Genomic DNA, 250708 nt, shown 5'->3' with positions numbered 1-250708 from the left:
TGGTGGAGTGGCTCAAGGTGTAACACAGCCTTGAGTTCAAGCCCCAGTACCTCCTCCCCCCAAAAAAGTTATCATGTATGTGTTAGTTTTTGTTGCTGTAGCACCAAAAACTGAGCGAACAACTTAAGAGGAGGAAGGATTTATTTTGGCTCATGGTTTCAGAGGTTTCAATTTCAATTCAAAGTCAGCTGGACCCATTGCTTTGGGTTCAAGGTGAAGCAGAATATCATGGTGCAAGAGAGTGTTGGAGCAGGGATGTTCACCTCCAGGTGGCCAGGAAGCAGAGAGAGCCAGGGACAAGGCACCTCCAAGGGTACACCCCAGTGACCTATTTGATCCAGCTAGGTCCCACATCCTAATGTTTCTATCAACTCCCAAATTAGCCCCATCGGCTGGGGACCAAGCCTTCAACACATGAGCCTGTAGGGCTACTTCATATTCAAACTAGAACAATACACAATAGACAAAGAGTAACATCCATAAAACAGAAACTTCCTCTAAAACAATTAGAAAGGACAACCCAGTAGAAAAAATGGATAGCGTGAAAGACAGGTTACAGAAAAACACAACTGAGTGATAAAATTCTCATCCTTACTTTTTTGTTTGTTTTTGTGTTTTGAGACAGGATCTCACAATGAAGCCCAGGTTGGCCTTGAACTCTCTGTCCTTCTGCATATAGACATGTACCATCATACCTAGAGATACCAAACATCTTAAAGAGCCTAAATGTTTATCAGTACAGGACTGATCAAGAGATGTAATACCTATTTGAGATAAAACCATGAAGTTATTAAAAAGAATAAAATTGTGTCACAGGTGCTAGAGGAAAAGCATTCATGATATATTATGTAGAAAAGGAAATCTGCAGAACAATATCTTATCTATTTTTTTCCAAAATGTTTTAGCATAAGGCTATCTTTCTTAGCTTAACTTTTTTTTTGTGGTACTGGGATATGAACACAGGGCCCTGGACTTTCTAGGCAGCTTGTTCTACCATTTAAGTCCTGCCCCCAGCCCTAGTTCAACTTTTTATTTTCTAAGGGCAATATATAAAGACTTTTGTGAAAATACAAAAGAAAACATGTAATCCTTAAACAAAATCCTAACCTTCTTCCCTTTTTTCAGTTCTCAAGATTGAACAGAGACTCTCACACAAGCTATGTACCATTGAGCTATACCCTATTACCAATCAGCTAGCTGGGGTCCTTTTGCTCAGTCAGATAGAAACCTCGAGTAGGTGAGTAGAGCTCTTTTGCTGTTGATATACTGTCCCGTGAGTCTTGTCCCGTGGGGTGCCAAAGGCTTTTGGGTTAGGTGGGCAACCACAGAGTCTTATAGGCTCAAGTCCTGAGAAGTAAGAGAAAATGGAATCAGGCTCTTGAGGCCAGAGACTTAGGGCTTGTTCTTGGTGCTCAAATTGGAGACTCTGGCCTTGTCAGTGGTCAGGTACTCAGTAGCTAGCCAGTGTAATCTTCAGATCTTCTCTCTCTCTCTCTCTCTCTCTTTTTTTTTTCAGTACTGGGGACTGAACTCAGGGCCTCTCGCTTGCTAGGGAAGTGCTCTGTCACTTGATCTTCATCCCAGCTCTTTGGTTTGTATGAAGTAGTCTCACTAACTGTCCAGGCTGGCCTTGCACTCACTGGCCTCCTGCCTCTGCATCCTGAGTAGCAGGTTCTAGGTGTGTACCACTACATCTGGCTAGATCCTCTGCTCGCAGCATCAGCTGGTGGTAATAGCAATCAATGCCAGTGTTACAGCTCCCAAGCTTGGATGTTGGGACCCATGGTTCCTAAAAGTGGCCAATGGTACAGCTTTTGGCTCTTGGTTGTTAGACTCTTTGACCTTTAGGGCTGGGCAGCTCCCTGGAACTTTTCTGGCAATGGGGCCCACAGTACTTTGTCTTTGGCTCTTCTCAGCCTTCTGCCTTCTGTATATTGCCCTCTCTGTGGTGTCTACCCCTCCTACTCCCTACCATCTTTGCAGTCTGATACTCTCAAGTCACCTTCTTGCCACTACTGCTGCTGCCAATGAGTCTAACAATGACATTACTTCTTGTCCCTGCTGCTGCCTCTGTGTCTTCTTTGTGTTACTAGCTCAGCCTGCTCTACCCATGATAAAGATTCAAGTAGGCAAGAAAAGACCATTCAAAGCTGGGTGCATGGTTCAAATGATAGAATGCTTGCCTAGCATGTGCAAGGCCCTGGGTTCAACCACCAGTACCATAAAAATAAATAAATAGCAAATAAATGAAAGTCCATTTGGGAGAAAGCCCTTTATTTGGGTCTTATGTTGCAACACCAGGAGGCAGCAGGGTATGGCATGGGGGTTGCATACACATACAGCATTGTAATTTGCACCAATCACAGCTTTCAGGTCCTCCAGTCAGACTTTACATAAGGACCAATCACAGGCCTCTCATTGCACCAATCAATCCAATCTGGAAAAAGTGTGTGTGGGGGGGTTCCTATTGAAGGGAGAAGGGATTCTCTGCTGGCAAGTGAGCAAGGTCATCTGGAGTTCATGGAGACATGTCTTAGGGGGATGTCTTGCAAGGTAGGTGCAGGTTGTTTGGGAGCAGTCTTGACTTGAGCAAGGCCTTCTGGAACAGGAGTACTGGCTTCAGTTGCAATGGTCCTTGCAGCAGGAGTAAAGTGCTCCTCAGCATGCTACTGAAAAATTTAAACCAGCTGGGCTGTCTTGGAGGCAGTCCAGTTATTTGCCAAGGGGCTGTCTGGCTGGCAGCTCCCCATTTGAGGCAGCCAGGCATGGGAAGGGATCTGGCAACTGCTGCTCAAGTACTTGAGTGGCTTGTTCCCATCAGTTTAAGTTGTTTAAAGGAAATTAATTATACATCAAGGAATTAACCTGAAATTAACTTTTTTTTTTTTGGTGGTACTGAGATTTGAACTCATGGTGCTCTACCACTTGAGCCATGCCTCCAGCTCTTTTTGCTTTAGGTTTTTTTCAGATAGGGTCTTGCATTTTTGCCCTGGCTGGCCTTGGTTCCCATCTGCTTCCAGACAGTAGTTGGGATGACAGTTCATTGAGCCAGGCTAAAATTAACATTTTTAACATGGTTTAACAGAGCTTCATACTTTTTTTTTTTTTTTCCAATACTGGGGTTTAAACTCAGGGCCTACACTTTGAGCCACTCCACCAGCTCTTTTTTGTGATAGGTTTTTTCGAGATAGAGTTTTGAGAACTATTTGCCCAGGCTGGCTTTGAACCACGATCTTCCTGATCTCTACCTCCTGAGTAGCTAGGATTACAGGAGTGAGCAACTGGCACTCAGCTAAAAGCCTCTTATTTTTTTTTTTTACATTTTAATTAGCATATATTAGTTGTACAGGTAGGTTTCATTGTGACATTTACATAAATGTTTACAACATATATATTTATATATACACACATATATAATATATACATATAAATATGTGTATACACACACACACACACACACACACATTTTTGGGGGGAGTGGGACTGGACTGGGATTTGATCTCAGAGTTTCAAGCTTACAAAGCAGACACTCTATCACTTAAGCCACACGTCCAGCCAGTTTTGCTCTGGTTATTTTATTTTGTTTATTTTTATTTTTTTTTCAATTTGTTTCCTCTGACAGGTTACAGGACAAACACTCAGTTTGCCTGAGTTTTAAAAGGTTATTTCCTTTGCCCCACTTAAATGACCAATAAAGACATAAGTCTAATTGGCAAAGTGAAAGGGTGTAACTCTGGTTATTTTAGAGTGGAGTCTCAGGGACTATTTGCCTGGGCTGGCCTCGAACCTTGCTCCTCCTGATCACAGCCTCCCAAGTAGTTAAAATTACAAGAATGAGCCACCAGTGCCCAGTTTATAATGTATCTTTTTGTTTGCATGTTTTTTTGGCAGCATTGGGGTTTGAACTCAGGCTCCCAGGCTTGCTAAGCAGGTACCACTTAAGCCACTCTGCCAGCACCATGTATTTTATTTACATTCACTCTTCCTCATTCTCCCTTCCCCACTGCCTCCCTTCCCAGAGCTTCATTCTTTTTTTTTTTTTTTTTTCATTTTTCTTTTATTATTCATATGTGCATACAAGGCTTGGTTTATTTCTCCCCCCTGCCCCCACCCCCTCCCTTACCACCCACTCCACCCCCTCCCGCTCCCCCCCTCAATACCCAGCAGAAACTATTTTGCCCTTATCTCTAATTTTGTTGTAGAGAGAGTATAAGCAATAATAGGAAGGAACAAGGGGTTTTGCTGGTTGAGATAAAGATAGCTATACAGGGCATTGACTCACATTGATTTCCTGTGCGTGGGTGTTACCTTCTAGGTTAATTCTTTTTGATCTAACCTTTTCTCTAGTACCTGGTCCCCTTTTCCTATTGGCCTCAGTTGCTTTAAGGTATCTGCTTTAGTTTCCCAGAGCTTCATTCTTAAAGCTTAACTGCACTTAACTCCAGGCCAAATTTCCCTAGGGAGGTTTAAGTCCTCTAATCTGTCTCATTCCAGGTCCTTAACCTTCTTTTTTGGGGGGAAAGGGGAATTTGGTGGTAGTGGGATTTGACTTTAGAGTTTCACACCTGCAAGGCAGGCGCTTTACCACTTGAGCCACTCTCCAGCCACTTAACCTTTTTTTGTTGTATTTTTCTGAACTTTTTTTAAAAGTATGATTGTGTTTTTTAGAAATTCAGTAATACTGAACATGCCATTTTGTTTCTTGCCTTATACACTTACTCATATCATAAAAATTTTCATGTGTCTGAATATTTCCATAAATGAATTTAAATAGAAAAGGCAACATATATACAAGGTTTAAAACTTGAGCAAACTTGCCGGGTGCTGGTGGCTCACACTTGTAATCCTAGCTACTCAGGAGGCAGAGATCAGGAGGATCATGGTTTTAAGCCAGTCTGGGCAAATAGTTCTCAAGACCCTGTCTCAAAAAAAAAACATCACAAGACAGGGCTGGTGAAGTGACTCAAGTTTAGGCCCTGAGGTCAAGCCCCAGTATTGAAAAAAAACCCAACAAAACTTAATACAGATTAGCCTAATTTTACAAATTAAAACACAGTACTGGGAGGGGAGGATAAGGGAGAATGATGAAGGGATGAATTCAACTATGATACATTGTAAGAATTTTTGTAAATGCCACAGTGTACCCCCAGTACAACACTATGATTTTTAAAAACACAGAAAAAGTCATACAAACAAAAAAACACAATACACAAAAATACAGTAACTAAAAAAAAAAAAACTAAACTAAATTGCAGTTTCCTGGAGGCAATGACAAATCACATTTTTAAACATCTTATTTACTTCTTGGATTTAGTAGGGATGTTTTTACTCCAGACAGGTCAAATGATTTCTTGTTTCTTTTAAAGTCAATTCTTCAATAAAATTGGGGGACTTACACTTAAGTGTGCGACCAAATGCAGTGATGGTCTTAAGAGACTTTTGGTAAAGTGTGAAGTGTCCTAACGCAGAATTGGTGAGAAGTGCAGTGTCATATCAATGCAGCATCATGCATTTTTATATCTGTTTATCATCAAAAACGTTTGTTTATATTTTTGGTGCCCTGGCAACGATTTCTGTCCCTTTGGATTTTGTTTATTGCAAGAACAAGACAGTGCAGTCAAAGAATCAATATAGGTTTAAGATTTCTGCCTTCAAAGCAGTTTCTTAGGAGGAGGCACCTTTGGACAGACTTCAGCTCTGTCTTGGAGGCACTGTCTTCTCTGAACGAAGAGAAGACCTGGCAGGTAAAGGAAGGTTGTTCTGATCTCTGCATGGCTAGGACAGCTCTGCAATGACCTGGCAAGAGAGCCAGCTTTGTAGACACGGTGGGGTTTGTGACCATCTGGACCAAATCCAGGGTTTGTCTACCACTCTTTACCACTCACTCCTTACAAATTACCACCCTGCAGCCCTCACTGTATTCTCAGAGATCACTTCTGCTCTCTCACATTTTTTGTGCCTTCACTAAATGCAGCCTGGATTCCAGCTCCCTTTGGAAGCTGCTCCTGAAGGTCACCAGTGACCTGCTATATCCATTGGCTTTTCCTCAGCGCCGGTCTTTCCTGATGTCTCTGAAGAACTGAACACCACTGACCACCCGCTAGTTTTGAAACTCTTTTTCACTTGTATTTTATGACACTAAATTCTGGGTCTCACTCAAGGCTGGACTCCAGAAACATTGGTAACTATAGTTAATATTCATTGTTTATATGAAATTTTTTTTTGTGGTACTAGGGTTTGAACTCAGGGCCTTCACCTTGAGCCACTCCACCAGCCCTATTTTTGTGAAGGGTTTTTCGAGATAGGGTCACAAGAACTGTCTGCCCAGGCTGGCTTTGAACCATGATCGTCCTGATTTCTGCTTCCTGAGTAGCTAGGATTATAGGTGTGAGCCACTGGTGCCCGGCAAAAATTCTTCTCTTTCTCTTTTTTTGGTGGTACTGGGGTTTGAACTTAGGGCCCCATGTTTGCTAGGCAGGTGCGCTACCACTTGAGCCACTCTGCCAGCCAAAGGCATTTTTCGTGTAGTCTCCCACTTAATTCTCATTTGCAGAAGGAAAATTTTAATTCCCATCTTACAGGTGAGAAAACAGGCTTTAAAGAGTTTAGTAATACATCTCCATTGAACTCAAAAGAGTCTAAGAGTGTGGTCTTCACTTCTGTGATGTGGCCTGTAGAGCTGGAAGGGATTTCCAGAGGTCAGCAAGCCCAGTTCCTCCCTCCTTTTCTCCCTTCCTTCTTTCCTCCTTCCTTCCCTCCCTCCCTCCCTTCCTTCCTTTTCCCTCCCTTCCTTTCTTTCCCCTCTTTCCTCCCTCCTTCCCTTCTTTTTTCCTTCAAAGATTCCATCTTGAGAAATAGCTTAGGCAGTTCTCAAACTGGAGATCTTCCTGCTTCAGCCTCTTGGCTGCTGGAATTACAGGTGTGGGCACCATGCCAGGCTTATTTCCTTTATTTCTGCCAAAAACACCATTGGGGTTTGATAGGGATCGTATCCAGTCTGTAGATCACTTTGACAAGCATTGTTACCTTAAAAATATCCAATCTGCTGGGTGCCAGTGGCTCAAGTCTATAATCCTAGCTACTCAGGAGGCAGATATCAGATCTCGGTTCAAAGCCAGCATCAGGGAAATAGTTCAAGCGACCCTATCTCAAAAATACCCAACATAAAAAATGGCTGGCAGAGTGGTTCAAGTGGTAGAGCACCTGCTTAGCAAGGATGAAGCCCTGAGTTCAAACCTTACTACTGCCAAAAAAAAAAAAATGTACAAGGAGTATTAAGGCTCAGGTGCCAGTAGCTCATGCTTGTAACCCTAGCTACTTACTTGGGAGGCTGAATTTGGGAGGATTGAGGTTTGAGGCCGTCTCCAAGAATTAACTGAAAGCAGGATAAAAGGTTGGCATTTCTGCTGGGCCCTGGTGGCTCACGCCTATAATCCTAGGTGCTTGGGAGGCTGAGATCAGGTGGATTGTGGTTTGAAGCCAGTCCCAGGGTCAAATAGTTGACAAGACCCCATCTCCAAAATAATCAGAGCAAAATGGACTGAAGGTGTGGCTCAAGCTTTGCAAGTGCAAAGACCTGAATTCAAACTCCAGTCCCACCATAAATAAATAAATAGATAAATAAGTAAATAGATAAAAGCAAGCTTGCATCCCTGCCTCCATTTTGTATCTGTGGCCTTTGCTCTGAGCCATTCTCTCCTGAAGTCACTTTGCAGCCATCTTGTAATCCAGGAAGGACAGGACTGATAAATAAAATCCTGTGACCACAGACAACACTATCCCTGCCAAGTAGCACTGACTCTTATTCTAGCAAGGTCCCACCAATCCTGAGACAATAAGCTAACCTGTGGCCACCATTTATGACTACTGGAACTCACCTGTGACTACAGAGACTGCTTAATAATTATTTCTCTCCCCTGGCTCCTGATCAAACCTAAAGCAAATGTCTGTACAAAGATGGTTTGAAATGCTTTGTGTGTGTGCACGTGTGCGCCTGCGGTATTAGGGATTGAACTCAGGGATTTGTGATTGCTAGGCGGATGCTCTACCTCCTTGAAATGCTATCTTGCCTGTTCTTGAGGTGTTAATTGAATCTCCTTTCTCTGACTGCTAACAACCTCCACCATTACTTGTCTGTGTTTGGCACACTGGGGCTAGTGTCCATTCCTGACCTATGGATCCTCTGAAGCTGTCTTGATTTTGTTCGTAATGCAATCTGTTTGGTTTTTTTTCATTGAGGCTGTACTTTCAGTACCCACTGAGAAGTTATCAACTTCATACTGCACATTCTAAAGCATTTATTTTCCTTCCTTCCTTCCTTTTTTTTGGGGGGGACTGTAGTTTGAACTCAGGGCTTTGCACTTGCAAAGCAGGCGCTCTACCACTTGAGACACACCTCCAGTCTGTTTACCTCTGGTTATTTTGGAGATAGGATCTCATGAACTATTTGCCCAGGCTGGCCTCGAACCACAATCCTTGGGATCTGAGCCTCCCAAATGGTAAGAATTACAGGTGTGAACCACTGATGCTGTACTCTAAAGCATTTCTGATTCAAATATTTTTATACATTGTATTAATTATTAAGCCTTCTCTCCTAAAAAAATGCTGTAGAATTCAGCTTGCTAGTATTTTGTTAAGGATTTTTAGAAGAGTATGGTCTGTAGTTTTCTTTCCTCATACTACTTCTGCTTAGCTTGGGTATTAAAGACCAGGTAACACTGGCCTAATGGAAGGAGTCAGGAAGTGCTCCCTCCTCTGTGTGGGATGAGTCTGAGGATTGGTGTGAATTCCTTAAATGTATGGTGAGTTCACCAATCTGGTGAATTCTGGTTTTAGAATTTTCTTTTTTTAAAATTTTTTTATTTTATTCACATGTCCATACAATGTTTGGGTCATTTCTCCTCCCTCCCTCCCCCCACTTCCTCCCCCAGAATTTTCTTTATTGGTGTTTTTTTTTTCTTCCTACTTTTTTATTTTTTAAACGTAAAATTTATCATTTTATGGCTGGGAGTGTGGCTCAAGTGGTAGAGCAACTGCCTATCAAGCATGAGGGCCTGAGTTAAAACCTCAGTACTGCCCTCCCCAAACTATCATTTTAACTATTTTCTAGAGTACAGTTCAATGGCATTAAATACATTCACACTTTAGCTTTAGCTGGGCATGGTAGGACATACCTGTAATCCCAGATGCTTAGGAGGTAGAGGCAGGAGGATAAGAGTTCCAGATGAGGGTAGGGCAAAGTTATTGAAACCCTATCTCAAAAAGAAACAAAACAAAAAACCAGAAGGGCTGGGGGCATAGTTCAAGTGGCAGAGCACTTGTCTAGCAAACTGGAGGCCCTGGGTTTAATTGAAAGTATTGCAAAAATACCAAAACAAAACATTCACATTGTTCTTTTGTTGGGAAGTTTTGGATTACTGATTTAATTTCTTTGTTATATGTCTATTCAGCTTTTCCATTTCTTGAGTCAATTTTGATAGTTTGTGTGTTTCTAGGAATCTGTTTATTTGCATACTATTTGTAATGGCTTTTTTTTTTTTTTCCAGTGTCAGGGATCCAGCCCAGGGCCTCAAATGTGCCAGGCAAATGCTCGGGTATGAGTGAGCTCCATACCCAGCCCCGTGATGGTATAAAAATAGGTGTCAACTTGAAGAGGTTAAGGGATTATCCAGACAGCTTGTGAAATGTTATTTCTGATGTTTCTGTGAGGGTGTTTCTGGAAGAGATTAGAATGTGAACCAGTAGACTGAGTAAAGGAGATTCACCCTCACCACTCTAGGTGGGCACCACCCAATTCCTGAAGCCAAGGAAAAGGTGAAGGAGGAGTGTTGTCTCTCTCCTCAGTCAGGGAAGTCATCTTCTGCCCTTGGACATGAGAATTCATTGTTCTAAGGCCTTCAGACTTAGAGCTTTCCTGAGTCTCACGTTTGCAGATGGGACTTTTTCTTGTTCATAATTGCATAGAATTGCATGAGCCAATTTCCGTAATAAAATTCTCTTTCTTGCCAGGAGCCAGAGGCTCACAGCCCTGGGCAAACAGTTCACAAGACACTCACTATCTTGAAAAAAAACCCATTACAAAAAAGGGCTGATGGAGTGGCTCAAGGTGTAGGCCCTGAGATCAAGCCCCAACACCACAAAAAAAAAAAATTCTTTCCCTCTGTACATATCTATCTCTGAGTATATGCAGACAGACACATAGATACATGTACATGTATATATATGTATATGTGTTTGTATATCCATATATATGTATATACACACATGCACACACACCTCCTGTTGCTTCTACTTCTCTTGGAGAAAATCTCCAAGTATTTTCTTACAGTTCTTTTTTTGTACAGTCTGTTAATGTCCCTTTCTGATTTCATTAATTTGAACCTTTTTTCCTTAGTCAATTTAGCTAAAGATTTTTCAATTTTGTTTATCTTTTAAAAAAATCAACTTTTGTTTGTGGTGCTGGGGAATGAACTCATGCAAATGCTATACTGCTAAAGCTATACGGTCTCTTAAAGAATCAACTTTTTTGTGTGTGGTACTGAGCCATTCCACCAAACTATTTCCCTGGGGCTGGCCTCGAACCATGATCCTCTTGATCTCTGCCTCCTGAGTAGCTAGGATTACAGCGCCTGGCAATGCCAGGCTTTTTTGTTGAAGTGGAATTTCACTAACTTTTTGCTCTGACTGGCCTCAAACCTCAAACTAAGATCCTCTGATCTCTGCCTCTGGAGTAGCTGAGAATATAGTTTGTAAACTACCTAGCTCAACTTTTAATTCTGTTGATTTTTCTGTTTTCAATTTTTTATCGTTGTGTCCTTTGTTTCTCATCCTTGCTTCTTTCTGCTGCCTTTGGGTACAGTTCACTCTTCTTTTCCTAGATTTTTTTTCTTTTTTGAGACAGTGTCTATGTAGCCCAGGCTGGCCTGGGACTGGAATGTCTCTGACCTCAGCCTCTTGAGCAGTGGGATTATAGACATCATGCTTGGTTTCTTTATTTAGTTCTTTAAAATGCAAAAGTAGGTTTTTTTTCAGGGCTGGGGACTGAACTCAGGGACTTACTCATCAGGCAAGATTCCTACTACAGAGTTTGCTGGCTTCAAACTTGTTATGTAGTCTAGTTTGGCCTCACACTCTCCATCCTCCCATTTAATCCCAGTACTGGGATTACAGGTGTGAGCCACCATACCTGGCCTCCCTTTCTTCTTCTTTTTTTTTTTTTTGTGGTACTGGGGTTTGAACTCAGGACCTACACCCTGAACCACTCCAGTAGCCCTTTTTTGTGATGGGTTTTTTTCGAGATAGGGTCTCGTGAACTATTTTGCCTAGAACTGGCTTTGAACTGTGATCCTCCTGATCTCTGCCTCCTGAATAGCTAGGATTACAGGTGTGAGCCACTGGCACCAGCCTACTTTAATTTTTAACACTATTACAACTTGTTCTGTGGCCTAACATGGTCTCTGTTTTCTTTACATTTGAACATGAAGCTCTGGAGGTGAATAACTTTCTGAACAACGTTTAGTTATAAAGATAAAACTAGATTGCAGGGTGTTGACTTTTAGTCTTTTACAACTGAGACCTAATAAATTATGGCAATGCTGTGGAGGGACTTAATTTGGAATGCAATGGAAAGTCATTCAAGTCTCTGTTTCTGCCTCTTCTGCTTTATTTACCTCTTAAGAGTAGCTATTCCCTGATATGTCTTGTGTGGTTCTTTTTTACCTCTGCCTATGTGTTAGCTGCTTAGCTGCTTCCACAGCAGTGACCCCCCCCTTTTTTTTTGTGGGAGTGCAGTTTGAACTCAGGGCTTTTTTACTGTTTCAGCCACACCTCCAGCCCATGTTGCTCTAGTTATTTTAGAGAATTATTTGCTTTGGCTGGCCTTGAACCTTGATCCTCAGCCTCCCAAGTAGCTAGGATTACTGATGTGAAGCATCCAGAAAAGAAAAAAAAAAAGCAATTTTTTTTTCTTTTTGGTCTTTATTATTTTGTGGTGATACTGGGGTTTGAACTCAGGGCCTCATACTTGCTAGGCAGGTGCTCTATTACTTGAGACATCTGCCAACCTTTTTTTGTGTTGAGTATTTTTGAGATAGGGTCTCACCAATTATTTGTTGAAACCATGATCCGCCACCTGATCTTTGCCTCCTGAGTAGCCAGGATAGAGATGCCTGGGTACCCTCTTGTTTAGTCATTGCTATGCAATACTTACTAGTCTTTTAAAAGTATAACCACCATTTTCCATGCAAAATCATCCAAAAATGGTTTACCTGCCGGGGGTGTGGCTCAAGTTATACAACATTTGCCTGGGATGTGTGAAGCCCTGAGTTCAAACCCCAGTACAGCAAAATAAAACAGAATATAAAAATAAAATAAAAAAAAGCTGGGTGCCAGTGGCTCATGCTTTTAATCCTAGCCACTCAGGAGGCAGAGATCAGGAGGATGGTGGTTCAAAACCAGCCTAGGCAAAGGGTTCCAAAGACCCTAACTGAAAAATCTCATCACAAAAAAGAGTTGGTGGAGTGGCTCAAGGAGTAGACACTGAGTTAAAAAACACTGAGAAAATAAACAAACAAACAAAACCCCCAAAACAATAACAAGTGGGGCTGGAGGAGTGACTCAAGTGGTAGAGCACTTGCCTAGCAAGTGTGCAGCCCCGAGTGCTAATCCCAGTTCTGCCAAACAGCCCCCCGAAAAAAAAACCCCAAAAAACACAACAAAGAAAACCCTCAAACGAACAAGCAAACAAACATTTTGCTTTCAAAAACAGCTTACCTGTTTGGAGGGGAGGCTCAGTGGTGGAGTATATACTGAGCATGTTAGAGGTCCTGAATTAGCTCCATAATCAAAACAAAACAAAACTCCCTTCTGCTCACAGAATAAGATGAAAAATTTTAGCCTGCCATCTAAGGCCTTTCATAATTTGGTTTCAACCTTTTTTATTCCATATCTACTGCTGGATTTAGCAACATGTATTTATGGACTACAAGGTGCAGAGAATCCATTGTGAAGCAATCCCCATTAAGAGTTAAATCTTTTTTTGTGTGTGTGCTATGGGGATTTGAACTCTGGGCCTCATATTCACTAGGTATCCACTCTACTATTTGAGTCACACCCCTAGCCCCAGGCAGTTATTACCTCCTCAATCTCAACTTGATATTGTTCTAACTTTTCTACAACCATTTACTGTAGACCAGGTAGCTTCTTTTTCTCTGGTCCTGGGGTTTGAACTCAGCGCCTTGTTTTATGAGGGCACTCTACTACTTCAGCCATACGCTCAGTCATAAACTTTTTTTTTTTTTTTGGCGACAGTGGGGTTTGAACTCAGGGCCTAAGGCTTGTTAGGCAGGCGCTCTTACAGCTTGCACCACTCTGCCAGCCCTTTTTTGTGATGGGTGTTTTCAAGACAGGGTCTCGTGAACATTTTTCCTGGGCTGGCTTTGAACCACCATCCTCCTGATCTCCGTCTCCTTTTAACAAATTCCTTGCTCCTATCCATGATGGGCTTAAAAGTGGAAAAGCTAAAGATTACAGTGTTAGAGAAAAGTTGAGGTGGGAAAACTGGAGGCTCCTCGTTCCCTTCCAACTACAGCAGGTCCCAATTCTTTATTTCGTTTATAGGGGTCTAAAAATTCTTTAGTTCCGGGCTAAAGGGGTCTGAGAAAGGCCCAGGATTGGGCTTGGATAAGAAAATGGGCAAGGTAGGGCAGAACACGTTGATTTCAGCGCGGAAGGCCCGCCATTACAAAAAACCATCATAGCCTCTCGCTTTCTCTTCCCCCAGGTCAGTCATGGGCTCCTGGTCATGGCCTGGCTGTCGGGTTCGTCCTCTCACGGGACAACCCAGGCCGACCTTGTGCGCAGTCCCCTTCCCTCCGGACCGCTCTCCCTGTGCGCAGTCGCAGTTCCCGCCTCGGCGCTACGGCGCCGGCTGAGCGGACCGAGGAGCGGAGTCTCCCAGGTTACAGCCTCTTCAGGAGCGGAGCTCCAGGACCCGCCTCCCGCGCCAGTTGCCAGGGAGCGGTTGCCATAGAGCTGAGCAGTTGTCCGCGTGCGCAGGCGGAAGTCCCGGATTGAGGCGCCGCCATTTTTGCTGCCCGGACGCGGAGCGAGAGGCTGAAAGAGTCGGAGACGCTATCCGCTTCCATCCGTCGCGCAGACCCTGCCGGAGCCGCTGCCGCTATGGATGATCGGGAGGATCTGGTGTACCAGGCGAAGCTGGCCGAACAGGCTGAGCGATACGACGGTGAGTTGGGGGGGCAATGGGGGGCTGGAATTCTCGGACCCTCTGCCGCCGCCCACAGAGACCGGGAACGGGAGACAAAATGGCGGCATCGTCGCCGAGCCTGGCCCGGGGATGTGGATTCGGGAAGTAGGAAAAGGCGTGTGGGCTCCTGGAGCAATGGGAGTCTTCAGGTCCAGCAGTTTGACCCCTTCGGTGTCCTTAGCTGCAGACAACCGTGAGCCGGGAGGCCGAGGCCATAAGCGTGGAGGAGTTGGTTGTAAAATGGCGGCTGGGGGGGGGAGGGCGAGTCCCTGGGCGGGGGAGGGGGAGGAGATGGCGGGTGTAGTCTCTAGGCGAGCAGATTTCCCCGGGGAACTTTGGGATAGTCTTGGGATGTTGAGACGAATTGGGTGGGGTGATGGAGGAAGAGACACCGGCCACATGGGAGGGCGAGGGGACCGGGAGCTGTAGCGCGGGCGCCTTTCAGGGAAACATGGCGGGTGGGGGCGGTGGCTTTTCCCCGGAGGCCGGGTATGGGGCGGCGGCTGTGGAGTCTCACAAAGGAGAACCCTTCCGAGCGGCGGGCGTCTGCGGGCTTGTGGGGGGCAGGGTGGGATGAAATGGGGGGAGGGGAGGAGAGTGGAAATCACTGCGGATCCTCCTCGGGTGGAGGCACGCTGAGATGCTGCGATCGGATTTCTTCGCGTGGGCTGGCGCACCTGGGCGTCAAGGTTTGGGGGCTTTTCATCCTCGCCTTCTTGTGGGCAGGTGCAGGAAAACCCCACTCACACTCCCTGTTCTCGGACTTATCTGGAGAGCCCGAAGTTCCTGCAGTCTTTCTCTGGCTTCTGGTGGCTAGAATCTAGAACTGGAGACACGGAAACCACGACTTTTGTGCCTTAGTCTTCCCTTTTGTAAAAATGAGGACTTTTCCTTTTTTTCCGCACCATTATGACATATGGAAAGACCTGTCGGAGAATAAAATTATTTCAAATAACTGTAACTGTACTTTTTTTAGTAAGTGTACTTTGGCTGACTACCCAGGCTTGGAATGCGCGTCCTTACTTCATTTGGGGATCTTAACCTATTGAAGATACTCGAATCAGGCATAGGACTTTGGGATTCTGTTTTACATACTATTTCTTTTTTTCCATTTTAAGTAAACGGTTTTACATACAGTTTTGTGTGTGTGTGTGTGGTAACTGGGATTTGAACTGGGGCTCCACCCCCACAAAGCTGGCGCTCTACTGCTTGAGCCACACCTCCAGTCCATTTTCCTCTGGATATTTTGGCTGGCCTCGAACTGCCATCCTCCCGATCTCAGCCTCCCACGTAGCTAGGTACAGAAGCCACCACGCCTGGCTTTATGTGCAAATTTTAATGGTCCTCTTTTTTTTTTTTTGGTGCTAGGGATGAATCCAGGTCCTTGGTGCTAGGATGAACCCAGGGCCTGTCGCATGCTAGACAAATGCTCTACCACTGAGCTACATCAGAGTTTAGTCCACTGTGTCTTTCTAGTCAGTCATAGGCAGTCTATTTTTTTAACCACTCCCACTCCCCCACTTTGGACCTAAAACATTTGTCACTCCAACGTTTACTGTTTAAAAAGTGAAACATCACATGTGGTTCCTGTGGTTTTAATGCTTTTTTGGGGTAGGGTGGGATGAGTTCTGGTTGGATACAAGTGATGTTGATCCTTAGATTTTTCTTACTTCAGGCATTTAATTTTTCAAAACATGTAGGGCCCTTGGGTGCCCCCTTGGTCATGTGAATAGCTTCAGGGCTATCATTCGAAGTTAGCATTCAGGGATTTCAAAAGTAAGAGAAAAGGCCTGAGAAATATTTTTTGGGGGGTGGGTGGGCCTGGGGTTTGAAATAGGGCTTAGCACTCTACCGCTTTAGCCTCTCCTAGTCCATTTTTTGCTCTGGTTATTTTGGAGATAGGGTCTCCCGCCAGGGCTGGCCTGGAACCATGATCTTCCCAGTCTCATCCTCCCAAGTAGCCAGGATTACAGCTGTGAGCAACCAGTACCCATGTAGAAATTCAAATTTAAGAAGGATACTGAGCTAAATTTCGTTTTGCAGATTTTTAAATTGCTGTTTGTGTTGAACAAATACCCAGTTGAGAGGGGGAGGGGAATAAGATGGGGAAGTACAGCTCAAGGTCGGCTTTGTCTTAATTTCAGTATGTTTAAAAATCAAACAAATGTAAGTGTGCTTGTAATGAAAGTCTTCCTCTCCTCATTCTCCAGATAAATTCACTCTTAATCTAGTGCCCGTGGGATGATCTGAAATTATGTTTGAATGTGTTCTGTTTTGTGGGGATAGATTATGAGTAGACTTGCTATGATAACCAAAAATGGCGTGTGGGGGATGCTCTTCAAAAAAAGTGAACTAAGTTTTACAACCAGTTTGAAAGCCTACAGTTGTAGGGCCCAAATAAATGACAGGTTAGTGATAATCATATTTGGGATTTGAGTGCTGGGGATTTTTGACCAAAACTCTGGTTATTCAACATAAGACTGTAGGTAGATAAAGCCGCATGGTTCCAGTGTGTGTATCCTCTACAGGATCTGAATGGGAGGGGTGGGAATAGGATCTGCAAGGTTGAGGAAGAGTATCCAGTGACTATGGGGTTCAGAGGAAGAGGGCAGAAGGGAACCAAATGGGAAGAAATCAGCCTCTGTGTTCTCTCCTTTATTAAGTACAATAGTTCAGTTTTGTGGTGACAAAAAAGTGATTCTGTAATATTAGTCATATAAAATTTCTCAGGTGTGGGGAGTGACAGCACATTGGAATGATTTGGATTTTGGGTACTTGAGATAAATGTAGGCTTCCAAATGAACTAGTCTTCTTTGTTACTGCCTTAGACTTGTCTTTTTTTTTTCCCTGCATTTTTATTTATTAGCCACTAATGTGGAAACTAGTGCCTAAACTTTTGCCTCATTTAACTACCTTCAAGCATTGAAATCAATTTATATAGATCATTTACTGGTACTGGAGCAAGAGCCACGCTGTGTTAAGGAACAGGACAGTTTTTTGAGTTCCAATATAAGAAAACTGAAGTTTTGGGTTAGGACTCAACCTTAGTGAGATCTAGCATCTCATTCATTTAACAAGTTGATGGTCTAAGAAATAGTTTTTATGTATTTGTAGCCATATTAAGCAAGTCCATGAACTCTTAGTATTCTTGAACTAAGTCTTAACCTTCTCATATATATGAGTCATGTTAGTATAGAAAACTAGGGACTATAGAAAGGGAAAAATGAATTTTTTCCAATGTTTTTGGTTAGCATAAATGTCAGCATATACTATGTTTGGGCTTGTATGGTAGTACCGTTTTTGTCTCTCATCTTCATCCCTTCACCCTCTCAAGATTAGCTCTATGGGAAGTGGGGGTAAAGTATTTTTTTTTTGTTGTTTTATTTATTTTTGGCAGTACTGGGGTTTGAATTTGGGGCCTCAAGTTCCAAGGCAGATGCTCTACTACCTCAGTCAAGGTGTGGGTTAATTTTTTTTTTTTTCCAGGGTGGAACTGACAATTGAATTTGGGGCTTTGTGTTTGCAAAGCAGGCACTCTCCGGTTTTTTTTCTTGTTAAAGCATTCTGTCTTTCAAAGAGGGTAAGGTTTTCATGCTCACTTTTGGTTTACTCTGAATACATCAATACCAGGGATGCTGCTTCTTTCACTCCTTGAAAGCTGTCCTTTTTAAACCATCAAAGCCTCATCTCTAGTTTGTTCTGGTGGTTAGTGAAGCCTGGTGAGCATGTTTTGAATTACTTCCTTATTGCATGTCTTGTTATGGAAAAAGTAGACCAGAAGTTAGCTTTACTACTGAATTTGAAAGCACTTAGATTAAGTACCAGTTATTTTTTTTGGGACCTGTGGAGTTTGAACTCAGGGCTTCACTCTACTCTTTGAACAGCACTCCAGCCCTGCTTTCATTATTTTTCATATAGGGTCTGGCATTTGCCTAGACCATGATCATCTATGTACTTGCTTCCTGAATAGTTGATATGCTAGGTTGTGACAGGTGCATGCCACCACACTCAGTTTTTCTTTCTTTTTTTGGGGGGGGGGACTGGGGGAGAGGGAGCCTACACCTTGAGCCACTCCACTAGCCTATTTTTGTGTTGAGTTTTTTTTGAGATAGTCTTGAGAACTATTTGCTTTGAGCCATGATCCTCCTGATTTCTGCCTCTGGAATAGCTAGGATTATTGATGGTACAAAAAAGGATTTCATTAAGACACTTTCAGAGCTGGTTCAGGTGTTACAGCCACCTACCTAGCAAGTTCGAGATTCTGAGTTCAAATCCAAGTACAAGCCAGGTGCCAGTGGCTCATACCTGCAATCCTAGCTATTCAGGAGACAGAAATCTGGAGGCTCACATTTCAAAGCCAGCCCAGGCAGACAGTTTGCAAGACCCTATCTTGAAAAAAACCCATCACTAAAAGGGCTGGTGGACTGCCTCAAAGTGTAGGCCCTGAGTTCAAACCCCAGTACCGCAGAATAAATAAATCCAAGTACAAATCCAAGTACTACCCCTCCCAAAAAAAGGCCAGATCACTTTATTTTTTTGAAGCAGGGTCTTCTTAAACTACCCAGATGCACCTCTTTACATCTTCCCACCTCAGCCCCCCGAATAGCTGGGATTACACACATTTGCTACCTGACCCAGCTATATGGATTATTTTCAGTGGGTTTGCTTGCATGTACTCCATGATTTATTTAGTTTATTACATACCAGCGTTCAAACTCAGACTTTATTTATATAAAGGTGAAGTGCTTAGAAAATGTCCACTATAGTAAGAATTTACCCATCACCCCAAATTACAGTGACTCATGATTTCATTATATTTTCAAAGTTGTGTAAGAAAACAGAATAGAATGAAATATGCATGACACTGTACGAAAATATACAAAATATAAAGTACAGAGAGAAGCATTCCTTCTAGATGTACAGTTTCATGTAAAAGGGATTTTTAAAACTTGCACTGGACTGGGGGATGGCTTAAGAGATAGAGTGCTTGTAAGCATGAGGCCCGAAGTTCAACCTGCAGTACCACCAAAACAATTATAACAACAACAAACCCTTGCGTTACCCAGTTCTGCTTAGGTGGTTAGGTATAAGAAAATTACAATTTATTCAGTATTCCCCATTAACTGAAATAGCAACAGGTAAATTACTGCCAGAATTGGTGCTTAATCTTAATACCTGTAATCCTAGCTACTGAGGATAAGATCTGGAGGGAAGCAATTTGAGGCCAGCCCAGACAAAAAGTTCAAGAGACTCATCTCAAACAATAAAAACTGAGTGTGAGCTCACACCTGTAATCCTAGCTACTCAGAAGGCAGAGATCAGGAGGATCTCTGGTTGGAAGCCAGCCTGGGCAAACAATTTGTAAGACCCTATCTCAAAAAAACCTATCACAAAAAAGGGCTGGTGAAGTGGCTCAAGGTGTAGCCCCGACTTCAAGCCCCAGCACCGTAAAAACAAACAAAAAAAATCTTAACTTTAATTGGGTATTTCAAGTGAAATTTCAACCGGTAAATTACCTAATTTTTAAGTTCCTTTTAAATGTTCTCAGGTGATCTGAAGCATGAGTTTTTAAAAAAATGTAAGACTGATCTTGCAGGATTTTTTTGTTTTAACCCTTTATATTTCAAGAGAACTACTTAGGTATATACAAACAGTAATACCAGGCATTAGGCTAAATTTCAGAACTTTACATTATACATATTAGATATGTTTATATAGGATTCACAATTAACACATCATTTTCTTTTAATTTTTAATTTTTTTTGGCGGTACTGAGGGTTGAACTCAAGGCCTGGAGCTTGCTATGAAGGTATTCTGCCACTTGGCTACTCTGCCAGCCCTTTATTATTTATTTTTTTGAGATAGGCTCAGGCTGGCCTTGATCCTGTGATCCTGCTGCCCCAGCTTCCAGAGTGTTGGAATTACAGGTATGTTGTACCACCTTGCCCAGCAACACATTTTCACAAGAATTTTTGCTTCATATGACAATGTATAATAGCGGTACAAGAAGGTGAATTTGAGATGGTATAGTGTTGGGTATGATGGTACATGCTTGTAATCCCAAAATTTGGGTGGAGGCTGGAGCATCCTTTGTTGGAGGCCAGTCTGGGATATTTTAGTAAGACTGTTTGATAGAGAAAGAAAATGTAGTGATTCCCTCCCCACCCATGGCAAGTCAACTATTAAAGTATAAAGCCAGAACTTGTCTGTGTGCTGACCTTTGGACTAGTACTCTTAGCTACTTACAAAAGACCTGTCTGTAACTTAGTAAGGTGATGCCTCTGGGGGGAGGGGGAATATGCTTGTTTCTTTAGTGATTACTTAAAATAGTTTGAGGTTTTTTTTTTTTTTTGTACTGTGGAGTTGAACTCAGGGCCTAGTGTTTACTATGCAGTCCTCTTAAATCATTTTGCTAGTCTCCTCTCCCCTTTTTTGTTTTTTTTTTTTGGTGGGAGTGGGTTTTGAACTCAGGGCTTCACACTTGCAAAGCAGGGAGCTTGAGGCACAACTCATTTTGCTCTGGTTATTTTGGAAATGGAGTCTGTTTGCTAAGGCTGGCCTCAAACCTCAATTCTCCTGCTCTCAGTGTCCCAAGTAGCTAGGATTAACAGGCCTGAGCCATCACATCTGGCACAGCTGTTTTTCAAATGGTCAGTGAATGTAGTTTATTATAGTTAAATACTAATTATCCAAATTGACAATCCAGTTGCTGACATAACTTGTAGTTTGAACTCCTTGGTTTTGCTTAATCACATCTAACAACAATTTTAAAGGGCCATTATAATTAATCATCCATATCAAGGCACCGTGAGAAGGGATCCTCATTTATAAATGAGTACCACCTACCAGAATAGGTGGTAGAAACTGTCCTAGACAACAAACTTGCTCTAAGCTCATACTGACATCTTTTCTGTACTGGGGCCTATACCTTGAGCCGCTCCACTAGCTCTTTTCGTGATGAATTTTTTTTGAGATAGGGTCTTACATATGTATTTGTCTTTTTTTTGGGAGGGGGGTGGAATTGGAGTTTGAAATCAGGGCCTCATACTTAATAGGCAGGTGGTCTACTACTTAAGCCACCCCATCAGCCCTTTTTTGTGTTGAGTATTTTTTTTTTCTTTGTGGTACTAGTGCTTGAACTCAGGGCTTAACACCTTGAGACACTTCACCAGCCCTGTTCTGTGAAGGATTTTTTTCTAAACAGGGTCTCACAAATTACTTGCCCAGTTGAACCGTTATCCTCCTGATCGCTCCCTCCTGAGTAGCTGGGATTACAGGTGTGAGCCACCAGTGCCTGGCTCACTGGTTGAGTATGTTGGGTATTGAGATAAATTCTCAGGTTTTGTGGGTTTTTTTACTCTGGTTACCTTGAACCAAGAATAATCCTGACATTTGCCTCCCAAGTAGCTAGGATTGCAGGCATGAGCCACCTGTCTCAGCTTCCTCAGTGCAGGGATTACTGGTGTGGGCCACCATGCCTGGCTTTTTTCTCATATACAGTCATAAAAAAGTTTCCTTGGCTTTGTCAATCATTGAGTTCAAACCCCAGAATCACCAAAAAAAAAATTAATTTCAAATGAAGTTAGGATTAAGATAAATCAGGAAAAGCGAAAGCTTTCCTTGTCTTAGTTTCCTCACTCTCCAAAAGGGGAATATGAAAAGTCAAGGATATGATAGGTGCTGAAAATAGAGCTTGCTGGCATACTAACTAGTTAGTCCGCTGGTGGTGTTAAAGCCAAGTATGCTGATTTTGTTACATCTACTTTGAGCTACTTCTGGATTTAAAAATTTAAACAGACCTAGGTGTTGTAAACAGTGTCCTAAGCTGACAACTTTTGCCTGACATAGACTTTTGAAAAGTCTGACCTATAGCTTGTTGTGACTGTTACATTTGGAATCCTGAACCTGGACCGTATGGTTGAGAAAATATGATTGTAATCCTGGCTTATTTTTTAAATAGTTCTGGGATTGCATCCAGAACTTCTGCATCCTAGGCAAGTACTCTTCCACTGAATTACATCTCTAGCCTCTGGTTTATGTTTTTGACATTTAATCTTGAATTGAGCAGGACTTGAATCCTGAATTCAAGTCAGGATTTTATGAAGTTAAAGCCATGTGAAATAAATTTAACTTCATTTATACACAAAATTTGAGGAGACATTAAACACTATGGATAAGAGTTGCAACTATTTGTATTTTGGCCTGTGGGGAATAATGCAAAGTCCTTGGATTTACTGGATTCCTCATTTATACAATAGGGATTGTCTGCTTCGTAAATTTATAGGGCTGTTAGGAAGTTGTGGGTTTGCACAATGTTGCATTGTGGTGAAATATTTAGTGTGAAAAGTCAAGTAATGGTTTTTGCTGCTGATCTATTAGGATCATATTAGTAGAAAATATCTTACCTTTTTTTGAGTTATTCTTAGCAAGTATGCTCTTCAGAAGTAATATTTGCCCAAAGAAATAGTCTTAAAGTTAAAGTGTTGGGGTGTTTGTTTTGTTTTGTTTTTTTGGTGCTGGAGATTTAGCCCAGAGCCTCACTCACACCTGCTAGGTGTTCTGCCACTGAATTATAACCAACCTCAGCCTGCTCAAAATAAACTTGTTTTTTGGAGACAGGGTTTTTCCTTTTTCTTGCCCAGGCTGTCCTTTAATTCACTGTGTAGCCTTGAACTTGCCATTTCCTGCCCCAACCTCTTGAGTGCTGGCATCACAGTTGTGTGTCACCATGCCTAGCTCCAAATAAAATTTCTAATCCTACAATGAAGAAAATTTGCATAGCAAAAAGTAAAGGTTGTCCAATTTGTTTATTCTCAATACTTTTGAACTGGTCTGTGGTTCATTTTTCTGTTAATTCCGGACTAATATTCATGAGATTATATCTCCTTAACAAATACAACACTTTTTGTGTATGGTTTTTGGATGAAAGGTTCCATAGTGTGAAAAACTGAAATGTTAGTAAATTTGCAGGCTGATACTACTGACTAGGAAAACAGTGGTATAGCAGACCAGTTTTGTAGAGACTTGGTTTAAATTTTGGATTGAATGAGTTCTGATTAACAGAAAGCTATTGGTTAATACTTCATCCCTGGTGGTTACTCATTTGAGGACATGTTAGGACCTTAGAATGATTGTTCTGAACACCTTTGTGTTGAATTTATGGGTCAGGCTTGGTGGTATCACACCTGTCTTTCCAGCACTCAAGAAGACCAGGGCAAGATTCAAGTTCAAGGCCAGCCTGGGCTATGTAGGAGACTCTGTCTCAAAAAAAAAAAAAAAAACCAAAAAGCAAATTTTCGGGATTGGGCTGAGGGTTGTGGGTTAGTGGTAGAGCCCTTGCCTAGCATATGCTATGCAAAAGGTTTCATCCCTGACACCATGTAAAAAAAGATTTTGTGGAATTGATAAGTTTACTTGGCCATGAAAGGTTAAATTGTAAATTAAATTAGGTAGTAAAAACTTGTATTAGAATTATTATGAAGTTTTGAAAATACTATGTTTTCTTTGACCAGAAAATTCATTAAGACATTTTGTTTTCGTAGGTTTATTGAAAGGTATTTGTGGTTATAGAATAGTCTGTGCAACATGCATTATTTTCAGAACAACTCTAAAGTTACTGTAAAAGTGCTAAAACCTTGTTGACGAGTTTCTTAGTTCTTCAATGACTTGGGGAAACAGGTAAATTAATAGATTTGAATGCATAGTGTAATCCTTCTAAACGTCATTTGGTTATTTCTGGAAATTTTCTTCATGAGTGTTCAGAAAGAAAAATTTTAAAACTTTTTCTTTCAGTGATTTTTTTTTTTCTCTTACTGTATAAAGTATGCGAAAAGTGTGCTGGATATGGGGTGTGGCTCAATTGGTAGGGTGCCTGTCTGGCAAGCCTGAAGCTCTGAGTTCGAACCCCAGTATGGCAAAAAAAAAAAAGATACTTTAGATTTTATTTTTATTATTTCCATACTCAAGTGCTTTAGAGTATCTCCCCAACCTCTTTTGAACTCTGGGCTTGTACTTTATAAAGCAGGTGCTCTACCTCTTGAGCCACAATTCCAGTCCCATTTTGCTCTGGTTATTTTGAAGATGGGGTCTCGAGAACTATTTGCCCCAGCTGGCCTGATCTCAGCTAAGATTATAGAAATGAGCCACTGGTGCCTCTTAGCTTCTACTTCTTCCACTGAAGCCTCACCTTTTAGGTTCTATTGCAGCCAAATACTTCTCTTGAAGGGAGTGTTCCCTTAAATTCTGAGAGGAGAAATTTTATGTATATAGATACAGATACATGGTGGCACTGGGGTTTGAACTCAGAGCCTCACTCTTGCTTACTGGGCAGGCGCTCTACCATTTGAACCATTCTGCCAGCCCTTTTTTTTGTTGTGTATTTTCGAGCTTGGGTCAAAATTATGGATTAAACATTTTTTCTTCTCCTCGTCCCCTCCCCCCCCAAAAAAAAAAAAAAAAAGCTGGGAGTTGAACTGAGGGCCTTGCCCTTACTAGGCAGGTGTTCTACCACTTGAGCCATTCCACCAGCTCTAAGAGCTTTTTTTACATCTGTAAGAAACTAGTTGGGATAACGAATTTAAGATTCTTTCGAAGACTAAACAAATTGTATTAAAATTCCTCTTTTAGGAAATGTATGAGTTTATCTTAGGGTGAGAACAAGCACTTAGTTCTTGAAGAAGAAAACCATATCCCTTTAAGTGTTGAGATTTTTGTGTTTGTTGGGGTGTGTTTGCACATTCTTGTAATCTACCCAGGGGGCTGAGGCAGGAGGATCTGTAGTTAGAGGCATGTGTTTTGAAAAGTCTTTTTTTTTTTTTTTTTTTCCTTTTTCTTTTATTATTCATATGTGCACACAAGGCTTGGTTCATTCCTCCCCCCTGCCCCCACCCCCTCCCTTACCACCCACTCCGCCCCCTCCCTCTCCCCCCCTCAATACCCAGCAGAAACTATTTTGCCCTTATTTCTAATTTTGTTGTAGAGAGAGTATAAGCAATAATAGGAAGGAACAAGGGTTTTTGCTGGTTGAGATAAGGATAGCTATACAGGGCATTGACTCACATTGATTTCCTGTGTGTGGGTGTTACCTTCTAGGTTAATTCTTTTTGATCTAACCTTTTCTCTAGTACCTGTTCCCCTTTTCCTATTGGCCTCAGTTGCTTTAAGGTATCTGCTTTAGTTTCTCTGCGTTAAGGGCAACAAATGCTAGCTAGTTTTTTAGGTGTCTTACCTGTTCCTTATATTTTAATTTTATAAAAGTTGCTTTGAACAGTCTTTTTGCCTAATTTGTCTGATAAGCGTTATCTTTCATATATGAAGATGACAGTAATATGTAGGTTGTATATATTTTCCAGTGGAGAGGAGCAAGAAATGTGGAATTAGAATTGGAGTCATCAAATGTGTACGGGCAGTCTGTAGCCTAGGTTTTATTTCTTGACTGTTGTCTTTTTGAGATGCCACTTAATCTTTGGGACCTGTTTTCTTAGCTGTGTAATGAAGAATTCCTTTTTTTTTTTAATACTAGGATTTGAACTCAGGACTTCTAACTTGCAAAGCAGGTGCTGTACTTCTCACACCTCCAGTACATTTTGCTCTGGTTATTTTGGAGATTTGGAGGGGGGTCCTTTTGAACTGTTTGCCTGGGCTGACCTTGAACTATGATTCTCCCAATCTCAGCTTCCCAAGTAGGATGCAGGCGTGAGCCATCAGTACCTACCTACACTGGGGTTTGAACTCTGGGCCTCATACCTTCTAGGTAGGTGCTCTACCACTTGAGCCATTCCACCAGCCCTTTTTGTGTGTTGGGTAGTTTTGAGATGGGGTTTCTAGAACTATTTGCCTGGGATTGACTTTGAACCTTGATCCTCCTGAGCGTGAGCCACTAGCCCCTGGCTGAGGTATTGTATTTTGCTAGTATATTTAACACTGCAGATAAATATTTATATCCCGTGTAGTTTTTGTAATTTGAATTATTTGATTAGGAGAGATTCTGAGAAATGGGATTTACTGCTCAAAGTAAATGAACATAAATCTTAAAACGTGTAGGCTGATTATATTCTGAAAAAATTCTGCCAGTTTATAGTATCAGTAATTTATGAATGTTCAGTATAAAATTAACTACAAAAACATGAGTATTTAAGACAATTTTTAAGTTTGATTAAAATATGAAGTGCAGTTTTTCCTATTTGATTTTTTACAGAAGTTAAAATTAAATGCAAAAAGGTCAAAATAGTACAGTCATTGTAAGTAAATAGTGAAATATCTACTCTTCCCTGCCTGAAGCAACTATTATTAGTGATTTGAAGACTCCTTTCAGAACTTTTTGCTCAAGACCCTGTGTGTTTAAACACAAAACCACCTTATTTTATTGACTAAAATGTGTCATCTAAACAAGATAACATTGTTACTTTACATAACACTAATAGTGCTGCCGGTTGTACCATGACATACCATTGACTAAGAAAAATCTGGATTTCAGAGATGATGTGAAGAAAAGTTTACTAAAATAGATGCTACGCACACACACAGTTTTTCCTAAAAATAATGTACATATTCAGCAACTTGTATTTTACCTTCTTCACAATATGAGTATACTTAAAGCATTTCAAACATTGAATCCTGCTACCAAGAGAACTTTAAAACTACCTCATTCAAGCCAGGCACCAGTGGCCTTGTGCCTGTAATCCTAAACCACTTGGGAGGCTGAGATTTGGAGGATCAGGGTTTGAGGCCAGTCCAGATGAATATCTCTTAAGAACCCCATCTCCAAAATAGGTGGAACTGGAGGTGTGGCTCAAGTAGTAGAGCACGCTTTGCAAGTGTGAAGCACTGAGTTCAGACCCCAGTCCCAACAACAACAAAATAAGCCAATAAAACATTTCTTTACCTATGTAAGTATACCTTTATCTATTTATTTTGGTGCTCTTGGGGTTTGAACTCAGCTCCTCATGATTTCTAAACAAGTGCTGAGTCACTTGAGCCATACCCCCAGCACATCCTCTCCCCTCCTTTTTTTTTTTTTCTTTTCTCTTTTTTGCTTATTCTTCTGAAAGGGTCTCATGTTTTTACCCAGGACTGCCCTCAGACCCTAGTTCTCCTTATTTCACTTCTCAAGTAGCTGGGATTGCAGATGTGTATCACCACACTGGCCCAATTATAAGCAGTTTTAAACTTTTTAATCCTATGAGATTTGAAACAAGTTAATAAAAGTCTTTGCACTAATTTAAATCCCAGTAATTAAACTGCATGGAAAGCAAATCTGACTAGCACTTGCAGTTCTGTTTCAATGTTTTACTTCACAGTGGCTGAGATTCCAGTGACAAAGCCACCTTTCTCAGTGGGATTTGTGTGGAAACAATATACTTCATGTGTTTTGGGGTGGTGGAACTCCTGAGTACTTGGTACAAAGTAGAAGGTCCTGATTGACCAAATGCCTGTTGTACAGCCCTGATTGAACACCTGCCTTTGGCATCTGTTAAGAGATGCCCCTCCTAGGCCCACAGAGAGAACTGGGGTGTACCTGTTAGGGTTAAGTCCAACTGAAAATTCAGTATAGCTTCACTCTTTGCAGTCTGAACAAAAAAATGATTTCTCGATTGGTGGGCAACAGCAAGAGGTAAGATGCTTAGTTTCCTGGAGGCAACTGTGATACTGGCCGATGCTATCTGCTTTCACTTGGTGAAAACCTTGCCATTCAAACATTTCTTTGATTAGTCCTTTTATTGATTTATTTGGTGTGGTACTAGTGTTTGAAGACAAGGCTTCATGCTTTTGCTAGGCAGGTACTCTGCAGCTTGAGCCATGCCTCCAGCCCTGAATACTCTTTTTTTTTTTTTTTTTTTTTTTTTTTGGTGATACTGGGGATTGAATTCAGGGCCTACACCTTGAGGCACTCCACCATCCCTTTTTTGTGATTTTTTTTTGAGATAGGGTCTTGTAAACTATTTTGCCCTAGCTGGCTTCGAACCTTGCTCTGCCTCCTGAGTAACTAGGATTACAGGTGTAAGCCAACCTTGTTTTGTGCTGAGGATTTTTGAGATGGGGGGGTCTCAAGAACTGTTTTACTGGGCTGGCCTCAAAACTGCATTCCTCCTGATCTCTGCCTCCAGAGTAGGTAGGGTTATAGGCATGAGCCATCTGTGCCTAGTTTGTCTCTACTCTTTTTAACACATGATTTGACAGCCTTTAAAAATGTGGTTTAATTTGCTCTTGAGAAGGGCATATTCAGATATCACAATGTTTTCTCTCTTTCTCAACCTCTTAGACTTACCTGGCAGGGTCACGTAAGCTGTTTTCACCAGTAAGATGTGAGAAGAAATTGTATGTGTGTCTATGCAGAGGTGATCAAAAAGTCTTTCCTGATTCTTCTGTCTCTTCCCCTTGCTTCTTTGACCAGGGAAACCTCAAGTACCAGATGGTGCAGCTACAAAATGGTGGACCCTCAAACATGTGAGCGAGAAATAAACCTTTGTTGTGTTAAGCCAATGAAATTTGGGGAGTAATTTGGTTCCCAAGTGTTCCTGTTCCTTGGTAATTCAGCACTGTCATTTGCAATTCAGAATTTTTTTGGGGGTGGGAGGAGAGCAGTGAATGTTAGGTAAGCAGTCTATTACTGAGGTACACTCCATACCCTAGATCTATCAGTTCGTCTTTTTTTCCCCGCAGTGTTGGGGGTTGAACTTGGCCTCATCTACCACTTGAGCCACTCTGTCAGCTCGATCTATTGGTTGTTTAGAAATAGTTATTTGCTATCTCTGTTGTGCTTTTAATTTTGAGATTTTCAGTAGAATATATCCAGGCTGTTTTGCTTTCCAGAATCTTAGTGGAGGTAGAATTATTACAAAATTGTTTGCCAGTATCTTTAAAGATGAATAAATTCATTTGGTGTGTACATTAATTATATGCATGCTACATAAAGGATATTTTGATTTTTATAGCATGCTTCAGAATGAGTGAATCATACAAAAACAACACTGTTCCCCTTGGAGCAGCCTAATTCTCTGTTGTTTTTCATTCATGAATATCTAAACTATTTCTCTTCAGAACTAAATATTGTGATTTTAGGTTAATGACTTTTATCACATTGGGTTCTGTGACCATCCTGAGCTCTTATTTTATCATTGGTTTTTTAGTACTCAGTCACATCAGAGGTTTTCCTTGGCTGCTATGCTACCTTTTTTCCCTTATCCTAGAAACTTTTTTCAACAGTGTAAGAGTCATTCCTCTACAGCTCTTAGTTTCTCTGATAAATCATAAATTGGAAACATTTTAAAATTTATATGCTGATAATCCTTGCCCCCTCAGTTTACCTTTCATTTCCCTCAAAGAATAAATGCCTTATTTTCTTTGATGCTTGTCTTCCTCTTAATGTTCTCTTCTAGGGAATGAGTTTCTGTGATGGTGATACATATATTCAGGTTTGGTTGCTTTGTGAAGCATCTTAGAAAGTAGGAAATACTAGCTTAATGTGAGAGAAGAACATTGGCATTTTATTGTAAAGTGCAGGTCTTTACTGGACCTACTTCCCTTTTTTAAAGTTCTCCCATATGATGGAGTTACTCAAGTCCCCACCCCCCCATAGACGTCCCCACCCCCCATAGACCCCCCTCCCATTTGTTAGTCCAGTCATACGCATATAAAGTATATTCTGATAGTTTCAAAACTTAACAGTTTCAATGATCAGTGATAATAAGTGGTCCAAGGAGATTTGTACTGAGGTGATTTTTATAAAGAGGTGAGTTTTACAGTTTTATGTAGGTAGTCTGCTTTTTACCGTGGCAATGGTAGTTCTGTATCTCCCCTAAGGTAACGTTGAATTCTTTCTATTTGACATAATGGTTTAGGAAACTTGCTTCTCTGCAAGCCAGAAATAAATTTTCTCTCTTAGATCTTATCTTAGATCTTTGGAGGAGATTGTTTATAGTAATTAATGAACTGAAGAGTCCACTGCCATCATCATGTTGTTGAGAAAGGGCCTACAGAGTTTAAGACTTGGGTCATTTTGTCCTTTAAATAAAGGAAAACAGTTCTAAATGAACTGTAGAGTCTTTTGATTGGGAGTCATACCCATTTGTCATTAAAGTGGCATGTGTCTTATGTTTTAGATTGCTTTGATGAACTATTTTCCTCAGTTTGCCCTCCTGCTTTTATACCAGCTGGCCACTTTTCCATATGAAGACAAATTACAACCCTACATAGCCTGCCTTTTCTTGATTCCTTAGCAGAAAATCAGTAAGGTTTCTAGATTACATCATACCAGATTCTCAGTATCCCTAAATGCCTTGGGTCTTACAGTTAGAAACATTGGTTCTCCCTTAGTTATTTCATACATTAGGATCATTACCACAAGTAGATTCTTAACATGATGTTTCTGTAGATGCCATAATTTTGTTAATAAACTTAGGGCACATATTCTGAATTTTCCTTTATAATTATGCATTTAGTAAACGTCATCCCTTCAAATGATTCTTTGGGTCTTAAGACTGACAGATAAATTAAAATCCCATTAAATTAAATATCTTGCAGAAATGGTCTGTTGAAATTACTTGGAGAGGATTACAGAATCACTACAGGATTTCACTTATCTAAGACATATTTCAATCTCTTGTGCTGGTGTGTGTGTGTGTGTGTGTTGCAGACATGAGTTCCTGAGTTCAAACCCTAGTACTACACATGTGTATGTATATGCACACGTATATTAATCTCTCTAAACACAGTTCATCTTAAGCTTTTTCATTTTCTCATCAAGTACTGTCTGTCTTTTGTGTTACTAGATATTGTGCTGTTTTGGGAATGTAGAGATGAAGATATAGTCATGCCCTTGTAGGAAGGTAATTTTTGATGAGAAGACAAATACTGAGCCTCAATACAGAGAAAAGTGAACATTGTGGGAGAGCACAAGAAGCTTTCACATAGTAAGGCATTTAATTTGATCTAGAGAGATGAATAGTTTCCTAGGAAAAGGGTCATTGGCCAGTTGGTTAATCCTCATGCAAAGCTGCAAAACAAATAATCCCAAGAACTTTTGAGGATCTTTTTTTTTTTTTTTTTTGAGTTAGGGCTCACCATACTTCCTTGATATGCCTGCCCACCTTCTGGGTGCTGGAATTACAGATCTGCACCACCATGTCCTGCTAACAAGAGTTTTGTTATTGTTGCTGTGTTGGTGATTGAGCCCCTGGACCTTGAGCATGCTAGGTAAACACTGTTGTAAGCTACATCCCTGTTGTGACAGAACCTTTTTAAGGCAATGTCTGATGCTATGGCCTTTTTTCCCTTTGGTGAATTTGGGCAGAAGACTATGAACACTATACTTGGAAAATCAAATGTGGTAAATTAAGAGCACATACTCAAGGCTAGTGGAGTGGCTCAAGTGGTAGGCCTGCTTACCAAGTGCCAGACCCTTAGTTCAATCCCTCATGCCACCCAAAACCAAAAGTTTGCCTGGATTTGAATTTTGGTTTTATACCATTTTGTGATTTAAGGCAAATTACCTTTGGCTTCAGTTTTCTGTCTTAAAATTACCATTACTTGAAACAGCTGAAAAACTTTTTTTTTTTTTTCATGTTAGCAATTAAGGTTATGATCCTGGATGAGGTATATTAATCCTCAAAGTTGTTACAGAGCCTATGACCGATTCTGAAGTTTGTTTCCATCCTGAACCCAAGTATCAATTAGGAACAAAATTAGGCTTTGTGGTAACTTGTCAGCCTCATAGGAGAATACCTGTCTCATTTAGATTTGTGGGTTTTTATTTTTGTATTTCCTCTTCATAGGATCAAAAGGACTGTCATGAGTGTGCTTCATGCCTGTAATCCCAGCACTAGAGAGGCTGAGGCAAACAAGACCTTGTCTCCAAAAACAAAGGACTGTTAAAACTTAGCAGAGTTTACTGGAATGTTGATATAGAGATACTTGAGGCATGAGAGCAAGCATTTTGATGATAATGGTCTAGAGGGCTAACCTCTAGGTGCAAAAAAACATGTTTTAAGTGGAAATAAAACATTTTAATATATTAAACTTATGACTCATAGCCATTGAAACCAGTTATTTCATGTTTCTTTTTGGTACTGGGGATTCAACCCAACCCAGGTTCTCATGTATGCCAAGTGCATGCTCTGCTCCTCATATTTGTGGGGTCTTCCCCCCAACCCACACACCAGTACTGGGGTTGAACAGGACCTCACACTTGATAGGCAGGCACTTTGAGCCCCCCAGCCCTTTCCCCTTTATTTGCTTCTTTAATAACAGATGTGGGCTGGGGATGTAGCTCAGTGGTACAGCACTTGCTTAGCCCTGAGTTTGATCTCCAGCATGACTACCCCCCTTCCCCTCCCCCCCAAAAAAAGTTATATTGATAAAATACTGGAAAGATTTCATGAAATTCTTCTTGTGCTGAGGAATTTTATGTTAATATATTAGTTAATCTTATACTTGTAGAGGTTTTAATTGCAAAGCAGGCTCTCTACCACTTTGAGCCACGATTCCCAAGTCCCATTTTTATCTGGTTAGTTTGAACTGTTTTTCCCAGGCAGGATTCAAAGCCTTTGGATCTCAGCCTCTCAAGTAGCTAAGATAATAGGCATGAGCCACAAGTGCCCATCTTGGAGTATTTCTTTTGAATTGATAAAAGTGTTCTGAGGTTGATTGTGATGATGGTTGTAGAGTTCTGTGAATATGCTAAACCATGAGTTACATGCTTTATTTTTTCTATCTCAATTTTTTTATTGTTGATTAGGGGTACATTGTGACATTTCTTTTTCCAGCTTTTAAAAAAATGTTGTTATTGTGCTGGGGGTAGGTACATTGTGACATTTACAAAAGTTCTTGCAATATATTATAGTTGAATTCCAGTTACATGCTTTAAATGGGCGAATTGTTATGGCCTGTAAAAATATGTCAGTAAAGCTGTTCTTCAATAAAAAGACAACTGTTGTAGTCTTACCATACAGTTCTCTGTGTGTGTGGTGTTTTTTGTTTTGTGTGTGTGTGTGACTGGGGTTTGAACTCTGTTGCATGCTTGCAAAGCACGTGCTCTGCCACTTTAGCCACACCTGAAGTCCATTTTGCTCTGGTTACTCTGGAGATGGGGGTATCGTGAACTGTTTGGCCTTGGCTGGCCTTAAACCTCCCAAGTAGGTAGATTACAGGTGTAACCCACTGGCCCCAGGTCTCTGCATTGTTTTGTTGATTTCTAAATAAAGGCAGTTACATACGGTTGAATCTGAACTAGTAGACTGAACAGAGTCTTTTTAGTATATTTTATTTGCTTTTGTTTATTTTATTTGCTTTAAAGTACTAAATGTTCATTGTTGGAAATTTGTGAAGTTCAGCAAAGGGAAGAAGATATGAATTATTTGAATTAGTATCCAGAAATACATCACTGTTAAAGTTTTGGTAGCATTATATTTGTGTCTTGTGTGTGTGTAAAAGATTCACAGCTACAATTAGTTGATTAAGATGGCATGTATATTCTACATCTCATGTAGAATCTGGGAGAGGGAGAAGACATGAAAATAAAAATAGGGACACTATTAGGACTTTGAGGGGAAAAATGGCATGTATAAACTGTGTGCTGGTGGCTCATGCCTGTAATCCCAGCTACTTAGGAGGTAGAGAATAGGAGGATCGCTGTTTGAAGCAAGCCCCGGCAAGTAATTCACGAGGCCCTGTCTCGAAAATAACCATCACAAAAAAGGGCTGGTGAAATGGCTTAAGGTGTAGACCCTCAGTTCAAGCCCCAGTACCAGAAAAAAAAAAAATATATACACACACACACGCATATATATGTGTATATATATGTATAGGTTTAAGAATACTTTATTTTAGAAAATTGAATTACTGCTCCTGTGAGGTATTTTTGAAAAGCTAGGTTCAAGCCCTAGTACTGCAAAATAAAAGAGCAGAAGATACCACTTCATATTCTCTAAGATGTTTAACTTAAAAAATAAAAGACAAAAAGAAAACTTTAGAGTGTTGAGAATGTGGAGCCTCAAAAGTGCTGGGATTATGGGCCTACTCCACTCCTGGTGTAATCCTTTTTTTTTTTTTTTAAGCTCAATTGAGTTTTTAAGGGGCTGGTGGAGTGGCTCAAATGGTAGAATACCTGCCCAGCAAATGTTGAGGCCCTGAGTTCAGATACTGCCACCACCATAAAAAGTAAAATAAAGAATTGCATTTTAAAGTCAGCTTTGAAGTAAAAAATAAAGTATACTATTCATTGACTTTTGAATAATGTATACAGTTTTGTAACTATCACAGGAGGAGGACAGTTTGCATTGCGCTTGTTGCTATTACAGTAGTTTGTGTGCGTGTCCGTGTGTGTGCGCGCGCGCGTATGCATATGGTGCTGGGGTTTCAACTCAAGAAGATTTCTCGCCTGCTCTATCTACTCCTTGAGCCATGCCTCCAGCCCTAGTTTCTAATTTTCTATAATTTGATACAAATGAATTCACATCGTGTCTTTCACTTCTCTCCCTCCCCTCCCCCCACTTAGCATGATTGTTTTTGAAATGCAACCATGTTGCTTATGTTAGTTCCTTTTTATTTTAGTTTTGGGGGATCCTAGGGTTTGAACTCAGGACCTCAGTTTGCTAAGCAGGCACTCTACCACTTGAGCCACTCCATCAGCCCTGTCTTGTGTCAGATATTTTCGAGGTGTAGGGTCTCTTGATTTCAAACCATGATCCTCCTGATCTCTGCCTCCTAAGCAGCTAGGATTACAGATGTGAGCCACTGGTGCCCGGTTCAATTCCTTCTTACTGTTTTTGAGTAGTATTCTATCATATTGTGTACCACAAGTTCGTTCTTTCATTTTTGCAGAACTGGGGTTTGAACTCAGGGCTTGTGCTTGCAAGGCAGTTGCTCTACCATTTGAGCCATGCCCTCAGCCCCACAAATTGTTGAATATTTCCTTCATTGAAGGACATTTGAGTTATTTCCACATTTTGTCTATTATGAATAAAGCTGCTGTGAACATTTATGTACATTTTTGTGAAAATATATTTATTACTCTTACAATACCTAGAACTGGGATTGCTGAATCACATGGTATTTTAAGGAAACTGCTGGACTGTTTTTCTAATGTGTTTCACAGCAACTTGATATGTCTGTTAGTCTTGTATTTCTGAACTGATGGGTTTTGAAACATTCTTCTGGGTTACACATCTTTGAAGATTCCCCTTAATTTAATATACTATTAAGCACTCCGTAGGAAGTCATTGTATTATGCTTGTTTGTCCTATAAGGTATGGTTATGCTCAGGATATTAATGTATACTAAGGATACTTGCTAAGTGTAGATTCTTGGAATTTATCACCAGAGTTTCTAAATAAAAGGTGGAAAAATCACTTGATAGTAATGGTAGATGTTTCAATTTTTTAGTAATTATTTTTGTGTTTCTAAACCTTTCTAAAAGTATAATTTTTCATTCAGTTAGTATTTATTGAGCTGTTTTTGGTTATTTGCTTTCACATATTTTTTGCTATCCTTGGGATATCCCAAGGATTATCTGGCTTCCTTTATTTGCTCGCCACCTAGTGGTAACATAATAACCATCAAAAGTTTTACCTGCAAATGATTCATAGGTAGATAGTGTTCTAGAAAGAAGGATAGAAACATCTAGTTTATGTTTGCAAGCAACTATATTTTAGCTGTGTGAGTGAATCCCCTTTCCTCCTGACTTTTTTTGGAGGAGGGTAGGAGACCATACTGGCAATTGAACCCAGGTCCTAGCATACACTAACCAAGTACTCTACCACTTGAGCCATGCCCCCAGAAGACTTTTGATTTTTAGAACCTACTAGTTTGTAATTTATTTGTAAGGGACTACATCTTAGAGCCTGTAAAATTTTAATCTTTTTCTCAAAGTGCCAGCTCAATTAATTATACTGGAGAGTGGATAGATGTGCATTTGTGATACTCTTATTTATACACACACACACACACATTCTTTCGGCAGTACTGAGGTATGATTGTTTTTGAGATAGGGTCTTGTTAGCTTTGCCCTGACTGGCCTTGAAATCTTACTCCTCCTCCTTCCACCTTTTCAGTAGCTGGGATTACAAGTGTGAAACATCATGCCTAGCTTCTGTATTTTTTTCCCTAAGAAAAGCAGCTTTATTAGGAGATGACAATGACAGTATGCTAGCAAGGTGCTGGTAGCTCATGCCTGTAATCCTAGCTACTCAGGAGACAGAGATCAGGAGGAGGAGGATGGAGGTTTGAAGGCCAGCCCAGGGAAATAGTTCAAGAGACCCCTATCTGTTAGGGTCACAAAAAGGGGGTGTTGGAGTGGCTCATAGTGTAGGCTCTGAGTTCAAGCCCCAGTAACCTCCACCCAAATAAAAAACTTCTGTTTTCTGTTAGCTTAGCAGGAAAATAAAAAATATCCCTGTGAGTGGGATATGTTAACAAAACTTTAATGTATGTAGTCTGATTTTTGCCTCTTCCTTTTTTCCTTGTAGAAATGGTGGAATCAATGAAGAAAGTAGCAGGAATGGACGTGGAGCTGACAGTTGAAGAAAGAAATCTCCTATCAGTTGCATATAAAAATGTGATTGGAGCTAGAAGAGCCTCCTGGAGAATAATCAGCAGCATTGAACAGAAAGAAGAAAACAAGGGAGGAGAAGACAAACTAAAAATGATTCGGGAATATCGGCAAATGGTGAGATCGTTGTATTTCTAAAGGAAGATAATTACTGCTTAAGTGTAGGCCTTGACATTGAGGTAATTTGTAATTTGGTGCCATTCTTCATTCTATTAAAAGGTTTTTTTTTGTGCTGGGGATTGAACTTCCAGGGCCTTGCACATGTTACTAGGCAAGTTGCTCTACCACTGAGCTTCATCCCCAGCCCAAAAGTCTCCATTTTTGTGTCTGTATTAGAGATGATTAACTTGCAAAGAGAAAAGGTTTATTTTGGTTCATGGTTTCAGAGCTTCCTGTCCATGACTGGGTGGGCCCTGGGCCTCTGATGGACATTCCGGATGACAATGTGAGGAGTGCTGGATAGCAAAACCACTTACATCATGAGCCAGGGAGCAAAGAGGAGGTGACATTTGAACATCTAGCCGAGCCATAGCATTATTCAGTGCTGTAATTTTTATGACAGAAAGACGTGATAGAGGTGGTTGTTGCCTGAATATGTCCTAATTTTTTTTGCCTTTTATATTTATAGTTTAAAAAAAATCTCCAAGGGAAAGAAGGCTTGTTTCTTTTGAGTGTCTTGACTTATGCCTCAGTCCTATAATGTAAGTAATTTGGCCTTAGATGTTGGACATTTTAGGTCATAGCCTAGTAGTCACCTGGATTAGAAATTACAGGATAAAGAGTATTTCAGGGTAGAAGGAAAGAACTTACTATGCTAGAAGCTGTAGAGTGCTAATGATCAAACCTAGGGCCCCATGTATGCTAGGTAAGTGCACTCTACCCTGATGTACGTGTTCAGTTTTGATCACAGCACAACTAAAGAACATATTTGATGCTTGCTTTTCTGTACTTCATTAACCTCCTCAGAGGTTAGCATTTAGGGCAATTCAGTAAATATTTGTGTATCTATTGTATGCCACACAATTTTGCTACGAATTGTAGACCCAAAGATGAAATATAGTTGCTATCCATATGGAGGCTCATTCCAGTTACTGCTTTTAAAATAGAATAGAAAATATCAGGGCTCGAGACACTATAAGGGTAATAATTATTTTCTGAAGTAATTTTTAGACATTTTGGATGTGTAAGTACATACAAAAAAGGGGGGTGATGGTGATACAGCTCAGTGTTAGAGTTTTGCCTAGCATAATGGTCAAGGCCCAGGGTTTGATCCCCAGCATTATCAAAAAACGAGAATAAAAAAATAAGTAAAATAAAATGACTCTAGAAATGAAGGTATTACCCCAGTTTATAGATGGCAGAACTATAGTTCTCAGTGGTTAAGTAACATACCCAAGGACATATAGGTGTGGTAAGTTGAGATTGACATTACCATTTCCCTCAAATACGTTGGAGCAAAGAATATATGGGTTGGTAGTAGACAAGTTTGTTGTCCCTCCTGAGAGATGAGTAAATGAGAAAGATGAAGGTAATGAAGGAATCATGAATGCTAGATTGTAGGATTTGAGCTAAGTCAGGAGAGCAACTGATAAATTGGGAGAAGGTAAAGTCAAAAGGACTTGAGGTCTGATGAGTCCCTAAATAAGAATAACGAGTAGAAGAATCAGAAACGAAGTTACATTCCAAGAGTGGAATGTTAGAATTTCAGACTTTGCGAATAGGGCAGCTCATTAGGGGTGTATTGACATGTGAAGGTCATGAATAAGTATCAAAGAGCTGTATTAAGTGGAACATGGATGGTAGTAATGCCTTGGTGCCATATCAGGTATGGAGAAGTGAGTTGTATATACTCAGTGAATGAGGGAGAATGTAGTGGAGATCAATTAATGACAGATACTGACATATCTTCAGAAGGAGTGATGTGGAGTATTGAGAGCAGTTATATCCAATAGGTAAGTGTCTAGGGGAATTTAGAAGCTCGTCCAATCTGTATTTGGAAAGTCCCTAGGAGGCAGGTAGTTTATTCAGAAGAGAGCTAGTTTACTTAGGATAAGGACAAGATTATAAGAGAGAAAGTGAGAGCATTCTTTATAGTGGGGAGATTGAACCAGACAGGTTCAACAGTCTCTAGATTAAAGAAAATGGAGAGCAAGATGAGTGAGTATAGGTGTGCCTTGCATTTTTTCACATAAACAGTAGATGAGTGGCAGTATTTCCTTTGGTCTGTAGATTTTTTGTGGTATGACTAGTTGTGGATCGCTACCATAAAGTAAGTGATTGTTGGAACAGTTAGGAATGTGAGTACTGGAGACAAAATTTCCTGAGTTTTTAAATTTTGTTTCTGTCCCTTGTAGCCTGCCTGGGTTCAAATCCTCTCATCCCACTTCTCTTTCTGGTGTTAAGGATTGAATTCAAGAACTCAATTACTTTGGAAAGTGTCCTGCCACTTAGCCACACCCCCACTCACTTTTTTTTTGTTTTTTTAAAGATTGGTGATGTTTTAGCAAGTACTGTATTTTATCTGTGTTCTATGTAAATGGAGGTAAAGTTGCTACCTCATAATAGTAATTAATTCTTGTAAGTGCACCTAGTAACACACAGCCAGTGTCTCATTATTACTCATTGTTAATTCTATAGTTGGAGTGGGAGTTTGTGTATGAATACATGAGCACCTACAAATATGTGTGTGCCAGTTTGTGTTTTAGGAGGAAAAGATAACTTTCTATAATCTGATGACTACTTTTGTCTGCTTTTCATGTCAAGAAAAGGGAAGGTTTGGAAAAGAGATGTTTAGTACTAGATTTTTTAAAAATCAGAGATAGCAGAATATGTAATTGTTTACAGAATTTCTGTACTTACAGTCTGATTTTTTTTTTTCCCTTCCCAGGTTGAGACTGAGCTAAAGTTAATCTGTTGTGACATTCTGGATGTACTGGACAAACACCTCATTCCAGCAGCTAACACTGGCGAGTCCAAGGTTTTCTATTATAAAATGTAGGTTCTATATTAGAAGGCAAATATGTAAAATTAAAAGTTTGCCTTACCATAATGACTTGAACATAGGTTCTCAATTTTATTTAAAATAGTTAATGTTGGAAGGTTAGTTACACGGGAGGAGTGAGTCTCAAATCTTAAAAAAAAAAAAAGTATGTCATTTGCAAACTCACTTTTAGTGAATTAATCTTGTTGCATTTAAGATTATCAGACTATTGTAAAAATTGTATGAGCTCTTCACATGTTCACTTTCTTTTGCTTTTGTGGGTTCCTTTCCCCTAGCTAGAGATAACACATTTCATGGTGCAATCTTTTTTTGTTGTTTCTGTTGATACTGGGTTTGAACTCAGGATCATGTACTTGCTAAACAGGTAGTCTACCACTTGAGCCACACCACCAGCCATTTTTGCTTTAGTGTTTTGTTGTTGTTTTTGTGGTGTTGGAATTTGAACTCAGGGCCTATCCCTCAAGCCACCCCACCAGCCCTTTTTCATGATGTGCATTTTTTTGAGATAGGGTCTTGGGAACTATTTGCCGGGCTGGCTTTCAACTGCAAACCTCCTGATCTCTGCCTCCTGAGTAGCTAGGATTATAGGTGTGGTATAACTACTAAACTTGTGTGATTCTTTGGAACTACTTTTTCTGCTTCTACTCTGTCAGGTGTGGTTTTTTCCTTTGGACTTTTTTGTGGTACTGGGGCTTGAACTTGGCTTCATGCTTAGTAGACAGGCACTTTTGTCACTTGAGCCATGCCTCCAGTTGTGTTTGCTTGTATTTGTCAACATAAAATCTCAGTGTAAAAAATTAAATAAATAGATAAGCTGATCATTTCTGAGAGTTTAAAAACATTAGTGAAGTATGTGTGTTGATACGTAAATATAATTTTGTACTTTCATAGAAAAATTTTAAGTTTATTTTTCTTTCAAAGCATTGTTTCTAATTGTAGTTTTATTTTTTTTTTTGTAGGAAAGGGGACTACCACAGGTATCTGGCTGAATTTGCCACAGGAAATGACAGGAAGGAGGCTGCAGAGAACAGCCTAGTGGCTTATAAAGCTGCTAGTGATATTGCCATGACAGAACTTCCACCAACGCATCCTATTCGTTTAGGTCTTGCTCTCAATTTCTCTGTATTCTACTATGAAATTCTTAATTCCCCTGACCGTGCCTGCAGGTATGTCATAGAGGAGAACAAAAGCACGCTTTGTCACATGCTCTTACTCTTGCCTCTTTCTCCCTCTCTGTGTGCCCCCTCCCCCACCTAGTTTTTTCTCTGTGAAGGGGTCTCACTATGTAACTCCAGTCTGGACTTAAACTCCTGACTCTCCTGCCTCAGCCTCCCAAGTGGTAATTTTACAGGTGTGTGCCCTTACACCCAGCAGAGGAACAAAACTGCTTAGTGTGAAGTGAAAGTGGTTCTAGAGGAACAGACAGCTACTCGTTTTACTGTCCTGAACATTCTATTTTGTATTTTCTGTTTTAACAATTTTTGGTCTCATTGATACATGTCATACTATTCTCACATTTTCACTTCAGTTTATTCCCAGTTTTTCATACTGTAAATGGATTGGACCCAGGGGTTTAGGTATCCTAAGCCAGTACTCTTACTACTGAGCTACATCCCTAGTCTAGGAATATCTGTGAACATTTTACTTTTTAAAAATTGGTGAAAAACACATGACAGCAGAATTTATGGTAAACATTTTTAGGTATATAAGTCAGTAGCATTAAGTATACACAAAATGTTATATAAACATTATCACTGTCTACTTACAAATTTCCCTTCACCCCACTCCAAATAAGTATAAATTACAAAGCAGTAACTTCCCATCCCTATGACTTTAATAATTTCTGTTTTACTTTTGTGAAGTTGCCTCATCTAGGTGTATCATAAGAGGATTCAAAATTTTGTCCTTTTCTGTCTGTCTTAATTTCACTTTGCATATTTCTAACATTAATATTATATAGCATATATCAAAAATTTTTATGGTTGAATATTAGCAATTTTATGTTTATGTCACATTTTGTATATCCATTTATCTGTTAACATACAGTTGTGTTTGTGTCTAACTTTCACCTTCATGAGTAGTGCTCCTGTGAACATTGGCATACCAAGTGAAAAATCCATGTTTTCAACCCTACCCAGGAGTAGAATTGCTGGGATATAGTTTCCTTTTCTTTGTGGCACTGGGGTTTGAATTTAGGGCCTCAGGCTTGCTAGGCTGGTGCTCTTACCACTTGAGCCATTCCGCTAACCCCTCTGTTTTACTGTTTTTATACAAACTGTTTTCTACAGGAGGCTGTACTATTTTAGGTTCTCACCAGCAGTATGTGAGCTATTTCCTCCACATTTTTACAAACGCCTGTTGCTTATTTATCTTAGACTGATTAATTTCTTTTGATAAAGGCTGAGCACCTTAGTTGCTTTTTGAGTCTTTCTTCAGCTAGGAATTCTGTAATTTTGCTGAATCTTAAGTTTTCTCTGAAATGTAAAAACATTTTTCCTTGCAAATGCTCTCCCATTAAGGTTTGTAGATGACTAGGCTGCGAGATACCTTGTCTCCTGTTGGATTTTTATTTATTTATTTATTTATTCCTCCTAGTACTGGTGGTTGAACTCAGGGTTTGCTTTGGTCCTCTGCTGCTTGAGCCACGCCTCCAGCCCCTTTTGCTCTGGTTGTTTTGGATATAGGGTCTAACTTTTTGCCTAGGCTGATCTGGACCTTGATCTCCCTATTTTAAACTTCCTGCCAGAGCTGGGATAACAGGTGTGAACCACTGGGCCCAGCTAATGATTGGTTGAGATGGAGTCTCATGAACTTTTTGCCCAGATTGGTATTGAACCATAATCTTACCTATTTTGCCCTGGTTGACCTTGAACTGGATTCCTCCCTGTGTGCTTCCCATGTAGCCAGGATTACAGATGTGAGCTACTGGTACTTGGCCCCTGTCTCACATTCTTATTCCTGAATTCAATCAGAGAAACCCTTTTGCCACATGTCCCAAAACCTTGTGCCACTTCACCTCCAGTCTCACTGGTGCCTGAGATTTTCTTAGTATTAGGAGGATCCATTTAAATATCAAACAGTATTAATTAATCAAAACACTGTAAATAGCAAGTTCAGTTTATCTGAGTAGATAAAAATTTAATGGAAGAAGCTGTTTAGCTGTTCGTATTGGTTGAATCACTATTTTCCAATCTGAATGTGTCCTCTAGATAAGCTTCAACTTCAGTAACCTCCATGCCTTTGCTTAAATCAAATAGAATCTTTCTTCTTTTTCTGTGTCCATTAATTAGTTCATACTTGATTTCCTCATTAGTTACTCCTCATTGGGACTGGAAATAGTATTTCTGGAATGAGACTTCATTCTACTTTGGTTTTCTTTTTGTTCATATATATATATATATTTTTTTTCCAGCTTTCCCAAGATAACTTAGGTTTGTTGTGGATGCAGATGGTTTCTTTTTTGTTTGTTTGTTTTCCTACCAGTCTAGTATTGTGTGTGTAGTACCCAGCACACATTAAATGTGGGTTTTGTTTCTTTTAATTTGTAGTAAATGGAACTAGAGTTGTAGCTCATTGATAGAATGCTTGCTTGCCTAGCATGTACAGAGGCCTAGGCTTGATAGCCAGTGCTGGGAAAATAAAACCTGCGTTGAAAAAAATTGAGGTACTAGGGCTTGAACTCAGGGCCTACACCTTAAGCCACTCCACCAGCCCTGTTTGGCATTGAGTCTCTCGAATTATTTGCCTGTGCTAGCTTTGAACCTTGAGCCTCCTGATCGCTGTCTCCTGAGTAGCTAGGATTACAGGTGTGAGCCACCAATACCCTGTGTTCCCTTCTTCATTTAAATACTCTTTTGAGTTAAGTTCATGGTTTTGTCCAAGATTTTCCTTTTGCACTAAAACTTTATTAAATAAGCAAACTATTATATCAGAAGTGATGGTGCACACTCAGAAGGATTGAAAGTTCAAGGATAGCCTAGACTACAAACTGAGACCCTGTCTGAAAAACAGCAAACTCAAAGTAGTGTCCTAAATATTTTTATTCCAAGTTTACTTACATCAATTTTATCTTTTATGCTTTACCTTTTGTATCATTGTAACCATGGTAAAGTGGAATAACTAAAGACTGATAGCAAACTTTTTGGATTTTTAAATTTAAGTTTTGTTAACATTTATTTCAGGTTGGCAAAAGCAGCTTTTGATGATGCAATTGCAGAACTGGATACTCTGAGTGAAGAAAGCTATAAGGACTCTACACTTATCATGCAGTTGTTACGTGATAATCTGACACTATGGACTTCAGACATGCAAGGTGACGGTAAGCAAACTTTCTGAAGTTAAACGTGTCTTTCAGTTGCTGGATCTTTTTATTCTTTTGAGAAGTGTCTTGTTATTTCTATAAACTAATGCGACTCACATCCTGTCTACTGTAAACTAAAGTTTGGCCTTTAATAATGTTTTGTTAAACTTAGTATACCTCCTCTTTCACACTGTGTTTTGAAGGGTATGGACATGGATTCAATTGGGGAAGTGAGGAGAGGCTAATTCTATTTCAAACTAGATAGTATTGTTAGGCATTTATGAAGTAAGACCTTCTCTGTGTAGAAATTTATCTATAAAGGACCTCATTTTCCTATTGAAAATGACATGTCCTGTCCTTCATTGGTCTGATGCAGTCTGTTAGGTTTTCAGCTGGAAATAGTTTATTAGAGTATTGTATATGACTTAATTGTGATTTGGGGTATGTGTGTGTAAATGTTAATTTATAAATGTAAAAGTCCAAATTTGTCACATTTATTAATTTTAAAGGTTTTATCCTTTGAAAAATCTTCCCCATTTTTTTTTTTTATTTGTCCTGGGGCTACAGGGCTTTGTGCATGGTGCTCTACCACTTAGCTGTACCCCCAACCCCAAAGATCATTTTTATCTGGTGTAGCTGACAAATTTGTGTGATGTGATTGTTGTATTTTATAGATGTTGGTAGTGGAGTGGAAACCATTATCAGTTTTAGCTGCAATTCCTTTAAGAGTGTTACCCAAAGTGAAGCATACCTTGCATTGCTTGAGACTTACTAAAGTCTGCTTCTGTTGGTGAAATCAACATGCTGTACTTGTTTTTGGAAATGTGTAATGAAAGTGTGAAGTACATGTGTGTGGTCAGTTTCTTTCCTATGGAAAGATAGAGTCAGATTTCTGACTTAAGTTACGGTACTAACATGAGAATTAGGTGACTTTTAAAGCTCACTAGCTCTATCAAGTAATTATGTATTTGAATAGATATTGGCATGAAATATGTGACTTGTGTTCTACTTACACACTTTCCCTACAATACCAGATAATGCAGTAGAATACTTTTGCACACAGCACATTAGACAGCCACTACCAGCCTTTGGAGTGTATAATAAATTTACTTTCTCTGAACTCACTTAACGTTCCACCTAGCTTTAAATTCTATTGTACTTTAATGATAACTGTCAAGAAGAATGGCCAAACAGCTGTGGACTCTTCAGTCATCCACAGCTCAGAGATCAGTATTTTTATAGCCTCTTTGAGGGACTAAATGGAACCATGAGGAGAATGTGGTAAGCAGTATTGATCACTGCTTTTCTTCTTTTTTTTTTGGTGGTACTGAGATTTGAACTCCGGGTGGGTCTCACGTTTGCTAGGCAGGCACTCTATCACTTGAACCACTCCACCAGTTCTTTTTTGTGTTGGATATTTTTGAGATAGGGTCCTGCATACTGTTTGCCCGGGGACAGGTTTTGACCCTTGATCTTCCTGATCTCTGCCTCCTGAATGGCTAGGACAGGCTGGTGGAGTGACTCAGTGGTAGAGCACCTGCCAGACAAGCATGAAGCCCCGAGTTCAAACTTCAGTATCATCAAAATAATACATGAATTTAGGGAAGAAAAAAACAACTTTTGAGGATTTTTTTTTTTTTCTTTTTTCTTTTTGGTTGGGCTGGAGTTTGAAATCAGGGCTTCGTGCTGGTGATGCAGGTGCTGGACAGCTTGAGCGGTACCTCCAGGCCTGGGGATACATTTTTAAATGTGAAAGTAAAGGTTTCCCTGGATTTGAATGTCATTTTAAAGACATCTCATGTGCTGGTCACTGTGACTCACGTAATCCTAGCTACTTGGGAGGCAGAGATCAGGAGGATTGAGGTTCAAGGCCAGCCTGGGCAAATAGTTTGAGAGTCCCCATCTTGAGAAAGCCCAACACAAAGCATGTGTGCCAGAGTGGCTCTAGTGGTAGAGCACCTGCCTATCAAATGTGAATTCCGGCCCTGAGTTCAAACCCCAGTATCACCATCTCCCTACCCCCTGCCCTCCCAAAGACATTTGGTATAAATTCTTAAAGTAACTAAATTGCTAGATTATAAGATTAAATAGAAATAAAATTTATATTGTCTAGTGCTGCTAATCAAAGTGAGCTGTGGGTGGCTCACATCTGTAATCAGGATCTTAGCCTTCCAAGTAGCTAGGATTACAGATGTGAGCACTCTGTGTTGGGTATTTTTGAGATAGGGTCTTGCAAACTGTTTGTGTGAACTGACTGGTCTCAAACTGCAGTCCTCCTGATCTCTGGCTCTCAAGTAGCTAAGATCAAGGCGTGTTTGTTTGTTTTTTAATTCTAGAGAAATCTAGTTGTTTGAAATTCTTATTCAGACTAAAACAAGTGATTAAAATTAGTTAAAACAGACTAATTTTAATTTAATATTGATTCAATACTTTTGGTTTTTTTAAATGCTTGCAGTTAATAAATATGTTTGACAGTTTAACATCGAGAAAACTCAGATTGTCTGTTAACATTCTATTAAAAAGAAACTTACCTGAATTTATAATTCTTGTGGATAGCCGGAAGTTACTCAGTTCATCAGTTGTGCTGAAAAAGTGTAGTATTACATGTTCTATTAAATTGATATTGTGGCAGATTCATTTGCCAAATACAGAAAAATTGTTTTGGTGTCTTTTTGCTCCTGAATACGTTGGTGTCTGTGTGTTGGAACATACTTTTCAGAGGGTGGTGGGAGCTGGTACTGGGGTTTGAACTGGACTTTGTGCTTGCAAAGCAGGTGTTCTAGTACTGGAGCCACGCATGCAGTTCATTTTTCATTTTGGTTATTTTGGAGATGGGAGTTCTTGAGAACTGTCTGCTTGTGGTGATCTCGAACCTTGATCTTCCCCATCTTGGTCTTCCAAGTTGTTAGGATTACTGCCTGGAACACTCCTCATTGAGTGCTTTCAGTCCTTTTCTCTAACCTGTAAAAGGACAGTTTCATATACAAGACTGTAGAGAGGAAATGTGTGCTCTCTCTTGCCTGTTCTCCCCACTCCCCCACCCAAATCTAGAAACAGTACCTATATAGATGGACTTTTTTCCCCCCTTTCTGTATACCTTTGAAGAAGATAATAGATTTCCTTCAGTGGGAAGGAAGGATTAGACAGATCATTTCGTAGGGTGAAGTTCATGCAAAGTAAAAACACCAAAATCTGATTCTGCTGTATCATTAATGTTTTCTTTTGTCCTGCTCTCTTGATTTATTTTTCTTGTAATGTTGCTTTCATGTGATTGTTTTCCCTCCGTTTCTCCTTGCAATAGATTCCTAAAGGAAAATTCAACTCTTCCTTTCCTAAAACTCTACTTTGTAAGTCATTATCATGGCACAGTGAATTCCGCTTTTAGTTTGGTTCTTCACTAATCATGCTTGCACATTACCATCCTGTTGCTTTCAAAACTGCCTGTTCTACATTCCCAGGTGCAATAAACTTCCTAAGACATCTATGGCCTGCTATCCCTGCCTATGTTTTGTTGTGTGATGAAATGATGTTTATGCCAAAGTTACTTGGAACTTTTGACACATCTAATTGGGTTGCTTATGAGTGAATTCTAGTGTGTTCTAGTGCTGTGTGTATTAGCTATATTTTGGCAGTGTATTCCTATTGAAAGTGAGAGTGAATGTGAATGTTTCTGAGTTTGAATTACATTATTGTCCTTTAAGGAAGCACTTGGATTTCTCGGTCCTTTCCTTGGTAAATGGTTATTTTTGTCTTTGAATGTATTTTTCTATATTACAAGTTAAAATAGCTATTGCTTTAACTTTTTAAGTCACATACCATTCCAAATATTTTTATTACAAGAGAGATTTTTAATCAGACTATGTTTATTTAACTCTTAATGTTATTGACAGCATTTATTATCATCCCAAGGACTTGATTGTTTACAAGCTGTCTTCAGGGTTTCATGTTTGTAGATAGCCAGTCTTAGTATTATTTGCCCATTGTAATAGAATAATTTAACAAGCATTATAAATAAATGGGTGAATTCTCACCTGAACTATTTTTTTTTAATGGCTGTTGGGTTGATTTTTTTAAAATTTTAAGTTAATCTTTTAGATAGTACTAGTATGTATGTGTGTGTTTGTGTTACAATTATTACTATTTTTTAATACATGGTGCTAGGGATTGAACCCAGGGCTTTGTGCATGCTAAGTATACATTCTACCACTGAACTATACCTCTTGCCTCTGGTTGGTTAATTGATTTATTTTGATTCAAACTAGAAACTATGTAGGAAATACAAGTGGTTAGTTTAAAGTACAAAAGAATGTGAATTTTATTTTTTTTTTATGCAAAGCCTCTGCATGCTTCTTTATTATGGCTGACTTGATTAATGCTTTTAGTAATAGGTAGAAGACCTTCAGTGAATAGACTGCCTTTCTGTTGCATGTCATAATGTAGTTGAATTTCCAAGGCTAATTGTCATGTTGAAAGGGAAAAGAGAGATAGCATGAGAATACTGGTCCAAATGCCCTTCTTTAATAACCTCAGTGGTCTGTTACACTTTGAGCATGTATGAAGCGAGGAATCTGGTGATAGCTCAGTGTATCTGGCCAAGATAGAAAATGTTACATGTTCACTTAAAATAGCAGAACACCACCACCAAAACATTACAGAATTCCTTTGGAGCATCTTACTGCTTACTTAGTTCACTTCATTTAATGCATTTCTGATACTGAGCTTGTGGGTAAATTAGATTTTTCAAAAAAATTCTTCAGGAGGTTATTGAGAAAGAGTATTTGACCTAAGATACACATGGAAGCTTGAAAATCATTTTAAGAATATTACTACTTTGGCTGTATACTTAAGAGCTTGTTGAGCATAAAAACATTGACTTTATGCATCAGTTTTGGGTTTTTTGTTTTTCCCCCATTTTGACTTGACCATTTCAGGCCCTGATGAGCAGCACTTCTTGTTTAGGCATCTCAGGTGTCGACGGTGGTAGCGTCCTTTGCCTGTCTGTGTTTGATACCAGTTGGAGCAAATAAGAAGAACCTCTGCTTGGAATGACAACTTTATGACCGCTGTAGCCTAATGTCGGTCTGAAATAATTTTCTTTCATTCTTTACAGGTGAAGAACAGAATAAAGAAGCGCTGCAGGACGTGGAAGATGAAAATCAGTGAGACATAAAAGCCAACAAGAGAAACCATCTCTGACCACCCCACTCCTCCCTTTCCCACCCCCTGGAAATTCCCCATTGTCACTGAGAACCACAAAATCTGACTCACATTTGGTCTCAGAATTTAGGTTCCTGCCCTTGTTTTTTGTTTTGTTTTGATTTTTTTTTTTTCGGGTTTTTTTTTTTTTTAATCGTTTCCAAAAGTTCTTAAAGGCAAGAGTGAATTTCTGTGGATTTTACTGGTCCCAGCTTTTAGATTCTTTAAGACACTAACAGGACTGCATCGAGGCCTTTTCAGCATTACTGTATTATCTCCATGCCAGATGTGGCAAAACCCACATTAGAAATGGAAATTATATTTGAAAGCCATTAGACTTTGAGGTGATTTATCTTAGGAAAGAGATTAATCACACTATAGAGGCATACATGGTGTCATTTTTCCTTTTTCTAATTGTTTAAATAGAATTTTATACCAATGTTTAAACTTAATTGGGTGTTAGCTTGAAGTGGTGTTAAAGGTTGTTTTGGGGGAGTTTGTTGTAATGGTTTTGCTGTAAAAAGTGTTTCAAACTCTGCTAAGTGTTGCTGAAAAGCATGGTGCTGGTAACAGTTCAACAATCCGTGGCTGCTCATTCTTGCCTACTTTTACTCTCCCTCTGAAGCAGGTTAGCATTGAAGGTCGGAAGGAAAAGCCTGCATGCGTGTTCAATTCTTTGTTTCTTCTCTTTCCCTCTCCCCCCATCTCTCCTCCCTCCCTCTCCTTCGCTCGCTCAACCTCTTTTGTTCAGTAAGTGTAACTTGAAGCTAATTTGTACTACTGGATATCTGACTGGAGCCACAGATACAGAATCTGTATTGTTCTTACTGAAACACAGCATGGAATTAACATTAAACTTAAATAAAACAAACCTAAATTAAAAATGCCAAATACATTGCGCCTCCATCCTTTATACTTCTAAAATAAAATCTCTAGTCCAAACACATTGACAGTATTGTTTGTCTGAATGTGAAAAGATACCCCCTTTTCTCTTCCATAAATCACTTGTTTTCCAAATATATGTATTTTCGAAAAAATATTGTTTGTAATCTAGTTGTGAAGAACATTTAGTAATCTCAGTCAGATTACTAAGTGTCCTGTCTTCAAACCATTTAGCAGCACAGTATTATGTTAATCATTAAAGTATAACATGCATATTTAATACAAGGTGTAATTATGGGTCATTTTCTACCATGGAGTTTTGGGTACAACAAGTAAGTCTGAATGTGTCAGAATAATCTTTCTTTGAGGTAAAACTGTATATTCCCCATAAAGGTCAATGGCAGGAGCAGAGAGTAGTTAAATTTATTCTTAGTTTTATCTTACGAGGAAAGTTCCTTCCAGAGAAAGTTTTTCATTGTGTATACTTTTATTTTACAGACCAATTTACATTTGCAGTTAGAGCTTATTTTAACATTGATATACACTTGAATTTTTAAAAACCAGTTTTTCTTTTTTGTTTGTTTGTTTTTAATATTGGTGTTTTGGGCCTCATGCTTGCATGGCTGGGCACTCTACCACTTGAGCCACTCCACCAGCCCAAGTTTATTTTTGGGTAAGTTCCCAATCTTGCTATTAGAAAATGTGCTGCAGTAAATACCCTTGATTTCTGGTTAAGTATTTGTGTTTGTAAGGTATGGTTTTGAAATCCTGTGTCAGAAAGTGTTTATCTGAATTGCTGGGATTGAATGAAAACATTTTGCAGTTGGCAATGCTTCCCATGTTTGAATTTTTTTTTTTTTTTGGTGGTAACTGGGGTTTGAACTCAAGGTCTCACCCTTGCTAGGCAGGTGCTCTACCACTTGAGCCATTCTACTAGCCCCATGTTTGGCTTTTTCTAAAAGGGTATGTTAACAAAATGTATGTTCCAGGTTCGAGTTTTTAGTAAAGATCATGGAGATCAACAGATTGGTTTTTTATCTGGAACATATGCCAGCAATTCTAATAATGTTTGGTGAATTGCTTTTCCATCAAATAGTTGGAAACAGTGTATACAAATCATTCTTTGCTATTCATTTGGAGCAACCAATAAGAGTTCTACAGGTTAATTTCTTCTGTATTCAACATAAAGTGACCAGATACCTGTTACATCTAGGGCCAAAATTGAAGGAATTCATAAACCTATGATAGATTTCTACACTCAGGAGATGCAGTTTTGCCAACTGCACCCTACTGAACACTTTGCCTGACACGAGGACTTAAAAGATCCAATTAAATACAAGTCCTGATGTTTTTACAAAATACTCTATTAATGGAGGTGACTGTACTGTTGTAATGAACCAAATGAATTGGTTTATCACAAGTGCCTTGTGAATGTTTTTCTTAGTTGGCAAGTGTAGACTTCATGTAGCCAGCAAACTCAGGATTCCATGAGCACTTTCAAAAGGTACAGAAATTTTGGTAAAGGGGGAAAAGAAAAAAACCACCTTTGGAGAAACCTGTAGAAGTATGAGGTACTTAAGAAGGAGGAGACAGGGTTTTTAGATCTCTAGAAGTTTGGGCTGGTGGAGTGGCTCAGGTGGTGGTGTTGCCTGCCTAGCAAGTGTGAGGCTTGAGTTCAAACCTCAGAGATAGTTTTTTTTGTCAGAGATAGTACTGCCAAAAAACGTTTGGAAGATGGGCGGCCAGGCAAGGCTGTAGAAGGGTGGTTTGCCCTTTGGGAGTGATCACTCACTAGATCTGTGGGCTGGAAAGGTGGAGTTGTACCCCCCAAAGCTTCAGGTTTTTTTTCTTTTTTTTTTCCTGTGGGGTTTGAACTCAAGGCCCCACACTTGCTAGACTTAGGCAGGTACTCTACCACTTAAGTCACTCAACCCTGTTTTGTACCTTTTTTTTTTTTTTTTTTTTTGAGATAGGGTGCATGCAACTATTTGCCTTTGCTGGCTTCAAATGTTGATCCTCTGTCCTGATCTCTGCCTCCTGAGTAGCTGGAATTACAGGTATGAGCCACTGGTGCTTGGCTGCAGTTTGTGTTTTAATTACAGGTCTTAACAGTACTTTGCCTTGAAATTTTATTTTTTTGTGGTACCGGGGTTCAAACTCTGGCCCTACACTTTGAGCCATTTCACCAGCCCTTTTTTTGTGAAGGAATTTTTGAGATGGGGGTCTCTCAAAACTATTTGCCCCTTTGGCTTCGAACCATGTTCCCCCTGGTCTCTGCCTCCTGAGTAGCTAGGATTACAAGTGTGAGCCATTGGTGCCCAGTTTGAAGTTTTGCTTTGACATAGGGTCTCATTATGTAACTGATTGAGTTCCTGAGGCAGGAACTCAGTCCTGCCTCAGCCTCCCCAGGGCTGGGATCACAGGTGTGTGTCACCATGCCCAGCAAAAAAAGCTTTAATCCCAAAGAGTTTGTAAGGAGTTTATGACTCTGCTTGTCTTCTGGTATAGGTGGACAAAAGTAAATCACCTGAGGTTATATTTTGCTCCCTTGCTATTTTTATCGGTACTGGGAGTTGAACTCAGGGCCTTGCGTTTGCTAGCCAGGTCTTCTACCACTTGAGCCATACCATTTAACCCTTTCTGAGTTGGTTATTTTTGAGAATGGATCTCACTATGCTGTGGCCTGCCTGAGCTGGGATCTTCCTATTTGCGTTTTCCTCCTGTAGCTTGGATGATGTGTACGCCAGCCACTACACCCAACCATTGGTTGATGTGAGGTCTCACAAACTTTTTGCCTGGTCTGACCTGGAACCATGATCTCCCCCATCTCCGCCTCCCAAGTAGGTGGGATTGCAGGCCTGGGGCCCAGCTTGCTTTTGCTTTTGAGATAGGGGCTCATGTAGCCCAGGCTGGCCTCAAATTCTGTATGCTCTTCCCTCAGCCTCTCCCAAGTGCTGGTGTTACTGGAGTGCACCACTACACCCAGCTATTTGTGTGTGTGTGTGTGTTTAGCCCTGGGCTTGCAGCACACTATAGGCAAGGGTTCTGTCACCGAGTTACAACCTCAGCCTGTGTTTTTTTTTTTTCCTTTTATTATTCATATGTGCATACAAGGCTTGGTTCATTTCTCCCCCCTGCCCCCACCCCCTCCCTTACCACCCACTCCGCCCCCTCCCTCTCCCCCCCTCAATACCCAGCAGAAACTATTTTGCCCTTATTTCTAATTTTGTTGTAGAGAGAGTATAAGCCATAATAGGAAGGAACAAGGGTTTTTGCTGGTTGAGATAAGGATAGCTATACAGGGAGTTGACTCACATTGATTTCCTGTGCATGGGTGTTACCTTCTAGGTTAATTCTTTTTGATCTAACCTTTTCTCTAGTACCTGTTCCCCTTTTCCTATTGGCCTCAGTTGCTTTAAGGTATCTGCTTTAGTTTCTCTGCGTTAAGGGCAACAAATGCTAGCTAGTTTTTTAGGTGTCTTACCTATCCTCACCCCTCCCTTGTGTGCTCTCGCTTTTATCATGTGCTCATAGTCCAATCCCCTTGTTGTGTTTGCCCTTGATCTAATGTCCACATATGAGGGAGAACATACGATTTTTGGTTTTTTGAGCCAGGCTAACCTCACTCAGAATGATGTTCTCCAATTCCATCCATTTACCAGCGAATGATAACATTTTGTTCTTCTTCATGGCTGCATAAAATTCCATTGTGTATAGATACCACATTTTCTTAATCCATTCGTCAGTGGTGGGACATCTTACCTCAGCCTGTATTTTGTTGCTTAAAGAAAGATGGAGTAAACTTTTATATCATTGAAAAGGGTAAATGTCCAACTTGGCGGCCCCACACAGAGGCCTCCTGAGAGCCATAAAGATGATTAGCTGCTATTGCAAGGACAGTAAGGAATATACACACTGAGACATTGGGGTAGAGATTAACCATGTTCAGATTTTAGAATTGTAACAAATCTAGAATGAGTCCTTTGTGAGTACCTTCAGAAGTGATAATTCCCAGATCCAGCCTTGGTCAAGAAAAATTAACCCCTACCTTGTTTTTCTCAATTTGAGTTTCTGTGTTGCAGGATGGCTCAGAGACTGAGAGGGCAGCAAAGCTTTTGGGAAGCAAGTTTATTAGGTAAGCCTTCAGCAACTCAGCAGACTCGGGGCTTGCTTTCTTTATATAGCATTTAGAGCAGGTCACAGAAATGAGGGGAGAACACCTTGTCCCATACATAATCACAGCTTATTTCATTGGCTGTTTAAATCTCTGGGGCGAGGTGACCCTCCTCTAGTCTCCAGGTAACATTCCCCAACTCCGGTTTTCCTTTGTTTTATTGTAACACATTAATCTTTCCTCTCCCTGCCTTCCTGCCACAACTAGGCTTACAATTGACTGTACTTTGTGTGTTTCTGAGCTCAGTCTCATGCTTGCTAGGCAAGTGCCTCTTGAGCTACACACCCAGCCCTTCTAGGCTTACAATTGATAAAACTAATACTTCGTTAACATTGAATGCCAGCTGTGTACTGGGCTCTGGGCCCATTCTTAAAGAGTTTCAGGAGTCTAGCACCTGACATTACCAACAGTTTAGGTAAGTCATTGTCTGCATTTTGCAAATACAGAAGCTAAATAGGCAGAAAAAGAACTTTCTCAAAACCATATGCAATAAAAAGATGGAGGGTTTTTGTTTAAGAGCCCATGTTCAGCTGGGCAACAATGGCCCACACCTATAATCCTGGCTACTTGGGAGGCTGAGATCGACAGAATCATGGTTTAAGCCCAGCTCAGGCAAGTAGTTTCAAGACTCCATCTCCAAAACAACCACAGCAAAATGGACTGGAGGTGTGGCTCAAGTGGTAGAGCGCCTGCTTTGCAAGTGCACAGTGCTGAGTTCAAACGCCAGTCAAAACTCCAGTACTGCCAGAAAACAACAAGACCTGTTGCATTTACGTGAAAGTATAAATTTAGGATTTTTTTTTCTCCTTTTTTTTTTTTTTTGGTGATAACTGAGGTTTGAATTCAGGACTTCTTGCTTGGAAGGCAGGCACACCTCCAGCCTTAAATTTTAAGGTAGTGTAGATCAAACAATTATACTAACAAAAATTTTACCTATTTATCACTACTATTCATTTTATACATAGTGCATCAGGGTCTCATATGTAGCCAAGGAACCTGAACTCGAAATCCTCCTGCCTCAGCCTCGAGAGTGCTGGAATTACAGACATACATTATGCCACTCTGTTAAATCCTTGCCTTTTCTGTTACCTCACACGTCAGCTGACACCCCCAAGAAAGTAAACACGAAGGTGAAGATGTTTCATTGTGTTTGAGAGAAAAGTGGAGGCAGGATGACTTGCCTATAAGGTTAAGGTCAGAAGGAGGTGCTAGGTCTAAACCAAGTTATGTCTCAAGTGCTGTGACCCTGATGGTGGCCTGGCCTGTCACATGGATGTGGGGCCAGTGGTGGGATTAAAAACAAAACCCTCTGTTTTAAAACATTTTAATTTAAAGTAATCATTAAAACATTCCTAAAAAGCTATAATGTGCGTATTAATTGACAAGATAGAATGTAAATGATAAATTACTTAGGCCTCTTAAAGTGGCTTCTGTCTAAAATGGGAAGTATTTACTAGATTTAAATTTGAGGCAGTTTTTTTCTAGTCTAGCTTAACTTGCAAATTTTAAATAATTTTTTCATTGGGCTATTCTTCCAATTTAAAATAGTTTAGCTTGGAATAGGAGAGCCACAATCTGTAGAGATAACCTGTGACCATGGGTTGTCAAGTTGCTGCTGCTTTGACAGTTTTCTAAAGAAACAAAACCCTTATCATTGAAGATCAAACTTACTTGCTGCCACTTTCTGTGGATTTTTTGGAGGGGTAATACTGGGGTTTGAACTCAGTCTCACACTTGCTCACCACTCCATCAGCTCAATTTTGTGAAAGTATTTCTAAAATGTATTCTTTCTCTTTTTAGAAACAGGAAACTTTTTAGAAACTGGTACCCAAAGTTATCACTTTGGGGAAAGCACTGTTGGCACTCCTGCCAGCTTATTGTGCTAGGTGTAGCTACAGGCCTGTTATGTGGGAGGGCAGAAAGTTGTTTTTCTTTAAACATTCCTTGGTTTTCAACAATTTGTTTCTCACACCAAGTTAAGCATGTGTCATTGCACGACCTGGGTGGTGAGCTGTGTCCAGGAATATTCTTCCCTGTCTAAAGCTATCCTTTGTGACTTCAAGTTACATAACGACTCCTACCAGTGCCTGGACACTCATCCCCGAGCTTGTTCCCAGGTCTTCTTTCCACAAAGATGTTTACTTTTTAAAACATTCAGCACCTAAATTGCCTTTCCCAATAATGGCACATTTGAAAGCACACTAAGAGACTAACCACCTTAACTCCCTTAGAATTTTGTCTCAATGTAATTTTAAGAACAAAATGTTTAAAAGTTGTAAAGTCAGTCTTGTCATCAGATGTTAGCCATAAACATTTAAGAGATGCCAGTTGTGCTCCATTGTGAGAATGTAGAGAAATGTTCTTGTGTGTATTCTGTTGGTATTTTTAAACTTTTATTCAAAGGTAATATATAGAAAAAGTACATACAAGTAGAGCTAATGACTTACCACAAGGGACAGGGACGCACTAACCACCAGTCATGTCAAGAAATAGTACAAGGTTGGCAGAGTGGCTCAAGTGATAGAGCGCCTGCCTAGCAAGCACAAAGACCTGGGTTCAACCCCCAGGACCACAAAAAAAGAAAAGAAAAAAAAAATCCAATATCCATCCACAAAATAATGGCACCCTAATGCAACAGAATGACATATAGCCATGAAAACACATTATTATTAGACAATTACCTGGATTAATCCTACAATATTAAAGGGGGAAAACCCCAGAAAATTCTGTGATTATATCAAGTTCTACACCTCAAGCCACTCCACCAGCCCTTTTTTGTGAATGGTTTTTTCAAGATAGGGTCTTGCAGAGCTATTTCCCCAGGCTAGCTTTGAACCACGATCCTCCTGATCTCCGCCTCCTGAGCAGCTAGGATTACAGGTGTGAGCCACCTGCACCTGGCTCAGACATGTCTTTTGGTATAGATGTATGCATTTTCCTTGTATTAGAGTGGAATTAACTAGGTCATCCAGGGTGCTTATACCCAGCGTTAGCAGATACTGCAAAGCAGTCTTACACATGACTGTGCTATCTACCTTTCTAGCAGAAACAGGAGAGTCTCAGTTGTTCCCTGTCCTCGCTGGTGTTTGCTGCTGTTACTGTCTAGTTACAGTCATTCAATAGGCTGTAAATGAATTTAGCTCAGGATTTAGTTTTCATCTCCCTGATGACTAGTGAAGGCTGAGCACTTTTTAACTTAGGAACATTTGAATATTGTTCTTTGTTAAATGTCCACTTTTGCCTGTTTTGTTTGTTTGTTTGTTACTGGCTTGTAGGTGGTCATTTATCTTTTATTATTTTTTGTGGTAGCACTGAGATTTGAACTCAGGGTCTCACACTTGGTAGGCGTGCACTCTACCACTTGAGCCACTCCCCCAGCCCTGTATGTGGTCATTTAGAAGATTATGTTTTTGGAGTTATGATTACTCTTATTTTCCTATTCATTACCTTGCTTTTTCATTCTCTCTCCTTTTTTTTTCCTTTCTTGGCTATCCTGGGTTTGAACTCAGGGCTTCAGGCTTGCTAGGCAGGTGCTTTACCACACTTGAGTCACTCTGCCAGCCCTTTTTCATTCTCTTAATATATATTATTTTCTCGACTAGTAGAGCTGGAGGTCAATCCTAGGGCCTCATGCATGCTAAGTGAGCACTGTAGCACTGAGCTACACCCTCAGCTTCAGTGACAGACCTTGTCCCCAAAAAATAAAAAAAAAGTCTATCCCAAGATCAGGAATCTGATCTTTTCTAGAAATGGTTTTACCTAGAGGTGTTAAAAACCCTCAGTCCCTCTTATGTAGTGCCTTGTGCTACTTTGGGACACTGCAGAGTCCATCAACAAGATGCTGCCACCTGATCTTGATCTTTCCAGCCTTCAGAACCCCAGGAGTTGAAGAGTCAAGTCTTCTAAGGCTTATCTTTTGTTTTTTTTTTTTTGGTATTGGGGGTTCAATTCAGAGTCTTGCACTTGCTAGTCAAGCTTTCTACCATTTGAGCCACACCTCCAGCACTGTTTGCCTTAGTTTATTTTTCAGATACAGTCTCAGTCTTTTTGCCCAGGCTGGCCTTGGACTGTGATCCTCCTGTCTCTGCCTCCCACATAGCTGGGATTACAAGTATATACAACCATGCCCAGGCTGTTTATACTTTCTTTAATATCAGCAATATTTTATACTCATCAGTATTCATGTCTTTCACTTAGTTTTATCACATTTTCTCCTAAATACTTCATAATGTTTGTTATTGTAATGGTCTGTTTATTAAACTTCAATTTTGTGGCACTGCAGTTTGAACTCAGGGCCTTGTACTTGCTACACATGTGCTCTACCAGTGGAGCCACTCTACCAGCTTAAATTTTAATTTCTGATTTTGATTGGTCACTGCTAGTACAGAGAAATAGAATTTATCTTTGGGAATTATTTTTTTTGTGTGTGTTGGTGGTACCGGGGTTTGAACTCAGGGTCTCACACTTGCTAGGCAGACGCTGTACCACAGAGCCACTCCCCCAGTCCTATTTTTTGTGTTGGTTATTTTTCAAGATAGGGTCTCAAGAACTATTTGCCAGGGCTGGCTTTGAACTGCAATCTTCGTGATCTCTGCCTCTCGAGTAGCTGGGATTATAGACGTAAGTCACTCGCATCCTGAGTTGTTGTTTTGCAGACACCTGGGTCTTGCTATGTTGCCCAAGCTAGCCCTGAACTCCTGGGCTCAAGTGAACTCCTGGGCTCAAGTGATCTGGGGCTGTGATGGCTGGGAGAGCATTGGGCAAAGGTGACCCCTGCATGCAATCCAATGAATGGCAAAATCCTTGGGTGAACCCTGGAAATCGTTCCTTGCAGAGAGACCCAGATAGTTCTGGGGGCTATGGGAAATAAGGCTGAATCTGAAGTGGGCTCTGGGGGACCTGGGTGCCTTAAAACAGGCCTTAAGCCTTCCACAGCTCAGCACAAGGTTTATTTTATTTTTTTTACTTAAAAATTTTTTTTTGTGGTACTGGGGTTTGAACTCAGGGCCTTTACCTTGAGCTACTCCACCAGCCCTTTTTGTGATGGTTTTTTCGACATAGGGTCTTGTGAACTATTTGCCCAGGCTGGTTTCGAACCACGATCCTCCTGATCTCCTCCTGAGTAGCTAGGATTACAGGTGTGAGCCACTGGATCCCATCTCAACGAATAAGCTGTGTGCAGTGGCATGAGCCTGTGGTCCCAGCTGTAGGTAGGTGGGTCATGGTCCAGGTCGACCCAGGGAAAAGCTTGAGATCCTATCTGGAAAATAAGTCAAACAAAAGGGACTGGAGGTGTGGCTCAGAGGTCCTCTGCTCCGCAGTAAAGTTAGGAGATGGGGCTTAAAGCAGCATCTCCTAACTGTGACCATAGGATGAGTTGACATGTACTGAACGCTCAGCAGGCGGAGCTCTAAATTGGTGCTATTGCTGCTAATAGTGTAATTCTGCACCTTCTCTCTGGTTCTTAAGAACTCTCCTTCCTGAGGATCAAGGTTCAAAGCCAGCCCAGGCAAGTAGTTCTCAAGATCCTATCGTGAAAAACCCATCACACACACAAAAAAACAGGGTTGGTGGGAGTGGCTCAAGGGTAGGCCCTGAGTTCAAATCCCAGTACAGCAAAAAAAAAAAAAAAAGAACTCTGCTGAGAAAGGATTTCTTGTTCCCTGTCTCTGGATGAAGGTGTCTTGTCCCCCCACCTCTGCTGGTGCCCAAACACCCTGTAGGAATGTAAATTGTCCCAGGTGTCCACAGAGGGACTGCAGGTGGCCATGTGTGTCCGTCCATGTCCTGTCCCCCTTCCCCTGCCTTATGTCCTTACAGCTGGGCTCAACCTTCTGTCTGTCAGTCTTGCCATTCATGCTCCATCTCATCTGCTAGCCTTTTCCTGACTTGATGTTTTGTCCAAGTTTTCTGACTGGGAGCTGATCCAGTAGTATCTGTATAAGGAGTCTAGCACAGCCAGGTGTGGTGGTGTATGCCTGTAATCCTAGCACGCGGGAGGTAGAGGCAGTAGGATTGTAAATTCAAGGCCAGCCTGGGTTACATGGTTGAGACCCTATCTCAAAAACCCAAGGGCTGGGGTTGTGTTCACTGGTGGGGTACTTTGTCCCTGGCTTTGATCCCCAGCACCACGGAAGCCACAAACCCTAGTCGTCAGGTCTACTGCTACAGTGCTGACTCCATCTGACAGTCTGCCTCCCTATCCTTATGGCTGTTGACTGTGGGTATGTGGGAACGTGACCCTCTGGCGTGACTTTCTAGACCTTTCAGCCCCTGCCTGGATCACTCTCCCTGGGGACTGGACACTGGGAAGCCATGTTTTCAGCCCCTCCTGGGCTGCTACTTTCCCTGCGCTCTGCATGGGCAGCAGGCCAGCTGGCCAGAGCCCAGAGTCCCGGTTCTTGCGGGCCCATTCCTGCCTTCCTTTCCTTTTCTCCTCAGCCCCCCTTATCCCTCCTTTGCACCTTTCTCCTCTCCTCCGCTGGTTCTCTCCTTCCTCCATTCAGGATAAGCCTGGTAATCAGTGGGGTCCTTTTTCTTTTGTTGTTGCAACTCAGGGCCTCACAATGGCTAGGCAGGTATCTAACACTTGAGTCACTCCTCCAGTCCTCCTGGGGTCCTTTCTCATCTTTGGCACTTACAGGAGTCTTGGGAGCTTGTTCCAAGCCAAACATCCTCAGAGCCAATGCCCTAGATGTACATGGGTTCGGTTTCTTTCAGACGTCTCATCCACTTGTTCAAGAAATACTGCTGGTGGCCTCCTCTGTGGTGAGCCCTGGTTTAGCCTAGGGCTAATGGGACAAATGAGACAGATGTGGTCCCAGTTCTCATGAAGAGGAGCAAGGAGGGACAGGAATAAATGAATCCATAGATGGTTGTGGTGACAGATACCACAAGGGAGAGGAAGCAGCAGGTGACATAGAGTGTGGCTGGGCAGGCCTCATGCAGCGGCAATGCTGGAGCTGAGACCTGGATGCCCAGGCAGGGGTCTTTGTCACAAAAGCCAGATCCCACTGTGGTTAACCAAGAAGGAAAGGAAAGGGAGGGGGTGGGGGCAGTGGGGAGAAATGAACCAATCCTTGTATGCACATATGAATAATAAAAGAAAAATGAAAGAAAAAAAAAAAAGGAAAGGAACACACTGGATGGGTATCAGATAGTCCAAGGAATGGGCGGGAGGCCTGGAGAGTCAGGTGGTACACAGGCCATTGCTAAGGTGGCAGCCACAACCCCCACCAAAGTCACAGGCAGCAGGGTCTACTTAGGCCCTTCAGAGGGGCCTGACCATTGGCCCCAGATTACAGGCTTGACCTCCACTAGGCCTTTCCTTGGAGCTACACATGCTGGCTTTCACCTCCTGCAGAGTGACAGCAGTCTTTAAAAAAGCCCCACATGATTGACCCCTTCCCCTCTAAATTCCGTCCTGTTCTGAACAAAATGGCCTTGCTGCTCTCCAAGCCTGCCTCCAGGTGCCTTGGTTCCCTCCACCTGGTTCCCTCATTGGTTCCCAGATCTCCTCAAGGCTCCCTCCCCTACCTCCAAGTTGCCTCCTCTGCAGGCCCACCTGACCTATTTAAGGCTAACCTCTTCCCACCTAATTCCATTTTTTAAAAACAGGGTCCACTATGTGGCCCAAGCTGGCCTGGTACTCTGGATCCACCTGCCTAAGCCTCCAGACTATGAGGATTACAGGTGTGCACCACAATGCCCAGCCCTACTTGATTTCTTTTTTACAAAATAATGCTTTTCTTTTTTTGTACTGAGGTTTGAACTCAGGGCCTTGAGCTTGCTAGGCAGGTGCTCTACCACTTGAGCCATGCCCCCAACCCAAGAAGGGGTTTCATTATCACATTTTCATAATGTATACAATATACTTTGATCATATTTGCCTCTGTTTTCCTCTCGTCCCCCTCCTCCACCTGCTGGTTTCCCCAGAAGTCCCCTGTTGTGTTCGTATCTTTTTTATTTTTAGCTCACCTAAGTTCTTGCTCTTTTTCTCCGCCCCCCCCCCCAACTGATGTCTTTATGCCCACACTTTTTTCTTGTCACCTTCTCACACGTCATTATTGTATTTTCTGTTTGTGGGTTATCTTGCCCATGACGTTCCAGGCGCCTGGCATCAGCGTTCATGCCCCACAGCTGTTTGCAGAAAGAATCCCTGATTGCATGATGTACTTACTGGTCCCGGGGTGGCTGATAACATGATGTACTGGTCCTGGTGTGCGAAGTTCGGAGAGGCATGGGTTTGAATTCCGGTTATGTCATCGATCGGCTGTATGATTCACATACGCATTTTAGCCTCTCAGAGCCTGTTTCCCCATCTGTAACTTGGGAACCTGCCTCAAATGGGTTCTTAGTGGAGAGGAAATGAGACCAGGTGCTAAGTCTCAGTCACCTTCTCATTCTGCCCACTCTCCCTCCAAATCTACAATGAGCTCCCAAGCCAATGTGATCGCAATATGACGTTTCCATTTACTGTGGATTATATGTCATTATAAATATTAACAAATAAGACTTTAAAAGGACACCTTCGGGAAGGTCAGACGAAAGTACAAAAATTGTGTCGTGAGGCTGCAGTTTGAGGACAGTTTCTACAGCCATCACATAGTAGCAAAACGGTGCTAAGCAGTGCACGAATCTGGGTCGACAACAGCCAGAGTCCATGCATCGGGCGGTTCACTCGGTTTGAGAAGGAACAAGGGGCAGGACATGCACGGCCCGGGCTCAGCGGGCGGGCGGGCCGGGGAGGTGCAGTTCCTCGCTCTCGCCACTAGAGGTCAGGAGGTTGCCGCCTCAGCGTTGGAAGACAGGCCCGTCGGGGATTGGCCAGTGGAGGCAGTGGGCGGGGCGAAGACCAGGGCGCGAGGCTACCCCCTGGAATGATTTTTTTATTTTTATTTTTTAAATTTGTTTTTTGTTCTTTTGGTTTTACCAAACTTTTTTTTTTCGGTACTCGATTTTTATTTTATTTTTTTGGCATCAGATTTTTCTTTGTTGGGCTGGTGGACCAAAGGAAAGATGCCCATTTGGGGTCAAAAGCAGGGCCAGTTCTGCCATTTCTCAAAGGGCTTTTTCTTGAACAGAAATGCAATCTGCACAGGGCTGGTCGCAGGATCCTGGGGAAAGTTTAGTGACTTCTTAGGGATTTTCCGCCCAGCATCCCAACTTGCATCTGACCTAGCTGGTCAGAAGCTCTACCTCCCAGCTGACCATCGTTCAGGACCAAGTCCCCTTCTGCACAGTCTGGGGCACCCGAACAGGGCCCTTCCCCTCTCTGGGCCTCAGTTTCCTCATGTGTCTAGTAAGGAAGTCACACTAGGTAGGGCTCATAGCCCCTTCTAGCTCTACCATTCAGCACTTTCATGTCTTCACAGGCTGCCAGTCCTCTGTGAATGAGGCACCAAAAAATGAGATACCCAAAGCTCACCCTTAAAAATAGCCTCCTCTCTCCTAGGCCCTCAGAGGCTCCCCATTCTAGCTGTGTGGAGGAAAGAGGAACCCTTGCCTCAGTTTCCTTGACTACAGGCTGAGGGGTGGGAGAGGCAGCTGGGTTCCAGGACCAGGCTGTGACTTATGGGGAAGCCTGAAGTGGCACAGCTGGTTTCAAAGCCAGCTAGAGGTGGCAGGACAGTGACAAGGCCCCATATCTCCACTATGTAACAGACTACCAAGTGCCCGAGAGTCAAGAAAAAAAGGACCTGGGGGAGTCCTCACCCCCAGAAAATCAAAAAGCCTAGGTTTCAGTCCTGATTTGTCCCCTCCCAACTGGCCAATTTCTCAGGCGCTGAGTCTCAATTTCATCTGCAAAATGGGGCTGACCACTCCTACTACCTCACCAGGTTGTCAAGATGCATTCAGACAATGCCTGCTGACCCCAACACACAAGGCAAAGCCTTCCTTAATACGGGGGAACCCAGTCTCCACTAGCAACAAGAGTGGCCAGGTGCTGCAGGGACTGGAGACCAGTTTTCCCTGCCAACTGGGGAAGAGCTCGGAGGCACCTGGGAATGGAACCTGACCCTAGGCCTTGGATGTCATTTCTGGATGTGTTAGCAGGTCACCTTCCCTCATGGGGCCGCCTTGCCCTGTCGCTCGGGGATGGGTTGAACACAGTGGGTCTCTGGAACCCCTTGCTTCTGTATTTGTCCATCCAGCATCCCTGATAGCCCTGGTGGGTGGGAGACAGTTGAGGGCTTCCAATCTGGGCCACAAGATTGAGACGCTCTCAGCTCCTTCCTAGAGAGAAAGACTGGCAAAGCCTCTCTCCCTTAGCTCACAGAGGGCAGTCAGCTCCACAGGCCTCCTGGAAACAAGTCCCTGGACTGCTACCAATATTCCTAAAAGGGACACAGCCATCATAGTAGGGCGAGGATGCCACAGACAGCCAGAAGAGGGCCTAATACCCAGCCAGAGCCCAAATGGGACAGGATAGGGGTGAGGAAGGAAGGACAGGAGAATGCTTGCTTCTTTTCCTGCCCAGGGGACCCTTTTCTCTTCTTGCAGCTGTTGCGACACTTACTCTAACCCTCAGGAGGAGAAAGAGATCAAAGTGGGAGATCTGGGTCTGAGCGCTGAACTTAGCCTTGTACCAACCTCAGTTTCCCCATGGTGCTTCTGCCACTGACCCCCACTCCCTGCCAGGAGTACTCTTCTCCAGAGCCACCCTGGGTCCATGCAGCTGCCTGGTCCTACCCTCTTCCTCTCTCCTACAGCCCCCTAGACCTCCCACTGCCTAGACTGCCCTTCTCCTTTACCTAGGAAACCCCTCCCCCCCTTCAAGACCTTGCTGAGCACTGCCTCCTCCAGGAAGCCTTCGCTATCCTCCAGCAGTCAACAGTAACCACAGCACTTACAGTGCCCTCTGGTCCTTGCCTTCCTCACCCCCTTGAAATGGTTGCGTCCAGCTCCCTCCCTGGACTGGGAGCTCAGGGAGGGAAGGCCTTGTGTCCCATTCCCCCCACCCTAGGCTTGCAGACTCCTGTCCACTGGTGCCTCCAGGAAGTTCACCAGACTCTCTCCACCTGCCCATCAGTGCCAGAGAACGGGCGTGATTGGGAACTCCACTGGCGTCCACCTGCAGTCTCCCTCCTCCACTCTCTTTGCTCCAATGGGAGCATGAAGCTCTGGCACTTCTGTGCTCTCAGCCTATGCCTTACTGCTGACCTGGGGAAGGGTCCTCAACTGTGGATGGCCCCACCCCTTCCCAAGAAGTGCTGAGGTCCAGGCCAAGGACTTCTCCCAGTGCTGTCCCATCCGGGTCTCAATGGGCTGAAAGCAGGCCCACCACTCTGCTCTCCCTGGGCGCTCCATGTCTTCTAAGCTGGGGCTGCAGTGGCTCTGTCAGAGCAGGTGTCCTGGATTTTGCCCAAGGTGGGAGCCACAGCCCTTGGTGGCAGCTGAGGAAGCCCGGGGCCAGGCCTGTGTGGGCCCGGGAGGCAGGGATGGGTGGCAGCAGGCGGGGCAGTCAGTCGCTGAGCACGGCCCCAGGAAGTTCGTTGGTGAGCGTGTGCCAGCGCTCAATCCGCTTGTCCTTGTTCTTCAGGCAGTCAAACCAGTGCTTCAGGCGCTCGCCTTTGGCATTGATGCCCAGAACCACGCCGCCTGCGGGAGTGGCCAGCAGAGTGGCCAGGGAGTCTATGACCTCAGTGCTCAGGATCCCAGGACAAGAGCTCCCTCCTAGATTCTGTGCTCCTGGCCCAAACCCTCCCCATGCTTTCCAGGTTGGTGTGTACAGAGCATCTGACATCCACTCACACACACTGTGGCCCCTCAGCCCAGGACCTCTGTCCTGCTCTTTCTCTACTGGGGATCACACCATACTGGGCAGCATGCAGTGATGCACATTAGGGGTTGAAGAATGGGGACCATAAAAGGGAAGGAAGAGCCTAGATAGTCCTAGCGTGTATAGATGACACACCCACCAGGAAGCTGGGACCACATAGGCCCAGTCCAACCCCAGACTCTGACCATAATCTTCTCAACACAGACTGCTGTGTGGCCCTTTTCAGGCCTCTTCTTCCCTCTCTGGGCCTACCTTTTGTCGCACAGGGTCAGGGTGGATAATGTCTGAGGTTCCTTATGCTGGGGACAAGCAGTTCATGGCCCCAGACACTAGGAAGGAGGGGTTATGGCCTGATTCAGGGTCACTACTGTTGGCCAACCCCCGGAAAGGTTTAAACAGCATTCTCATTGTGCCACTTACCAATGAAATCGTTGGATTTTCCAATGTCGTAATCCCAAACTGTGACCTCTAGGGTCTTCTTGGCCAGGTCCCCGTGCTTAATCTCGTAACAAAACTCCTACTGGCCGAAAGGGAAGTGTTAGGGCCAAAGGCCATACAGCCAGGAGGGCTCTGCAGTGTGGTGAGATGACAGGGAGGGACAATCCATGGAGTCTCACTCATCTTGCCCACTTCTACCTGAGGGCCCAGCTGGGGTCCCCAGCCCCTCAACCACCTCCGCTTTGTACCTGGAGCTGTTCTCTCCAGATGCCTACGAGTCCCCCTACTGCGACTCATTGTCTGTAAGTCCTTGACTTCTGGACTGGCTTCAATGGCCATGCCCTTCTCTGTGGACCCCTCTCTCTTGCCAGTTCCTGGGACTTTCCACCATTTGGTGTTCCCCTCCCCTTGCCTAGGAACCATCTGAAGTCCTAGGTTCACCTGAGGGCCTTCTGTGTTCTTCCCCTTGTGGGATGCCCCAGATCTGTGTGTCCAGTTACACACCTCTCCCATGCTGAGGACATGGGTGTCACTCAGCCCAGCCTTCCCAAGACCCAAGGGCATCTTGACTACTTAAGCCCAATCTAGGACTTCTCCCTATCCCAGCTCTATTACCCAGTGAGGAACTGGAAATTCCCTCAACATTCCCTTTTTCCACCCCTGCATCCAACATGGCCACCACCCCATCCACTGGCTTCTCTGAAAAGCTTCCCATCACCTTCCTCACATCACCGTCATTGACACCACTACCGTCTGGGGCAGCCTGGTGGGTGCCTCACCCCTTCCCCAGGTTTGTGGCTCTCCTGTCAGCTGCTCCCCACCTTCTCTTATGACCTTTGCAATCCCACAGTGACCCTTTGAAAATCTGGTCCCTTCAGGTCCCCACCCACCATGGGGAGAGCCAGAGGACCCCTTGTCATACCTCGTTGAATTCTGGGTTCAGCGTTTTCTTCTTTACTGCTGTCTTATGTTTGGATTTCTTGTCCACATCTGGCTTCAGGTATCTAGAATTACAATGCAGGGAGAGGCAGGGGCTGGGGAAGAGTCCAGGGTTGCAGATGGAGCCAGTGGGGCTGGGAAGAGGTTTTGTCTGTGGGGAGTGTTCCCACCCACCTCTGCCCTAATCACAAACTTTCCTGCACTGCCTTGTGGGCCAGGGTAGTGATCAGATGCAGTGGGAGAAGCAAGTCGTCCTGTGCCCAGTCCTGACGGTATGCCAGGAAGAGGTCTAATTTTCTGCAAGTCTAGTTTTCACAGAACTCCTATTTCCCACCAGGTAAGCATTATTAGCAGAGTTGATCCCTGGTTCAAGAGGTTCCTTTGGTCTTTTAAAAATAGATTTAAAGCAAGGCGTGGTGGCACAAATGCCTGTAATCCCAGCACTTGGGAAGCAAAGGCAGAGAATCTTGAGTTCAAGATCAGGCTGGGCTACATAGTGAGTTCCTGTCTCAAAAAAAAAAAAAAAAAAAAGCCACAGATTTATTGAGGTAGAATTCACATACCATAAAGTCCATCCTCGGGTGTAAAATTCAGTGTTTTCAGAATAGTGCCAGAGTTGTGCAGCTATCACTTCTCCCTCATGGGCACTTTGAGGGAGGAAAAGGCCTTTTGGTAGTAACAGGGGCACTGCTCATAGGGAGAAGAGGCCAGCCTGAAATTCTTCCCTCTGCCCACACTGACTCCTTAGACTTTGATGCAAACTGGTTCAGAGAGGTGGAGTGACTTGTCCAAGGTCACACAGCTGACAAGCACAGAAGTGGTGCTTGGAAACCAAGCCCAGCGACAGGGAGTCATGTGAAGGCTAGAGAAGTGGAGGAGGCCACAGCTCTCCTCTGCAGAACCTTTCACCATGTCCCTGAATGAATAAATGTGTGACAACCACCTGGTTCCTGCAGAGTGTGCCTGGGGTGACAACCATGTCAGCCTCTCCCACCAACAGCTTCCTGGCACCTGGTTCAGTGGCCAGCACTGGGAGCTCAATATCTACCTACTGAATATATGACTGAATTCCTAGATGTGCAATGACACGCCCAAAGCCAGGTGGCATCAAAGCTTCTTATTTGGTTTTGCTAAACTACCCTCCAGAAAGACTGTGTGGGTGACACCCAGCCTGTGGTAGAGCTGGGTACTGTAGCTTTAGAAATCTTTGCTTTTGCTGATGGTTTATGCCTATAATCCTAGCTACTTGGGAGGCTGAGACTGGGAGAACTGTGGATGAGGCCAGCCCTGGCAGGGAGTTCTGGAGACCGCATTTCAAAGTAAACAAGATGAGAATGGTAGCAACTGCTTATCATTGGGGTCCGGGCTGGCCTGGGCAAAGAGCAAGACTCTAGTTCCAAAATAACCAGAAGAAAAAAGTCTGGGAATGAGGCTCAAGCAGTAGAGAGTCTGCCTAGCAAGTGTGAAGCCCTGAATTCAAACTTCAGTACCACCAAAAAAAAAAAAAGAAAAGAAAAGTCTTTGCTGGCACCTCATGGTTGCTGTACTTTGCCATTTATTTATTTTTAATTTATTATTATTATTGTTTTTGTGGTACTGGGGATTGAACCCAGGGTCTCAGTGCATACGAGGTGAGCTTCTACCACTCCAGTTCTCTTGTTTGTATTTCTTTTGAGACAGGATCATAACTTTGCCCACTCTGGCCTCAAACTCACAATCCTCCTGCTTCCATCCTCCACGGAGCTGGGATTAGAGACCTGCACTACCAGGCTCCGTTATGCGTTTTCATATTAGGGACTGGGGCACCCTCAGATTTTGGTATCTTCGGGGATCCTGGAACCAATTCCTCCCTGATACCGAGGGACAACTATATTTTCTATCTTAATTGTGGAGGCAGTAACAAGATTGTACATGTTGGTCAAACTTCAAACAGGGAGAAACTTACTGTATGTAAATTCTATCTCAGAAAACCTGACATTTTGGAAAAAGTTGGAGGTTCCTTGAACCCAAAGATGGCAAATTTCTTTTCTCCCAAGTTTTCGTACGCGTGTTGGCCAAGTCACTACGCACTGGTATTTTGTTTTCTGTGCATTGTCCTTTGCCTGATTTGTTTTGGGGTAAGGAGCAAGGGAAAGCCCTGCGAGTCGGGGCGTGCCCCTCTCTCCCCTGAAGCCCCTGGAAGGAAGGTTGTTCGGGATTTCTGGGCCCTCAGCCCTGAACAGCTTGTGTCCATCGGGTGACTCTTCACCCAGCCACCAGGTTCCCAACCCAGGCACCAGTCTCTGACTTCCAGCCTTGTACAGTGCCACTAGGACCATCATCGGTCCTGCCGCAGGCTTAGTTCTGTGTCCTCGCACTGGGCGCTCAGCCCTTTCCTCTCGTCCCGCCTTTTCGGCCTCGCCCCGCCCCGCTTCCTGGCTCGGCTTGTCTTCCACGCCCCGCCCCCCGCCCCGCCCCGTCGGCCCTCGCCCCTCCTTCCTGGCTTGGCCTGTCTTCCACGCCCCGCCCCCGCCCCGCCCTCCACGGCCCCGCACCGCCCATCCCACCCCACAGCCCCTGGGGCTCCCTCAGTGCCCTTCCCGCACAGACGCCAGAGGCCTGACCCATGGCGCCTCCCCTGCCCTCGCTGTCAGGACCTCCTCCTGCATCGCCGCAGGCGCTCATGTACCGTCCTCGTGTTTTGCCACCTCTGGTTCCTCTTGCACAACATTTCTCGCCTAAAGCTCCTAGAAGGAACCCCTTTGGTTATTTATGGAGAGAGAGCCCCAGTAGGAAGGGAGCGGCCCAGGATGGCATAGCAAGCTGCTTCCAGTTTTCTGGGGTTCCCTGGAATGAAATGGAGGCGGCAACAGGAGCGACCGCAAGGGCTAGCAGGAGGTTAAGTGAGACCGCGGCACAGCCCTGGCAAGTAGTTGTTACTTAACATGTTAGCAATTATTATTATGACCCTGGTGTTTCCCATCGCAATCAGGAGCTGCGCCTGGGGTCGACTTTACCTGGGGAAACTGAGGCATCTGTCACCAGGGATGAGGTTTATGAAAATAACATCACTGACAAAAAGCCTTGGCCCATGGAGGCTTGCTTCTCAGTGCCCAGCCACGTGACCCCTCCCTAGCTCTCCTGGGTCACAGTGCCTCATCAAGGTCACAGCCAAGGCTCTGAATCTATCCTGCACCCTCATGTCTGCTGCTTAGAAGAAGGAGTAGACAGTGGCTTCAGGTTGTATTTGTGTCTGAAGAGAAACAACAATACAGGTGGAGGTGAGGGTGCAAAACTGACCTCTCCAGAGGGTTCCTGTTCCTCTTAGAGACCACTACTCAAGAAATGCTGCTGCAGTGTAAGAAATACAGCAGCCCCTCCGAACCTGTGTGGGGTTGGTTCCAGGACCCTCTCAGATGCCACAGTGTAGGGATGCTCAGGTCCCTCATATAAAATGTCCTCATACCTGCACACATCCTCCTTGGCACTTGAAGCCATCTTGAGATTACTTTGTGATGCCTCATACAGTGAAATGCTATGTAAATAGTAGTTATGCTGTACTGTTTGGCGACTAATGACAAGAAAAAATTCTGTACATGTTCAGTATAGCTGCAATTAGTTTTTTAAGCAGGCGCATTTACCCTTTGAGCCACTCCACCAGTTGCAATTAGTTTTTTGAATAGTCTTTTGATCCCAGCTGGCAGAATTCACAGGTGCAGAGCCTGGGGTCTGGAGGGCTGACCATTTATGTAAACGGTAACAAACTGTGCATGGTTCTGCAGTTTGCTTTTTGGCTCAGCACATTTTGGATAGCTGTCCATGTTAATTCATCCACTTCTAATTTATTCATTTTCACTGCATAGTATTCCATTCTACACAGATGCCATATTTTATTAATCTATTCTGCTGATGAACGTCTGGCTGTTTCCAGATTCTTGCTATCATGAGCAATGCTGCCATAAACAGCTTTCCAACTGCACACAGGTTTCTAGGAGGCAAACCTGGAAAGATGATCCAGCCATTAGCGTGCACACTCTCCACCTTCCTTGGACCTCCACCTTTCTCCCCGACATGATAAATGAGTGTGCTGAATGTCTTTTCACATCCGCTTGTTCCTTGCACAGTTGGGTTTCTAATCCACTAGAAACCCAATATACTATTTTGCTAATTTTTGAGGTTGGGCCCAATTCACTGCTTTTTTCATATGGAAAACCAGTAGTAGCCCCAGTAGCACTTTTGGGGAGCCCCCCAACAATACAGAAGCTATCCTTTACACATGGTCGCTGCTCTTGGAACTTGATGGGATCAGGTTTTTAAAAATAATTACTTTTTGCCAAGTGCAGTGGCTCTCTCTACTTAGGAGGTAGAGATCAGAAGGATCACTGTTTAAGGCTATCCCAGGGAAATAGTTAGGTGTGGGGGCACACCTGTAATCTCAGCTGTGAGGGAGGTCATAACTTTAAGGATCGTAATCTGAGGCCTGCATGGGCAAAAATGTGATACCCTACCTGAAAAATAACTAAAGCAAAAAGGGGTGTAACTCTGAGTTCAAATCCTAGTACTTGCAAAATAAAAAAGAACTGCTTTGCTGAGATATAATTTGCATACTGTACATTGCATCCTTTTATGTAACTTATTAATTTTTGGTGGCACTGGGTTTGAATTCAGAGCCTCACACTTGCTATACAGGCACTCTCCCACTTGAGTTACTCTGCCAGCCTTTTTTTTTTTTTGGCACTGAGGATTGAACTCCGGCCTACACTTTGAGCTACTTCACCAGCCCTTTTTTGTGAAGTTTTTTTTTTGAGGTAGGGTCTCACGAACTATTTGCCCCAGCTGGCTTCGAACTACGATTCTCCTGATCTCTGCCTCCTGAGTAACTAGAATTACAGGCATGAGCCACTGGTGCCCGTCCCCAATGCACTCTTTTAAGGGGTACAGTTCAACATTTTTAGTATATTCAAGAATTGCAGCTAGGTGCAGTGGTGCAGGAAGCTGTGGCAGGAGGATCTTGAGTTTGAAGCCAGCGTGGGTTACAATAAAAGACTGTCTCAAAACAGAATTTTAAAAAAGGCTGTCCATGTAGCTCAAGAGGTGCAATAGCTTGCCTAGCCTCATGCCTGTGGCTCAATCTTCAGTACAGTGTGCAAAAAAAATAAAGGAATTGTGCAATCATTACCAGAAGCAATTTTCAAGTATTTTCATCACCCCCAAGAGAAACCCCAGAACTCTCTAGCAGCCATTCTCCATTTCCTACCAACTTCCCCACCCTCAGCCCTGCCAACCCGCTGACCACTAATCTTGCTGACTCTGGATTTGCCTGTTCCGGCTTTGGAGACAGGTGGAATCACATGGCATGTGGTCTTTTACGTTTGCCTTCTTTTATTTAGCACAGTGTTGTCAAGGTTCATCCATGCTGTAGTGGACCAGGGCCCTAGGGATTAGGGGTCCTCCAGGAAATGCCATATAGGAATGAAGATGGGTCACCCACATGAGTCCTGAGCCAGAAGAAAGACAATCTTCATATGCATATTCCCTCTCCTCCCCTCCCATCCCCTCCCTTTCCCTTTCCCTCTCCTTTCCTTTTTTGTTTTGACAGTCAGGGGCCTTTGCTTTAGAGTCAGGGGCCCTACCACTTGAGCCATGCCCCTGCTGTTTTGCTTTAGTCATCTTTCAGATAGAATCTCATGCTTTTTTTTTTTAAACATTTTATTAGTATATGAGGGTCATACAGGGAGGTTTATTGTGACATTTCCATATATTGTATACCAGTTTGGTTCATCCCCTGATCTCATGCTTTTTTTTTATCCAAGGGCTGGCCTTGGACCTCAGACCTGCCTAGGCCTCCTCACTAGCTGGGATTACAAGCACACACCATGGCCTGGGTGCTTTGTGCTTGCAAAGCAGGTGCTCTACCTCTTGGCCACACCTCCAGTCCATTTTTGCTCTGGTTATTTTGGAGATGGGGGTCTTGGGAACTATTTGGCTGGCCTCGAACCTCAATCCTTTCAATCTCAGCCTCCCAAGTAGCTAGGTTTACAAGCACGAGGCACCAGTGCCCAGCTGTTTTCTCTGTCTCTCTTTTAAAAAAAAATTTATTTGCTTGTTTATTGGGCAGCACTAGGGTTCGAACTCAGGGCCTCACACTTGCGTGGTAAGCACTCTTACCACTTGAGCCACTTCATCAGTCCTTTTTTGTGGTGGTTTTTTTGAGATAGGGTCTTGCAAACTATTTCCCTGGGACTGGCTTTGAACCACAATCCTTTTATCTCTGCCTTCTGAGGAGCTAGGATTACAGGCATGAGCCACTGGCGCCCAGCTCCTGTTTTTCTTTTAAAGTGGGCAAGCATTTGGACTTAGTACCAGGCCTTATGACCAGGGGCTCCAGTTTATCAGTACAGGTTGACTATTTCTTATTCCAAATGCTGGGCTCAGAAGTGTTAGAGTTTTTTTCTAGATTTTGGAATATGTGTATAGACATAATGAGGTATGTTGGGATAAGCCCAAAGTCTACATACAAAATTCATTTACATTTTACACACACCTTATGCATAGAGTCTGAAGTAATTTTACAGAATATTTTTGGGCTGGCGGAGTGGCTCAAGCAGTAGAGCACCTGCCTAGTGAGTGTGAGGCCCTGAGTTCAAACCCCAGTTCCACCAAAAAAAATACCCCAATATTTTTACAACAGGTACTTAGATGCTGCTTTTGCTAAAAAGCACTGACTCCTTGCTTCGTTTGCAAAGGGTGACTAAAAACAGGCGAAAAGCTTGGCATCCCTGCTTCCATTTTGTATCCATTTTGCTCTGAGTCATTCCCTCCTGCTGTCACCTTTCAGTCACCTTGGAATTCAGGAAGGATAGGACTGAAGAAATAAACATCCTGTGACAGGAGGTGAGCTGTCTTTTGCCAGGCAGCAATGACTTGTTTCATATGACCAGGCCCTGGCTGACCAATCCTGAGATAATAGTCAACCCAGACCAAGCATTTGGCCACTGGATTACACTTTGCCTGGGACTGTTTAACTATGCACACCTTTTACCCCCTGCTCCAGTTCTTCCTCCATGTAAACCTAAGGCTCCTGTATCTGAAGATGGGCTGAAATGCTTTTCCCATGGTGTGCCAGGACCTCATAATAAATCCCCTTTGTACCCTTCACAATTACGTGCCTCTTTATTTGGTATACTGGGGCAAGTGGCTAGGCCTGACACTTGGAACGCACTGGAGTTGGGCTCTGGCTGACAACTCTGGATTCCTTTTCAGTGCATTTGTGTCTGACATGTACACTGAGGTCATGTGTGGAATTTTCTACTATGACATCGTGTTGGCACTCAAGAATTTCAGACACTGGAGTATTTCAGATTTCCATTTTTTTTTTCAGATTTCTGATTTTTTTCTTTTAGATTTACAATTTTTGTTTTCAGAAGGTTCAACTCAAACCTTATTCCTTTCAGTGACTAACAGCCTGTTGTATGGCTAAGACTCATTTTCTTATCCATTCTCAGTAGATGGACATTTGGGGTGCCTCCACTTTCAGCTGCTAGGAATAAAGTGGCTAACGAGCATTCATGCACATGTTTTTGCATGGATGTGTGTTTTCAGTAACCTGGTATAAAGCAAAGAGTGGAGAGGCTGGGTCACACAGCAGTGCTGTGTTTATGAGGGAACTGCCAGCTGCTCTCCGAAGGACTGCATCATTTCTGAGATGCGATTTAAAAAATGACAGAAGTATGACTGTGGCCTAGTGGGTATGGTACCCTAGAGTTGTGCACTGGCCTCCCTGGGGAACTGAGATGGCTTCAGCAACCTGGGCCTCCTTAGTGTCCCCTCAGGCTAAGGTCATTTCAGCTCCTGTACCTTAGTTCCTCCAGCACCTCCACCTCCTGTCTGAGGAGTTGAATTCCTTCCCAAGTCCATCCTCAGGAAAGTCTCCCGGTGAACTCTGACCTCTGACCACTGACCACATCTCCCTCACTGTAAGGAGCCTGAGTTCTGTTGCTGCAGCATCTGCACCTTTCCTCACCAAAGGACCACCAGCTTCATCTGTCTGTCCCTTCACAGCCTGTCCTGGCCAGGTCTGAAGCTGCAGGCCTGGGTCACAGGCATGGCCCTCTAATTAGTGTCTCTCCTTAGTGCCACCATCAACCATAGGGCTAGGCACATGTGGGCAGACCTGATGGCATTCCTTTGGTTCTTTTGCCATCTCTTCCAACCTCTTGGCTACCGCTGCACCGTCATTTCCCCGCAACCTGCTAGTGACTCTGGACCCCAAGGTCACAGAGACACCTGTCCATGGCAACAGTAGATAACTAGTCTCTATTTGTGTGACCCTGCCACTTAACTTCTACAGGTCTCAGTTTCCCCATTTGTGAAACAGGCTGGCCATATTCAACTCCTTGAGTTGTCCCATAGACGCAGTCCCCGCTGCCTTCCAGTGCTTCCCAAGAACACACCATGCTGGGCCACAGTTTTGGCCACATGGACTCCTATCCAAGCAGACACAGGCCTAGCCACACACTCACGTTTTCACATAAGGGTCTGAGTAGCCGTTGGCGTCCATGGCGGCCAGGTGTGCGCACCTCACGATGCCCACCAGCAGGCCCTGCTTCTGTGAGCTGTACTTGAGGGAGATGAGGATTCGACCTCGCTCCTCCAGGGACTTGTCTTCTGTCTTGTCCACCTGTTGGACGAGACAGTCACTCGGCTGTTCTTGCCTGCTCCCACCCACTCAGTTCCCATGGTCACTGAGACTGTCTGCCTTGCTTCCTGAGGCTGTCCTCCTGCACTGAACAGCTGGGCTGCGTCAGAGCTCCTGTTGAATGGTCACAGCCGTGTCTTCTCTGTACTCTCTGCCTTCTCTCCCCATCCAGGAGGTCTACCTGAGGTAGAGTGTGACCCTCCTAGTGCTCAGCTCCCACGGCCTCAGGTCAATCCCTCAGCCCTGTGCATACCAGCCCAGGGACCAGCAAATTCAGGCCTGAAGACCTGCATGGAATGCGGGTTAAAGGTTAAAAACCTTTAACCTTCTTGAGTGGTCAAAAACATTAAGGTGCACCTGTAATCCCAGCTACTCAGGGTTGGAGGTAAGAGGATGACAGTTCAAGGCTAGACCCAAGCCCTATCTGAAAAACAAACGAAAAACAAAGGACTGGGGGCAGAGGTAGAGCACAGGTCTAGCAAGTTTGAGGTCCTAAATTTAAACCCCAGTACCAGCAATTAAAAAAAAGTTAAATGAAAAACTGTATTTTGTGGCACATAAAAATTATGTGAAATTAGCCAGACACTGGTGGCTCACACCTGTAATTCTAGTTACTTGAGAGCCTGAGATCAGGAGGATCGTGGTTTGAGGACAGCCTGGGCAAGTAGTTTGTGAGACCCCCATCTTCAAAATAACCAGAGCAAAATGGACTGGAGGTATGACTCAAGTAAGTGGTAGAGCACCTGCTTTGCAAGTGTGTGAAACGCTGAGTTCAAGCCCTAGTACCACAAAAAAAAAAAAAAAAAAAAGGTGTGTAATTATAAAAATCATGTGAACTTCATTAGTAAAATCTGCCTGGCGCACAGACTTGCCCTTCCATTACATCTTGCCTGTGGTTGCTTCCGCTTTACAGGAGCAGCAATGCATAGCTGCAACAGAGATGGTGGGCCCCCAAGGGCTGACGTATTTACCACCGGCCCTTGGCAGAAGGGGTCTGCCTCCGCCTACCCAGCTCTGTCTGCCTAAGCCAATCCTGGCCTTTTCTGGAGTTTGAAGCTCTGAGGCTGGCCTGCTCCTCCAGGCATTTGCTCAGGCTATGTCCACTCCCAGTGAGCCCTCCTGTCCTCACAGTGTAACGAACCTGTCTTTCCAGGACTGGCTCCAACCTAGTGGCTCCCTGACCCTCAGGTGGCTGGCTTGTCCCTGCTCCGTGCCCCAGTATCTCTGCTGCCTCTCATCACAATGCAGGTGGAACTTCCTGTTTTCTCTGTCTGCTCCAGACTCTCTGCCTCCGATGACAATTTTTACCTGTATCCTTTTTAAACTCCCTGCTGGGTAAGGGCCTGCCATGGAGCAACCTCTGTCAGAGACTTGTCCTAATGAAGGTGGGAACAAACAATGACAGATGGTCCGGTCTGGGTTTAACATCACGCCCTCAACTCTAGTCTGGGAGCCTTAGAGAAAGGCAACAAGGCCTTCCAGGCCTTTGGAGTCTTCTGGAAGGCAAGGGCCCAAGGCCCCAGTGCTCCTGGATGCTTCCTAGAGTCTCTTGGGTACTGGGGTGCTCCTTTGGGAGAGTCCTGAAGACAAAGCTATGTCCCCTTCCCAGACCCAGGGCAGCTGGGAGCTGGGCAGGGAAACCACCCAGTCCCCTCCTGTGCCTCAGCATGCCAAGTGCCACCTCAGAGTCAGGCCTCAACTCCAGGGTCAATATATCACTTGCTCCCACCCCAACCAACTGAAGGTGTCACCATTCTTCACTTCTGCTGCCCCCACAACCTCCCTTCTCTGTCCATTCGGACACACCCAGCTGGAGCCCTGTGTCCTTGGTGGACCCTTCCCAGGACTCTTCTGTCTTGCACAGGTCTAGCCTTTGCCTAACAGTTGCGTTCTGCCTGACACTAACGTAAGTCTCCATGTGGCCACATCCAAACCTTCCTGGAGATAAGGGAGGGAAGGGCTGGGCATCGAGGTTCCACCATGACTGACAGGCTACCTTTCCTCAACTCCCACACCCAGAGCAGACATGGCTAATTGATCACAGCCCTCACTGTGAGCTCAAATGCAACAGTACATCCTCAACACAGCACTCAAGCAGCCATTACCAATGGATCTGGCCAGGTGAGTGTGACTGCTGTGCGGGCCCAGGTTTTATGTGTGAGGAACTCACTAAACTGTGGGACTTGTGGTACTTTGTGTGATGTGTGACAATTAGACAGTAGGCAGGAGTAGGGATATCTTCAGCTGTTAAACTTTGGGTTACTGCATATGAAGACCATTGAACTGGGCATTGTTCAGTACCTACTTAGAAAAACCAATGCATACAGACTATAAAATCTAAAAGGTACTACCAAAATGCGTGCTTATGCAGAGTGGTTATCCCAAACTGTACTCTTGTAGTCACTGTGTGTCCTCAAATTGACCAACAAAGTCATAGCAAATTGAAGCAATGGTCAGTAATGCCCTGGGCACAGGCAGACACTCATGTGCCCACATAGACATATATACTCATACATGCTCTCACACAAACACCCTGAGCTCATTCATACAACTCACATGCGTGAATTGTGCTTACTCTGCACATGCAGTCCATGTACTCTACAATCCACTCTCACACAGTGTGTGTTAGGCAGGCGTTCAACCACCTGAGCCACTCCACCAGCCCTTACACACAGTTGTTTGTTTTGTCTGTGATCAGAGCTCAGGACCGTCAGGACCGTGGGCACCCACATTTCCTTCCTAAGTGGCGTAGACCATTTGGAAAAACTAGGTTACCTGTGATGAGTGACTAACAATAAAACAGAAAAGGTTCCATCCATCACTGGGATGTCTATGTGGGAGAGATGCAACAGGGAACAGGGTGATCAAGTCAGGCAAAAAACAGAACTGGGCTCTTCAGGGTGGGTTCCCAGGGCTTGGCTTCAGCTAAATTTGCTGAAGGCCTGGCACATAGTGGGGATGAGGGCGGGGCTTTGTCCTCCCAGGCTTTCCCCTTGCTCAGGCCTCTGGAGGGACAATGTACCACTGCCCATGTCCTGAACACTGGGCATCTGAGGGCCCCCAGCTCTCCTGAACCAGATGAGGGCGAGGAACAAAGAGAAGGGAGGCAGAGAACAAGACTTGGAGGGCTCAGCTGCTGCAGCCAGCCAGGGGGCAAAATCTGTACTGCCGTCATTTTTTAAACAATTGCCATTTCTAGGAAAGAATTATTTGCTGTCTCCTCCGGGCATCTCAGACACTTCAAGCCTACCATGTTCCAACTGAGCTCCTGCATGGCTGTCGCCCCAGCTGCCCCACGTTAACGGCTGCCTGGTGCCTCCAGTTGCTCAGGCCCCACACTTGAACTGCCCTTTGCCTTGCCTGAGACCCAGTCTGCTGGAACATCCCTTCTGGAAGCCAGCCTTTCTCCCACTCTCGTCTCTAGCTAGGACAGGGCCCAGCTCCTTCTTTGGCTCTGGCTTTCACTGTCTGTCCTTCTGATATCAAGAAGACATTCTGATATCAAGAGACAGTGAATCTGGTAAGCTGTCACCAGAGGGCTGGAGGTGTGACTCGGGGTAGAGCACTGGCCTAGTAGGTGCAAGGTTCCAGGTTTAATCCCCAGTATCACAAAAAAGTCACCAGATGCCATACCTGTGCCGAGCATCCTCCCGTGGCTCTGTGTCATTTGTGAGCTTCCACTCCCCACTCTCTTCTATCCCACCTCCTGGGATGGCCCCTCCCCTGACTGTCAGCTTTGCTGCTCACTCTGTGCCTCCAATGGGTGGGAAGTCCTGTCTCTCTCCCTGTACCTGCACCCCGTCAGGTTCATAGTCCATGCTCAGCCAGTCCTCCTGCCTGGGACCCTGGACAGGTGTCTGGGAAGCCTTAGGCCACTCACCGGCAACTGCTTCTCCAGGCAGATGCTGAAAGTCTTGGTGTGGTTGGGTTTCAGCTTCTTCAGAGGCACCCGTGTCTCCCCAATGAACTCGTTGTGACGGAATTTGTCCTCGTCGCACACAGAGATCCTGGGGGCAAGGGGCAAGGCCAGCGCCTCAGGATTCACAAGGGGGCGGATATGGGCAGAGCAGCCCTGTGGGTGGGACTGGGAGAACGAACGAGGGGTGGGGGAGATCTGGCGGCCTGGGGCCCTCACCCACCGCAGGGTCTTTCGGATCATGTCCTCATCTGTGATCCCGTAGTAAGTGAGGGTCTCATTCCACGTGGGATTCAGAGTGTTTCTCAGAGTTTTTGTTCTAAGCTTATTTGCCTGGGGAAAGGAAAAATGATCTTATTAGCACAGTTAGGCAGAATAATGGCCCCCAAAGCAGGCTATAACCTAGTCCCCGGAACCTGTACATACCCCATCTGACACAGCAAAGGGGGCCTGAGGTTGCAGATGGAATTAAGATATCTGAGTTGCCCTGCATGATCCCAGGGGTCCTTCAAAGTAGAAGAGAGGGCTGGGTGGGTAAAGGAAGTCGGCATCAGGCTGGCTTTGACTATGGGAGAAGGGACCATGAGCCAAGGAATACAGGTGGCTTCTGGAAGCTGAAAATGGCTGATCATTCCCCAGGACTCCAGAAGCAACACAGCCCTGCTGGCACCTTGGTCTGCAGTTCAGCAAAACCTGTGTCAGACTTCTAATCTGAAGAGCAGGGAGATAATAAATGTGTGGGTTTTTTTTTTTTTTTTGGCGGCATGGGGGTTTGAACTCAGGGCTTCATTCTTGCTAGGTAGGCACTCTACCACTTGAGCTACTCTGCCAATCCTTTTTTGTGTTGGCTATTTTGGAGATAGGGCCTTATGAAGTTTTTGCCTGGGATGGCTTCTAACTGGGATTCTTCTGATCTCTGCCTCCCAAGTAGCTGGGATTACAGGCGTGAGCCACTAGTGCCTAGCTCCCTTTGTGCTTCTGACTGCCTGCTGGCTCATCTAGCGTGGGAACAGGGGTCCTGGGGTCAAATAAATTGGGCAGATGCTACCCACTCCGTCCTCCTTATGGAGAGTCACAGAGCAGCCCATTAGCAGATTAAAGGCTCAGATAAATCCTAAGTCAAGAACCCGTTTAATAATGTTCCCAATGGTATTTGACCACAGAGTCCTTTTTTTTTTTTTTTAACCTCCCTATATATTATTTACCTCCAGCTGAGAACGCTTCTTGTAAAATTGTCAGCCTGGAAATTCTCTGGGGTGTTCCCCAACACGGTGGGTAGATAATCCTGACCTGGAGATCTAGAAGGTGGGAGCTTTGAGTGGAGGGGAATGGCTGGGGCCCCATCAGCTTGCTGAAGGAGGTGTGGGAGCTGTGGGCCTCCCTGGGTGCCCTGGCTACAACATGAGGCTTAGGACGGAGCCGCTCACCTTACTGGCTCCCGGCAGCAGGTGCAGCTTGACGTAGGGGTCTGCTAGTCCATTGTGGTCCATGGGCTTCAGGCCCTGAGCAGAGGACACCAGCAGAGGGTATGATTTTTGAAATCGGGGACACAGAGCAGTTAGCAGACATCACTTATCTCTGGGGCTCCTGGCTGGGCCCATTTGCCTTCTGGATGAAGGCATCACAGAAGCCCCCACCCCACACTCCTAGATGGCCGTGTGCGAGGCTGGCTAGGTCTCTTTTCCCCACACCACCTTGGGCCAGGACAGGTGCCATGGGGCCCTTTTCTCTTCCTATTTGCCTGATCATGGTGCACCTGGACTAAGCAAGCCCCACTGTCCTGCTTTGGGTGGGTCCTTCCCTCTTCCCCACTCCTTTCCCACTTCCCAAACAGGGGCTTGTTAGGGACTTTTCTCTCTGACGCTAGCTCCATGTGGCTCTCTGTACTCATCCACACGCTCCCATTGGGAGCTAGAGGAAAGTGTCCCAGGTCCTGGGAGGCTGCGTGAGACCCAGCTCAGCTTCTCCTGCGTTTGCCTCAGTGCTGGCTAGTCGATGTCAAAGGTTGCCCAGCTACTGAGGGTCCTCCCACAAGATGGCACCCCTCACTAACGCTGGTTTTGGTTCCTTTTGAAAACTCAGGTGTGCACAGCCTGAGTCACAAGCAGGGGCGTGGCTGACCTCCTGCAGGGATGTCTTTCTGGAAACTGCAGTTCCCCCTTCTGGGATGGCGCACAGGAACTAGGGAGGCATGGGTGGCATGTGTTGGGTAGAGCAGCAGCCCCAGGACTGGATTCACAGACAGATTGCAAGTTGTCTACACAATTGGGTGGGGGAGAGGCTGCTCACAAGGGCAGCCCTGGGTTCCCCTCCCAAGCCTGGCCCCTTCAGTGAGGAGGGGCATCCAGGGGGACTTCCAGCTGCTAGGCTGGCCTGCGTTCAGAGCTCAGCTCCTGCTCTTACTAACTGGGTAAGAAAACAAAGCACTTTGGGTCCTCAGCTTTACAATCTGTAAAAGGGGTTAATACTGCCAACTGCCAGGGGCAGAGTAGCGTGTAGGAGGTAATACAGATACATGGCTGGCAGGCAGGGTGTTCACTTCCTTCTCTGACATGCCAGGCCCCCTGGAAGACCCCAGAGAAGTAGTTGAGGGCCCAGCGCAGATATCTGAGCTGGCCCAGAGCTGCTGGGCTGCAGCTCTGTCCTACAGTGAGGACTGGCCCCAAGGGCCTGGATGCCCTGTCTGTGTCAGTGGCCATGAGGCTGCCTTCCACACCAGGCTCATGGCTACAGCATTCAGTTCTGCAAGATGAAAAAGTTGTGGCATGGGCAGGGGTGACTAGCAAAACCACGTAAATGTGCGTAATGTCACCCTGTGTGCTTACGGATAGTTACAGTGGTAAATTTCACATTTGCATATTTTAGCACAATTATAAACAACAACCAAGTCTCACAGGACTGTGGCTCTTTGGGGGTTCTCCCAGTCCCTCCTCAGATGTGAGTGCCCTATGTCCCCAGGCATTGGGGTGTGCCTGTGAGTGTGCCACCATCCTGAAGGATGGCATTGGGCACTGAGCACTTCTGATGCAGGTGCCACGTGTTGGCTCATTCGCTGTTCACAGTAGCCACCCGGGTGGGACAATGAGCCTGATTTACAGATGAGCAAATCTAGACCAAACCTCTCCTGGGGAAATGGGGAGCAGCCCTGTCTCCACCAGAGACCCCTGAGAGGCACATGTGTCAGCATGCTTCAGCTCCTGCTTTGGGGCTCCCCTGAGCTCTTCCTATCTCTGTGCCTCTCTCCTACACAGCTGGAGTTACAGAGAAAGAACTGGAAAGTGGAGGCCATCATGGCTCTGGGGCCTCCCATCCATTCCCCATCTCTGATGCCTTCAGGGATGCACCTCTAAGAGGACACAAATATGTATGCACTCCAGTACCCATGTAGATTTGCACACGTATATACATGTGCACACACATGTGAATGCACACACACACACACATACACACACATGCATGGGGCTGAGTAAAGAAGGCAGGAAGAGCCCTGGGCTCTGGGATGGGAAGAAGGGTTGGGCTCTAGAAGGGTAGCCTGACAGCTAGTCTCTAAGCCTGGATATGATGTACAAAACTGGAATGGGGGACAGACGGGAGTTGTCTCTCTACAGCCTGGCCTCCACCTTGAGAGCTGGGGGTCCCCAGGTGCTCCACTGTATTTCTAGTAGCAGGTCAGGGCACACCATGAAGCATGGCCTGTAGAGTCCACAGGAGTGGGCAGGGCTTCAGGGTGGAGCAGCTAAGCCTCCAAGTGCCCAACCTGGGCCCAAGGCCCATGGTGGATGGTCCTCACACTTGCCCATAGCAGTCCATGTGTGGTGGCCCAGGTTGGGCTGGAGTATAAGCATGGGGTGGCTCCAGGTGACCCTTCTGGGTGACCCTCAGCAGCAGGTGGGTGGGAAGGGTAGAAGGATCCTGCAGGATTGGGTCTGGACTAGGCAGCTCTGCAGTAGTCCCTCTATCTGCACTGGGCCAGCCCAGGCCCTTCTGCAGTCCTACTGGGTGCTATACTGGCCACGTGGCCCTTACCTTTCGAGAGAACATCAACTTTGGTACCTTCTTCCCAGAAGGAGCCATGTGGCAGAAGACAAAGGGAACAGCACAGATGAGAACACAGAGCTGACACACGAGGCTCAAGGACAGAGCCATGGTTAAGGGAAATGAGGCCTGCCAGGCCATAAAGGGAGCCTCAGAGAGCAAGGCTCCAAGGGCCTTTCTAGGTCAGGCCCCTGTCTGGAGTTTCAGCTTTCAGCAATACAACCACCTACTGCTCAGGAGGCTGAGGGAGCCCAGGGGCTGGAAGCTTAGGGTAGAGAGGTCTGGAGGCATAAGCACCCAATCCTCACTCCCTCTCTGGCTGCAGGACAGACCTCCCCCATCCCTTCCTATCCTGAATAACCCCTCCTTGCCCTGTCCCTGCCCAGCCTCCCTTCCCCCCTTTTCACCTCAAATTCCTTACTGTACAGGGCTTTTGGGGGGAAGTGGACAGTTGAGATGGTTTAAGCAAAAATTTCCCCTGCACTATGTCCCACACAACACAGACACTGCAATGCCTGGACAGGAAGGACAGGGAGGACTGACCCCCAGCCTGGGCAGTTCCTCTGGAGCCTGGAACTGGGGAGGGGGCGGGGCCTACCTTGGCCTTGCTGATGGTGCAGTGCAGGGCATTGTTCTCCTGGTCATAGAGCAGGCTGAAGTCCAGAGTGCCCAGGGCAGCTGCAGGCAGAAGAGGGCACAGGTTACACACTGGTTACTCCCTGAAGGAATGGCATCCTTCTATGTGTGGCTTGAAGAGTCACATTTTTTTAAAAGATTTAGAAAAATCAGCACAGGACAAAGACATTCATCATAACCCTTCCCAGAACAAGTGAACATGCAGAGTCTGCCTGAAATGAAAGCGGCAACACCGATCTCACAGCAACCAACAGTCTGCACAGACGGAACTCCCAGGACACCCACCCCAATCCCACTCTCTGCTCCTACAGACACTAGCTGTCACTAGCGTCTATCTGCAGGGCTGCTGTACAAACTAATAGGCAACATCATTTTTGTTTTTAAATAGCTGAAATTAGTTAAAGCAACCAAAGTATTACTGTCACAGCAAAGCTTAGTGATACCATACAGGGACTGCACTAACGACATTTTAAATTATCCAAATGACTTCTGGACTGAGATTAGGAAGGACACAGATTTCCCAGCTGCGGTACACTGATGGCTGGCCAAGAGCACAGATACACATTCACATCTCCAGTGAAAGGCATTTACCACCACCACCCAATCCATGAAACTCATGAGTGAAGGGGTGTGGCTCAGTGGGAGAGCGCTTGCCTAGTGTGTACAAAGCCCTGGGTTTCATCCCCAGCACCAGAGGAAACAAACAACAACAATAAAACCCCTCAAGTTTTACAAAAGAAAAATTAAATCCACATATATTAACAAACCATTCCTTCCAGTATGGAAGAATATCTCTACTTTTTTTTTTCCCCTAGTTAGGAATGAAAGATGCCACCGTTCCCACAGAGATGGTCACCAATTGAGCACCTACTGTATACCAGAGCCTTTACCCTGGTCCCACCCAACTCTGGGAAATGACAATGTTCTGTCACTCTGATGAGGAGCTGAGGCTTTGAGAGGCAGTAACCACTTGAGCCCCATGAGTGATACTCAAGTCACACTCAGACAGTAGGCCCTGCCCAGCCCCGGCCCCTGCACTGCACTGCCTGGTCTGTCCCAGTGTGGTGCCCACATATACCAGGCATTCTGTCTTCGGTGTACAACTGCCAGCCTGGGTGCCATGCCTCAGTTTACCTCATGTGGGCAATGTCACAGGGCTGAGTAAGAAAGTGGAGGAAACTGGGCTTTGAGAGGCTGCAGGCCCTGGCCACGAAGACCAGCTGATCCACTCAACCCGCCCTGAAGGTCACATGTGCGACTGCTGCTCCCCAGTCTCTTGGGGACCCTGGGTGGGCTGCATTGAGCCAGCTGGGTTCTCATGCTGCCCCCAAATGTCAAATCACAGTAGTGATTCCCAAGGGTCAGGCAGCAGTGGAGAAATAACTAGGCACAGCTGTCATCCTCAGGGCAAGTCACTCATTGCAGCTGTGGCCTCCCATGTCCCAGGGGTTCTCTCAGGAAGACCAGAGCAGGGGCAGTGGAGACCTCAACTCAAGTCCCCAGAGAGCAAGATGCACAGTCCCAGATGTCTCAAAAGTCCTGATCCTGCCAACTGCTGGGCTGGTCACAACAGTCTGGTGAGCTGAGAGCTATGGGGTCCCAAAGAGGGACGCCTACCCTTCATATCAGCTGGGTCCATCAGGGGAGGCTTCAGGTGATGGTTCATCTGACCCAGGAAGGATCAGTAGGAGTTGGCCCAGGGGCTTGGAGGGGACAGGTTAACCACAGGCACCTGGCAGGCCAGCCTGAGAGGCTGGAACGATGCCAGGGTGAGGCAAGGGTCAGGGAGAGGTCTGCATTGGACTCCCAGCTCCAGTCTAAATCAACTCTGACCACGCCCACCTGCACACTATTCACCAGCTCTGGCCACGCCCACTCACGCAGGGAGTGCTTTCCCATGGCAAAGAAAGAGTGGCCATGGGCTGGCAGAGCGGCTGAAGTGGTACAGTGCCTGCCTAGCAAGCGTGAGGCTAGGACTTCAAACCTGACTACCACCAAAAGAGTGGCCACACACATCACTTGCCTACAGGGCCATACTTCCAACATGGCCCTTTGGCTTGTAGCTCCTGAGACAGTAAGGGGGCAGGGGGCAAGACATGACAGGGCACGACAGCTTCTTGGATCTGCAGGGAAATGGATGCACCAGGGGATGACATGCAGTGGGTAGCATCTGTCATGTTCCCCAGAGGAGAGGCACCCAACTCATGTCTCTAGCCTTGCCTGTGGCACAGAGTGGGGGGACAGCACCTGATGTTGGACTCCCTTGGTTCAATCTGGGCACTTCCTTGCTGTGTGACCTCTTTATGACTCAGTCTCCCCATCTGCAGACTGGGGAGATGTGTCTGGGGTATTATGAGCACTAAGCAGATGATTACAGGGGCAGCAGATCTATTTAAGTGGCGTTTCTAGGTAACAGTGCTGGTCCCTCTGAGGCCTGTCCTGGAAGGAATCTATCCTAAACTGGATCACTCCCCTCCCTGCCTTTGGGAACAGAATATACCAATGGTCACTTGAGCTTCCGAGTAACCAGAGTCATCGCAATGACTGTAATTACTCTTCTGTGTGTCACCGTCACAGGGGCGTGTATCCATCCTTCCAGCAGGGATTTCAGGGAGCCCCTACTGGTAAGGTTTTCTGCCTACTGAAACTTCTACTAGAGCACAACCAGCTTGCTCTCCTATTCAGTTTCCTCCATGAAACCAGTTAGGATTTCATGATACTGTGTCCGACTAAAGAGTCAATAGGTCTGGCGCAAGCCTAAGGTATTCCTCCCACCCCCCAGTAGAGCTTGTGTGATTAGTGGGAACTGAGTCTGGTCCTTTGCTGCCTGCATCACAGCTCCCATCTGTGCAGGTGGGCAGGTGAGGATGCACATGTATCACCAGTAGCACAGCCACAGGCCCAAGCCGCATTCAGCTGCAGCTTCTGTAATAACAATTTCCAGAACTGTTGGTTTTATAAGATAGTCATCACTCTGCTGGTCAGTTCAGGCCCACCCTGGCCACACCTATGAGGCCATCGAGCAGCAGATGCTCAGTCCACATGGGAGTCCATTCAGACCATCTTGCTTTCCAGTTGCTCTCAGAGCAGAGATGTGGTGTGCTGTCATTGTGAGGAAACTCACACTCCATGCTGTCTGTCTGTCTTCTAATCCCAGAGAAGGATGAGTGGGGAGACACAGGCCACCTTCTCCCCACAGGGAGCTCGGCCTCCAGAAGGGCCCCTGCCACCACTGTTATCAACTCTGCATGTGCCCTAGGATGGGATTGATGACGTTCTTTAACTCTATTGGAATTTCTATAAGAAATGCTAGTTTATAAGTGGAGGCTCAGTAATAATTTTTTTGGGCACTAACGAAATTTAAACTCAGGGCTTCAGGCTTGCTAGGCAGGCACTCTTTCACTTGAGCCACGCCTCTAGCCCTTTAGCTCTGGTTATTTTGGAGACAGGGTCTTGCACTTGCCTGGCTTGGACCATGATCCTATTCTAAACTACCTACCAGAACTGCAATGATAGGCGCTATCCACCATGCCTAGCTTTTGCTGTTGAGATGGTGGGGTGTCTTGCAAACTTATTTGCCTGGGCTGGCCTAGAACTCTGATCCTCCTGATTTCAGCCTCCCACTAGCTAGGGCTGACAGAAGCACACCTCTGTGCTCAGCCATTGGTTGAGATTGGGTCTTGTGAAAACTTCCTGCCCAGGCTGGCCTCAAAACCTCGATCTTCCTATCTCAGCTGAGATTCCCAAGTAGCTAGGATTATGGGCCTGAGCCACTAGTGCCTGACTTTGGTCACAATTTTGAGAGACTTGTGGGGGCACAGTGAGGAGAAGTTGTCTTAATGAGTGCATCGTCCCACGTGTTCCCTTCTCATTTGGAGAAATGCAGCTCAGAGAGGGGAGGATAGCTGGTCAGGGTGACCCAGCCGAGCTGGGGAGTTTCTGCCTTAACATCTAGTGGCTTCCTGGAACTTTTTGTTTGCCACACTGTTTAACTGAAGTCTTCGGAGGTGAAACAAAAGAGAAAAGCAGGGCTGCTGCTGAGGAAGAGGAGGGGCTCGCTGCATCCCTGAAAGAGCCTGAGCTGGAAAGCACCCTGGGCTGTGGAGGGCCGGAAAGGAGGGGAGGTGCTTCTGTGTGTGAGATCCAGTGGCCCTGCCCTTGGAACCACTCAAATCATGTGCCCGAAGTTTACATCTCTGGAAAAATAATGAAGGTTGGTCACTAATGGGCCCTTGAGAGTTGTCACCCGCTTGTCGATAATTATAGAACTTTAATGGGGCTAATTCAGAGAAAATCAAGCCTCAAGCCCCTGTTGGTTCCTCTAAGGTGGAACATCCCCCAGCTGTGCGGGTAGAGACCGACAGACAGCCTCGTTCTGACCTTGGTCTCACCTGAACTTGCGTGACCCATACATCCTTGGGAACAGAAACTCTGGCCTGATTCATTTTCTTTCTTTCTTCCTTCCTTTCTTTTTTTCTCTTCCTCTCTTTCTTTCTTTTCTCCCCTCCCTCTCTTTTTCCTCCCTCCCTCCCTTTCTTACTGAACAAAAATGTCAGCTTCTGAAATAAAAAAAAAAAAATGAAGTCTGGGGGTAGAGTTCAAGTGGTAGAGCACTTGCCTAGCAAGCCTGAGGCCCTGGGTTCAATCCAGTAACACCCATCACCACCACCACAAAAACAAACAAACCAACAAACAAACAAAAAAACCCTGTGGTAAGAACCATAAAAATTATCAAGCCTGATTTGAAAGCATTTCAGTTGGGGAAACTGAGGCACTGAGCCAGGCAGGTACTGCATGGGGGACAGAGGAATGAACTATACATCCTGCTTCCCGGAGGCTTCGAGGCAAAGGCTTAGGACTTTTACACATCTCTTTATTCCTTACTTTAAATTGTTCAAAAGTTCTTCATCACCTCCCAGATTCTGCTCAACCTTCTTGGTGTGGCATTTGAGACCTTCTGTGATATGACTTCTTTGGCCTCATCACCAGTTTTTTCCCATTGCCTCAGCCACTTGGCTGTATTGTGCCTCTGCCTAGCTGTGCTTCCCATGATTCAGCAGCTGTGCACACCCGTTTCTCCTTCTACTCTGTCAGTCTGCTCCCACCTTCCTCCCTGCCAGAGTAGAGCCCTCTCTTTGGGTGTCCTCTGAGCATGCCAGAGCTTCCTGTTTGGACTCCTGCCTCCTTGCCCCTCACTGCTGGGCCACTAGTTGGGTTTCCATGAACACCTGAGGTCAGAGGTTGTGGCATGCTTGTGTCTTCATGCCTAGCACACAGCTGGTGTAATGCTGAATGCATAAAATATGACAACAGGTCAGGGCAGAACATGACTGAAACCCACAGAGGTCCTGGGCTTGAAGGCAGGGGAACCATTTCCAGTGAGGACTGAGATCAGCTCCAATCAAGTAGAGCCCTTATGACAGACCCAAGAATGATTCTTCCACTTTCCCCTTGCTCCAGACCTCCACAGGCATCAATCCTAACCTGACCCATGGTGAGTCATGCAGGAGCAGGTTGAAGCATGGGCATGTAGTGTAATTCTGGCAGATGAGACAAAAAGACAGGTCTCTTGGGACCTTCTAGGAGAGGTTTTTTTTTGTTTGTTTGTTTTGTTTTTTATCTTAAACTGAGATGTCGGGGAGGAAGCTTGTCCTTATCAAATCTAGACCTTATTATTACATGTGATGCCTGGACCCACAGCAGCCACCTTGGACCATGAGGGTCCTGCTCAGCTGATGGAGGCTATCAACATCATTAGGATGGTGGTTTGCACCTGGTCATTCCTTATCTCTATGCCCTTGGGAATAGGAAATCTGCTCCAATTTTCAGCCTAAGAGGAAAAGAGCTGGCCAATTGGAAGGAGGAACAGAAGCCTTGCCACTGATGGTGGTGAGTTGCTGCCAAAGCAATGCACCCCGGTGCCTCAGGACCTCCTCTGCCCTCCTTGTTCAAGTCACTTTGAGTTGGGCTTTCGTTACTGGTAATCCAAAGCACCCTAGTCACTACGGTTTTGAGGGAAGGAGTTGGGTTCCTTCCACAGTGAAGAGCAGGTGGGAACCACATCTCTGCAGGGGGAGCATATGCAGTGTGAAGGGCACAAGGCCTGTCTTGAGTGTGCACAAAGAAGTCAGCTTGGGACACCTGGGAGGGGAGCCCTGGGCTGGTGCTTTTAATCCTGTGCTCTGCTTTCTCCCCAGCTGCCTCTCTGGGAGATCTGCTGGGAACATGTGGATCCTGTCCTGTGCTTCGGGGTGACTAACAAAGGAAGGTCTTGAAAGAGGGGGTAAAGGCTGAAGAAATAAACACTTCCCTCTCTGCTTGGACGACAGAGCAGCCGCCCTAATTTCTTCTTGTCAAAACAGAGATAATCCAATAATTAGGGCAGCAAATAGCATAACCCTGGCTAAAGCAGTAACGAACCATCTGGCTTGAATCATTCAAGCTTATTCTAGGTATCTGGTTGTCAGAACTCAGAGAGGCACAGCCTGGGGTACTGGCTCCCCACCTCAGGAGCCAGGATTCATGCACTCCCAGCCACAGATGGGATCCAAGCCCACGGTGGTCACCCTTAAAGGGGGCGAAGCTAAGCCAAGCTGCACTAGCTCAGCTACACACCCTCCTCCTTAGCTCTGCACCTTCCAGCCTTCTTTTCAGTGTTCCTTTAGTGTGTCCTGGTGATATGGGTGTGGCCAGCCCTCCCCTCAAGCTGGCAAAGCTGTGTCCAGGTCGGCCCTTTGTGAGTCCCCAGCTAGGACACCTGTGTGCTCTGAGTCCAGGGACCCAGCCTGTTCCCTTTGCCTACTCCCTGTGACTGGGACAGTGCTTGGTGATGGACTACTGAGATGACTGGGTGATGAGACTGCTGGCCTGAGCTTTGGGCTTTCTGGTTCCCTCCTCACCTGTGGGATCTGGGACAGTCAAAAGCAATAACCAAGTTTCTCCCCTCTTGGCCATAGTCATATCTGATGGGTTGCTGTGGCACCTGGAGGTTAGCCAGGAACTCGGCAGAAACCCTGCCCACCCACTCACTCTTTGGTGCAGCCGTCAAGATGCTGGAAATGGGAACCACTTCCTATCTCTTCTCGGGCTGGCTCTGGATCCAGGGCAGCTAAAGGGCTGACTTGGGTCCCAGATAAGGGCCTCCCCAGAGGCCAGTGAGCACCAGGGAGCTTTGCACAGGGAGCCAGGAGCTGGGGTGGGGGCAGATCCAGGGCACAGCCTTGCAGGCAACAAACTCTCCCGACCCAATTTCTCCAAGTCCAAGACGCAGGAAAGCGAGGGAGAGGATTGCTCCCCAGCCCCCATGCCAGGGGGCAGGTCCTCAATATGCCTTGGGCCACAGCAAGCAATGTCCCCAAAGAGGCCATCTCTGGCCCACCACTGAGATTGGGCGATGAGGGGTCCGTGCCTCGGGTGACACTGTGAATTCCTACCTTCAGCTTCCACAGGCGCATGTTATATACTGGGAAACTCCAGGCCCCAGTCCAGAGGCTTGGGGCAGCGCCCAGGCCAGGCGCAGCCACCATTGAGCTGGAGGCTGGACGCGCCCTGGGAAAGCGGGCGCTGAACCCCGACCTCAGAAGGTCCACATTCCTGCCAGGGCTAGGTTTTGACAGTGGTTTTCAGGTCTGAGTGACGCGGTGGAGGCCACAGTTGGGTTGGGGACTTTCCACGCAATGCCTCCCTGCACCCCCGCGCAAAATAATGAGCATGGGACCTGGCCTCATCCCCCTTGATTTCCCTGGTGATCCCAGGTCTTGCGGGGCAGGCACCCTAAGAGACTGCACAAGGCGACAGGAGTCCCGCCGACCGGGCCTCGGCCGGGAGGATCCCGGCGTTTGCGCGCTCCCTGGGGCTCGGTGCGGGGAGGAGGGGGCGCGGCTGGGGGGCCCTTCCTGCTCTGGGAAGAGGGCGTAACAGGTGGGTGAAGGTCCGCGGCCCGCGAGAGCGCCGCGGCGGGGTCCACGAAGGCGTGAGGAGGAACCGCCAAGGTTTTTCCAAAGGACAAGCGGCCCCGCGGTCCTCCTGGTCCTCGGCCCGCGCGCCAGCAAAGCCGCGGCGATGTGCCGGCCGCCGGGCCCACCCGGGAAGCCGGGCCGGCCCCAGCCGCCGACCCCTCCCCAGCTCGCCGCATTCCGACCCTCGGCCGCAGGGCCGCCGGGAGCGGGCTCGCGGGCCCGGAGCGACCGCGCGGCCGGCAGCAACTGGTGTCTCCCCGGGGCGCAGCTCCGCCCTTCCCGGGAACAAAAGCCGCCGCCCGCGCCGGAGCTCCCGGCGCGCGGGCCGAGAGGAGGCGCGGCGCCGGCTCCCCGCGGAGCCGGGGCCCTGAAATGGGACACCCCCAGAGGGCGCCCCCAAACTTCCCACCTCTCCCGTGCGGGTCGGGGAAGGTGTCGGGTGGGTCTGCAGGGCGCACGGAGAGCGTGGACAAGGGGGCTGCGACCCGGCAGGAGGGCGATGTATGCCCAAGGACAACGAAAGCGACGCGAGGGGACCGAGGGGGCGCGCGAGGCCGGGGCGTGAAGTCGGCGAGTTGGAAACTTACTGCAGTCGTCCGATTCGTAGCCGTCGGCGTCTGGCTCCTCCTCGGGCGGCTTGGCGGGCGGCCGCGCCGGGCTGGGGCTGGGGCCGGGGCTGGGGCCTGGGCTGGCTCCGTAGGCTCCGAAGAGCTGGTCCACATCCTCGTCGTCGTCGCGGGCGCCGTCGGAGGGGCTGCGGCGGCCCGCGCTGGCGGCGGCCGGGCGCGCGGGGGCGGCCGGGGGTGCTTCGGCGCGGGGCCCGGCGGCCGGGGGCAGGCCCCGCGGGAAGCGGGGGAAGTAGTCGGAGATCTGCTTGATGGGCCGGATGGGGCCAGGACACACGTCGATGGCCATATGCTCCTGGATGCTGATGGTCGCCTTCTGCCCTCGCCGCCGGAGGGTCATGCAGGCAGCGCCGCCACGCCCGGGCGCGGCCCGGCCCGGCGCGACCCCGGCCCGGGGGCGGCTCAGCAGGCCCGGCGGGGCGCGGCGGAGGCTGCGGGCGTCGCCGGCTTTGCCCCCGGACGGCCCTGACGCGGCTGCTGCCTGCTCGGCGGCGGCCGGCGCAAGTGAGTGCCAGCTGCCGGCAGGCAGGGGGCGGGCCCAGCCCGCGTCACCCGGTAGCAACCAAGCAGTGTGAGTGTGCGGGCTGCGCGGGCGGGCGCCGAGCGAGCGAGCGAGCGAGCAGAGCCAGCCGAGCGCCGCCACATTCACTCGCACTCACACCAGCGCGCACGCCGACCCGGGACCCCGCGCGCGCACACACGCGGTAGGGCAAGGCCACCGGGCGCCTTCCACTCACAGGACAAGTGGGGAGCTGAGCAGGGCTCCGCGCACTGTCTCAGCACACCCAGGTGTGCACGGCACTCCACGCACACACAAACGTGTCCAGACACTTAGGTGATTTCCACCTGCTCAGGGGTGTAGGATATATACACACCATACATGCACGCTTGCAGAATTGGCCCTCCCCAACACACACATGATCGAGAATACCCAAGGCACAGCCTTGCATGCCCCCAAGCACAACTGTCAGAAACCCCCTCCCATGGGAGACCTGGGCAAGGCCTCCTCAAACCTCCAGGTTTAGGACACAGCACACTCCTAGGAGTGCAGGGACAGCTGCTCACACACTTGCAGGACATGTGCACCCTAAGACACTGCTGGTACAAGCTATGCACACTTCCTCTTATGTCTCATACAAACTCGAGCACTCCCTGTAGCCTCCAGTCAGCCCCTCAACTCTGTCAGTGAGTGGTTTGAAGGACCCACAGGGACAGGCTGGATGAGGACCCAGACCAGGGCATGGTGAGGAGGGGGCAAGGGCAGGCAGGATTTGGGCAGAGGAGACCCTTCTTGTGCATGATGGGGCATGAAGCAGAGTTGGAAAGGCAGGGTGTCACCTGCCCAGCCACTTCCACCTCGATGGACAGATAAGTAAACAAATCCCTAACAAACTGAGGTCCAGCTTTCTGGGAATAGCCCTGCTGGGAACAGGCTGCTGCTTATACAGGTGTGTCCCCTGAAAGCCCTGGCATGGATGGAATCTTGTTTACTCACTGATTTCCTCCTACCCTTTAGAGACAATTAACCCTCTGGGCTGAGTCCCTTCTGTGAGTCTGATTGAAGGGGCCCCCAGTTTGTGCCATCCCACACCACAAGCCCTGTGAAGGGCAGGGAGCAGAGATAAGAGAGGAGAAGAATTCCCCTTGTTGCTTCCAGCTGCATCATTCTGGCAGGCCATTCGAGCTCCGGAGCCTCAGTTTACCCAGCTGTGAAATAGAGCTAATTCCAGCCTCACAGGATTGTGGTGAGGCCCTATTCACACAGAACATAACAGGTATGAGGCATTCAACAGGTCTGCTTTCTCTTCTCCCTTCCCTTGAGAGAAAGACTCATTGGTGAGGAAAGGTGGAGAAATATTTTGTTGCATGTTAAGTTCTGAGCTGTAGGGTGGTGGTGGTGACTGCCTACCTTTGAAAACTACATTTTCAATGTTTCTGTGTTCAAAACTGCATCTCATCCATTTCTTTACTACCGCCATGATGTAGGCAGAGCACACTCTTGCACTATTTTGAGGTAAGAAAATTAAGACTCAGGCCTGAAATGACTGCTTGCTGCTAAGAGCTGGGATTAGAACTCGTGTCTTTAATTTTTTTTTTTTTTTTGTGGTACTGGAGTTTGAACTAAGGGCTTCAAGCTTGCTAGGCAGCACCTCCAATCCTGTGTCTTTGACTTTTTTGAGCTTTTCACTCTCCCTTCCTCCACCTTTCCCGCCTTCACGCCTACAAAGCCCAGAGGGGTGGGGGCACAGGTAAAACCTGAGGCTTCTTGGGTAGGGACAGCACAAAGGAGGAGAAGGAGAAGAAGAAGGAAAAGGAGGAGGAGAGGAGGCGGGAGATCTTCTGAGATCTTTGGGGATTACTGTAGGAATGACCTGGCCTGGGAGAAGTTGGTCTAGAACAATCAAGGTCCTGGTGGAAGTTCAGCCTTCTGAGAGTCAAGGGAGGCAGAGGAGCCTGTACTTATGGGATTCTCATTCTAGGACTACTTAAGGGAATTAGTCCTTAAATAGGCACACAGTGACTTTTGCTGCATCATAAAATGATTATGTAATGATACGGGTTAACATACAGACTCGGAACTGCCATTTCACAATTCCTTTACTAAGGAGCAAGAGGATGTGATCATCTTGCAGATGGGGAAAATGAGGTTTCTGGTAGTCAGGTGACTAGCAAGAGGCAGGTGGGGGCAGGAGCCGCCACACACTGACCCCCTGACCCTGTGCCCTTTCAGTGTCAAAGTCACTGAAAGAGATGTGTAGGGCCTAGCCTCCAAAGCATAGGAGCCAAGGAAAACCAAGATGCCCACTGGAGAAACGTGGTGTGTGTGTGTGAGCTAACCTCTGGCAGGTGGCAGAGTTGAGATCCATTCTGAGACTGAATTTATGCAGCCACGAGCCTAGCAGAGATGGGGTGGGGCCCATGATGGAGTAGAAGTGGACAGACGTACAGTTTCTAGAAAGAACCTGAGTCAGGAAGCAAGACAAAAGCCATGTCTAACTAACTATGTGTTAGTTAACTAACTAACTAACCAACCGTGTCTGACTCTGTGCAAGTTGCTTGATGCAGGCCCCCAGTCTCACCTGTGAAATGGGGAATGGAACAACAGTGGCAGAACTGAAGGGAGGCTAGGTATCAAACGCCTGCCTCCCACACTGCTCGGGAGGTAACAGGTGCTCAGTGAATTGGAGTTTTCTTCCTACAGCCTTGCCGGCCTCAGTTTCTCTACCAGTGAAATACAGTTGGCTGCTCTTCCTGTCTGCTGCCAGGACCAGATGAGGACACTGAGCAGAAGTACATTGAGAGGTAGATACACTTGCCACAGCTGGGTGCTGGCTGGCCTGTGTGGACCTTTAACCACCTGGGCATGTCCAAATCCCCATCAATCATGTTGCTGAGGTGGGAAGCTCAGCAGCTGGACCAGCCCTTGGCAAAGGTAAGAGTCTGCCCTTGTTCTGAGCCCTTGAGAGCCTTGTCCCCCTGCTTCTCCCTCACCTGCTTTTCCAAACAGGCTTCTGAGCTCTCAGCACCCCCACCCCCTGTCCAATGGGGTAGAAATTGGCTCCTCAAAGTATGGTCCGACATCACCTGGATTCCAGGTCCCCACGTCACAGCCACTGACCCAGAATATGTGTGCACAACTTCAGATGTCTTAACAAGCACGCTTGGATTATTTTCATGCACAATGAAGGCTGAGAATTGTTGGGTTGTGAGGTGCTAATGGCACAACAGTGACTCTCAACCCGCTGATGGCCCCACGCTATGCACGTGTGTAATGCCCGCTGTCAATAGCATCTCCCAGTATTTAGCAAAATTCTCAGCTGGGAAGTTGAGTGCCTGATGGGTGTTAGGCCGTTGCTGGAATTTCTAGAGGGGTTTGGCAAAACCTTAGAGGGAGCCTGATGTACCCCACCTTGACCTCTTCTAGCTCAGAACAACCAGATAATGCCTTATCTTCAAACAGGTGACATGCATTTTTGAGGAAGTGGCCTTACACAGCACATGGGCGGATGTCCTTGGCTGGCATCTCTGGCTGTGTTGGGGGGGAGGAAGGCTCTCCCCTGGCCCTGGCCTAACATGCAGCTCCAGTTTGTCCATCCTCCCGTGATGACTGGGGGAGCTCTGTCCTGCTGTGCCGCTAGAACCTTGTGTGTACTAACAGGAATTTTTAACCCAAAGGAGAGGCGGGTGGAGGAATTTAGACACTGCTTCTGGTTGGCAGAGAGAAGCGTTCCAGGGGCTCTTGTTCTTTCATTTATTTATGAATCCACATTTCAACAAATGTTTACCAAGCAATGCCTCTGTAACAGGCCCCGTGCTGCGGTCTGCAGGGGGTCTGGTCTTAGATTTAGGGGCAAATCAGCTACTCTGGGTGACTTGTGCTTTCTCTGCACCTGTGTGCACACTGTGACCTCAGCACAGGGAGCGTGGGGGAGTGCCAATGCAAGCAAGTCAGCTTAAGTTTTTGCAATATAGCTTGTGCCTGCTGTGGGGTAAACTTGATGTACTAAGCGATATTAAAAATGCAGCTATTTCTGAAAATTTATTATGCACATTCTCCTGAACACATTACACTGGTCACAGTACATTTACAACTGCTAGGCCTAGAGTGGGGACAAGTTAACACTTACCTAATGGCGTTTCACAGATGTAAATGCTCTGGAGCTGCTGTGATGGGCTAAATGGCCCAAAGAGGGACTTCTTCCTTCCTTGAGGTCTAGGGAGCTGCTCACCTCACCGGCCTTAGCTTTCCAGATGTGACATATGAGGCCTGGGGAGACAGAGGGCCTGGCTTGAGGCCCTACCAAGCAGATCTATGGCTCACAGCTGAGGCTCTCTACATCTGCCCCCCCCCCCCACCGCCCTCAGGAAGGACTAGGCTCTGTCCCTTCACACTGTCCAAAGTCTGATCCACCAGGCTGGAAAGAGGCTCAGGGAAGAGGCTCACCTGCCAGGAGGGACTTAGCAAGGGGTCATCGGGCTGACTTTGACAGATCAGATCCTCCAAGTCCTCTGAGGAACTTCCAGAAAAGACCTCTGGAAGGAAGAAGAGTGTAGTTTGAGTCTTAGGTCACAGAGTGCATCCACCATCACCCCTGGCCCAGGCTGGTGGCCATTGAAGATTTGTTCAAGTAGCCTTCAGTTCTGGGGTGGACATCTCAGATTCTAAGTGGATCAGAATGACAGGAACTTGGTGCTGGGGTGTAGCTCAATATTGAGTGCTTGCCTTACATGTGCAAGGCCCTGGGTTTGATCCCCACCACTGCTCCTGCTGCCCTCAAAAAAAAAAAAAAAAAAAGAAAAAAGAACTCAAACTAACAGTTTTGAAACCTAAGGCAAATGGCTTTGAATTAATGATGAAATTCAAAGGTATTAACAATGCAAGTGGCAGTTTCCAATTATAACTTGTTCCACTTCTTAAATTCATAAAATGTTTCAGTCATACAAAAAAGGCCTAGAGTATAACATAAAGAATGTCGGTATTCATTAGCTGCCTTAAAAATAAATCATTCCAGGTTCTCCAAAAAGGTAAATAAAAGTCCCTGAGGATATAGGTAGGAATGCTTGCCTAGCAGGTGCTAGGTCCTGGGTTGATCTCTATCACCACACTAAAAATAAATAAATTTAATGTTTATTTATTAATTTAATTTTTTTTATTATTGTGATAGTTACAAAAGTTCTTACAATATATCATAACTGAATTCACCCACTCCATCATTCTTCACCCCCCCCATTCCTGGAATAGTTTCAGCAGATCTCATTTTTGCATTTACATACATGTGTACATGTATACCTGAGTACAGAGTTTCTGTTTGAAACAATGAAGAAAAATGTCTCAGAAACAGGGACAACAGTTGTATGGTATGGTGGCTCTAATTGATGCCACTGACTTGTTCACTTAATATGATTGCCAGGTGTGGTGGCATGCACCTGTGATCCCAGCTACTTGAGAGGCAGAGATTGGGAGGACTGTGACACTGGGTCAGCCTGGGGAAAAAGTTAGCAAGACTCCACCTCAATCATAAGCTGGGTGTGATGGCACATACCTGTCACCCCAGCTGTGTGGGAGGCAAAATAGGAGGATCAGAGTGGGTCCAGGCTGGCCCTGGGAAGAAATGGGAGACCCTGTTCAAAAAAGAAAACTGAAAAAGGACTGGGGGACATGGATCAAGTGGCAGAGGGTCTGCCCAGCAAGCTCGTGGTCCTGAGTTCAAACCTCAGTACTGTCAAAAAAAAAAAAAAAAGGTTAAGATGGGGAGGCTGAGGATGTAGCTCACGCCAAGCTTTCAAGAGACCCTAGGTTCAATTCCTAGCACCTCATAAAAACAACTAAAATAGCAAGCCTTCTTATCTATATTTTACCACAATTTAAAACAATGTGTTATAGGCCAGACATGGTGAGTTCCAGGCCAGCCCAACCTACAAAACAAGACCCTGTCTTAAGGGGAAAAAAAAGAAAAAAAAAAAAAAAAAAAGGATGAAGCATTTCTGTGTGGACTGATGGGGACAGTTTTTTTTTTTTTTTTTTTTTCGTGGTCCTGGGGTTTGAACTTCACCTTGAGCCATTCCACCAGTCCTTTTTTGTGAAGGGTTTATTTGAAATAAGGTCTTGGGAACTGTTAGCCTGGGTTGGCTTGGAACTGTGATCCTCCTGATCTCTGCTTCCTGAGTAGCTAAGATTACAGGTGTGAGCCACAAGTGCCTGGCTTGGAAGACACTTTGATATTCTTTTTTTAAATAACAAATTTGATATAAAAAATCAAATTGTAATCTTTATTACAATCACTAAAAGTCAAATTTTAACCACTATTGACCACCCATATCTACTCTTTTTTTTGTGGTACTGGGACTTGAACTCAGGGCCTTCACCTTGAGCCACTCCACCAGCCCTAGTTTTTGTGAAGGGTTTTTCAAGATAGGGTCACTCAAACTATTTGCCTGGGCTGGCTTCGAACCATGATCCTCCTGATCTCTGCCTCTTGAGTAAGGTAGGATTACAGGTGTGAGCCACCAGCGCCCGGCATCCATATCTACTCTTGAGGCAAGAAATATTTCATCAGCTATAACACAATACCAGCATTTTTCCAAGTAACAAAGGATTACACAAAGTATCTCTGAAAATTTTTCTAAAAACACACACATTATTTTCCTATGTCAAATATGTTTTAAACTATATAGAGTCTGCTTAGAGAAAGAAATTTCAATTATACAGTAACAAATGTCAAGTAAAACTGTAATGTTATCTAGTATGCTTTAAGTCACCTGTTCACAGCGGTCATAATTAAGTCTATGTGCATACACTTTGTTATGCACATACAATCTCTGTGGTCTACAGGGATTGCATCTTTATATAAATTTAGCTGGAAATATATTTTAAAATGTTCAAGAATGACACATTGATATTCTGATGTAATACAGGTATTTTCATCGCTCAGATTTATTATTAAATAAAAAGAGATATAAATAAAAGGATGCATACATGTGAATGTAGGTATATGCATAGATATCTCAGAAGAATAAATGGAACTGAAGAGAGAAACTCATCTGGGAAGGGAACTGGGGGTAGGAAAGTTTTTCTGTTGCACATTTCCACTACATGCATGTTTTATCTGTCGTGGAATAAGCAAATCCACAGAGACGAAGCAGAATAGAGATAGCTAGGGGCTGGGGGTGAGACAAGGGATTATTGTAGAGTTCCAAAAAGAGTTCTGGAAGTGACAGTGGTAATTGTACCACACTGTGAATGTGCTTAATGCCATGGGACTGTACACTTAAACATGGTTATATGGTAAATTTAATGTTACATCAAATTTCACCACAATAAAAGAAAGTAAGAAGCCAGATGTGGTGGTGCAAGTCTATAATCCCAGCACTCAGGAGGCTGAGGCAGGAGGATTGAGGGCTTGAGACCAGCCTGGATTACATAAGTGAGACCCTGTCTCAAACAAACAAAGTAGGGAAAAAAAATCCCACAGTGAAAACAATTTAATTGCACGCTTTGAAAAGTAAGAATGATTAAAAACGTTTTCTCTGGATCTGTAGCCCCTGGGCAAGTCTTAATCCTGGTAGCAGGAATGGTGGGAGGTGGGAGTCTGGATGTTTGCCCATCAGGCAGGACCCCCCCATGGAAGGGTAGCTTTGAGGCCTGGGGTCCTCCTTCAAGCCAGAGATGGAAGCTCCAGTGGCCCCACAAGCACTGCCTAGCTCCCCACCACTGTTGTGGTCCCCATTGATGGTCCCTGCAGGGCCATGTTTCCCAGCCCCAACAGTTCCTTCCACTGCTACTCTCACCCTGGTCCCATGCCACGAATTCAGGACCTTGGATGACCTGGGTCTCTGTGTCATTTCGTCCTAGTCAGCCCCTCCACAGTCCCTCATTCCTTGGCAGTGCTGTCCCCCTACTTCTTTTTGAGGCTCCACTCCTGATGCCGTGCCCCAGCCTCCCCGCCCCAGCACCCTCCATGCGCTTCTCCATGCCTTTGCCAGCCAGCACACAGCCCTAGTCCTAGACTGCTTCACTGTGTGGCCTTCCACCACCACACCTGCAGCCACTGCGCCCCTTGGCAGACTGGGGGTGCAGGCAGGGTGGGGGATGGTCAGACACCATAGGAAGGACACCTAGTCCACAGGGGGAGCAGTGCCCCCTTTGCCACTGAACCCTTGACAGACCCAGTCCTCCGCCCCTCTGTCCACTAGCAGGTGCAGTGCACCGCCTGAACTGTCTGTGTCCCAGGGTCTGGGGGAAGAGTTTGAAAATCACTGACTCTCAGGGAAAACCCAAAACACAGCCACACAGAGTAGACCCCCTAGAGCAGAACCACTCATCACCCTTGCTTGTGAACCAGCGTCTCAGCTGGGCCAGCATATCATTTACTTTTCATTTTTCCATAAAAGGACTTACTTAAAAATACATCGAGGAGGGCTGATAGTGTGGCTCAAGTTGTAGAGCTCCTTCCTAGCAAACTTGAGGCCCTGAGTTCAAATCCCAGTACTGCCAAAAAACAAGCCCCTCCCACCAAAAAAAAAAAAAAAAAAAAGAACAGAAAACAAATCAAGTTGCTGGTAGCTTAGTGGTAGAGCATGTGGTCAGCATGTTCAATCCCCAGCACCAAAACAAACCAAATAAAAACTCATTAAATACCCAGGTTAGCTTTGTCCTGACAATTGTATATTTCTCTACTTGTACATTGAGATCAACATAGAATCATTAAAATAAATTATTATTGCATTTGGTAAATGAAGCTAAGAAAATTGCCCAAGTCTCACAAGGAGAAAGAGGAAAGTCACCACTAGAGCTAAGCAATCTCATTCCAGAATCTACACCTTGACCATCACCAGCCCTGACCTGTCAGCCCTGCCACCCGAGGCTGACGGTGACCTGTTCCCAGGCCTCCTCAACAGGCCAACTTTGCTGAGCACGGCAGACCTCCCTCTTTGTAGGTGTGTGGAGGGCGAAGCTTTGATGAGGTTTACTTACCATGCTTGATGGAGGACACTTTTCTTTTGTCACACCCACAGGACAAGGACCTGGGGTCTGACACCCTAGGCAAGGCCAGGTCTTGAGGCTCCCTCTGGTCTTCCTCAGAGAGCCCAGGCATCTGCCGCAGGTTAGCAGTGGGGCAGCCCCTGCCTCCTTGCCCTGCCTGCTGGACCCCTGACCCCTCCTCTGACCCGCTCAGGAGGCATGGCCTTGACCTCCATCCTGAGACTTGAAAGCTGAGAAAGTGCTTGGCAACAAGGCGGAGGATGGAAGAAGGGGTCCAGAAAGAGGGACGTACACAGGAAGGCCAAGCAGGAGATAGTGTGGTGTGTCTGCTTGTGGTTGGGGCTGGCTGGAGCTCAGGAGGTAAAGGGACCCTACAGGGACAGAGAGATGGCCAAAGGACCCTACTGCTCTGGCCCCTTCGGCTTGGCACAGGGTCACCCTCCCATCCTTCTCCCGAGTGCTGCCGATATGGCACAGCCTGTCGTGGCAGAGCTTTGGGTGTGTATCTGTCTAGAGTGAAGGTGCAAAGGGTCTTTACAGCTCCTCCAGCCCCTCTGCTGCAGAGACCTTCGGGGTCCTGCTGGGACCAGGATGCCCGTTGGGTGGACCTCGCCTACCTTGGACCATCTGGCACACTCCTGAGCTGCCCTCGACGCTCTGCTCGGGTGTCACTTCCTCTGTGAAGACCACGCAGGTGAGTTTGCCACCATGACCCTCTGGTATGGCTGTGCCTGCCACCTTGTGGGACAATCACACCTTGCATGATTATTGCTCAAGTGCCTGTCTTCCCCCAGTGACTCATTTCTTGAGGACCTGGCTTTGTGGACCTCAGGCTGTGGAATCCACCTAACTTCCTTGGAACCCCATGGGCCTTGGAGGCAGCCATGTTCCCAGGGTTTTGAAGCTGGGTCAAGCAGGGTTTCCATAGCACAGAACATCTTTGTTACTGTGGAAACTGAGGCCCAGAGAGTGATCTGCCTTGCCCAAGGTCACACAGTCACTTAGAAGCTGGACCAGGGTCCCAGCTGTGTACCTTCCCTGTCCAGGGTGGAGGGGGTGGCAAGCAGGGTGGCTCTACCCTCTCTTGCCAGCTGAGATTCTTTGAGCACAGCCTGTGCCTCAGGGCTTGAAGTTCACCCCAGTGAGGTCCCCGGGGTAGTTGTTTTTGGGGCCATTCAACTGTAGCCACAGTGGTGACAGAACCTCAACCCCCCCTCCCACAGGGCCTTGGCAGAGGTACTTAGTATTCAGGAAGAAACTTTTCATCTCTTTCTCCCACACTCCCTTCTCTTCTTCCCGCCCAGTCCCACAGACTGAAGCCCAGGCCTGCCTCAGGGCCTTTGCACTAGCAATTCCCTCTGGAATATCCTCCCACCAAGTCATCTTGTAGTGGTTCATTCTCACTTTTCAGTCTCAGCTCAAGGCTGGCTCCCATAGAAGTCTGAGGAACCCATCAGGAGCAGCTGTGTTCTGTCCTGTTTATTGTTTATTTTGTGCACACTCCCTGGGGACAGGGACCTATCATGAGCCTGGCCCACAGTCAGTGGGCACTCAACACACAGGGCAATGAAGGGAGGCATCTGAGGCAGCAGTAAGGAGGCCATAGGGTTACAGGCTGGATAGCTGGGAGGAGGAGGAGGAAGGAGGCCCACAGAGGCCCGCCCAGCCCAGCCTAGCCAGGCTCTTCCCTGCCTGTGCACCTCCACTCTGGAATTGGCCTTGGAGATAGCAGCGTTTGGGGAGGGGGGCGGGGAGAACGGAGGGTCATCCATCAGCCAGCGACGTGGAGAGCCTGGCAAATCAGGGAGGTTGTCTGAGGCCCCTTTGCTGAGTGTCTGTCTGACATTCCAGGTCGTCTGGGAGCCTGATAGGCAGGCTGCACCCATGGGGACTGGAGACAGTCCAGGTCTCCAGTCCTGGTTGAACAGGGAGGGCCTGGCCAGGGCTCCCCAGGCACTTCAGTGTGTTCTCCCAAGGGTATCTGAGTAGGGTCCCCTTGAAGCCTCTCTAAGGGTAGAGCCCCCATTTCATCCTTCCAGGCAGGCTCTTATTTTGTTTCAATTTAGTACACAAGAGTGTAGAAAGTAGCATAATGAACCCAAAAATGTACCTACCAAAATTACCATTTCTATCTTTTTTTTAAGAGACATTTTTTACCTTCAAAAATTGTGACTATCGGACTCGGCGTGTAGCTCAGTGACAGCGTGCATGCTTAGCATGCATAAGGCCCTGGGTTCCATTGCCAGCACACATTCAAAATTGTGACGATGGCATATGAAATTGCATAAAATGCAGACACGGTAACACAGCGTAATCACCGGTGGAATCATCGCGCTCCGCATGGGTCCCTCTCATCCCTGCCCCGATTGCATCCTGATCTTTATGACACCACTGCCCACTTTTCTGCTCTTTTTGTTTTGTTTTGTTTTGTTTTGGTGGGGGTCGGTACTGGAGTTTGAACTCAGGGCTTCATGTCTACTGCTTGAGTCACACCTCTAGCCCTTTTTCCTATGTTTTTTTTTTTTGGTGGGATTGGGATTTGAATTCAGGGCTTCACACTTGTAAAGCAGGGGCTCCACTGCTTGAGCCACATCTGCAGTCCATTTTTCTCTGTTTTGTTGTTGTTTTGGCAGTACTTGGGGCTTATACCTTAAGTTACTTCCTCCAACACTTTTTTGTGATGGGTTTTTCGGGATAGGGTCTCGTGAACTATTTGCCAGGGTCGGCTTGGAACCTCGATCCTCCTGATCTCTGCCTCCTGAGTAGCTAGGATTACAGGTGTGAGCCACCAGCACCTGGAACTCTGTTTTTGAGATATTTTGAGATAGGTTGGTTTAGACTTCGATTCTCCTATTTATGCTTCCTACTGTAGCTGGAATGACAGGCATGAACCACCATGCCCAGCTACTGGTTGAGATGAGGTCTTGTGAACTGTTTGTCAAGGCTGGCCTCAAGCTGTGATCCTCCCAATCTCTGCCTCCTGAGTAGCTAGGATTGCAGGCATGAGCTACTGGTGCTTGGTCCTGTTCTTTTAAAAATATGAATACAGCCTGGCACTGGTGACTCATGTCTGTAATCCTAACTACTTGGGAGGCAGAGAATAGAGGATTGAGGTTCAAGACCAGCCTGGGCAAATAGTTCTCATGACTATTTTGAAAATACCCAACCCAGGAAAGGGGCTGGAGGAGTGACTCAAGTGGTAGAGCACCTGCTTACTCCTGAGTTCAAACCCCAGTACCACAAAACAAAACAAAACAAAACAAAAAACAATTAAAACATTACAGATAAAAATTTCCCCTCTTGTATACCAACTGCACCCCAGGACACAAGCCCAGTTATGAAACTTACCTTCATCCTTTTAGGATGCACGTGATATTTTTACTATGGATATTTGTATTAAAGCAGTATCATTTTATATAGTTTAAAACTTTTCATAATTGGTAGCAATACTGTATATATTATAGTGCAAGTTGTTTACTTTAACTCTAAATGCTTTTTTTTTAAAAAACACAGCTTTATTGAAGTCTAATTTATATGTCATAAAATTCAACCATTTCAAGTTTACAATTTAATGATTTTTAGTAAATTTACAGAGCTGTGCAACCATCAGCATAATTCAGTTTTAGAACCTCTCCATTTCTCTTAAAAAGCCTAAATGCTTTTTTTTTTTGTATTATAAAACTTTTACTAGGATATATTCATTATATGGGGGGGATTTGTGGTGACAATTCCAATTAGAGTTATATTGTACGTTATTTACATTGCCCTCATCATCTCTCTCCCTCAGTCCCCTCCCCACTCCCTAAATGCTTTTCGTTTTCTCTCTCATTTTTAAATGCTTTGGGATACACATTTTGATAACTACCCTTTAGAAAGCTTCTAGTAGGTGCCCAGCACTGTTTGGAGGATGTCACATGTGTTACTTCATTTGGTCTTCACAGTCACTCAGAAAGGTGAGGCGTCTTTGAGACAATGACAGAGAGACACTGAAAGGGTCTGTGCCCAAGGTCACCCTACCAAAAACTGGCAGAACAGACTGCGAGTCCTGAGGGCAGGCTCTAGTCAGCCACTTGGTCCTAAGACATGATCGCTCTGAACCCGAGCACTTTTCCTGCTGTTGGGTATGTCAGGCAGACACTGTGACCCTGCAGCACAGACAAGAAACTGGGGCTTGGGAACATCAACGATCTTCTCAGGATCATGGGTTTGGGGACTAGCAGAGCTGGGATCTGGACCAGGGCTGTGTGACTTCCAAGCTGGACTGGCCCCTTGCTGGTCTCCTCTGCTACCTTCCTTCCACGACAGAGAAGGAAACAGGGAAAGAAAGAAAGGGCAGATGGGTGCAAAGAGAGGGAGGGAGACATGTGGGGCCCAACTTTAGAACCATTTTATGCTCATGCACATACTCACGAATACACCCTAGTAGCCGTGCGTGTGTACACACACAGGTACACAATGCACACGTGTGCACACACGCCCATGCACACCCACAAGGCACACTACATACTTTGCTGTACAAACACTCCGTTAACCAGAGTTGGTATTCAGAGGTCCTTTGTTGCTCAGGGTGAAGCGTGTGTGTGCATGGGTGTATGGACGTGCATGGGAGTTGGGGGGTGTGTATGTGTGTGGTATGAGATTTCAGCTCTTTGGGGTCCTCTGGAGCCCTTTTGGCAGGGTCCCTCCCTGAAGGACACTTCCCAGCAGTGGGGCTGGGCACTGTGGGGGTTCCATAGTTTCAGCACCTGGGAAGCAGGGCGGGGAGTGGTCTCCGGCACTCCAGGCCTGTGTTGCCAGGAGTGGACTCCACCATCTCTTCTCCCTGGCCTACAAGCTTCCGCTCCCAAGACCATTCCTGTCACTGCCCTCATTTGAACTTTAGAGGCCCCAGCTAAAAAACAACAGCAAACAGAGAGCTAGTGCATGAGGTGTGTCCCACACGTGGCTTAACTACCAGCCTAAGAGGTGAGCATAGTGACTACTGCCACTGCCTGGATGGAGAAACTGAGGCACAGATGTATCTGCAGGGCCCTATGCCAGCAAGAGTTGGACTCCAGGTTCAATCCCAGCTGTGTGTCTACACCATGTGGATTCTGTGCAGTGTAGCTTAGAAGACCAAAACCACTCAGCAGCTACCCCAGACCTGGAACCCAGGAGTTCTGGTGTCTGATTCCCAAGTCTCTGTTCTGCCCTGGTAGGCTGTCAGGGTCATGATGAAGTCTTCCCATCCAATCCAAGACAATGTGGGAGAAACAGAAGACGGTGCAGCAAAATTTTCAGTTAAATTCCCCTAATTTAAAAGACAGCCCTTTTCTCAAAACTTTCCCTCTGTCCTGAAGTGAGGGTGATCATGTTTTCAATTTTTTGGTTGATTTGAACTCAGGGCCTTACACTTGCTAGCCAGGCACTCTACCACTTGAGTGCCTCTTTTTTGTGTTGGGTTATTTTTGAGATAGGGTCTTGAGAACTATTTGCCCAGGCTGGCTTCAAACCTCGATCCTCCTGATCTCTGCCGAGTAGCTAGGATTACAGGTGCAAACCACCAGCACCTAGCTTCTTTTTTTGATAGGGTCTATGTTGCCCAGTCTGGCCTTGAACTCAAGGTCCTCCTGCCTCTGCCTCCCAAGTGCTGGGATTACAGGCACGCACCACAACACCTGGCTGTTCGTTATATATTGTTAGTTGCATGCCATCCCCCAAATCTGGGGTGATTTTCCTGGCTTATGGAGCTCCTCAAGTCTGAGCCTCATTAGGGTGCCCCCTGCTCAGCCACCCCAGCTTGACAATGGGTCTTCATTTTCTTTAGTCTTTGTTCCCCAGTGTCATACCTGTGTGTGCTAAACAATCTAGTTGCGGAAACCTACCCAGGATGTTTGAAATCTTTATGCTGTGGGCTCAGACTCTGGATTGAGTCCACAACAAAATAGAGGAAAGCTCTTTTTCTCATACAACAGTCAACTTCAAGGCAACTTCAGCCCCTGGGAACTCAGCCAGTTCTTGGGAAGTGAAGGAATCAAAGGCCCCTGAACAGTAAGAAACATCTTTGGAACAGAACTCAGTTTAGAGCCGAGTTTGCCTCCCAGCAAACCCAGGGCAATGACTGGTGGAGCTGGTTTATCTCTGTCCACCAGCGAACGCCTGGTCTCCCCAGGGGCACAGGCAGCAGAGCCTGAAGGAGGCCATCTGGGGCTGGTCTCTTGGGCCTGTGTTCAGAAGTTATCAACTGCACCTCCAACTCCCTGAGGCCATTTAGTGTGAGGGCAAAGAGGCCCCCTTCTTTTCAAAGCACCCTGAAAAACAGACAAAATTTCCAAGATACTTATATGCTCATCTGGAAAATGGGGGTGATCCTAACCCATCTTTGGAAAATTTCTATAAAGGTTGGGGTATAGCTCCGTGCTTAAAACATGTGCAAGGCTCTGAGTTTGATCACCAGTCCCCTCCCCCAAATCCATAAAATTGACTAAAAAGCAATCATAGAACCAAACAAAACCCAAACAAGAAAGGGAAAGGATAAACTTCAGTTATCTGGAATTCTCAGGAAGAGTGTAGGGCACTCCTAGATGGGTGGGAGGTGGGCAGTCAGAGTAGACCCCCCCCCAGAATTATCAGCGTTGTGTATGGATGGGAGCTTGCCTCTAGGGGATGACCCTCTGAGGCAGGGCTGGTGTCCTAGACAGTCCCAAGGGTCCTGTATTAGATTCCCCTGCTGTAGCTGGCAACTGTTCTGCGCCCCTCTGGGTACAGATTGAGAGGGTGATGGGCAGGCCATTCCAATAGCTACCGTTCACTGCTGCACCATTCTGAGCACGTGACCAGCATCACTCCATGTAATACCCACTTTTGTTCTTTCCAGAACATTGAGCCTCAGAGAGGTTAGGTTCCTTGTCTAAGGTCTAGTCAGTGGCAGAGCTGGAGAGAGAACACAGTTTGTCTGACCCCAGGGGCCTCAGCTTTCTGACCTTGACTCCCAGATCTCTTCACGCAGTTGGTGGGAGGCCCAGCTGTGTGGGACTACTAAGAAGGACATGCCTGCTTGGGGCCAGCGGTGCGCCCAGCTGGGGACTGACCTCACAATCTCTCTCACACTGCAGTGCTGCCAGCAGCAGGCAGAAAAAAAGCTTTTATTTCTCTTTCCCCAGATACCAGCTCTGACTCCTCCAATTTCCACCATGATCACGGTGTTTTGTGAGTCAAGCAGGGTATAAGGAAAATCGCTCTTTCCCTGGAATAATTTATCATCTTGTTATTTCCATTAGCTGACCCTGTTGGAACCTATTCCGTGCTGAGCTGTTTGAATTCCCAGATTGGAAATCCCCAGGCTGGGCAGGAGGGAAATGCTGCTTCTTGGAAGCCTTAGGAACAGATGCAGGAGGTGCTGGCAGCCACTATGTCTGCGTGGGCATGGGGTGGGGGGCAGTGTGGGACATGGAGCACAGTGGGAAGGGACTGAGGACAGAAACCAGAGGGACTTTTGTTTCTTCTTAATCCCGAGGCGGGTGTGCTGTGGAGGTCCACAGGGCTCTGATGGGAGTGGAGGTGGCCAGGGGCTGCTGGGACCTAAAGCTGGTGGAGTGCACTGTCAAAGGAAGACAAAGTCATTGACAGAGGACTCCAGAAAAGTAGGGGACTCCTAGACCAGACCCTGGACCAGGGCACAGAGCAAGGCTGAGGATGTTGATTTCAGTTTTTGACAATTTTAGGAGACTGTGTAGGCAAGTGTTATGGTTTGGATCCCAATGTCCCCAGCGGCTCACGTGTTGAAAGCTTGCTCCCCTGTTGATGGTGCTATTGGGAGCTGGTGGAAGCTTTAGGAGGTGGAGACGAGTGGGAGGGGTAAGGTTATTGGAGGTGTGACCTTGACCTTGTGAACAGACACTGTGATATGAGCAGCTTTACTCTGCCTTGTGCTCCTACTGTGATGTTCAGCCTTGCCACAGGCCCAAAGCAACACATCCAAGCAACCATGGATGAAAACTCTGAAATAGTGAGCCAGAATAAACCTTTCCTCCTTTTAACTTATCTCAGGTATTTTGTCACAGTGATAGAAAGCTGACTGACACAACAGCCATGCAGCGTAACAGCACAGGCCTTCAGCTCCAATCCTCCCTCTCCCACTTGCTGGCTGTGCTGTCCTGTGCCAGTAACTTAACCTCTCCCAGCCTCAGTTTCCTCATCTGTGAAGTCAGGCAGGTGAGACTAATGCTCACCTCCAGCATTATGGGGATTAGCTGAGCCCACAGTAACCTTCCCCTGCAGTGTGTGTCAGCTGTTCACAGTGATCAGCTCTCCCCAGTTTGCCTGGGGACTTTCCTGGTTTTAACACTGAAAATTCAGACTCCCAGGAAACGCCTGAGATCTGGGAAAACTGGGAGGGGGGCTCCTCACCCTGGCTGTGGTCTTCAGGCTCTTCAGTCTACCAAAGATGCCACCAAAGTCCACATCAGTGTGCTGGGGAAGACTTTGCTATGATTTCTGCAAACTCCTGGCAGTCTTGTGTCACCTCTGGCTCTGAGGTCAGCTTTGGGAGGGGGCAGAATTGGGGGCACAGAAAGGCTCATATATAAGTTTCTGAATCACAGACTCAGATGTGACACTTGTCACCTTCTTCCTCCAAATCCATTTCCACAAGGCTTTGAGGTGTTTGGGAGCCTGTGGGCATTTAGGGTGAGATGAGGAAGGGTGCCATCAGTGTAGTGCAAGTACTGTCACATGGATGGTGACGCACTTGTCCTTTCTCCACCCAGGGGTGTGGGGGGCAGTAGGGGCTTCACCCAGGGATCCCCTGCCTCACCCCATCCTCTGGCCTCTGTCCTTTGCTCTAAATGTGGTCTATTCTCATGTCTCTTTTGTGGGCACATTGACATGTGTTTTCAGTATCATCCACAATCAGCCTTTAAAAGTATTTTCTGGGGTGGGGGGCGTGGCTCAAGTGGTAGAGTGCCTACTTAGCAAGAGGCCCTGAGTTCAAACCCTTGTACTGCCACAAAAAAATGTATTTCTGGAGGCAAGCATGGTAATACGTACCTGTGGTCCCAGCTGCTCTGGGTGGGGGCTGAGGCAGGAGGATCGCTTGAGTCCAGTAGTTGTTGCCAGTCTGGGCATGATGAGCGCCTGTCTAAAAAAAGAAAATTCTTCCCCAAAGACAATCCTCTCCTCAAGAAGACTCGTGGGGCCAGCTGTTTAGATAATATAGGCCTGTTTCACATGAAATTGTTCTGAATTATTTGTCTAGACTTGGAAGGCCCTAAGAGTTGGGAAAGGCCACATTTGCCGTCTTTTCCAGGCTCTGGGGAGCACCCAGCTCTTCAGAGGCAGATGGCTCTGGGTTGCCACTAATAGCCTGGCTGATTTCCCTCCTGGGTGGGTCTGGCTCTGCTCTCATGTCTGCAGCAGCCACTGCGGTGTTCAACTGAATCTCAGTTCCCATCACGGAGGGGCCTGGTGACCAGGGATGAGAAGCTACAAAGGCCCAGACCTTCAGGGTCAGGAGACTGTAGCACATCTGTGTCTTCCTCTTATTTCACAGGGAGGTTGAGGCGCCCACCTACCGGCACCACCCCCTGGAGGCAGCAGAGTGGAGGAGAGCCAAGCTGCTGCATTTGAGTGATTTATTTGAAAATTCTTCTGTGTGAAGACTGTGATGTCTGGGTCTGCATACACATTTAGGGCTGGTTAGTTAATATGTGACGGAAAACCGTTAATCCTCACCTGCAAAGCCATCTCAGGACTGCGATGAGGACATGAGGACGAGGGAGGAGCACTGCAGTGTTTTTGATGGGTGGGGGTCCATGGGGTGTAAGGTGGAGGGCAGGTGATGCCAGGCAAACTTTGGTAGGGGGTTGCAGAGGCACGCTGACATCTCCACTTGGACCCTTACACTTTCCAGAGCCCGGCGGGGAACCCTTCCGTGGCCTAGGCTGGAAGAAGCCAGGCTGGGTGGGGGCTCTGACTGCACAGAGGATGGGGAACTTCCTGGCAAGCCGGCCAGACCTGCTACTCTCCCTCAGGTGGCTTTGGAAGCCTGGCCTGGTCCCCAGGCAGAGGACTCATTGAAGCCCAAAAGACTGGGTCCTTAATGACCTGTGAGGGGCTTGCTTCAAGATCAGTTCTTCCTGGGGAGACTTTTAGCTGCTTTGAAGTGAGTGAGTCATAGGCTGGAAACCCACAGCTTGTGGGAAGTGTAGGTTGGGGCTCCTGATCTGCTGGCTTTTCCCCAAGGATGGAGCGCAGCCAGGCCTGGACCTGGGAGTGTTTCTACCAGTCCTCCCACCCACCCAGGCTTGCATCCATCCTTCCAGTGCCACGGCATTCATCCTTCTGTTCATCTGTCCATTCTCTCAGATGCCCTTTGGTACACTGGTCCACACAGAACAGTCATCCACTGATCTCTCTCCATCTATCTGCCCAATGCACCACCAATCTACCCATTCACCCACACACCCACTTGTCCATCCATCCCCCATTCATCCATCCATCCATCCCTCCATCCCTCCATCCCTCTATTCATCCATTCAGCAATAATTCTTGACAGCTAACCAGAGACCCCAAGATGAGTAAGATACGGCTTCTGCTTTTAAGGAGCCAGTGGAAGACACAGGCTCTAGGGAACCCAGCGTTGCTCCATCACATTCTAGAAGCACAGCCCAGGTGCTGCCAGGCTCCTGCCTAGGGAAGAGCCGACACCACCCAGCTTTGGGGACTCTTTTCCCCTTAAAGAACCTGGGCAGAGGGGGAGGAGACAGTAGTAGGGAAGGAGGGAGGGAGGGAGAGAGGAAGAGAGAAAGGGAAAGGCTTCACTTGTCAGCTGCTCAGCGGGTACAGTCAGACTTAAAATGTCCCCAAAGAGTGCCTGCAGAGACGCAGGGGTGAGCACGCTGAATTATTTCTCCAGTAATTGGCACTGAAGAAGCTGCAGACATCCTGGAGTCCCCATCAAAGGGCTCAGAGCTTCGGCCTGCTCGGTGCAGATGCTGCAGCTTGTGGGACTCTTGAGCTCCCAGAACTCCTGCCCACCTCTCCCTACCTGTACTGTACAGAGGTGGGTGGGTGGGAGACAAGCTTTCCTTTGCTGTTTGCACAAGATGGTCCGGGGTGGGGGTGCTGATGTGTGCTGGTTGGAGCCCTGACCATTCTCAGAGCCTCATGGTAGCTGCTGATGAAGGGAGAAGAGCAAAGAGCTTCCAGGCCCTTCTCTGCAGGGGACACCAGTATCTGGCCTCGAGGCGGGGGGGGGGGGGGGTGTCTCTGCTATGCTCTGCCCACAGGGCCAGGCAGCACCTTCTCTCCACATGGTCTGGGCGAGGCCAGCCTCAGGATTCCCTTCGATCTCATTCCTGCCCTGTGCAGAGGGTCTGACTGATCACACTATTTTGGAAACAGTTGACTGTTTCTGTGTGTGTACTAGCATGTCCACACAAGTGGGCATATCTCCCCTGGTGTCCGTCTCCCCTGGTGACGGCCTCTTCCATCGTGTTTCTGGCTGGTACCTGGGGTGCCTCTTCAATATCTGGGCCCTTTGTCTAGTCACCTGATGCTGGTGACTAGTCACCTTCTTCCGAAGGCAAGGGCAGGGGCAGCTTGGGTGGAGGATCAGACAGGCTGCATCCCCACCCATCTCAGCCTCCTTCCTGCTGTGGAACCCAACTGTAGGACAGGAAACTTATCTTCCCTTCCCCCCATCTCAAGGCCAATCACTGCTGCCTGTGCAACAAAAGCCAGTTGAAAAGAAGAGCATAGAACATTTGTTTACTGTTTTGTGTGACGTGGGGGCTTCCTAAGGAAATGAAGACTGGAGGAAGAGTGGAGTGTTTTGTAGTAGGTTTGATGAAGAAGGGACCGTGGTGGGGACATGTGTTAGGGCAAATGGGGTGTGAGCTAACTGTGGGAGAAATTCAAGCATGGCTTGGGTCCTGATTTCTCTGTGTCCTCTCTCTGGAGAGAAGGATGCTCTTCCCTCTAGGGATGTGGAGGACCCCTTATGAGGGTCTTCTGACCTGCTTCAAGAGAAGGCCAGTGCTGGACACCAGTGGCTCACACATGTAATCCTATCTACTTGGGAGGCTGAGATTGGGAGGATCAAGTTTCGAGGCCAGCTCAGGCAAATAATTCGCAAGACCCAGTCTCTAAAATAACCAGAGACAAATGGACTGCAGGTGTGGTTCAAGTGCCTGCTTTGTAAGTGCAAAGCCCTGAATTCCAAACCCCAGTACTGAGAGAGAGAGAGAGAGAGAGAGAGAGAGAGAGAGAATCTCCAGCCTTTATGACTTGCTTTAGGGAAGGGTCACCTGTCTCTTCTGTATAGGCTGTTCCTCAGATTCTCTCAGCTTCAAACATTCAATGCACCAGGGGGCTATATTTTGGGGTAATGTGTCCTGACCCCCACTTTGATATAAAGGACAAATCAAAAAGTACCCCCATGTTGGTAGTGGGGCTGGGATGGGGTCCAAATGGCCCTCTGGAAATTCCCATCACCCCTTTGCACCCAGGAGCTCTGGGGAACACAATTAGAAAATTTCATTTAGTTCATCTGTCTTAGGTGGAGAGTGGTGACAGACACACAGGCCTGGCAGCAGGGCCAGGATGAGGACCCATGTCTGCAGGCCAAATGTTAGCAAGTGGCTGTTTCTGGATTTTAAGATTATGGATATTTTTGGGGGTGGCAGGTGGGGATGTGTTTCTTTTTATTTTTTGCAGGACTAGGGTTTAAACTCAAGGCTTTGCACTTGTAAAACAGACACTCTACCACTTGAGCCACGCCTCCAGTCCATTTTACTCTGGTTATTTTGGAGCTGAGGTCTTGAACTCTTTGTGTAGGCTGGCCTCAAACCTTGATCTCCCAAGTACCTAGGGTTATAGACATGAGCCACCACTGCCTAGCGATTTTACCACAAACGTTTTTGTTTTACAAAGGGCAGGCAGGTGCCCATGGCAGGATGAGCTGGCTGTGGGAGATTGAGAGATGAGCTGGGGGCCTGTGGAAGCGCAGTGCCCCTCTTGAGGGCAGGGGCCACGCTGTGGTCCTCACCTGGCACCCATAGTCCTGGGGGGTTGCAGGTGAGTGGTGCAGACAGGTTGGACCAGGCTGCTTGATGGAAGGAAGCTTCTGGAAACCCTCTGGTCAAACCCATCCTGCACTTGCCCAGGTGAGGCCAGAGGGACAGCTGCTTGACTGGACCCTCCCCTAGGTATGGATGAAGGAGATGCTAGCTCCTGCCACTCTTGGCCACATTGGGCCAGGGACATGAGGCTGTTGCCAACTCAAGGGCTGTGCAGTGACTGGGCTTTATTCTCATGTCACATCAGCAGTGGGAAGTGCCCCAGTGGGACAAGGGGCTGAGTTCCCCCTACCTATCTAGAAGTTTCCATGTGTGCTGCTGATGCAGCCCAGCTGCCCTTTAGCCTGCGCCCGCTTCCTTTGCTCTCAGAATCCTGGTTTGTTTTCACAAGCAAATCCCAGCCTCACACTGCAGCCTCAAGAGCACAGTCTTTGGTATCTGACTACCTTGGATGCAGTGCAGATGCTCTTGACCTCTTGGGGCCTCAGTTTCCTCCTCTGTGAAATGGGAACAGTGAGAGTACCTGACTCCTCGGTGGGTGAGGATTCCCCAAAGCTGGGAGCAGGTGTCTGACTTGACAAATGGTGGCCACAGTGATTATTATCTTCCCCGCCCAGCAAAATGCTTCATCTCTTCCTGGCCTTGGCTCAGAATGGAGGGCTCTGTTTGTTGTCAGCAAACAAAGCCCAGAGGGGAGGAGGCGGGAGCAGCGAGGAAAGCAAGGGAGGGAGGAAGGGGTGCTCCCCTCCCACAGCACTCACAGTGACAATTCACGGGAGGAGCAGGGACAGGCAGACACAGATAACTCAGGAGACAACCTAGGGATGTGAGGCCAGACAGTGGGGGTTTCGAGTGAGGGAGAGTTGCCAGCCCCCACTTTCTGGGGTGGAAATGGTTCTAATGTGCTGAGCCTGTCAGAGATGACAGCTTGGGGCTGCACATCTGTCCAGGGGTGGGGCATGGCAGCAGGACTCATCTTGATGAGTCACCTGGAGATGGGGGTTTACCCTGTGGCCTGTAGGGGACTGGGTTTTTTCTGCCAGCCTGGTCCTCCTTACTTCCCCTCCTGCCCCAGCCAAGGTCTATGTCAGGTCCCTCAGCTGGTGTGGGCTTGGGGATGCCAGCCCCAGGAAAGGCAGGGGAACAGTGCAGTGGTCCTCCAAGTGGCTTCCCAACGGGGATCCTGGGCATCACCTTCTCAGCCCCACCCCCAGCCCCCGAAGGCCACCTGGGGCTCTGTTTAATGGCCCACTGGGGGACTCTGAGGCAGCAGGGGGGAGGGGGCAGGGGCCACATCTGTTTTTGGCACCACCAAACTCTAGCCTCGAACACTGTGCCTTCCCCTAGTGGCTCAGGGCAGTTGAATATCAGTGTTCAAAGCCCCAAAGAGCAGAGAAGGGGCATAAGTTGTACCCAGGCACCATGCAGCCACTGAACTCTCTTCTTACTAAACAATGTCTGAGGCTGGGATGCCTCTGAATCCCACAGGGTAGATAGCTAGCAGCTGGCATCGGCTTGCTGATCATCGGGTAGGAGTGCTACACTGGTTTCTTTCTTTCTTTCTTTCTTTCTTTTTTTTTTTTTTGTCAGTACTGGGGATTGAACTCAGGGCCTCAAGCTTGCTGGCCAGTGCTCTACCACTTGAGCCATGCCTGATCCTTTTGCTTTTAGTTCTTCAGATAAGGTCTTGTGCTCTTGCCCAGGCTGGTCACGGACCACCATCCTCCTGCCTCTGTCTCCCAAGTGGCTGAGGTTACAAGCCCAGCTTGACTTTCATGTCTTACACATTCATAATAATCCTGTGAAGGAAATATTATTCCCATTTTACAGATGAGAAGACTGAGTCACGAAGTCCGTGGTGGAGCTGGGATTAGAGACCAGGTGCCCAAAGTCCATGAGTATTCCACCTGCTGCCTCTTGGGGACTACTGGGTTATCTGCTATTTGAGATGCAATGTGTCACTTTTGTGCTATCTGATATTGACAGACATCACAGAACAATTCTCTCCTCTCCCCACCCCCCAGCCCCGTACACACTATGAAGAGTTCAGTTCCAAAAGTCAATTTGTAAGATGGTTGCTTGGGACCCAGAAAGCATTTTTGTAAAGAAATAATCTCTTGGTTCTCAGGCAAGCCCACGAAGAGCCCTTGATTCCCAAGGCAGATCCCCCATCCCTAAGGGAGGGCCTGGGTTCCATCTTCACCCTTAACATGGGGCTCCCAGAAGTAATTTGTGGCAGACCTGTCTCTAGGAACTACATTTGGGGTTCCCCCTCTGGGCTGGGTCCGGCCCTGACCTAAGGTTCTGGTGCGGGCCCGGCATGGAGGTCCATGTCGCATGGCGTCTGAGAGGGCGTTGGTCCCGCACAGGGCATGTGAAGAGCCGCAGTTGGGGGCTACAGACACCTGCGGGCCAGGTGTGTGGATACATGAGCTCCTGGACTTAGGATGGGGGTTTCATAAACCCCTCCCAAACGGAAGACATCCCAAGGTGAAAGAGTCGGATGCACCTAAGCTACCAAGCAGCAGAGCACGGCACGCTACGCAGGGCGGTTCTTCCGCTCCTGATTGATGGAGGGGCTGCTCACTGCTGCTGCCCGACCTTGCTCCAGAGGACTGCATCGTGCATCACTAGCCTGGAACCAAAATAAAAACTTCACAGTACAGCTGGGCGTGGTGGCACATCTACCTCATGCCAGCACTCAGAAGGCTGAGGCAGGGGGATTGTCACTTTGAGGCCACCAGGCCAGCCTGGCTATACACTGAGACCCTGTCTCAAAAAGACAACAGCAACAACAAAAAAGACTGAAAAACAAACAAAAAAACAAAGTGTAATTTCTACTGGATGCGGATCCAAGGACATGAGGCCAGCGTGGGCTACACAGTGAGACCCCATCTCATAAAAACAACAGCAAAAACAACAGAAGCTAAAAAAGAAAAAAATAAATAAATTGAAGCACTATTACAAAACAAATTGTGAGTAGAAGTGCCTTGAATCCGGGAGGTCTACACAGGGGCCCTGCAGAAACTGGTCCTCTCCCGCCTGGATGGACTTGGGGCTCTCACTGCCTTTGCCCCCTCCCTGTGGGTTTATGAGGAGCTCGGTATGTATCTTTCCATTAAATTCTTTCTTTAATTCTACATTTCCTTTTTTTCATTAAATTCTTTTCATTGTTATAAATGTAATACAGTATATCGTTTTAAAAGGGTACCTGTCCTACAAGGCTTATAAAATAAAGCAGCAATCCCCTCCCCACCTCAAGCCCCTTTCTACACAACCCTAAGAACTCTTTCAGCTGCTTTGTGTGTGCAGCTCATGCTGGTCCTATTTCTTGATTTTTCAATTTTATATATGATTATAAAATATTGCACACAGACACTTCTAAATCCTTGTCTATCTCCTCTGTCTTCCTGTTCCAATCTGGCAAAGCCACATACTCTACCATTGCCCTGGGGATTCTCTGCCTCTCTCCTGTGTCCCCTGTATCTTCTTTGATGCTTTTCTCCCTTGTCTGTTTGGAGCATCTCCTGCAGTAGCTGCCTGAGGATGTGCAAGTGAGGTGAAATTTTTCAAAAACTCTCATGTCTGGAAATACCTTATTCTCCCTCCATACTTCACTGACATTTGGCTGATAGAAGTCTGGACTAGAAGTCATTTCCCCTTAGAATTCAGAAGATACTGCTTCACTGTGTTCTGGATTCAAATTTTGCTTTGAGAATTTCAGGACCATTTTAATTCCTGATCTTTTATGTGTGACTTTTTTTCTTTTATTCTAGTGGCTTGAAATGTCATGATAAGATTTGATATAATTCCTTAAGTTACTTATTTTGAAAGATTTCACACATATAAAGATAATACAGAAAATATAACTATATAATACATGAACATAATACATCATAAATGTTACAAACTCACCTCCCCATCACCAAACTAAAGAAAATATTACCAATTAGGTTGAAACCTCTCAATTGCATCCATCTTCAAAAGATGTGTCCTGAACCTGCTATTCATTCTTCCAATGTATTTCCTTATTCTTTCACAGCATACAGTGTATTTTAATATCCATGTTTTTGCCTGTTTTAAAAGCGCTATATGGAAGACGTAATAATGCATTTATTTTTCAGCCATCTGTTTGAATGTGGACTCATTTTCACCACTGCATAGTGTTCCACTGTTTGAAAATATTGCAAGTTAGGTATCTGTTCCTCTGAGGGTGGTATTTCAATTTCTGATTTTTACCTAATAAAACATTCTTTGCACATCTCATGGAGCCCACTCAGAGGAGTAGAGAAGTGGCCCAATTTTTCCAACATTCTGGAGTCATCTTGGCAACTTAAACCTCTCCACCCCCAAGTCAAGGCTGTACCCACACTTGATTAAACCAGAGTCTCTGGTGGTGGATTTGATGTAAGGACACTTAAAACTCCCAGGTAATTCAGATGAATAGAAAAGGTGACAGCCACCACCATATGCAGGAATAGTCAAGGTCTGGCTGTCCACGTGTGCATCTTCTGGAAGTGCTTTACAGGTGAACTCAACCTTGCCCTGGCCAGTGACTGACAAGCTGGATTTTGGTAGGTCACTCTGCAGGCCTTGCCTGGCTTCACCTTCTAGGTCCTTCCAAGCCCATGACTACTGCTCGGTCCACACTGGCTCGAGGTTTCAGGTCACTGTGCCACACAGTCTTTCTCTATTGAAGTGCACTGGCTTCAGCCCTAGGAAGTTTGCTGTTTTATTTTCAGTACAGGGTGGAACTCAAGGCCTCACTCCTGCTAGCCAGGTGCTCCACCACTGAGTTTCATCCTTAGTCTCTTATGTTAGTTTTCATTTAAATCTTTTAAAACTGACACATAAAAACAAAAATTAAAGACAGGCACCATGGCTTATGCCTGTAATCCTAATTACTTGGGAGACTGAGATTGGTAGGGTCTTGGTTCCAGGCTAGCACAGGCAAAAAAGTTCTTGAGATCACACCTCAACAGGAAAAGGCTGGGCGTGGTGGTGCATGCCTGTTATCCCAGCCATGGCAGGACAGATAAAATAGGAAAATTGCAGTCCATGCTGGTCCAAGCAAAATGCAAGACCCCATCTCCAAAATAACCAGAGCAATCAGGGCTGGAGGTGTGGCTCAAGTGGTAGAGCACCTGCCTAGCAACCATGAAACCCTGAGTTCAAATCCCAGTACCACCAACACAAAAAAACACCATAAAAATCACACATACTTAGGGGGTCTCGTGTCGTATTTGAATATTACACAAGGTAGTGTTTAAAACAGTGTAAATGATCTCTTCAAACATTTCTTTATGGTGAAAACATTCAACCTGCTTTCTTCTAGCTTTTGAAAGCTACAGTATAGCACTGTTACCTGTGGTCACCCTCCGGTTCGGTAGAAGGCCAGAACCTCTTGCTCTAACTGCTATGCAAGACCACCCAGGGAACAGTCTCGTCTTTCCAGCACTCGTCTCCTCTGCTCTGCTTCTCGCTGTGGAGTGCCTATTGGGGGAAGTTGGCCTTCTGTACTACTTGGCACCTTTTTTGTTGTCCCACCTTCTAGACTTTTGCTTCCTTTACACCTCTTTTTGTGTTTTGTTTTCTGGGAACTTTTCTCTCATCTTCCATCTTTTCTCATACATTTTTAATTGATGCTGCTATATTTTAAACTTTCAAGAGAATTAGCACTTCCTTTCTAAAAAATAACATTCTTTGTTTTTGCTTCGTAGGTGCGGTATCTCCGAGGACTTTGCTAATTCCTTCCTTCTCTGTACTGGTGGCCGTGTTTCCTGGCAGTTGCTGGGTTCCCTTGTTGTTCACACTGAGTGAAACACGAGGCTGACAGGCAGCTCTGCACAGTGGGTAGGGCTTGTGGACCACGGGTCTCCTGGTGGTGACCTGGCAGAGACCTGCGTTTGGGGAATCCCTGATGTCAGGACCCATCTTTCTATTCTCTTGAGTCAGTTTCCCAGAGAGAAACTCAATAGTGGCCTGCGCTGGGGGAGGGTGGATGCGGAACAGGCTGGCTGTTAGCAGGGAAAGGGGGCTGTGGGTTTCCATATGGACCAGGCCTGATTTCAGTAAGGCACCTCAACTCAGTGTTTGGCTGGACTTGGGCCCCGATTCGGAATCTTTCTAGTTCAACTTTGGCTAGAGGTAAGTCTGTCTTCTTGAAAGGGCCAGGGAAGGGCAGTCACTAGGCAAGGTGGGCTGCGATAGGGACCTGGGGTCTCACTACTTGGGATCAAACCCAGGGTCTCATGCATGCTAGGCAAGTGCTCTACCTCTGAGCTACTCCTTCTCCCGCCCACCCCGCCCCCTCCAGCCTCTCTAAACAGTTCTTTCAACTACTGCTATGTTTTGACCCTTCCTGGTCCAGGGACACTTGGTCGCTCTCAGTTCTGAACATTCAGGGAGTCTACAGAGCAAGTGGGCGTGTTCATAGTTGGCTCCTCCCTCTAGGCATCTTGGGAGTGGGGGAAGCAGACCCTAACCACATTATGTTGTTCCATCTTTCTGAGTTTTCCAGATAGCTCTCACCCTCTCCATCTTCTCTCCTGCCCTTCTGCCTTGTGGTTTATGCTATTGTCATTCCTTCATGTCATTTTTGTGGGGTTTTGGGGACCAAAGAAATTATGCCTGTGCTCAGGCCACTTTATATAATCAGAAATCTTTGCTCATTTAAAAACATTTTCAGAGCTAGGCATGCAGCTCAGCTTGCTCAGCATGTGCAAATCCCTGGGTTTGATTCCCAGCCCCGCCACAAAATATAAAAGGCATTTTACATATGTCTAACGCATTTTTGATTCGTTTTTTACACAGATGGCCTTTCCCGCTCTACACGAGGGGTGGGAGTTCTGTTAAGTCACACAGCACTAGCTTACTCCTTATACTGTGGTTTAGGAAGGGTTCAGTAGGGCAGTGCTACTATGTTTTCTCCATCTGTCTCTCTCTTGATGCAGCTCAGAAACAGGCAATTGTGGCTTTTCATCACGGCACTGGTTTAATGCAAATTCTAATCTTTATTGTTTTAATTGTGAAGCATAACATGTCACAGGGAAACAGTGAGTAACAAGGGCAAAAGGCTAATAGTGGAGGCCTGAGAGCTCCCAGCTTGGAGAACAGGTCCTTCAAGAACAAGATGAAGTGGGTTGTGGGGCTGCAGGGCAGGGAAGGGGTGGACATCAACACACATACAGATACACTTTTTCTTTTCAGGGATGGGTTTTCCAGAAGCATATGAGTATTTTCCATGCCACCTGGAATCTTCTGAAGAGAAGTGACTTAATGTCGGGGGCCATGGGCTCTGGCTGAGCAACAACTGGGAGGCCAGTGGTGGGATTCAAAGAAACCTAACAAGGGGCCAAGTTAAACAGGGCTCCAGGCTGGCCCTGGACACTGCTGGGGCCCCTGCACTGAAGGAGAGGGAAAGGTGACAGGTCGCTCCTCCCACCTGCTCTGGGCTCCACACTCCCTGGAGGGCCACCCTCAGCCCTGACGGGAAATACTTGAGTTACAGTTCTTCTCACCATTGATACCAATATGGAGAAAGCCCCTTGGGGCGGCCCCACTGATGGTGCAGTGCATATGGGAAGGGCCCACAAGGCAAGGCGGCCAAGGCCCTTCCAGTCCAGCCCAAGACCTGAAACTTAAACCTGGGGGAGACTGGAGTGTGGGGGGAGACAATAAATACAGGTCAGGGCTGAGTGGAGGGGCTGGGATGGAGTGGTGGGCGAGGACTCCTGGCGAGGGGGTACAGAAAGGCACTGGGTGGGGGCAAGAAGACTCAGCCCCCAAACACTGGTTTGTTAAGTCAGAGATCAAGGCCACTGGGGTGCTGGTGAGGACTCCAGCTTTCTCCCTCTGTCAAAATCTTCCACTGGAAAGTTGGCTTCATACACCAAACACACCTCAACCCAGGGTGGGCTGAAGGGACCCTCCAAGGCCACATTAGCAGCGGGGACTCGCCCAGGTGTGTCTCTTGCCTTCAGAGGAAAGAAAAAGGCCATATACAGTAAGTAAGCACAGGTGGGTCTTTCCTCAGTGACAGCTCCACCTTTGGGAATGAAGTGTAGGTGAGGCAGGTCCTCAAGGGGGCAGTCCCTGAATCATGGCTGTGGCCCCATCTGAGAGGAGCCAGGGAGCTGCGGGGAGAAGGGGAGGGACATGGTAGGACTCCTGGGCTCTTGCCCTCACCTCCTGTGGCTTGTTTCCCAAACCTATCAAATGGGGACAATAGCTCCCAGCTACCCCACCAACAGAATGGGAGCTGACCTTGGCAGTGCCCCGACCCTAGCGGCCTAGAGTCTCCCTCCCGGGACCTGGGCTGGTTCTGGCTGGGCTCTGTGTTTGGAGCGCTGAGTTGGTTTCCTCAGCTTTGGGGCAGGTTCCTGGAAGCTAAAGATGAACCCGCCACTCCCAGCCAAGGTTGCACACAATGGGGCCCAGTGAGGGCTGGACCGCCTGGTGCACTTGCTCAGGGAGCTCCTATGACTGTTAGCAGATGGGAAAGCCTCTGACAGGTTAAGCACTGTATGGTGCTAACACCATTGCCATGATTTCTGAGAACAGATAGGATGGTTGCCATTATCATGGTGGGCCCCTTTCTCTGGTCAGTGCTGACCTCTGTTCCCTAGGGCCTGGCATCACGCTTAGTAAACATGGAGAATTGAAAACATCACTATTACTGTGCAGTTTTGGAGGAGTGAGTGTGGGGAAGAGGAGGAGCTGGTGAGATAGGAGGTATGGCATGGCACTCACCAGAGCCCTTGGGCTCGGGCCGGGTCAGGGTGCTCCCCAGCAGGTCTGCAGAACCCACCCCAGTCTCGCTGGCCAGGCTGCTCTGGCTCCCTGAGAGTTGGCTGGGTGGGTGAGCAAGCTCCATCCTGGGGGACTCCACACTGCCACCTGAAAGAGAACATGTGTGGCTCAAACAGTTCTGTGCTAGGCACAGAGACAGAGATGAACTCGTCCCAGCAAGGCACTGGTCAAATCTTCTCATTTGGAATCGTGGCAGCTAAATACAGGACTATCTATTGAGCAGCCCCTACTCTGAGGGCTGCCCCATCCACATGGGCAGAATGTTTTAGAATGTTCTGGTGGGACCCCAGCCTCTCCCTCTGCTGATTGGTCTGAGATACACCATGGCAACAGAATGACAACAGAATGGGCCATTGGCCATTTCACTAAGTAACAAGTCACCACCATGAAGATCCACAATCACTAGTCTTTCCTACTAGTGGGGAAGGGTGTACACTTCAGTTAACCCCGTTGGAGAAAGGGGATATCATGTGTTGTCTTTCCTCACTAAAGAATCCTCAGTCAAACACAGTTGCTAGTCCTTGCTGGCCGAGAGCAGGTGTGGAGTCTGTAATAATTCACCCAGTCTTCTTCCATCTCCCAGCTCGGCTTGGTCACAGTTGAGACTTGGGGTGAAGGGTAGGAGAAGGAGGGGAGAAGCCTGCCCTGGAAACCAAGACTGGCAGGCAATTTTCCATTACATTTTACTAATGTAGAATTTTGGGGCTCTAGAATCATCTCTTACTGTATCAGCCACTTGCAAAACTGTACTGAGGCCACATCAGTACATCAGGGCTGTGGGAAAGAGGATCATGATCAACTAGTAATGTTTGCCATGGATAGGACTGAGGAGTAGCACGAGTGCCAGGTGTTTGTCATCTTTGATGTAGCCTCAACTTCCATTCCCCACAGGGATTCCTTCCATGGCAGCGCTAGTAGGGGACTACTCAGACTTGGCCCCAGGGCAGCATCCCCAAAGCATTTTGTTCCAGTTTGAGGCAGCTATTATAAGGCTCGCTCTTCTTCTTTTTTTTTTTTTTTTTTTGCAGTACTGGGGTTTGAACTCAGGGCTTCATGCTTGCTAAGGCAGGTGCTCTACCACTTGAGCCACTCTGCTAGCCCTTTTCTATGTTGGCTATTTTTGAGATAGGGTCTCATGAACTATTTCCCCAGGCTGGCCTCAAATTGTGATCCTCCTGATCTCTCCCTCCTAAGTAGCTAGGATTACAGGTGTCAGTCACTGGTGCCCAGCAGCTCTTTTTTCTTTATGTACTAAAATCAGCCTCCCCAAAACTTCTTGCAAAGATCCTTGTTCCCAGAGGACATTTAAAGAGAAGAAAAATGTTTTTCTTTTGCTTTCTAAGGCTCCTCTGCTTTCCCTCCATGCCTGAGTTAACTCTCTGTCAAATGACAGGGTCACAGAAGTGAGCTCAAAGACATCAAAGTCTTTGAAGGAACTTCGGAGACCACCTGCAGCATTTCCCTTGTGCTAAAGAGAAGGGTCAGCCTGCGGGTGATGGCATGTGGGGGACCCCACTACTGTCTCACAGCAGAATCAAAGTAGCCCAGGGAACTTTGCGGAGTTTGAACAGCTCTTACCACTCCCAAGGCGGAATCTTAGCTGGGGAATGCTCAGGAAACCTGGGAGGAACCCAGGTGTGCAGGCAGAGGGTATTTGCTGGTCAGGCCTGCCTCTTGTCCTTCCCACCTCCTCCCACGCCTTACGCACAGGAGCCTGGCTTCACGCTCTGCTCTTCAGTGGTGCTAAGACTTTAGTCAGTGGCTGGGAAAATGCCATCCCAGGATGCAGCCAAGCTGCTCGTACCTGGGGCTTTGGAAACAGGCAGGTTCTTCTCACACTTACCCGATTCCACCCCAGGTTTGTCACCTTTCGTATCCCTGACCCCAGTGGGTGGGAGTCTGTCCTCTAGGCTGGAGGAACTGAGATCCGAGTCGCTGTCACTGTCACTGGAAACCACTGGAAAGACAGACAGGAGCAGAGGTTACCTTTCCTGGCCACTGCTCGAACAGAGGGGACCAGAGCAGGCCTGCCTCCTGACATGATAAAGTGGCCTAGAACCTCACTCAGCCCTTTTAGTGTGTGTGAGGTGCTACTTTCTGCCAGTCAGAGTTGAGACCTGGTGTGCGGAGGCTGGGACGTGGGCTCTGTGTGCCCGGCCCCAGCATGAAGGTGAGTCTCTTAGCCAGCCACCTTCACAAGTCACCTTGCCAAGCGCTCTTACCTGGCAAAAGTTAACGGTACCTTTGGTACAGACAGAGCAGCTTGGTGGCCTCCACCTGGCAAGGCCATGCCCTGCAGTAGCAAGAATTATCCCATAGCCGACCCTTAGGCAGCAGGCCACTTTCCATATGTGAACTTATTGATGCTTCAGAATAACCTGTGAGATAGGAAATATCGTCACCCTCCATTTCACAGGTGAGAAAACTGAGGCCCATGCCCACAGTGGTCAGTGGAGAAGCCGGGATGCTAACCCAGGTTCTGAAGCCTGTGTTCCTAATCATTTTCTCTCCATTGAAGGGCTGAATGGGGAGCCAGCAGGCCTGGGTCCTCATCCCTGCCCACCTAGTAATGCACAGTAGGGCCTCATGAATGCAATAAGGGCCAGCCTGATGGGGCTGAGTCCCAGGGAAGGCGAGGATGGTGCTCTTACAGTAAACATTCTCTTTTCTGCACTCAAGGTGGGCGTCAAAAATAGGATAGATCCATCCTTCAAACATGCTATTTTCAATTTAAGCACAGAAATGTACATCCATGTGCCCACCTTAGAGGCAGGCCTGGGGGCTTCAAGATTGGGCCCACACAGCCCTGTGTGTATAAACCATACACACACCACGTTGTCTATGGCTTGTTTCAGTTTCTTTAAATTGGAGCAGGAGCTAAAAGCCACTGGCACAGCAATATGGCTGCAAAATCCTTCTATATCTTTCCATTTCTTCCTCCTGGTTTTTTTTTTTATAGCTGTTCTTCCCACACCTAATTCAATAGATTTTTTAAAAATCAAGTTGCTTTTACTGAGACTTTACGAAGGCTTGGTTTTAATGAAACAGCTCTGGCCTCTTTTCTGACTCTTCGTCAATTTGCATAGCATGTAATTAAGCAATATAAGGATAGTAACAAGTCCTCACGGAAAGATGTGGTGGCAAAGGTAACCAGCTCTCACAGGTGACTAGCTCAGCGGATGGCGCAGGGGTCAGAGGCTCTGTGTGTGTTTTACCGTGAAATGCAAAATGCTGGTTACAGAGGGAGGCAGCAAATCTTACCCCTTCCCTCATCCCTGAGCCCAAGGCCCCCACTCAGTTGGAGGATAAGATTAGAAACAGGACTGATCTCTGCCCAGTGTGGCTAATAGGTTTCATTTGATCTGCCGAGCCCTGTGTGGAGTACACATAGCACTTTCTGAGACTGCATTAAAGCTCAACAGGAGGAAGTGCCTGGGCAGTTAGGGAAATCTGTTATGGGTACAGGAAGAGGAAATGGGGGCTTCCCTCTGGATCTGGAACTTTCTGGAAAGTCTTTGTGCCTTCAGCCTACATTACTTTTCAGCTAAGGGAGTCACAGGTCACAGAAGCAAGCAGCCAGCGGGTTGGAGCTGGTTGACCATTCGGCCCCAGGAGTGTCAGCTGTGGGCTTCCCTAACTGAGAGGCCAGCACACAGTAAGTGCATAATGAGAGGCCAGCACACAGTAAGAGCATAATGGAGGTCTGATTACCGTGTGGCGCTTGCCTCTCCTTCATCCTCACAGCCTGTGGATTTTACCACCTAAATGGATCTTCAATTAGTTGCTGCCTCTCTATCATCACTGGTCTTACCTCCTTTGGCTGGGACTCTTGTGACAATGGCACACCTGGACCCCACTTCTGTCTCCCTGCACAGCCAGGATGCTCCAGTGAAAACCCAGGTCCCAATTTCACCCTCTTTAAAGGCTCCCCTCACCTACGGGACCAAGCTCACATCTCTGCCCACCAATGGAGGCTCAGGGAGCAACGTCCTCTCTGGGAACAGACAGACCTATGGGGAGAGGTGAACATGAGTTGTTCAGAATTTCCTTTCCTCCCTCTGCTTGCGGATCCTGCCCTTTTCTGTCTGGTTCTTTCCCTTCGCTGTCACCAAGAAGACTGTTTTTGCTTTTTTGATACAGAACTGGGGGAGGGAGGGGTGAGGAACATTTGTGGACCATGTGCCCCTTTGTAGTACCTAAGAAATGCAAGTAAAAACCCAACTTTGGAGTTGCTTTTCAGGACTTGGACCAAGAGGCTCTGAGCATGGATCCACTGAGACAGGCTCCTCGGGTGTCAGTGTTATAAGCATTTACGTTGTTTTGACTCATTTCCTGGCTGACTAAACACCAACTCCATGGTCCACAAAGCAGGTGGGAGGAGGTGGGCAGGGATACCTATTAGACATTTAGAGCAAATGACTCCAATGTCTCCCTTTTGGGGCAGCTAAAGGCACCAGGGAGGAGGGAGGACTGTGGCTAAGGCTTCCCACTGCAGGGGAGGGGATAGCAGCCAGGCATCGCAGAGCTCAGTGATGTGACAGTCCTTGCAGAGAGCTGGTGACAGACCTCCATGTTGGTTTTCCCATCTTTCTGGAAGAGACATGGTTCACACACGATCTAGCCATGTTTCCTGACTTGGAACATGCCATCTCTTCCATGGCTGACTCGTGGGATCTGTGCAGTTAGGGGTTGGGGTAGGCACCGGAGCTCTGTGGTGCTGAGTGACACCTGATAACCTTGGTACCAATGGGTAGACAGACACCAAAGGGTACAGCAGGAGTGGATGGGGCAGGATGTCCCAGGACTTATGTTGGCAAGCTCATTTGCCCTGTTTCTCCATCCACCCTCTTTCCCATTTTGTAATCTATTGTATGGGGTCACACAGGTAGGCTTGGCAAGACACATGTGCCATGGCAAATGGGGAGAACACCTTTTTTTTTTTTTCTTGTGGGACTGGGGTTTGAATTTGGGGCTTTGAGCTTGCAAAGCAGGTGCTCTACTACTTGAGTCACACCTCTAGTCCATTTTTCTTTGGTTATTTTGGAGATGGAGTCTCGGGAACTATTTGTGTGGGCTGGCCTTGAACCCTGGTCCTCCTGATTTCAGCCTCCCAAGTAGCTAGGATTATAGGCCTGAGTCAGCGGAGCCCAGCTCAGAACCTTTGTTATGAATTGCACATCTTGTCCAAAACAGCAGCCTTGGAGGGGGAGTGAGGGTGCCATACTGCCTTGTCTCCAAGGGGTGCCTATGTTGCACAGGGTTAAAATAAAAACAAAAGAACCTAGACAACTTTCCCAAGTTACTGCCATTTGGCTTGTTCTTTGTCTCAGTTACAGACCCAAAGGGCCCAGCCACGGAAAAGGGGTAACAGCATCAGACAGCAACTGAGCTCACAATGGTGTCCCAGAGCAGGGACCAGCTAGCTGCCTAGAAAGACTCAGTTCTTTCCGACACCCTGTCCTTCGGCTCATTGTGCCTGGATTTCAAGCTGGGGCCAAGCCTTGGTGTAGTGGTCTTTGTGCTGCAGACCCAAATCCCACTTCTAATCTGCTCTCAGAAACCCTACTTGACAGAAACAAACCAAAATAGGTCCACAGTGTCGGCCAGCGCCTGGCCTTGGCACTTACTGCGACTGGGGAGAGAGGTGCACGGAGAGGCTGCCAAGAGGGCCCTGTGGCTCCTGCAAATATCCTTTACCCAAATAGTCATATTTTCCTCTGGTGGCCAAGGAAGCAGCTCTTTCTTCTCTCTGTCCCCAAGACATCCTCATAAAACCCAAACCTTGGCTAATTTGCCATTCGATCGCCATTGCCACCTTTCCCCCTGCACAGCAGCTGACATCGTAAATCTTCCAGATCTATTAACAAAGCTTTTAGGCCCATAAATCTCTTAGCCCTTGCTCTCCCATCCTCCACAAAACAGTAGAGGTGTCTGAGGGCTGTTATTTGTTCTCTTTCCTTTAATTTCACACGGGCTGTGTCTGGGATGGCTGGGTGAGGAGCACTTATACTTTGCCCACGACTCAGTTTTCAGATCGAAGATGGGAAGCCTCAGGGAGAGGCGGATCTTGATAGCCTTCAGGAGAAGCAGGATCTTCACAATTCATCTGGGTCTGCTGTGAGGCAGGGTGGGGGACACTGCCTTTCTGCTCTCCCTCCATGGTGGCCTGAGCTCCTGCACCACTTACTGGGGTCCTGGCATCCCTGAGATTTCCCCATCATGCCCAGGAGGGCTGCCCCCGCTCCTGTCCTCAGCACTGTGCAGGCAGCTGAGTGCTGGCCATGCCTGTTTCTCTGGGGATGGGCCAGCTCCCCCACCCCCCAGCTCACTCTTGGATGGATTTGCAATTTGACTGTCACCATGGAAACTCCTGAGTTTTGGTACATGAGGTGGGGAGGAAGAGCCTTCCTTTTTGGAAAGTCTCCCTCAACTGTCTCAAAGGACACACGTGGCAGCTACTGTCCTGTGGTGACAGCTGGCCTGGGATAGTCCAGGGGACAGGTAGGATGGGGGCTATTTGGTTTATTGTGGTGCTGGGCTTGGGGGCCCTGCCTCCAGGCTCTGCTCAGCCAACACCTCTCTTGGTGACCCAAGGCATCTCTCCAGGATCCATGGTAAAACCAAGGAGCTGCCCAGGCATCCACTCTCTGTCTGAATTCTGGGACTCAACGTGGAATCAGCCCAGCAATGAAGAGACCTCTCTCCCCCAGATGTCCCTTCCTGGTTGAGAGGTAGGGAAATGCCCCCTCTTGGCCACACAACATCCGCCTGCCTGGCACAAGGAAAGCCAGCAGCTTGGCAGGCACTTGTGATCCATGGCTGCTCTGCTGTGAGGCTCCGAAGCCCCCAGAAGTTATGGGAATTAGAAAGGAAGGGAGATATTTTCAGCAAACATTCTGCCAAGGCACAGCAGATGGAAAATTTTGCATACTAAAAACATTTTTTTTTTAACTGTAAAGGAATGATGATAAGGCCCTGGGGAGGGCACAGAAATCCCATTAGCCCTCCCGGCCTACTAGGTTAGCACAGCACAGAGGCAGAGCTGGTGGAGCTCTCCCAGGGGATGGCTGCCCTACCCCCATGCAGGGCTGGGTTGGAACCTAACATCCCAAGTCTGGGGTTCAGTTTTGGTGGCAGCGGGAGGGGAGTGTGAGGTGGTGAAGAGGCACTGACTCTGAGTCACAGACTTGGGTTTGTGTCCTGCCTCTGCCACTTCCCAGCTGTGTGACTTTAGGCCAGTTTCTTTACCTCTCTGTGTGCTCTGGAATAAAATGTGTGTGGGGGGGGATGATGACTTCCTCCCTGGAGGCTGTATCAAAAGAGGCAACAGGGACAGTGGCTAGCACATGGTAGGTGCTTGATAGACGGGAGTTACTTTATTGTGGGGGAAGGGAGAGATCCTGAACTCATGGGCTCATGTCTCCTAGGAGCAGGGCTGGCCTCTGGGTCACTATGTTCAGTGCCCAGGCCTACCTCACAGGGACACACATGCCTCTTCTGATGGAGCATGGGTTCCCCAACCTGTGCGGACAGTACTGAGTGCCTTTGGAAGACATTCAGAGGCTGAGCTGGGATCTGAACCCAGGCCCACCATATGAATCAATATTGTCCCACCTCACCCAGCACATCGGACACCCACGGTGTCCTCCCCTAAGGGCTAGAAATCCTCCCCTCCTGGCAGCCAGTTCTAGCTGTCTCCCTTGTGTGCCCTTCTGTGTCATTTCTGGGCCATCCGCTGTCAGAGCCAGAGGTCCCTGCAGTGTGGGGGTGACTTTCAGTTTACACTCAGTACCTAGGCTTAAGCTGTGGCTCTGGACAAACACTTCACAACTCTGAGGCTTGGGCTTCTCATCTGTAAAATGGAGACAAAAATAACTGCCAGTAAGATCCTTTGCCCTGCCAGCAGGACAAAGACTTTGCAAGTTTCTAAAGCTTGCAAATATTTTGAAAAATCAAGACACCAATTCTCCCTCCTACCCCACCCCCCTCCAAGAGCCCCTTGGAGCTCTGCGTCTACTGAATAGCCCCTTCTGTTGCAGGAAGGGGGGATGGAAGCCCTCCTCTCTCCCCTCCCACTCAACACCTTCCAGCTTCACATTCCTTTTCCCCCCAATGTCTGCCTTGACCTCCTCAACCATTCAGGAGCCACTGAGGGCAAGGCCACGCCTGCTTCCTTGCCCTGCTCCAGACCTCAGGCAAGGTGGGCACTCAGCAACACCTGTTGACTGTGCTCAAAAACGCCCCTGCCCAGAGAAGAAATGACCCTGTACAAGGCCAGCAAGGTGGTGGTAAGCCAGCAGGCACAGGTGTCCCAGAGCCCCAAGTGCCACCTCCACCTCCACAGAAGAGCAGGGGCTCCCAGCAGGCACCTCTCACAGCCTCCTTCATTCAAGGGGGACAGGCTAGGCCACAGGTGGCCTCAGCCTAGGCAGAGATGGGAGGAAAGGCTGTTGGAGACTGGTTGACATGGACACAGGATAAGTGGGGAGAGCGCATGTTCACCCAGGGTCCACACTTGCAAGGTGGGAGGGGAGAATTTGGCTCTTCCTTTGGTTTGGAAAGTCCCCCCAGCTTCCCTGGACCTGTCCTCCAGGGATGGGTCTGCTGGCAGCCTGAAGAGGCCCAGAGCCTTTCTGTCTTTCCTGGGGCCTGGAGGCAGGTGATCTGGTACACTTCCAGAGCACACCAACCTGACCACTTTGGATGAGGACAAGTCACAGGACCCCCCCCCCCCAGGAAGGCTGAGCAAGGCTGTGGCATCTGTGTTGTCAGGCAAGGCACCTGGGGCACCCTCCTTCCTCAGTCTCCCTTCCAGGCTGCCACCTGGAGGTTCCCTAGGATGACCCCAGGCAGGGAGGGTCTGTGGGGATAGCACAGAGCTGGTTCCCCAAGAATGACCCCAGGCAGCGGAGGGGTGGGGGTGGGGTAGCACAGAGCAGGATGGGTAGGCAGACCTGGGGTGAGAGGGTTTCCTGTGCTTGCTTATTCATTCACCATCAATTCTCATTTTCTCTCCCCTCAGCCTCACAGACAGACAGGAGGCAACAGCTAAGAAAGGCAAATCCTGAGATCGATAGACATGTGGGAACCCTGGGGTCCAAGCCTCGATCAAAGAGCTCTGGATGGAAGGAGGTGGATGGATGGATGGATGAATGGAAGTGAAGAACCTCTCCCTCCAGAGAGACATGACACACAGATGTGGGGCAGTGTTTGGGGTGAGGGGAAGTCAAGATTTCCTGGCAGAGATAGAATTTAAGGATGGACATGATTGAGGCAGATGCAAAAGCAGGGGTAGGGGTGTGCCAGGCACCCCAAAGATCAGGAGAAGCAAAGGCCAGGTGGTGGTGTCCTTTGGGGACTGGCCAGTCCTCTGGCTTAGGCACTTAGGGGACAAGGGACTGGTCTGGCTTGGGTGTGCTCTGCATTGTGTCGGGACAGATTATTGCTTCTCGTTTCTGGCAGACATAAAACAAAGCACGCACACTCCTCCACACCTTGGCTGGGGTGCGACGTGTATCATCATTTATTTCCTGACTTCAGCTCTTTTACTTCTTCTCTTTGTGTCTCTCTTGAGGCAGAGTCTCTCTGCGTAGCCCAGGTGAATCTCGAACTCATGATCCTTCTGCCTCTGCCTCCTGAGTGTTGGGATTATAGGTGTGCACTACCACACTTAACTCTCACAAATGTTTTAAAAAAAATCTCTGCCTTTGCATTTCTTATCTCTATTTCCCTCTCTTCTGAGTCTCCATGTGTTTCCCCTCTTCTTGGGTCTGTCTCTTGGCTCTTCTTCCTCAGTCTCTGAGTCTCTCTCTGTCTGTCTCTAGGTCTGAGTTTCTGTCTTTCTCCTCTAGGACTCTATCATAGTTCCCCAGAGCCTCGTTTTTATGGCCTCTGGAGCTTGTGCCTCAGCTTCCCTCACCTGGATAGGAACCTCTCCCCCTCCTGAACCTCAGGGAGTCTGTGTTCACAGTCTGTTGTGGAGATGGGTCACTTGCCTTCTTTGAATCTCATTGCTACCCCAGGGGCAACTGAAGCAGGGAAGGTCTGCCTCCCTTCCTGTGTGGACTGGCAGTGGATTCCTTTGCAAGGAAGATGGATAGGAGGCACTGGGAGGGGGAGGGGCTGCTAAGCATAGTGAAGCTGACATTGTTACTGCCCTGGGTTTTACTGGAGCCAGACAGGGAGCGAGGCCGAATTCACTCACTTTTCCCACATTCCCAAAGGCCACTAATTCTCGAGTGGGCAGAATTGAGTTGTACGTTCACCTGGTGAGAGGTGAGCAGCTGGAGAGGGCTGTGCAGTACTGACAGCCCCACACTGATTGACCCCTCGGCAGCACTGGAGCCAGAGCTTTCCTGTTCATCTTAGGGGGGGGCAAGGCTGGTGTTTGGCTTAATCAAGTGCTCAAAGGGCAGGACAAACCTGTACGCCTGGGCTTCTCTTCCAAAGCATAACCACATGAGATGTGGCCTGGCCTCTGCTTCCCTGAGATTTGGGGAATGCTGCTTGTATTTCTCTCCATTCTGAGGCCACAGTGAAGGTTATTTGACCTCTCTGTGGCCTGGTGTAAAATGGACAATGGCCGCACCCCATCCCAGGGTGTCTCCAGGAAATCCTGGCTGCACAGAGCCCAGCACAGCCTGTGGTAAGTCCCTCTGGAATTCAAACAGTCACAATTGGAGCTGTTTGGAGCAGGCCTTCTGGCACTGAAGCCTAAAGCTATCCCTCCCTTCAGAGAAAAAAGGTACACAGTCCTTTGCTGGGTGGGCCCAACAGAATGGTGGCCACAGAGAAGAGCGGTGATGGGTCAGTGGCTGCTGTTTCCTTTCTCTGCTGGGCCCACCGTACACCTCAGCTCACCACCATGCCTCTTACACTAAAGTCCCCATGTGGCTGGTGGGGGCCACAGACAAGACTGTCCAACTATGACTTTGCTTATTTTCTTGACCAAAACAGCTGCCCTGTGCGACTCATGTGTCTTCTCAGATGGTTCACAGATGCCTCTCTCGCCCTCTCTCTAAATGGTTTTCTTCACTCATGTGTCTGTGTGTTTGGTGGCTTCTTCTGTCCTTACATAAAAAACATCCTGGCTACCTCCAGCTCCCCAGGACTGTAGAGCCCACGCAGGAAGAAAAATGAGCAGTGACGGGGAAGGTGACAACGAAGCCTAAGAGGTGAACCTGGGGACAGGACCTGCTGGGGAGACTCAGCCAGCTCAAAGCACTTAGTGAGCACTTTCACAGGCACAGGGTGAGGCTGATGCTCAATGGCTGCCATGGGGCTGTGATGCAGCATGTCCCTGAAACATGTTGGTGTGTCTGTGTGCCCATGTGTGTGTGCACATCTGTACACATCAGTACATGTGTGTATGAGTGTGCCCGCGGGCACACATGTATATGCGTGCATGTGTGTGAGGAGAGGGCCAGAGTGAAGTGGGGCTGGTCTTAGCAGTGGAAGTAGCCCTGCTGTGTGATCTGAGTGCTACTCCACCCCCTGCCTGAATTTCCTCTGCTGAGCTCCATTCTCTTGAACTTGGATAAGAAAACTGGAGGGGAATGGACTCCTGTCCCGGCCTCTCACCCATCCTATTCATGGACAATCAGGACCCAGACAGGAAAACCCACATCCCCAAACCAGGCTTTCCTGCCCAGGAGTCCACATGGAAGCTATGAACTCTGCAGGCTGGCAAGCCCTGACTGGCAAGGCTGTGGAGGAGATGGTACTGGGTCACCGCCTTGCTTACAGCTGGCACAGAGCCACTGCAGGCAGGGGTCATGGGTCAGGATTAGGTATGGGGACTCACATGTGACATGGTCAGGCCCCTGCCTTCCACTGACCAGGTGGAAGGGTCAGTCAGCGAAGTAGCCAAATATGGGCAGGCTTTGCTTCCAGAGAAGTCTGCCCACTTTTCTGGCAACAGGTGTCCAAACTAGTCTATCTTCCATTCTCTCTTCTTCCATAGGGATGTGGAAATAAGAATACCTCCTCTGCCTTTTTTTTTTTTTTTTTGTAGTGCTGGGGATGGAACTCAAGGGCTGGCACATGCTAGGCACTGCTCTACCACTGAGCCACACCCATGGCTCTCCCTATCTTCTTAATAACCTTGCATGGCTGAAGCTAACAGAATGTCAGAAACAATAGGGAGGAGTGGGGACTACGGCAAACCAAAGAACGCTAGCCCTGTGTAAAGGCGAAGCTGCTACTTAGCCTGATCAATTTTTCCAGAGAAGGGTGGTATTGGCAGACCTTCTCATTTTCAAAAAAGAAGCTAGACTCCATTTTGGAAAAAGTGAGAAATCTCCACATTCCAAAAAAATTTGACAATGCATTTTAAGTCATCGGCCAGATGGAGTCACTGCTTCACCAGTTTGTGACCCACAGCATAGACAAGTGTCTGACCCTCCAAAGATAAATGGCACACCTCCCAATATGGATGTCCTCCTACTTTGTTTGCCTCCTCCCACCTGCTTCCGCCAGCTCTGCCCCCTGCACACAACACATACTCCCAGCTGCTCTGAAGGTGGCAGAGGAGTTCAGGTACCAGGGCGAGTTCAGAATCCACTGTGGAAACACTGGGGTCGGGAGAGGCCAGCTGAGTGCTCCAAGGAGCCTCTAAAATGTTAATTTCTGAGGATCCGAGAAAGAAGGAAGATGGCATAGCAACAGCTGGCTTTGGGCAGTGAGCAATCCTGGCTGAAAATAAAACATTTTACAATCCACAACCGAGCCTCATTAAGAATGAATGGCTCCACTGGTATAAATAGCACGCTGCGTTAAGAAGTCAGGAAACAGCATATGCGTTCGATAGAAAAACGGCTGCTGGGGAACTGCTTATCAGCTCAGTCGGCTGCCGCTCTGCGCTAACTAATGAGACAGAGGTCTCAGGTTCAAAGCCTGCGGGGGCCAGGTGGCTTTCCCAGTCTGGGGTCATGGAATGGATCCCCCACCCCAGACCTTTTCACCATGGGGATGTAACTCTGGATACCCAGTCCAGTAATAGCCCATGGTGAGCTTCTCACAGTGTCTGATCACAGAATCTCTACTATAAACAGCCAGCCTCTGCTTGGATGCTCCCAGGGACAGGGAGCTACAAAACAGTTCTGGGGTTGGATGGCCTTTGGTGGGGGGATGGAGGGATACAGCTCCAGCTCTGTGTGGGGGAAAGCAGCTCGAACTGGCCATACCATCCATTATGTCTGGCTGAATGTAAAAGGGGTGCTCTGAGCAGAAATGAGGGGCCATTTTCTCCACCTGAGCGTGGATGTGGGGTCCAGAGAGTGGGGTGGAGCAGGTACACAGATTGCAGGGCATATGGACGCAGGCTGATGCAAGCTGCCCAGCAGGCAGAGGGAAAGGAGTGGAGCTGAGTCAGGCACAAGCAGCTGTGACCACCACCTTTCATCTCCATGACACCTGTCTTCCAGAGCCTGGCAGCGGTCCCCTCTCAGTGGGCTCTGCTTGCAGCAACCAAAACTCCTCAGGTCCAGACAGAAAGAGCAAAGCCAGTGCGTGTGGTGTCGTGGGCAAGAGCCTCACTGTGTGCTCTGTTCAGGAGGGAAGAGCAGGGGCGTGGGATTCAGAACCCTGGGCCTCCAGCCCTCGTAGTTACAGTCAGGCAGCCTACGTGACCTTGCAGACTTCTCCTCCTCGGCCATCACCCAGAGTCAATTTCACCGTCTGTAGCTGCCCCACAGGCTGCTCTGAGCATCAGATGAGATAATGACCATGAGTCACAGAGTGCTCTGGCTCAGGCCAACGCAGCACCAATGACAGCTTCTTCAGAACCGAAGGGGTTGAGTGGGGTGATGGCAGCCCTGAGGGGCAGGCCAGCTGGGGGGGCCACTTGGCAAGGGCGGCCCCTGGTAAACATCTGCAGCCTGAACTGAGCTAGACCGCTCACCACAAATGGAACTCTGAAGCTTGCTTTCACTGGACTGCAACCAGGACCAGCTTACTTAGGAGTTTTAATAAATTACTTAAATTTAGCAAGCCAGTAAAGTAGTACTGAAACTCCCATTTTTCTTAAAATTACCCAAGTGGAACAAATCCAAAACTCGAAGAATTGTTCTGGAACAGACCTCAAAGGGAGCCTGTGTGTCATTCTTGGGCCATCTAGGAAGCAGTGTCTGGGTCAGGTGGGGGAGGGCAGGCAGGAGGCAGGGGACCTCTGCTGAGGGTTCTGGGGACAGACTGCAACTGAGGCCTGGGCAGAAAAGGGTCAGACATTGGTTTCATAGCTTCTGGAGAGTGAGGAAGAGCTGCCTGTGTCTGAACCAAGGCCTTTTTGGCACCTCTACCATCTGTAAGGGGATGTACCCTGTGAGAGGGAGGAGAGGTGACCCAGCCCTGAAAGGATGGTGACCAGCGAGTCCCTGGTACTGGTTCCATCACTGACACCTCCAATGTCACAGGGGAGCAGAGACTGCTGTAAACATGGAGCCACACCAACCCGTAGCACATACCACGCCTCCATCGACTGGGTGGGAGGGTGGACTCCTGTTTCCAGAGCAGCCATGTCAGACTCTGGGGCCAGTCACCACGAAGAACTCAGGCCACACTGCTTCTTGTGCCCTCCTTGGGCAAGAGGGAGTGTCCACTGTGGGTGTGAGCCTTCCTGAGAAGGAGGCTACAGCAAATCCTTGGCCCAAATCAACACCCAGAGTCCAGGATAGGGAGAGAGGAGCCAACTCAGGCGGTCCTGCCACCTGTCCTGCTAGAGCTACAACAGTTACCAACTCTCCTGCAATGACACAGGGGAAAGGGCCACTCCTGCACTTTCTCTAATTCATTTGTTGGTTTATTTATTTAGAGATGGGAATCTATGTTGTGCAGGTTGACCTTGAACTCCTAGGCTTAAGGGATCTTCTTGCCTCAGCCTTTTGAATAACTGGGACTACAGGCATGGGCCACCATGCCTGGCTCACTATTTTCTTTTTTAACATGTAGTTCTTTAACGTGTTTCTGGATCCATATAGGAAGGGATAGAAATATAATTACACTAGCTCTGGTTATCCAATAAATTTGGTGTTTTCCCTTGAAGTGAAAAGCTGCCTATGTTCAGCTTCCAGACTTTCTTAGGCCTCTTCTGCCTCTGGCTCTCCTCCAGTCTACTTATCTATGTACTTATTCTATAATACATAAGATAATCACTGACTTCCTTGTGAGTTTTAGTTGAGATATAATTCATATCCCATAAAAGTCACCCTTTGAAAGTATACAACGAAGTGACTTTTGGAATTGTCATAAAGCCATGTAACCACCACCACTATCTGATCCCAGAATATTTTCATAACCTCTCAAAGCAACCCTGCACCTGTTAGCCATCCCTCCCCATGTCCCTTCATCCTGCCCAACTCCTGACAATCAACAATCTGCTTTTCGTCTCCAGTTTTTCCTGTCTGGATATTTTATATAAATGGAACCATACAGCACATGCCTTTGATCAACATCATGGTTTCAGAATTTGTCCATGTCACAGCATGTATCGTTACCTCAATTTCTTTCCCTTCTCCTCCGTCCCTCCCTCCCTCCTCCTTCCTTCCTACCTTCCTTCTTTTTTTCCTTCCTTCCTTCCTTCTTTCCGTCTACACTTTCTTGTGTCTTTTGAGATGGGGTCTCACTAGGCTGGCCTTGAACTTGTATGTAGCCCAGCCTACATACCATACAACCCTTGCACTGAATGACAACTATAAAATACTGTTGAATTATGGTGATGATTGGGTATTCTTGACTTGCATTTTGATTACATATGGTTTAAGTGCTCTATCAGTGAATGTGGTATTTGTTTTTACTTATTACTTTTTTTTGAGTAATTTTGTCATGTATTGTTTCCCTTTATTCTACTATTAAACTTTCATTTAGCTGAATTTTTTGAAACTATGGGGTGAGGAAGACATTTCAAAGCAAGACAGGAAACCTAGAAACTGCAAAGCAAAAGAAAGACAAAACTGACTTCATATGCATAAAATGTTTTTGGTTTTGCTAGGAGGGAACTTTTTTTCGCTAGTACTGGGGTTTGAACTCAGGGCTCACACTTGCTAGGCAGCTGCTTTACCACTTAAGACATTCTGCCAGCCCATTTTTGTGTTGGGTTTTTTTCGAGATAGGGTCTTGTGAACTTTTTTATTTTTATTTTTTATTTTTGCCCAGGCTGACTTCGAACCACAATCCTCCTGATCTCCTGATCTCCTCTTGAGTAGCTGAGATTATAGACATGAGCTACCAATACCTGCTGCAACCCATTTAATACCATTTAGTTTCCCAAAATATGAGCAGCCTCAACAAATCAAGATTTGTTGATCAGGTAACAGTAACAGGTACAGTGGCTCGCTCTATAATCCCAGCTGCTCTTGAGGTAGAAATCAGAAGGATCAAGGTTCAAGGCCAGCTTGGGCAAAAAGTTAGTGAGACCCCCATCTCAACAAACAAGCTGGGCATGGTGGCCTGTCACGGGCAGGTATGTAGGCGCCTATGGGAGAGCAACTATAGTCTGGGCTGGTCCTGGGCAAAAAACGGGAGATCTTACCTAAAAAATAACCTGAAAGCAAAAAACAAACAAACAAACAAACAAACAAATGGTCTGGGGCATGGTTCAAGTAGTGGACTGCTTGTCTACCAAGTCCCTCAGTTCAAAACTTCAAACTCCAGCACTGGGGAAAACAAAACAAAACAAAACAAAACCACGGGCCAGCAAGGACACAGATGAATGAGCGGTCTCACTGGAATGAGTGTGAATGAACAGAACATTAAAAAGTTTGCAAGGTTTCTTGTAACTTAAAACACACAGCCTCATTTCTGGAAACCTTCCTACAGATTCAAAAGCCCCAGCTTGTAGGGTTACATGTGTAAAGACATTTCAGTATTGCTTACAGTACAGAAAAGCTAGATTCAGTCTGAATGGGCATGCATAGGTGACTAATTAAATCACCATATACTGTACTATGGGACTTTATTCAGCCGTTAAAAATGAGTGAAGTAAAATCTATATCTAGTGGCTTGAAGGAATGCCCGTGGTAATTTTTAAAAAGTGACTCCAGGGAGCTGGCTGAGTGGCTCAAGTGGTAGAACTCTTGCCTAGCAAGCACGAGCCCTGAGTTCAAACCCCAGTACTCCAGGACTGCCAAAACAAGAAAAAACAAATAAACAAAAAACCCAACAGCAACAGAAAAAACCAAAAGTCATAGGTAAGAGCTTATTTCTTTTTGTTGTTGCTAAGCAAAAGCAAACAAAACATTAAAACATTTAAATGCCTAGATCAAGTACATGTTTGTAGTCAAAGTAAGAAAGGAATTTAGAATGATGGTGAAGAGATGAGGTTATTGTTTTTCATACAGTGATAAATTATTTAATTTGTGGAATTTTTATGGAATTAAAAATGAATGGACTGGCTGTGTTGCTCAAGAGGTAAAGCACCTGCCTAACAAGCTCCAGGCCCTGAGTTCAATCCCCAGTGCTGCCAAAAAAGAGAAAATGGAAAGGCGGATGCAGAAGAGCGCAGCTCAGAAACATCAATACATTCGCTCGATTGCTCTGTGGATTGAAAAGTTCACGGCTTGTACCTTTTGATCAGCTTTCCTCTCTAGCAGGGCATGGGAAAGGGTGGGCTGGGTGTGGGGAGAAGGGGGAGCTCCAGTTGCACAGCCCCAGGGCTGAGGTGGGGGGGGGAGAGTTGGGTGAGGAAGAGGGTCAGAGGGAGGCTGAGAGAGTGAGCCAGCTGGTGCTGGGATTGGCTTTGTGCCTGTGGGAGAGACTGAGGGGCAGGAGGAGGATGCTGGTTTGGGATCCTCAGAGGCGGGGGCCAGGAGGAGAAGCACCTCATGAGAGCATGTGGCTTTAATAACCTCCAAGAATCTCCTGAGCCATCCAGCAGCCCTGAGCCCAGACCCAGTGAAAACCCCTTCTTGAACTGGGTGTTGGTGGCTCACACCTAAAATCCTAGCTATTTGGGAGGCTGAGATCCGGAGGATTGTGGTTCAAGGCCAGCCTGGGCAAATAGTTCATGAGACCTTTCTCCAAATAACCAGAGCAAAATGGGCTGGAGGTGTGGTTTAAGCATTAGAGAGACTGCTTTGTAAGTGTGAAGCCCTGATTCAGACCCCAGTCCTACCAAAAACAGAACAAATCAAAACAAACAAAACACCCACTTTCAAAAGGAACCTTTCAAATCACCAGGGGCAGGTGGGGGCCCATTCATTTGTTCAGTATCTGATAAGCATCTAGCCCATGTTGTCCCCCTGCCATGTGCCGAGGAATTGACCTGTCCAGGACACACATGGCTCTGCCCAAATGGCACTGCTAGGGTGGGTAGGGGAGCCTGTTCCTAAATGCTGGCCACTCTGTTTCCATGTGAGCTTAGTCTGGCAAATGTGGTGCTGTGAGGGCTGTGCTCACTGCCAGGCTCAGACCTGGATCACAAAGGTCGTGCCTGGCACAAGGGCACCCTGATTGTGGGGCTGGGATGGGAGATGCCATTCTCAGAGCTGGAAAATCCCCAGCAGGGTACCCAGTTGGTGGAGGACTAGACAGGAGCGATGTCCCTGCACCAGACTCCCAGGGCTGCCCTCTGAGGTTCATCTGTTCCCTGGAGCTCCAAGAGAACAGTGTGAAGAGGAACAGGGACAGTGGCAGCAGCTCCTGGAAGCTTGGGGGCTTCCCAGGGGCAGGTATGGCCAAGTCCTCCATAGAGGCCACATGGACCTCACCATAAGGGCATGTGAATTACCACAATGCAATTGAAGGACTTGGGAGGGTCCTTCTCTCTGCCTCAGCTCAGGACTGTGCGTTAAGGATGATTGTCGCTTACCAGACTGGTCTCCCACAGGCACCTGGTAATCGTCCTGTGCCCCTGTGAGTATGTGGCCAGACCTGGGGAAGGCAAGGGACTGACCTCAACCAACACCAGCACAAACTGGCCTGGTGTGATAGTATAGGCCTAGATAGGAGGATCATGAGTTTAAGGCCAGCCTAGGCTGCATAGTGAAACCTTGTCCCCAAAACAGAAACAAAAACAAAAGGCTAGGGTGTAGGTCAGTGGTGGAGCATTTGCCTAACAAATGCACCAGGCCCTGGATTCAATCCCCAGCACTGCAAAAAAAAAAAAAAAGGAGAGCAGAGACTGTGACTTTTTTATAGGCTCAACAAGGAGGGCACAGAAGTCACCCAGGCATGGACTTGAGGCAGTTCCAGAACAGTTGCCCATCTGTGGTTCACCACGGCCCCTCCTAGCTGACCCCGGCACTATGGCTTTGTGGGGCTGGCACGTCTCTGCATTCCTCCTATCATCCAGGCTCTGCCTCCCTGGCCTCTGCCACTAGCTCTTCTCTTCTTTCTGCTCAAGTTCACTCCTGCTTCCTCCAGACCCTCCATTTCAGCGTGGGTACAGATGCCACCTGAGCTGCCACAACCAGCCTGGATGCCAGCCTTTCCTGAGCTGCAACCTATGGGCTGACATGCTACAGGTCACCTGGCAATCACAGAGCTTTGATGTGTCTGCCATAGGCCTGGCACAGAGAAGCGAGGGGGCTCTGTGTCCCAGTAGCTCAGAGGGAGAACGGGTTCTCATGGAGGAGCTGTTGCACTGCCTGGCATGGCCTGGCCTTGGTGCAAACTCAGTTACCTCACAGCACCAATTCCAAGTGTGTGGGCCGCTGGCCTCCTTGCCCTCATAATTAAAAGGTCCTGTGTATCTGCATGTCTGAGGAGGGAGGGGCTCTGCTCCTGCCCAGGGTGTGTGTGTGCACCTGTGAGCATGTGTGTGCCTATGTGTGTATACATGAGAACATATGAATAACTGTGTGAGTGCCTTTGAGTGTGCGTCAGTATGTGCATGCCTGTTGGCAGGTACATGCCTCTGTGTGTGTGTGTTCGAGTGTGTCTGTGAGTATGTGTGTGTGCCTGTGAGTGTGTGCTGATGTGGAGCAGACAGGGCAGAGACGGCCCCCTGGGGTGGATGCTCACAGCTGCTCACGCAGGCCTCAGTGCCTGTCTTCGTCAACCTGCCCATTCTGAACCCACTGGTGTCCACTGGCTCCTGTCTTTCAGGTCATGCCCCTTCCCACAGTCTGAGAGACAAGGACACACTGACAGGCCTTGGTGGGAGAAATCCTGCACTTTGAGACTGGAAAAGGGGCAGAATGGAAGATGGTTACTTCCCCAGAGCTGGAGGCCGTGGTAATCTCAGGGCAGTGTCTGAGTGGGCTGCTTCCCTCTGTCCTCCTGCAGGGGCTCGACCTGCCCCACTTCCACCTGCACCTGGGTTCCCCACAAATGCTCGTCTATGTCATGGCAGGTGAACTCGCAGCAGTCAGAAGGGCAAAGGGCGATCAGTAGAGTTAGGAAGGACAGCTGCAATGGACAGAGCCCAGTGCAGTGGGATGAAGTACCTGACGACGGTGCTGCACAGCCACGCCAGCTCTGCCTGCAAGCTCACAGGACTTTTACCTTCTAGGGTTTATTGTTTGACAGCCTTCAAATGTTTACTGTAAACATGCAGTAGTCTTGTAATAAAGAGAAAAAAGCCCAAATGATATAAAGATAGTTGGATGCCTGTCATCACCCACAGATGTTTGCAAGCCCCTAAGAAGCAGCTGCAGGACTCTTATCACGGGGCCACCTCCCAAAGACAAGTTACCATTCAGTGAGCCTCACCTCCTCTGACTATGGCTTGGACCCTTAAGCCTGAGTGTTGGGCTGAAGCATGGGCACCTTGGGACAGGAGGGCAAGGGGCTGCCTTTGGGTCCAGCTCTGCCACACACCAGCTGAGATAGAACCTTCTCTTCTCTGGGTGTCAGGCTACTCATCTGTAAAATGGGGCCATTAAATACCCACCCTGTGTTCATCCTAAGCCTGCTGTGAAAACCATAAACACAAACGTATCCTGAGCGCTGTGGAGGTCTTCTACAACACCAGGCACTATCACAATGGGCCACATCACCTCAGTGCAGCACCAGACAGCAAGACACCAGGCACAAAGTCACCTTGCTCATTAGAACCAAGGGAACTAAAAGTCCCCCCTTCCTAAGACACAAAACAAGTGTAGGGGGAAGGTGACCTAGGCCTGCCTAGGAGATGTATTTTCAGACCTCTCAAAGTCCCCTATTGGCATGACATTCCTACGAAGACTCACAGTGCTGCTCACGGTGCCCCTGCTCCCAGGGGACCCTATAGCCTGTTGCTGCACAGAGAGAGCTGTCACTGAGCTGGAGGTGGAAGCTGCCCTCTTGCCCAGATGCAGGTGGGGACTGAGGGCACAGGGAGGGACAAAGCATGACATAAGCCCCATGGAGAGTGTGGTGGCTTCTGGCCTGGCTGACTGAAGACCATCCTGGCAGAGGGGCACAGTGGTCTTACCTCTCCCTCGAGCCCACGTGTAGACGCGGCTGGCCTCAGTGCTTCGGGGCTGAGGCTCTGGAGGCTCCAAGGGCAAAGGTCGGAGGTAAGGGTCATCCGCTCGGCCAGGGGTCTTCAGGGGCAAGATATACTTGGGGAGCCCTTTGTAGAACCAGGCCCCCGATCTCTTCCAGACCTGAGGTAGGGGAAAGACATCTGTTTAGAACAGGGTGACGAGCAGCCCTCCCTGCTTGGTACCCACCCTTTCTCCCCATTTTCTGTCCTGCCTCCCTGACAGGGGACAGGAGGGCTGAGAGCCAGGACAGACAGCAAAGGGGAATTTTGTCCTGGGTGTGCACCCAGGACAAGGGGCAGTCATTGCCATGCCCTCATTCTCTCACTTCTCTCCTGCACAGCGAGGTCTCAGTAGGTAGCACAGGAAAGCACGTAGGAAATGCCTATGAACACTGTTCACTGCCATCATTTCTGTCCCTTCCAACTGTTAGGGTCCTGGAGACAGCCAAGTCATCTGCCCTGCCTGGCCCAAACCTTTCGCTTCTCTGCTGGGAGATGGAAAGGTGCTCGGAAGCCCACACACGTAGGCACTGCTGAGCTTCCCACTGCCAGCTGCCTCATCTGCATCTTTTCTCCCTGGCCCCAAACCAGGAGCTGCACAGGACAGACTGGCCCAGCCACAAGTGGTTGCAGGTGCTGCCAGTCCCTTAGCCTCCTCGGTGCCATGCCCAGGCTCCAGCTTCTTAAGGAGAATGTCCCTGATGGTTCAGCTGTTTCCAGTCCCTCCTATCCAGCTCCCTCTGGCTGATATGTGCAACAATCCCTCTGGAGAGGAGTTCCGAAGAGGCCACAAAGCTCCAGGCTTGGCCAGGCTGTCCCCAGGGCATAGCCACTGGCAAGTTCTCCCTCTTTTCTGCCTCGGCTCTGTCCTCTTCAGGACCTGGGCCTCCTGGGAGCCCCTTTCCTCCCCATACAGCCCCCACCAGGGGCACTCAGACCCAGAGGAAACAGATGACACTGGCTAGGTCCCAAGCAGTTGCATTAAAAAAAAAAAATCTCATCTCTTCCCTGTGGAAGAGATCACCCCTAAGTTGGTAAGATGGACATCCTCAAGGGCTAAGGATGTCTGCCTTCATCCCGAACAGGAATGACAGGGCAGGAGATGCTCCAGGTCTGGGACATGCAGCCTTGGGCTCTCAGAGGAACCTCTGTGCCCTGATTACTCCCAGCATGGTCATCCAGGCTCCCCTCTCCTGCTCTGCTCTTCCAACAAGGCAGAACAAATAGTAACTTTCATACACACTAGCTGTGTGGCTTTGGGTGAGTTAATTAATCTCTCTCTGAGCCTAAGTTTCTTCACTAGTGAAGTGTGATAATAATGCTTGACCAGTAGGGCTTCTGAGAAAGGGGGAGGGCTCAGCAGGGCACCCAGCACCCAGAAGGTGTTTGCTAGGTGCCACCTGCTTTCCTCCTGGCACCCTCTACTCCCTGTGGAGGCTTTGGGCAGAGTGACACCAGGCTTAAGGAAGAGCTGGGCCAGGGTGCATCACAGGATTTGGAAGCTCTTCCTGAGGGCTTCTGCACAGGCTAGAAAGGACCCGTATCTCAGAAAGCCTGAGATTAGAATTCAGAGCAGCAACTGAGATAAGGCCCCTAAACTCTTACTGCCTACTTCAGAGCGCTGAGGGCTCCGTAATCTCCCCTCGAGAAGGAAGCGTGTCCAGGGTATTGAGGAAGAGGGCAGGAGTGTGGGGGGGCTGATGTTGCTTTGCTAAAGGAGAGAAGGCCTGGGTGGTTCTGAGCAGATGTCCCAAGTTTACTTCCTTGGCACCACATCAACAGTGGGATGTTAATAAAGAGCCGGGCAAAACTGAGAGACAGAAAGAGAGCTCCCTGATAATGGACACTCAGGAGTGCCAGGTTAGACCAAGCTGTTCCTGTAGGATTTCTCAGAGCCTTCAATATGCTCATGTGTGCAGGGTTCTCCAACAGGGCAAAAGAACATACTGTGTTCCCCACATCGAACCTGCCTGGCTGGTTTTCTGAGTCCTTTCTGTGCCTGCTGCAGAAACTCAACTCTAGTACTAAGTTTGCTTAAACTCAGCACTAACGCTACAGCACTAACTGTTTGACAGCTGTGCAGCTAGTTCTCCAATAGATGGGGATTACCTCTTTATGTTGTGGAGTCTGGGTATGAGACTACCATGTCTAGACCACGTCCCTGGTGTGAACCACAGGGCCTGGACACACAGGAGTGCATAGAGGCCCCTCTGGAAAGCCTATCATTGCCCATCATTCCTTCTTTGAGCTGATAATGGCTATGGTTTGAATGCTTGTCCAAAACTCTAAAACTCCCATGGAAGCATAATCCCAAATTCATATATTAGAGGTATACGGAAGTGAGGTCTTTGGGAGGTAATCAGGATTAAGCGAGATTCAGAGGGTGGGACCCCTGTGATGGCACTGGTGCCTTTATAAGAAGATGAAGAGAGAAGGAGAGGAGGGAGGGGAGAGAAAGAGAAAGAAAGAACATTTGCTGTCTCGCTGTGTGATGCCCTCCACCATGCTATGGGGCAGCGAGAAGGCCCTCACCAGGTGCTGGTGCTGTGCTCTTGGACTTCCCAGCCTCCAAAATCATGAGCCAAAGAAACTTCTCTTCTTACTCAATTATTCAGTCCAGTATTTTGTTATTGCAACAGAAAACAGACTTAGCTAGTAATCCATTCACATTGTGCAAAATTTATAAAGTACAAAAATGAGACATCTCCTCCCCCATCCCCAAGGCATCTGGTGATAAAAGCTCTTTGAGGAGGCTTTTTTTTTTTTAATCATGCCTGCTTTCCAGATGGAAAAACTGAGGCTCCAACAACTTTAGCAACTTGCCCAAAGCCAGCACACCACCCCGGAGGCCTCAGGGTTTCACTGAGTCATGATGAGTGTGAATCAGTCCTCAATGGGGTAGAGCAGACCACCAAGGTCAAGTGGCCTACAGACTGAACCTCAGAGGAGAGGGATACAAATAGCTGCCAAGGTCACCCTGTCCCTGGAGAGCTACTACATGGCTCATGAGAACAGGAGCTCAAGTTCAAGAAGCCCCAGAAGGACAACTAGTGGTGCTAAGTGGATGTCAGGGGCTTGCTTGGCCTCCCACTGCTAAGTAAAGGCCTGAAAGGCATCAGTGTCAGCTCTGTGCAGCCTGCCCGCAGCAATGGCAGCTCCCTGTCTTCCAAGATGGGTTGGGCCTTTGTGTGGGGGCCCATGAAGCAAGCACTGAGCACATCTGTGAGTTGTGGGGCTGGACTGCTGCCTCCCCACTCCCACCCTGGAAACTGCTTTGTCTTTTTTCTTTTCTGAGAAATACACACATAGCATACAAAATTAGGACAACAATAACAAAGTAAAATAAAGAAACTACAGCATACTCGTAACATTACCACAGAGACAGTCTTCCGTAACACCATGGTGGACATTTTCTTCTACCCTTTCCTTGGCATATATGCAATTGTTTTTTGTCTTAAAAATAAGATAATGTAGATACAACCTGTCCTCTCCTCAACTAGATACCATGGCAAATGCTATGATTGATATGGTCTCCATCATCATTTTTTAATGGGTCCATAGTTTGGATTTAATAAACCTAATTAATCCAGCCCCCATGGATGGACACTGAAGTTGTTTCCAAGTTTTCACTACTACAGCATTGCTGTCGCCATTGTCTTTGTGCACCTATCACCAGGTGTTGATCACTGTCAAGAAGTGCAATTGCCTCAGGAATATGGTACACACAGATGGTGATGCACGGCCTTGACTGCCTTCCCAGGAGCCCACAGCTGACACACAGTAGGTGCTCAGCAAGTGCTGGTTAAATGACAGAACCAGCAGCCATGAAAAATTTGCTGGAACATCTCCCACAGAGTCTGTCACCTTCCTGGGGAAGTGACCTGGGCATTTTACGAAGTTCTTTTAGTTACCCAAATGGACTTACTATTTCAGATAAGAGAGGAAGTGCCTAGCAGGTATGCTGGTGAACAGCCGGCCCCTGGTTGCCTCCCTGACTGTGCACACCAGCCCCCTCTTGCCTCTGCCTTCTCTGGCATAGCACAGCTTCCAGGCCCCAACCTCAGCCTCACCTTCTGCCACAACAAGCCACCTCCATGTAAAAAACCTGATTAGTAAAGTGATTTGGGAAGAAAAGATAAAGAGTACAGGATCCAAAGTATTAGGTTGGATTGCATGAAATTGTTGGTAGTCAACATTTTGGAGGTACTTAGCCCCACAAGCCCTAAAAAAACCTCACTAACTTCACATAGTTCTCCAATGTTTACGCCCACCAGGGGCAGTAACTCCCCAGGCCTGCCAGTCTGTGCGTCTCCCTGGGGTGAGTAGGCAGGTCCACAGCTGGCCAGTGGAGCAGTCACTACTGTGAGTCCACTGTTGCAGGCATTGTGCTCTCTCCTGTTGTTACTGTTGTGCAGGTAGATAAGTCTGGTGGCTTGTCCTGCCACCCGAATGGTCAGGATCCTGGACTATTGGGAGGAGCAGCAGCTCCTGAGTCCCTGCCTCAGAGGGACTGGAGTGTACAGGTGCATCATCCAGTCTGGGAAGCACATCTGTGAAGATGTGCATACAAACATACTGTCTATATTTTGGAAAATGCCTTCCGCATGCAGAAGCCGGCCTGGTGGGGGAGCAGTGAGGCTCCCAGCTGGACCGAGTTCTGAGCAGCTCCCCTGTGCCAATCCATGTCCTCACCTTCTCTTGCTTGGCTGCCCACCCACTCTGCAAAACACAAGAGATTTCCAATCATATGATTTCCGCTGGTGCATCCAGGCCTATCACTTACTGCCTGGCATGGACACTTGGCCCCTCCAGAGGCAGGGTAAGCCCTTCAGGGGAACCCAGCCGGCCCTGTCCACCGCACCCGGCCTGCAGATGAGAAGCCAGTCCCTTTCTGGAGAAGCCAAGCAATGCTGCAAAGCCCCACTCTGCTCCCCACATGTGGTTTGCTGTGATAAGGCCAGCAAGGCAGCCAGCCTTGAAAATGCCACTTAACGAGGAAAGCCCCACATGGTCACCATAGCACTTGCAGGGGGTGTCTGGTGGCATTTAATGCTCTCTGGTACCACTGCTTTGTGCTTGGCTTCGAGGTTTTCATTCTGATTTCAGCTCACGGCCAACCTGACTGCAGATACAGCTGGATATTAGCCAAGCTGTTCCCAGGGAATTTTAATTACCATGATAACAATCACTAATCACTGGCATTTCCTAAATGGCTGTAGCTAGAGAAGGTGGCAATTGCCCAGAGAAGAGGAAGCCTGGTGGAGGGGAGGTTGAAGACCACCATCTGTTCATTGCTCCGTCCCTCCTGGGCATGACTCAGGCTCCTATGCACCTGGTGTGACTCAGGGAAGTGTGTTCACTGGCTCAGATGTCTCCCCTCCCCACCTCTCATTCCACAGGTCAGAGCCGGGGACAGTCTGTGGCCTTTGCACATCCTGTTTTATCACCTGCAAAGTCCCTCCTCCTGTATCCATCAACAGCCATACTCCTCCTGGAAGCCTTTCATGCCTCTTTATGCAGAATCAGGGCCTCTCTTCTATGTTCCTGAAAGTCACATGGTACCACCAGGTCAGCATACGGAGCCTCAGCTGGAGTTCACTCATCCATTCTCCCAACGGGGCAGTTATGAGCCCCTAGGGCAGGCTGTGCGGAGCTGTCCCTGAATGCCTAGGGCCCAGTGAAGGACCTGTGCAGCTTCTAAGAAAGCACAGCAAAGGGTAATGTGAGACCTCGTCTTCAGGGAGACCATATTCTACCTGCTGTACAAGCTGCAGGCTGACCCAGCACCAAAAAGCCACAGGAAATGTCCAGTTACAGATCAGTCCTCTCCTTCACAACTGTGGTCACTTTGAGGGTGTCTGCAAGGATCAACCACTGTGACAGAGGAGAGGCAACTCACAGTGCCAGTGCCCTAGCAGCTCCCAGGCCAGGTGAACTTCCAAACACAGCCAACAAGACCCTACAGCCCTGCCTCCTGCCAACTTCAACCCCCACCCCCACCACACAGAGTTACTTTCCCTCCCTTGGCAATACTAAAATCTCTCCTGCCTCTAGGCCTTCGTGGATACTGTTCCTCCTTCTCCGGACTACTTCCTATTCTGCTTGTAGGAAATCACTTTTATCCAGAAGCTTCTACAGGCTGAACGTTGCACTCCCCCACAGCAAGGTGCACACCCTTGTTGCACTATGGTTGGCTGTTTCATGTCTGAATCCAGCTAGATGGAAAGTTCTGTGACAACAGGAACCACCAAGGGCACCTCGCACATGCCAGCACATAGTAGGTGCCGAACAAATATGCAAGCTGATGACCAAACACATGCCCACGTTTGCAGGCTTTAAGAAAGCACAGACTAGACTATTAGCACGGACTCTTAGAGGTATTGTGGACTAACTGTGTGCCATCCATATGCTGAAACCCTGGCCCTGGTATGATGGTGTAAGGAGGTAGAGCTCTCATGAGCGGGGATTGGTGGCCTTACAGGAAGAGGCCCCAGGAGAGTCTGCTACCTCCCTCTCTGCCAGGTGAGGACACAGTGACAATGTGGCCATCTGAAAGCTGGAAAGAAGGCCCTCATTGAGGGACTGAGTCAGCCAGTACCTTGAGCTTGAAATTTCTAGTCTCCAAAACTGTGAGAAAGAAATTCCCGTTTTATTCGCTCGGTCTATGGTATTTTGTTATAGCTGCTGAACCTGACTAATACCAAGGGAAAAGTGGCCCAGGGGGTAGCTGAAACACAGCCCCAAATTATTTTCCTCTCCTCCCTTCCATAAGGGAAGTCTACACCCAGGAGGCTGAAGCAGGAGGATTATAAGTTTGAGGCCAGCCTAGGACACATAGCAAGACCCTGTCTCAAAAGCCAAAAAAAAGAGGTGAAGCCTATTTTCTCACTCCTTTAATTTGGTTTAGTCTTAGGACTTGTTTTGACCAATAGAATGTGGTAGAACCTGTGACTGTGACCAGGCCCCAAGAGGCCTGCAGCTTCCTTTCTTACCTCTTAGAATATGCCACCATTGTGTGGCAGCTCCCAGTCTAACATGCTGAAAGACAAGAGGCCACATGGAGAGATCCAACTCTCATACACCAAGCCACTATTTCCCCTGCCCCAAATAACAGAGGCAGGTGCCAGACAGATGCACCGAACAAATGCCCTAAAGAATTCAGAAATTATTCAAGCTAACCAGCCCTACACTCTTTCCCTGCCCTGCCTTTCCTGCAGAAACCCCACTAATGCTGTGACCTGTGCCTTCCCCTCCCTCCTACCTCCTTCCAAAACTGTGCTCCCTCCTGAGGCCCAATGTGGCATGGTGGCCCCTTCCCTGAGGATCTATAAGCAATATATCCTTCTTTTTATGGCATTAGTATTTTTGTGTGATCACTCAGTCATCCTTGTAAATTAAGACCCAGCCACAAATCACCAAGCATGGAAGAATTCATTACAGCTAAGGAGCAGAACCTAAATGTATGATTCTGGCAATCTACTAGTAAACGTATAAGCTAGGAAAAGAGGGAGGTGAGTGCAGGGGACGGAAGGACTGGGGGCTCCGTACCCACAACTTACCGGAGGGAGTCAATGCTAAAGCTGATGGAGGAAGAAAGGGGAAAACATCATAAACGGTTACAAATTAAATAAAGTGCTAAAAATACTAAAATGATCAAAAATTGGGAGGGGAGAGAGGAAGCAGAGCAGTCTAAGCTAGGCAGTGCCTCACCTTTCACAGCTTGAGCCAACACAGAGCACCTCAAAATTAATGAGTCATGAAAAGCAGGACTGGTCCCCACACGAGTGTGAGCAAGCATCATGGTCTGAGTGAGGGAGGAGCCTGGCACAAGACTGCCAGACGCTTTTCTGAACAATTTGATTTAAAAAAAAAAAAAAAAAAACTACATGCATTACTTTGATTAAAATGAAAATTTAACAGATTGGTAATTGAATGTTGATGTTATTCAGTCCTTGGGCCACATGGCGGGTCGACATGTGAGGAGCTGGAAGAGTCTCTGGCTGGTATATTGAATCTGGATGTGGCTTAAGGGAGAAAAGCTGTAGCTCGGGAGAGGAAAGCCGTAATTAAAATGTTTTGGAGTGTAGCAAGACAGAAAGACTCCCTGAAGCTGTGGTTGGTTTGGAAATATCAGCACAAGTAACCCTGACATTGCTGTCCCTGGAGAAAGCTGAGCTCCCCTGTCATGTCATTGTACCCACTTAACCATCAGGAGTCAGGATTTGTGCAGTAGGAACCAGGCCTTCACTGCATGGAGGACCAGCAAAGCCAGATGGGTAGATAACAGAAAGGACCTGGGGCTTCCTGCAGTCAGGTGAAGCAATGTTATTCTCCAAAGCTGCAGGACAGAACCCAGTGACCAGGATTCTCTGACAACAAGCTGAGTATGAAAAGCCACAGTTACAGCCAAGAGTGCCATGCTGGGCTTGCTACAGTTTGGATCTGGAATGTCCCCAAAGGTCCATATATTAAAGGCCTGCAGTGTTATTGGGAGGTGGCGGAACCTTTAAGGGGGAGCTTTTCAGGTCACTGGGGCTGTGCCCTTGATGAAAATAGTGGGACTCTCTACCCTCTCCTTCCTAGCCATGAAGTGAGCATTTTTGCTGTACCATGCACTCCCACCAGTCCATCATGGTGTGCTGTTCCCTCCAAAAGCAATACTGCCCCCAAAAGCAATACTGGAACTCCAAAACTGTGACCAAAACAAACCTTTCCTCCTGTCAAGTTGGTCATCAGAGGTATTTGTTGTAGTGAGAAAGAGCTGGCTGACACAAGACTGTACAAGAGTCGTGGGCCCTGGTTGATTTTAGACAAGGCAAGTCAGTGTAAGATATGTCGACGTGACATACACATTTGTTTCTAGTATTATTTTCTGCCAGAAATGCTCTCTGTTGGAAACCAGACTGGAAGCATCCCACCCCAAAGTTCTACCAGCTGGTTTCCATGTTGCCCCACATGCTTTCAGAACTGTAGGGAGGACGGAGACTCAAAATTCATACAGTGTGACTACCAGGGGTCGGGTTTTGACTGTGAATGCTTGTGCAGATTATCTGAGTGAGGGTGCAAAGCAGGTCATGTGGCCTATTGGTCACATCTGTAACCTCAGAACTAGAGCCAAGATGGCGCTCCTCCCTGCTCCTGTCACCCAGATGGTGGCTGTGATTCAGGCCTCTAGCAGGTACTGTGGATCTATCAGCACAAAGAGAACTCACAGATGCATCCATTCTTCCTTAAAAAAAAACAAAAACAAAAAAACCCTGCTCATAGGTGCAATAGCTCCACTGACCAACAGAGGAATTAAAACAAAAAGCTCAAGAACAGTGTCAGAAAATTCATAGTGGTCAATGAAATAAAGACAGAATTTAGTCCAAATAAGTAATGTAGATGTAACTTCATATTACAGAATATAAAAATATGAAATTATGTTTACAAAGTAGATATAAAAGGATCATGTAACAATAATAAACTGATCCAAAATTTCAGACTGCCTCAATGAAAACCAGAAATAAAACCCCTGTCTTTCTCCATTGTTCCCAATGTAAGTGATTAGACAAATAGTGCTATAAATATTTTAAAAGTTATACATACACACACACACACACACACACACACATATACACATATCTATGTCTAGGAATCAGCAAAATTAGAACTACAAAGGTTTTGTCATCCTGACATACTTAATTTTCTGATCCCTTTTCTTCCCCCCACACCCCCATCCCTAATTGTGCTTTATTTTAAATTTTTCTCTGTTGTCATTTTTCCTTTTGGTAGAAATTAAGTTTAGAGTAACCATCTTTTCTCATTGCTTGCTTCTCCTGCCTCTGCAAGATGGAAGGGCTGTCTCTCTCTAGGGCCTGAGAGTATGGGTCCACTCAGTGGCTGAGATGGCTTAGCTTAGATCCACCCTCTGCCCAGGCTGAGCCCCTGTTCTCTGTGCAGCTGTGCACTTTCAGTGTTGGGCTCAGCATTCAGTTCAACCCTAGGCTGGCCAAAAAATCAGGAGCCCACAGGAGCGTTTGTGGAGCACCAGGGTCTCAGGGTAGAGATGTGAAGCAGCCTCCTTCTAGATGCTTCCCTCCTAGCACAGACAACTAGCTAGTTCCAATCCCTCCTAAAGTGCTAACTCCTAATTGAGGTGTTAACTGAAGGCTGAGACTCCTCCCAAGAATATTAGCATATTTGCATTTTAAAGAATAACACCTTTTTTTTTTTTTTTTGGCAGTGCTGGGGATGGAACCCAGAGCCTAAGGCAAGGCAGAAAAGCCTCTACAGCTGAGCTACTGAAAGCCCCAGGAAAAGAGAGAGAGAGAGAGAGAGAGAGAGAGAGAGAGAGAGAGAGAGAGTGAGTGTGAAAGAGAGGGAAAGCCCCCACCATCCCTCTACCCACCCGCAACCCTGGCAGTCCTGCCTGGACAGTCTTCTGCCTCTGGGGTCTTGCTTTGGGAGATGGCTGGTTCCCCTCCAGGTTTCCCAACATGCTGGATCTGCTGCCAAAGCTCACTACCAGCGCCTGCTCTTTCCTCCGAGCCTGGAGGGAAGGAAGTTAAGGCTCAGCCCGGTGGAGCCTGGGCTTCTCCAGGGCCTGACTGAATCTGGATTTCAAGTGGGTTTTGAGCAACCAGGTCATCTGGGAGGCAGGCAATCACCAGCACAGCAGAAAGGAAAAAAATGTGTCAAGAAAAAATATTCAGAGGGTGCTATCTGTTTTCTTGACAGATAAATTTAAACACCATGGCTGGATTATTTCAGAACCAGAGGAAACGCTTTGGTTCCCATTAACCCCTGGAGAGGGGCTACTCCAGAGAGACTACTGTGCAATCACCACTGTTACAGCTGAGGAGCACTTACCAGCTACAGGGAGGAGGCACCCAAGGCTGGCTCTAATGGCCTAGGTGTGTGTGTGGGGGGGTGCTCCCCATCAAGGGAGACCCCAGGGCAGGATTGCTGGCCCCACAACTCTGGCTCTTAGGAGCCCACCCTCAGGGTGCAAGCCCCATGGGTGCCTCCACAGCCCTTGAGGCTCCCACATTATCCGGGGACATGGAAAGGTCCCCACAAGCCACTGAGAGCAGGGACCATTATCTCTCTCTGTGATCCTTAATGCTGTCTCTTTCCTTTGTCTGGATGGTTTTGCAAGCTCAGCAAATCCACAGGGATAAGGGCACTCTCGGCTCCATGCTCCATTACTTGCGTTGTCAACATTTTGCACACGATTCTCCTAACTTCACTCACAAGCAGCATGAAATCCTCCTGAATCCCAGCCTTTTAACTCTCTTCCCTGTGCCACTGAGGTTTGAGAGAACAAGTTTGGGTAGCGTTTGGCGGGGAAGCCACGCTCTGTCCTTAGATGGAGTGGGCTGCACACAGGAAATGAATAGGGGCTGGAAGCAGAAAATTGCACAGGCCAATTATAGTGAGCCAGGTCTTTTCAGAGAAGCTTCATGATTTTGATTCAATTCCCAGAACAACAAATATGCCTATGTTTAAACACAGTCTCAGAAACACGTTCGACGGCCAAAGTGAAGCCACTGACCCCACACTGGCAGGCCGCATGGGCTGGGGAGGGTGTGTGTAACTTCGCTTCAGGAATGCTTTTCTCAATCATGCATTTAATTATTGCTGAATTTCCAATCAGTCTGGAAAGCCTCTAATTCTGAGCTTCCTTGGCCTTCTCTGTCTTCTATACTTATCACTCCCTTATCTTGTTCGGCTCTTTGATTTTTTTTTACCCCTGCATTCTGGGAGATTTTACGGGTTTTCCTCCACATCACGGATTTGAGCTTGTTATTATTATTTTGTTTTATTTTAGTGATCTCCTGTTATCTTTTGGGTGTGTGCCAGTGAAATCTAGCACACATAGGAAAGTGTTTCATACATAGCACATTTCAAGGAGTCATATTCAAATAAACACCTGGAAACTTGTCAAACCAAGTATTACGGGATCTCAGCAGCCCCTGAAAGCCTACCTTCCCTTCCGGTGGTAACCAGCATCTGGAATTTTGTGTTAAGCAATCTCTTGATTTTCTTTCCAATAAAAAACCCCCACCTATGTATGCATTTCTAATTTAAGTATTATCTTTTTGTTGTTGTATGGGGATTTGAACTCAGGGCCTTGTGCTTGTTAGGCAGGGGCTCTACCACTTAAGCCATATTGCCAGCCCTTTTTGCTGTAGTTATTTTTCAGGTAGGGTCTCCTGAGGCTGGGGGTTGACCTCAGACCTCCTCCTACCCTAGTAGCTGGGGTCTTGCTAACTTTTTGCCTGGTCTGGTCCTGAACCTTGATCCTCTTGATTTCCACTTCTACTGTGAAAGGATATTTGGAGTTTTTCCAGGTTTTTGTATTACAAAAGTATTGCAATGTGTATCGGTGGCATGTTTTTTGGGGAGCCTGTGCATCCCATTTTCTGGGCTGAAGATCACAAACAGGAGACAATGCTGAGAAGGAGTTCATGAGTACAAGATGCAACATGGATATTCCTACAGAAGGGCCTTCTGATTTCATTTGTAAACAGAGAGCACTAGGAGCTGCCCCATGACCATGACACTGACCTCAAGTCAATGCAGCATTGGGGTAGCAGGCAAAATTCAAGGGTCAAAGGGAGAACCAGGTCCTGGAAAACACAACCAGGTTCAGCGATGCAAACAGATAAGGGTCAGGGCTGGGCTGGGCATTAGGTGTGGGTGAATTAGGTTGGTCTGCAATGTGACATCTTCTTCAATCAGAGACTGGGAGTTCCCGGAGAGCTGGAAATCACTGAGGAAAGATGAGGCTGAAGAGCTACTTCCATTCATCGGTCCTGTTCTCTTCCAACCTGAGGCCCACCCCCAAGCAGGAAGTCTGAATGCTTCTGGTTGAAGGCAGTAGTCACTGGCAGGATAGATATCAGGAGAAGGAAGCTGGGACAGATAGCCCAGCTATCAGATAGTCCAGGTTCAAATCGCAGGTCCCCATATCCTGGCAGCGCCAACTTGGACTTGTCACCTAGGGTCCCAGAGCTTCTACTCAGCTAGAAAATGGGGACATTAATACCTATTTCTTTGAGCCTCATGCCCAGCCTGCAGGAGGATCTCAACAAAGGCCACTTCTTCCTGCTTCCCTTCATCAGAAGAATTTTCTGGCAGCTCAGTCGGATGTGCCATCTTGAGCTATTTCTTTAGGAGAAGAGATGGGTGGTTGTTTCAGGGGTGGGCACCACCTAGGCGCTTAATAAATACTTCCTGAAGGATGGAACCACCCTCAATTCCCCGGTCTCCATCTGTGAGACAGCTGACTACGGGGAGGGGCACCACTGTGCCAGCCAATGTCACTTGGCATCTGAAAAACGGGCAGGAAAATTGGATCAAATTTTTCTTCAAATTAGCGCAAGAAAAAGACCAAATTCAGATGCTTCCTCCCTAGCTTTTCGCCCACCTCCCCAGGAGCATACACAGGAGGATGCCATACCAGAATTCACAGATCAACAGGGAGGGAAGGGCCAGGTAGGCTGCCACATCAGGACAGTGCAACATCAGCTGACCCACAGGAACACAAAGTGTCCTCCATCTTGTTGCAGTCAAGGTTGAGCCCATGAACTAAGGTGTTCCCAACACAGCCAACTTCTGAGCACAACTGGTGTGACTGTTGCTGAGGTTGCCCAGTGGAGTGACAGAGCCAAACGCCAGGATCTGGGGCTGAGGTGTTTTCACAGAGGACAATGTTGGCCCACAGAGCTTTCTGGGACCACTCCAAGAACTCACTTTCTAGGGCCCAGTCCCTAGAAGGTGGGGAGACTCATGCTGGATATTGGGGTGTGTCCCCTTTTCTGGATTGTCCTTTATCCAGTGGATTACTAGCCTTGCTGTTATACCTGCTTCAAGCCTTTCTGAAATCCAACCTTCTCAAAAAGACCCACCCTGGCCAGTCTATTTTTTTTTAAGCTGTGATAAAGGGTACAGCACATAAAATTTACCATTTTAACCATTTTTGGGAGCACAGTTCAGCAGCGTTAAGTGTGTTCACAATGCAGTGCTATCATTCTCTCTCCAGCTACTGAATCTTTCATCTTCCCAGACTGAAACTCTGTACCCACTAAACACCAGCTCCCCACTTCCACCTAGCCCCCAGCCCTTGGCAGCCACCATTCTACTTTCCATGTCTCTGAATTTGCATTGACGTGGAATGACATAGCATTTGTCTTTTTATGACTGGTTTGTTCCACAGGGTCCTCGACATTCACCCATGTAGTAGCATGTGCCAGAATTTCATGTCTCTTTGCAGCCAAGTAATATGAGTAATATTATGTATGTAACACATTTTGTTTATCCATCCCTCTGATGATAGACACTTGGGCTGCTTCTGTGTTTTGGCTGTTGTGAATAACCCTACTGTGAACATAGGTGGACACGTATCAATGTGAGTCCCTGCTTTCAACTCTTAGGGGTTTATATGGGACAATACTGAGAAATATTGGACAATACAGTCATTCTTTGTAATCTTATTTTTTTAGCAGTAACTGGGGGTTGAACTCAGGGCCTTGTGCTTGCTAGGCAGATGCTCTACCACTTGGGCCACTCTGCCAGTCCTTTTTTAGGTTGGTTATTTTTGAGATGGGGTCTCCCCTTTATAGGGTCCAGGCCAGCCTGGACCTCAGTCCTCCTATTTGTGCTTCCCCAAGCTGGGATGACAGGTGTGTGCCACCACAATCAGCCATTGGTTGAGATGGGGTCTTGAGAACCTTTTGCTTGGACTGGCCTTGAACCCAGATCCTCCTGATCTCCACAAGAAGCTAGGAGTACCTGCTTTTTAATAGTAGCCATCCTAATGGCTACAACATGGCGGCGGGTCTAGCACCACAAGCTACCTCCCATTTCACCCAGCATGCCTGGTCCCTCTGCCCTGTTCTACCTTTTCTCTTATTCAGCATCCAACAGACTATATACTGTTTTCTTATTTATTAGTTTGCTCATATTTGATTGTCTATTTCTCATCCTCTATTTTCCCCCACCCCTGCTACACCACGAACTCAAGGTGGGGATATTTGGCTGTTTTGTTTGTTGCTGTTTTCTAAGGGCCTAAAACAGTGCCTGGCATAGTAAGTGTCAGTGAACAGTATATCCATGAGTAAACAAATAGAAAGGAGCATCATTAGAAGGCATTTTGGAGGAAGACTCATGTGGCTTCAACTCCTGGCTCCATCAACTCCTCCCTGGTGCCATTGGGGAAGTGATCTCCTTTCTCTAAGCCTGAGTTACTCCTGTCTGTCTTAAAGGGACAACAGATTCTCTTATGGCCCTCGCTCTTGTGAGGATGATACATTCACTGCTTGAGCCATAGCTTGGCTGATGTCTGCTATTAATAACTGGACTTGCACAGATATGGATGGTAAGCCAGGATGACTAGAGCAGTAGGTCCATTCTCTCTTGGGTCTACCAGAAAGAATCTCACAGAGTGAAAGTGTCTCCAGGCAGCGGCTCAGGTGGGCACCCCGAATAGGGATGAGGAAGGGGTGGGAGTGGTTCAGTCTGTCTGGGGAGGGGATGCTGCAGAGGGTCCCCGCTAGGCAGACCATGCTGGGACCTGGTGGGCACCAGAAACCTCCTCCTGTTGCCACTTGTACATGGGTGGGAGGCCAGGAGGTAGCACTGATAGTGGGTCTGCTTGGCAGAGCTGTGATGGCGTGGGAGGTGACAAATACACTGAGGAAGTGTGACCATCCGGGTCCCCCAGGGACGTTGCGACAGCAGCCCACAGTGAGCCAGGCACAGATGGCAAGGCGCTCAGGCAGCCACCCGCCCCAGTGCCAGCCACCCACTCCTGAGCGCGCTCAGGGGCCTGCGGAGAGGGGCCCTCTGGCAAAGCTGTTTGTAGCAAAACTCCAAACTGCAAGGAACATCAGGACCAGGAGACAATCAGTGCAGAGAGGCAGATGGCAGCCTGGAGTGAGCACAGGCTGCCTGCCAGGGAGGCAGGTGTAGAGGATGCTAGGCTGGCTTGGCATAGCTGGTCCCCACTAGTGACTGGCTGGGGAGGAGGGAGCCCTTGGTTCTCCCAATGCTCTATAGGCCCACATTGAGAAAGACTTTCCCAGTGGAAGTCCCTGGAGGGGCTACTGGTCACCTGCTAGAGATGAGACCATTTCACATATTCCTCTTTCAGTCAATCAACAAGTGGGGGTGGGAGTAGGGGGAGACAGAGGAAGGGAACTCAGACCCAGGATCAGTGGACATTGCAGGGCCCCAGCCAGGGTCACCTGTGCTAAGACTCCTGGGAAATCAAAGGCACTTTGCAGGGAAAGGTATTGAAGTGATCAAGAGGAAGGTCATTTCTTTGCAAATTCCTCTTGCGATCAACAAACACTTTCCTGAGCACTTTTATATGCAAAGCACTGCAGGAGATTCAGTAAGTGTAGGGCTGCAGCCCTGGTTTCCACCGAGTTATAATCAGGATGCCTGTGGATCAGGAATGCAAAGCCAACACTGAACAGAGAACAGGGAAAGCTCTAATTGTATTAATCAGCTTTCAATTACTTACAAATTGGTCTTCACCCCTTCCTCCCTCATCCTCCCCAGATAACAAAGCCTGTATCCTCACAAGCCTTCTGAGGCCAGTGCTACCTGCTAGAGGCTGGAGGAGTGAATAGCTTCTAGAACTCTGGAGAAATCTAGGTTCCAATTAACCTTTCTCCTGATTGCAGGACAACTTGGAGTGAGTCACTATAGTTTTTTTGTTTTTGTTTTTTTATCTTTTTAAGTGGATGGGGAAGAAAGGTTGAACAATAAAGGAAATGAATTTCCTATTTGCAACGTTAGTCACATTTTTAGAAGCTCCCCACTGCAGTGCTTCCTGACCCCAAATAACACAGTCAAGAAAAAGTGACAGAAGCAACTGCAAAACTCCAGCACAAGAGGGAGGTGAATGGAGTCTACAGCCAGTTTTCCCTCCACCACAGGTGACGGAGGATGTGTGTGGCCCACCCAGGCTTGCCCTCCTGCCAGGGGACAGGGGATAGGGTCTCCCAGGGGATAGGGCAGCCTTCCTGGCCCAGCATGGTTATAGGCTTCCATTCCATGTGGGAGTGGGAGAAAGAAAGAGAAAGAAAGAAAGAGAGAGAGAGAGAGAGAGAGAGAGAGAGAGAGAGAGAGAGAGAGAGAGAGAGAGAGAGAGAGAGAGAAAGAGACAGAGAGAGAGAGAGAGAGAGAGAGAGAGAGAACGAACTGGGGAGACAACTTTGGTGCAAACTGGGAGGTGCAGTTGTTCACATCCTCCCCAGTAGCAACAGCCAGGTCACAGGAGAGTCCCAAGTACCTCCTCCCAGATGCAAAGTGTCACAGGTAAAACCCCAGACACAGGGAAAGCTCTGTGAGAAGTTTGCTTATCGCCTCTGGTCAGCCCTGTTCTGCTGGGCTCTCTGCATCTGAAGACAAGGAACAGGGGGAACACTGGGTCTGAGAAAACTGCCACAGAAGTGGGGAGGGCACAGGTCTTCAAGTCAGAGAAAGGAGAACCTCAGAAATGTTTAATGCAGGTCTATGTGCGTGCCAGGCTTCAAGGGAAATCAGACAACCGGTATCTTGGATGGATGGAGACTGGCCTTCTATGAGACGGAGCCAAGAGAAGAAAACAGGCAAAATGAGGGAAATAATGGAGAATGGCAAGGAAATCAAAAAAGGAATGGGCAGGAGCCAGTGGAAGCAAGAGAGAGTAGGCAACAACTGTGAGAAAATGTGACTACCCTGTTTGGTTCACAGGAGATCACTGGTACAGCTACTTAGGAAAATGATTGCGAATAAGCTATACAGTTGACCGTGAGCACATGTCATGGTCTAAGAGAAACCCCCTCAGGTATAAATCCTAGAGAAACTCACAAATGTGTTCCAGGAGACATGAATGGTTACAGGAAAATTATTCCTAACAGCAGACACACAGGCTATTTGTGTACACATGCACCAGGATGAAACCTAGGGAAGTATCTAAGTCAGAACAAAAAAAGGGAAGACAAGCTTTAGGATTTTCTAGAATGGAGGGGAACATGAAAATGACTTGGAAGAAGATAATGCTACAGAAGACACAGAATGGAAACACAACCTCCCAAGAAGAACACAGAACAGCTGGGAAGAAAGCAGTAAGAAAAATCCTACCTGCAGAGCGTTTGTGGGTCAAACACCCAGATATTGTTGTTTGTTCTAGACAAAAATCAATAAGAACAGCCTAGGCATATCCAGACAAAAATTTTAATTTCCAAATATAAAAAAACCCCACAGGGTATTTAATGCAGAATAAAAGCACAAGTCTGGCTTCAGAACTCACTCTGGTCTCCGTTGTCGCCTTTAAAACCACTTCATGCTGCAAATTAGATCCATCCTACTTTCTTTTCCTCTCGTCTGTATGTCCTTCTACATGGTGTTCTTGTACTATTGTCTGGCACTGAGGACCCTTCCTGGGTGAACCTCATTTTTTGCAGCACTGGGATTTGAACTCAGAGCTTTGTGCTTGCTCAGCAGGTACCCTACTACTTCAGGCACACACACCCCAGCGCTTTTTTGCTTTAGGTGTTTTTCTGATAGGGTCTAGCACTTTTACCTAGACTGGCGTGGACCATTATCTTTCTACCTCTACCTGTGGAGGAGCTGGAATTACAGGTACGTACCACCACACCCAGATGACTGAAGGCCAGTCTACTGAGGGTCATTTCTGTCCCTTTCTTTTTTTTCTTTAATTTTGAACACATGTCAGCGTTTATTAATTAGCCAGCAAGGTGACCAGGCAAGTGACTGGAGGGAATGGAAGATAGGGGTGGTGGTGTTAGAGTTGGGAAGCAGAATTTTGTATAAACAGCTAATTTAAAAAGGGAGAGCAGCTAAGTAGGGAAACTCTGTAGTTTTATGTAGCCCCTAAAATATCTTATTTGTGATGGCTGTGATAGAAGAATCGAGGCAAAGTAGGTAGGAGCACCAACTAGGAATCAAAAAGAAGAATTGATAAAAAGCAAATAATAAGGAAACATCAGGGCCATTAATGGGCATGACAAGGTTTCTTCCTCTAAGAAATGACTGAAATATGGTTCAACTGTTTTAAGTTCATTAACCATGTTTTTTAATTTTCCAAAGGAAAACGGCTCCTTTGGGTTCTTTTTCAAATTGTCCTATACTCTTTCCTAAAGGTCCTGCATGTTCAATTTGGCTTCTATTCCTTCTCTTTTATATCTTTTAATTAAGTAATTAAAACCCCTTATCTGTAGCCTCTTTCACAGTGTTGCTATTATCTCTCATCCTCTGGATACCAATTCTCCTAACTGTCCTGTTTTGCCCAGTCTCTCTGATGGCGGTGGTTCTTTTCTTCATGTGGTTGGTTGGTACACAAAGGGGATACAATTCACTGAATTGTGAGTGGGAAAAGATTATGATCAATTGTATTGTCAGTCTAGTTGTCTTTTTTGTACAAAGGCAACAATTACTGGCCCAGGACTCAGACCATCCATGTGCCCCTCGTTTTTACAATTGTACTAAATTATACACCAGCTAATTATGAGATAAACAAAAATAGTAACTCGGAGTCTATAAGAAAGGAGGGAAAATCAACAACGATGTTCCTTTTTGCTCCTGGGAAGCTATTCTGAGGCTGTACTCTAATGCAGGCTGGGGGGCGGGGGGGGGGGGGTGAGAGGTAGCTCAGGGCTGCACACTGGAATCAGAGCATCTGCCTAGTGTGCCCCGGGCTCTGGGTTCAATCCCACCACCCCAAAAATAAATGCAGTAAGATACAATATAGACAAAGAGCTATGCACAGTTACTAATAAGAGAAAGAAATGAAAACAACTTAAATGTCCTACATTAGTAAGGTATCCACATGACAGATATCAATGAGAAAGTTGACAAAGAGTTCTTAATTACACTGGGAAATACTTATGATGGAATGTTAATTTTAAAACACACGTTCAATAATATAAAGAAAAAAGACAGAAAAAAAGGTTGGAAATAAATATGGCCAAATGTTAACAGTGGTTGTTTCCGGATTGTAAGATGATGGTTTTTTTTATTTTTGTTTTTGTTTTTTCGTGGGATGTGTATTTATTTTTCTTTTTGGCAGCACTGGGGTTTGAACTCAGGGCTTCGCACTTGTAAAGCAGGCACTCTACCACTTGAGCAACACCCCCAGTCCATTTTGCCCTGGTTATTTCGGAGATGAGGTTTTCGCGAACTATTTGCCCAGGCTGACCTAGAACTGCGATCCTCCCAATCTCAGCCTTTCAAGCAGCTAGGATTCCAGGCTTGAGCCACCGGTGCCTGGCGGGTATGTATTTCTTTCTGCTTTCCTACCCATTGTAAATGTTCCTCAATAATCAACATTAATTTTACAATCTGAAAAGACTAAAATGTATATATTTAAGAAAATAAAAACTACTAAAGTTAGCAACAGACAAGAACTTAGATATCTGAGCAATATTAAATATGAAAAATAAAACACCATGCTACTGGCTCTGACATTACAATCTATAATTTGTTTTCGACACAATTTGAAAGAAGGAGGTCAGATTCTGTCATTCCTGTGTTCGACACCCTCCAAGATCTCCTCAGTTCGTTGAGTATAAAAGCCAAAGTCCCTATAATGGTCCACAGGACCACCATGATCTGACCTGCCCACATGCCTCTGATGTCCTCTCCCTTGCTGTTTCCTTACCGTTACTCAAACTCACCAAACACACACCTGCCTCAGGCCCTTTGCACATGCTATAACCCTAGTGGCAGATGTTTTCCCTTCTCATAGCTAAATGGTTTGTCTCAGATCTCTGCTCAAAGCCCCTCCATACCTCCCACATAAAATAGTATCCACCCCACTGCTCCCAGGACCCCTTCTCCACTTTGCCCTGAGAAGTTTACCACCATCTGGGAGGGTGCAGATATTTGAGGTCTTTCTCCCACTAGAAAAGCTGACTTGCCTGGCACATAGAAGATGCCCAATAAACATGTGCTGAATGCCTGAATGAGTAAAGGCAATAGACTGTAAACTCCTTAGGAGCAGAAGGACTGATGCTCATATTGCTGCCTCGTTCAAGTGCATAAAACAGGCAGCAACGCCAACCTGACAGCCCTGGGAACATTTCCCCAGCCTCCAACTCACGCCAGAAAAGCCATTTGCAATTACAGCCGGCACTGGTGGCAGTGAAAGGAAGATATAAGGGCTTGGCAGAGTAGCATGAGGGTCCCCATCAGAAAACCAAGTTCTGCCATTAGGATTTGCCTTTTGCTGCAGGACTGAACTCCAAACTCTTATCAGTCTCAGAACCAAGCTATGCATGGTACTTAAAAATCTGACATTCTAAATGCCCTTTTTATTTAGCTATCTCTGTTATGAGGAGACAATTTTTTAAGAGAAAAAGGCATCAGGAAACCCACTACCTTGCCCCTCCCACATCAAAAGCAGACAGGAAATTCTAGCACCTGGGTATGGCACCCACGGACCACGTGCATGGTCACAGCCCTAGCTAAGCCTGCAACATGTCCACAGTGTGGCTGGCTCTATAGAGAGGAAGATTCGCCATCTTGCTAAGCTGTATCAGCTCCTGAAAATTCAAGGACAAACTGATAGCATAACGTACAGCTTCATATTCTTTGCCTTAGGAAAGATAAGAAAATTCATCCGAAGCTATTTCAGACTTTTCTGGGCCCAGGGGCCCTCTGGAGATTAGAACGAGCTGGTGGAGGCCCTCCTATGTGGGAGGTCAGGACTATTAAGTAGTAGGAAGGGAACTCGTGATGGGGTGGACAGGGCAGCGGCCTCCCAGCAGTGCTTAGGTTGATGGAATCTGCCTTTTATTCCCTCCACTTTTCTTTCCTTGACCTCTAACCTCCCTGTGCCCATCATGTCATCTGGCTCAGGTGTCTCCTGAGGAATTCCCCCCTTAGGATATTGAACATCTGAATGTTGGAAGGAATCCCCTGAGGACAGAAAGGACCTCAGTTCAAAGATGGAACTCTGGCGGGAGGAAGGGAAACCTCTAATATTTATGGAATGCTATGATGCTTTGTACATTTTATTGAACTTATGGAATTTCCACAGCAGCTTTGTGAAGGGGACATTACCATTGCCATTTGGATGAGGAATGAGGGACCTCCAGGTAGGACTGAATGCTAGTTCACGCTTTGAGGCCCTGCCTTCTTTCTTCTGAAGACACAGAAATGACAGGTGGAAATATTTTAAAAATAAGAAGAGGTAGCCAGGCACTGGTGGCTCACGCCTGTAATCCTAGTTACTCAGGAGGATCACAGTTCAAAGCTAACTCTGGACAAATAGTTCTCAAGACCCTATTTCGAAAATACCCAACACAAAAAAGGGCAGCTGGTGGAGTGGCTCAAGTAGTAGAGTGCTTGCCTAGTAAGCATGAGACCCTGAGTTCAAATCCCAGTACTGCCAAAAAAAAAAAAGAGAAAAGAACAAGTAAACTTATTTGTGTTAAAAAACTGATATATATCTATATAGAGATATATAGAGATATAGATACAGATCAGTGGGTCAGAAACTCAAAGTATTTGGTTTTTTTTTTTTTGGAGACAGGGTCTCCTCTATGTATCCCAGGCTAGCCTTGAACTCATGACCCTCTTGCCCTGACTCAGGCACTGCTCCCACTATCCCAAGTGCTTGGGGCTTGGGACTACAGGCATGTGCCACTACACCTGCCTACTTACTATTTTGAGGGATTAAACGTACTGCCTGTGATGCTCTGGGCTCAGAAGCAGTTGGCAGCAGCAGGGAGACTGGTCTAACTGGATATGGAGACTTACAGTGTCCCACAGGAGATAAGGGAACCAGAGCCAAGTCACTAAAAATGGGGCTAGTGAGGGGGTTTTGCCACCTGGGGAAGGAGTCTGAAAATAGCAGGGACTGGCCCCAGCACAGGAGAGCTTATGAGAAAGTGGGTTCAGAGGAAAGCAGGCAGCTGCCCACACAGCAGGGCAGAGCCAGGCTCCCAGCCTTCGGGAATAATCCTATCATCACTGTGGACGAGCAGCTCGCCATGAGCCCAGGACACCTGGCTGTGCCCCAGGGAACCCAGCACCCTGGTGGAGGTTACTGAAACACCACTCAGAAAGGAGAGCAGCTGGGAGCTATGCAAGGTGGATTGAGAAGTTTTAAATAAATGTACAATTTCCAGAAGAAGAGAGATGGATGGCAGAACAGAAATACTCAAAGACATTAAAGCTGAGTTTTTCTAGAACTGAAAACATTGTATAGATCCTTATGTGAAAAGCATGTGCCAAATGCCCAGCAAAATAAATAAAAACAGACAGATATATGGAGAGCAGGCACAGCTCTCTGTGCTTGTGGAGCTCTTTTTTTCCCCACTCTGCGTCCCCACGGCCTCCCTACAAGTCACCTGCCTTGGCCTGCTGTTTGACTCCATTCCAATCTTGGGGCAGTGAGGAGGCCCTGGACTTGGCATTAGGAGACACAGTCTAGGCACTATCTCACCCATCTGCTACTGCCTCAGGGTCCTCACTGACCCTTGATTTCCTCCCCCTCAAATGGGGCCAACCTGGAGTGACAAAGCCCTAGAACCAGGAGGGAGTTTGGGGGTGGTAGCATCACAACAGGCTATGGTAGCACTTAGTTTCCAGCACCCTCCATCCCCCAATGGCTTGGTGTCTACAAATCACTTAGCCTCTGAGTCTGTTTCCCCACCATGGGGTGTGGAGGAAGAAGGCGAATGAATAGATGGAAGGAACAGAGCACACTGCCAAGCACTTCGGTTTGATCCAGGGTAGGAACCACTATCACTATAGTAACAGCCCCCCGAGTGCCACACACACACACACTCACTCACAGGGAAGGGCTTCCCATCAAAACTATGGACCCCACAGGCAGGCACAGAACAGGGCCCACTGTCACCTCTGCATGGGGGAGATGGGTAAGCCAGTAGAGTGTCCTTCCCCACTCTTCTCCCCTGGACATCCCTGGATAGTCCCTCCTTGACCTCCAGAGAACCCCTGCCAGTGTCCAGCTGTGTATCCCCCATATGTGAGTGTGCCTCCTGCCCACCCCAGCCCACCCCTCCCCACCTGGGCCCCTACCTCTCTTTGCTCACTGCAGATCTTACATAGCCACAGGGGCCGCTTCTGGCCAGGGGAGACCTCGATCCCACATTTGGTGCAGACTTTCTACAAGAGAGAGGGCACAGGTGTGTCAATACTTTAGCTGCTTCCTCCTCAGCTGGTGGACAGGGACAGTAGTGACCAAGGGACACTTCAGCATCTTCTGAGGGGATGGCTTTTCCTTCAGGCTTCAAGGGCAGATTCCCCCAACAGGCACAGATAATCTAGAAATCATTGGCTGGCTTTGGGGCACAGCAGGTGTACCCCAGCCACAGATTTCCATGTTATAGATCCACCTTCCATAATTCTGTCCTTTTAAGACCACATTAAAAAAAAAAAAGCAAGCTTGCCAATCTTCACAGCTGCAAAAAAACTGGAAACAACCCAAATGCCCAGTACCAGGGAAGATGCAGAAAAAACACGACTGAAGGTGATGTGGCCTACGTGGAAATACGGGCAGGAAGTACTGCCCTCCAGCAGAGAAAGCACACATCCGTGTACAATCACACAACATATACCCATGCCCAATGGGTTAGGGGGACTACAATACCAGTGACAGCTTGAGCACCAATTCTGTGCCAAGTCCCTTTGCTTAATGATCTCAGGATCTCCATTGTGCTAGTGTGGGGTCCATTTTATAGGGAAATTGGAGCGTGGAAGAGTTTGAGAATTTACCCAAGATCAAGGGGCAAGTGAGGACCAGGCTCCCAGCTGACTCTGGAGCTATTCTATCGTTTCTTCTGGACACACAGGCAGCCAGAATGTAGACTGTTTTACCTCCACAGAGTTGTTTAAGCTCCTAACTTCCAAACACATAATTTGCTTCCTTTAGAGGCACAGCAACAAGCAGTGGTGAGAAACCAGGATAAACACACGGGGAGGTGGAGGTGGGCTGGGGGCTCAGACTGGTTCAGGGTACAAGGATGGAAGCTCCTGGAGGGAGGGGACTCATCACCTTGAGTCCCTGTGGGGGTGGGGTGCTCTCCAGCTTCCTGCAGAGGGAAGGCTGAATCTGTTGCTTGGCTTTTTCTGTAGGCTGCCAACTGAGCAAGGAGCGCACCTCTCCGAAGAGAGGGAAATGTCACCAACTTGGCTTCCCAAAGCATGTGTCACTATCCTGATTGGGTGGCTGAGCTGGGCTGTATAGGAGGGGAGGGAACACACAGGAGGGAAGCTATGACACATTTGTGGGGGCATGGATTGGCCACCATCCGAGTTCAGGTGTGAGAAATGTCACTTCCCTGTTTCTCCAAATAACCGAGATCTGCCCCAAGCTCCTGGTCCTCTGGACTGGCAGGGAAGTCCCTCTTGGGTCACCATAGGGACCTCCTGCCTGCTCCCTGGAAGGTCCTCGTGTTGAGGTCTTTGGTGGTTGAGCACATCTGGGGTCACCATCCACTGCAATCAAGCTGGCCTTCTTAGTGCTCACAGTCCCTAAAAGGTGGGGTGGTCACCTTAGTGTCGGTCCTGGGTTTAGGATCTTTGCCAAAAGCTGAGGGTGACCCTCCCCAAGGACCAGTAGTCTACATCCCTCTAAGCTGTCATCCTACCCTTCCCCTTATCGCTCCCACCTCTCACCCCCATCCTGCCCCCTCTGGGGAGGACCAGACATTGGCAGCAAGGTGGGCCTCACAACAACAGGAAAAGGGGAGAGGAAGGTGGTGCTGAAGCCAGCTGGCTTTGTCTTCCCTGCTTTTTCCCACTACGTTCTGTGGCATGTGCGAAGGTGGGTGAGGCCCTCAGAGAGGCCAGCTTTTCCTGCTGCATTATTCACATACTTACGAAGTTTGCTAACAGCTCACCCTAAAACACAGAGTGCTCTGCCCTCCCAATGCCATTAAATGAGACTGTGGAAAATCAATCTCATGAAGGAATGAAACATCAGTGGATACCATCTATTGAGTCACTGTGTGTGCCAGGCCCAGCAGTTGTGGCCACAGAAAATGAAGGAGGTAGGTGTTAGGATCCCCATAAACAGATGGAGAAATGGAGGCTCCAATGTCACACAGCTAGATAGGGACAAAACAAGGTCTTCTGCAAGAGCTCAGGAGAGAGACTGCACCCTCCCCCCCTCCCCACCCCACACAAGTTGTGAAGTGATTCTGCTCGGAGCTGGTTCTGCTCAGGCAGGCCCCTGGGAGAATGACTCAAGACTCAAATGACTGGGCAAAGAAGGCGACACGGGATGACAAGGCCTTACTGGGATTTGGGGTGCAGCTGGCACACCCTCACACACTCCTTGGCCAGAGTCTGACTCTGCCCTGAGCCCTCTCAAGAAGGGAAGAGAAAGGTTTCTAGCCACACACAGGAAATCTAGGCCAATCGACCTCAGGCCTCAAGACACCAGCAGGCCTTCCCACAGCCTGACAGCCATTTTCCCCTTCATGCCAGCCAAGGGGACGGGACTGGGCAGCCTTGGTCCCTCTCTGGATCACCTCCACCTGCTGTAATAAAAATAGCCTGACTGGGTGGCTGAGAGGACAGAAACTTCTTTCTCACAGCCTGGAGGCCTGAAGCCACAGCTCAGGGCACCTTTCTCTCTCACTTTGTGCACTGTCCTCCTGACCACTCCGGCCCCTGCCATCCTGCCCTCTGTCATCACCCTCATGTTCCTAAGTTCTGCTCTCAGCTCCTGCACAGGTGGGGTGGCTTGGTGCTGGGGCACAGGGTTTGATTGAGGCCAGGCCTAGGTGGGCCCTTGGGTATGCTACCCCAAACCCCTCTAAGCTTCAGCTGGCTAGTCTTGTCTATAAAATGGGATAATATTTATCCTCTAAAGTTGCTTTGAGGATTAACTGAGATATACAATAAAGGCTACCTGCACATAGAAATCACTCAATAAATGCCAGTTGTTGTCACCATTAGTGTCACACCCCGATCTAAAACCTTCATGATTAACCTCCACACCTGCACTGGCTAGCACAGTAGGCACCAGTCACAAGTGGTAATTTAAAGTGACAATCAGGGGCTAGGGGCACAGCTCAGTGGTAGAGCACTTGCTTAGCATGCGTGAGGCCCTGGGTTCAATCCCCAGCACCTCAAAATAATAACAACGACAACAATTCAATCAAATAAAGCAATTTCTTAGACTCACTGAGTTCATTTCAGTTTTTCAATTGGTGGCTAGGCTGGGATAGCACAGAAATGACATTTTCATTATGTCCCACAGGCTACAGAGCCCAGACTTCAGCCTCCTCACACAGCGCTCACAGTTGGCCTCCACAGCTTATTTCTAAGGCTCCCACGATGCTCTCATCAGATGTGTGTGCTCCCAGGCTAACCTGCATCTGCCTATCCCATCTCTACCGCCCATCCGATGCTTCCAAGCCTTCCCATTTGCTCATCCAGGTGATCACTGCCTGTGGGGCACCATGCGGAGCACAGGCCTGGGCTAGAAGATGCAGATGACTAGGGCAGGGCCCCAGCCTCACTATAGCTCACTTGGAGGTCACCCTGCCAAGGCTAAGGGGTGCTGGGCAGCATGGTTTTGAAGGATGAGCATACAAACACCCTTGAGTAATACCATCTAAGAGAATAAATATCTACACGTTTGGGGGCAAGGAACAAAATGAGGAAAGAATTCACAAAAAGCTGGGTGTGGTGGTACATCCCTATAATCCCAACTACACAGGAGATGGAAGCATGAGTTCAAGGCCAGTGGGGCAAAGGTAGTGGGGAGACCCAGTCTTAAAAACAAAAACAAACAAGGGTTGGAGCATAGCTGTAGTGACAGAGAGCTTGCCTAGCATGTGCAGTGCTCTGGGTTCAGTCCTCAGTACTGCACCTACAACAAGACGACTGTCCTATCCTCCAACCCAGACCCAGAGACACAGAGCTGCCAGCCTGGGGACAGGAGCAACATGGACCAGTCTCCCCTTCTAAAGGTGAGGTTCAAGGCTGTTGATCATCTCCAGTCTAGGGTGCGAAGAGGGACAGATGGCCTGTCTGTGCTGGGGTGGGGAACCCACCTAGCCCAGTGCTGCTGGTCTCCAGGTTCCAGTAAGGGCTGTGTGACCTTAGGCAGAAAGGGCAGCAGCGCGGTTTCTGTCAAATGTTCCCTCCACCCCTTGCTTTTCGGGGTGCTGTCAGGGGTCAGGAAGATGGCGTGGCAGAGCACACCCACCCCTGGGTGTGCGTAGATAATCAGGCTACAGCCATCATTGTAGGAAGCCACAGCCAGGCCCTGCCATATCTCAGTCATCTTCATGTGCGTGGCTGGCAGAGGGACATGAAGGCTCCTAAGAGGCAAGGCCCACAAAAAAAACACGCTCCAGCTCAAATAACACACAACTGCTGCTCTATTAAATCTCAGATCAATGAGAGAATAATGCGCCTTTCTCCTCATGGACTTCATCTTTGTTTTCAGCTTCCCATGCAGAAAATTAAGCAGCTGATAGTTTAAAAAGTGTGCTTAGGAGAGGGTGAGCCAGCCTCTCCACCTCACACAACCAACCATCCCCTCACTCTTGGGGAGAACGTGGGACCCAGCCTGTAGTCACCTGCTGGCTGCAGGTTGGGCTTCCTGTGAGCAGGACTGCCCTGGACAAGGGCCTTCCTGCTACCTCCTGCAGCCTGGAATCATATCTGAGCACTACCTGAACCACACCTTGCTTCTGGGCTGGACTCAGAGCCGAAGTTTTGTCACTCTTGTCTCAATTCTTCCATTCATCCCTTTGCAAAGGTATGTCGCAGCCTGGAGAGTACAAGGAAGGGGCTACCACAGGACACATGCTTCAGGCAGGGTGGAGCCTAGCGTGCCATTTAGAGGCAACCTTGAACTTGGCACCTTCCCAGGAGCCTCCTTTCCTCATCTGTCCATCAGTTACCACAGGGAGCCTATGCCATAGTTAAGAGGATAAGGGAGGAGATTCGTGAAAGTGCTTAGTGCCACACCTGGTAAAGCCTTTTGTCAGCATGTCTCTCTCAAAGGACACCAGGTGTACAGTCCCAAGCCAGCTATTCCCCCTCATTCCCACTCTCCCGCACCCCCACCCACACGATCCATCTCTAAGAGCTCCAAGTAACTCTCAAACCTGGCAACTCCCCTCCACCCCTCCCTGATCCACACTGCCACCCTGTTCCTGGCCTGCAACGTGGGCCCCAGCAGGTGTCCCAGGTTGGCCGGCTTCCAACAGGTTACCAATATGCAGCCTGAATGATCTCTTCAAGATGCCAACTTACTCATGCCTTTCTCCCACCCCTGCCAATCTAAAAGCCTTCAGTCCTCCCACTGCAGCTGTATGAAAACTACTCCCTTTCTCACAGTGTGTGCTGCAAGTCCAGGCTGGACCCTACCTTCTCGCCAGTCTCTGCTCATACCTTTCTCGGGCTCCGCCATCTTCCTCTCCACTCTGTGCTCCAGCCAAGTTGGCCTTCCTTCAGTCCCTGATCCTTGCTCTGCCTCTTCCACAGAGTTTGTGTGTGTTGCAACCTCTGGCTGGGATGCATCTGACCACATGGGTCACCTAATTAACCTATGCACCCTCTAGACTTCAGCTTAGAAAGCAACACTTCTTCAAGGCAACCTTCCCTGACTTCTTACCCAGTCGGAACTTCCATTATAGATTATTACCTCTTTACTTCCATTGTCAAGGTTGTGGTTTTGCCTTTATCTATGTACAAGGGAACTACTGTCACTGCCTCCACTGGGCTGTCTTGCAGTCTGGCAGGGCAGAGGCCATTTCTATTTCTGTTCACCTTCCTCCTGTTCCCAGTGCCTGGCACAATGGCTATTTGCAGAGTAAGTGAATGAGCAAATGGAATCTCCTTTTAGTACTATGATCGAGAAGGTGAGATGTGGTCCCTTCTGGAATCTGCCAGTCTGCTAGGGAGACAGACTGAGTTCATGGCAACTCCCTTGCAGTGTGGGGCAGAGTCTGCTCCTGACCACACCAAGTGGTGCTGACCAGTGGGGTGATGGAGGTCAGACAGGGGAGAGCCACACATGGGAGTGTCTGTGGGAGGTGGGACTGCTGCCCAGATGGGCCCTACTCTCAGGGAGGGAAGCATGAACCCAGCCAGGCAGCCCTCAGAGGAAATGACACTGAGGGTCTTTTGCAAAGGGTGGAAACAGGAATGTTTGCCCCACCCTCACTTGACTGCTCCAGGGGTCCTGCATCCTGCAAGCCACCGGTATGACCTGCTTGCTCCTAACCCAGGCCATTTCAGTTACGCCTCATCTCCCTGGAATCCCCATCCCCCACCTTCCCCTTCCCAGACCACAGACAAGAGTTAGAAAGCAAAACAAAAAGACCCTGGAGGCCAGGAATTCCAAAGCTTAGGGACTCTCTGCCCAGGTGGGCCCCAAAGTCCCCACTGGAAGCCCCTGGCTTATTACATGCAGACTCTCAGCAAGCTGCCACCAAGGGTGGGGGGCCCGGTTTGGTGCTGATAGAGGAGAAGGGAAGGAAACTGCTTTGGAGCAGGCACCAGCATCTCACAGGACAGCTGGCTGGCAAAGGGCTGCACATGCCTCCATGCGCCCTGAGGACTTCCCAGTGTTACTATTTACACAAAGTTGTGTTCACGGTGGTCCGTCAACCGAAAAAAAAGAAATTGCATTCAGTATACCAGGAAGCCCCCCAAAGTCTACTATGCTGGAGAAATGAATATTTCTGGGAAGGGGAGGGTGGGGGATGGGGATTCCAGAGAAGTGAGGCATAGCTGAAGATTTTTAAAAAGCTTATTTATTTAGAGATGGGGTCTTGCTGGTCCTCAAACTCCTGGACTCAAGAGATCCTCCCACCTCAGCCTCTAGAGTAGCTGGGATTATAAGTGTGCCACTGTGTCCTGCTTAAGATGGTCCATTTAAAAACATTTGGTGCGTATAAACGCACAAGGTGATGTGAAGAGTGGGCCTCCGAGTGTGTGTTTCATACCACATACTGTGTTCCTGATACTAGAAACCAAATCTGCAAAAAGAAAAAAAAATGTATCAGGGAAAGCTAGCCCAGCAATAAAAATGATGACGATGTAAATAGAAAAAGTGACAAAAATACTGACAGTGCTGTATAGATAACGAAATGGAGCAATATACACAATAAGATAAGTTTAAAAGCTTGTTATAAACAGCAGGCGTACTACGATGCTCTACCATGTAAATATGCATGTGCGCCTGATGGATTTAGAGGTCTATCTATACAGAAAACTATCTAGGAGGAGAGCAGCCAAAATGTAAGTCAAATTATGCTAAGTCAAAATCTATTTTAGATTGGGCCTGGTGGCACGTGCCTGTTAATCCAGCTACTGGGAAGGTAGAGGCAAGAGGATCTCGAGTTCAAGGCCAGCCCAGGAAAAGTTAATGAGACCCTATCTCAGAAACAAAATTTAAATTCTTACTCTGTTTCAGGGGAGTAAGAGGGAGAGGGTGCAATCTGAATGGTTTCCTTCGGAAGAAAACAAAGGGAAAAAAAAAAAAAAAGGGCTGGAGGGGGGTGTAGCTTAAGTACAAGGCCCCAGTACTGCAAAAATGAGTGTATTTTAAATAGATTAGTAGAATTCCAATGAAAAGAAGCCTATGCTAAATGCTTTAGGCAATTACCCCAAGTTCATTTTTCTCTTTCTTTCATTTTTTTTTCCAGCTCTACACTTTTGCAGGTCAGAATGGACTTATTAAGCTGACAGCATAGGCACAGACAGTCAAGAAACAAGACTGATCAGCTGACTGTGGCTCAAATGAAGACAGTTAGGTCTGTGCACTCCAACCCTCCGGGAGAGGGGGAGGGACAGTCACTGGGTCACTGAGCCCTTCCATCACAGGCTCAGCCCTGATCAACCCCCAAGAACATGGTCTGCAGCTGTACCATGAGCCCTGCTGCACAGAGGGGCTGTTTCCATAGACTCAGTATTGGGAGCCAGGCCCTGCTGCCAAAGAGCTTTAAATCAGTTCAGGTACTGATGTCTACATTATAATTTTTTGGTGGTACTGGCATTTGAACTCAAGGCCTTGGACTTGTTAGGCAGGTGCTCTACCACTTGAGCCATGTCCTCAGTCCAAACATTTATACACTTTATTGTGTGCTTCTACTATGCCAGGTGCCGAGCTGGCTGTTTTATGTAGAATCTCAATTTTCACAACTACCCTACAGGGTAGGTATTACTGCCCATTTTCTAAGAGAGCGATCTGAGGCTTACAGTTAAGTAACCTGACTATGGGGAGCTGGAATGTGAACCCTGTTCTGTCCAAGCCTCAGACAGAGGTCCCGACTGGCCCAGCCAGATCTGGCTACCATGCAGGACACTGTTTCAATCCCTCTTCCTCCAGTGTGGATCCAAGTTTACCTTCCCTGCCTCAAGTTAAGGCAGGGCTGGCTCCCTATGCCCCACCTCCAGAAGTACAAACAATGTCTAGCCTCAAGTGGTGAGGGCACAGCCTGGCCCCTCTTCCCTCCCATTCATTAGGACAAAGCCCGGCAGCCAGCAAGGACCTTGTCCATGGAGAGTACAATGGAACTTTCCCTAGAGGGCCACAAATGCTGTCATGAACAGTGCCTACAGAGGCACAGCCTTAAGAATGCCAGTCACCAACTGCTTGGCCTGAGACAAAGCCAGGAGGCGAATGGAAAAGCACTGCAAAAAGGAAGATGGTATCTTCGTGCCTCCACCTGATACCCTGCCTGGGCACCTCCAGACTTTTCCCGGCTCAATGCTGGTAGCCAGGTAAATGGGCCAGGTGGGCTGGGCTTCCTCTCCTCACTCAGGCTTCCAAAAGGCCGAGCTGCCTCACTGAGCAGGCCCTTCCCCTCCATCAGAGGAGCCACTGGCACTGCCGGGACCACCTGCAAGTCCCAGGCCCAGGCTAGCCCCCAGACCCAGCTGCCTCTCCAGTTGAAAGGAAGTACCATCACGTTCCACTGATTGCAGGACTAGCTTCCAAGCCACGCCTCCTCCACCTGCCACTCAGTCATCACAAGGCATCCTGACTGCTGGGGAGGGTTAAAAAAGGCAACAGCCTGAGCTTCTGATGAGTAACATTCACAGAGCGCATAATAAGAAATCATGACTCGATGTAGCTTTGGATCATTTCTGGGCCTGTGTCTTGCTGCGTGTGTGTCTGATAGGGAAATCAGGGTACTGAGACAAGATGAGCCCCTGGCTAGGGACAGGGTAGGCAGGGAGGACAGTACCCCAGCACCCCATTTTGTTAACTCTTTCTGGTGCAGATGTACTTTTATATCCCCTCCCCACCCCAGGACTGGGAAACTGCATTTGGGGTTTCTGCCTTGTTTCCAGTGGGCCAGGGAAATGAAGGTGTGTGAGCCGTCTCCGTCCAGCCAAGGGGTATGGTGAGACAGAGAGAGAGAGAGAGAGAGAGAGAGAGAGAGAGAGAGAGAGAGAGAGAGAGAGAGAGAGAGAGAGAGAGAGAGAGAGAGAGATTGATTATGTGTGTGTGTCTGGAACACAGTGTAGGGAGTGAGGGTTTCAATAAGAACCTGAGCCAGGTGTGGTGGTTCACACCTGTAATCCCAACACTGGGAAGGCTGAGGCAGGAGGATCTTGAATTCAAGGCCAGCCTGGGCTACATTGCAAGACTCTGTCTCAAAAGCCAAATTCAATCAATCAATTGATCAATTAATCAGTGAGAAGCATGACACATGGCACTTGGTCTCAAGGTACTAATTCATTTGATAGGCTTTTGTGGAAGACACAGCAGGTATCAAGCGTATACCCAGTGTGAGGTGTTAAGTGCCCATGATTCAAGAGTGATGGTGTGCACCTGTAATCCCAGTACTCCTCAGGAGGATCTTGAGACAGAGGGCAGCCCGGGCTATACAGCAAGCAAGATCCTGCCTCAAAAAAAAAAAAAAAAAGGAAGGAGACAGGGAAAGAGAAAGAGGGGAAGGGAGAGGAAAAGAGAGAGAGAGAGAGAGCACATGCAGGGCTGGAGGTGTGGCTCAAGTGGTTGAGCACCTGAAGTGCTCTCCTAAGCACAGCATGAAGTCCTGGATTCAAACACCAGTCCCCCCCCCCACACACACACAAAGTACCAATGGCACACCCCCAGGGGAGAAACACAAATGCTGGTCTGAATGGACAAAGCAGAGGACAAAGGGTGCACGGGCAGAGGGGAATTACACACATGAAGGTGAATGGCAGCAGGGAGCCATCTCCAGAGGGCTGGGACAGATGCCTTAGGTAAGGGTCCTCTGTACGCCCAGAGCCTGGTGAGTCTCCACATGCTTGTTTCCACCAAGGCCCTGGCCATGGCTGCCGGTCTATGACACTGTGTGGGGTTGGTTTCCTCTGGAGGGTGTCAGAACCTCTGAAGCCCGAGGGCAAGGCACATGCAGTGGAAAAATGCAATCAACATTATGTTTACCTTTTTCAAATATGGTATTATTTTGAAATTTCAAGTAGCATGGAAAATGAAAGTGGAGGGTTCCTGTATTTATGAGCAGGAGCCTGGGTTTTGAAGAGATCAATGCCACTGCTCCAGAGTCCTCAGGAGAAGGAGCCTGGCAGCTCCTGGTCAGGGGGCCACATGGAGGTCTCCAGAATTGTCCTCTTCAAATATCAGAGGGGCCAGGTGTGGTGGTGCATGCATGTTATCCCAGCAATTGGGAAGTGGAGGTAGGAAGACTGCAGCCTGAGACCAACCCAGGGCAAAAGCGCAAGACCCTATCTGGAAAAAAAAAAAAGGAAAAGCAAAAGGACATGGGGATATGGCTCAAATGGTAGAGTGCTTGCCTGGCAAGTATGGGACCCTGAATTCAATTACCAGCACTGCCAAAACAAAAAACATTGGCAGGAACAAGTTTGTGTCTCATGGGACCTTGTGTAGGATCACTCAATGGCACTGATTCTCCCCAGGGGTAAGTGAGGAACGGAAGCCAATGTGCATACATGCTCACCACTCCTGAGGACAATTTCATCCTTGGTTCTCCAACACAGCCCTCCCAAGGCCTCCCATACCTGGTTTGCAGTCCAGGGCCTGCCAACCTGCCTGGTTACGCCAGATCCTTCTTGGAGTCTTCATCAGCTCCTCCCAGCCCAGAAAGAAGCTGCCCCTTGCTCTGCACCCCAGCTTGTAGCCTGGGTTCCTGGAAGGTGTTTGATCAGGCCTAGGAGTGTGCAGTTGGGGAGTAGGCAAGAACACAGTGTGGGTAGCTCTTGTTCCCATGAGGCGTCTGAGCCACAGCTGAGTCTGGCCTGCTCCCCAGATTCTGGGCCACAGGTCTACATGGTTCCATCTGAATCACTGGAGGACTGAGACTTGGGTCAGGTCCACCACTGTCCCACAGCAGCTGGAAGCTTTGGAACAGTCTCCCTCCCTTTTCTGAATCAAATCGCCTCCAGGCTGGGAGGCAGTCAGGGCAGGGGAAGACCCAGGTGGTGGAGGCTCCTTGCCTCGTGGTTACTTAGAGATACAACTCCTGATAAAGACAATAGCTACCATTTACTGAGCAGTTATTCCATGCCTGGCATCATGCTCAGTGCTCAATACACATTATCATTATCACATTTAATCTTGTTGACTTTCACAATGGCTCTGGGAGGGAGACTTGATGATCTGAAGGTCATGATGAAGAATCAAAGGCCCAGAGATGCAGGGGTGCTTAGTCAAGGTCATGTACAGAGGAGGTGGCAAAGCCAGGACTGGTACCCTGGTCCATAATATAAAAGAAAGAGCTTGGGCTGGGGTGTGGTTCAGTGGTAGAGCACTTGCCTAGCATGCATGAGGTCCTGGGTTCCTTCCCCAGCCCTGAAAAAAAAAAAAAAGCATCAAAAAACACAAAAAGCAAGAGCTTTGTGTTGGAGCCAGTGGGAGTGCTCAACATGGGTCATGTTTTCAGCAAGAATGGAACTGAAGTACAGGTAGCTCAGAGAATTTGTCAGGGATCACGTAGGTTAGACAGTGGAAGGCAGAACTTCACTCCTCATCCTTCCTCTCGCCTGCACTCCAGAACCTGCATGCTTGTTGAGAAGACTGTCTATGGGCTCAGTAACCAGAGAGAAAGCAGGTGGGTGGAGCTTACCCCTGAAGAGAAACAGCAGCCTCTTTCCTGATAGTCACTGGCCACACCAGGAACACAGGGAGCTCCAGACAAAGCCAGATCTGCCTCCCCCAGCCAGGCCCTGGTTGCATAACCAACTTTGTGCTTTCCAGAAGCTTTGGGTTGGGCCTCCCACAGACAGTTTCTCATCAAGAAACACCTGCTGCCAGAAAGTCACCTGGCTCAGGCTCTGTTAATGGAGGCTGGTTCTCAGAGACACTGTCAGAGAAGAGGCAGCCATTTTGTTTTTCATCTCTGCATTCTGCATCCACAGCCCCACTCCACGAGGGTGACCACAAAGCCTCACCATGGAGCGAGGACAGTAGCAGTGGTCAGCCTTGGCCACACAAGCAGCTCAGGCTGGCCAAGCAGATCTGAGGCTCAAAATTCTATAGTTCCAGGACATTTGAGCAGTCTATGAGCCCGCCATACATATTTGGTCTTTGTCCCCAGCTCCTAAATCCCTGGGAATCTCCAGTATAAGAATTTTTTATGCTAATGATACAGCTGGTGATCTCTAAGATAGTTCAGGATGGAGCTAGTCACCAGGAAGGCCAAGCCATGATGGGAGGGTTGGGGCTTTCAACACCATCCCCACCCAAAGAGCTCCTCCATTCCCAAGGTTAAGTTGATGGCCTGTGGTCAGTGATGTAAGCAATCATGTTTCATGTTTATATGATAAAGGCTCCATAAAACCCCAAAAGAACAGGGTTCTGGAGGCTTCTGGATAGTGGAATACATGGATGCTCACAGAAGGTGGTGTACCCAGAGGCTCCAATCCCTCCCCTGCCCTCTCATCCTAAAAATCTCTACATCTGATGCTTTGTAATATTTTTTATAATAAACCAGTAAATTTAAGTGTTTCCTTGAGTTCCCAGGAGCTGTCTCAGCAAATCAATCAAACCTGAGAACAGAGCAGTAGGGTCCCCAATTTAGGGATAGTTAATCAGAAGTTATGGAGGCCTGGACTTGTGACTGGCATCTGAAGTGACAAGTGTTACCAGTGGGTCTGAAGCTGGCTCCAGGTAGCTAGCGTCAGGATTGAACTGGAAGATACCCTACTGGGGATTCACTGCTGGCCGATTGGTGCTGTATTGAGTGACTATGTGTGAAGAAGAGAAAGCCTGTTGGATGGCTTTTTCCTGTATATTTAGGGCCTGACCCCAAAGACCTTGAAGTCACAGCTGGCTTTTGGAGGGCTTACAATCTCTATGGGAGGGTGAGGCAGGAGCCTCTGCTAAACCTCCACCAGCCTGTCCCTAGAATATAGGCAGGAACATTAGCAATGATGAGAGCCAATGATGTCAAAAGCATTCAGTCACCACTCTGTAAATGCCTGCTGTGACCAAGCCCTGGACTGGCTAGAAGGGACAGTGAAGCTCATAGACTGATGGAGAAAGACAAAAAACGTGTGTGGACACACACACACACACACACACGAGGAATCTCCCTGCTTGGTCCCCACCTAACTTTACTCCAGCCTCGTCTCCCCTTCACTTTTGACCAAGCCCATATCATCAGCCCACACACACTTTACTGTCTGCTGGCAAAACTCCTAGCTACCTTCCTGTCTCCGGGCTTTCACCCAGCCTGTGCCTCACGCTTGGCGAGCATCTAATATCCTAATATCCTCAGGACCAGATCAAACATCTCCTCAGTGCCCTCTTCCTTGGGTTCCCCACTGTGCCCCCCAGTGCGCCACCATCTCTAGAGATGGAGTCACACTGATTGTGTCTTCCATGAATGGCCCCTTTGAGGCCATGGCTCCTTTGAGGGCTGGGGACAAACCCCAGGCCTCGCAGGGTCTAGGCAAGCACTCTATCACTGAGCTACATCCCCAGCCCACATTTTTCATTATTTAATCCTGAATTTAGCAGGTGCCGGGCACACAACTGGGATGGGGGAAGGGGATGAGTGACAAGTATAAGGTACTACAAGGGTTGGAATTCCTTAGATACCTGGGCCTAGGGCGGTGTTTAAGGAAGGAAAGGATGTGATCAGATCCAGGTTTCAGATTCTTTGATAAGAATGTGGACCCACCTATTCTTCCAGCCAATCTGCCTTCCATATTCTTAGCAGCAGCTCTTTTTCTGGGACATTCTTAGACACCTATGGAATTTCTAGATCCCTATGGGTATGGAAGGCAAGCAAAGAAAGAGAGGGCTCCACAGCTGTTCCAAGACCTGGCCAGCAGGAGAGGGAGCTCAGGAACAAGGGGACAAGGTAGGCCCTGTGTTTACCTCTGGAGCCCCTATGGAAGGGCTGTCCAGCTGCAGTTGTTACAGGGCCAGGGACTGAGAGAAAGGTCAGGGTAGCAGACACAGGAGGAGAAGGAGGAGGGGCAGCAGGTGGTGCTGGCAAAACATCAGAATTCAGGGAGTGGGGAGGCTTCAGGGGCTGCACATACTGGTACGTGTGCTGTTTACTACTGATTTCACTGCCCTGGGGACAAACACATAGGGAGGCCCAGGCTTCACCTGCCTTGCTCCCTGAGGTAGCTCCAGAGCCTGGTCTGGGTCCCAACATACTGCAGGTGCTCAACAGATGTTGAGGATCTACAGTAAGGAAACAGCAAGAGGTGCAAACCCTGGGGAAGCAGCACCCTGGGAGGCAGACAGAAGTGGCCAGGAAGGCGCTGGGGGTGGGACCAGGTGGCAGTAGAGTAGGGATGAGAGGCAAAGGTGCAGCTTTGCCCTGCTTCTAGAAGTCTGGTGGTGAGCAACAGAGAGAGGAGCAGGAAGTAGGCTTGAGGGAGGGGTCTTGGGCAGAAGGCAACTTAGGGGTGCAGCTGGTAGGATGGAGAATCTAAGAGGAGGAAGGACCACTATGGGGACAAGGACAGGGGAGGCAGAAGGGACACAGCACATAGCCATTCAGCCTGAAGCTGGGCGCCAGACAGCAAATGGCCACCCCAGAGAGACCAGAGTGAGGAGTGGGGAGGCCTAGGGTAACTGAAGGTAAGAATGGCCACTCCAGGGTTCTCAAAACCAAGTCAGCACAGGCCCCTTGGCCAAAGTCAGCAGGCTGCCCCCATCCCCCAGCTGTCCCCAGAACATTTGTACCCCTGGGTAGCCTTACTTATCTGAGAGTACTGCACTGGCCCCTCTGGCTTCCTGGGATTACTGTGATTCTCACGAGGCCAGTCTGTGAGAAAACCCTCTCTCTGTTCTCTACAGTGCTGCGGACACAGTAAATATCCTCCCAGTCAGTAAATTACCTGTTGGAATTGTTTCGTTTTTATTTAAAAAATACAGCAGACAAGACAAACATCCTGGAGCTTCTAACATTCTAAGAGCAACAGCACTAATGATTAATTAGGTGCCCTGGTGATGGGTGGGCAGAGAGAGCCAGGGAGAAGAACCATAGCAGGTCAGGGCTGAGTAGAGCTAGCACTCCCAGCCATGTACTTGATTTATGCTGTGAAAAATCAGTGGGCTGCAGCCAGGGACTGGACAGAGTGCTCTGGACACCATGTGGAGGCATTTAGACTTTATCCTGCAGGCAGTAGGGAGCCACTGAAGACTTCAGGAGGAGGGGGAAGAATGACGTGATCAGAGCTGCACTTGAGCCAAATGAACAAGCAGAGGAGCAGAGAATGAGCTGGAAAGGAAATGGGCTTCCAGCAGCAGTCAGGAGCCTGGCAGGGGGTCCTACCAAGGTGGGGGTTCATGATCCAAGAGCTCAGCCTCATTCCCTGAAGACCCAAACTACACTCTTGTCTGTGCCTGAATGTGGATCTGGAAGGAAGGGTCTCTGGAAGTGCTGGCAGATCGTCGGGTCTCTCAGCCTCAGTTTCTCCATCTGTACCTCTGGAAGAATCTTCTCTCACAGAAGGTGAGGGGCAAGGATAAAGACAGAGTTTGGAAGGGAAAGGACTAATAAAGCCCCTTGATTTTCCCTGGGAATGGAACCCAGGGCCTTGCACATGCTAGGCAAGCCCTCTACACTGAGTCAACATCCACCCCAGACCTTGCTTCTTGGTTTTGAGCCTGGGGCTATAGGGAGCCCTGAAGAAAGGGCACATCTCCCTCTTACCTTAGTTCTCCATCAGCGGGCAGGTGTCCCTTGCCCACCTGTGGGGGCACAGGAGGATGGGCTAAATCCACCATGAGCTGTGGTTAGTGAGTAGCAAACAGCTATAGCGAAACATGCAGCTGGACACAAAGGGGCGATTTGAGAGTGAAGAAGAATTACAGGCCTTCCAAAGTGTGGCAGCTGGCAAGGCAGCTGACGAGGTGTGTGGAGCTGAGCCATGCTGTGGACTGGAAATGTCATTATCTGCTATTTACCACAACAGAGGACAAGAGACCGTGCAGAATTACCGCTCCTGGTAAGAGCCCTAAACAGATTTGCCAACAATGCTTCCTGCTGTGGGAGATTCTCCCAGCTCCACCGACCAGACCAGGGGCAAGGAGCTGTGGAGCAAGTGGCAAGGGGCCCAAGGGGGTGCCAGGCAGGCGTGCTCAGGGGAGAAGTCATTGCACAGCAGGCTGGCTAGTATCCTTAACACCCCACCCTAGGGCTACAGGAGTCTCATCCATTCAATGAGAGGCTAAATCTCACAGAGACCAGGACACAAGACCCAGACTCCTGCAGACCTCCACCTGTGTCCAGCCATCTCCAGGTTGTGACAAACCACAGCAAGGCCTCAAGCCTGCTCTGTAGGGGCACTGACTTAGGCTGTGTCCCTTCCCTCCCACCGGGGCATGCAGGCATTGGCCCTGGTACCCCCCTCTGTGAACTGTACCGGTGTCATCTTCTTTTGGGTATCTCCTGCATGCCTTAGGCCATCCACTTGCAAAAGGTTTGTACACAAAGTCCTGAACTGAGGAACTACAAGGTCCTGGCTGGGTCACGATAGGTGAGTCATCTCTCTGAGCCTCATTTTCCCCATCTGGAAAATGGATGTAAACACTGCCTTTCACCTACCTGTCCCAGAGGGCCATGAGGGACACAGAGCTTCATGACAATGTCAGAGGCAGAGGGGCTCTCAGAGCACATGTCAAGCCCACCCTGGCTTCCTCCTGCTCAGAGAACCTGGACTCAACCACATCCAAGCCCAAGTGAGCCAGGAAGCGAACCGAGCTTAGCTTCACAGCACAAACAGAGTGGGTGGAGTCTCAGAGGCGTGAGGAAGTGAGCATCCACTTCCAGCTACACTGCTGTCACTCCCTGATTTCGAGGTGGGATGCTGCCAGGGCTGGAGTGGGCCTGGGCTTCGCAGGAGGAAACTGCTGGAAGGGCTTGGAAACCCTCTCATCCAACCCTTCCCTCTTACAGGAAGGAACAGAGAGAGACTGTCATCCAAGGTCACATGGGGAGGTCAGGGCCAAGCTGTGACCAGCCCTGGTTCCTGGCTTCGGCAGCCATGGGTGTAGTGGCACCGGTACGGGTAAGACTCAGATGTGTTTTACCTATGGACTTCAGAAACATGGCTCCCACCCCACTCCAGCTGTTAAACAATATCCCTCCTCTAATTTACATGAAGACCAAGGAGGCTTCTGGAAAATAAACTTGAACCTTAACAACTAGATTTCAAACCCTGGTGGCTATATCTGTGTGGGGGGAGAGTGGTGAGCAGGGGGCAGGGCATCAAAGGGCTGTGGCCCTGGCAGAGATTCAAAGGGAAGAAGCTAGACTCGTGGTCCAGGCCAGCCTGGGCAAAAAGCAAGACCCTATCTCCATCTCCAAAATAACCATATCGCCAAGGGCTAGACGCATGGCTCAAGTGGTAGAGCACCTGCCTAGCAAGTGCGAAACCTTGATTTCAAACCCTTCATCCAATCTTGGCTCCTGTTAATTGGATAATTCAATTTATCAGTGTGCTACTTCCAACCCGCCACACAGTCCTGCTTCCAAACCTGCGTGTGTGGATTTCACCTCCTCCAGTGACTCCTGTGACTGTCATCAACCCTTGAGGGCTCTGCTGCCCACCAGAAAAAAAGTCAACACCTCAGCCTGGCACATGGGGCTCTTCCTGGCACACCCCATGTTTTCTCCCTCCATCTGCATCTGACCCCTCTTGTCCCTCTTGTGCTCTCTCCCCAACTTCCTCTTTCTTCTTCTCTCAGTCTGCCTGTCTTCCTCCCTCCTCCTGTCACTCTCCCATATACCCAAACTACCCGCTATGCCCGGTGCCCACCACACCTGCACTTCCTCTACAGAGTTGCGCCCTGCCCTGCCTGACACCTCATCACCCCCTCCCCGTGCACCCCACTCGCCTCGCTCTAGGATCTGCTCTGGATCGCTCCCTGCCTTCCATTTCTATAGTCCTCACATTGTGCTGTGTTATCTGCTGTTGGCCATGAGATCCTGGGGGCGGGGACTAGCAGTGGCTCCTCACCTTGGGAGCTGGGGGGCACAGTCTCCGAGAGCTGCAGAGTGACCCACAGGACAGGAACGCAGACTTAGTCCAACAAGCTCGGAGCCACACCACCAGAGAGCCAAGTGGTTCCCAGCCCACCCTCCTTTATCCTGATGACCCTGAAGTGAAGGTCAGAGGCATGCTGGTGGTAAACTGGGAAGAACGGATGAGCTCTGAAATGCACCAAGTGCTAGTGCTTGCTTGCTTTCTTTGGAGGAAGAAAAGTCACACTGTAGGCATCAAACAGCGAGAAAAAGTGCCTCTTAATGGAGATGTTCTGCTCATCAGCCTGAGCAAGGCGGATGCTCCAAGATGCTGCGAGGGTGTCTCCTATCCCCGAAACAGGAGCCAAGTCAATTCCTGTCAAACAGCCCTGGCAATGTGCAAGCAGCCAGAGCGAGCCCCTCAGGGCAGATGAATTAAGTGACTTTTTCCGGGAATTTAGGAAACATCAGTAGCTGAATGAAAAAATCCATCTTTGTAATGAGACACAAACACACATCTTCTACATTGAATTAGCCAAGGAGGAGAAAGGACACTGTGAGTCCAATTTGGAGGTATCTCAGATGAAATGGCTGTTGCTCAAGGCGGCGGCTGCTTCCACTACACCTCCGCCCCACAAAGGTGCTGAGGATGAGGTTTGGAAAGGGAGTACAGAGGAAACTACCAGTAACTTTCAGCACACCCCCAATTGGGAAGGAGGCTCTGTTAAAAATGGGCACCTCCTAGTCCTTGGGTGGGAATGTAAAATGGTACAGCTACTATGGAGAACATAGGCCAGGTGGGTATAATGACACCATTCTAGATACAGGGAGGCATAAATAGAAGGACTGCAGTCCAGGCCAGCACAGGCAAAAAAAAAAAAAAAAGAAAGAAACCTCAAGACCCTATCCCCCAAATAACTAAAAGTAAAAATGGCTATGGGTGTGGCTTAAGTGGTAGAAAGCCTGCCTAGCAAACTCAAGGCCCTGAGTTCAAACTCCAGTACCATAAAAAATAAAAAAATCAACACAAGTTATTCAGAAACCATGTGAACTGGTAATTCCACTGACTGGGTATCCACCCCCAAAGACGTAAACACAGGATGTCTGAGAAGTGTTTGCACTGTCACGTACATAGCTTATTATTCACAATAGCTAAAATGTAGGAGCAACCCAAGTGTCCATCCCAGATGAGTGATAAGCAAACCTTCTATCCATGCCATGGAATGCTGTCACCCCTACAGAGGAAGGTGAATCTGCTCACAGTGCAACACAGATGAGCCTTGAGCATACGATGCCAGCGGTCTGGTTAAATGCATAGTCTAGCTAAGGAGATCTGAGGGTGGGGGATGCTTATGGCACTGGTCTTCGGCCTACACTTTGAATAGTGAGGACCCCATCAGCACCTGAACTCTCTCCAACTGCCCTATGCCTCTCCTAGAGGAGGTACTCTCTGGAAGCTGGATAGGGAGGGACTCCCAAAGCTTTGCAGGACAGAAGTGGAGCCCTCAGATGTCTGGGAGACTTTTTTCAGGAGGGCTGCTGGTAGGAGATCTGGAACCACCATCTAAGAGTAGAGAGCTGAGTGCTGGGAATACAACCATGGTGGTGGGAAGGCAGAGCAGGGCAGGGCAGGGCAGGGCCTCCTTAGGTTACCCAGACCAGTGGCAAGCAGGAGGGTGACATTCCATCTGGTCCTCCCTTGGCTCAGCAGCCACAAGTCCAAAACCCTGAACAGGGAGGCAGGCAGACTGGAGCTTTGGGGAAATGGCGCAGCCTCTACCCAGCCCACTGTTTACCATGACACACCTCCTCCTTAGAGCAAAGTGGCCTTGAGCCACTGCAGAAGGGAGCCCTTCCTTGAGGTGGACTTCCCCCTCGGGACTTTGAACAGAATGCAGGCTGACCACATAGCCTCTCTGCTGGGATTCAGCACACATGACCTACCAAGTTCACTTCACAGGCCAGCTCCCCTGTGCCCACACCATGGGATGGAATTCATTTGGCTGAGACCAAGAAAAGATCTGACTGCTTCCCTGGAACAGTGACAAGGCCACGAGGAGCTCAGGCAGGTCCTCCACACCCCTGCCCGGCCTTCCTATGGCTGGCAAAGCCGGACTCTCAATCAGACTGAAGGCTGCCTGACTCAGATCCTGAGCAATTAGGAGCGCCAGGCCTCTTTAATTAAGAAGCCAGCCCCTCTCCCTTCCCACCATGGCCCTGGATAATGAGGGCAGGCAGCCCGGGCATGCAGGCCCAATTACAGAGGGACACAGCTCCGAGACTGCGCATCGTCTTCCACCCGCGTGCTCATTAGCTTGTGGTTGTCTGAATGCTGCCAGGGCTTTTGCTGGGGACGCATCCATGTCCCCAGGAGCATCTGAAGATCTGCCCTCCCCGGCCCAGTCTGGCTCTGGACACTTTCCATGCCTGGGATCTCTCAACATCCCTTCTCTGCAGCCTGTCCAAGGGCACGCATCTTCTGGGTCCCAGGACTGTGGCCATGGCAAAAGGTGAGGAGGGTGAAAGCGGAGACAGAAATAAACAGAGACGCTCTCCGAAAATGAGCAAGTCCAAAGTGGGCTCTTGATGCCCCATGAGACCCCTGCACCCTAACAGAGCTCTCCCAGCCCTGCCCCCCAGGGCTGCCTCTTTAATTAATTATCCATAACCAATTAACTCTGACCCATCAAGGACAAGGATCTGTGTCTCCTTGCACAGTGTCTCCAGCACTGGGCACCAATAGGGCACAGGAAGTATTTGTTGCATGGGTGAAAGGATGGCATCATTTCCTGCTCCTCTGCCCAGTCATCTGGGAGTCCCCGTAAGGGATAAAGTGCTGCAAAGGGCTATGTCTGGACCTCACTGATACTCTGGGGACTCGGAGTCTAAGTGATCCCCACCTTTGTGATCATCTTCTGGGGACCAAGAAGGAACCTACAGCCCTACTCATTCTCTTCTCAATCATAGTGTGCCCCCCAGATACAACCCTTCTAACAAGCCCCATGTACTTAGCTTCCCAAAGCTTCCATCTTCTGGTTTACAAGATCTCACCCCTGGAGGCCACTGGAGCATGCTCCATCCACCCTCCAAGGTCCTCCTGTTCCTAAGCCAAATCTGTTACCACATCTGTGTCCTTCCTCGCAGCACACACCTCTCTGCCCTCCAGTTGTCCAGCTCAGCCTTGGCTATGATGTCCTCCCTTCTCTGTTGCCCTTTGTTCCCTCTCAGCCTACGGGGGCTGGCTCTTTCAGGTAGCTTTCCAGCTGCTCAGTCTAGGAACCCTGGTTCCCAACAGCAGTGAGTATCGCTCTGGAGAATACCACCCGTTCACCTTGTCCTCACCTTGACTGTCAAGACCTGAGGGAAGCAACTATTCTGGATGCCTCCCCTGAGATCCCCCTTGCCCAGGAGTCAAACAATGGGCTGATCAGTGACTAGTGCTTATCCATGAGCCACTGGCACAAACACTGAGGGATGCCCATGCTGGCTCAGGACACCCAATGCTGGAAAGCTGCAAAGGTGTCTGGAGGCCTTCACCTAAATTCTGGAAACTAGGAGACTAACTGTGGCATCCCTATGTTTAAGTTCAAGAAAACAAGAATTCTAATAAGGAGGACATGAGGCACCATTGACTGAATTGTGCACTTCAAAACTCTGACAGGGAAGCCCCCACCCCCAGTGTGTATTTGGACAGGGGGCACTGAGGAAGTCATTGAGGTTAAATGAAGTCAGAAGGGTGGGGCCCTAATTCAGAAGAATTAGTATATTTATAACAAGAGACACCGGATCTCTCTTCCTCTGCCGTGTGAAGACACATGGAGAAGGCAAGCCAGGAAGCATCCCTGGCAGAAATGAATCGATTCAGACTTCCCAGTCCACTAACCCATGGGGAAATGGAGGTCTTTGTTTAAGGCACCCAGTTGGTAGTGTTTTACAGCAGCAGGAACTCACTAATCCCTGGGTCACTCAGCCTCTCCTGAGATCCATGATCTGCCCACAGTTTGTAGCATGTGTGCATGTAGTTTTTCTCAGGTAGGACCTGAGGTGGACTAGTCACAACAATAGTGACAACAATGACAGGAACCCTTTCCTGAATGCTTGTGACAGACCAGGCACTGCAGAGGGCTTCCCTGCACTGGTGACTTTACTTCTCACACTCACCAGGGATTGATGGGAACTTTGTGATCCTGCCTTTTAGATGAAGAGGTGGAGGTCCAGACAGGCTGAGTGACTTGTACAAGGTCACACAGTGGTGGCCAAGCTGGGACCTTAGCCCAGGTCTGTCTAGTCCTACAGCTCTGGCTGAAGCCCTTGTGGTCCTGCTGTTGGGAAGGAGGAAAACAACCCTCATGGGCTCTTGCAGACACATGGAGATGTTCCAGGAAGTGCAGGGTGCCCCCCACCCCCACGACCCAAGCAGGAGCTCCAGGCACTGTACAGTGGTGATGTGGGAACAGTACTTACTGGCAATCCTGAAACACAGGTAGACCAAGTAGCCTCTCTACCTGGTCCTTTGCACTCTAGGACTCTCCTGGGACCCTCATTCAGCTCCTCCAGTTCTTCCCCATCTGCTTCGAAGCTTAGAAAATGCTGAAGACACTGACACTATCTTTCAGCATAAGGTCTCCATCCTGATGGGGCCTTGTCCCTAACTTCCAACGACACCCATCACCCACCATCTCCCACTTTCACTCCATGTCTCCCTACAAGTCACTCGACATATCACAGCTAGAGTCATCCCTTAAAAAGACAAAGCAAATCACATCACACCCCTATGCAAACATTCTACTGGCCTCCCGTTAAACTTGCAATAAATCCCAACTCCTGACCTTGAGTTACAAAGCTCTGTGAGACCAGCCAAGCCCATCTCTTATTCCCTCTGTTCCAGATTCCTTCATCAGATTTTTTTTTCCTGTTATACTGGGATTTGAACTCTGGGCCTAATGCTTGCTAGGCAGGGGCTCCACCACTTGAGCCACACCCCCAGTTCTTTGGCTTTTAGTTGGCTTTTTCAGATAGGGTCCTGTGCTTTTGCCCAGGCTAGCCTTGGACCTTGATCCTCCTACTTCTGCCTCCTGAGTAGTTGGGATTCCAGTTGTACACCACCGTGCCCAGCCCCTTCATTAGTTCTTGAAAAACCCATTTGGTTCTGCCACGGAGCCTTCGTGCCTCGAACACTATTCTCCCAAAATCTTCCCAGGGCCAACTCCTGTTTGTGTCCAGGTCTGAACTCAGAGAAGCCCTCTCAAAGCATCTGGTCACATACTATTACACTCCTCTGTTTTAATTCAATCTAGGGCCCTTGGTCTACCTGACATTATGTTTATTCATTCATTTCTTCTTTTTCCTCCCACCCCTGGAAAATACCTTCATAACAGCAAGAATTGTGGCCAGCACCTAAAACCAGGCCTGTACACAGCAGACCTTCTACTGTGAAAAGAATAAATAAATAAGAATGAGTGACACAAAATTCTCAAGGACACAGGAAGAAAACCCTCCAAACCTCCCAAGAGCCCCTCATTCAGCTGGGGCCCTGTCTACTATCCCGTCCTCCCACTTCTGCCTGGTAACAAGTCCCTCGGAAGATCAAAGGGCTCCTCTGCCTCCCCAAGCCAGCACCCAGTCCTCAGCCTGCAGGCAGAACAAGAATCACTTCAAATGGATATGTCCTCAATCAGCCCAGGGCTCTAGGGCACCAGGCAGTCAGGGAAGAACATTCTCCCCCACTCCCTACATCCAGCTGAGGCCCTGCCCTAGGAAGGCCACGGTTGCCTAGGAAATGGCTCTCCTGGGAGTAGCTGGCATTAACTCTTTGGCAGCCAAGGACAGTAGCCTGCCTCTGTGGCCGAGGCCAGGACATTGCCCGGGGAGAAGATACAGTGCTACCCTTCTTCATGATCCCACAAACCTAGGATATTTAAGAGCAGTTGTGGGCTTAGAGACGGAAGGGAAAATAGGTAGAAAACCATTCTCCCAGGTAGAACTCATGACTAACCACTTCATCTGCCCAAGACCTGGGAACAAGGCATTCCCACGTCCATGCTTAGAGGGTCCCTAGTCCACAGCCTACAGAGGAGCTGGCACACTCTGAGCCAGGCCTCTGTCACACCACCATTGTGCTTAGACTGATCAATCAATATTCCTCAGTCTAGTTTACCACTTATGATGAGCTGGGTAAAAAAATGACCACACACCAAATCCTGGCTTTCTCACTTATTAATTAGGTATTTTAACCTCTTTCATACCCAGTTTCTTGAGTGCCACTGACATCGTTCCAAGTCTATCTTTACTTCTTTGATTTTTTCCATCTTTTATAATCCTTTCACCCTATCCCACTCCTAAGCTTATATCTTCTGCTATTTTTTCCCCAGGATTAATTATGATCATGAACTTGCTTATTTTAATTTCTCATCCAATGTCATCTCAAGAAAGAAGGCTCTTTTTCTTTCTGTCTTAACACATGGAAGGTACTTGAGGATGGGTCTAGCAAAACTAGGGTGAAAAAAAAAAAGGTATCTTGGTAACAGTATTTCTAACCTAGGAAGACAGCAAAGGGAAGTCATGCTAATTACTGCACAGCAACTAGTCTAGGCTGGAGCAGGAACAAAAGTCTAGAAAGATTTCTGCCAGAAGGAAAAGAAAAGCAGGCTCCATGTGTTAGAGAGTAAAATTGAGATGCTGAATAACCTTGAAGATTGGAAGGCACATTGTTATCTGGGCAATAAAAAAAAGAAAGGCAATTAGAAACTCCAGGATAAAAAAAAAAGCTATAAAGTCTTAGATATGAATCAATTTAATATGTGGCACAATTTAGAACAAGAAAAGGAGAAAATGTATTTGATCTTGCTCCTTTAAGTGATCACAAGGATAAACTGACAGAATAGGAAGTGCAACCCTACCACACTACTTAACCCTGAGGAAAACACCACTTATCTAATAACAACTAACACTTATTGAGTGCCTAAGTGCCAGGCAATGTTTCAAGAGCTTTTCATTTAACATTCCCCAATCCTCAGAGCTCTCTGAGGTGTATGTTATCATTACTCCTACTTTGCAGATGAGGATGATGAAATAGTAGACAAGTTTTCTGATGTCATATGGCTGGTCTATGGCCAGAGATAGCCTTAGAAGGCAAACCAGTCAATCTTCACGCCCTGATCCTTCTTTCCAAGAAGCAAAAAATCTCATGTGTGTGCACAAACACACATGCCACATGCACATATAGACACACACACACTTCTGGGAGCCAGGATGCAAAACCATGGAGCCACAGAGCTAGTCCAGGCTGGGGAGCTGCAATGGCAGGGCCAGAGCAGGCCTTACCTTTCGGCAGTCTTTGCAGAACACCGACGAGCTGCCCAGGAAGCCCAGCACCTCCCCACAAAGCAGGCACTGCGAGAGGCCGTTCCCCAGCACGTTCCGCCTCATGGTCTCCAGTCGCTCCACCAGCCTCCTGCAGCACAGGACACAGAATCAAAAGGAAAAGAACTTCCTGTCCCCAATCCAACAACTGCTGGGGCACAGCAGCCATGTGTAGGCCCCAGATCACAAGGGCATGGAGGAGCCCGGTGAAACGCATTGAGAGTGTTGGCTCTCCACACCTGCCCACTGCTGCTGCTAACAGTGGGAGTCAAGTGGAGGCTGAGCCACAAATCTCCCTGCTAGGCCCCAGCAGGACGCACTCTCCACCCCTTCCGCTAGCCAACTCCTAGTCATTCATTCACTCACCACCTATTGGTTGAGCACCCACGAAGTGCCAGTCGCTGGGGAGGACTATAGAAAACACGCCAGGGACAGACATGGTCCCTGCTTTCATGGGACTCAATGTTCCATCATGGAGGAATCCACGAACAAATAAGCAAACTGGTTTCAACTGGGGAGAAGCGCTATGAAATGCCAACTGTAGAAGGGAGCAGGAGGGACAGGTGAGGAACCAGAGGCACATTACATGGTGGCCAGGGAAGACTCTCTGGAAACGTGTGAACTGAGAGCTGAAGACTAGTAATGACATAACCCACATGGCAGAGCAGTTTAGGAAGCTTCCAGTCTAGGGGAACAGCAAGTGCTGTGGCTCAGCTGAGAAATGACCACCAGCGAAGGAGCCAGCAAGGCTACTACTGCCCCCTGAGTCAGATGGAGATGGGAACATGGTGAGGCCGGAGGGGCAAGCACGGAGGGTCATGTAGTTTTACAGGTCGTGAAATGGATTTGAGGGTTTTCGAAGCTCAACTGGAAACCACTGAAGAGTTTGAAGAGGAGAGTGGTTTGACCCAAATGACACTTTTTCAAGCTTCTGTAGAAAGCTGGATGACAAGGGAGACAGCAGAAGAGAGGAAACCATAGGAGGCAGTAGCTGTCCTAGGAGAGAGGATAGACGGGGCATCTCAGAGGCGGCATGGATGGCTTGGCAATGGGGGAGAGGAGAGAGATACCAGGTCTGAGCACCTGGGCAGATGAGAAGCTGGAGCAGCAAAGAAAACCAGCTCCTCTTTGAAACCCTTAGATTTGCTGGACCCTGCTAAGCCTGGGCAGGCCTCCTCCTGGGGTCCCAAAGCCCCTCATCACACTGTCATCCCCTTTGCACAACAACCTCTAACAAAACACTACAATTTCTACAGAATTGTTCCAGTTTGTCAGTCACTATGTTTCCAGAACCCAGCAAACGGCATGTCATGTCCTCTAATGGTCACAGACCCACAATGAGGGGAATACTATTGTTCCCTTTTTGTGTGTGTGCGGTACTAGGGCTTGAACTTCAGATCTCGTGCCTGCTAGACAGGCACTCTATTGCTTGAGCCACTCCTCCAGCCCTTTATTATGTTGGGTATTTTTGAGATAGGGTCTTGCTATTTGCCCGGGCTGGCTTCGAACCATGATCCTCCTGATTTCTGCCTTCTGAGTAACTAGGATTACAGGTGTGAACCATCAGCACCTGGTTTATAGTTCCTATTTAAAAGATGAGAAGACTGAGGCTCAAAATTGTGAAGTCATTTGCTGGGGTCAGAAAGTTCTCAAGAAGTGGAGCCAGGCTCTACTCCTAGGCCTGTCTGATCAGGCCCACACTTTCCCCTCAAGTGATGTGGCATTGCCATGAGAGCTGAGGGACAACCGACTCAGTGATGAGGCTGCCTCTACCCACATCTCCTCTGGCGAGCACTTCTGGCTTCCAGGAGGGACATGGTTCTTCACCTGGGGACCTGCAGGCCCAGGGGCAAACTCAGCTCCAGCCTTGGCATGACCCATTTGTTCTTGGGGACACTCTGTCAGTCCACCCTGCATTTCCATGCTTTGTATAAATGCACAAGATGCACCTCGCCCACCTGAACAATAACTAACCTGTAACACTGCTTCTGAGTCATTCCACACCTGTCGTCCCAGCTCTCACAGTGGAACAAACAACAGGAAGGACTCTCTAAGACAGCTCAGGGAAGGCAAAGTCAGCATTCCACCAACTGAAGGGGAGCAGAAACACTTCCACAGCATAGGGGAGCCCATCATGAAGCTCCTGCCCCTGTTCACCCTCCAGGGGGAGCCAGAAGGCCCCAGGATCAGTCACCAGCATTTGAGGTCAGCTTAGAGCCCAGAGCCTTTCAGATCTGTGAGAAGCAGGGCCATAGCCAGGTTAAATGAAAAAAAGGAAAACCCAACCAGTCTGATGTAAGTGCTGTTTGCATTTAAATAGTAACACCACCATATTATTGAGACACCTACAGGGAACTTTTAGCACCGCAGTTATCTTTATAGTGGGACCCTCACCTTGTAGAACTGTGTGTTTCTACAGTGTCTGATTTTTTTAAAAATGATCATATAACTAATAGAAAAAGAGAAGGAGAAAAAGAACAAGGAGAATGAATTCCTGACCACTGCCATGCAGTCTAATTGTGTTTTCTTACTTGGACTTTTCTGTATTTCTCAGATTTTTCTAGGAAATATTAATTGCTTTTGTAATTCAACAAAAAAAGACACAAGAAAAATGCTGGATGACAGAGTCATGGTCAGCTCTGGATGTCAGAGGCTGGGAGAAGAGCTTTGAACACGCTGGAGAGCGCCTCCTGCTGGGGAGATTTGTGGCTCAGCCTCCACTTGACTCCCGCTGTTAGCAGCAGCAATGGGCAGGTGTCAACAGCCTCAATGTGTTTTACCATGCATGGATCGTCCATGCCCCTGTGACCTGGGGCCCACACATCAATTGCTATCCCTGGCTTCCACAGGAGTGTTCGAGACTTGGAGGGCTGGGTACCTGTCTACACTCCATGGCTGATGACATGGAGCTCCAGGACTCAGTATGCCAGCCTCCCTGCACTGGGCTCCCACTAAGCACCCTTAGTTTTCTGCTACTGCTGGCTGCTGCCTGGCCCAGCTGGCCCTACCCGATTCTCTGCTGCTCCATAATGTCCAGCTGTTCAGCCCTCTGGATGACCTGCAGGATGGCCTCCACTTCTGTTGTGCTGAGGCTCTGGCTCCTCCTCTGTTTCTCTGTCTGGTAGGTGTGCACAGACCAGCCTGTCTGCAGCCTGGGAGAGAAAACACCAATGGATGAGGCCGCCTATGCAAACCCAACCCCTCACCACATCCACACCCCTGAGAGTGTCTGGGGACATTCTCCAGCGTCCAGAGTCCCTAACGAAAGTTCCTATAAGGCCTGGCACATGTCCATCACTGGGCTTCAGCATTACTTCAGGGCAGTGTGGGATCTGCTGTCTCCCCCTCCAGAAGGGAATGATCGACTGGAGGGTCAGGCCTTGCCCCTGCCTCATCTGGCCCTGGTCAACTCCCCCCTCTTCCTTTCATGCTACTCATCCCTTCCTCTCCGTATTCAAGCCACACCAGCCTCCTTTGAGGGTCTCTACATGCCATGTTCTTTCTACCCCAGGATCCTGCTACCCAGAACTTCTGCCATATTTCCATTTAACATTTTCTCCCCCTTCAGGTCTCAACATAAGCATCACACTTTCAAGGAAGTCTCTCTTGATCCCCAAACTAAGTTAGTCTTCCCCTGCCCCCCCCCACACCCCAATTATTGTCAAAGCAGCTGCTTGTGGCAAGGATTTGTGTAATTCCCCCTCCCCATCTCTGCTTTAAGACAAAGGACCATGCTGGTCTTGTTTGCTGCTACACAAACAGTGCCAGGCACATAGTAGAGGTTTAGAAAATGTTTGCAGCTGGGGTTGGTGGTGCACATCTGTGGTCTCAGGACTCAGGAGGGTGAGGCAGGAAGATCATGAGTTTGAGGCCAGCCTGGGCTACAGAGTGAGACCCTGTCTCAAAAGAAAAGAAACTCTTTGGTAGCAGCTATAAGACACAGGTAAGCAGTGGCAGGAAGGCCTGCGGTGGAGCAGGGAAAGGAATCCACAGGACCTAAAGGATCCCACGGGGCACAGTGCCCCACTCTGTAGCCCGGATCTCCACACTACTCTCTTTTCTTTACAGAGACTGCCAAGTCTCTGGGCAGCACACCCGGGGAGGACACAAAGGCATGTGCTCTTCTGAAAGGGGCTGTGCCAGCTCTGAGTGACAGCCAAGGGCAAGGAGAAGGAAAGGTAGCTGGAGGGTTCGGATGAGGCCCACTGGGCCCTTGTACAGAGCACAAGCAGCTGAGCTCTCCCAACGCCACATGCCCTGCTGGGGAGGGCACATCATCTGCCTGGTGTCAGGAGAGGGAGAGAGACTGACCTAGCCCTGGGTCACTTTCCCTAGCAGGGACAGGGTGGGGGAAGCTGGAGGGGGCTGAGCCACCCAGGGGGAAGGGGACAAATTAACTGTGGGGCAAAGATACTGCAAATCATGCATGACGCCCTTCTTCCTGGGCGTTTCAGATGAATTTTTCTACCGCCTTTGATGTTCAGCTCTGTCCCCCGCAGGCTCATAATGTCTAATTGCAAATTTCTTAAACTGGGTCCCCGTTGGGAAATGCTGGCTCCCGTAATTGGCATGGTTTGACACAGGAGTATATCAGACTCCAGGGACCCCACCCCTTGGAATGCTTGTGGGAAGTTGCTGGAAGGTAGCAGAGACATCTGAGAGTCGCCCTCTCCACTCCAGGCACAGGTGGACAGTTCAGGGAAGCACCGGACCTAACTGAAATTGAGGGGGTCACTAGGCTGAGGGGACCTCCAGGGGTAGTAGGGAGACCCTGCCAACAGCACAGCAGGGAAAACAGCTGAGGGCAGCTTTTCATTTATGTCACAAGCCTTTGCTTGGTGCTGTCTGCTGGCGCTAGGCTCTGAGCCCTGAAGGTAGCACCCAGAGATCAAGGGCCCCCTGCCTAAAGGGGCTTTCAAACTTTAGGCTCAAGAACAGAAGAGAGGGCAAAGAGGATTGTCTGGCCCCTGGAGGCCTGCTGGGATAGAGTGCAGGCAGGGAGTCAGCTAGGCTCAGAAGTGGGTCCCAACCAGGACACTCACAGTTCAGTGACATGGACAAGGAGCTCAGCCTCACTTTCCTCACCTGAGAAATGGGGAGAAATTCCACACAGTGGGTAAATGAGCTCAGTGCCCCACTCGGCCCAGAACGCAGTATGCATCAGACAGCAGCTGTGTTTAATGAATAAGTTAAACACGACTCATTTACAAATGAGTTGTGCCAAAGAAAGGAGGGCAGCAGGTAGGGACAGGAGGGAGGGGGCATTCTGGAAGGGCCTCAGAGGCACTCACTTGGCTCGCAGGGCCAGCTGCCGGTCATTGGGGCAAACCCACTGGTCGTTCCCACTGCCGAAGATGGTGTCGGCCATGGTTCAGGGCACCAGCCCGGGGCGCCAGTCACATCTGAGATGACAAGAGAGAAAGGAAAGAGAATGTGTCACTGGCTGTGGTGCTGACAGCAGACATGGTCCCACTGCAGTGGGCTCTAGACACTTGGTGCTTCTAACCCTTCCACCTCATCTCTGTACACAGTCCTGAGACTCTCTTCCTCCAACAAACATGGCTCCCTCCCAGCCCCTTTCCAAAGGCCCAGAATCTGGGGGCAATAACTAGGTGTACGATGTGGCCCAGTGACTCCTGTGGAGATGACTGGCGGGGCATCGAAGGGCAGAATCAGAAGGGAGAGAAAAGGTTCACCCTAGGTAACTTCAACCCAGCCACCAGGCCCTGGAAGGCATTCAACCCTTGTCCCTTCCCAGCAGTCTGCTGCCCCAGGTGTCTTCCCAGCTAAGGGCTGGGGTGGGAGTAGATGGCTACACAGGTGGGGCAAGCTCTATCCTGCTCCCAGCCTGGGGACTAGAACAGCAGTCAAAGGCACCCATGCTCGGCTCCCCAAGCGCTTCACACTGAAGGCCACAGTGCTCTCCAGAGCAGGGATGAGGGCAGCAGCCAGGACCTGTACTGGGCACAGCTCCCAGGGCCATGGTCCATAGCTGCTGCCCCTAGGAATCCCACAGGGAGGAACCCTGCTCCAGGACAACCTGCTGAGTTAGGACAAGTACAGTGTAGTTTAGCTGGCTTCTCCCAGTCTGCTCTTAGGTTATTTATGAAGATACTGCTCACAAATTCTGAAGGAAGGGTGTGTGTGAGAGAGAGAGAGAGAGAGAGAGAGAGAGAGAGAGAGGAAGGAAAGGAAAAGAAAGAGATGAGCTTGGGCTATAAGTAAGCATGAGGGGCTACTGTGAGTCACCCACATGCTCCTGGTCTAACCTCATCCAGACCAGCCAGTGGTTTGTAAACTCAGGACCCCTTTATACTCTTAAAAAATATTGAAGTTGGATTTGGGTGATACAGAACCTGCTTAGCAAGTGCAAAGCCCTGAATTAAAGCTCAATACTGAGAGAGAGAGAGAGAGAGAGAGAGAGAGAGAGAGAGAGAGAGAGAGAGAGAGATATTAAAGCCAGGAGTGCTAGTGCATGCCTACAATTCAAGCTACCACAGGAGGCAGATGTGGGAAGACCATGGTTTGAGGCTGACCTGACTAAGTAAAAGCATGAGAGCCTATCTGAAAACAAACTAAAAGCAAAAAGGACTGGGAGTGTGGCTCACATAGTATCAAGTGGAGCTTATCTAGCAACTTTGAGACCTGAGTTCAGTGCCACAAAGAGAGAGAGAGAGAGAGAGAGAAGAAACAACCAAGAGAGAAATTGGAGATTTTCTCAAAATGTTAAGCACAGAGTTACTACATGACCCAGAAACTCCACTCACAGGTTTATAACCAAGCGTAGTAAAATTTTATGTCTACACAAAAACACACACAAGTGTTCACAGCTGCAGTATTCATAATAGCCAAAAAGTAGAAACAACGAAAATATCCATCAGCTGAGAAGGGTTAGAGTGTGCTCTGTCCATAAAATGGAATATTATTTGGCCATAAAAAGAAATGGCTGTAAGATGGCTAAGTGAAAAAAGTCAGACACAGAACACCACAAGTTGTTTGATCCTGTTTATACGAAGTGTCAAGAATAGGCAAATTTTTGAGACATTAAGTAGATTAGGGGATTCACGGATTCACAAAAGATGTTCCTCTGACTTTTCACTTAGTCTTCTGCAATGTGTCACTTTGCTCATGGACATGGAGGGTGTCCAGACTCTTGCAGGTACAAAGACAGCTGGAAAAGGGAGGCAGTTGTGGGTGTTTGTCTTTGATACTGCACCAAAACTCAACAGTTGCTTAGAGATTAGCTCCAATGTGGCTTCTGGATCCACAGCCATGAACTTGTCACTTCTGTACATTTGTGAGAGAACAAGGCCAGGAGTCTGAGTGGATGAGAAAAATTATTTTGGCCTCACAGACCCCTGAAAGGTGTTGAGGCCTCCAGAGGTGCCTGGACCACGGTCAGAGAACTGCTCTTCCACAGCAAGGTCCCCACATCTGTGATGACCAGCAGAGGGGCAGCGTGCAGACCCAGACAGCGACTAAGCCCATGATCTCAGTCCCCTGGTCTCTCTCCCACAGGCACCTGCTCTTCCCAACTGGACCTAGTAAGTCCACTGTGGACCACTTGGGGAAAGAGACCCCAAGACTCCAAAGAGCCAGGTATGGAGACCCAACGGGCAGGTCTGACACTGACCACAATCAATCACCAAGGGCCTCCCCAGATGTCACTTCTGTGCCTTCTCCTCATGAAGCTAACACACCATCCAGGAAAATAGGCTTGCAAATGACACATTCATATAGCAACTTTAAACCTGGGCTCCAGCTCCAGCCTTCTGTGGGCTATGCTGTTTTAGTGTTTTGTTTTGGTTTTAATTTCTGTTATCTTGTGAGTAGCACAGCCATACTGCTGTGGGAGTGTGAAATGCATTACACTGTTCGAAGTAAACATTTAAAACATGTAACAACTGAGTAGCCCTGTTTCTTTTTTCTTTCTCTCTCTCTTTTTGTTTTTTCTTGGTGGTACTGGAGTTTGAACTGAGGGCCTCACAAATAAGACAGCCACTCTACCACTTGGGCCACAATTCCAGCCCTCTTCATTATTTCATTTTTAACATTCTGGGAATTTCAAGAAATGGAAGAGATGGGGAAGATGGCCCAAAAGACCAAAAATCGTATGTTCTCCCTCATATGTGGACATTAGATCAAGAGCAAACACAACAAGGGGATTGGACTATGAGCACATGATAAAAGCGAGAGCACACAAGGGAGGGGTGAGGATAGGTAAGACACCTAAAAAACTAGCTAGCATTTGTTGCCCTTAACGCAGAGAAACTAAAGCAGATACCTTAAAGCAACTGAGGCCAATAGGAAAAGGGGACCAGGAACTAGAGAAAAGGTTAGATTAAAAAGAATTAACCTAGAAGGTAACACCCACGCACAGGAAATCGATGTGAGTCAATGCCCTGCATAGCTATCCTTATCTCAACCAGCAAAACCCCTTGTTCCTTCCTATTATTGCTTATACTCTCTCTACAACAAAATTAGAAATAAGGGCAAAATAGTTTCTGCTGGGTATTTGGGGGGGGAGAGGGAGGGGGCGGAGTGGGTGGTAAGGGAGGGGGTGGGGGCAGGGGGGAGAAATGAACCAAGCCTTGTATGCACATATGAATAATAAAAGAAAAATGAAAAAAAAAAAGAAATGAAAGAGATGGGGAAGATGGGGATGACTAGTACAGGCTGTGCCAGGTAAATCAGGAGTCTAGGGAGTGGGCTTGTCACCCAGGTGGCTCAGTTCTAGCTTCAACCTGCAGGGGGCGCCACGCCCCAGGCCTCAGCATCCAGGATGGCAAGCCCTGAGTCTGATGCCATTCTCCCTGCAGCTGGACTCAGTGAGGGCAGAGGTGACTCTAGCTGTGCCGGGCACCCCACAGAGACAGGAGAGTAACAGGGATGACCCTGAAAAGCAAGGGCAAGCCAGGGAACCTCAGGGCTCCACCATGGGAAGCCTCCATCTTCTGCAGGAGAGGGGAGAGGAAACAGGAAGAAAAAGGGGCAGGGGCCCTGATGCTGTCATCTTCACCTCCATGACAGTGGGAGGTGCTTCCAAACCAATCACCTCCAAATGCATCCCAAGAGAATAAATGCCTTGTCCCCTTTGGTTCACCTCCTAGTGGAGCCAGAGTTTTGGTATCATTAATGAGGGAACCCTCAAACTGACCTCTGTCTGTCCTCTGATTCAGTCAGGGTCTACTCCTTTTTAATTTTTTTTAAAAAACAAGCCATCAACTTATAGCCACCCACAGACTTTTGTGTTCTGTTCTTCCTAAATGTCATCATTGTTCTTTCTGTCCTAAAATGAACAGAGAGGTTAAGAGACCAAGCAAAGACCACATAGCTAACTAGGCTCTCTTCCTGGAGCCTCTGTTTCCTCCCTGGTACCTGAGAATGCTGAGGCAGATGGGCCAAAACAACTGCTCTGTGTGAGTCCAACCCCACTGAAGGGCCTGGGGGAGGCAACAATGGCAGGGATGGCCTGGCTCCTGACACTCCCTTTAACTGGTGGCTCCTCTGCCAAACCATGTGCTCACCACCACCCACCACATCGTCTAGGGTCTGCTCCCCTTGTGGGAGCTCCAGGTACAAGCCCATACCTCACTAAGAGTTGGAACCAAGGCTAGAGGTATGGCTCAAGGGGTATAGCACCTGCCTAACAAGTGTGAGGACCTGAGTTCAAGTTCCAGTACCATCAAAAAAATTTTAAAAAAGAGTTGAAGCTTTAAAACTCTCAAAAAGTAGCAGTATATGCATTCTTGAGTTAATAGCAACAAGTAACTGGGCAAAAGCTAACTCGGGAGGGAACAAAACAGGAGGGCTCCTCTCCTCACTGGACTATGGCATCACTGGGGCATCGGGGAGCTGTGTCTCCCTATTTTCTCCATGCCAGGTGGCCGGCACAGGGCCTGTTGTGGGTATCTGCTAGCTTGAACTATGTTTCATCAGCAAGCCGGCCCTTCCCAGACAAGGAGGAATTCAGAAAACAAACCAAAGGCATGCAAAGCAGGCAGAGTGGGCTCTAACCACACTCCACAACTTGTTGACTCATAGGCTCCTCAGGATCCCCACAGAGTAGTCAGTCACACAGTGGTGGTGGCTCCGGTCTGACAGCTGATTCCCTGCAGAGGGGCCGGTGCACCCATAGGCCCTCTGCAGGGAAGCCATGGCCTCCTGGTGTGATCTCAACCCCTGCTGGGTGACATGGCAGAGCAGAGGCTGCACCAGGCCAGCTGCCCCAGCGGACAGATGCTCGGGAGTCCTGCAGTGCAGAAGCTAGCGGGCTCTACCAGGGGCCAGGGATCAGCCGTGGCTGGAGGACAGAGGTTCAACAGGCTCCTGGCAACTTTCTGAGCCAGATCTGTTAAAACAAACACATCGTTTAAGAGGGAGATACAATTCTCCCCCAAAGTCAAAAGCTCCTCACCCTGGGTGTTCATCACTGCAGACGAATGCTGCAGTCACGGGGACTTGTCCCTACTGAGCAAGTCATTATGCAACCTCACGTGGCCAGCTGCTAGGCACCGTGGAGAGTATGTTACACATGAAGTCACTCCCTCCCTCCCTCCCCAAGAAGACTTAATATTTTAAGAGCATTTCTCATTTTCCCTAGGTATTTACATACAGATTTTAAATAAAATTGGGTTCTTATTACCTACATTGCTTACTCTGCTTTCTATTTGCATTGTATTTTCTTTCCCACGTTATTAAAACTCTTCAAAATTACATTTTTTAAACTATAACTTAGTATTCTGAGACTGTTTTAGCATTTTCCTGTTTGGGGGCACATAGATTGTTTCCAGTTGTTCTCTATCTATTCAACACTAAAATGGATATCCTGAGAGATACAACTTTGTGGCCATCTCTGATGATTTCTTTGGATAAATTTCCAAAAGGGAAAGGGAGTGTGCATTTTTGGGAAACATATTTTTGAGTCAGCTTTTTCTATGGTAATGCTCACAGCCACTCAGAGCTGTGAGCTGCAGGCTTGCTGGCTTTCTCCAACGTGTCTATAACTGCCCATCAGGGAGAATCTGCTGGAGCCAGTTCTGTTGGCCTAATGTGGACTTTGTATTTTTAAACTCAGAACTCAAAACATGGAAGCGTCTACCTATAGATCTCAAATTAGGTGGTTTCAATAGTGCAGTCTCCCAACTGCTTTCCAAAAAAGGCCTCCTCTTTGCAAGACATTCGCATCTACTTGAAAGAAGCCTTCTACCTTCCGAACAGACTTGGTAGGTTCAGAGCTGGGAGAGCCAGCACCAGTTTTCATGCCTTGAGTGATCGAGTGGCCCAAGCAGGTTATGTCAACAGCCAGCAGAGTGTTCTCCCCTAACAAAGGGTGAGAGAGCTGGGAGGTGGGGGGGTGGCTCAGTAGGCCACTTGCTCAGAGGCCATCTTGTAGCACCACCAAAAACAGAAAGAAGAGGAAGTTAGGGAGGGAGAGAAGGAAAGAGACAGAGAGAAAGGAAGGGAGGGAGGAAGGAAAGGAGAGAGGAAGGGAAAGAGAGAAGAAAGGAAGGACAGAAAGAAGGAGAGACGGAAGGAGGGAAAGAAGGAAGGAAGCGAGGGTGGCAGGGAGGAAAGGCGGATTAAGGACCTCCCTTCAAATAGTCATTAACCCAGAAAAACTACTGCCTGATCCCCAACCTACAGCTGTAACAGGGTGAAAACTCTACCTGCCTGCAGCTGTCTCTAACATCTGCCACACTTTGAAACTGACACTGAAGGGCAGATGGACAGCCTTGAGCGTAGCATGGCACCCAGGCATGGCTTCCCTACCTGGCTGCTGGGGCCAGGACAGGACAAAAGCAACCACCCCAGCTGTTTTTGCCTCCTTGATCTCACTTTGGGGACACTTTTGCAGATAAGAGGGAGCCTACAGACTCCCTGGAGTGCGGTGGAATGCATACACTTTCATGGAGTAGTGGGATCCATGCAGGCAACCAACAGAGCACCTGACACCAGCTAATTTATTTGGCCAATGAAGTCAGGAGTGTGAGCCCATGAGAGACCCCCAGAGAAATGATCTCCAAGCCCAGGCGTGTCAGGCATAGGTACCGGGGACAGACCATCTCCATAGTGAGAAGAGAAGAGATAATCTGAGGAGAAAAGGGGGAAAGAGGCAGGCAAATGGAAGGGTGGAATGAACCTGTGCCTACGAGGGTGCAACCACATGCAAAGGCAAACACAGGCCACCAGCAGGATCCTGGCTCCTAACAGCTACAGAGAGCTCTGAGCCATGGAATCACGATTCAAACGAAGAACATGACCAGCCAGGGGCCCAGCCAGGCCGCTAGACCCAGAGGTGGAAATAAACAGTTGCTAGAAGCACTGAGTCGGGGTGGGGGTTGTTACACAACAGTATCACAATATATAACTTACACAAATAGCATCTCGCGAACAAAACTCTTGCCTTGTGCCCTCTATCCAGTCAAACCCCTTTCCAGAACTGTATAGAGTTTGATCTTCCACTTGTAGAAACACCTAAACCCCAGATATGTGTGAGGCAAACAGGAGGCACAGGAGGCCAGCAAACCCCACTCCTCTCTCCACCATGGGACAAAGGAAGAGGATAGGGTTGGGGAGGGCCTGGAGGCTTAGCAAAGAGCTTCGGCGAGGCTCATCGGAGTGCTGTGCACCGGGAGCTACTGGCAAAGGAGTCCAGCCCCCATCCAGCCTCCACAAGAAGAAACGCTGTGATCCGTAAGTCATGTCTGCCCTGGTGTGGGAGGGGAACTGATGCACTCACTAGTGATGAGTTTGCCACCCCAAGACAGCTAGCTATGTAGACAGGGGAGGGTGGGGGTGTACAGGAGGGAGAGGAAGCTAGGACAAACAAAAAAGAGTACCTGCCACTGAGCCGGTGCTTCCCCAAGCCTCGCAGGCACTTGGAAGAGCTCTCAGCTCTACAATGGGCATTAATATTCCAGGGAACCCTTAGCAACAGGCCCTGACATCTGCTCTGTTACCATGAGACAGAAAACAAGGCGATGGCTGCAAGATAAGGTGAGTTAGACGTCAATATCCCTCAACCTGCCAGGCTGCACGGGGAGGTTGAAAGATTGAGCCAGGAACAGGAAGCCTCCAGGCCTGTCTGAGGACCACTCACTCAGAGGTGTCTTAACCAGACCCACGAAGATGAGACAGGAGCCCCAGGGAAGCCAGTGTCTCACAAACATCCCTAAAACTGTGCCCAGTCGTCATGATCTGCCACATCTGCCTTTTCAGGGTGATTCTCCCCTCCTCCTCCCTCCCCCTCTCTCTCTTGCTCAAGGAAAAGCTTCCTAGTAGGCCTTTGGACCGCCTGAGGCTCACTCTCATTCCTCTTCAAGTGCAACCAGAGAGGTCTTCCTTACAGTCTAGGTCAGACTATGTGGTTCCCCTGCTCAAAAACCTTCAATGGCTCTCTACTACCATAGGAAAAAAACCTAAGCTGTACTCAAGGCTATCCATGCTGTGACCTAACTACCCTTCCCATCTCACCTGGCTCTACAGCTCTCTGCAAAACTCAGGCTTCAGCCTCTGGGACCTGGAGAGGTTCCAGGCACTCAGCCCTGTCCCCCACATCCACCTGGATCTTTTCCTTTCTACTGTCTTCTTACAGAAGCCCAGCACCTCCTCTGGGAATTCTTTAGCTCCTTCCTATTTGACTCCCATTTGGACTGACCCCACCTCCCTCCCCTAAACACATCATTATGCCTGCCCCCCCGGGGGGAGAGGTGTCTTCGCCTCTGTTATCCCTATAAGACCACAGTTCTGGGGCTGTGCCTCGATGTCCCTGGGCTACCACAGTGCCTGGAAGGAACATGGTGAGTGTCCAGAACACCTTCAAGAACCTAATACAAACCTTCAAGAATTTACCAGTCTACAGACTAAGGCCCAACAATGTGACCCTCACTTCCTTAACCATCTCCTCCCCTGCGCCCTCGGCCACAAACAGGCCTATACTCTGAACAGGTATCAACCATCCTACCTCTGACCCACTCTGCGAATTGGTTTGCACCAACTAAAACCATGAGAAATCCAGAAAGAATTCCAATTCTTGAGGAATGGTCATGAATGGTACAGCCAGGCACAATGTCATGGTCAATGTCAAAATGACAAATGACCTAGAAAAGGGCACATAGCAAGATTAGGTGCAAGAAGCCAGAGCTGACAGTAGACCCATGTACGCACAATATAACAATCACAGACCTACGAGGCAAACAGAGTTCACATGTCAGGCTGGGATTAGGGTGAGCTTATTCCTTTAATTACTTCCAAAGGACAATTAGCAGTAATTAAGCAAATGAGGGCCTCTACCTGTCCTCAGGGCTCCCACTTACCTTCTTCCTCTTAGGCGGGTTCTCAATGCTGCTGTACAGTCTCCCTCAGCTCTTCCTGCCTCCGCCCTTCCAGGGATAGTCAATCCTGGATGGTCCACTCCACAGTGAGTATCTACTTAGTTACAAAGCTAAGCCTGTGTCTTCTGCAGGGCAAGACACAGTGACTTGTGCTCTCATGCACCATTCATTCAACAAACACAAACTGGATGCTGGCTATGTGCCAGGCCCACTGCCTGGGGCCCAAGCAGGGGTGGTCCTCTTGTCATCCCACAGGTCTCACAGGGTGCACACATAGGAGATCTCACTTAAGACTGTGTGGTCTTGATTTATTCACTTATTTGTTTTAAATCCAGGGAAGTAAATGCTTGGAACTTTTAATGGCCTAAGATGCCTATTCCAAAAGACCCCAAGTCCCTGCCTGTCTCTGTCTAACTTGAAACCGTTTTTCCTTCCAGGCTGAAATGGTATGCACAGCCTCTGCCTGATATGAGATGCAAAATATCCCACTCCTTCCCCCTTTCCCTTCATGCCACAGGCTCTGCCTACGCATCCCCAGAGGCATAGCTTGCTTTTGTCATTTCTGAAAGGCGTGACACGGGGCAGGTAAAACTCCCGAGTCAAGGCAATCACAGCAGCAAAGGCGGTGACTTCAGGGTAAGAGTCACTTTGTGAAGGCATAGGAAGGAGGGAGGCCTTACAGGCTGCCTGCCCCAGAGCAGCACTCGGTTCCCCAACACACCATGTGGCAGCTGTCTCCTGGGGTGCTACCACAAAGTACTGCAGACTGGGTGGCTTAAAGCAGCTCCAAGTCCAAAAGCAAGGTAGCAGCAGCGTCACACTCTCTCTGGAGCGTCAGGGGATCCATGCCTGCCTGTTAGCTGCTGGTGCTTGCTGGTAACCCTTGGCCATCCTTGGCTTCCAGACTCCATTCTCACCTCCACAAGGTACTCCTGTCCCTGTGTCTGTCTCCACAGGCTGTCCTCCTTTTGTGTCTCTCGTTTCTGTTTGTTTGTTTGTGATACTGAAAATATTGAACCTGGGCCTTGTGCAAGTCAGGCAAACACTTTACCACTAACCTACATCCCCAACCCTTAGCTTTTTGAGACAGGATCTCACTATATAACCCAGGCTGGCCTCAAATTCAGGATCTTCCTGCCTCTGCCTGAGCACTGGGATTACAGGAGTGCATCACTATGCTTGGCTTTTCTTCTCATTAAAAGGACACTCATCGTTTTGGATTAAAAGATAAACCTACTCCAGAATGATCTCATCTTAAGTAATTCCATCTGCAGAGGTCCCATTTCTAAATAAATATCACATTTTGAGGTGCTAGGGGTTAGAACTTCCACGTATCTTTTTTGTGGGGGACACAGTCCAACCCACACACATGGGTATAAAAGGACCTGAAGCCTCACCTTGGGGGTGGGGACATCAGGAGCCACGGGCCCATTAGTCTTTGTGCATAGATGAGTAAGCTGGTCTAAAATGCCCCTGGAACTCCTGGGGTACTCAGGACTAGGAGAGGGCTTGAAATTCCAGGATGAGGAAAAGTCATGGTTGGTACCAAAAGAGGATTCAGAACTGGGCATAGTAGTACACACCTGTAATCCCAGCTCCTGGGAGGCCAAGGCATGAAGATTGTGAGTTCAAGGCTAGTCTAGGCTACATAGCAAGACCTTGTCTCCAAAAGAAAAAAGAAAGGATTCGGGAAAACAACCTTCATTCTTTGGGCATTGCTTATCTTGAAGGTTCTTAATGAGGGATCTGTGAACTCGAACAAGTTACCAATTTTCATTAACCTACAGCAGATATTTTCTATTTCCTTTCATTACGCATGTAGGCAACATATCACTCCACTTACTGTCAGTGCCTTGATCATCAATAGGATCAGATGTTTTCCTATCACAGGGTAGAGCTACAGCTATCTCAAAATATTTATGCTTATCAATACTTTAACATTATAACAGTTAATAGAGCTACTCAGAGCTGTAGATTACTATAGATTCCACGTCGATTAACACACATGAGCTTTAAAAAAAAAATCTGCTAATGGTAAGTTAATGATTAATTTCCTCTGAATCCATTATTTCACCAAACTTCAAAACACACACACACACACCATGGAATTAGAACTTAGGCTATAGGAAGAATATGAAGTCATCAGGGTAAGCAAGTCTCTACTTAGAAAATGCCCAGGTCCTCCCAGGAGCCGCCCAGCACCTGGCTTGGAGAGGCGCATTAATTCGGTTTGCCTCTTAATGCAGAAACACAACCTACTCTCATTTGTGTGATTTATGTGGGCCTGGAAAGTCCCAGGCAAATGGAATTTTTGCAAAGGAAATTTGATATTAGCTCACACCTGGGTGTTGCTTATTGAAGAAGCCTAAGAAACCTCTCCATGAAGCAGAGAAGCCTCTGGAAAGAAAACTTTGCACCCCTCCTTACCTGCCAGGTAAAGTCTCAATCCAGATCAAGTTGTAATTCTCAGGTTTGCTCACAGGGCAGTCCTCCAGATCCCAGGAGCAATTTCCCTCACTGCCAGCTCCCCCAGCGGCCTCGACATAACCTGGCCCAGACACCAGCTCTCAGGAGGCTCTGCGTGGGTCCTGCCAGGTCCTTCTCCATCCTTCTTCCGCCCAGACTCTTGGCCTTAGTTGTTTGCTCAAAGCCAGCAACCAAGGCAACTCTCAGCTGACCCAGCTTGCTATCTGCAGGCCAGCTGTCCCCTCTTGTTCATGGAAACACAAACAGACTTTTCTCTGCTCCAACTCCAAGGTTAAGTGCCACACTGCCTGAAAGCCAGCTGTCCACTTTTCTGCATACTTCCTGTGCCCCTGGCAGAAGCTAAGACCCCTAATAAGTGGGGATATCCATCATGAATGACCATGGTATAGACTGCCACAGTACTGAGGCTACAGTGGAGGCCACCTGAGAACCAGAGGGGACCGACCACCCCAGAACACGGCTTGGGACAGAGAAGATGGGCAGGAGGAAGGACCAAACAGAATCAAGGTGCCTCACCAGGAGTTTCTGAGGCTTTTAAGAGGAGCCCATAAATTTGAAAACAACCCTGAACATGTGCACATGCATGTTCCTCCTCCCCACAGGTGTCCACAGCAGACACACCAGGCGACAGGGCTGCCTGAAGGAGAAGTTGAGGGACTTCACTGTTATGGCACAGGCCGGGGGCCTATGGTGACAGTCTCCACATAAATACAGTCAGCTCTGCAGGTGCAAACCATCAGAAACAGGCAGCAGCCACTGAGTTTCTTAGTTCCAAATGAACATGGCAAGGATGCCTGGTTGAGCTAGCAGGCCCTATCCTGGACACATACTCTACAGGTGACCCCACCAAGGAGCTGATGGATTCTCTTCTCCCAGGTGATAAAGGATGCTGGGTGCAGCCTAGGTTCTGCAGCCTTGCTTAGTGAGCTGTTAGCTACATTCCTGGGCAACGCCACTTCTCTAGCCTTACCATTTTTCTCCTCTGTGAAATGAAGCTGTCTGCTGGGGCTGTTGGGAAGAATAAATTAGGTCAGTGGTTCTGAGTCAGGGTGATTGTGTCTCCCAAAAGACATTTAGCAATGTCAGACACATCGGGAGGAGTCATTGCTGTTGATTGCTGATCAGTAGGTGTAGGCGAGGGTGCTATTGACCATTCCACAAAGCACAGAACTGTCCCCATGATACAGAACTACTCAACCTAAATGAAAGCACTGCAGCTGGGAAACCCTGGTTTACATGGACAGGTAATACAGCCAGCACACAACCTGAAGCAATGTGATGCTCAGTGCAGGGCTTCTGTCATTGTCATCATCACAATCACTGTCACCATCACCATCACTGTCATCAGCATCACCATCATCGATCATTGCCATAGTTACCCTCCTTTTCGGTATCACTGGCCTTGGAATCCCAGTGCACAGAAGAGCACAGGTAGGAAGCATAAGTAAACTTTGCTGCACAAACTAGACAGCTCGTTTCCTGGGATTAAGGACTGGCCTCTTCCAAAACACCACTCATGCCCTCAGCTCCTACAGGAGCAGCTAGAGGTGCAGAGGTGCGAGAGGTGAAAGGTGGTGGTTGGGGGGGGGGGGGCGGGCAGTAGAGGAGGGGAGTAGAAGCGGAGAGAAAATTTAAGTCAATGATGATGACACCAGGTAACAGCCTCCTTGCACACTGAATGTCTGTGACATCCTAAGCATTTTGCATGAGTTAATTCACTTTAATCTCTCAACAACCTAGGAGGTCAGTTCATAATAGAACAACATATCTCCCTTCCCCTCCATGATCTTAAGCACTGACCTGCTTCTTCCCTGGCAGGAGGGAGCAATGGCTTTGCAGGATTTGTCCTTGGCCTGAGGCCAACCCTGTCTCCAAGCTCTACTGTGGCCGCTTGGCAGGCCTTCCTGCTCTGAGCTGTGGGAAATGCCCAGAGGGACTCCTTCCAGGCAGGGCAGAAGGTTAGGAAACAGGTAGAGGAACCAGCCTAAAGAAAAAGCCACATGGCTGTCCTGAGAGGTGTAGAGAGTCTGTTGGCAAGGCCACACCAAAAACCACCAGCCAGGTGTGGTGGTCCCAGTACTTGGGAGGCAAAGATTAGGAGGATTGCAGTTCAAGGTCTGTATGGGCAAAAAGTTAGGAAGACCCCAGCTCAATCAATAAACCAGGGGCTTAAGTAGGAAGATCACGGTCTAGCCAGCCAGGACAGAATGTCAGCCCTATCCCATTTCAATCAGTAAGCTGCACAGGTGGTTATACGTTTGTGGTCCTAGCTATGCAGGAGGCATGGGTAGTAAGATGGAGGTCCAAGGCCAATCTAGGCAAAAATACAAGACCCTGTATGAAAAACTAAAGCAAAAGGGTCTGGAGGTATGGCTCAAGTGGTAGAGCACCTGCCTTGGAAGTGCGAGGCTCTGAGTTCAAATCCCACTACTGCCAAAAAAAAAAGTTCAAAACACTGACAACATTAAATGCTGGTCAGATGTGAAGAAACCAGAACTCTCATTCACTGCAGAAGGGTCAGCCTCTCTGGAAGGCCGTCTCTTACAACATTAAACCATTAAACAGTTGTCTCCCCCAGTCTTTGGGGGTATGATCCCAGACCCGCAGGGATGCCTGAAACCATGGAGAGAATGGAACTCTGCCTAGTTCGTTTTTCCCACACATACAAACCTATAATAAAGTTTAATTTAAAAATTAGGCATGGTAAGAGATTAACAACAATTAACACAAATAAAACAATTATAACTGCAGAATTATACTGTAATAAAAGGTATATGAATGTGGTGTCTGTCTCTTTTTGTGTCTCCAAATACCTTAATTCCTCATTGAACTATAGTAATACTTTTGGACCACGGGTGATCACTAGTAACTGAAAAACGAGACTGTGGGTAAGGAGGACTATTAGTATTACAAAAGGATCCAGCAATTGCACTTCTTGGTATTCACAGAAATGAATAGAAAAGTTACGTCCAAGAAGAAATGGTGGCACACACCTGTAATCCCGGTACTCAGGAGGCTGAGGCAGGAAAATCATGAGAAACCCCGTCAAAAAAGAAACAATGAAAAGGAAGAGGGGGGAGATGAGAAGACAACAACAATGAGGAACAGGACGATACAGGGGGAGGAAGAGGAGGAGGAAAAAAAATAGGAGATGATGAAAAAGAAGAGGAGGAAGAGGAGAAGGAGAAAAGAGAAGCATAGCCACACAAGAGTTAGCACACTAATGCTATAGCAGCTTTGGTTATAATTGTGAAAAGCTGAAAGCAACCAAGAGCTCCTCAGTAAGAGGCTGAACAGTGTGGTGTGTCCCCGACATGACACACCATTGGTGATGAGAACACTGGTGACCCAGGCTGCGGTACCCTTTACAGACCACTTCCTTCCAGCATTTAAGTCCTGAGTGGTGAGAAGGAACACACGTGCCTAATCAGCAATTAGATCTTTTATGGAAAAGCCAATATAACCAGCTATGGTACGCTGTAAGAAGCAAGATGCTTTCACTATTTTTTTGGTTCAAAATGTAACCAGCATAAGGCTGAGGCTGTAACTCGGTGGTTGAGCACTTGCCCAACATGTGCAAAGCCCTGGGTTCAATCCCCCACATGTACACATACATATATACATACACACACATATATGCATGTGTACGCTAGACTATATGTTACTATGTTACTCTAGCTAGCTACAACACCAATTTTCATTTTTCTCATCACCTTGAAGACACACGAAATAAAACATTAAGAGTAGTATTCATGGCAGACCTGGTGGTGCACACCTATAATCCCAGCACTTGGGAGGCTGAAGCAGGAGGATCATGAATGACAGGACAGCCTGGGTTACATAGTGACTTCGAGGGGTCCTCAAAGACCCTGTCTCAAAAAACCCAGGGTTGAGGGTGTAGCTTGGTAGCAGAGCGCTTATCAAGCATGTGCAAGGCCCTGGGTTCCATCCCCAGTACTTAAAAGAAAAATACGATATTCATTTGATTATAAGGGCTTCTTGTCATTTCAAAGTCCCTCCAAGTACTTTCAGAAGTGCCCAGGATGTGTTTCAGATAAGCCCCAAACATTCACGACCAGCCACCCCATCGTGTCTACTAGACACCACAGTTGTCTCTTCCCCTGTCCTGAACTCTCACGCATGCTGGTCACCATTCCCTATCAACCCCCCTGAAGACCACCTGCACTGCACTGGACTCTTCAATTGCAAGGAGGGCACCTTGTCCTGACTTTTATCCTTCAGCTGGGGGCACTGCCAAGTAGCCCTCATCTCAACAGCATTCTGGAGAGGGCACTGAGGCTTCTCCTTACCTAACTGACGGCCCTTTCCCTCAGATGGCCTCCCTTGATTACGGAGCTGGGCTAGGACTATTTCCAGCAATCGCTTCCACTTTTCATGGTTGCTCCTGTTTCCTCTGTGAGGACGGAGGCCTCATTACTGGTGGATTTACCTGGGTCCAATCCTCGCCTTGGCATGAGTTGTGACCTGGGAAGCCTGTCAGTGAATCCCACAGGCAGCATTCTGAAGTGTCACAGGTTTTGCTGGACAGACACATATTGGCAGGTACCACAGCAATGACCCAATTATGCTTAATGTTTTATTCACAAAGTCTATAAATGTCTTATGCCTTTCAGCAAATGGGAGCCTCAGAACCAATGTAAAATACCTGCCTGGGAAATTTTGGTGATTATAATAGATTTTGTAATTTATGAGCCAAAGGGTGGGGAGCAACAAGCTCTGAAAAGTCAGAGGAACCTTAAATGCACACTGTTAGGTGAAAATGTTGGTGTGAAAGGGCTGCACACCGTGATCCCAACTGAAAAAGCAAAACTATGGCGGCAAGAAGCTCCGAGGTAGGAGGGGGAGTGAAGGGGGGGGGGGGGGCTTGGGGCAGGGACCCTCATCTGTTGGCCCCACATCTGTTAGGACCCACAGAAGGCACAACAGCAAGAATGAACCCTAAGGCAAACTACAGATTTTTTTTTTTTTGTGGTACTGGGTTTTGAACTCATGGCCTCACACTTGCTTGGTAGGAGCTCTACCACTTGAGCCACTCCACCAGCCCTGTTTTGTGTTGGATATTTTCAAGATAGGTCTCATGACTATTTGCCCAAGCTGGCTTTGAACTTCGATCTTCCTGGTCTCTGCTTTCTGAGTAGCCAAGATTATAGGTGTGAGCCACCTGTGCTGGCCAAACTATAGATACAAGTTCATAACAACGTATCAAAATTGGTTCATCAATTGAAACAAATGTATCCCACCAGTATCAGATATTTCCAATGGGAAACTGGGGGAGTTTGGGGGGGTGGCTATAGAAACTTTGTATACTTTTCACTCAATTTTTTGCTGTATACATAAAAGATTACAAAACCAAAAAAGTTAATGAAATGGAAAAAAAAATTAAATTTTTCTTCTCATTCTTCTCTCTGGGTATGGTGGTTCACACCTGTAATCTCAGCTACTCTGGAGGCACAGGAGGATAGTCCCGTGAGACCAGCCCTTGGCAAAAGTGCAAAATCTTATCTGAAAAATAACTAAAGCAAAAAGGAGGGCTAGGGCATGGTTCAGTTGATAAAGCAGCTGCTTGAGTTCAAACCCCAGTACTGGAAAAAACAGAGAAAGATTTCACTACAATCTTTATCTGTGGGAAAACATCTTGCCCACTATTACCCTCCCATCTGTCACTGTCACACTCACTGTGTCAATGGGTGACAAGATCTCATATGCTAGACAAGGTAAGCCTGTTCTGTTGCTGTTTTTATTTCTCTAATGTCCACAGGGTCCTCACCACATGGCCTTTGCTGAGGACACCACCTGGCTCTGAAGATAGAAAGGTCAAAAATATTAAGTGCCAATTCTTCTTTCCTGCATGTATCATAACTTAAAACCTGAGCATGCATTTCTTTGTTTCCTTGCTGATCCCCACAAGGTCCCTGGTGACAAGGGTCACCTGTATTTTGTTTGCTCTGAACACCCAGCACGTGCAGGACAGAACATGGATGAATACCTAATGAACCCCTAATGAACCAGACAATGGTGCTACAAAGGATGGGGCTGTGCCAAAAGCAGCAGAGGCCCAGGGAAAAGCAGAGGAAGAGGGCCCTGCGGGGCGAGGGCTGGTCAGAGGAAGAGCTGGTTCAGGCCTTCCTGAGAGCAGGCAAACAGGGCCTGGAGAGCAGGTCAAGGCCTTCCAAGAGGCCTGGTCCCAATGGGGGTTGGGGTGGGCGGGGAATGGCCTCCAGCCTTTTCTCCCATTGTGTGAGCCAGAAACAAACTCAGAAGCCAGGCTATATAGGCGGGAAGCAGATGGCCTGGGTAGGTCGGTGACAGCCCGCAGCAGGTCGGTGACAGCCCACAGCTCTCAGCTCTGGGCACCCACTTTGGCAGAGTTGGGACCCAGGGGAACTGTGCAAACAGCACAGAGCACCTTGACTCTGACTCTCAAGCTCTCCCTGAAGGAGGCTCCCCTACCCCATAACCCGCCCCCCCCCCCACAAATCCAGGCCCGGGAATGTGGCCAGACACAGCCAGCCCCACCACAAAACGTCCCAAAGCTCAAATGTCCACCCCTAATGTCAAATGTCTACACTCTGCCCACTGGAAGGACACTATTTTATAATTAAGTGATCCCTTCCCAGAAACGTCTTCCAGAAGACGTGATTGTCAGAACTGTGTGTGCTCCAGCTGCCACATCACGCCTTGCCAACAGCAGAACTCAGGTCACCCCACTGCAGCGCTGTCGGAGGGCTGCCAGTACCCCATTTCACAGATGTCCCCAAAACCTGTGGGAGGGAGTGGTCTCACACATGCAGAGGAGAACAGTGATTTATGTCACATGAAGTAGACAGTTCACCCTATGTAGGGAACACGGGTGTCGGTTTAGAATCTTTTGTGTCATCCTCCCCGCGTCCTGCTCCTCCTCTGTACCTCACAAGTCCCAGGTGCCTCCCAGAACAGAGGAAAAGTTCCAAACACAGCATGTGCACATAGTAGGCCCTCAAAGAGAAAAATGAGCACTTTGGGTTTTAAGCCAAGCGGGCACCTGAACTCTTAGTGGATTTCTCAGCACTGCAAAAAAGAAATGATGAATGAAACCCTGGCCCAGGGCCATCAGCCAAGGCTGCCTGGGACCTTAGGCAGGAAGCTGCACACTTCCTGCTCCTGCCAGAACTCTGGCCAGAGAGGAGCTTCATTCAGCTCACCCCACCCGCCTCCCCCAGAACATTCCGTGCTAAGCCAGGAGGCACCAAGGGCAGGTCACCAGGCCACTCCTTCCCTTTCCTTCCAACCCATGCAAAAGAGGTGGCCTCTCTGTTCCCAGGACTCCATCCACATCCTCTGACTTCAGTCCAGCGCAGCCCAACTTTCGCGGCCTCCCACAGACAGACCAAGGCTGGCTCCTCTACCTCACACGTGCCACCAGGACAGGGGCTGTGTGGATATGGCCCTCATTTGATGTCTTAATAACCATTTTACTTAGCCCCCTGACTGGTCATCCTGCCTCCAGTCCTGGTACCCACCACAAATAAATGAGGCTCTTTAAGTACAATCATGAGCTGCACCTCTCCTCAAGCACCCTCAATGGCTCCTACAGCCTCCTGAATTAGAATCCACATTTCAAGTTGACGGTGCTCCACAATCAATTCTATCCCATCATATCCTTTACTCATTTTCCTTTACATCAACTCACTCTTTTTCTTAAATTTGTTTTCAAAGGAAATTTTCCATCTTCACCACAAATAGAAAAACATATCATTTGCATAAATAAAAGTCAAGTGGAAACAAACAAGTTGTGTTCTAATATACAAAAAAACACAAGGCCTTGGGTTTGATATTCAGCACCATTAAAAACACACAAACACAAAAGTGACCATTCTAATGTCATCAGTGCTCATCTGTAGGCCACTTGAAATCCTCACACACTGCAAAAACGCTGCCCTGGCTTTTCCTTTTGCCTCCGTTGTGGTCCTTGCAGTTTTTGGGAACTTGTCTAATGGTTAACCAGTCTTGTGCTGGTTGACCTCAAATCTGCATACCGGCACGCACATCCTGCACCCCACTCCAGAGTCTACACCTGCACATAATACAGAAGAGTATTCATGGGACGGAACGAGTCAATTTGCTCAGGTATACCATTCTCTTCCTGGCCTCAGGCCCACCTGCTGCTCAAAACACACAGGCCCTCCACCTGGCACCCCCAAATCCATCATGTCCACTGGGGTCCTTGGAAGGATGGTGCAGAAAGAAAGCAACATAAGTGGGGAGCTGGCTCTCCTCCAACTCGACTACCTCTGCCTCCCACAACAGGGCCTGGGGCAGCCTGGAAAAGCAAGTTTCTGTCAACCATTAACCAAACACTCTCCTAGCACCCACCCACACCCCTTCCCTGAGAGCAAAGTCCTGGAAAAGCCCCTGCAGGAACTGGGCCCCAGCTCCAAGGGAAACACAAAGGCAACTTCCCAGGTCCTCAGAGCCCTGACACCCAGCAACACCTACCAGGAAGCAAGGGGTGGCTGGCAAATCCCTGCAGAGCCCAGCCAGGAGGAAGGTCTCCCTCCCCAGTTGTCAGGGGTAACCCAGGTGCCCCCCCACCAAGAACACTTGAATCACTCAGACTCAGTAAGTGGCAGTCACCGAAAAGGCCCTGCTGGAACAAAACCAAGGCCTGAAATCGTCACAGAGGACAGAATTCTGGCCAAGGCCACCCCATGGCCAGTTGGGATCAAGTTCCCCAGCAACAATCTTCTAAGACCAAATAGACAGACACAGGACATCTTTAATTGGAGGGAGGCTCTTTGGGAGAAGAGAGAGAGAGGGAGAGGAAGAGAGAGAAAGAGAGAAAGAGAGAGCAAGAGAGAGCATGTTTCAACCTGGAAACTCACAAATTTCACGAGTTTTTTATTACAAAGGACACATTTTCTGTAAAGGTCTCTGAAACATTCATTACAGGCAGTGGTTGTGCACAGGATGCATCACAAAATGTCCTGAGGCCTCCACTACCAGGGAAGCTCCCCCACCCCCACACACACACCTGGCTATGGTCCCCTCAGAAAAAGGGTAAATGAAGGCCTGATAACTTGCCCAGTGCTATAAACAGAACGGTGTCCCAAAGGACCTAAAGGGCAAGGTAATGAGGTGACGCCTTGTGCAGCTGGGGAGCACAGACATTCTGACATCTGCCTACAGTGAGAAGGGAAATGACAAGGATCTCCCTGCTGACCTTTTCACAGTACAAACAAGCTAGCAAAGGAAGAAAATGTTTTGGTGATAAGAAAAACACAACATTGGCAACCTTGCTGGGTATGGCAGTGCACACCTGTAATCTAGCACTCCTGGGAGGCTAAGGCAAGAGGATCATGAGTTTGAGCCAGTCTGGGCTACACCGCAAGACCCCTTCTCAAACAAAAACAAACAAAAACCATAGGCAACTTTATTATCTATGATGAATAAAAACAGGTGTTGCTGAGAGATGGCAAGAGGTTAGATGGCCATAATGGCCTAGAAGTTCTCAAACTGAGTTCCAGGGGGTGTCAGATCCTCTTTGAGGCTGCTGGGGTAGAAGTGAAGGTGGGAATAAAGAGCGGCAGTGTTCCAGTCCAACACAGCGCAGCTTGGGTGTCCAAGAAGGGACCTGAGAAGTAGCCAGGTGTGGTGGTACATGCCTATAATCCCAACACTCAGGAGGCTGAGGATTGAGAGTTTGAGGCCAGCCAGGGCTACATGGCAAAACACTGTCTCAAAAAAAAAAAAGGTTGAGAAGTGAGTTGGGGGTGTGTAGCTCAACGCACTGCACAAAGCATTGAGTTTGATCTCCAAAGCTCCAAAAAAAAAAAAAAAAAAGATGAGAGAAGAAGAGAGAAGAAAAGAAAAAACGTCTGGGAAGTACTGGCATGTGTCGTCAGTCGAGTCAAATGGGTCAAGATGCCAGAAGTCATCTCTGATTTCACCGCATATGGCAGCTGGGCCTCTGCTATGCATGCTGAGCTCAGAAGCAATGCAGAAGAGCTTCCTTTGCCAGGGTCTGGCCTGGCCACTTTGTCCTCCCCCTGACCACAGCTGGATGGACCAGTTCCAAAACTGCAGGTGACACCACAATCAGGTTGAACCCCGAGCCAAGTCAAGCATCCTAGAGTCTCAGACCCAGATTTGTGGATCCAGAAACCAGAGCCCAAGTGGTATCAGTGAGCAGTGAGATCCTGGACACCCTGAGTCAAGCATGACAGTGAAAGGCTGGTTTCCCCGTGCTCACAAGCAGCTTGCTACCTACAAGGGCCAGCTCACTTGAAGGTCCAGGATGCCTGGATGTGGAGGTGTGAGGAGGCCTGAGGGCTCACACACCACACACCCAAGAGCTCTGGGAATGCTGCCACACTGCTACACAGACATCAGCCTCTGGAGTCCAGATGGTTGCACATTTGTGAACAGAGGACAACTGCACCTGCAGCAGAAGTCAGGGGGTGGCCTTACAAAATGGACATACATCCTGCCTGCCTTCCTCTCTTTGAGAGTGAGTCCTTCCCTGGACCAAAGTCATGCCCATTCTTCTGGCCCCTGGCCTCCTCTTCCTCAAGAGTGGATGTAACTGGGGCTGACCAATTAGAATATCCTCACCTGCCCTGGGCAGTGATTGGCTCAGAGCTGGGACTTAGGAACTTTCTGTTCCTGTTCCTAATTGTCCTTTGGAGGCCTGGCTCAGTGATGTCAGAGCAGAGGATGCTTAGCCCCAGCACTCATTTGCAGGCTGACTCTGTTTCCTCTTCAGCAGACACACGGTCCAAAGGGAGCCCCTGCACTATGGGGTTCTTCATGGCCCTGGAGATGGTGTGCAGCTTCTGCCACCCAATGTGACCTACACTTTCAACATTTACTCACTTGTTCATGCCCCCCCACCAGGGACACCGTCAGCTGTCCCAGCTCATCCCAGACCCTGGCCCATTCCTACATCTGACCATCCTGGTCTTCGGGAGCAGTACACCCAGAAAGGACACAGACCACAAGCCACGCGCTGGCGTGAGAACCCTGTAACAAACAAGCAGGGAGCACACATGTGTTTACCTCTGTCCATGCTACATCAAGGCCCCATCATCTGTATCTCCCCACTCTCTGGTCTAATGGGCCTGACTGGGAAAATAGATGCCAAATTGCTTAATCAACCCACATATGAGGTTTTCAAAGAGGGAAAAAGGGACAAACTGAATGACTCATATACGAAATACCATAATTTATGTTTCGGGAATTTGGGGCGGGGGGGACTTTGAGGTTGAACTCAGGGTCTCATGCTTGCTAGACAGGCGCTCTACCACTTGAGCCACTCCACCAGTCCTTTTTGTTTTCGTTTCCTTTTCAGATAGGGTCTCGAGCTTTTGCCCAGGGCTGGCCTCAGAACTTGATCCTCCTACCTCTCCTTCCCAAGCAGCTGTGATTACAGGCTTGTACCACCATGCCTGGCTAAAGTACAATAATTTGATAATTAATATACATAGGAAATAAAAGCTCCACAGCTAAGTGACTAAGACACCTTAAAAAACTCGAGAAGGAAATGAAGAAAATGAACCCACAACTGCAAAATAAAAGCAATGAAAGAAACCACACTGAAGATAAAATGCTACAAGTGTGAGGCACATATTTTACTTTAAATTTTAGAAGCATGTTTGCAAGGACGTTACTCCATGAACTAGCTGTGGAGAGCCAGACCAGGCCAGCGAGAGGGCAGCTGGAATGGCTGGGGCCATAGCCCACTGGAGGGTGGTCCCTGCAGCTGCCGGGCATAGGAGAGGCAGGATGCAAACTGAGTCAGGGGACAAAGGCTTGCATTCTCTCAGGTATAGGCTCTACCACTCCGAGGCCAAATTGGAGCCTGTGGTTTCCCCAGCTCCTCTCCACTCTGCCCTGCCTGCCCAAGGCCCCGTCACCCCATCAAAGCTTTGCTCATAATCGATTGCCTAGAGCTGGCAAAGTGACTCAAGTGGTAGAGCGCCTGAGTTCAAACCCTAGTACTGCAGGAAAAAAAAAAAAAAATCTGCTGCCTCTACCCCACAGTCCAACCAATCCTGGTGGGACAGCCCCAGTGCTGGCTCAAGCTCCCTCTCCTGGCATGGCTGCTCCTCCCCGCCACTGCCCTAAGAGCCCTGACTTGCGATCTGGCTCTTCTCCCTCTTGCTCCACCTCTCTGCCTTTGCTTCTGCTGCCCCCATGGCCCCAGGTGCGCCCCCCTCCACCTCATCCTTCAGGAACCAGCAAACACTTTCCACCTCAGGCCTTCCTTGATCATCCCTTCCTTGTGGAACGCACTTCTCCCTCCCTAGAAGTTCCCTTATCGGCTGACCTGTCCCTTCCTTTAGCACTGAGACCTGCCCCTGACCTCTACTCTCTAACTTCTGCTGGTCAGTGAGTGTCTGCTTCCTTCCTCACCTGCTTTACTCCTTCATTCATTCATTCCACAAGTATTAAATTGAGCGCTTAACTACATTCCAGACCCTGTGATCAGACAGGCGAGACAATGACAAACAGGATGGGGGCTGCCTCTGTCACCTTGAAACTCATCTTGGAGAGGACTGCCTTTACCCCTCATGTTAGAAGAACACGTGGGTTTCAGCTCAGTGGCAGGCTCTAAATGGCCCATAATGACCACCTGGAATACGATGCTTAGAAAGGCAGAAGGCCCCTGGGCTCAGGGGGAAGTGCTGTGATTAATTAGTGATGTCTGCCAGGAACAGCAGTGGACTACAATGGTGAGCAGTGGCATGCATTCCACACATTCTCCTCACCCCTCAGGGGTCCACAGATGATCACCAGATGAGACATGTCCTTCAGATCTAATGGCCTGGAAACACATCCAGCCACCGGTATCCTTTTCCTTATGGACCACAGGAACCACGTCACTGATATTCTTCTTCCTGCTTTGACCACTTATTGGCTCAGAGCTAAGTCTGCCTCAAACATAGAAAACTGTGTAAAGCTCTATGGCCTGACTATATATTCTACTCTCCCCTGGTCTTGACTTTCTCGTTAATCTATAATTTTCCTGATCTTGTTTATTTATTTGGTGGTACTGGGGCTTGAACTCAAGGCCTCGTATTTGCCAGGCAGGTGCTCTACCACTTGAGCCACAGCCCCAAGCATTATCTTATTTTTATGGATGCATATTTAATCACATATATAGACAGACAGATACAGAAACAGTATAAACATCTATATGTATATATGCATATATACAACATACACATATATAGATAGATAAATGTAAAATAGCTATTTATCGGTCTGGTACATAGCATTTAACTTTTTATTATAAGTACGTATTTATTTCTATACAAGATACATAGAGAAATACACATTCTCAAGTTCTATATGGAATACGACAGAGGAGTAAGTTATCCACTCACAACCCCTCATCCTAACAGACAGGAAAAACAAGGAGGAAGAAGACACAGTCTTGGCCTGAAAGAATCAGAATACAGCTGCATTCTGGGATGAACCGAGATCAGAAGCCAGGCTGTTAGCTCCACCTCTTTCCAGTGGTGTGACGGTGAAAGGGAAAACCGTACACACACTCATACCTCCCGCCCAGCCAGCCTAAGATTTTATCAACTATTCAATGCCTATAACACAATCTGCCCTACTTCCTTCACATGGTGGCAGCAAATTAAATGCAGAGGTGGGTGGCTGTGCTAGGTGGCCCCAGCTCAGTGCATGTGGCTGGTGATTAGTATTGCAGGCAACAGCATTTGGTCATAAATAATAAGGCACCAAACTGCAAGACCTCTTTATAAAATGCTGCAGGAATTCAGAGCCAAAGAAACCGTCAGAACCCACATCTGCATTCAGAGTGTCTTTGTCCCCCTCTGATGTCTGAGAGCAGTGGCTGACTGCACTGCCTTTCTCAGCGAGAGAGAAAGCCCCAGCCAAGATCAATCTCACTGCTCAGGACTGGAGATACTATCCCCAGTACGAAGGGCCTAGGCCCCGGCGGCCTCCTGAAACAGCATCCCTGCAGAAAGGGCTGCGTGGCACGCAGCCAAGGTTGCAAACAGCGGGGCAGTGTGGGCAGCTGACCCTCACACATGCCTCCCACCAGACTTCACAGACATTTCCTGTCCCCAATCACAGGCCCATTTATTCCACAATCACCAGGGCTCCAGGCACCTGAATCAGCCCCACTGCGTTTCAAACAGCAGGTGAAAATGAGACAATGACAGTAACCAGTCCCTTTCAACAAGTTTGTTAGGAGGGCAGGAGCCAGTCCTTTCTTTTCTGGGGAAACTAACAGGTTTCACAAAGGCAGAAAGACTATTTCCAAAGTCTGGAATGTTCTCTGCCCAGGCAAGGGCTGAAAATGAAGTCAAAAAGGGGAAGGATGACAGACAGTCAGATGTTGTGTCTACAAAGGAATTCAAGTGACGAGACAAGGTCTTGTGTAATGATGTGTAGTTAATTCCTAGGGGCACACTGATTGGGGAGGGGCGATAGACTGATGGGGTGCTGACTGAGTTATCAAAGGTGGTAGAGGGGAGGCTTTCAAAATAAGGTAACCTGTCACCCTGATCTGATGGCCCTTCTTCTCCCCACCTCACTGAAGCAGCCTACCAGGCATGGCCCCAGAAGCCTGAATTCACCCTGTGACCAGCCCCCTTGGGCCCAACTGACTCTGCCAGGGGTGCACCCAAGCCAACTTGATAAAACAAAGGTGGCTTCCTTAAAACTCTGAGAAGTCTGGGGTTGGGGGCATAGCTCAGTGGCAGAACATGTGTTCAGCGTGCAGTAAGCCCTAGGTTCCATCCCAGCACCAAAGAGGTGAGTTCTCAACTTGACTGCTGCCTGGGACCATAAGTTAAAAACTTACTAGCTGATGGAGGCCATTTTCCCCAGGTGGACTTGCCCAGTTATGAGGAACTGAAAAGTGGTTTGCAGAACAAGGAAGAAGAGTGGAGAGAATACAAAGACTGAGGCAGAGCGAGGCTCCCAGCTCCCCTCTGGTATATGTGCTTCCTTCAGCCCTCCCAGGGCCTGGGTGGCCAATCCTTCTCTTCTATGAGATACTCTGGGGCCTTGGCAATGAATTCCCCTTTCTGTTCAATCTCCGCTGCTTGCAACCAGTCCTGGAAGCCACAGGTCCTCAGTAGCATGGTTAATGTGATGTGCACTTCCCTGCCACCTGGGCCAGCCCTGAGCTGATTAAGAATACCTGGGGGCATTCAGATCAGTGGCGTGTCTGGGGAAAGCTGAGGCTTTGTGCCAGGTCTGTCTCCATTTAGGAGGGTGACCTTGAAGACAGACCTCTCTGAAATGCAGGTTCCTTGAACCTTGGCTGCTCCTGCCTGCTACCTCTCCAGATCTTCTCCTGACCCTCTCTAATCTGTCCTCCTTGCTAATGTCATAGTGAGCTTATCAAAATGCCAGCCCTGGCATGGAACTGCCCCATTTGAAATCCCCAGTAACTTCCCACTGCTCTTAGGATAAAACCAAATTTTTACCCTACTTGGGGCCTCTTGTGGGTCCCTCACACCATACCCTGCCCTCGGGCCTGCAGACACCCCAGTACTCCTGCATGGGAAATATTTCCCCTACATTCTCCCCACAATCCTTTTCACCTAATTAAATCTGTTTTTTAAAAAACCACATTTTTATTAGCACCATTTATTGAGATATAATTCACAAGCCATAAAACTCACCCTTTTAAAGTTTACAATTCAGTGGGGTTTGGTATATTCATAGAATTTTGCATGATCACTGCAGTAGAATTTTGTAACATTTTCATCACCCCAGGAAGAAACCCATTAGTCACCCCATCCCCTCCCTTCCACAGCTCCTGGAAACCACTGATCTACTTTCTGCCCAGGGACTTGCATATCTAGGCACTGCGTATAAATGCAATCATACAATGCATGACCTTTTTGTTCACAATTTCATTTTTTTCTGTACTAATCTTCTTTCTTTCCTTCTGCTTGCTTTGGGTTTAGTTTGCTGCTCTTTTGCTAGCTTTTAAAGGTGGAAGATTACTGATTTGAGGTCTTCTTTTTTTTAATATAGGCATTCACAGCCATAAATTTTGTAAGTTTTGGAATCTTAGATGTTCATTTTCCTTCATTTCTCATTTCTCTGTGATTTCTTCTTTGACCCATTGGTTACTTAAGAGTGAATTTACTTTCTACAGATTTGTGAACTTCCCAAATTCCCTTTAGGTTTGATTTCCTAACTTGCATTCCACTATAGTCAGAGAACGTGCTTTGTATGACTTCAGTCCTCTGCAATTCATTGAGACTTGTTTTATAGCCTAACATACGGCCTCTCCTGGAGACTGCTTCCTGTGCACTTGAGAAGACTCTGCTGCTGTTGGACAGTGTTCTACAGACGTCTATTTAGCCTGCTTGGCTTATAGTGTTATGCAAGGCTTTTATTTCCTTGTTGATCCTCTGCTTGCGTATTCTATTGAAAATGAGACTTTAAATGCAGGCATCGTGGTGCATGACTATAATCCCAGCACTAAGGAGGCTGAGGCTGAAGGATCACAAGTTCAAGTTCAAGGCCAGACTGAGTTACACAGCAAGATTCCACTTCAAAAACAAGAAATAAAGGTGGGGGCGGGAACCTTGAAGCCCTCAACTATTATTGTTGACTTGCCTGTTCCTCCCCTCCTGTTAGTTTTTACCTTCTGGATTTTGGGGATCTGTTATTGGGTGCACATATGTTTATAACTGCTATCATTTGACCTTTTATATGATATAACTGCTAATAGCTTGACCTTTTGATTATTACAAAATGTCCTTATTTATTTCTAGTAACAATTTTTGTCTTAAAGTCTATCTGATACTTTATAGCCACTTCAGCTTTCTTTTAGGTGCTGTTTGCATAAGATCTCTCTTTTCCAGCCTTCTACTTTCCACTTAATTTTGCTTTTGAATCTAAAGTGAGTCTCTTGTAGACAGGAAATATTTGGATCCTGTTTTGTTTTGTTTTTAATCCATTCTGCCAACCTTTCTCTTTTTATTGGAATATTTAGTCCATTTGAATTTAATATAATTACTAATAGGACAGAACTGATACCATTTTGAGTTTTTTCTATGTCATACCTTTTTTGTCCCTATTTTCTTCCATTTCTCCCTTCTTTTGTGTTAAATAGCTATTTTCTATTTAATCTTTTATTTTTAAGGTATTTTCTTAGAGGTTGCCTTGGTGATTACAATTAACTTTATTTACTTGCTTTTTTTTGGTGGTGCTGAGGATCAAACCCAGGGTCTCTCACATGCTAGGTAAACGCTGTACCACTGAGCCACACTCCCAGCCCATACAATTAACATTTTAATTTAAAACAATCTTGCTTGGATTAGTGCTGACTTAATTTCAATAATACATGAAAACTTTGTTCTAATATGCAGTCACATGCTGCATGATATTTAGGTCATCAACAGGCCACACAGACAGCAGTGTTGCCGTAATGACACCACCTAGTGATGCCGCAGCTACCTCAGTATATGTATGAACACTCAATGATGCAGCGCAATGACAAAACTGACTTCTCAGAGTGTCCCTGTTAGGACACACAACTGAAGTTCTCTTCCTCCCCCCTTCATGCTGTTAGTGACACACAAATTATATCTTTGTACATCATAATCCTGTCAAGTTTTATGATCATTGCTTTTTGTTGTGGCCTTTTAAATCTGATAGATGAAAAGAATTATAAACAATATACATTTACACTTTAGAGGAGCTCTATTCCTTCTGTGGATTTCAGTCACTCCCTAGCACCCTCTTATTTCAGCCTTTAATGTTTCTTAGGGGGCATGTCTGCTAGTGACAAATTTTCTAATTTATCTAGGATGGCTTAATTTCTTCTGGATATAGCATTCCTGGCCGACAGCCTGTTTCATTCGGCTCTCTGACTTTGACACCCCACTGCCTTCTGGCTTCCTGACTTCTGATGAGAAGTCAGCAGTAAGCTTAACCTTAACCTTGTTAGGGATCCCTTGAGGAACTGGGGGGGGTGTCACAAGAGAGGGGAAGGAAAAGGAGAGGGTACTGTGGGGTAGAGCAGATTGAAGAATATCTCTCTCACACACACACACACACACACACACACACACACACATACACACACACAAAATCAGCATAATGAAACCCACCAAATGCTGTTTAAAAGGTCAGGGGAGAATGAGGTTGCTAAGTCAATACAGTAAATAGAGTGAGCTCATTTAAAGTACACTGCACTCATCTATGGAGTTATCACAGTGAAACTCCCTTACACTACTAATGTATGCTAATAAAAACAAAACAAAACAAAGGCAAGAACAGAAGCACACAAACAAAAAAGGATCCCTTGCCTCATTATTGAGGGACACTCTCTCTTTTTTTTTTTTTTTTGGTGGTGCTGGGGTTCGAACTCAGGGCTTCACACTTGCTAGCCACACACCTGTAATTCTTTAATAATTAGTGATAGAAACAGTTCTTCAGTGTGTTTTTCCATTATTAGATGTTCCATAAGATAAGAACCAGGCCCACTCCCCAAAAGCAGCCCAGAGCCTGGGATGGTGAGATTTTCAACAAATACTTACTCAGGGAATGAATAAAACTGTCCTAAAGGAAGTTAATTTATTGGTCTCAACTATTTTGGTGGCACTGGGATTTGAACTCAGGGCCTCATACTTGCCAGGCAGGTGCTCTACCATTTGACTCATGCCCCTAGTCCTTTTTTGCTTTAGTTATTTTTCAGGTGGGGTCTCGTGTTTTTGTCTGGGGCCAGCCTCAGACCACCAATTCTCCCACTAAGCCTTCCTACATAACCATGATCACAGTCACATGCCACCACACCTGGCTTCTTGATTGAGGTAAGGGTCCTCCCAAGTATCTAGGATTACAAATGTGAGCCACCGTACCCATCTGGTCTCAAGTTTTCATCCCTGTGACAGTATTTAAATAGCCACACCCTGTGGTGGCCTACTGGTGAGCCATGTGACTTGCTTTGGCCAATGGAGTGTTGGTGAAGGTGATGGGAGAAAAGCCTTGACATGTGCTTGTGCAATTGAGCCAGCTTGCTTATACAGCTCCTGCCACCCTTGGGTGGTCACTGGTCCAACCAGGATGAGAAATACATGGAACAGACTTAAACCCAGCTCACAGAATGAAGCCAACCCAGTTCCACCGAGAACAGCCTGGAGCAGTGAAGCCTCACCTAGTCACAGACCTGAGAGAAGGAGAAATAAATACTTCTTGCCATATGTCAGTGGGCTTCAGGGTTACTTACTACACTGCGATATTGTCACAATAGATGACTAAGACGTATGCACTGGTGGGTCTGAAGATTGGGAAGCTGTCTTGGGGAAGTCTTCCATGTGCTCCTTCCTATGACCCACCAGAGTCCAGACTGATTCTCTGCACTCCCAGCCTGTTTCCCTTGCCATCACGCCCTTCCCTGCTGTCTACTGCCAACTCCCTGTGACTTGCCTCCACTTGCAGCCTATCCCCCACCTGTCCCAAAGTTCAAGGCCAGCATCTTACAGTCCTGCTCTGCAGATACTGCAGCCCCATGGCTGGGACACTCACCTCCAGCAGCCTCTGGGAGCACCCCAGCATGGACTCAGCACCTAGCACAGTACTGTGCATCCACAGATGCTTGACTAGAGTGAGACCTTGTCCTCCTCTTCACCCCTTCCCAATTCCACCACCGGGCCCCAGAATTCACCTGCGTGGCTGTAAAATCCATAGTTCTTCCTCTGTGGTGGGCTGGAGAGGAGGGTCCACCCTGACCTGTCCCAGGGGTTGAACTTTCTGTCTGCCTCAACTGATACCCCAGACTCAGTGATGAGGAGAGGACAGGGCCAAGGGCGGTGGGACACTCACTCTCTTCCTCACATTGCAACTGAGCCCATGTGTGATCTAAAATGTATTTATTCATTCCAAGTGTAGAACTGCCTGTTTCGTGGAGGGCTGGAGGCAGTTTAGGGAGTAAATGCAATAAAAAAATCAACTTAAGGATCAAAGAGAACAAAGGCCATGCCAGAAGCAGAAAGGGATGTCACTGAAATCTGACGAGTAAACTGAGCAACGCATGAGACTTGAGATTCTTCAGCAGCCACAGAAGCACAGCAGGCATTGGGGCTGTGGAACACCAGAAAAATCAGACAGCAGCCCTGAACATGAACTCCATTCACAGGCAGCTCGAAGTCCAGAAGGATATTCCTTGGGGCAACTGGAGAGACCCCAATATTAACAACTGACACCGCCGGGCCAAAGGCGGTTCTATCTGTTTTGTAGATGACTTCTCATCTGATGCCACAGACGCTCTCATTACCCCCATTTTACTGTGGAAGAAACTGAGGCCACAGAGGGTCACAAAGTGGGGAAGTGGTAGAACCAGGATAAAAACATAGACTCTGAGTCCTTAACCTATAAGCCACCCAGCCTTGCTGCTCTGGGCTCATGACATCCTCCAGACCCATATGCCAAGCCTGTGGTTCTGAGCAGGGCCTTTTCCCAATAGAAGCCTCATTCCCTCACTTCTAAAGACCTATCTTGAGACTGCCTGGCCCTGGCCCTGCCCATTTGTCAGGACCCCATTACCTCCTGCTGAGCCCCCACAGGGAAGATCCTGTGTGAGGCTCACCTGGATTCCAGCTGCCAGCCTTTGCATATGTTTCCCCTCTTCCCCCAGCATACCTGCACCCCCAGCCTGCTCCCTGTGCTGCTGAGCCCTCCCCTGAGCATCTGCCTCCACTGGCCGTCCATCCCCCAGCTCTGTCCCAGGGCCCAATGCCAGCACCTTGTGTGTCCATGCTCTGCCTCCATCAGCACTGAGAGCGTCATACAGTGCACCTCCTCTCAGTAAACCTCTGGCCCTCATTGAGTTGCCACGTTAACTGCCCACACTGTGGGCATCAGGTCCTGGCTACTCCCTCTCTCCCTGACCTGGATGGAGATTCTCAATTCTGTAAAGGGAACTTCAATTCCACATTGGGCCTTTTTGCTCTCAAGTGTACCCCTGTGCTAAATCAGAGCCCAATTATTCTGTCAAGTGACACTGAGTTCCCCTATGATACCAGAACCTGATGATGGGTTGTGTGGGAAGTCTGACACCAGCCCAGCCCACTCCATCCCACAGGGCATGATCAGAAGAGGTGCCCCTGTATGGAGATGCTGCTCTTCCACCTGCTTAGAAATCATAGTAATAGCCAGGTGTCATGGTACATGCCTGTAATCTCAGCCCTTCTGGGGAGGCTGAGGCAGGAGGATCCTGAGTTCGAGGCTAACTTGGACTATATAGCAAGACCTAGTCTCAAAATAAAACAAAACAAAATACAAAAACAAATCACAACAAGCTGACAAGGTTAAAGCAAAACACTTGGGGGCTGGGTGTGGTGGTACACAACTCCAATCCCGGCTATGCAAGAGGCAGAAATAGGAGGATCTCAGTCCAAGGTCAACCAGGCCTAAAGTCCCAGACCCTGTCTGAAAAACAAACTAAAAGGAAAAGGACTGGGGCATGGCTCAAGAGAGGCCCTGAGTTGAAGGCCCAGTACCAGACACATGTACACACACACACGCACACACAGACACTTCATCTTTTGTTGGAAAGTCACAATAAATAATACCAACCAAAGCTCCCTTCCACACAATGGCCTCACAACACTCAACCTACAAAAGTGACTTCCGCACACCCACCATGCCCACAGCCACCTGCAGCTCCAGCCAGCCAAGATACTCTGAGCAGAGATCCCTTCAGTGGTGCTTGAGATGGGGAGACTACATGATCTGAATGCTGTGTACCCCCAAAACTTGTGTTGAAATGCCAGCCCCTGAGGTGACAGAATTAGGAGGTGCGGCCTTTGGAAGTGATTAAGTCATGAGGGTGGAGCTCCCACGAATGGGATTAGTGCCCTTATAAAGGAGGTCTCAGGGGGCTGGGAGTGGAGCTCAGTGCGAGAGCACTTGCCTCGCATGCAGGAGGCACTGGGCTTCATTCCCAGCACTATTTAAAAAAAAAAAAAGGTCTTAGTTTTGTTAGCTGAAGTCAAAAGCCTAAGAACAAGGCCAAACAGTGGATGAGGGGTTGGGGTCAAGGAAATGAAGAAGTTCTTGCGATACCCTCCACCCCACCCCCCATGGCAGCAGAACGAGAAATGGCACATGGAGAAAAGCTCGGGAAAAGAGGCGTGGGGGTGGGGTAGGAGAGAAACAAAAGCTAGAACAGGGGACACAGCTGGGCTGATCCTCCCCTCGTGGGATAGAAATCATTTCACATTCATCTCTGACCTTTCCTCGGCCAGCCTCACCCAGGCCACCGTCCCCTTGATCAAATACTTCCCCAGACCCTGACATTAACAAGGACAAGCACTGTGACAATTCAGAGACCCGTGGAAACTGGGTCGTCTCCTGTCACTAATCTATGATTTGATGACATTAAAAAAAAGAAACCAGAGGAGAATTCCTTTCCTTTTTTACTTTCAAATGAGTCGCACTTAGTGCAGGGCAATTTAGATCTGAGCCTTCTTCAGCGACAGTCCCAGAGGGATTGAACCCTGGTTTTCTGACCACTGCACCAAGACCCCCTCACCTAATCCCTCTACATTCCATATCACAAAGCCAGAGGGTGAACCTGGGCTCCAAAAATGAAACCCAGAAAGTAACATACACTCCTACATTCCTCCTTCTAATTTAAGACACGCCCTCCATTAGCTTCCCACTGGGGACCGAGAGAAAATTGTTTCAAAACTGGGAATGTAATTTAAAGTCGGGAGGGGAAAAAGCATCCCACAAAACCCAGGTGTTTGAAGTAGTTTGCTGCAAACTTTTTTTTTTTTCCTTCCAGTGCTGGGGATGAAACCCTGGCCTGCTGCAAACTTCTTAAATTAACTCTTAACTGACTGCCTGCTTGACAGTTTGCCTTATCAGCCCAAGAACCCAAATGTCCAAATGATGTCGTGGGGTTGGGATGTGGCTCTGTGACAACACTTGCCTAGCACGTGCAAGGCCCTGGGGTTTCTAGGCCTGAAAGCTACATACATCAGAAGTGTGCTACTTGTCTCACTCCTACAAAGCGGGTACACCTGTGTAGCCATCTTCCAGGTCATGGGATCTTGGCCCATGCTGGGCCACGTTCTTGGGCTGCCCATTTTGGGGGCTGAACCTTGAGGAGTCACTGGAAAGGGACATGAGAGAACTTTCTGGGATGATGGTCATGCTCTCCATCTTGATAAGAGTTTGAGTTGCACAGGTCTATGCATTCATCTGAGCGTATAGGTGTGTGGTGGCACACATCTATAATTCCAGCTACTTGGGACACTGAGGCAGGAGGATCTCGAGTTTGAAAAGCCAGCCTGGGCTACATAGCAAGACCTTGTCTCAAAAAAAAAAAAAAAAAAATGCTGCTCTAGCTGAGTTCATCAGATGGAATATGTCAGATTTATGCTCTTTACTGAATGCACATTTCATCACAAAAGGAAAAAAACCACAAACAAATACTGAGTTTTAGTTAATGGCGAGTTTGCTCAAGTATCTGTTCTGTTCATCAAATAATGCTATTAAGATACAGAAAAGCCAAAACCTGAGAGAAGGATCTGCGTGCCTACCTAGGCATTGCATTAGTACCACAGCCTGAACTATGAAGATCCCCCATGAATCCAAAACAATCTAACATTAACTCAAAATGGATCAAGGATCTTAATATCAGACCCCAAACTCTTAAGTTCATACAAGAAAGAATAGGAAATACTCTGGAGTTAGTAGGTACAGGTAAGAACTTTCTCAATGAAACCCCAGCAGCACAGCAACTAAGAGATAGCATAGATAAATGGGACCTCATAAAACTAAAAAGCTTCTGTTCATCAAAAGAAATGGTCTCTAAACTGAAGAGAACACCCACAGAGTGGGAGAAAATATTTGCCAAGTATACATCAGACAAAGGACTGATAACCAGAATATACAGGGAACTTAAAAAACTAAATTCTCCCAAAACTAATGAACCAATAAAGAAATGGGCATGTGAACTAAACAGAACTTTCTCAAAAGAAGAAATTCAAATGGCCAGAAAACACATGAAAAAATGCTCACCATCTCTAGCAATAAAGGAAATGCAAATTAAAACCACACTAAGATTCCACCTCACCCCTGTTAGAATAGCCATCATCAGCAACACCACCAACAACAGGTGTTGGCGAGGATGCGGGGAAAAAGGAACCCTCTTACACTGTTGGTGGGAATGTAAACTAGTACAACCACTCTGGAAAAAAATTTGGAGGCTACTTAAAAAGCTGGACATCGATCTACCATTTGATCCAGCAATACCACTCTTGGGGATATACCCAAAAGACTGTTACTCCAGAGGCACCTGCACATCCATGTTTATTGCGGCACTATTCACAATAGCCAAGTTATGGAAACAGCCAAGATGCCCCAGCACAGACGAATGGATTAAGAAAATGTGGTATCTATACACAATGGAATTCTATGCAGCCATGAAGAAGAACGAAATGTTATCATTCGCTGGTAAATGGATGGAATTGGAGAACATCATTCTGAGTGAGGTTAGCCTGGCTCAAAAGACCAAAAATCGTATGTTCTCCCTCATATGTGGACATTAGATCAAGGGCAAACACAACAAGGGGATTGGACTATGAGCACATGATAAAAGCGAGAGCACACAAGGGAGGGGTGAGGATAGGTAAGACACCTAAAAAACTAGCTAGCATTTGTTGCCCTTAATGCAGAGAAACTAAAGCAGATACCTTAAAGCAACTGAGGCCAATAGGAAAAGGGGAACAGGTACTAGAGAAAAGGTTAGATCAAAGAGAATTAACCTAGAAGGTAACACCCATGCACAGGAAATCAATGTGAGTCAATGCTCTGTATAGCTATCCTTATCTCAACCATCAAAACCCCTTGTTCCCTCCTATTATTGCTTATACTCTCTCTACAACAAAATTAGAGATAAGGGCAAAATAGTTTCTGCGGGGTATTGAGGGGGGGAGCGGGAGGGGGTGGAGTGGGTGGTAAGGGAGGGGGTGGGGGCAGGGGGGAGAAATGAACCAAGCCTTGTATGCACATATGAATAATAAAAGAAAAATGAAAAAAAAAAAAAAACCAATCTAACAGAGAGGGCTAGAGGCATGGCTGGAGCAGTAGAGCACCTGCTTAGCAAGAGTGAAGCCCTGAGTTCAAACTCCAGTGCCATAAAAGGAAAAAACCAATAATCTAATAGGGGAAAATGGGTAAAGAAAAGTCTGGCATGAAACTAAGGAAACACAAATAACCCGCAAATGCATTCAGCCTCTACAGTGATCACGAAATGCCGATGTAAACCACAACAAGGTATTGGTTCACACAAGTGAGGGTGGGAGGGTGCCGGGCAGTGGGCACTCTGTGCTTTGTAGGGACACACAGTGCTTCAGACTTTGAGAACAACATGAGTGGAACCACACACAGCTGTAACCATGTATTGCTCCTCCTATCCACAGCCAAGAGAAACCTACACCTGGAAAAAAGCTGGTACTAGCAGAGAAAGGCAGAAACGAGCCAAATGCCCACCTGCAATGGAAGGGCATCTTGACCACACTGGGCAGTAAAAAAGAAATGGACTACAAGTGACTTGCAGTGACGGTGTGAGTTCCAAGAATACACAAGCACACCGGTGGACCTGTTAAGACACCGGAGACAGTATGATTGTTTATAAATGTTGACATGCATGCAAAATCAAACAATGCAGTCAGGCTATAAACCTAGTGGTGAAGCTATAAAGAACAGCTGATGGTTACGGTAACATTCAGGTTAGGTTTCCTCTGTGCATAGACAGGGAACAAGATCTGTCTACAGACAGGCGTAGAAACTATTTCTAAAGGTGCTAGAGGTACTCTGTTTCCTAACTTACCTGGGCAAATGTCTGCTTCATTAGTCTTCTTAAACTGCACCTGCGTGCTTTATTTATATGATCTTTTGTATATATATTACACGATTCTAAAATAATCAGTAGCTGGGAGCCAATGACTCATGCCTGCAATCCTAGCTACTTGGGAGATTGAGATGGGCAAACAGTTTGAGAGGACATCCCTCCCCCCCAGTCTCCAAAAATAATCAGAGCAAAATGGACTGGAGGTGTGGCTCAAACGGTAGAACGGCTGCTTTGCAAGTGCAAAGCCCTGTGTTAAAACTCCAGTCCCAGAAGAATAAATAAATAAATAAAAATAAGAAAAATTTTAAAATGAGTAACTTTAAGCCAGGCATGGATAGCAACAAGTCTGTGGTCCCAGCTACTCCAGAGGCTGAGGTGGGAGGATCACTTGAGTCCAAGAGTTTGAGGCCAGCCTGGGTGTTCCGGTCTGGATCTGGAATGTCCCCAAAAGGCTCCTGTTGCAGGCCTGGTCCCCAGCTGGTGGCACTATTGAGAGGTGGAGCAAATTTTGGAGCTGGGGCCTACTGGGGGAACTAGGTCACTGGGGTGTATTGGGAGCCAGGCCCCTACCTCCCCACCCAAACATGAGGTGAGCAGCCTCCTCTACGGACTCCTGCCGCCATGATGTTCTGCCTCACCTCAGGCCCAAAGCAACAGACCCAAAGTACGTCTTCCTCCTTTAAGTTGCTTTTCTCTGGTATTTTGTCATACTGACTGAAAGCTGACTAGGCAACATAGGATGACTCCATCCTCAAAAAAGAAAAATTCTTATATTCTTATATTCCAACAATATCCAGTTACGAAGAAAATGAGGAGGTTGGGATGTATCTCAGGGTACAATGCCCAGCATGCTTGAGGCCCTGGGTTCAAGCTCTGCTGGGGGCCGGGGTGGGGCAGGGGAAGGAGAGGGAGAAGGTGGGAGATTGTATTCCCAAAACACAAAGACCTAGGAAGAAATTTCACAAGCCACGTGGACAGCCTCCATAAAGAAAACCATGAGCCGGCACCAGTGGCTCATACCTATAATCCTAGCTACTCAAGAGGCAGAGATCAGGAAGATCATGGTTTGAAGCTAACCCAGGAAAATAGTTTGTGAGACCCTATCTCGAAAAAACCCAACAAAAGAAAGGACTGGCAGAGTGGCTTAAGTGGTAAGAGTGCCTGCCTAGTAAGTGTGAGGTTCTGAGTTCAAACTCCAGTGCCATCAAAAAAAAAAAAAAAAAAAAAAAAGAAAACCATGAAGCTGATGGAGAAGAAGACATGGGTGAATAAGGGAGGGACCATGTTCCTGGACAGGAAAACTCAATTTTATAATTCCAAACAAGATTTTAATGACATCTGTAGAAAAAGCAGCGAAATGGTTAGAAATTTCGCTCAGAAGAATGCGTAAGTAGGCATAACCAAGGAAGTCTGGGAAAAGAATCTGCATGGCCAGACTTTAAGATATATAAAGTCATAATAAAAAATGTGACAGTAGAGAGAAAAGAACAGAATGTTTGTAAACTAGAATGAGGCTAACATTTCAAGTCAGTCTGAGGAAACAGGAAGGTGCCCCCCAAAATCTAGGAACCCTGGTTACTGGATGTGGGAGGCTGAGGGATGAGGGAGAAAGGGGTTCTTCTCACTGTTCACCTTTTGTGCCTTCTGGACTTTGAACATGACTGTACATGTTAAATCTCCCTAATCCAAAAATCCAAAATCCAAAACTTTTCAAGCAACTGATAAGACACTACACCATGAAATTTCACACACAAAATTACTGAAAAAACTATACAAAATTACCTGCAGCCTGCATGGATAAGGTGTATATGAAACAGAAATAAATTTCATGTTTAAATTCGAGTTCCACCTCCCTGTATTTTATTATGCAGATGCATATATCCCAAAATTCAAAAAAAATCTGAAATCCTAAACACTTCTGGTGCCAAGCATTGCAGAGAACAGATATTCAACCTGTAATGTATATTCAAACAATAAATTTAAAATATAGTTAGAGGGTAAAGAAAGTGAATGGAAAGAACTCAAGAATTTGTAAAAGCAGTGGCTCACACCTGTAATCCTAGCTACTTGGGAGGCTAAAATGGGGAGAATCATGATTTGAGGCCAGTCCAGGCAAATAGTTCCCGAGACTCCATCTCCAAAATAACCAGAGAAAAATGGACTGGAGATGTAACTCATGGAAGAGTGCCTCCTTTGCAAGCAAGAAGCCCTGGGTTCATACCCCAGTCCCAGGAAGGAAGGAAGAGAGGGAGGGAAGGAGGGAAGAAGGGCGGGAGGAAGGAAGGAAGGAAGGAAGGAATTGAAAGATATAAAATCAGGGTCTTACCTCCCATCATGGACAAAATAAATTTTGATTGAATTAAGTTGAACACAGAGCAGAATAGAAAGGCTGAAAGAAGAAGGAACCAGAAGAAAATCAGATGTCTCTTCATCTGACCTTGGAATGGGAAAGACTTCTAACCCAAAGGCCAAAGAAGAAATCCTAAAATGGAAGGATTGACGGATTTAATCACTGTATTGACCAGTTCGGGCTGCCATTAACAGGGCAGACTAGGGCCGAAACCACAGGCATTCATTTCTCACAATTCTGGAGGCTAGAAAGTCAAGATCAAGGAGCCAGCTGACTAGGTTCCTGGTGAGGGTTCCTTCCTGGCTGGCAGACTGTCACCCTCTCCAGTGTCCTCACATCGCCTTTCCTGGGGGTGTGAGGAGAGGAAGAGCTCTCTACTGTCTCTTCTAAGAACAGCAAGACTGTCAGATCAGGGCCCTATCTTAGGACCTTTTTCTTTTTTTTCCCAAGTGCTGGGGAATGAACTCGTAGCCTCACGCATGTCAGACAAGTACCACTGAGCCACATTCCAGGCTTTTATGACCCATTTCCACTCTAACTCCTCCTTACTCCAAATAACCCAACCTAGGCATGAGGACTTTAACCTATGAATTTGGAGGAACACATTCAGTCCATAAACATTTAAAGCTTTTCTGTGTCATAAGAATTAAAGAAAAAACACCAAACTGAGGCGAAAATGTATATATATATTATGTCAGTCAATACTTTTTTTTTGGTAGTACTGGAGTTTCATTTGTACCCAAATGAATTTTGTGGTACATATCCCTCAAGGGCTAGGGGTGTAGCTCAGTGGTAGAGCACTTGCCTAACACGCCCAAGGCCCTGGGTTAGATCCCCAGTACTGCCGAAAAATAAATTATTTGCTTAAATTAAAGTACCACAGAGAAGTCTAAATTTCTCTTTGATTTCCACACACACACACACATGCACACACACACCTAACCTTTTTCTCCTTTCCCACACACGACAGTTATTATACAGGATCCTGCTGGGCACTACTGGCTCATGCTTATTAGAGGCTGAGATCTGGAGCATCAGGGTTCAAGGTCAGCCTGGGGAAATAGAGGCCCAATCTCAAAAACCACCAGAGCAAAATGAACTGCAAGCATGGCTCAAGCAGTAGAGCCATGCAAGCATGAAGCCCTAAGTTCAAATCTCAGTCCTATCAAAAAAAAAAAGTTTTCTGATTTTCTATATTCTTTTACATGGGTGAGATATACTGATATTCATGGAGAGCCAGGTATACACTTTTTTTTTTTTTTGCAGTGCTGGGAAGGGAACCCAGGGCCTTGTGCACAGCAATAAGCACTCTACAACCTGAGCCCCACCCCCAGCCCATGTATACACGTCTATAAAGAATGCCATACTGTATTTATCGCTTTAGATTTGCTCTCTGCACCTGACAATCCTAAGATTCATCCTTGTTGTTGCATAAAGATCTAACTCCTCTCAAAGTTACACAGTATTCCAAGGTATGAAACTACAAGACCACCCACCAGCAGACATGCAAACTGTACAGTCTTTCACTACTAAGTAGCACACTGCAGAAAGGCTGTCCCAGGACCTCCCATGTGTACACAGGTGCCAGAGTACGTGTGGTGGGTGGGAGGAGGGAATTTGAGGGCTTTTGAAGATTGAACCCAGGGCATCTCATGTGCAAGTACATACTCTGCCCGAGCTCCACTAGCCCATGCCAGCTCCTTTAGGGCTGACTCTGAGAAAGCAGTTGCCAGTTTTTGGAATTTTTTTTTTTTTTTTTTTTTTTGCGGTAGTAGGATTTGAGCTCAGAGCCTCCCTTAAGCCACTCCCACCAGCCCTTTTTTTTGTGATAGGTTATTTTCAAGAACTATTTGCCCAGGCTAGCTTTGAACCTTGATCCTCCTGATCTCTGCCTCCTGAGTAACTAGGATTACAGGTGCAAGAAACCATTTTTAACAGGTCCTGCAGTGTCCATGATGATGCCTTTCCAAGCTTCCTATCCCACAGATTTACAGATCTGACCCTATGCAATTTCTCCTTAGTTTCCGCCCAGCATTTTGGCCTACCTGACTTATTCTGTGCCCTATTCATGCCATTATTTTTCCTTACTATTAAAAACCACCATCCAACAACAAGATGGACTGCCCTCATCACTGATAGCATTCAAGTACAGGTCAAATGGTCATGGTCACTGATGGAGGGGAGTCGTGAATGACATAGGAGGTCCTTCTAACTCCAAGAGCTGTCAGTGAATGGGGGAGGGGCTTAGCAAGGGGAAACTCCAGGTGTCAACCCAGCAGCTGGGATGGATGAGACCCAAAGATGAAAGACACCAACATGCAAATTAGGCAGGAGCACAGCTGGGTGCATCAGTCAAGGCTGGACACCAACTACTCTTCACCCTTCTCGTCAAACCCACCACCAACCTCATAAGGCCCACAATGGTCACAGCAGCATGCACCTGATGGACTGTCCAGGGTATAAGTGCTCTTACATAAGGTGCCAACTACGTGTCTGTGGGCTTACATAAGGAGCTCCAGTATTTTTAGCAGCACAGAGCTGCCTTGAGAAAGGAGGAGCCTCTCACAGCAAATGCAGCTGCTTTTCAGGCTGGCGCGGTCCTTGACATGCTGGGGTTTGCAGCAGCTTGATGGTCAGAGGGCTGAGGTCTGTGCCAGGGCTGTAGCACCACCTAGATTCTGCAGCTGCTCCTCACTGACCTGGCTCCCCACAACTAGCAGGCAGTGAGACACAGCCCCTCACTCACTCACCCCCAGGGGATCCAGGGAGCAAGACCAGGACTGGTCCCAAACTAAGCAGCCACCCATGGGCTCCCTACAAGGCCAGTAGGGTGCAGGATGCAAGGGGCAAGAAGAAACCAGAGCTGATCTGGCTCTGCTCTCCAACTCCCTCCAGAACCTGTCACCTCCCACCTGTCATCAGATGCAATGTTCTAGGGAAAGTCAGTAGCCTCTCTTATAAGGGAATAGGGTATCTGTATTCAATTCTTGGCTTTTTTTTTTTTCCTTCTTCCTGTTTTGGTACATTTTATTCAAGTATAACACAGAAGGATGCATCAAAATTGATGAATGAATTCTGGGGTGGAGGGGTGTAGCTCAGTGATAAGAGTGCTTGCCTAGCATGCAGGAGGTTTGGTTCCTAGCAATGGGAAAAAAAAAGACTGAGCATGGTAGTACACATCTGTAGTCCCAGCTATCTGGAAGGCTAGAGGATCACTTGAACCTAGGAGTTGGGGGCCAGCCTGGGCAACACAGCGAGACCCCATCCCTTTAATAAACCAAAAACAAAACATACATTCCAGCCTTCCCCGGGCTTCCAGGAAGCCACTACCCTAACTTGCAACACTTTAAATTCGTGTCACCCTTCTTGCGCTCTATATAAATGTAATCACACAGCATGTGTGCTCGCTTTCGTCTGGCTCCATTTGCACAGCGTTCTGTTTATGTGACTCATGCATGTTGCACTGTGTGTCTGCAAACTGCTCATTCTCACTGTGACAGTGTGTCACCTGCATTGACCCCCGTTTCTGGGTCCATTCTCCCGCTCCAGGACGCAGACTGAGTCCCAGCTTTACTGCTTTCTACAAATAGTGCCACGAACATTACAGCACATGCCGTTTTGCCGTGGCCTTTTGCCCACTGTAAAACGCATTAAAAGCAGTTGCTTTAATCCTCAAAGCTTGGGAAAGCCAATGTGTCCCACCTCTCCAATTCACCCTTTCGTTCCTTAAACATTGCTCTTCTGCTCTCTAGAGAATATAAAGTAGGTTACCAGCCATAGGAGGCAGATTTTCCAGGACAAAAGTCCAACTCTATCACATATTTGCTGTGTGTCTATCAACAAACCTTAACCTCTGAATGCATCAGTTTCCTTACCTGTAAAATGGCAATAAGAGTACTTTACCTCTAACTGTCTTGGTTGAGGATCAAATAAGGGAAGAGGGTCTGTATGTGGTGACCACTCAGTCTACATTAGCTGTGATTACTGCCACAGGTACCCAGTCTTTTCTTTTTGGTGGTGGTAGTACTGGAGTTTGAACTCAGGACCTTGCACTTGCTAGGCAGCTGGTCTACCAGTTGAGCCACGCCTCCAGCCCCCCACCTCTTTTTTGGAGACAGGGTCTCACTATGTAGCCCACGCTGCCCAGGAACTCATGATCCTCCTGCCTCAGCCTCCCAAGGGCCGGGATTACAAATGTCACCACCATGCCGGCTCAGCACAGCCTTTCTTAACACTCCAAGGTGATCTGCTCTGGGTGGCCCCCTGCCAGGATATCTATGAGCAAGGCCCTCAGAGAGGAGACAGGCAACTTCACCACCCAGCTGAAACAGGGTCGCACTGTCCTTTAGTCACAAGGAGCTGGGCATCACTTAGCATGTGACCTAAGTCGGGGTCATGGTACTGGGTCATTATTAACGTGTGCCAGCAGCCTGGTGCTGGCACAGCATCCAGAAGTCACTGCCTAGAAAAAAGCATTTTTAGTGTCTATGTAAAAGGAGAATGAATAGTATTATATTTTTTTAAGCAACATAGATGGAAAAAGCCCCTAGAAGCTTACATTGCAGAGACCTAGGAGCAAGAGACAAGGGCCTCACACTACTGGTTGCCATGGTAACAGGATTTCACAGCAGGAGCTCATTTTCATATGACAGTGACCTGCAGGAGAAGGGAAGGACACACATCTCTTAAAGAAACTTAGTTGAAGGCATTAATATGGGGGGGGGGTGTGAGAGGGAGGTAGTTTTGTTTACCAAAAAAGGAATTTAGAAGTGCCTTATAGGACAGAAATGACCTGGAGAGGACTTGCATAGCTGTCTCTCTATCCCATAATTCTTACTTAAAGCCAGACCTGAAAAGAGCCTGTTTTCCAAGGCTTTCTGGCTGATGTCACAGTCTCCTTGAGTCACATGTCCCACCATTAACTGTCTGGTAGGAAGTCCTTTCCCAGAGTCCAGTGGAGTCCCAAGCAACCACGAACCAAGCCACCAGTATGTCCTGCATACCTGAGCCAGGTACCAATGCGGCACAGAAGATGTGACACACGTGAGCTTCTTGGACAAACAGCAAACCCTGGCATCCAAGACGGACTGCAGCTCCAACCTCCACTCCGCCCAGCTGCAAGCTGTGTGATTCAGGCAGGGCCCTGGCCCTCTCTGAGTTTGCATCCTCATGGGCAGAATGGGGACAGTAATCCTAATGCCACCTCACTGGGACTCATAAGAAGAGCTCAAAAGCGAATGCCTGGACTAACCATACTGCCCAACAACAGGACACAGCTCCTACGACTAAGAGTCAGCAAAGCGAGTCCTGCCCTGATACAATGGGAGACTGACAGCAGAAAATGAAGTATTAAGTTGTGTGGCGCAACCTGTAACCAATCTATCGGTTAGCCCAGCGGCACAGAAGGACTGGGATCTGAAAAATAGGGCATCTTGGGGAACACAGAGTTTAAACTAGACTTTGAAGGATAATAGGGAGGAATGTTCTTCGAGGTGTACAGATGGAAGCACCTTTATTAAGTGCCTGTAGGGTGCCCCACCCTGGGGATCCAGGGAGAAAGGGAACAGGTTTATGGCTGCCATCAGGGGAGTCAAGGAAAGGAGGGGATGCGAATCAGCAGACAGCATTAGCTTAAGGGCACAGGGCCAGGAAAAAGTGTTGGTGGGGGACAGGGGAGCCAAGCTTTGCCAAGAAACAGCACCTAAGCCAAGCAGCAGGGGCAGGAGCAAGAAGACACCCAGGGGAGGGAGTTAAGTGGCAGGATTGGAAAGTGGTTTGAGAAAGACTTAGGACTGAGAACCTGCCCAGGAAGAGAACTGCCTTCACACAGGAGGAAATCCCACACCTCTGTAGATTCCTCAGAGGAGTGAGTCAGTGACAGGATGAAGGGCTCACATTCTAGAGGTGACATGTCAGATGGATTGCTGCATGGGACAGGCAGCAGAGAGACCAGCCAAGAAACCTCTGTACTCTGGCCTGTGCTGGTCTAGGCCAGGAAGAGCCAGTCACAAAGGAGAGGGGAGAAGCAAGACACTTCAGAGACAAGCATGCAGTGACAGAGAAGGAGGGAGACCTCCACTGCCAAGAAGTGAGGGAGGTAGTTGCCCTGGGGTATCCCAGGAGAGCAAGACTGGACAGGACTAGACACCAAAGAGGTTCCTGGAGGACTCCCCAAGATGGCCCCAAAAAGCTTTAAACGGGGCCTGAAAAACCTGTTCCAGAAAGAGGGGAGAGAGTTCAGGAAAGGAACAGGAATGATTAGGAACGAAGAGCAAGGCCAGGAGAGAGGCCTGCAAGATGGACATGTATGCACTAGGGTTCTGCTGGGGGTGCAGAGCAGCAGGGCAGAGGGCCCTCAAAACAGCAGTCTTTGGAAACAAGATGACTTCCAGAAAATAGTTTTGTCGTTTCTGCAAAGTGGCATGGCCAGCAGAGGGGCTACAGGATTAGGGCAAACGGGGACAGGAGATGGCAGGTGCAGAACACTTGTGGGAAAATGTGTCAGTTAAAGAGGAAGTGGAGCCATGGCTCACAGGCATGATTTTGGCTTTTTGCAGGTGGGAGCCCAGTGGCTGTCAGAGGCAGGAGACAGAGGGGGCAGTGAGGACTCAATTATGTTTAGGTGTGGAAGGGGGGTTAGAATGTGGACAGCAGCGCTGGCCCGACCCATTCTCTCCCCCGGGTCTCCAGGAACGCCCTTCAGCTTCTACTCCCCTGTCCTCCCTCCAACTGCTGCAAGGATCAAAGGTTTGCAGCTGCACAGAGGGAGGATGGCACTGATCCGTTCACCTGGGTCCTCTTGCTCAGATGTCACCTTCAGCATCACTCCTCTCCCCGGGCCACCCCTGGGGTGTGACAGACCACCCGGGTGGATAATCAGGTCACTCAGCCCTGTGAACAGCCAGGCAGGAGGCAACCACGTCGGACCTCCCAGCAGAGTCCTCTCTGCAGCCCAAGAAGGGAGGCTTCCGCATGACTGGGCAGGTGGCCTAGGCGCCACTGTGAGCCCAGAGAGACTCAGGATAGAATGAAGCTATGGGCATGAAAAGAAGGACAGGCAGGACAGGCGCTCCGGGGATGTGGCTCACGAGGGAGAAATGCCCTGGGCACCAACGTGCCATCGGAATCTCACTCCTGACCGTGGACGAAAACCCAATGTCCAGGGCACGGGACCCCCACGGCGCCCCACGTCAGTCATCTGCAGAGTCCGATCCCCGTCCCCGGCCAGGCCAAAGGCAAAGGGGCAGTAGCGCGCTTGCTCCCCACCCCCGTCCGCCCAGGCTCCGCGGGCCGCCGCGACCCCAGGCCCCTCCCGCCACACGTGCGCGCCGCGCGGGCGCTCGGTAAACACCGCACTTGTTGACCGGCTCGCGGCCACGCTCACCCCAGCGCCGCCTGGAGTCCGCGGCCGCCCGCACCTCCCCTTCCCCCATTCGCCGCCCAGAGCTGGGGGCGCACACGAGGTCGCCCGAGGGCCCCGACCAGGCGGCGGGCCGGGCACAGAAGCCACGCGGGCGGTGGGGGGAGGGGCGCGCCCAGACGCTGCCCGGGACACCCCGACTGCAACCCTGAGGCCAAGGGAGGGCGCGGCCGGGGAAGGCAGCTCGGCGCCAGGCCCTGCCCGCGCCCCGCAGGTCCCCAGGGCTCGCTCCCACCCCGGGCTCACATAATTCCCGGGTCCGAGCCCCCGCTCCAGAGCCACCACGCGCGCCCTCTTGCCCTCGCCGCGGAGCCAAAGACTCTCCCCGGCCCCCTGAGACTGGGCCCCCGAAATGGGGGCGGCCCCACTTTAGCCACACTTACCTGGGGGGACCGGCCCTGGCGCCCCGCGCGCTCCCTGGCTGCCCTCTGGCGGTGGCTGCGGGTACCCAGCGCGCGCCCCGCCCCGCTCCGCCCTCTGCGACCTGGGACCTGTTGCTGCGCGCCGAGGCTCTAGGCCGAGGCCCCCTCGGAATGGCTGTCTGCACCATGGTACGGGTGTCCAGGGCTCTTTTTTGTTGCTTTTATAACACACTGCACTGTCTTTTCTCTAAGCACCTTCAAGGCCCTAAACCCCAACTGTAGATCTGCATTTATAGCAAAGACCCATTCCTACAACCCCAGAAGGCAAAAGAAGGGTGGGTATGGTTGGTGAGACTGGGAGCAGTGCCCGGCACTAGCTGGCGTTCAACACGTATTTGTTGAACGATAAGTACTTCGTTGATGGAGACACAAATGGAGACAACTTACTGCTGACCCTAAAGGAAGCAGCCAGGAAAAGCTTTGTCTCTCACCAGTTTTGTCTTGGCTCCACAGATTCAGAACTAATCTGCTGTGTTCTCCATTTCCGCCTTCTCTGAGCCTGGCTGACTGGCTTTGTATCCAGGGAGGGTGGGAGTAGGGGACAGAATGGAAAGGGGACCGTACAGCCCTGTTACCTTCCATCCTTAACAGAGAAACAATTAGACCAGGAAATCAGTAGCTGAGTGAAAACCAAATCTAGGAATCCTGGTTCCCAGATTCACTGGGCAGCCTCCACCAGTTGTGATTGGGATCATGACCTTCATTTGGGTTCTAGATCTTCTGTGTAGGAGATGCGATCTTGGGCAGGTGAATAGACAAAGAATTAGGGCAGGGGTCAAAAGGTAAGCATAGTTAAACAGTCCCAGTCACAGGTGTGGCTCCTTGGACATTATCTTAGTTCTGGTTCTCCAATGGTTTGGAAGAAGTTGTTATCACTGTCATCATCTGAGGGAGCAGTCTGGTCCCCATGAGATGATTACTCCTGCACCAGGTGCACCCTCATCATTATAGGTAATTGTCCTCATTTGGGTTGGGGAGGCGGGTATTCAGTCTCCTGCGAGGCTCTGCTGTTCCTTAAGGGTAGTTTCAGTCCCTGTCATAAAGATATTACCGATCAACTCCGATCTTCCTTGATTCCAAGGTGGCTGCAGGAGGGAATGGTTCAGAGCCAAGACAACAGGCTTTTCTCCTGTGCTTATTATCAGTGAACAGTTTAAGTACCTCTGACAGTAATAGTCCTGGGCGGAGGACTGAATGAAGTCCTATAGGGGAAGGCCCAAGGCCTGGCTCATTGGAAGGTTTCAGTAATGAGAGTTTTAATGTCACTTTGCTAACCCCCAAATTTCAAGGGAGCAGGGTCCACCGACCTACCCACAAGCTCCCTCCAGCAGCTGCTCACACCACTGCTTGCCCAGCCCCATGCCAGGGCTCTCCGAGGTGAGCAAGCCTCTCTGGACTGACTAATGAAAAGTATTGATACCTGTCCTGAAGGTGGCCTCCCCGAAGCACCTCCCACTGGCTGGTGCTGTGCCCCTTGAGAGCCTGCAAAACTAGTCCTTTCACTCCCGCACTAGTAAAGCCTCCCATGGGCCCTTGTTGCACCTCTGCTGTGTGCTCCCACAGTTCAATTAACCCTGTTCTCCTAGGTCGCCACACAGGGCCAACAAAACTGCCTTTATCTGGCAGTGCCCTGGGGGCATCTTCCATGTGACAGCAGATACTGCCTCCCAACTAACTCAAAAAGCCATTTCCTCTTCTGCCCCAGAGTCAGATGGCCTTGTCTTCACTGGGCGCTCCTGTGTGCTCACTGCTGAGGGACATGCACTTCCACACATGTGACCGCCTGTGTGACCAAACATCAAACCATCAAACTGCACAGCCTCTCATTCCAAGGTCCTGGACAGAGGCTGGTGATGAGGTCTTCTCATTCTTACTAATTCCTCTTCCCAAAGTGTGGGAAAGAGCCCCCTCCCTATGTACTCAGCA

The 250708-nt window shown here is 47.7% G+C and overlaps 3 protein-coding genes and 1 non-coding gene across 7 annotated transcripts; 1 reads left to right on the top strand and 3 right to left on the bottom strand.

Moving 5' to 3' along the window:
- Positions 1-3604: 3604 nt before the first annotated feature.
- LOC141414511 (small nucleolar RNA SNORA27) lies at positions 3605-3731 on the bottom strand. The gene has a single exon (XR_012439534.1). It is a non-coding gene; the product is annotated as a small nucleolar RNA SNORA27 (small nucleolar RNA).
- A 10327-nt stretch (positions 3732-14058) lies between these two features.
- Ywhae (tyrosine 3-monooxygenase/tryptophan 5-monooxygenase activation protein epsilon) lies at positions 14059-50194 on the top strand. The gene is made up of 6 exons (XM_020157925.2): positions 14059-14242; positions 36724-36923; positions 39694-39800; positions 40767-40973; positions 43989-44125; positions 49218-50194. The coding sequence occupies exons 1-6, from the start codon at positions 14179-14181 to the stop codon at positions 49268-49270; spliced, it is 768 nt and encodes a 255-aa protein (XP_020013514.1). The 5' UTR covers positions 14059-14178; the 3' UTR covers positions 49271-50194.
- Positions 50195-56730: 6536 nt separating this feature from the next.
- Doc2b (double C2 domain beta) lies at positions 56731-93757 on the bottom strand. Its single transcript, XM_020157898.2, has 9 exons — positions 93328-93757; positions 84745-84824; positions 81539-81613; positions 80335-80444; positions 80076-80202; positions 76020-76177; positions 67502-67583; positions 66562-66658; positions 56731-65960 (listed from the first exon to the last, which is right to left on the bottom strand). Exons 1-9 carry the CDS (start codon positions 93704-93706, stop codon positions 65824-65826), a joined length of 1245 nt encoding a protein of 414 aa, XP_020013487.2. The 5' UTR covers positions 93707-93757; the 3' UTR covers positions 56731-65823.
- A 29144-nt stretch (positions 93758-122901) lies between these two features.
- Rph3al (rabphilin 3A like (without C2 domains)) lies at positions 122902-248804 on the bottom strand. 4 transcript variants are annotated; one of them, XM_020157899.2, is made up of 9 exons: positions 248744-248804; positions 201186-201296; positions 198903-199046; positions 195856-195985; positions 170171-170257; positions 146069-146243; positions 126563-126676; positions 124660-124806; positions 122902-123884 (listed from the first exon to the last, which is right to left on the bottom strand). In XM_020157899.2, exons 2-9 carry the CDS (start codon positions 201260-201262, stop codon positions 123850-123852), a joined length of 909 nt encoding a protein of 302 aa, XP_020013488.1. In that variant the 5' UTR covers positions 201263-201296; positions 248744-248804; the 3' UTR covers positions 122902-123849. The 4 variants fall into 4 exon arrangements, with proteins under 4 accessions (XP_020013488.1, XP_073902661.1, XP_073902660.1 ...); XM_074046560.1 differs by lacking the exon at positions 248744-248804 and adding an exon at positions 248607-248672; XM_074046559.1 differs by lacking the exon at positions 248744-248804 and adding an exon at positions 212658-212867.
- Between the last annotated feature and the right edge of the window lie 1904 nt (positions 248805-250708).

This window comes from Castor canadensis, chromosome 11 (genome assembly GCF_047511655.1).
Source record: "Castor canadensis chromosome 11, mCasCan1.hap1v2, whole genome shotgun sequence".
NCBI lineage: Eukaryota > Metazoa > Chordata > Mammalia > Rodentia > Castoridae > Castor > Castor canadensis.
Note: the sequence above shows the minus strand (reverse complement) of the source record. Positions and strands in the feature narration are given on the sequence as shown.

Bases quoted from the DNA above. Each gene is read 5' to 3' on its own strand.
- Ywhae (XM_020157925.2), top strand. From the start codon at position 14,179: ATGGATGATCGGGAGGATCTGGTGTACCAGGCGAAGCTGGCCGAACAG. The intron at 39,801-40,766 runs GTAGGTTCTATA...TTTTTTTTGTAG, and splicing joins AAGGTTTTCTATTATAAAAT to GAAAGGGGACTACCACAGGT. The intron at 40,974-43,988 runs GTATGTCATAGA...CATTTATTTCAG, and splicing joins TCCCCTGACCGTGCCTGCAG to GTTGGCAAAAGCAGCTTTTG.
- Doc2b (XM_020157898.2), bottom strand. From the start codon at position 93,706: ATGACCCTCCGGCGGCGAGGGCAGAAGGCGACCATCAGCATCCAGGAG. The intron at 81,614-84,744 runs GTAGGCCCCGCC...TCCTCTGCTCAG, and splicing joins GCACCATCAGCAAGGCCAAG to GGCCTGAAGCCCATGGACCA. The intron at 76,178-80,075 runs GTGAGTGGCCTA...CTCGTCCAACAG, and splicing joins GCCTGGAGAAGCAGTTGCCG to GTGGACAAGACAGAAGACAA.
- Rph3al (XM_020157899.2), bottom strand. From the start codon at position 201,262: ATGGCCGACACCATCTTCGGCAGTGGGAACGACCAGTGGGTTTGCCCC. The intron at 195,986-198,902 runs GTAGGGCCAGCT...CCTGTGCTGCAG, and splicing joins ATGGAGCAGCAGAGAATCGG to GAGGCTGGTGGAGCGACTGG. The intron at 123,885-124,659 runs GTGAGTGCCATG...TTTCCTCTGAAG, and splicing joins GCCCGAGCCCAAGGGCTCTG to GCAAGAGACACACCTGGGCG.